Source organism: Lepidochelys kempii, chromosome 20, assembly GCF_965140265.1.
Source record: "Lepidochelys kempii isolate rLepKem1 chromosome 20, rLepKem1.hap2, whole genome shotgun sequence".
Lineage (NCBI taxonomy): Eukaryota > Metazoa > Chordata > Testudines > Cheloniidae > Lepidochelys > Lepidochelys kempii.
Genome location: NC_133275.1, coordinates 21,275,832 through 21,506,689, shown reverse-complemented (window position 1 = coordinate 21,506,689; position 230,858 = coordinate 21,275,832). Strand labels below are relative to the sequence as shown.

General features: G+C 61.0%; 7 protein-coding genes across 18 annotated transcripts in view; 2 read left to right on the top strand and 5 right to left on the bottom strand.

Moving 5' to 3' along the window:
* Positions 1-26,044: 26,044 nt before the first annotated feature.
* On the top strand, positions 26,045-35,258 carry PTGER1 (prostaglandin E receptor 1). Its single transcript, XM_073318878.1, is given in 4 exon segments — positions 26,045-26,298; positions 26,301-26,424; positions 31,864-32,758; positions 33,743-35,258. Coding segments are annotated over 4 exon segments (1,296 nt in total). The 5' UTR covers positions 26,045-26,273; the 3' UTR covers positions 33,995-35,258.
* A 395-nt stretch (positions 35,259-35,653) lies between these two features.
* LOC140900685 (transitional endoplasmic reticulum ATPase-like) lies at positions 35,654-59,040 on the bottom strand. Its single transcript, XM_073318327.1, has 18 exons — positions 58,913-59,040; positions 57,720-57,831; positions 55,699-55,871; positions 52,849-52,991; positions 52,471-52,601; positions 51,555-51,686; positions 50,848-50,950; positions 50,170-50,303; positions 45,308-45,443; positions 44,852-44,964; positions 43,379-43,543; positions 43,174-43,296; positions 41,025-41,237; positions 40,302-40,480; positions 39,458-39,587; positions 37,733-37,891; positions 37,267-37,418; positions 35,654-36,707 (listed from the first exon to the last, which is right to left on the bottom strand). Exons 1-18 carry the CDS (start codon positions 58,930-58,932, stop codon positions 36,587-36,589), a joined length of 2,439 nt encoding a protein of 812 aa, XP_073174428.1. The 5' UTR covers positions 58,933-59,040; the 3' UTR covers positions 35,654-36,586.
* Positions 59,041-67,683: 8,643 nt separating this feature from the next.
* C20H19orf67 (chromosome 20 C19orf67 homolog) lies at positions 67,684-73,335 on the bottom strand. Of its 2 annotated transcripts, none has more exons than XM_073318329.1 (6): positions 72,972-73,335; positions 71,751-71,895; positions 70,645-70,745; positions 69,542-69,736; positions 69,042-69,164; positions 67,684-68,505 (listed from the first exon to the last, which is right to left on the bottom strand). In XM_073318329.1, exons 1-6 carry the CDS (start codon positions 73,253-73,255, stop codon positions 68,316-68,318), a joined length of 1,038 nt encoding a protein of 345 aa, XP_073174430.1. In that variant the 5' UTR covers positions 73,256-73,335; the 3' UTR covers positions 67,684-68,315. The 2 variants fall into 2 exon arrangements, with proteins under 2 accessions (XP_073174430.1, XP_073174431.1); XM_073318330.1 differs by having other exon boundaries at positions 71,751-71,892.
* Positions 73,336-78,781: 5,446 nt separating this feature from the next.
* Positions 78,782-129,590, bottom strand: PKN1 (protein kinase N1). 2 transcript variants are annotated; one of them, XM_073319358.1, is made up of 22 exons: positions 128,717-129,590; positions 101,879-102,176; positions 96,251-96,396; positions 95,530-95,659; positions 94,257-94,402; positions 91,314-91,527; positions 90,833-91,033; positions 89,829-89,938; positions 88,838-88,981; positions 88,205-88,280; positions 87,501-87,660; positions 86,877-86,979; positions 86,227-86,300; positions 85,413-85,479; positions 84,996-85,087; positions 84,654-84,830; positions 84,317-84,379; positions 83,960-84,036; positions 83,014-83,156; positions 82,434-82,541; positions 81,958-82,038; positions 78,782-81,497 (listed from the first exon to the last, which is right to left on the bottom strand). In XM_073319358.1, the coding sequence occupies exons 1-22, from the start codon at positions 128,735-128,737 to the stop codon at positions 81,294-81,296; spliced, it is 2,835 nt and encodes a 944-aa protein (XP_073175459.1). In that variant the 5' UTR covers positions 128,738-129,590; the 3' UTR covers positions 78,782-81,293. The 2 variants fall into 2 exon arrangements, with proteins under 2 accessions (XP_073175459.1, XP_073175460.1); XM_073319359.1 differs by lacking the exon at positions 128,717-129,590 and adding an exon at positions 104,531-104,666.
* Positions 129,591-139,634: 10,044 nt separating this feature from the next.
* Positions 139,635-148,698, top strand: DDX39A (DExD-box helicase 39A). Of its 2 annotated transcripts, XM_073318210.1 has the most exons (11): positions 139,635-139,743; positions 140,904-141,112; positions 141,614-141,741; positions 143,321-143,413; positions 143,884-144,067; positions 144,747-144,865; positions 145,747-145,878; positions 146,426-146,535; positions 146,691-146,835; positions 147,983-148,130; positions 148,534-148,698. In XM_073318210.1, the coding sequence occupies exons 2-11, from the start codon at positions 140,905-140,907 to the stop codon at positions 148,548-148,550; spliced, it is 1,284 nt and encodes a 427-aa protein (XP_073174311.1). In that variant the 5' UTR covers positions 139,635-139,743; position 140,904; the 3' UTR covers positions 148,551-148,698. The 2 variants fall into 2 exon arrangements, with proteins under 2 accessions (XP_073174311.1, XP_073174312.1); XM_073318211.1 differs by lacking the exons at positions 139,635-139,743; positions 140,904-141,112 and adding an exon at positions 141,119-141,214.
* An 864-nt stretch (positions 148,699-149,562) lies between these two features.
* Positions 149,563-197,008, bottom strand: ADGRE5 (adhesion G protein-coupled receptor E5). 5 transcript variants are annotated; one of them, XM_073318205.1, is made up of 23 exons: positions 196,896-197,008; positions 179,357-179,413; positions 178,452-178,589; positions 177,592-177,747; positions 173,761-173,916; positions 172,501-172,656; positions 169,725-169,859; positions 166,054-166,185; positions 163,970-164,101; positions 161,772-161,903; positions 158,325-158,374; positions 157,790-157,900; positions 157,237-157,411; positions 156,671-156,787; positions 156,149-156,381; positions 155,754-155,918; positions 154,064-154,255; positions 152,655-152,875; positions 152,226-152,292; positions 151,825-151,916; positions 151,309-151,477; positions 150,665-150,754; positions 149,563-150,163 (listed from the first exon to the last, which is right to left on the bottom strand). In XM_073318205.1, the coding sequence occupies exons 1-23, from the start codon at positions 196,924-196,926 to the stop codon at positions 150,131-150,133; spliced, it is 2,940 nt and encodes a 979-aa protein (XP_073174306.1). In that variant the 5' UTR covers positions 196,927-197,008; the 3' UTR covers positions 149,563-150,130. The 5 variants fall into 5 exon arrangements, with proteins under 5 accessions (XP_073174306.1, XP_073174305.1, XP_073174307.1 ...); XM_073318204.1 differs by having other exon boundaries at positions 149,563-150,166; positions 196,896-197,007; XM_073318206.1 differs by lacking the exon at positions 169,725-169,859 and having other exon boundaries at positions 149,563-150,166; positions 196,896-197,007.
* A 21,169-nt stretch (positions 197,009-218,177) lies between these two features.
* The window catches only part of ADGRL1 (adhesion G protein-coupled receptor L1), a 105,603-nt gene continuing 92,922 nt past the window's right edge, over positions 218,178-230,858 (bottom strand). For 2 of the 5 annotated variants that reach the window (XM_073318297.1, XM_073318300.1), the window contains 13 exons: positions 229,972-230,094; positions 229,685-229,890; positions 229,252-229,422; positions 228,439-228,648; positions 227,811-228,031; positions 225,703-225,769; positions 224,927-225,018; positions 224,564-224,732; positions 224,182-224,310; positions 223,472-223,568; positions 222,465-222,593; positions 221,827-221,844; positions 218,178-220,591 (listed from right to left, as the gene is read on the bottom strand). In XM_073318297.1, coding sequence (XP_073174398.1) covers positions 219,813-220,591; positions 221,827-221,844; positions 222,465-222,593; positions 223,472-223,568; positions 224,182-224,310; positions 224,564-224,732; positions 224,927-225,018; positions 225,703-225,769; positions 227,811-228,031; positions 228,439-228,648; positions 229,252-229,422; positions 229,685-229,890; positions 229,972-230,094 — 2,411 coding nt within the window. In that variant the 3' untranslated portion in view covers positions 218,178-219,812. Of the gene's footprint in view, positions 220,592-221,795; positions 221,845-222,464; positions 222,594-223,471; positions 223,569-224,181; positions 224,311-224,563; positions 224,733-224,926; positions 225,019-225,702; positions 225,770-227,810; positions 228,032-228,438; positions 228,649-229,251; positions 229,423-229,684; positions 229,891-229,971; positions 230,095-230,858 lie in introns of those variants that run through there. The other 3 variants (XM_073318301.1, XM_073318299.1, XR_012155691.1) reach the window with 3 other exon arrangements.

Sequence of the window (230,858 nt, the reverse complement as noted above, 5' to 3'; positions counted from 1 at the left end):
AGGGACCTGTCCAGGGGTGAGTGGGGATGGATCTCGGGATGCCAGTTCCACAGGGAACCTCGACACTAAATTGCTGCCCCAGGTTAAGGAGGGGGGAGATACAGATGCCTGTCTCACAGCCTTTGGGAAGGCTTCAATTGGAACCAGGCTGGCCCTGCAGAAAGGCTCTGGCGTCTAGCCCCCTTCCTGGGTCCCAAGGCCATAGAGCTGTTTAGCCAGATGGGCGGGGTGGCAGACTGGCTCCCATTCTGGCCCCAGCATATATGTCTGTGTGGACTCTCCTGGGCTCAGGCCCCTCAGACCCCCAGTGGGAGTGGAAGGTGATGGTCAATAGGGAGACATTCCTGGGGTGGTGAGATCCTGGGACAGAGAGAACTGTTGTCAGACCCCAGGTGGTGCAGCCTCACCAGATGCTGAGGGGCTGTGTGACCTGGGTGAAGGCCCCACGGATGAAGCCCCTCACCCTGCCTATGGCCCAGATCCCTGTGCAGATACAGGAGGGATCGGGCTGGCTGGTAGTTGGGGTTCTCCAAGATATCGGCTGTGACCTCCTGTTGGGGGACGACTGGGTCTCTTTGGGACAGGATCCAGGCCCTGCTCCTGTAACAGACGAGGATTTGGAATTGAATCCAGGGAACCAATCAGCCGAGACTGAAGCGGTCAGTGAAAATGCAAATGACCTGGCTGCCAGGGGGAGGAGCTACTAAGATCAGGATACCTGCCTGCCTGTAACCAGAGCCCTGGAGCTGAGTGGGACAGAGAGATACCCCTGCACCCGGGTAAGTTGGCTTACACTGGCTGTGATGCTGTGAGCAGAGCAGTGGGACAGCAGGGGCAAAGCTGAGCCCAGGGGGATCGGAGACCCCAGCTGAGTGTGGGGAACCAGAGCCAGGGTGGGACAACTCCCAACCAGGGCTGCCTTGTCCAGAGGTGCAAAAGGCCCGGTACAAGGGTAAAACAGCCTTGGGACACCTGCTTGTCATAGAGGATCCTTTTCAGAAGGTGGCCCTGGACTTGATGAGAGATGGATGGGAGGGGAAGGCCTCCCCTGATGGAGAATCAGTGGTGGAGCATGTACTGACCTTCCTGGAAAACCTTGCTGAGCTCATGGGTCCGGCCAGGGAGAACCTAGCCAGGGCCCAAGGGAGGCAGAAGGTCTGGTACAACCGCTCAGCCTATGGCACCGGGAACCAGGTGAGGATTCTCGTCCCGGTGAGGAAGAATAAGCTGCAAGCTGCCTGGGACAGGCCTTTCAAGGTCATCAAGCAGCTGAATGGGGAGAACGATGTGGTGGAACTGCCCAACCGGGCTCACAGCCACCGCGGGGACCAGGTCAACTTGATGGAGCCATGCTGTGACAGGGAGAGGCTGGTACTGGCCATGTGTGGCCAGGGGGAGAAGGGGGAAGATCCCCTGGTGGGTCTTCCCTGGGACAGGAGCCAGCCCCTCGCTGGAATCAATTCTCCTCTCTGACCAGCTAACCCATGTCCAGCAGGCAGAGATCAGAGAGGTGCTGCATTTGTACCATCAGCTGTTCTGCAGCCTTCTGCATTTCACCATCAGCAAAATATGTTAGTGAGATTGGAGCCCTCATTGTGCTAGGCACTGCCCAGACCCCGACCAAGATCAGGGACCCATTGTGCCAGGCACTGCCCAGACCCCAACCGAGATCAGGGCCCCATTGTGCCAGGCGCTGCCCAGACCCCGACCGAGATCAGGGCCCCATTGTGCCAGGCGCTGCCCAGACCCCGACTGAGATCAGGGCCCCATTGTGCCAGGCACTGCACAGATCCCAGCTGAGATCAGGGCCCCCTTGTGCCAGGCGCTGCCCAGACCCCGACCAAGATCAGGGCCCCATTGTGCCAGGTGCTGCACAGATCCCAGCTGAGATCAGGGCCCCCCCCCATTATGCCAGGCGCTGCACAGATCCCAACCGAGAGAGAGGCAGGAAGGATCATCCCCATTTTATGGGCAGGGAGCTGAGGCCTAGAGAGATGCCCACGGTCATCCAGGGAATCAGTGGCAGACCTGGGCATCAACCCCACATTTGCTAAGTCCTAGCCCCAGCCTCTCGCTGACCTTCAATCCTGGGGAGGGTTAGGAGCTGGGTCCCAGATCTGCCCCTCATTCAGTTCCCCGGCTCTAAGGAGCAGCCAGAATGGTGCAGCCGCTTTCGGGGCTTTCCCCAGATCCTGAAACCGGATGGGACTGTCACTCACATCTTGTCTGGCCCCCTGCCCAGCAGCCCTGCATCCCTTCCTGCCGCGAGCCCAGCAGCCAGGCCTGAGCTAGAGCAGAGCTCTTCGACTACCAGTTAGCCTTGATTGATCCCTCAGTCCCCAGGCCATCTTGGCTGACCTCCGGGATAACCCAGGCCGGAATCCTGCCCCCAACGATTGCTAGGAAAACAGCTTGATGTAAAACCTGCCAGGGATGGCGAAGCCTTCACCATGCCCCTGGGTCAGGTGATTAATCACTGTAACCAATAAACATTTGCGCCTATTTCCAGTCTGAACTGGTCTAGTTTCAACTTCCAGCCATTGCCTGGTGTTCAACTTTCCTCTGCTGGACCACAGAGCCCATTAGCCTCGGTTTGTCCCGTCCCCCCGGTAAGTATTTACAGCCTGGCTGAAATCATCCCGTAAGCGTCACATCTAGGCTGAATCTTGTCTCGCTCCAGCCAATCGCCCCCATCAGCCTCACAGCACCCACTTGAGGATTGGACCCAGGCGTCCTGGGGCCCAGGCAAGCAGCCTAGCGGCTGCAGCCTGCAAGAGACTCTATGCCTGGGCCACAGATTTAGGATAAGCCCCAGTGTTCAGGCCCTGACTCACAAAAGGCCCAATCAAGGCCGGGCGTGTTAGTTTCCCAGGCCGGGGCTGATCCCGCTGTTTACATGCAGGGATATCGGCACCATAAACACCAGCGTTCGGGCCGCGGGTGGCGGCACATTCCAGCCCCGGTGCTTGGCCCAGCGGATCCCCAGGGGACAGAGCATCAGGGCGGGGCAGGTTGTCGCAGGAAGCCAGGCAGCCAGGGCTGTCGTTAGCCCACAGGGACCCCCTAAGAGCTGACACAGACCATGTGAGTTATAGGGGGCAGCACCCCAGCATCACAGCACCCTCTGGTGCCAGGCTGGGGTGTGTATGGGGCTGGGACACAGCCAGGGCATTGAGGGCAGCAGCCCAGCACCCCCTGGTGCCAGGCTGGGGTGTGTATGGGGCTGGGACACAGCCAGGGCATTGAGGGCAGCACCCCAGCACCCCCTGGTGCCAGGCTGAGGTGTGTATGGGGATGGGGCATTGCCAGGGTATTTGGAGGGCAACACCTCAGCAACGCAGCACCCCCCAATGGCTAGGGTGTGTATGGGGATGGGGCATAACCAGGGCATTGAGGGCACCATGCCCAGAACACACCAGGCATTGGCAGGCAGCCCTGCCCCCTGTGTATCTGCCCTGTGGCAGGGAGAGAGGGCGAGGGGACTTGGCACGGTCAGACCCTGGGCCCTGACAGAAGCTCAAGGGGACACTGGGGAGCAGGAGAGATGCCCACCAAAGGCCATTTTCACAGGGCCAGCCCAGCTCATGTTCGCCATCCCCCAGGAAGCAGTGGCAATGTGGTAGCCGGGGGGTTCAGGCCTGGCTCTAGGGACTAATGCCCAGATGTGGATGGCGGGGAGGGGGTTGGCACAGCTAGTGCTGCCTTTGTGCAAACCGGATCATCCTTTTCCCGCACCCTCATCTCCTGGGTGAGTTACTCAATGACTCCGTGCCTCAGTTTCCCCCAGCTGCCAAATGGGGGTCATAATTCTAGAGCCTGCATTCCTTGGGGCAGGGACCACCACCGTGCATCTGTGCAGCACCCGGCACCCACCATGGGGCTCTCAGCTTGGCACCTGTCACATGGAGACGTTTGCAGAGCTGAGCCAGGCTCAGAGACATGCTAATCCCTGGAGCTTTTCCCCAGTAGAGCTCAAAGCACTTCACAAAGCTCAGTGTCATTACACAGATGGGGAAACTGAGGCACAAAGCGGGATTAAGCTGCTTGCCCAAGGTCCCCCACACAGTCAGTGGCAGAGCCACGAGACCGAATCCAGCTCTCTGGTGCCATGCACTGTCCTTCGGGCCACGCTCACCCCAGAGTTCTGAAGGACTCAAACGTGAAACTGCAGAACAGTTACCTGCGCGATGTGACCTAGCAATCAGCCCCACGCCAGACGACTGGCGGATCGCGAATGCGACACTGCTTGTTAGAAAAGGCTAAAGAGGCGACCCTGGCAATTCCAGGCCGGTGAAGCCTAACTTCAGCACCAGGCAAATCGGCTGAAACGACAGCAAAGAACAGAATAAGCAGACACCAAGATAAACACGGTATGTTGGGGGAGAGTCAACAGTGCTTCTGGAAAGGGAAATCATGCCTCACCAATCTGTTAGAATTCTTTGAGGGGTCAACGAATATGTGGAATAGGCTGATCCAGGGGATATAATGTACTTGGATTTTCAGAAAGCCTTTGACAAAGTGCCTCACCAAAGGCGCTTAAGCAAAGTAAGCCGCCGTGGGGTAAGAGGGAAGGTGCTCTCAAGGATCAGTAACTGGTTAAAAGATAGGAAAGGAAGGCTAGGAATAAATGGGCAGTTTTCAAAGTGGAGAGAGGTAAATAGCGTGGCTCCCCCAGGATCTGTCCTGGGACCAGCACTGTCCAACATAGTTATAAATGATCTGGGAAAGCGGGGTAACCAGTGAGGTGGCAATTTGCAGATGATACAAAACTACTCAAGATAGTTCAGGCCAAAGGCCACTGCAAAGAGTTACAAAAGGATCCCATGACACTGGGAGACGGGTCAACAAAATGGCAGATGAAATTCCATGTTGATCAGTGCAAAACAATGCACATTGCAAAACATCATCCCAACTATACATATACAATGATGAGGTCTAAATTAGCTGTTCCCACTCAAGGATGAGCTCTTGGAGTCATTGTGGAGAGGTCTCTGAAAACACCCGTTCAATGAGCAGCAGCCGTCAAAAAAGCGAACACAGTGTTGGGAACCATTAGGAAAGGGCTAGATAAGATGACAGTAAATATCACAATGCCACTCTATAAATCCATGGTGCGCCCACACCTTGCATACTGGGTGCAGCTCTGGTCGCCCCGTCTCAAAGAAGATACAATAGAATTGGAAAAAGGACACAGAAGGGCAACAAAAATGATCAGGGGGATGGAACAGCTTCTGTATGAGGAGAGATTAACAGGCCTGGGACTGTTCAACTTGGAAAAGAGACGACTAAGGGGGGATCTGATAGAGGGCTGTGACATGACTGGTGCGGAGAAAGTGACTCGGGAAGTGTCATTGACCCCTTCACATAACACAAGAACCAGGGGTCACCCGATGAAATTAACAGGGAGCAGCTTTAAAACAAACCCAAGGAAGTTCTTCACCCAGCGCACCGTCAACCTGTGGAACAGACTGCCAGGAGCCGTTGTGAAGGCCACAAGCATAATTGGGGTCAAAAAAGAATGAGGACAGGTCCATCAATGGCTATTAGCCAAGATGGTCAGGGAGGCAGCCCCATGCTCTGGGTGTCCCTACACCTCTGACGGCCAGAAGCTGGGACTGGACGATGGTGGATCACACACTAATTGCCTTGTTCTGTTCGCTCCCTCTGAAGCATCTGCCACTGGCCACTGTCAGAGACCGGACTCTGAGCTAGCTGGACCATTGGGCTGACCCAGTGTGGCCATTCTTATGAAATCCAAATCAGTGGGTCCCTGTGAGAGTAGTTTCTACAGTGAGGTAGAGTGGGGTTCGTTCAGTGAAAGCCCATTCCGGATCTTCTAATATAATTCGGATATATATATATATTGCTTCTACCCATCACTGCAATGCAGCCATAGCTGGGGTGGAGCATGGCAGTTTTTAATAGCCACACAATATTGCGCAGCAGTTTAGGACAGGAAGGGGAGAGTTCAGCTGTAGGCAAAGATACCAGAGTTATTATCTCCACCAAAGGACATCCCAACCCAGAGCACTGCGCTCCCCTAGTGCCACACTGGGGTGCAGCACTGACTGCCAAGGGAGAGCGCCCCCTACTGAGCCCCTGCAAAGTTCCTTTCAGCACAGTGCCCCCTAGTGCCACACTAGGGTGCTGAATAGATACAGCCAGATTAGATCGCGAGACCGGTTTCACTCTGTGAATTCCCAGCACAGATAGGGAGGGTTTCCCTGTGCCAGGCTCCCTGGGAGCTGCTGGTAGTCCCAGCCTGCTCTGGCCAGACGCCACACGCGGCGTATTGGCCCAACTCATTGGCAACAGCAGACCAAGACCCTCCCTAGGCCTGGCTATCGCTGAGGTTTCTCTGCAGGACTCGCTGTCTCCACGCCCTACTTCACGCTCAGCTTCCACCAGATTCTGCCCTCTTCGCTGGCACTGGAATCCATACCATAATAACCCATGCGAAGGGGGTCGATGCACTAGGATACCGTGAGACTTTTCATCTCCATGCTTCAGGACGTGAGCTGAGCCCCAATCTGGAGGGGTCAAGAAGAAATCCATCCCCCCGCCCCCCAGCCCCAGCAGCCAAGACTCCAGGGTGCACGGACCGTCCAGCTGTGGGGTGCGGCCGTTGCATCATCCTTGGGCTTTCCAACGGTGCTCTGCTCCCCAACCCCAAAAGAGAGACCAAACCCAGCGACACCTTCCTCCCCTCCCCCCCAGCCCTTCTCCTCCCCGCCCAATGGCTGCAGCTCACATGCCAGCAACAGGGCCAGACCTGCCCCCCCAGCAGGTGTCAATCAAAGACGCCAGATTGCACCAGCCCAGTATCTGGCCTGAGGAGAGGAATGGGGGGTGAGGGAGACAGGGGCTGTGTCTGGCCAAGCAGCGCGGCCTTCTTGACAACATCCCAAATTAGGCTCGCGGGGCTGGTGCAGAAGCATATTTTCCGAGCAGAAGAATCCACTTTGTGTTATTTGCTGGCAGGGCTGCAAACATCTGCCTTGCAACAGCCCCCCCATACACACACACACACTCCCCATAGCCAGTGAGTCAGGCGTGAAATAATCTAGCCTGGCCCCGAAAGAATGGCGTTGTCGGAGGCGGGGAAGGAGTCCAGGCCTGCGCCTATTTGAGGCATTGGCTGTTTGTCCCTCCCCCAGCACCTCCGGTGGCCTCCCTCCATCCATCGCCCTGCGGTGGGGAGGACTGGGGGGGGGCCCTGTCAAAACAACCCAGTGCAGCTATGTAGCTGGGTCGTCGAGGAGCCGGCCCCGGTCGCCGAGCTGTTCCAGTCAATTTCGTTCCCGGGCGTGGGTGGGGAATACGTCCACTCCCCAGGAAGCTCCTGCTGCATCTGGGCAAAGACAGGACCAAGAGGGGAGGGGTCTCCACGCCCGTCCCCGGACACGGGGCCTAAAGGGACGTCCTGGGTCAATGAATCCAGCCGGCGCTGCCCCGGCCTGTCACCCCGTTCAGAAATTTACCAAGATCCGGCTTCGAGCCAGGCAGGTCCCACACAGCCTGCTGCAGACCCACCCTCTGATGGCTGAAAACCTGCTTGGAAACTCCAGGCCCAGCTTCTTCCTGGCCAGTTTATCCCCATCTGGGCTGGTGCCAACGTGGTCCTTCAGCTTCAATCGCTCTGCTCCCGCTCCGGTGTTTAGCCAGCCCCCCCCCCCCCGCCTTCCCCCCGCAATGTGTTCCCAGACAGCCCTCAGCTCAGCTTGCCTTTTTGGCTAACCGAGCCGTGTGCATCTCCTCCCGTCGGATCCGGAGCACCTGGCCCTGCTCTGCCTTCCTGCCCTGCTGGTCGGGGTTTGTCCAGCACCTGGCAGGACCGCTGGCTCTCCCAGGCACCAGTCTTATGCCTGATACATCACACAAATGGTCTGTGAGTCCATCAGTCTCCACACATGTGTACCTAGACACTCAGCCAGCCATCTCTGGCCTCTGTCCGCCTATCAGCACACGTGCCCCTCTGCTTCCCTGCCTGTCTCTATATGGAGCGCTCTCTCCCGCAGCCTGAGCCCCTTCTCCTGCTTGATATCCTTCAATCCACCCTATTGTAGCTCATAACCCTCCAGTCCCACTGAACCGGTTCTTTCTGGGACACCTGAGTGCCCCGCACCCCGCCCAGCCTAGTGCAGCGGATCCTGATTCACTCAGACTCTGCTGAGTCTAAAATGCCCACCGGGGCTCCAGCACCCAGGGCCAGGCCCCTCTGACCTCGAAGGGGCAGCCCCGGAAGGGCTGAGCCCCACACATGCAGTGAAGGTCGGGGAAGCTTGGAAAATGGGGGTGCAGCCCAGCTGCCCTGGATTGTGGCTTTGCAAAGAAAAAACTAAGCCCACGGCTTTGTTTGTGTCTAAAGTCCCGGTCACTGATCCAACACCTCCCCCTGACCCCGACACACACACTGAGCCTTGACCCAAACTGGTCTGACCTGTGTTTCCTGAGTGGGTCCAGCCCAGCTGAGCGTGAAAACCCCTCCCCCACCCCACCACTCCATCTACACCTCTGTGTTTGTGCAGCACCTGGCACAAGGTGCCTGATCCTGGCTGGCCCCTGGGCACTACTGAAATAAACGTGATTCGTAATCAGCCTGATGCAATGACCCGAGGCTGCTCCTGCTGGAATATCTGGCAAGGTTTGACCCCGGTTGCTTCCGAGCGCATCTAATGCCCACAGATCTGATGTGGCTCCACCTCAGAGCCAACCCCCAGATCACGGGATTGTTACTGTTTATGGGACTTTAGCACCAAGACAGTGAGTGACGGGGCCCCATTGGGCCCGGCTGCACAGATACCCAGTGAGAGACGGGCCCCTGCCCTGGCTGAGATCAGGGACCCCGGGGCCGACACACAGAGAGAAACAATCCAAATTTTCTGGTTCAAAGTCACTTTTCTTTTTGAAATTTAATCTAATTAGAGTAAGAAACAATTTCTTTAAATCAAACACCATGAAACGTTTGACCTGACCCAGTCTTTATCTCCAGATTTTCGTTTCCCAAAAATGTTCAAAAGTTCAACTTTCTGTCCTGATTCTGGGTGGGAAAATGTTGCAAGATCTTGAAAAATGTGGGACGGGAAACCCGTTTGTCTCCTCGCCCTGCTCCTTATGGGTGTCCGAAAGAAACCTGCCCTTCTCCGGTCTAACCGCCCCCCACTCCAACCCCGACCCGACGGGGCCCACAGCAACCCATTGCAATGACCATGACATAGCGCAGCTAAGATGGAAAATCAGTTCCAAGATTTGACCAGCCAAAGCCTCTGAAAGGGTGTTACATCAGCATGGGCTTGTGGGGAGGGGGCTGACCTGGGCTCTAGCCCCAGCTCTGCCATTGGGCGACCTCAGGCACATCACTGCCCTGCTTTGTGCCTCAGTTTCCCCTGTTGACCTCTGCCTGTTTAGGCTGTGAGTTCAGTGGCCCGGGGGTTGTGTCTATTCAGAGACCAGGCTGTGCTGCAATGTTAAGGAGTGGAGATCCAGCTAAAATCCCTGAGGCAGATCAGAGCCTGATTTGTCCCTCTCCCTGGCTGTTAGCCTGCCTATATAAACCCGTACGGCTTCAGCAACAGAGCTGGCGTGACTGGAGATGCGGCAAGTTCAGACTCACCCAGCCAAGACAGTGTCACCCACCAACAGGAGCTGGGAGCCCCAGAGAGTCGGCCAGGGACTTTTTGCCAAAAAACGCTGATTTGTCAAAACTGCGTCATCAGTATCGACAAGTGTCCAATATCGACGGTATTTCCCAAGTGTCCAGTTTCCCCCAACAGCCCGTGTCGGCCTTTTCCCAACGTGCTGGTTTTGAAAGGCCTTTTCGTTTCCAGCTTTAACTTTGGCCCCAGCAAACGCCGGGCTGAAAGTAGGACAAAGCGGCTGGAATTGGGGCGGAGCCCTTCCCCTTTGCGACACGGTCGCCCCTGGCGGAACCGCCTTTGGCGGATTTTTGGGGCATGGAAATTTTCATCCTCTCGATTTTTCATCCCGATTCCAGACAGAAACCTCTGAGTGTCCAGAATTATCGTGGGACAGCAGCCCCGGTCCCGGCTCCCGGGGACAGACCGGAGCTATCCCGGGCCAAGCTGTCACAGGAGGGCGCCCAAGCCAGGTCGCCCCATGTGTTTCGGGCGCTGGACTGGGAGCATGGCCTGGAGAACTGGGTCCGCTACTGCCTGGCCATGAGGAGTGTTCCTCCCCCTCCTGCCCCCGCCCCACCCTCTGGGCCTCAGTTTTCCTTGTCTGTGATGGGGCGCGACACTGACCCACCTTCAGCAGGGCTTGGGGATCCAGGAAGGTGAAGGGATGAATTATTAATCAGATGGCTTGGCTCAGGGGAGTGGAGTCCCAGCAGCTCCTTTCCCCGGGGACGCGGGGGCTGCTCAGAGGAGGTCTCAGCTGACACACTCATCCAGAGAACATGCACCATCCCAGGAGAAAACAAGCCATAAAATATCGTTATCTCAGGGCCCAGCATCAGCCAGGGATCCACGGAACAGCCGGAGCGCGAGGTCTCCCATCTGTGTGTGTCGGTGTATGCAGAGCGGTTCGTGCAGGGGGTCCGCTGGGGCGTGTGGATGTTGGCATGTGTGTGCCCGAGGGCTGGCGTGTGTCCGTGCACGCCTGTTTGCGTGCATTGCATGCATGCATGTAGAGGATTGTACCTGCCTGCAGGTGCGTGCGTTTGAGTGGGCGCACGTATGTTCGCAAGGGCCTGCGGGTGCAGGTCTGTGCTCACGCCCGTGTGGGCGCCTGAGAGCACCTGTGCACGTTTGCTTGTGTACAATTTTGCGCACGTTCATGGCTGTGTGTGCACAGGCATGGTTTTGGGTATGCCGCTGGGGGGGGGGGTCACGTTTCTGTGGGCTCGTGGGTATGCATCGTTGCGGGCGTGTCCGTGTGTGGATGCAGATGCATGTCCCGTGCGCAGTCACGTGCATGGCAGTCTCTGGGCAGGTGCACGTACTTCTGTGTCCCTTAAAGGTCCTGCGGTGACCACGATGCTGCAGCGTCACTGCCCAACCTGGCACGCTCAGGGCACTGGTCTTCCCCGCGTGGGCACGAGAGAGGCCCTGACAGGTGGCAAATTCAAAGCTGATCTAAGGAGATGCTGCTTTACCCAGCGCATGATTAGCCTGTGGAACTCCCTGCCACAGGAAACTGTTAAGGCCGAGAATTTGGCACGATGCAAAGTGGGACTGGACGTCTCTAGGGATGGGAAATAAAACTGCCTGCTTCAGGGCTTGAGACCCTGGAGCGGGGGCAGATTAGCCCCCATCAGCTACCACAGAGATCTGACAGGGTCCTGTGAGGTGTCTGGCGCTGGCCCCTCATGGAGCTGGGATCCTGTTCCTAAGAGAAAGACAGAAAATGAATTGGGGCTCTTCTGATAAATGTCGCCAGGTGGGTCCAACCGAGATCAGGCCCCCATTGTGCCGGATGCTGCACAGATCCCAACCGAGATCAGGCCCCCTTATGCCAGGTGGGTGCTGCACAGATCCCAACCGAGATCGGGCCCCCATTCTGCCGGGCGGTGCACAGACACAGAGTGAGAGCCAGTCCCTGCCCCAAGGAGCTCACAGTCTAACAAGACAAAGGCAGGGAGGGAAAACTGAGGTTGCCCCAGCAGGTCAGTGGCAGGAAGAGATCCCAGGCATCCAAGGCCACAGGCCGACACCCAGCCACTAGGCCACACAGCCTCTCTAAGGCTCTGACTGTACATATCCTGCCTGCTTTCTGGCTGTCTGAGGGGACACCAGGGTCGCTCTGCCCCATAACCTCCACTGGCCCCATGCTGGTCACCTGCTTCCCCCTGCCCTCCCCAAATACCCCCCAGCTCTGGAACCACTCCCCTGGGGTCTCCCAGTGCTGCCCAGCAGATCCTGGGCCACCCCCTGGTGATGCCCCTCCCCAAGCACGAGGCACGCCGGTGATGTAGCCTGTATTACCCAGAACAGTCTGGCCCGACAGGGCTAATCTCAGCCGGATACGGGGCCGGCAGCAGGAATTCCTGCCCATGGGGCGGGGAGATGAATCAGCCACAGAGCTCAGCTGACAGAAACCCCTCTGGTGTCCAGCCCCAGCCGGCTCGTCCGCGGCTGAGCCATCTCTGAGCAGCCATCCCTTCGAGGGATCAGCACCCCGGGCTTCCATTGCTGGCTTGGAAAGACAAGTGGGGACTGGAGGGTTAGAGCGGGTTGGGGGAGTTCTGGGAGGTCAGTCAGTAGCAGAGCTAGGAATACAGTCCAAGAGGCCTGGCTCCCAGCTGCCTCACCCCACTCTAACCACTCAACCCCACTCCCCTCCCAAAGCCGGGACAGAACCCAGGAGTCCTGGCTCCCAGCCCCCTCCGCTCTAACCTCTCAACCCCACTCCCCTTCCAGAGCCAGGACAGAACCCAGGTGTCCTGGCTCCCAGCCCCTCCACTCTAACCACTCAACCCCACTCCCCTCCCAGAGCCGGGACAGAACCCAGGAGTCCTGGCTCCCAGCCCCCTCCGCTCTAACCACTCAACCCCACTCCCCTCCCAAAGCCAGGACAGAACCCAGGTGTCCTGGCTCCCAGCCCCCTCCGCTCTAACCACTCAACCCCACTCCCCTCCCAAAGCCGGGACAGAACCCAGGAGTCCTGGCTCCCAGCCCCCTCCGCTCTAACCACTCAACCCCACTCCCCTCCCAGAGCCGGGACAGAACCCAGGTGTCCTGGCTCCCAGCCCCCTCCGCTCTAACCTCTCAACCCCACTCCCCTTCCAGAGCCAGGACAGAACCCAGGTGTCCTGGCTCCCAGCCCCTCCACTCTAACCACTCAACCCCACTCCCCTCCCAGAGCCGGGACAGAACCCAGGAGTCCTGGCTCCCAGCCCCCTCCGCTCTAACCACTCAACCCCACTCCCCTCCCAAAGCCAGGACAGAACCCAGGTGTCCTGGCTCCCAGCCCCTCCACTCTAACCACTCAACCCCACTCCCCTCCCAGAGCCGGGACAGAACCCAGGTGTCCTGGCTCCCAGCCCCTCCACTCTAACCTGTCAACCCCACTCCCCTCCCAAAGCCAGGACAGAACCCAGGTGTCCTGGCTCCCAGCCCCTCCACTCTAACCACTCAACCCCACTCCCCTCCCAGAGCCGGGACAGAACCCAGGAGTCCTGGCTCCCAGCCCCCTCCGCTCTAACCTCTCAACCCCACTCCCCTCCCAAAGCCAGGACAGAACCCAGGTGTCCTGGCTCCCAGCCCCTCCACTCTAACCACTCAACCCCACTCCCCTCCCAGAGCCGGGACAGAACCCAGGTGTCCTGGCTCCCAGCCCCTCCACTCTAACCACTCAACCCCACTCCCCTCCCAAAGCCAGGACAGAACCCAGGTGTCCTGGCTCCCAGCCTCTCCACTCTAACCACTCAACCCCACTCCCCTCCCAGAGCCGGGACAGAACCCAGGTGTCCTGGCTCCCAGCCCCTCCACTCTAACCTGTCGACCCCACTCCCCTCCCAGAGCTGGGACAGAACCCACGTGTCCTGGCTCCCAGCCCCTCCGCTCTAACCTCTCAACCCCACTCCCCTTCCAGAGCCGGGACAGAACCCAGGAGTCCTGGCTCCCAGCCTCTCCACTCTAACCTGTCGACCCCACTCCCCTCCCAGAGCCGGGACAGAACCCAGGAGTCCTGGCTCCCAGCCCCTCCACTCTAACCTGTCGAATGATGGTCCAGCCAGACCAGGCATCTCACCTCTGAGGCCAGATACCCCAGGAGGCACCCGCTGCCCCTCCCCGCCGTGGAAGGGCTTTCCCCCTCCCCACGCTCCAGGTGCTACCCGCGGGAGGGGGGTTCTCCGAGCCTGGGGCCTGGAGTGTGTCATCGTCCCGGCCTCCCCTTGATGAGAGCCAGAGGCCCTGGCGGATCCTGCTGGGGAATCTCACGCCAGGGGGCTGGTGCCTGGCCAGATGCCAACACATCCGCTGGGCTGGGATGAGCCCTGGCACCGTCACCAAGGGGTAGCCCCTGCTCCCACCCCCACAGGCTCAGGACGTGGGGTAAGGGACACGGCCCCTGTCAGCCCCACAGGCAGAGGGAGCCGGGGGGCTGGCAGAGGAGGGGGCTGGGACTCCCCTCTGGGGGGGGGGAGGCTTGTTGCCAGAGGGGATGTGGGGGGCACCCAGAGAAATCTGCCTCTCAGAGCTTCCAGCCCCCACTCCTTCCTGTCCACCTCTTCCCCTCCCCCCCCCCCCGCAGCTTCCCAGCAGGCCCTGCCCTGGCAGGAGTTACCCAAGAGCCTGGGGCAACTTCCCATCCTGCTCGGGTGGTGAAATGTATCCGGGACATGACCCCACCCAGCCCAGGGATGTCCCCCGCCCCTCTGGCCAGCCTAGCTACCCTCCCCCACACTCTTCACCCGTCAGCCCAGGGACCCCCCCACCCCCTGCTCCTCTCCGGCCATTCCAACCACCCCCACTCCCCACCCCTCCCCATCTGACCCAGCTACCTCCAGCCCCTGACCCTCTCTGCCCAGCCCAGGGACCCCCACCCTCCCTGGATCTCAGCCCCCTGCCCTGCCTCCTCCCCACCTGGCCCAAATCTTCTCCGTCCCTGGTGCTGGCACAAGAAACTCCTCCTGCACAGCCCCTGTCCCGCCCCACATTCTGCTCAGCTCCAGTCCCCCGACTCTCTCTACACCCTGTTTGTAACCAAGACCCCCTCCCCCATCTGCACCCCCCAGCGAAGATACCTGCAGCTGGGTCATCCAGCTCCGCCCCTTCCCCCCACTCCATTACAGAGTGTCAAAGCCTGAGTTACCCCGCTGCTCTTGGGGGGACCCTCTGGATTGACCCTACCATTGCTGAATGCAGGATTTGGCCCCCTGGCCGTCCTGCCAGACAGACCGCCTGGCAGCTTCCTTTGATCCATCTGGGTGGGGCCTGATGCAACGGAAGTTAGATGGGGGTTCCCCTGCCCTCACATCCATGTCACAGGAATTGCTGCCCCATGGGCCCATCTAGCCTGGTATCCCGTCTCCTCCCTGCCCCCGAATCACCACCTAGCCTGGTAACTCCCTAGTGATGGGACGATGGGATAACCCACCTCTAGAGAAAGTTGCTGCCTGACCCCAGGCTGTCAGTGGCATGCCCTGACGCATTGGAGCGCCTTTCCCCAGTACATGGTATCCCTTATCCCCAGATGACACTTCTGCCATCCATCCCCGTGTCTAAGCCCCTGGTGCCCTGGCCTCGCCGACACCCAGTGGCAGGGAGTCCCGCAGGCTAGTTATCTGGGGTGAGTCTTGGTTTGAAATCAGTTCCTGTCTGCCCCCCCCCCCCCACGCTGGGTTGCTGTTTGTTCCAGGCCTGTGGCTGGCCGCTGGGCTTTGAAGGACGAGTTAGTGGTCAGAGCCTCCGTGTAAATGCAGTTTGGCTCCAGTCAGGAGTGCAAGTAGGGTGGGACGCTCCAGTATGCAGTATGCAGCAAGAGATTTTTAGTGGGTCTGGGGTACGGGGAAGACCTGGGGAGGCTAGCCCCCACCCTGCGGGTGGTGTGGAGCTGCACTCTGCTCCTTAAAGGAGCAGAACGGGGCTAGGAAGGGCGTTCATTCTCTATATGGGATAATAGCACAATACATATGCTAACAAATGTAAACAAAGGCTTTGCTCAAGTTTGATAGCATACCTATTGTGCTGTTAAGTTGGTCAGGAATCCTCAAGAGGGGCGGGGTGGGCAGGACTGAAGGTGTTTAAACAGTGTTTTCGATTCCTGCTCCAGCCTCTGGACTATGAACATATACTGGCTGGGAGCTTTCGAACCAAGGGACTGAGGACTTTAAGGTAATTTGGAGCCTTCAAATTTCCTTGATCCTTTGCAGATGGACTTATGAGTTGGACATGGTGCAGAGACTGTTCTAGCCTTATTGATGGCTGATTTCTCCCTTGCACTAGACCACGATCAGATGTCGGCTGACCCTTTGCTAACCTGTGGTATAAGCAACAGAGCCCTGGCTTGAGTGGTTTTGTTCTTGCCTCTCCAAATGTCAAAGCCTGGTCCCATTGAACTCAATAGCAAAACTTCTTTTGATTTCAATGGGAGCCGCATTTGGCCCCAAGAGATCAGAGAGTGCGATTTTGATCAATTGCTGATCTGTCCAGAGACAGTTCTCATGCCAGGCGGCTTTTGCTTGCCCCTCCTGTGTGGCATGCTGAGGAAAATAATAAAACAATTTGGGCAGCAGTTCTAGCATGATGCACGTGGCACGCACAGTTCTGTGCCTCTTTTCCAGCAAACCCGGCTGGTGCAGCATCTTTGCTTCCCTCTTAGGCCTCATCTACACTGAAACTTTCTCGCTCAGGGGTGTGAAAAAACACCCCGCTGAGCAATGCAAGTTTCAGCGCTGTAAGGCGCCAGGGTAGACAGGGCCGCGGCGCTGGGAGCTAGTCCCCTCCTGGGGGTGGTTTTTTCACCCCTTGTGGGGGCGAGCTCTCTCCCAGCACTGGTGCTTTAACTGGCAGGGAAGACACACCCTTAGATAAAGGCAAACTGGCAGAAGCCTGGTTTGGCCATAAGGGAGGCACTGGTAGGGTGTTAAGGGAAAGTGGGGTGATTCCTTCCTATCCTTCTTTCCTTTGCGAAGCTTTCAATTTGGGGTGCTGCTGGGTCCTCAATGATCCCTGGAAGTACAGGTGGCACCAGGGGCCAAAAGCAGCATTTTACAACTGCAGGTGTTTAACAGATCCAGCTGTAAAATTTTAGAGCAGTAAAGGGGTGGGGGGGCGAGAGTGGGGGGGGGCCCAGGCTGGGGGCGGGGAGGAGTCACATGAAGGGTCATGTGGGGAGGTCACGTGGCCCCCTTGTGTCCCTCTCATGGCAAGAAATGATTTCTACTTGCACCCCTGTATGACGCCCATTTACACCAGCTGGGGATCTGGCTCCAATGGAGTGACGCCCGTTTACACTAGCTGGGGATCTGGCTCCAATGGAGTGACGCCCGTTTACACCAGCTGGGGATCTGGCTCCAATGGAGTGATGCCCGTTTACACCAGCTGGGGATCTGGCTCCAATGGAGTGATGCCCGTTTACACCAGCTGGGGATCTGGCTCCAATGGAGTGACGCCCGTTTACACTAGCTGGGGACCTGGGTGCGTTGCTGCCAGTTGCTTGCTGACACTGCATCTCCCTCTTCGCTGACAGCAGGGAGGTGACACTGTGGGGAGGTGGTTGAGGCCTACAGAGAGGAGAGGGCTGGCCCAAGGTGACACAGTGAGTCTATTACAGGAGTCCTGACCTGCAACAAACCCTGCTGTAACCACTAGACCCCGCTCCCCTCCCAGAGCTGGGGACAGTGCCCAAGAGTCCTGGCTCCCGGACCCCTGCTCTAACCACCAGCCCCCACTGCATTCCAAGCCTGTCCTGGGAATGCTGGGGAGGAGTGGGATCCTGGCTGGGGCAGAATAACTGGCTAGGCCCTTCCATTAGCCCAGCTATTCGAAGGCCGCTGCTGGAGAGGGAGCTGGGGAAGGGGGTCCTGGGGGGGAAGGGGGCTTGGAATTGGTTTCTTGGCATGGTAGCCGGCAAGGAGCACCCAAGTCCCGCCCCATCCACGCCTGTCCCTGCCAGTGGGGCATTAGCACTAAGTCCCTTATGTAAATAGAGCCGGGTGGTCAGTCCTGCCGCAGCTCCCCTCTCAGCCACCTCTTCCCCCCCACCCCCTATCTAATGAGCCCCTCCCGACCCCGTCAGGCCTGGGCTCTACACGCTGAATCACCCTGGGTGGCATTGTCTCCCCCACCCCAAAGGGGTCCCAGTGCCAGGGGCTTCTGCAGGGTCCTGTCCTGCTCCTCCCTGGAGGTGCCTGCATTTCCGTGGCTGGGGCAGGACGGACGAGCTTTGGGACCTGCTGGGTCTTTCGCTGTTCACAGTGAGCAGTGGGAAGGGGCCATATGGGCACAGCTGGGTCACAAAGCAAAGGACCAGGGTGAGGTGCCCACTCCCTGCAGCTTGGCACAGGCTGTCAGCGTCTCAAACACAGAACACAGGGAGCTCTGCTACAGGGCTCACAAGCCATTTAAAGGGGTACGCCTGTATTCGGATACACTACAGGAGCCCAGGGCTGGGATAGCAGGGGCTGCAGGTCGGGATTGAGGGGCACCGGCCAAGCTGGGGGGAGCCCAGGGCTGGGATAGCAGGGGGCTGCAGGTGGGGATTGAGGGGCACCGGCCGAGCTGGGGGGAGCCCAGGGCTGGGATAGCAGGGGGCTGCAGGTCGGGATTGAGGGGCACCGGCCAAGCTGGGGGGAGCCCAGGGCTGGGATAGCAGGGGGCTGCAGGTGGGGATTGAGGGGCACCGGCCGAGCTGGGGGGAGCCCAGGGCTGGGATAGCAGGGGGCTGCAGGTCGGGATTGAGGGGCACCGGCCAAGCTGGGGGGAGCCCAGGGCTGGGATAGCAGGAGCTGCAGGTCAGGTTTGAGGGGCACTGGCCGAGCTGGGGCTCAGAGGTCAGTCACTTCAGGGATGGACGGTGCCTGGAAATATCGGGGCTGGGTCACCATGGCCTGCTCTGTTCTCGGTCTCTCTGCCGGAGGCGGGGGAGGAAGTCTATGGTGGAGCCTAGACCTGGGCCAGTACCCCCTGAATGCGGGGGGATGGTCCCACCTGGCCATGTCCGGTGCCTGCCCCTGGCATGTTGGGGCTCTTAGGGACCCTCCACCTCCCTGCCATGATGCAGGGCAGCGCTGGCCCTTCAGAGCCATCAAGGGAGGTAAAACAACCCTGACTTTACTGTGCGGCTGGGAAATCTCCCAGGCTGGCACCTGCTTGGATGTGATTCAAATACCACAGAGAGCAACAGTGAGCACTGGAGAAATTCCCCCATCCACCTGGACCGGTGCCCCTTGATCCCGACTCGCAGCCCCCTGCTTGCCCAGCCCTGGATGTCCCCCAACCCCCAGCTCTCTCAGTGCCCATAAACACCCCTCCACCTTCCCGTGCATCTACCCCCATCCCTTAGACCCCTGTCTATCCCCCGTCCACCAGCTCACCTATCCCCACACAGCTGGCCACTGATCGATCCAACTCCATACCCCCCCCACCATCCCATAACTACCCCTCTACCCTGCCCCCTCACCCCATAAGAATGGCCACACTGGGGCAGCCCAATGGTCCAGCTAGCCCAGTGGCCTGTCTGTGACAGTGGCTGGTGCCAGATGCTGCAATGGGAATGAACAGAACAGAGCAATTAATGAGTGATCCATCATCATCCAGTCCCAGCTTCTGGCCGTCAGAGGTTTAGGGACACCCAGAGCATGGGGCTGCCTCCCTGACCATCTTGGCTAATCGCCACTGTTGGACGTGTCCTCCTGGAACTTATCTAGGTGGTTTTTTACTCCAATTATTCTTTTGGCCTTCACAGCATCCCCTGGCAACGTCCTTGTTTTGGTTTGTTTTGCTGCCCATTGATTTCATTGCGTGACCCCGGTTCTTCTGTTATAAGAAGGAGAAAATAACACTTCCTCGGTCACTTTCTCCACACTGAGCCTGATTGTATAGACCCTCTGGCACTTCCCCCCGTAGTCATCTCTTTTCCACAATCCCAGGCCGGTTAATCTCTCCTCATACGGAAGCTGTTCCATCCCCCTGATCATTTTTGTTGCCCACTTTCCCCAATTCTAACATATTGTCTTTGAGACGGGGCGACCAGAGCTGCACCCAGTATGCAAGGTGTGGGCGCACCATGGATTTATAGAGTGGCATTGTGATATTTACTGTCATTTTAGCTGTCCCGTTCCTAATGGTTCCCAACATTGTGTTTGCTTTTTCGACGGCCACTGCACATTGAGTGGATGTTTTCAGAGAACTCGCCACAATGACTCCAAGATCCCTTTCTTGAGTGGGAACAGCTAATTTAGACCCCATCATTGTATATGTATAGTTGGGATGATGTTTTCCAATGTGCCTTACTTTGGATTTATCAACACTGAATTTCATCTGCCATTTTGTTGCCCCGTCACCCAGTTTTGTGAGATCCTTTTGTAGCTCTTCGCAGTCTGCCTGGGACTTATCTATCTTGAGTAGTTTTGTATCATCTGCAAACTGCCACCTCACTGGTTACCCCTTTTCCCAGATCATTTATGACTATGTTGGACAGTGCTGGTCCCAGGACAGATCCTGGGGGGGGCCACGCTATTTACCTCTCTCCGCTTTGAAGACTGCCCATTTATTCCTAGCCTTCCTTTCCTATCTTTTAACCAGTAACTGATCCTTGAGAGCACCTTCCCTCTTATCCCATGGCAGCTTACTTTGCTTAAGAGCCTTTGGTGAGGGACCTTGTCAAAGGCTTTCTGAAAGTCCAAGTACATTATATCCCCTGGATCCCCCTTCTCCATGTTTATTGACCCCCACAAAGATTCTAATAGATTGGTGAGACATTTACAAGAGCCGTATGGACTCTTTACGTTTATCTCTGTGGGATAGTTCTGTTCTTTACTACAGTTTCAGCCAATTTGCCTGGTACTGAAGTTGGGCTTTACCAGCCTGTATTTGCCAGGATCATCTCTGGGGCCTTTTAAAAAAATTAGCATCACATTAGCAATCCACCGATCATCTGGCCCAGAGGCTGATTTACCTGGCAGGTTACATACCGCAGGTATTAGTTCTGCAATGTTTATTTGAGCTCCTTCAGAACTCCTGGGTGAATCCCATCTGGCCCTGGTGACTTATTACTGCTTAAGTTACCAATTTGTTCCAAACTCACCTCTACTGACACCTCAGTCTGGGACAGGTCCTCAGATATGTGTCCGCTAAGAAGAATGGCTCAGGCATGGGAATCTCCCTCACAGCCTCTGCAGTGAAGACGGAGCCACATAATCCATTTAACTTCTCTGCAATGGCCTTGTTTTCCTTGAGTGCTCCTTTAGCACCGCGATCATCCAGTGGTCCCACTGCTTGTTTGGCTTCCTGCTTCTCATGCACCTAAAACAAACTTTGCTGTTAGTTTTTGTGTCTTTTCCTAGTTGCTCTTCAAATACTTTTTCACCCTAATTATACTTTTACACTTGACATGCCGGAGTTTATGTTCCTTTCTGTTTCCCACAGTGGGATTTGACTTTGAGTTTTTAAAGGATGCCTTTGGCTTCTAACTGCCTCTTTCACTCTGTTGTTTAGCCACTGGGGCATTTTGTTTTTTGTTTTGGTTTATCCTCACACTGTTTGTTTTTTTCAACAGGGGCTACACATTTAGCTTAAGTCTCCGTGAGGGTATTTCTAAAAGGTGGCCATGCAGCTTGCAGGCGTTTCACCCTTGGGACTGTTCCGTTGAATGTCCCTTTAACTCGGGTTTGTGGCATTCCCCTTTTTGAGGTTAAATGCTGCAGTGGCGGGGGTGGGGTTGTCCTTTGGTATTTGTCCTCTGCCCCCACCTCACCAGGGTGTTAAATGTCATGCCATTCTGGTTGCTGTTACAGAGCAGTTCAGTTCTGATATCCAGCCCCTTAGGAGCTGTCTGGTCCTTTTCTGGCCCCAGGGGGCTGGGGAGATTAGTTGGGGGGGGTGTCCCCGTGTGGTTTCTCCTTTCTGCCCCCAGCTCATCCCAGTCCTTCCCCCATCTTGGAGCCGGTTGCAGGGCTCGGATTTCCTCAGCATCTCTCTCTGGGGCCCTGACCAGGGGGGAGGGGAGGGGTGGTCCTTACACCCCCCCCACCCACTTTCTCACCCCCTGCACCCTGTCACAATGCATCAAGCCGGGAGGCCCGAGGGGAAATTGCCATGCCACAGGGGCCATGTATCCAAGGGGGGCAGGAGAAAGGCTGCCCAGTCCCCTACCTTGGGGGAGGGGGTGAGTAACAGGTTCAACATGGAATCAACTGCCTGCTACCCCCAGGGGGCGCTCTCCACTGGGATTGGCATGGGGCAGGGTATGGGGAGGAGACAGTCAATAAAGCCTGCCCCTTCCACAGTGACCCCCAGTACCTCCCCCCAGCCAGGCGACCCCCTTATCAGGCCTCCTGCACCTCAGTCCGCTGCCCCCAGTCCTGGCCGGGGCACACATGCGGTTGTGTGTTGGCTCCTACAGGGCCCTCAGGTCACATGGGGTGCAGAGCCATTACCCCCATTACAGCCGATGGGAAACTGAGGCACCAAGCAGGGTCTGCCCCGCAGCATCACCCTGCAGGGCAAGGGCAGAGTTGGGAATAGAACTCAGGTGTCCTGATGCCCGGGCACTGGGCAGGGGATCCCTGTATAAACAACTCCCAGACCCACCCCAGAGGTGGCTGCATCCCCATGTTGGGTGAGCGATCCCTGTGTAACATCTGTTGAGTCATCTAGTGTCTCACAATTATGTGAAATTCTCATAATCTGCCCCCCCCAGCCCACCCGCATCCCCCAGAATTCCTCCCCCTGTAGAAAACCCTCCACCATCCCCCCACTTAAGCCCTGAGATGTTTGTGTTGCAGATATGCTCCATCTGGGCCCTTAGCCAAGACCCCCTCCTCCCATCTGATGCCAGGAACCAAGTCAATTCGGGGGCGGGGGGGGCTCGCCCCTTGCTGAGAGCGTTGGCGCTTGACCATAAACAGCCTGTCTGGATCTGCAGGGCAGGGGCTCACCAGGGGCACTCACCCCTCGCAGTCAGTGCTGGCCCCTAGCATGACCCTAGGGGGCGCTGTGCTGCAGGGAGCAGGGGGCTCAGTAGGGGGCGCCGTGCTGCAGGGAGCAGGGGGCTCAGTACGGGGCGCTGTGCTGCAGGGAGCAGGAAGCTCAGCAGGGGGCGCTGTGCTGCAGGGAGCGGGGGTCTCAGTGGGGGGGCCGTGCTGCAGGGAGCGGGGGGGGGCTCAGCAGGGGGTGCTGTGCTGCAGGGAGCGGGGGTCTCAGTGGGGGGGCCGTGCTGCAGGGAGCAGGGTGGGGGCTAAGCAGGGGGCGTTGTGCTGCAGGGGGCGGGGTGGGGGCTCAGCAGGGGGCGCTGTGCTGCAGGGAGCGGGGGGGGGGCTCAGCAGGGGGCGCTGTGCTGCAGGGAGCAGGAAGCTCAGCAGGGGGCGCTGTGCTGCAGGGGGCGGGGGGCTCAGCAGGGGGCGCTGTGCTGCAGGGAGCAGGAAGCTCAGCGGGGGCGCTGTGCTGCAGGGGGCGGGGGGCTCAGCAGGGGGCGCTGTGCTGCAGGGAGCAGGAAGCTCAGCAGGGGGCGCTGTGCTGCAGGGGGCGGGGGGCTCAGCAGGGGGCGCTGTGCTGCAGGGGGTGGGGGGCTCAGTAGGGGGCGCCGTGCTGCAGGGAGCAGGAAGCTCAGCAGGGGGCGCTGTGCTGCAGGGGGCGGGGGTGGATCATGTCACCTGCTTCCCAGGGCACAGACCCAGGCAGTCTGCGAGTGGCTGAGCTGGGGGGGTCGGTCCCTGCTGGCGACCTGCTCCCAGTTTCCATTGTTTGTACTGGAGACGCTGCATTGTTGCTATGTAAATAGCCCCTGGGGCCGCGAGCCACCAGCTGGGCGCGGAGACACCCCGGGGAAGCCGGGCTGCTGCAGGGAGCGGGGCAGTTCGTGGGACTCAGTCTGGGGGGGGCGTGCTGCAGGGAGTGGGGGAGGGTTTGAGGGGCTCGGTGCGGGGGGCATGCTGCAGGGAGTGGGGGGGGGGTTGAGGGGCTCGGTGCGGGGGGCGTGCTGCAGGGAGTGGGGGGGTTGAGAGGGTCGGTGGGGGGCATGCTGCAGGGAGTGGGGGGGGTTGGGGGACTCGGTGGGGGGGCGTGCTGCAGGGAGTGGGGGGGTTGAGAGGGTCAGTGGGGGGCATGCTGCAGGGAGTGGGGGGGGTTGGGGGACTCGGTGGGGGGGCATGCTGCAGGGAGTGGAGGGGGGTTTGAGGGGCTCGGTGCGGGGGGCGTGCTGCAAGGAGTGGGGGGGTTGAGAGGGTCGGTGGGGGGGCATGCTGCAGGGAGTGGGGGGTTGGGGGACTCGGTGGGGGGGCATGCTGCAGGGAGTGGGGGGGTTGAGAGGGTCGGTGTGGGGCATGCTGCAGGGAGTGGGGGGGGTTGGGGGACTCAGTGGGGGGGCATGCTGCAGGGAGTGGAGGGGGGTTTGAGGGGCTCGGTGCGGGGGGCGTGCTGCAAGGAGTGGGGGGGTTGAGAGGGTCGGTGGGGGGGCATGCTGCAGGGAGTGGGGGGTTGGGGGACTCGGTGGGGGGGCATGCTGCAGGGAGTGGGGGGGTTGAGAGGGTCGGTGTGGGGCATGCTGCAGGGAGTGGGGGGGGTTGGGGGACTCAGTGGGGGGGCGTGCTGCAGGGAGTGGGGGGAGCCGTGCTGCAGGGAGTGGGGGAGGGTTTGAGGGGCTCGGTGCGGGGGGCATGCTGCAGGGAGTGGGGGGGGGGTTGAGGGGCTCGGTGCGGGGGGCGTGCTGCAGGGAGTGGGGGGGTTGAGAGGGTCGGTGGGGGGCATGCTGCAGGGAGTGGGGGGGGTTGGGGGACTCGGTGGGGGGGCGTGCTGCAGGGAGTGGGGGGGTTGAGAGGGTCAGTGGGGGGCATGCTGCAGGGAGTGGGGGGGGTTGGGGGACTCGGTGGGGGGGCATGCTGCAGGGAGTGGAGGGGGGTTTGAGGGGCTCGGTGCGGGGGGCGTGCTGCAAGGAGTGGGGGGGTTGAGAGGGTCGGTGGGGGGGCATGCTGCAGGGAGTGGGGGGTTGGGGGACTCGGTGGGGGGGCATGCTGCAGGGAGTGGGGGGGTTGAGAGGGTCGGTGTGGGGCATGCTGCAGGGAGTGGGGGGGGGTTGGGGGGACTCAGTGGGGGGGCATGCTGCAGGGAGTGGAGGGGGGTTTGAGGGGCTCGGTGCGGGGGGCGTGCTGCAAGGAGTGGGGGGGTTGAGAGGGTCGGTGGGGGGGCATGCTGCAGGGAGTGGGGGGTTGGGGGACTCGGTGGGGGGGCATGCTGCAGGGAGTGGGGGGGTTGAGAGGGTCGGTGTGGGGCATGCTGCAGGGAGTGGGGGGGGTTGGGGGACTCAGTGGGGGGGCGTGCTGCAGGGAGTGGGGGGAGCCGTGCTGCAGGGAGTGTGTGTGTGGGGGGGAGCCATGCTGCGGGGAGTGTGTGTGGCACTCGGTGTGGGGGGGGAGCCATGCTACAGTGGGGGGTTTGAGGGGCTCTGTGGGGGGGATCATGCTGCAGGGAGTGGGGGGATTGAGGGGCTCGGTGGGGGGGCGTGCTACAGGGAGTGGGAGGGTTGAGGGGCTCAGTGGGGGGGCATGCGACAGGGAGTGGGGGGCCTGGCGGGCAGGCTCTCCTCATGGCAGACCCCCCTGAACTCACACCTGGGGCTGCGTGTATGTCAGGCCAGGAATCACCTCAGTTAATTCTCTTTGGCCTCCCAAACGCCTCCCCCGCACCCCGCTCCGCTGGAGACAGGATTTTCCTTCCCATCCTGTTCTACTGTGCTGCCGTGGGGCGGCCCCAGCCCAGAGCTGGCTGCATCACCGGCGGAGTGTCCCATGGCTGGGCCAGCTGCTTGGGGGTTACTCAGCAGAGCCACGAGGCTGCTGGGGCCTTCCCCTTGGAGACGTCTGAGACACAGAGCCAGCAGCTCAGGTTTGCCGCGGACTCTGAGCCTGGCCTCAGCCTATGGCAGGCGGCCAGGTTATGCCACCTGCCGCAGCCCCCCCTGCAACTCACCTCACCCCACCACGGCCCCCTACAACCTGCCCCCCCACCCTACAACCTGCCTCTTGCCACAGACACCCCTTTCCACATACCCCTCCAATCTGGGCACCAAATCAAAGGAAACGACAGGGTGACTCATTCACACATTCCAGCCCCCACCACAGCTCGGGAATGGGCCGGGCAGCCTGGCAGAGAGCACGCCCCCCCCCCAGCTCTGCCGGTGCCCCTCAAGCCTGACCCGCAGCCCCCCGCTAGCCCCGCCCCCCCCCAGCTCTGCCGGTGCCCCTCAAGCCCGACCTGCAGCCCCCCGCTAGTCCTGCCCCCCCCCAGCTCTGCCGGTGCCCCTCAAGCCTGACCCGCAGCCCCCCGCTAGCCCCGCCCTGCCCCCAGCTCTGCCGGTGCCCCTCAAGCCCGACCTGCAGCCCCCCGCTAGTCCTGCCCTGCCCCCAGCTCTGCCGGTGCCCCTCAATCATGACCTGCAGCCCCCTGCTGGCCCAGCCTTCCCCCCCCGGCTCTGCTGGTGCCCCTCAATCCTGGTCTGTCTCTTCTACTCTGTGACCTTCTGTCCCCTGATTCTGTTGGCCTGACTCAAGTTGGCTCAAATTGACACCGGTCCCTGGCTGGTACGTCGTCCCTTCCCTAAACATTGCTGAGAAGCAGGAGAACCCAGCTCCCATTTGGCCTGGAACTGCCATGTGTCTGGCAGCCGCCCCCCTGCCAGCGGTCCTGGCCTCAGGCCCCTCCCTGCACCCCCAGCTGCGCGGGATCCAGGCGCCCCGGCTTCAGCACCCGGCAGACAGCCACCGCCTGGAGTCGTGAGCTGCGCATCCCAGTCCCAGGCCAGGTAAGCCCCATGCCCCCTCCCTCGCTGCCTTGGCCTATCGTGCCCCCCACCCTTGCCCATGTGCCCCTGCCCCTCCCCATGCCATGCACCACCCCAGCCCTGGCCCATGCGCCAGCCCAGCCCATGCAACCCCTGCCCTGCTCTATGCACCCCCCACCCCCCGTTCATGCGCCACCGCCCCAGCCCGTGCGCCCCGCTCCCCAGCATGTCCCCCCCCAAAGGGGAGGAGGCTGCGTGATCTGTTCATGCCAATGGGCCGCGTGTGAAAGGACCTGGATGGGAGGCTGGGTCCCGGCGTGGGTGCAGCCCGGGACAGGTGCTGCAACCAGCCGCTCGCCCGGCCCCGCATGAGCTCATGGCTGCGGAGCTCCATTACCGCGGCCTGCAGCCATTAGCACTAATGGGCTCCGTGTGGGGCGGCTCTGCCGGGAAACGCCGCCCGCTGGAGCCTGGGCACGGCAGGGCCGGGCGCCACCTCGCCCCACGCGCGGCAACAGCTGGGCAGGTCCAAGAGGCTCCTGCCCCACACCCCACAGCGCCCCCTGCTGGCTGGGGTCGGGCTGGTGCGAGCACTCCCTGTAGCGTGGGAGGGGTCACGGTGCTGGGCTGCAGCTCTGGGCCTGGGCTGGGAACTGGGGACACCGGGGTCCCCCCAGGTCCTGATTCCACCCACCTCACTGCTAGCCACTCCCTCTCCCCTGCCCGCTTTGCCCCCAGCCTAGCCCGTCCCACCCAGTGTCCCTGGCTCACTCTGCATGCCAGGAACCCCCATGGGACTCGATTCCTGGGTACTCAGTGGTTTTCCACAGACATGTCGGGGGTTGGGGGGGACCTGTTACCTCCCCCCGCCTCCCCCATGACCCCCTCCCTTCCCCTGCCCTCCCCACCCCCACTCCCCCATAGTCCCCTGTTTCCCCTGTAACTCCTCCTTCCCCATCTCCCGCTCAGGTCCCCTCCCCCAGCTGTCCCTGGCACCCTCCCCCTTCCCATCACCCAACACCAAGGCCAAGACCCCCCAAGGCATCGAGGTTGGCCCAGGCCAGAGAGATGCGACTGTGCAGGGCTCACCCGCACCCACCAGGGGGCGCTGTGGGGTGAGGGCAGTAGTGCTGGCTGTGGGGATGGACATCCATGAGCCCCTCCCACCCCCCCAGGCACCTCCAAAGCCTTGGCTGGGGGCGGGCAGCAAGTCGATCCCCCATTGCACATGTTAAGGCCATTGCACCTGGCCCTGTCAGAGGCAGGATACCGGGTTAGATGGGCCCATTCCTGGGTCATTATGTACCCAGCACTCCAGCAGCTGGCGCTGGTCCCTGGCTTCACCGAGCCACGGCCCCTCAGCCCAGGAACCTGCCGGTCAGCTGCACCCATATGAAGCTGATAACCCACAAGGGGCCATGGTGTCCCGGCTACCAGGCATCCCCCTACCCCACCTGCCAGGTACTGGGCTCAGCCTGTGCCCCATGGCATTGCCCTCCAGGGGCTTAACCTGGGTCTGCAGACTGGCTAGTGTAGACGGAACCCACTCCTGAGTCACAACGGCTCTCCATCCCAGAATGCACTGCTCCCCCTTCCAGTGCTTCTCTGCCGCCTGCTGATGCATGATGGGAGAGCAGCCTGGATTTTCCCACAATGCACATGGCCAAATGTAAGTCAGGGCGGAGGCATAAGGACGGTGTGGGCACCACTCCTGCCCAGAGATGGTGCTCGCTCACCGAGGGGTGTGCCCTAAGCCCCACGCCTGCTCAGCACAGGGGTCTTGGGCCCGGACATGGGCGCCTGCCCTGCCCTGGATGGGGCCCCGCTGGGGCAGGACTCACATGGCTGCCAGCATGGCGCTGGCCCCCGCTGCCCCCTTCTCTGAGTCCCACCTGCCGCCATGCCAGACACCAGGCGATGTCCCCATCGCCGTCCCCAGCCAGCCCTGTCTGTCCCCGTCCCCAGCCAGCCCCATCTATCCCCATCACCAGATAACTGCATCTATTTCCGTCCCCAGCCAGCCCCATCTAACCCCATTCTCTGCCAGCCCCGTCTATCCCCGTCCCCAGATAACCTTGTCTATCCCCTTCCCCAGCCAGCACTGTCTGTCCCCATCCCCATCTAACCCTGTCTGTCCCCGTCCTCAGACAACCTGTGTATTGCCATCCCCAGCCAGCCCCGTCTGTCCCCGTCCCCAACCAGCCCCATCTAACCCCATCCCCAGCCTGCCCCAACTATCCCCGTCCCGAGCCAGCCCCGTCTATCCTCGTCCCCAGCCAGCCCCATCTAACCCTGTCCTCTGCCATCCCCATCTGTCCCTGTCCCCAGCCAGCCCCGTCTAGTCCCTTACCCCACCCCCCAGCTACTGCTTGATCTGTCACCTTAAACCTTTGTCTGTCTCTCTCCTCCCCTTTGCTAAGGTATTCTCAAGAGCTGGTAGACTTCTTGGTGTGTGCCGGGTGCTGGGCTGTGCTGGGGCAGTGGGGCTGGGCATAGGGCCGGAGAGATACCAGGACGGTGGGGCTGGGCTGGGCCTGTTGACAGTCACCATGTTGCTCTCGGAGCCGCTTTCCTCACCAGGCCAATGCAGTGACTCCACGGGCAGTGGGGGGCTCTCCGGGTCAGTGCCTGGATCCCTGGGCCAGCAGGATGGGGGAGCCACTGGGCTCTTCCCAGGCGGAGATGAGAGCTTGGGGCCGTGGCAGCCCCCAGTGGTTTCAATTCTCCAGCTCTGAGGCACCAGGGACCTGTGATCCATGGAGCTCGTCAGCGCCCAGGGACCTGTCCCGGCTGGAGCTGTTCAGATCTCACTGGGCTGGGGGTAAACAGCGACTGGCAGGAACTGATGCCACCCACAGGCCTCATGCAGAGTCTCCTTCCCTCCCTGGCCTAGAGGTCGTTCAGCTGAAAGGTCTCGGGACTCTTTAAAGGGGGTCTGGGACTCAGGACTCCTGGGTTCTATCCCCAGCTCTGGGAGAGGAGTGTGAACAGGCCGAGCCGTTGGGTGACTTTCCCCTGGAGCACATCATCCCTGCAGTGTTTTGTAACCCGCCTGGGGTGATGACACAGCAGGGGCTGCTGGCCCCAGGCACTGCCCTTGGCATCTAATGGCCACAGTGTCCCACGGGGAACAGGGCTGTGTGGCTCCAGGCACTGAGCTCCAGAGCACCCGAGCTCCGAGCAGCCCTGACACCCAGGGGATGGGCGAGGCAGGAGGCTCCAGCCAGAGCAGAGTAATGGTCCATCTCAGCCGGGATTGAAGGACAGCGTTCCTTAGGGAATAGAGCCCTGGGACTCAGGACACCTGGGTTCTGTTCCTGACTGCCCATGGGCAAGTCCTTTCCCCTTGCTGCATCTCAGTGTGCCCGCCCAGCCCCCCCGGGTAGGAATGTGTCGCCTCCCTGCATCTGTGGGCCTGTGAGCTCGGTTCCATCGGCCCAAGGGGCCCATCTACCCTGGTATCCCTCCACCCTGCAGAGCCCGCAGCCCCAGTGGGTAGCATGCTGCATACAATGTGCCTGCTAGGATCCTCCATGGACTGGGGCAGGATGGGCACCAGACAGGTTCCAGTGGCATGGGGCAGGGTGCCATAGGGGACACACCCCATAGGCAGGGTGGCATGGGGCAGGGTGGCACACGGGACCACCCTGTGGTCATAGGCAGAAGCAGTGTCATGGGGCAGGGTGGCACAGGACACACATCGTAGGCAGGCGCAGGGTGGCATGGGACAAGGTGCCATAGGAGATATGCCCTAGGCAGGGTGGCATGGGGCAGGGTGGCACATGGGATGTGGCATGGGCAGGGTGCCATGGGGCAGGGTGAAATGGCAGTTATGCCCTAGGCAGAGTGCCATGGGGCAGGATAGCACAGGAGATATGCCCTAGGCAGGATGGCATGAGGCTGAGTGCCATAGGGGACACACCCTGCAGGCAGGAGCAGGGCGCCATAGGGGACGTGGACGGGACAGGGTGGGACAGGGTGGGACAGGACAGCATGGGGGCATAGGGGACATATCCTGTAGGCTGGGCCAGGGTGGCATGGGGCAGGGTGGCACAGGACCCACCCCATAGGCAGGGGCAGGGTGACGCATCCCTTACACAGGGTGGCTCGTGCCCGGAACATGGAACAAGCCAGAGGGTGTCAGCTGGCTCCATTGCCGGGAGCTGGGCGCCCCGCGTCCAGCCCAGCACCACCGGGCCGCTTGGCAGCTGGGGTCACCCCCTCCCTGGGAGCTGTGGGGCGGGAGCCCGCGCGCCGAGCTGGGCACCGGGGGGGGGGTGGGCGCGCCCCCTGGCGGCGGCCCGGCGCTCCCCCCCCCACCGCGGACGGAGCGGGGCCGGGCGCAGGGGGGCGCTCGGGGGCGCAGCGCTCCGGTCTCTACGCACGGCCGGCCGGGGAGACAGAGCGCAGCACGGCGGGACCCCGGGGCTGGGACTCGCCCCACCGGGGAAGGCGGCTGCCGAGGCGCGGGGCGGGGGGTCTCCGAGCGGGTCCCGAGCCCTGCGCCCCCCGACGGGGCGTCGATCCCTCGGCCAGGGCGGCTCCGTCTCTGCCCCGTTCGCAGCCGGGACGGGGCGCGGGGGGCCCGGACGTGCGCTCCCTTGGGGGCGAGCCATCCGGCCGCTTGGGAGTGGGGCGCGGGGTGCCTCTGAGCACGGTAAGGGGGCGCGGGCCCCACGGCAGCACCGCGGGGCCGTCTCGGGGGTGGGGGGGTAGCTGGGGGGGGTCCGGACTGCTGGCCCCGGAATGGGGGGCCTGATGGGGGGGTAAATGAAACAGAATCGCCCCCCCCCCGTACTGACCGGGACTGGTGCTGAGCTCCGATCTGCTCTTTGCAGGGGGGAAAGGGGGCTGGGTGCCAGGGCCCCGGTTCATTCCCCTGCTCGGGGGGGGGGTCTAGAGCGAGGGAAGGGGGGTTTCTAGGAGTCTGGGTTCTCCTCTCTCTGCTCCCCCAAGAGTCACCCCTGGGCTCTCTGCAGCCCAGCGACCCAGTGCCAGGGGGCGTCATCCGTGGGGCCACACGGGGTTCCCCGGGGGGTTCATTCCCCGGGCTCAGGGGAGGCAGTGGCAAGAGGGGCCAGTCCTGCTCCTTGGTGCCAGTCCACAGGGGCACCCTGGGCTCCAGCAGCGCTGCCCTGCCTGACCGGGGGCCAGTCGCCCCGCCAGCCCTGGGTTCAAATGTCCTGAAAGTTGGGGGACCCCCACAGAGCCAGGAAACGTGCCCCGATTCCCCCATTTCCTCTCCCGCCCCAGCTCCAAACTGCTGTCCCCACCCCAGCAGGCCTGGGGGCGGGGGTAAATGAGAGCCCACAGCTCCCTCTGGAACCAGCAGAGGGCGCCTCCCCCAGTGCGGGGCGGGAGAGGGGACCGTGGGGTTCAGCCCCCAGCGTGTGGGGGCATTGCCGGGGCCTAGTGGCAGTGGCTCTCCCCTGATTCCCATCTCTCTCCACCCTCCCACAGATGCCCATGGCTGGTGCCAGCTGCAGACACTGCTGAGAGGATGTTCACCAGCCACCCGCCCAACACCTCCCTGCTGGGGGCGCCCTGCAGCCCCGGGGCACCCCTCCCCGTGCCTGTTGGCGGCTTGCGGCTGGGGAACTCCTCGGGGGGCCAGGGGGGCCAGGGGGGGCCCTCGCCAGCCATGCCCATCTTCTCCATGATGCTGGGCGCTGTCTCCAACGTGGTGGCCCTGGCCATCCTGGCACAGTCCTACGCCCGCTTCCGGCGCCGCTCCAAGGCCACCTTCCTGCTCTTTGCCAGCAGCCTGGTCATCACAGACTTCGCCGGGCACGTCATCCCGGGCGCCTTCGTGCTGCGGCTCTACGCCACCCGGCTGAAATGGGATGCCATGGACAGCACCGGCGCCATGTGCCAGTTCTTTGGCGCCTGCATGGTCTTCTTCGGCCTGTGCCCGCTCTTCCTGGGCTGCGTCATGGCAGTGGAGCGCTGCGTGGGGGTGAGGCGCCCGCTGCTCCATGCCTCGCTGGTCACCTCTGTCCGGACCAAACTCACCCTGCTGGGCCTCTGGGGCTCCGCCCTGGGCATCGCCCTGCTGCCCATCTTCAGCTTCGGGAGCTACACCATCCAGTACCCGGGCACCTGGTGCTTCATCAAGGTGCAGCCAGCGGAGAGCTGGCGTGAGGTGACCTTTGCCTTGCTCTTCTCCCTGCTGGGCCTGGCCTCCCTGCTGGTCGCCCTGGTCTGCAACACCCTGAGCGGGGTCACCCTGGTGCGGGCGCGGCTGCGGACCCAGCGCAAATGCGGGCAGCGGCGTGCCAAGGCCCATGACATCGAGATGGTGGTGCAGCTGGTGGGCATCATGGTCGTCTCCTGCATCTGCTGGAGCCCTATCCTGGTGAGTGAGGGGGTAGGGTGGGGGCCATGGAATACAATGGGGTCCCCCCCAGTGCCATGGGATGTAGTGGGAGGGTTGCCCCAGGAGTGCAAGGTTGGAGGGATTTCCCTGGGGGTCAGGGTGCAAGGGGATTCCCCATGGGTGTAGGGTGGGCTCCTTGGGGGTCAGGGTGAAGGGGGGATTCCCATGAGCGCAGGGTTGGGGGTTCTCTCTGCAGGGACAGGGTGCAGTTTGGGGGTGTTCTCCAAGGGTGTAGGACTTGGGGGGGGGTTCCCTGGGGTGTCAGGGTCGGGGGGGTTCCCTGCAGGGACAAGGTAGACTGGGGGTGTTCCCCATGGGTGCAGGGTTTGGGGGTTCCCCATAGGTGCCAGGTTTACCCCCATTTCAGCCCCTCCCCCCGTGGGGGCTGCCCTGGAAAAGGCTGGGGCTGGCCGGGCGGTGGTGGGGAGCCCAGGTGATGCCGGAGCCCCAGTCGGCACCATCCTGATTCCCCCCCCCCTCCCCGGGGGAGGATTGCCCCCTGGGCCCTGACCTCGGGGGAGGCAGGAGCACGGGTATCTGCGCTGCTGCTGATTCGGGGGGGGGGGGGGGGGTGCTAGGCTGATGCAGCAGCGCCCTCGTGTGGTTGGTGGCTGGTAACTGCACAGTCACGCTTGGCTCCAGGTGTACATGCTGCAGGGTCCCCCCCCCAAACTGTCTGGGGTAAGTAGATCAGGTTGGAGGTGGGTCAGGTTGGGAGGGGAGCGGGATGAGGCCGTGGGGCGGCGGGCTCAGGATGTGGGGAGGGGGATCAGGCTGTTGAGGGGGCTCAGGTTGGGGGAATCGGGCTGTTGGGGGCCTCAGGGTGGGAGGGGAGGGGGATGAGGCTGTTGGGGGGGGGAGCTCAGATTGAGGGTCAGTCCCAGAGATTTAGGGCCAGAGAAGGGGTGAGGGGCCAGAGTCAACCCTCCCCCTCTCACCGCCGTGCCCCTCCCTCCCCTGCAGATCTTCGTGGTGCTGGCGGTGGGTGACCGGTCCGGCTCGCTGGGCTACCAGAAGCTCCTGCTGCTGGGCGTGCGCCTGGCCTCCTGGAACCAGATCCTGGACCCCTGGGTATACATCCTGCTGCGCCGGGCCGTGCTTCGCAAGCTCTGCGGGGTGCTGTGCCGCCAGCCGCCGGGCAAGGGCAGCCGCTTCGAGCGCTGGGAGGTCAGCTCCTTCCACAGCTCCGAGCGCAGCATGGTCGGCCGCTCGTAGGCGCCCCTGTGCCCCTGCCAGCGCCTTGGCACCGGCTGGAGAGGCGCTCGGGAGGAGGGGGGCGGACGATGGTGCCGCACCCGCCTGGGGGGGGCCCCCCCCTGCTGCAGCCGTGGCAGGCGCTGAGCCAGATGGAAATCTGGGGCAGGGGCCGTTGCTGCCGGGGCCCACCCAGCTCCCGGCTCGAAGCAGGAGGCACCTTGGACATGGGGCGACAGGTTGCACAGGTGTTTGGGCATGCGCCGGGGCGGGGGGGCACAATGCCATGGTGAAATACGGGAGTGGTGGTGCAGGGTGGTTTGTACTCAGAGGACCTGGCCTGAGAGGTAGCAGGGCCTAGTGGTTACGCCGTCAGCCTGCGCATCAGGACACTGGGGTTCTGAGCAAACCGTGGCTTTGGGGGAGCTCAGGGCCTGGCTCTCTCCAGGGAAGCAGCATATTGAACCAGGCCTGTTTAACTTTTGGGGAAACTGAGGCACAGTGAAAGGAGGTGATGGCACCAGTCTAGCAGGGCCCACCTGCCGGGGCTTCCTGCTGCCCTGGCCGAATCCATTCTGCCTCCCTCAGTCCCCTGGAGGGGATTCGTCTTCACTTCCTGGCCTGGCATGGGCAGCGTTGGGATGTGGCTGTTAGAAAACTGTGGTGCCCCACCCCAGAGGTGACTGCATGCCAGTGCCGAGCAAGGGTTTCCTGTAGAAAGAGCCCCTGCACACACCCCAGAGGTGGCTGCATCTCCATGGGGCTGTGTATACTGCACAAAGTGCCCACAGCTTGCTCTCGACCCAGGGGACAGCTTCCCCCTTGCACCAGGCCACCCTCCCTGTTCACGGGCCCCAGCTGAGCCCCCTGGCCCCAGGCTAAGCTGGAGTGGCAAGTATTTGAGGGGGGCAGGTTGGGAATAAGCCCCCACTGGACGTGGGGGTTGAGGTAAAGGTACGTGGGAGGTGCTCTGCTCCCTTCCCCAAGGGGCTGGTGCCATTCCCAGGATGGCTGGGGAGATGTCCCCCACCCCATCCCCATTCTGCCACAGGCCCCCAGCCCCACTCCCCTAGGCCTTGCTTGGGGACAGTCACCATCTGCAGAGCTCCAGGACATGGGGGGAGCTGGACAGGGGCTGGAGGGGGGTCAGGAATGAGCCCCCAGCGGCCACAGGGAAAGCCGGGGGGTGGGGAACGCTGGCCCCAAGCGGGGTGTTCATTTCCCAGCATGCCAGGGGCCCAGCCCGCAGGGCGGCGCTGGGAGCTCTGTACAATAAAGAGCTTTTACCGATCGCTCTGGTGTCTGGGCTTTGGTTTGTGTGCGCGTCCCCATCTCCCCCATTCACAGCTGGCAGCCTGAATCCCCACCCCCATCCCTGCCGGGGAGGGGCCCCCACCCGAGGGGAGAGGGGAGCCCCACCTCCGCCACCGCCCCCCCGCAGAGCTAGAGGCCCAGCAAACTCAGCCCATGCTGCAGCCTCCAACCAGCTCAGTCGATGGCATCCCAGCTGCCCCTCCCAGCCGGCCAGTCCCCTGCCCCGGGGGCTGGATCAGAGCCGGCGCCCCCTAGAGGGGAAAGGCCCCGTGTCCCCTTCCCTGCCCGGCCCTTTCCCGTGACAGTCACACTCCCCCCGCCGTCACGGCGCCTGACTCAGGCAGAGCCCCCAGCTGACACAGCCCCCACAATCCAGATCTTTACTAGTGTCCAGCCTTTACAGACCCCGCTGGGCACACGCATGCGGCTAGCTCCGGCAGGGGGGGGATCTGGGACGTCCCACATCCTCTTGCCCCAACCCAGGGCCCTGCGGGCCTTGTGATTGGTGCCAGCCCTGGGGCGGCTGGGGGAGGGGGCGGAGGCGCTGGGTGGGGGTCTGGGTGCCATCAGCGGGAGGATGGTGCCCAGGTGCCAGAGCGATCCAGGGTCCAGATCCTCTTGCTTCCTGCCGGTGTCAGAGCCGTCGGCCAGGGGTGGGGCCCAGGGGGAGTCACGCTCTTCCCTCCCCGCACTCCCGGGCCACTGATCCGAAAGGCAAAACGACAAAGCTGGCGCTAAGAAGGCACCAACCTGGCTGGGGGCGGGGCAGGGCGGGCGCACTCAGTGTCACAGCCCGCAGGATACGTCCAGGCCTGGGGGCAGCTGCTGGCAGGAGGAGCCCCATGGCTGGCCAGAGCTGTAATCCTGAGCGGGAGGCTGCAGTGAGGGACACAGAGGTGGGGGGGGGGGTCTTTCTCCAAAGGCACGGGAGTCCGCAGGACGCTGGGGTCCCGTGATCTGAGGGCAGGCTGGGACACCTGGGTTTGTTACCACACAAAAGAACACAACCAAGAGCAACGGGGGCATGCGGGGAATCGCAGCTGGCAGGGGAGCGGGTCTGCCTGGTGCAAAGGGGGGGGTGGGGCTTTCCAGTTGGAAAGGCGGAGCTCTCTGGAGCGAGGGGCGGGGCTCTTTGACACAGGGGGCGGGCCTGTCTGGTTGGGAAGGCGGAGCTTTCTGGTGCAAGGGGCAAAGCCGAGGCTTTGGTATAAGATGCCCTGGTGCAAGGGGCGGGGCTGTCTGGCGCAAGGGGCGGAGCTGATGCTTTGGTGCAGGGGGCGGGGCCAGTGATCCCGCCCATCAGTTGTAGAGGTCGTCGTCCCCCTCCTCCTGGAAGAGGCTGCCCCGGCTGTTGTCGCCCTCCCGGGAGCCACCTGCGCCGTCGGCGCCCCCGTCCCTGCTCTGCTTCCCAGCTGGGAACCTGTGGGGAGAGAGTGGGGCTGGCTCAGTGGGATGGGGGAAGGGAGCCCTGCCCTTGGCAGAGGCATCGTCTGGCACAACCATCAGCCCTCGGGTCCCCTTGTGCTGGCCACGGGCAGGCCATTCTTCCCGGGGTTGAGCACGACACGGGGGGGGGGGGGGGGGGGGGCTAGTGGGGCAGGGGGAGAGCGGGCAGAGGATCCAGGGGCTGAGGGTGACAGCAAGGCCAATGGGCTGAGACTAAGGCTGGGGCAGTCCTGGGGAGGGCGCAGATCCCAGAGATGAGGGCAGGGCTGGAGGGATCCCAGGGGGGTGAGGGCAGGTAGGTGGATTGTAAGAGCTGAGGACAGACAAGGGGGAAAATCCTAGGGGGCCGAGGGCAGGGCTGGGGGGATGGCTGGGGATCCCAGGGGGCTGAAAGCAGGGCTGGGGGGAAATCCCAGGGAGCTGAGGGCAGGGCTGGGGGGAAATCCCAGAGACCTGAAGGGATCCCAGGGGGCTGAGGGCAGGGCTGGCAGGGTCCTGGGGCCGAGAACGACGTCGGGGGATCTGCTCCCTACCTGAAGTTGCCGAAGCCACGGCTCTGCTGCAGTGTCTGGGCGAACATCTCGTACTTGCGGATGTCGTTGTCGCTGACGGAGCGGCGGGCGAAGCGCATGGCCTCCTCAAAATGATCCCGACGGATCTCGGGCACCGGGTCGTAGTCGTCCTCCTGCCCAGGGGAAGGGGGGCCGGGGGGGGGGAGGGGGACGGATGACATGGTCACGCCCGGTCTGGCCCTGATCAGCCAACCCAGGGCTGCTCCATCGGCAAACAAGGGCCATGTGATTGGCCTGCTCCACTCTCACCGGCCTGGTGGGGGCGCCCCAGGGGGCAGAAGCCAAGGCTCAGGGGACCCCCCCCCCAGTGAGGGGGTAGCTCAGGCTGTGCAGCTACCCCACTGTCAGGGAGCTGGGGGTTCAAGCCCCCCAGTGCCTTGCAGCAGGGAGGGGTTTGCCCCCTTGCCCTGTGAGGTCCCCCCCATACCATGACGGCATCCGGGTGGCTCTGGCGTTCCCGCTCCATCTTGATCTCCATCTCGATGGCCTCGCGGATGGCGAGCTTGCAGGCGCGCTGGCAGATCTCAGTGAGGTCAGCACCCGAAAACCCGTGGGTGATCTTGGCCAGGTAGTTCAGGTCCACATCCTGCGGGGGGAGGGAAGAGAGAGATAGTCAGGGGATGGGAGGGAAACAAAGAGCGCATTGGGGGGGTCACATTCCAGGGGGGTGGGAGAGAGACAGCCAGTCAGGGGCTGGAGGGGGGCAAAGGCAGTCATTCCTGGGATGAGCATGAGGCTGATCAAAACCTTCCATCTAAACCCTTTTCAGACAATCAGGTTTTGGACAAAGCCATTTTTCCACATCTAGAGCGTCCATTTCCCGCAGAAAAGTTGGGTTCCTCATAAAAAAAACCCAAATATTTTGATTCTGAAATGTCACCCCCTTGTTTCATGAGAGTTGTAGTTGGGTTGCATCACATCCCCATTCTCCTCTATGGACCAGGCTTCCTGGGCAGACTACATCTCCCATGATGCACCAAGGACACAGCCTCCTATGATGCACCCCCACCTCTCACCAAGGGTGGATACCATGGTGCATCATGGGGAACGTAGTTCAGTAGTCTCACGTCCCCATTCTCTAGACCAGACTTCCTGGCCAGATGACATCTCCTATGAGGCACCACTTCCTCTTGCCAAGAAGGGAGTCCATGGTGCATCATGGGACATGTAGTCTGACCAGGGAGCCCAGCCTAGAGAGGCGAAAGGATTCATGAGGCACCACCACAGCCTTCAGAATGCAAATATTTTGGTTTTTGACTGCAATTCTTCAGTTTTCACATTTCTGCTGGAAAAAAAGTCCCATGGAACCATTTAGATGCAAATTAAAGTTTTTTTCATGTTCTTAGAAATTGTCCATGGGGGGGAGCCTTGCCCCCCAGCAAATGCCACCCCTGGCGAGGACTGGAAAAGCCAGACTCTGCTCCCAGTAACACAGCAATCTGGAGCTGCCTCACTGGCCCTCACATGTTTAAACCAGACTGACACCAGCCTAACTCTGAGAAGGATTTCTCCTGTAGCCTCTGGGGGATGTATTTGTGGGTGAGCAGCTCCACTTTTGTGTGCCCATGGACACACATGGGAGCTGCCTTAGGCCAGAGACACACACACAAGGGAGCTGCTTTGGGGTGGGGATAGGCACACACACAATCTATCTGGGGGTCAGGCGGGGGGACAGACAGATAGGATCTGCCTTGGGGTGGATACATACATACACCCCCCACATACACATTCTTCCCATGGGTACACACAGAGTGCGCCAACTTCCCCACAGGGTGGGTTTAGGAAGCCGCCCCAGTGTTGCTGACCCCAAGCGTGGAAACCTCACGCGTCAGGCCTGGTGGAAATATCATGAGACCAACCTAAAAATCCCGAGATTTAAATACTGAACAATGCAAGCTGGGTTCTCTTCCTTTGCCTCCTGGGCTCACGCTTTCCAGCTCCGCTCTGCAGCCACAAGAGCTAGAAAACAATTTCTTTGCGGGCGTGAAAGCCGAGGGGCTCCCCTGTACTCCCGTGAGCTGGGGATTTAGGGAAGAAACGAGCGCAAGTCTCAGGCTCCAGTGCTGAGAGTTGGCAAAGCTGCGGCTCTACGAGACCAGAGCGCCGTGCGGCTGGGGGAGGAGGTGCTGCGAGGCCTGGCGTGCTCACTCACCCCGGCCACAGGCGACTTGCGCAGGTTGGCACTCAGGATGGCCGCCCGGGAGGTGTCGTCAGGCAGCGGGATGTAGATGAGCTGGTCCAGCCGCCCCGGGCGCAGGATGGCTGGGTCGATGATGTCTGGCCTGGGGATGGGGGGGAGGCGACAAGGAGAGACAGCCTCAGCCCCTGCCCGGCACCCACCCCAGGGGGCGTCCTGGGGCACCTCCAGAGAGGGGGCAGCTCCCACATACACCCACCCCCACCCTGGCGTCCCTCGGCCCCGGAGCAGCCCTGGGGAGCATGGGTACTACGGCCGCGCAAAGCTTCTCCAGGGAAACTGGACTGCGAAGAAAAGGAGACAAACCCCAGGAAGCCCGTCCCCCATGAGAGACCCTCCCCTACCCCCATGCAGCTTGCCCTACCCCCCCGTCCCCAAGGAACCTCCCCCGCCTCCACAGAGCCTGCTCACCCTCTGTCCCCAGGGACCCTGTCCCCTGCAAGGGACCCTCCCCTGTCCCCAAGGAGCCTCCCCCGCCCCCCCTGCCCCCAGGAACCTCTCCCACCCCCACAGAACCTGCTCACCCTCTTGCCCGTCTCCTGCCCCCAGGGATCTTGTCCACCCAAGGAAACCTCCCCAACCCCACGGACCGTGCCCCCTTGCTCTCAGGGACCTTGCCCCCACCCCTGCTCCCAGGGTGCCTCTCCCAAGCTCATATAGATGGGGGGCGCGGTCCTCATGCCCCTCCCCATGGCCAGGTCTCCCACGGCGCAGGAGCACGCAGCAGGGCGGCACAGAGGGGCTTGTCCTGGTCCCAGCAGCCTGGGCCTGGAGGGCAGGGTGCCTGGGGGAGTCTCACCTGTTTGTGGCCCCGATGATGAAGACGGTCTTCTTGTTGGTCATGCCATCCATCTCGGTGAGGATCTGGTTGATGACACGGTCGGCCGCCCCCCCGCCGTCCCCCGCGCCACCCCCCCGTGCCTTGGCGATGGAGTCCAGCTCGTCGAAGAACAGGATGCAGGGGGCGGCCTGGCGAGCCTGGGGCGCAGGGGGAGAGAGTGGGGCGTGGGGGGGAGCTCCCGAGGGGGAAGAGAACAGGGTGTGCAGGGAGCCCCTGAGCAGGGAAGAGAGTGAGGGGCGGGCCTGGGGGGGGGACACCTGGAGAGGGACAGAATGCACTGGGCAGCGGGAAGCCCCAGGGCGGGGGTGGGGGGTACTCACTGCAACAGCAGTGCTGGGACAGGGGCTCCCCTGCTGCTGGGTCAGGCTGGGGCACCATGCAGCTCCCCTCCCCCGATTAGCAGGAATCCCCCCAAACCTGCGCCCCTTTGGCTGTGCAGGCATCACCCCCACAACTGGTGAGCACAGCAGGTTGAGGGGGCAACACAGACCCTGCAGCCAGGGCTCATGGGTAGGAGCAGTAGAGAGGCCCCCCCATGCCCCAGCACCCTGAGGCCCAGCCAGGCAGGTGGGGGGGAGCCCCAAGGCCCGGCTGAGTGCGAGGGGGAGCCCCCAAGGCCCGGCTGAGTGCGAGGGGGAGCCCCCAAGGCCCAGCCGGGCCAGCGCTCCATGCCCCACGCACCTTGTCGAAGACGTCGCGCACGTTGGCCTCGGACTCCCCGAACCACATGGTGAGCAGCTCGGGACCCTTGATGGAGACGAAGTTGGCCTGGCACTCGTTGGCGATGGCCTTGGCCAGCAGGGTCTTGCCGCAGCCGGGCGGCCCGTAGAACAGCACACCCCGTGATGGCGTCATGCCGAACTTCAGGAACTTGTCCGGGTACTCCACCGGGAACTGCAGGGGAGGGGTCAGGGATCAGGGATAGGGGGGCCCAGAAAGCCAGCATCGCCCCCTCCCTTCACTGCACCATGGAGATGCCCCCTACTGAGCCCCCACCCTGCCCCCTGCAGCACGGCACCCCAGTTGAGCCCCCACCCCGCCCCCTGCAGCACAGCTCCCCCTACTGAGTCCGCCCCCCGCCCCCTGCAGCACGGCGCTCCCTACTGAGCCCCCACCCCGCCCCTGCAGCACGGCGCCCCCTACTGAGCCCCCACCCCGCCCCCTGCAGCACGGCGCCCCCTACTGAGCCCCCACCCCACCCTCTGCAGCACGGCACCCCCTGCTGAGCCCCCCATCCTGCTCCTTGCAGCACAGCACCCCTTACTGAGCCCCCACCCCGCCCCCTGCAGCACGGCGCCCCCTACTGAGCCCCCACCCCACCCTCTGCAGCACGGCACCCCCTGCTGAGCCCCCCATCCTGCTCCTTGCAGCACAGCACCCCTTACTGAGTCCCCACCCTGCCCCCTGTCGCCCAGCGCGTCCTGGTGAACCCGCCCCCTGCAGCACGGCGCCCCCTGCTGAATCCCTACCCTGCCCCCTGCAGCACGGCACCTCTTCCTAAGCCCCCCATCCCGCTCCCTGCAGCAGAGGCTCCTGATGAGCCCCCACCCCACTGCCTGGAGCACAGTGCCCCCTCCTGAGCCCCTGTGATGTTGCACTCTATATGGTTTTATGAAAATATGCTAATGAGTGTGAATATAACGTAACTGAAATATGCTTCATGCAAAAGGTCTCTTGTAAGGTATCATTACAAAGCTTACAATCTACTGAGCATGGTCATCCTATTTGTAGGTATGTATCACTCTTGTATCTGAAACTAGAAATATGAACTATAACTCTGAGGTTCTATTGTAATTATGCAAACTGTGGGCCATTAACGGTGGCTGGGAATCTTGATGGCTCCCATCAGCCAGGACAATTGGTTGTAAATGGCTCTGTTTACCGGCAAATGGGTAAGGAAGTCTTACAGTGACATGTAAGAAGGAGGGGTGGGAACCCAGAGAGGGACAGAGGATTCCCACCTTGTGCAAAAGATATATAAGTGGGTGGAACAGAAAAAAAGGGGGTGGCCATCATGAGGAATTCCCTAGCTACCACCTGAGCTGGAACAAGGGCTGTACCAGGGGAAAGGATTGTGCCCAGACTTGGCAGGCATCCAGTCTGTGACAGAAGCTTATTGAAACATCCGAGGGTGAGATTTCATCTGTATTCACTTTCTTACTGTATTAGGTTTAGATTTGCACGTTTTATTTTATTTTGCTTGGTAACTCACTTTGTTCTGTCTGCTACTACTTGGAACCACTTCAATCCTAATTTTTATATTTAATAAAAATCACTTTTTACTTATTAATTAACCCAGAGTATGTATTAATACCTGGGGGGGGGGGGGGGGAAACAGCTGTGCATCTCTCTATCAGTATTATAGAGTGTGAACAATTTGTGAGTTTATCCTGTATAAGCGTTATACAGGGTAAAACAGATTTATTTGGGGTTTGGACCCCACTGGGAACTGGGCATCTGGGTGTTGGAGACAGGAGCACTTCTTAAGCTGTTTTCAATTAAGCCGGCAGCTTGTGGGGGACGTGGCTCAGACCCGGGTCTGTGTTTGCAGCAGGCTGGCGTGTCTGGCTCAAACAAGGCAGGGTACTGAAGTCCCAGGCTGCCAGGGAAAATGGGCTCAGCGGTCATCTCAACACACCCGGTGGCAGCTCCCAAGGGGGTTTCTGTGACCCAACCTGCCACAGCCCCGACCCCGCCCGCTGCAGCACAGCGCCCCCTAGCACTGCACTGGGGCACTGGGGCTGGCGTGGAGGAGGGAGAGTCCCATCCAAGCCCCAAACGGGCGGATCCTTGCTTAGCCTGGGCAAGGCGGGTGCAGCCCCCCACTCACCTGCACCAGCTCCTGCAGCTCTCGCTTCACCTCCTGCAGCCCCCCAATGTCCTCCCAGCAGACCTGGGGCACCTCCACCACCGTCTCCCGCAGCGCCGACGGGTTGCTCTGGCTGAGCGCCCACTGTGGGGGGGGAAGAGCATGAGGGGCGTGGCCTCGGGCTGGGGAGGAGGGGCGGGGCCCAGGGGCGGGGTCGCCAGGTTACCTGGAAGTCGTCCATGGTGACGGCCATGGCGTCGAGGATGTCGGCGTCGATGGTGTCGTCCTCCAGGTCGATGATGTTCATCTTCTTGCGGATGGCCTGGAGCGCCGCCTCGGAGCACAGGGCCGCCAGGTCCGCGCCCACGTGCCCGTGCGTGTCTCTGGCCACCTGCAGCCACAGGGCGCCTGACACGGGGCCACGGGGGGCGGGGCCACAGGCAGCCAGGGAACGGGGCCACGGCAGGGGAGGGGGGAGAGGAGCCAGGGAACGGGGCCACGGGCAGCCAGGAAACGGGGCCAGTCAGGGAACGGGGCCACGGCAGGGGAGGGGGGAGAGGAGCCAGGGAACGGGGCCACGGGCAGCCAGGAAACGGGGCCAGTCAGGGAACGGGGCCACGGGAGGGGAGGGGGGAGAGGCGCCAGGGAACGGGGCCACGGGCAGCCAGGAAACGGGGCCAGTCAGGAAACGGGGCCACGGGAGGGGAGGGGGGAGAGGCGCCAGGGAACGGGGCCACAGGCAGCCAGGAAACGGGGCCAGTCAGGGAACAGGGCCACGGGGACCAGTCAGGGAACGGGGCCACGGGAGGGGAGGGGGGAGAGGAGCCAGGGAACGGGGCCACAGGCAGCCAGGGAATGGGGCCAGTCAGGGAACAGGGCCACGGGGGCCAGCCAGGGAACGGGGCCATGGGAAGGGATGGGGGGGCAGCCAGGGAACGGGGCCAGCCAGGGAACGGGGCCACGGGGAGAGGGCAGCCAGGGAACGGGGCCACGGGAGGCGGGGGGGGCAGCCAGGGAATGGGGCCAGTCAGGGAACAGGGCCACAGGGGCCAGCCAGGGAACGGGGCCACGGGGAGAGGGTGGCCAGGGAACGGGGCCACAGGAGGCGGGGGGCCAGGGAACGGGGCCAGTCAGGGAACGGGGCCACGGGGAGAGGGTGGCCAGGGAACGGGGCCACGGGAGGCGGGGGGCCAGGGAACGGGGCCAGTCAGGGAACAGGGCCACGGGGGCCAGCCAGGGAACGGGGCCACGGGGAGAGGGCGGCCAGAGAACGGGGCCACGGGGAGAGGGCGGCCAGAGAACGGGGCCACGGGGAGAGGGCGGCCAGAGAACGGGGCCACGGGGAGAGGGCGGCCAGAGAACGGGGCCACGGGGAGAGGGCGGCCAGAGAACGGGGCCAGTCAGGGAACAGGGCCATGGGGGCCAGCCAACAGGGCCACAGAGCAGTGGGCTGTGGGGAGGGGCCAGCCAGGGGACCTTGGGGGTGGAGGCACTAGCTGGGGATGGAGCTATGGGGAGGGACCAGCCAGCCACAGGGGAGGGATCACAGGTCCCCTGCCCCACCCTCCCCCCAAGCACACATGACCCTCCCCTCATCTATACAGACTCCAGTCCCCACACACCTGCCCCCACCCCCACATCCATGTACACGACCCCCCAGCTCTCCCTCTCCCGGCCCCGTCCAACCCCACCCTCTCACCCGCTCCAGATCCACGTCCTCAGCCAGCTTCATGTTCTTGGTGTGGATCTGCAGGATCTCCAGCCGCCCGACCGAGTCTGGGATCCCGATGTCGATCTCGCGGTCAAAGCGCCCTGGGGAAGGAGAGGGGTTGGGGTCTCAGCCCAGCCCCTCGCAAACATACACAGAGTGTGGAACCATCATGCCCCAGGAGCGGGGGCTGGGGGCTAGCAAGCAGAGCAGGAGGGGCTGGGAGCCAGGACTCCTGGGTTCCATCCCCAGTGCTGGGAGGAGAATGGGGTCTAGTGGTTAGAGCAGGGGCTGAGAGCCAGGACTCCTGGGTTCTATCCCCAGTTAGTGCAGCAGCAGGGGGAAGATAGGAAGCCAGGACTTTCAGTCCAGGATTTACTTGCCTCCCACAGTGAGGGCCCTGGGTGGGGTCCCCATGTCCCTGCAGCCCCACACCCGGGCACCTACCAAACCTGCGCAGGGCGGGGTCCACGCTGTTGGGCCGGTTGGTGGCGGCCATGACGATGACATGGGACCGCTGCTTGAGGCCATCCATGAGCGTCAGCAGCTGGGACACGATCCTGCGCTCTACCTCGCCATGTGTCTGCAACAGGGGAGGGGGTTGGGCTGAGAACGGGGGAGACCAAGCACCAGTGACCAGGGCCCCCGGGACCTCCCTGCTGCTCAGACAGCTCTGGGCCAGGCTGAGCCATGGACACAGCACCGTCTAATGACAGGGCACTCCCCAGCAGCACAGCGCCCCCTGGTGCCAGACTGAGGATGCCCCTGAGGACTCCCTGCTCTTCCCTCTCTGATTGGGAACCGTTGGCCTCACATCCGAGATGAAGCAGGAGGATCTGGCGCTGTAAAATCCCATAAACCCTAACCCCTGCCAGCAGCGGGCTCGCTCCACCCCATACCAACCCCTGTTGCCCGGCCAAAGCAGGAAATCAGGGCAGCTGGCATCAGAGCAAGACAGCGAGAAACACCAGCCAGCCAGGGTCAGGCGGCTGCACACATGCATGTGCATGTGCCCTGGGGCCTCCAGCAGACACGACACGGCCCCTCTTTATGATCAATGATCACAGAATCCTAGGGATGGGGGCAGGAAGGGGCCTCCAGAGGTCACCAAGTCCAGCCCCCTGCCCTGAGGCAGGGCCAAGTAACCCCAGCCCGTCCCTGGGTTGGTGCAACCTGTTCTTACAAACCGCCAATAATGCGGACTCCACAACCACCCTTGGTCGCCTGTTCCAGAGCCAAACTCCCCTTGGAGTTAGAAAGTTTCGCTTAATATCCAACCGAAATCTCCCTTGCTGCAGATTAAGCCCATTGTCTCTTGTCCTACCCCCCGGGGACACGGAGAACCACTGATCTCTGTCCTCTTCGTAACAGCCCTTAGCATGTTCTCAGGTCCCCCTCAGACGTCTTTTCTCAGGCTAAACATGTCCAGGTTTGAACCTTTCCTCAGAGATCCGGTTTGCTAAACCTCTGATCATGTTTGTGGCTCTCCTCTGGCCTCTCTCCAACCTGTCCACATCTTCCCTAAAGCTCGGCGCCCAGAACTGGACACGGGACTCCAGCTGAGGCCTCCCCAGTGCCGAGCAGAGTGGGGCAGTCACCTCCTGTGTCTTACGTACGACACTCCTGTTAATCCTACACCCCAGAACAAGATCAGCCGTTTTCACAGCTGTCTCGCACTGTTGACTCATATTCGATCTGTGCTCCGCTAGAACCCCAGCTCCTTTCCAGCACTACGACTGCCTCGCCAGGTATTCCCCGTATTCTGGTTGTGCAGTTGATTTTTCCTTCCTGAGTGAAGTACTTTGCACTTGTCTTTACTGAATTTCATCTCGCTGATTTCCCGCCAGTTCTCCAGTGTGTCAAGGTCGTTCTGAATTCCAAACCTGGCCTCCAAAGAGCTAGCAGCCCTCCCAGCCTGGTGTCAGACGCTGATTTTATCAGCACACTCTGCACTCCGTTATCCAAATATTTAATGAAAATATCGACTAGAACCAGACCCAGGACTGACCCCTGCGGGACCCACTCAACACACCCTCCCAGTTTGACAGCGAACCATCGATAGGTACTCTTTGAGTATCTTTGAACCAGTTGTGCACCCACCTTATTGTATTTTTTTCTAGACCACATTTCCCTAGTTTGCGTATGAGAATCTCATCCGGGACTGTGTCAAAAGCCCGACTGAAATATTACTGTGACAGAATGAGAATTTTTCACAATATTTTGGATGAGTCTTGTGTGTGCCTCAGTTTCCCCCATGAGCTCTGTGGATAACTAGGTCAGGGAAAAAGAAAAGGAGGACTTGTGGCACCTTAGAGACTAACAAATTTATCTGAGCATCAGCTTTCATGAGCTACAGCTCACTTCATTGGATGCATTCAGTGAATTTCCACTGAATGCATCCGATGAAGTGAGCTGTAGCTCATGAAAGCTGATGCTCAAATAAATTTGTTTGTCTCTAAGGTGCCACAAGTCCTCCTTTTCTCTTTGCAGATACAGACTAACAGGCCTGCTACTCTGAAATAGGTCAGGGAAAAAGTTTGCAGAGACCCAGGTGTGACTGATGCCTGGCTGTCTGTCGACGGCCCCAGGCCCAGGGATGGTCCCAGAAAACAATGGTCCCTCCAATTGCCCAGACATTTGTTACCTAGCGACTAATAACCATGATGCCCGGGGAACAAGGACAAAGGATGGAGGAGGGGCCAGGTGAGGTGGTTAAGTGGGGGCTGCTGGAAGCAGAAGTTTCTGGATGTGGACTACAGAGGAGTCAAGAGGGCTCTGGGCTGGGGCCTGACGCAACTTTGCTGTAACTTTCCATTCTCATATTAACTAAAGACTTTCTAAGCTGTGTTCCTTAATAAATCCTGCTGTTATACACCGCTGGCTGAGAGTCACTCCAGAATTAGGTTTCAGAGTAACAGCCGTGTTAGTCTGTATTCGCAAAAAGAAAAGGAGGACTTGTGGCACCTTAGAGACTAACCAATTTATTAGAGCATAAGCTTTCGTGAGCTACAGCTCACTTCATCGGATGCATATAGTGGAAACTGCAGCAGGCTTTATATATACACAGAGAATATGAAACAATACCTATTCCCACCCCACTGTCCTGCTGGTAATAGCTTATCTAAAGTGATTTCCAGCACAAATCCAGGTTTTCTCACCCTCCACCCCCCCACACAAATTCACTCTCCTGCTGGTGATAGCCCATCCAAAGTGACAACTCTTTACACAATGTGCATGACAATCAAGCTGGGCTATTTCCTGCATAAATCCAGGTTCTCACATCCCCCCCACCCCCATACACACACAAACTCACTCTCCTGCTGGTAAAAGCTCATCCAAACTGACCACTCTTCAAGTTAAAATCCAAGTTAAACCAGAACATCTGGGGGGGGGGGGGGTAGGAAAAAACAAGAGGAAACAGGCTACCTTGCATAATGACTTAGCCACTCCAAGTCTCTATTTAAGCCTAAATTAATAGTATCCAATTTGCAAATGAATTCCAATTCAGCAGTTTCTCGCTGGAGTCTGGATTTGAAGTTTTTTTGTTTTAAGATAGCGACCTTCATGTCTGTGATCGCGTGACCAGAGAGATTGAAGTGTTCTCCGACTGGTTTATGAATGTTATAATTCTTGACATCTGATTTGTGTCCATTTATTCTTTTACGTAGAGACTGTCCAGTTTGACCAATGTACATGGCAGAGGGGCATTGCTGGCACATGATGGCATATATCACATTGGTGGATGTGCAGGTGAACGAGCCTCTGATAGTGTGGCTGATGTTATTAGGCCCTATGATGGTGTCCCCTGAATAGATATGTGGGCACAGTTGGCAACGGGCTTTGTTGCAAGGATAAGTTCCTGGGTTAGTGGTTCTGTTGTGTGGTATGTGGTTGTTGGTGAGTATTTGCTTCAGGTTGCGGGGCTGTCTGTAGGCAACCTGAAGCAAATACTCACCAACAACCACATACCACACAACAGAACCACTAACCCAGGAACTTATCCTTGCAACAAAGCCCGTTGCCAACTGTGCCCACATATCTATTCAGGGGACACCATCATAGGGCCTAATAACATCAGCCACACTATCAGAGGCTCGTTCACCTGCACATCCACCAATGTGATATATGCCATCATGTGCCAGCAATGCCCCTCTGCCATGTACATTGGTCAAACTGGACAGTCTCTACGTAAAAGAATAAATGGACACAAATCAGATGTCAAGAATTATAACATTCATAAACCAGTCGGAGAACACTTCAATCTCTCTGGTCACGCGATCACAGACATGAAGGTCGCTATCTTAAAACAAAAAAACTTCAAATCCAGACTCCAGCGAGAAACTGCTGAATTGGAATTCATTTGCAAATTGGATACTATTAATTTAGGCTTAAATAGAGACTTGGAGTGGCTAAGTCATTATGCAAGGTAGCCTGTTTCCTCTTGTTTTTTCCTACCCCCGCCCCCCAGATGTTCTGGTTTAACTTGGATTTTAACTTGAAGAGTGGTCAGTTTGGATGAGCTTTTACCAGCAGGAGAGTGAGTTTGTGTGTGTATGGGGGTGGGGGGGATGTGAGAACCTGGATTTATGCAGGAAATAGCCCAGCTTGATTGTCATGCACATTGTGTAAAGAGTTGTCACTTTGGATGGGCTATCACCAGCAGGAGAGTGAATTTGTGTGGGGGGGTGGAGGGTGAGAAAACCTGGATTTGTGCTGGAAATCACTTTAGATAAGCTATTACCAGCAGGACAGTGGGGTGGGAATAGGTATTGTTTCATATTCTCTGTGTATATATAAAGCCTGCTGCAGTTTCCACTATATGCATCCGATGAAGTGAGCTGTAGCTCACGAAAGCTTATGCTCTAATAAATTGGTTAGTCTCTAAGGTGCCACAAGTCCTCCTTTTCTTTTTACTCCAGAATTAGGAAACTGGGGTTGCACCGCTCCCTTTGGGGGTGCAAGTCTCCCCCAGGGGTCCAATCCAGGTGGACTCATTGCAGGGAGCTCGTGGCGTGACACAGGGGTGCTGACGGCTCAGAGGTTCGGTCCCACGAGGTAGGGAAGCCAAGGGGCTGACCCCAGTGACAGTGTGCCCCTAAGGGGGCTGATGCACTAAAGGAGTCCTCCCAGGGCTGTGCGAGAGCACTGGGCCTGTGGATCCGTGACAATAACATCGACTATTTCTCCCGCAACTTTAACCCTGACCGGTTAGATTGTTCACATATGATCCCTCCCTGATGCTGAGATGCAGCTGCCACTGGGGTGGGGCGCGGGGGCTGTTTATACTGGGATCCCCTACCCCATCTCACCTTCTCCCTCTTGGGGGCAATGGCGTCCAGCTCGTCGATGAAGATGATGGCCGGCGCATTCTTCTCGGCCTCCTCAAAGGCTTTGCGCAGGTTGCTCTCTGACTCGCCAGCCAGCTTGCTCATGATCTCCGGACCTGGGCGGGGGCAGGGGCTCTTTATAAAGGGATCCCTTGCCTGGCACTGAGAATCAGCTGGGGTGAGGCGCATGGCTATTCATACAGGGAGTGATGCCGGCCTGCAGGGCCATGGCAGGGGCCAGTCACCCGCATGCTTCAGAGCAGAAGGGAATCCCCAGCAAGGGGTCAGGAAGCCATGAAAACCCAAGGCACAATGGGGCCTCTACACCAGCTGCCCAGCTCTGCACCGGGCAGCATCACCATACCAGCATGGGAGAGTGCCAGGATGAAGGGAAAAACTGAGGGCACCCAGCCCACCCCTGGCAGAGTGGACCAGGAGGGAGGGTGGGTGCTGTGGGGCGGGCAGCACAGAGGGAGGGCAGCCGGAGACCACAGCGAGGGATGCATGAGAAATGCCAAAGATGAGAGAGAGGGGGGTGCGTGGGGACAGACTAGACAGGCATGCGTGGGGACGGACAGACGGACACGTGGAAGGATGGCCAGACATGTGGGGACGGACGGGCTCCCCACCCTTTGCCCCCTCCTGCTTGGCGTCTCTCACCGTTGATGAGGAAGAAGAAGGCTCCTGTTTCGTTGGCCACAGCTCGGGCCACCAGCGTTTTCCCGGTGCCGGGGGGGCCGTACAGCAGGATGCCTCGGGGCGGCTGAGGAGGGAACAGACTCAGTTGGCAAGAGGCACCCGATGGGAAAACTGCCCAAGGAGGCTGCATTGGGCACGTGTGCGACGTGCAGGGCGGATGCCCCCAAACCCAGTGTCCCATCAGGAGACGTGGTGGAGGGAGGTGACTGCGATGTTAATCGAGGCTGAGATGGTCCTGTCCTGGGGTGCAGAGGGAGGGGGACCGTCCAGATGGCTCTGGGGGCACCCCAGGCTGGACTGAGGCCCATGTCTGGGGACCCAGCAAATGGGGTCCTGGACGACATCAGGATAGCAGCTTCTGCTAAGAAGCGTGTTGCCAGCCCTCGTGGTTGGGAGGAAAAGGTAGAAAATATGACAGAGGGTGTCACGGACACAGTGCTGCTGCCTGTGTCTGCAGAGAGCCTGACCCCATTGCTCTGAGATGGGGGGGAAGCAGCTTAAAGGGCAGACTGCTGGGGCTGATTACACAGGGATCCCTTGCCCAGCACGGAGATGCAGCTGCCTCTGGGGAGGAGCGCAGGGCTGCTCGTGCAGGGATGTCCTAACAGTGAGATCTGCTTGGCTGTGGGATTGGATGAGGTGGCCCCGCCCTGCCGGGCTCACAGTACCTTGACGCCAATGGCTTTGAAGAGCCCTGGGTGGCGCAGGGGCAGCTCCACCATCTCCTTGATCTGAGCCATCTGCTTCCGGCAGCCCCCGATGTCGTCGTAGCCCACGTCGTTCAGGCTCTCCTCCTCGTCCTGCACGGGTGACGGGCAGAGTCACGGTGCGACCAAGCCGGCCTCCCAAAACCGTGGCAGCCACCCTGGGACCAGCACCCACTCCCTCCCCCTCTGGGACCAGACCCTGATCCCCACAGACAGCCACACTGCCTCCACCCCGTTGGGACCCAGCCCCGACCCAACCTGCTCCCCCAGGATCCATCACCATGGGCCCTGCTCCACCTCCCCATAGATCCAGCACCATGGGCCCTTCTCCCTGCCGCCCCCCGATCCAGCACCATGGACCCTTCTCCCCCCCGCCCCCCCCCCAGATCCAGCACCATGGGCCCTGCTCCACCTCCCAACAGATCCAGTACCATGGGCCCTTCTCCCTGCCGCCTCCCGATCCAGCACCATGGGCCCTTCTCCCCCCTGCCCCACCCCAGATCCAGCACCATGGGCCCTTCCCCCGCTCGGATCCAGCACCATGGGCCCTGCTCCCCCCCGCCCCCCCCAGACCCAGCACCATGGGCCCTCCCCAGGCTCGGATCCAGCACCATGGGCCCTGCTCCACCTCCCCATAGATCCAGCACCATGGGCCCTTCTCCCCCCCGCCCCCCCCAGATCCAGCACCATGGGCCCTCCCCCCGCTCGGATCCAACACCATGGGCCCTGCTCCACCTCCCCATAGATCCAGCACCATGGGCCCTTCTCTCCCTGCCCCCCCCCAGATCCAGCACCACGGGCCCTTTCCCGCGCCCCCCCCGGATCCAGCAGTCTCTGGGGCACCCGCAGAAGGGCGCAGGGCCATGGCTGCACCCACCTCTCTCTTGATGGGCTCACCCTCGCAGTGGATGACGGTGTCGGGGGCCACGATGCAGTGGGGGCTCGGATCCACTTCCACCACCTTGAACTCCACGGCCCGCATCCCGCCACGCACCAAGAAGATGTCACCTGGTGGGGGAGGGGACGTTGTTACCGAGCCAGCTGGGGGTAGGGGGGAGTCCAACCCACACCTGGCGGGGGCCCCCCTGTTGGGGGACGGCCCTACCCAACGCGCTCCAGGCTGGGCACCTCCCCACCCTCCCCTAACAGAGGTAAGACAGCCAGCCTCGCGCTGCCCCCCCAGGGAGCTGCCCCCCGAACCGTCATCCCAGGAAGGGGGGGGTCGGTCTCAGGGCTCCCCCCGACCCCGGCTCACCTTTGTGCACAGGCCGATAGGCCTCCAGAAAGTAGGGCTTCAGGTACACTTCGAAGAGGTTCCCGGTCAGGCCGACGATGGTGTCGTCAATGGGCAGCACGTGGATCCGCTTCCCGTACTTCACGTCCGGGCAGGCCTGGATGCTGCAGGACAGACCCTGGCTCAGCCCGGCACCTGCAGCACGGTGCCCCCCGCCAAGGCCCCGGCCGCACGGCGCCCCCTGCTGAGCCCCCGCTCCCCGCAGCACGGCCCCCCCATACTGAGCCCCCGCTCCCCGCAGCACAGCATCCCCTGCTGAGCCCCCCGCTCCCCGCAGCACAGTGCCCCCGGTGCGGACTGCTGTGGAGACTACCCCTAACTGAGCCCCCCATACAATGATTCATCCAAGCAGGGCATGTCAGGTCTCTATTGAGGGCGAATACCCCACTGGCCCTCAGAGACACTGCAAAACTTGGGCATGGATAATATCCCAGATTGATGCATCTGCACCGGACATTACAATCTTAAAGCCTTGACGTTAAAGGCAGGGCCTAAGGAGGCAACATGCCTCGGGCAGGCTCTGTTCAGGAAGAGGGAAGTGGACGCTTCTCTCTCGGGCTGGTCACTGTGTATTAAGAACACAAGAACGGCCAGGCTGGGTCAGACCAATGGTTCATCTTCCAACAGTGGCCAGTCAGGTGCTTCAGAGGGAATGAACAGAACAGGGCAATAGCCAAGGGATCCATCCCGTCATCCAGTCTCAGCTTCTCAGTCAGAGGCTTAGGGACACCCAGAGCGTGGGGCTGCATCCCTGACCATTTTGGCTAATAGCCATTGCTGGACCTGTCCTCCAGGAACTTACCGAGTTCTTTTTTTGAACCGAGTTATACTAGAGGCCCTCACAACAGCCCCCGGCAATGAGTTGCACAGGTCGGCTGTGCGTTGTGTGAAAAAGTACTTCCTTTTCTTCGTTTTAAACCTGTGGCTCTCCATCAGGGGTACCCGTACCCCTGGGGGTATGCAGCGGTCTTCCAGGGGGTCCATCAACTCATCTAGATACCTGCCTAGTTTTACTTCAGGCTACATAAAAAGCACCAGCAAAGTCAGGACAAACTAAGATGTCCGACAGACAACGACTTGTTTATACTGCTCTGTGGACTATCCACTGAAATGTAAGTACAATAGTTATATTCCGATTGATTTACTTTATAATGACCTGGTAAAAACGAGAGAGCCAGCCATTTGTCAGCAAGAGCGTGCTGGGACCCTTTTGTATTTTTATGCCCGATTTTGTCAGCAAGTCGTTGTTAAGTGAGGGGAAACTCGGGATACGCAAGACAAGTCAGACTCCTTGAAAGAGGTACAGTAGTCTGGAAAAGTTGAGAGCCACTGGTTGAAACCTGCTGCCCCTGGTTCTTGTGTTCTGTGAAGGGACCAGTAACACTTCCCTCGTCCCTTTGCTCCTGATATTACACACCTTTGTCACGTCCCCTCTTCGTCGTCTCTGGTCTAAGCTGACCAGCCCAAGTCTTTTCAATCTCCTTTCTTATGGAAACTGTTCCACTTCTTTACTCATTTTTGTCACCCTCATCTGTACCTTTTTCTTGTTGGAGACGGAGTGACCAGAGCTGCACACAGTATTCAAGGTGTGGGCGCACCATGGCGTGGCATTGGGATATTTCCTCTCTCACTACCTAGCCCTTTCCTAGGGGTTCCTAACAGTCCGTCCATTGTTCTGAACAATGAACGCTGCACGCTGAGTGGATGTTTTCAGAGACTTATCCCCGGTGACTCCAAGATCCCTTTCTTGAGTGGTAACAGCTCATTTAGATCCCATCACGTTGTGTGGACAGTTGGGGTTACTTACTGTGTGTTTCCCAGTGTAAGTCTATTTCAATAAGGGGCCACCAACTAATCAAGACCAATGTTCCCTCTAATTTTTGACAGGCTGTGTACACCAAAAAATTCTGCTGTGCAAATGTTTGTGCGCGATGGGTTTCACCGAGCGCGCGGGGTTTCGGATCTGTGGACACGCACGCAGCTTAAAGGGAACAATGATCAAAAGGACTGCGAAATTAACAAGAGACTGCAAAATCTGCAGGCAGGGACACACAGCAGGAGGCTCTCCACCATCAAAGGACCGTTTTCATATACATATTTGGGGGTCGCAAAGGGACATAGCATTCTGGACCAGGGGACCAGCTGGCAGCACGGTTTGCCTCACGAAAACAAGCTCCCAGCTAGGCCTGGCTGAAAAACGCCAGAAGGACTCTGGGGTGAACTTCACCTCAATCCTTTCGTGTCATAGAGAGCGAACAAGTCTAGGCTCTAGAATGTGAGTTACAATTACATTTGCCATGTAACCTTTTGTTCCCAAATATTTCTAGTTGCTCCCCTGGGAATCTCTTCCCTTTGTTAAATGAACTTTGGTTTGTTGTCACTGCAGACAAAGTGCAGCGTGAAGCAGGGCGTGACCTGAGGCCAAGCCGGGTATGCTGCTTCTTTGAGAGCAGCGGATCCGTGATTGTTCAGCGAGCCAGGGCAGAGCTCTCCCAGGGGACGCACGGAGGTTGCCGTGTGCCTCTCGCTCCACCGCAGAGGGCCAGCGGGGCCTGCATAGGCAGAGAAAGGAGTGACTGTGTTGCCCGGGACTGGGGGAGTTGGGGATCTGACCCCAGCAGGCACAGCCCTGGTTTCCTCCTGCTAAGGGCAGGTGGTAGTGAGGTGCCACCCAACCCTGAGTGGTGTCACAGAAGGGCGCTCCCTGCAGCACCCCAGGGATCCCCAATTTCAGTCTCCCATCCGCACCCTGAGCAGGCCAGCCCCTTCTTAGCTGCAGAGCTGGAGGGAAAGAGCCCACCCGGCACTCACCTCACCACGTCACCCAAGCGCACGCGGAGGTTGTTGCGGGTGACGCGGTTCATGCGGATCTTCTCGCTGTGGCAGGAGTCGTCAGTGAGGACAATGCACACCGTCTCCCGGCGCTTCTTGCCCTTCAGCAGCACCGTGTCACCCCGAAACAAGTGCAGCTCCTCCATCTTGGTCTGCAATGGAGACGGGCGGTGACGGAGCACACGGGGCATGGGGGAGGGGGGCATTTGCAGAATGTGTGGGGTGCATGGTGTGTCCATATGCAAAGGGTGTGTCGGGGGTACGTACATGGTACATGTGCTACTCCTGGGGGAATGCTGCGCCAAAAAATTAAAAATTCTGCGCATGATATTTTAAAACATCTGCAAAATTCTGCATATTTTATTTGTCAAAATAACGCATGCTGGTTTCAATTATGTAGGTAATTTATTTAAACTACAATACAATGGATGGAGAATGGGAGTGGGGAGCATTGGAGGAAATCCCCAAATCCCCTTGCTTAATAGTAACGTAGCTAGGTTTGACGCTTTATTTCTACTTATTAGTCAACAAATAGATGCGGCCATATGTTCAGTGTTACATCATAGGTAACTGAAGAGCAAGTGAGGGCTGGGGAATCAAACTCACAATTTATACTGGCTACTGACCATCTCCAGAAAGGTCAGTAGCAAACAGTTCATGGAGCACATTTTGATAAGAAATGTTTTCAGTCCAAAAATGTAGACCAGTTCTAATCACTAAAGCACCATAAGCATTTATAAGGCCAGACTGTCCTTTACACCACTCTGGCCATGTGAAGGAGCCTTAACACCTGTTTTATACTCCCAGGGGAATTCACAAAGACAATGGGAACAATTCACTAAGCAGGCAGGCTGCTACTTCTGCTCTGCCTGAGGGGACCGCCTGTGCCACGCCGGCTTCCTCAGACATTCCCTGAAGCCCTGACTCCCCATGCTGAGTGTGCTGCAATAGTGAGGGAGAGGTACAGAGCGTCTCTCTCTCACACACACACACACAACTGCCCACCCCTTCACACACCCCCAGTGGTGATTTACATCTGTATTGGCTGCTCCGGGCACCTGAACCGACCTGCCTGTGCTGCCGGGGAGGGGCGTGTGACCGCTCTTGTGGCTTCCCTTTGCTCTCCCATCAGAAGTCATTTTTCTGCAGGGAAGCAAAGAAATCTGCGGAGACCATGAATTCTGCACACGCACAGTGAGGCAGCATTCCCCCAGGAGTAACAATGTGCATGGCGCAGATGTGAGACTGCATGGGGGGGGGGGGGGGTGCTTGGAGCACGTATGTGCATGGCGTGTGCACAGTGTGTGTGCATGGTGTGTGCATATGCATAGGGTATGCTGGGGCTGTGTGTGTGTGGTGTATGTCTGCAGGGTGCCTATGTGAGATTGCATGGTGTGTGTGTGCTTGGAGCGTGGATGTGCACGATGGGTGCATGGGGGAGTACTCATGCGGGTGTGTGTATATGCCTGGGGTATGTGGAGGTGTGTATGCGTGCACGGTTTATGCATGTGCAGTGTTTGAATAATGAGTGTATGCACATGATGTATGTGTGTGCATTGGAGCGTACATGATGCACATGGGGGTGCATGTATGTAGATGGCATGTGGCTATGTATACACATGCGTAGGGGTGTGTACCCACGTGTTACCTTCACCCTCTCCTGGCGGGAATCCAGCCTGCCTAGCTATGGGTCCTAGCCCCTGTATTGCTAGCAACAGGGGATTCTCACAGAGCTCAGAGGGCAGGCGCTTTAGGAGCAGGGGAATCCAGGTTCAATCTCTGCTGGTCAGTGAGTGTCCCGGGATGCAGCAGGGAGCTCCCAGGAGCCTCGGCTCAGCTACAGAGCAAAGCCTGTGTCCCCCCAGTACCCCCCAGCTGACCCCTCTGCACAGTCTCGGCCCACTAGGCCACCTGCCTCCCTGGGGGGGAAGGGGCTCCGGTTCTTGGCAGGCCAGGCGGCTGGCTGGGGCAGGGGTCTCCATGCGGCACGGGGGCCGTACCTGTGACAGGCTAACAATGCTGTTGTCCTCATTCACCGCCTCATCCACAAGGAGCCGGTTGGGCCGACGCTTCTGGCGCAGGATGGCCGTGGAGTAATCCTCCCCTTTGGAGCTGCAGAGGGGAGAGGGGTCAGAGGGTCTCCCTCCCCAAAGGAAACAGAGCCAGCCCCCCCACGGGCCCTTCAGACAGGGGAGAGCGGGAGATGCAGGGCCTGGGTCCCGGGACTCCTTGGGGGTGGGGGGGAAGAATGTCAATTTAGAGGGGCCTTCAGACCCCAACCCTACCTAACATGCCTGGCCTGAGGAATCCCAGAGCTGAGGGGGGTCTGGGAGCCCAACTTTGGGGGACGGGGGGGCCAAGGGGATGCAAGGAAAACTAGAGCACTTTGCATTTTGAAGGGGGAGCAGAGAGGCAATCGTTGCTAGGCCTGCGGTTTGAGGTGGGGGAAGGGATCAGAGATAGGCACTAAAGCGTGGGGGAGAGTGTGGGGGGGGTTACAGACAGGCCACAGGGTGTCTTGGGGGAGGACTGGGGGAGGGACATGGAGCCAGGCCCCTGGGGCTTGGGAAGGGGGGGGGGGTCCCTCAGCCAGGCCCCCAGGATTTGGGAGTCACAGTAGCCGATGCGGGGGAGGATGGGAGGGGGGGAGTTGGACACACAGAGGGTAAAAGACCTGCTACCACTGCCAGCTACGGCCCGGCCTCTCGGCACAGGCGGGCCCCGGGTTCGGGCCTCGGGTTCGGGCCCCGGGTCCGGAACAGACCCAACCACTGTTTGTGTCCCGCACCACTGGGGGGGGGACAAGCCTAGGAATTTGTGTCCCCCCCACGCCGGGGCCCCCTGGGGCGGGGCTGCCCTCTGCCACGCTGATTCTGTGCCAGTCCCGGGCGCGTGTGGGGATCGTGTTTCACCCCAGCCGGTGCCAAGAGCCTCCCCTATAAATACCCCGCGGCGTGGGCTCATCGCCCGTTATAGACACCAGTTGCCCCCCCCCCGCCACAACAACAAACTCGGGATCCCCCCGCGCCAGAGCCCCCCGCCCAGCCCCCCCACTTGGGGGTAGGCCCCCCTGCAAGTTCGGATCCAAACTTTTCCGGCCCCTCCCCCCGGCTGAGCCTCTTCCCAGCTGCAGGACCCCCCCTGGCTGCCCCCCGCCCCGGGGGGGTGGAGCCCCTCGAGCGCCCCCACTTACTCCCCGCCCGGGCCCGGCATCTCGGCTGCGCTACCCCCGCCCGGGCCGCCCCGAACCGTCCCGCAGCGCCCGCGGCTGCCTGCGCCCGCCCGGCCCTGGACCGCCCCGCCCGGAGCTCGGCCCCGCCCCGCCCGGAGCTCGGCCCCGCCCCGCCCGGAGCTCGGCCAGCGCCCCCCGCGGACACAGGGGGAGCGGCAGAGACCGGGGGGTGGCCAGTGACCCTGGGGGGGCCTTGTGGGGGGGGTTGGGTTGGGGGAGGGGGGTTGGCTTGGAGGGGTTTTTGGTGGGGGAGGGGGTGGTGTTTGGCCTGGGGAATCCCAGAGCTGAAGGGGGGGGGTATGGGGGAGTGGTTGGGTTGGTGTGTGAGGGTTTTGGGGGGAGTGGTGAGGTGGGGCTGGGGGTGTTGTTTGGGGGGAGAGATGAGGTTGGGGGAGGGGGTGTCGTCGGGGGGGGTATTTGGGAGGTGAGGAGGGGAGTGGTGTTTGGGGGGAGGGGAAGAGGGATTGGTGGGGGGGTGGGGGAGGGGGAGTGGTGAGGTTGGTGGAAGGGGTGTGGTGTGTGGGGCTGTTTCTGGGAGGGGAAGGGGCAGTGGTGGGGCGGGGTTGGGGGTTATTTTGCTCACTGTTGGTGCCTGGTTCTGCTCCAGAGCAGCTGAGCTGAGGGGGCAGGGGGGGGGCAGGACCAAGTTCAAAGGGACTTGGGGGGGCAGTCAGTTGGGTGAACGTGTGGGTCAAGTCCCTCTGTGCAGGGCCCAGGGTGCAGCTGGGCAGGAGTGAATGTGGGATTGGTTAGGTGGGTGCATTTGTACCTGGCTGTTTGGGGCATTCAGGGTCTCCAAGTGCTTTGGAGGATACAATTAAAATTCAGAGTGATCGGTCAAACTGGAGAAATGGTCTGAAGTAAATCGGATGAAATTCAATAAGGACAAATGCAAAGTACTCCACTTAGGAAGGAACAATCAGTTGCACACGTACAAAATGGGGAACTGACTGTCTAGGCAGGGGTACTGCGGAAAGGGATCCTGGGGTCATAGGGGATTACAAGCTAAATATGAGTCAACAGTGTAACATTGTTGCAAAAAAAGCCAACATCCTTCTGGGATGTCTGGGATGTATGAGCAGGAGTGTTGAGAGCAAGACACAACAAGAAGTGCTTAATTTTTGCTAGGGCTGAGCCCCGGCACCTCTGGGCCTGGCAGTTCGTAGCCCCGGCACCTCTGGGCCTGGCAGTTCGTAGCCCCGGCACCTCTGGGCCTGGCAGTTCGTAGCCCCGGCACCTCTGGGCCTGGCAGTTCGTAGCCCCGGCACCTCTGGGCCTGGCAGTTCGTAGCCTGGCACCTCTGGGCCTGGCAGTTCGTAGCCCCGGCACCTCTGGGCCTGGCAGTTCGTAGCCTGGCACCTCTGGGCCTGGCAGTTCATAGCCCCAGCACCTCTGGGCCTGGCAGTTCGTAGCTCTGGCACCTCTGGGCCTGGCAGTTCATAGCCCTGGCACCTCTGGGCCTGCTGCTTCAGTTATGAAAGTAAAAGAAATTGCTTGAGTCCCCTCACCTCTTTCAGTACAAATTAAGCACCGACAAGAAGAATTTCTTCCGCTCTCCTCCGCGCTGATTAGGCCTCAGCTGGAGTCTTGTGTCCAGTTCTGGGCACCCCATTTCAGGAGAGATGTGGACAAACTGGTGAAAGTCCAGAGGAGAGCAAGACTAATGATTAAAAGTCTAGAAAACACGACCTATGAGGGAAGATTGAAAAAATTGGGTTTGTTTAGTCTGGAGAAGAGAAGACTGACCGAGGACATGACAGTTTTCAAGTAAATAAAAGGTTGTTAGAATGTAAGAATGATCAGACTGGGTCAGACCCAAGGTCCATCTAGCCCAGTGTCCTGTCTTCCAACAGGGGGGAATGAACAGAAGACGGAATCATCAAGTGATCCTTTCCCTGTCACTCATTCCCAGCTTCTGGCAAACAGAGGATAGGGACACCATCCCTGCCCATCCTGGCTAAGAGCCATTCATGGACCTGTCTTCCATGAATTTATCTCATTCTTTTTGAACACTGTTATTGTTTTGGCCTTCACATCTTCTGGCAAGGAGTTCCACAGGTTAACTGTGTGTTGTATGAAGAAATACTTCCTTTTGTTTGTTTTAAACCTGCTGCCTATTAATTCTTGTGTTAGGAGAAGGAGTAAATAACACTTCCTTATTTACTTTCTCCACACCAGTCATGATTTTATAGACCTCTATCATGTCCTCCCTTAGTCATCTCTTTTCCAAGCTAAAAAGTCCCAGTCTTACTAATCTCTCCCCATATGGAAGCCGTTCCATCTGCCTATTTATTTTTGTTGGCCTTTTCTGAACCTTTTCCAATTCCAATATATCTTTTTTGAGATGGGACGACCAGATCTTCACACAGGATTTGAGATATGGGCGTACCATGGATTTATATAGAGAAGGAGGGAGAAAAATTGTTCTCCTTAACCACTGAGGAGGGGACAAGAAGCAATGGGCTTAAATTGCAGCAAAGGAGGTTTAGGTTGGACATTAGGAAAAACTTCCTAACTGTCCGGGTGGTTAGCCACTGGAATAAATTGCCCAGGGAGTCACAGCAGGTGACTGTCACTGGAGATTTTTAAGAGCAGGTTAGGCAGACAGCTGTGAGGGATGGTCTAGATCAAGGGTGGAAAAACTTTTTGGCCTGAGGGCCACATGGCAGCTGCAAAACTATATGGAGGGCTGGGTAGGGAAGGTTGTGCCTCCCCAAACAGCCTGTCCCCTGTCCCCTCCCACTTCCCACCCCCGACTGCCCCACTCAGAACCCCCGACCCATCCAACCCTTCCCCCCCGCTCCTTGTCCCCTGACTGCCCCATCCTGGGACCCCACCACCTAGCCAACCCCTCTTGCTCCCTGTCTGCCCCAACCCCTATCCACACCCGCACCCCCGACAGGCCCCCCGGGACTCCCATGCCTATCCAACCCTGTCCCCCGATCGCCCCCCCCAGAACCTCCACCCCATGTCCCCTGACTGCCCCTTATCCAACCCCCCCACTCACCACCCCCTTACCATGCCTCTCAGGGGAGCAGGAGCTCGCAGCCCCGCCGAAGCCAGCCACGCTGCCCGACGCAGTGTGGCGTGCTGAGGCTGCGGGGGAGCGGGGACAGCAGGGATGGGGCTGGGGGCTAGCCTCCTCAGCTGGGAGCTCAAGGGCGGGGCAGGATGGTCCCACGGGCCGCAGTTTGCCCACCTCTGGTCTAGATACTGCTTAGTCCTGCCTTGAGTGCAGGGGACTGGACTCGACGACCTCTCGAGGTCCCTGCCAGTCCCATGATTCTGTGATTCCACCAGTGCCTGCTGCTGGATGGGACGTGGCAATCCTGGCTCTCCTGACACCGTGATATACCAGGTGACACGGCCGTACTTCTGTGGGTCCTCCCCTCTGCACTCAGGGCAGCCCCGATTCTGAGATGTTGTGAATCACACTCATGAAGGGAGTGGTTTGTCATGCTAGGAGCAAGGGGGCTGGGTTTTGGGACTCCTGGGCTCTGTTCCCAGCTCTGGGAGGGGAGCGGGGTCTAGTGGTTAGAGCAGGGGGCTGGGAGCCAGGTCCTGGGTTCTCTCATAGCATAGTCAGGGTGACCCTGCCCTGCAGCAGGGACTCCCCCTGTGCTGGGGTTTTGGGCTTTGCTGGGCAGAGGGAACTGCTCCTGCAGGCTGTGGCTGTGTGTGCAGGGCCAGTCGCGGGGGAGTCAAGCCCTCCCCGCTGCAGAGCGAATGGGCCCAGGCTCTGCGGATGGCCCTGTCTTCCGGCAGGTGATGCAAGGACTTTCTCAATGGAGAGAGGATGCACCCAGACGGCTGTGGGTGGTGCCACCTTCTCCCCCCAGCCTGGTCCAGCTGCTCCCATCCCCAGCTGCAAGCGCACCAGTGGATGCTGCTACCTGGTCCTGGGGCACTGCTGTTGCCCCCCCCCTTCAAAAATGCTTTATTAACTGTGTGCCACAAGGAGAATTGAACCACGCAAGCAGCCTAGGCTCCTTATACACCGATCCCTATACTGGCTGGCTGGTCCCTATACACCCCTCAGCCTAGATACAGTTCACTGCTCCTTTATACACCACACCCACCCTGCCAGGCACAGCTCACTGGCAGGGATTTCCCTACGCCCCCCATTGGGGGTGTAAACCCCCCTTGAATTTCCCCAACACCTCCCCAGCGGTCAACTAGTTCCATGCAGTGTTGCCATATTCGTCATTGGTTGGAAATTTGAATTGCAGTTGAAACATTAGTTCACCCTTTAGAAGCCTACACAGAGTGCGATAAAATAACTTGTACCTGAAAAAGTGTAATCGGTTTGAAAAGTGTGAACAAAGACTCAATTCTTCACCCAGCTGCTGTTCTTTCTGACAAGGTCGGCACATTCATTTCGGCAACGTTGGCCAACCTTATAATATCAAATTATGATTTGTAAGCAAGGTCTGAATGAGCTCTCCCCTGCCCGCTACTGATGGGGGTGGGGGGTAAGGCCTCAAGTGAGGGGAAGGCTTCAGGACCAGACTGTATTTACATGAACTCACCTACCCTGCCTAGGTATCCAGCAGACAGAGCGGTGTTGCCCAAGTGATCAATTTTCGCTGGTGTTGGGTTATAAATCACTTTAGTATTGAATGGGGTGGGGGGGTAACAGCGCTCTGACTCATCACATCAGCACCTCCTGCTGGTCAGTCGGGGAATGAGCTCATTCCAGCCTCAGAGCACCTCCTGCTGGCTGGTGTGTCGCCCATTGTCGGCTCTGCTGTGTCATCTCCATCACTGGGACACACGTCGCTCTCTGGACCGCAGTGTCCTCTTCAGGGCACTGCCCTCCGGCACTGCCCACTACTCCATTCTCCCCCCTTCCGGGGGTATATCAGCAGTCCTAGTTCACACCTGCCTTCATGGCCACCTGCCACCCCAAAGTCGAGTCCCTTACCTCAGGAACAAGCTGCTGACCATGGGCCACGCTCCCTTGTGGCAAGGTGCGAAAAGGCCCACCCCCTACTCTGGGCCTCAGCCCAGGGACCCTTGAGCAGCAGCCGCTTGCTGCCGTCCCCCACTCCCGGTCGCTGCCCGCCTTCCCTGGGCCACTTCCCTGGAGCCCTAGCACCCACTCAGCCCTTGTTTCAAGGCCCCCTCTGCCCGGCACAGCACTGCTCTGTGCAGGGTGCCGCTCCTTCTACCACAGGGGTTCTCAAACTTTTGTTCTGGTGACCCCTTTCACGTAGCAAGCCTCTGAGTGCGACCCCCCTTATGAATCAAAACCACTTTATTAACCGTGTTATATGGAAGCTGTTCCGTACTCCTCATCATTTTTGTTGCCCCTCTCTGTACCTTTTCCAACTCCAGTACATCAGTTTTGGGACGGGGCGACCAGGTCCGCACACAGTAGTCAGGATCTGGGCGTACCATGGATTTATATAGTAAAAGTGGAGGAGCTGGGTTTGCCAGACCGATCAGCCAAAGCCAGGGCTGACAACCTCTATGAAAAGGCTGCAAACCACAAGGCCTCTGGACTGCATCGACGTGCAGAAAGCCTTATAAGCCGGTCAGTGTCAAAGCTAATTTTAGAAGTACTTAATGAGGTTGTTAAAAGGGCTGGAGACACAACACAGTTTATTCCAGGGGTCCCCAATGCAGTGCCCGCTTCTTCCAGGACGTTTTCAATGGATAGCTCTCCCACTGATCCACGTGTAGCTTCCATTGCTGGAACGAGATCTACGACTGTCGTAGCAGATGCCTGGATGACATTGGTTAACAGCCCAAGTGGTTTCAACAGCAGATTTACGAGAGAGAATGGCGATTGTCTTCTCTGAACAACAGTAGTCCATCAGCCTCGCTATTTAGATCCGTCCCATCTCAGAAGCTTTCCAAAGCCAATAATAATGGCTGGAGTAATTTTAAGAGACCAGCCAAGGATCTCTCATAAGACAGTCAGCGGGTTTTCCCTGGTTGGACTAATTTGAACTTCTATCCCAATGTATCTTCTATATTTTCCAAGACGTTCAGACCTTTTGGACTCTTGCTGAAAAAAGAGGATAACGAAGACATTCAATGTATAGCTTTTAAAAGGCCTTCTGAAGATTCTGCAGTTCGTACGAGCACTAGTTGGAGTAGGTGACCTCTGCCGTGTGTATAGGAGAGATCAGAGTTACACTTTTCTCTGAGCAAAGCTTGTACTCCACCATGTCTTCCAGAGAAGTTTGCAGCTCCGTCAAATGCACAAGCAGCCATCTGTCTGGGGTCCAATTGACAAGCATTTAACTCTTCTATTAACAAATGACAATGCACTTAATATTGGCCTCCAGTTTGCAGCTTGTGGTAACTCTTGCTTAAAGAGAGTGTATGATGTGACAGTCATCTGCCCCCAAAAAAGTCATTTTGGGCTAGGCCGGAAGGCGTGTGTGTGTCCCCCTGTTTCAGAGCTATTCTTTCTGGGCCACAAACCTGAAGCGCTGTCTCCCACCGATGCATCGATGGAAGAGGTTTTAGAACAGATTGATCAGGCACTGGGACCTGCTGGCATTCACCCAAGAGAGCTGAAGAAACTCAAATATGAAATTGCAGAACTACTAACTGTGTTATGCAACCTAGCACTGAAATCAGCCTCTGGACCAGATGGCTGGTGGCTAGGCAGAAGACACTGATTTTTAAAAAGGACTCCAGAGACAATCCTGGCAATTACAGGCCAGTAAACCAGGCAAATTGGCTGAAATGATAGCAAAGAACAGAATTAGCAGACACATAGATACCCACAGTATGTTGGGGAAGAGTCAACATGGCTCTTGTAAAGGGAAATCATACCTCACCAATCTATTAGAATTCTTTGAGGGAATCAACAAGCAGGTGGACAAGGGGGATCCAGTGGATACAGTGTGCTTGGACTTTCAGAAAGCCGTTGACAAGGTCCCCCACCAAAGCCCTTAAGCTAAGTGAGCTGTCATGGGATAAGAGGGAAGGTCCTCCTATGGATTGCAAACTGGTTAAAAGATAGGAAACGAAGGGGAGGAATACATGCTCAGTTTTCACAATGGGGAGTGGTCAAAATGGCAGTGGTCAAAAAAGCAAACCATGTTAGGAACAGGGTAGAAAATAAGACCAAATATCACAGAGCCACTATGGTGTGCCCACACCTGGAATATGGTGTCCAGTTCTGATTGCCCCATCTCAGAAATGATATGGTGGAACTGGAAAAGGTTCAGGGCAACAAAGACGGCCAAGGGTATGGAACAGCTTCCTGAAGAGGGGAAAGTAAAAAGGCTGGGGCTTTTCAGCTTGGAAATGAGACAACTGGGGAGGGGTGGGGGGGATAGAAAATCATGAATAGTGTGGAGAAGTGTTATTTATCCCTTCACACCGTACAAAACCCAGTGGTCAGACAGGCAGCAAGCTTCATACAAACAAGAGGAAGCACTTTTTCACACAACGCACAGTTAACCTGGGGAACTCATTGCCAGGTGACATTGTGAAGGCCGAAAGTATAACTGGGCTCAAAACAGAAGTAGATACATTCCTGGAGATTAGATACAGCAATGGCTGTTAGCCAAGGTAGTCAGGGACGCAACCCCATGCTCATGGTGACCTAAGCCTCTGACTGCCAAAAGCTAGGAGGGGAAGACAGGGATGGATCACCCCACAACTGCCCTGTCCTGTACACGCCCCATGAAGCTCTGGTACTGGCCACTGCCAGAGACAGGACACTGGGCCAGACGGACCATTGGGCTGACCCAGGATGGCAACTCTAATGTACCAACGGTTTTGGCAAAAATAACGTCCGGTTTTGTGTCAAAGGCAACACTTCCATTTTGATCTGTTTTGGTTCAAAATTTCCCGCATTAAAAAACCCCAAGGAAACATTTTGATTTTTTCTGATTCCCCCCTGCCCCAATCTGGCCAACTCAGCATCACCAAATCTGCATTTTTGTGCTGGGAAAAAAAAAAAAAGGATGAAAACGGTCACAGCTCTAGTTCCCATCCTCCCCAGCACACCCTCACCACGCCGCAGTTGCAGGCTGAAGGCCAAGTGTACAGAGCAGCATCTTAGGTGCAGTTGCCTTGACGTGAATCTGGAGTAGCTGCACCGGATTCACTCTGGAGTAACCGGGATAAGGATCCAGCCAGGCCCTTTGGCTTAGGCCTTGTCTGCCCTGGCATGTGACAACCCCAGTGCCAGGGTGGGCTGGGCCCCTTAGCTCTGGGTGGGGGTTCTTTGTTGTCATTTGTGGGGCAGATGGGGCGAGCTCCCCCCCACAGCTAGGGAGCTGCTGGATGGGCCCACTGTAGACCTCCTGGCCCCACTGTGCACCCCCGCTCAGAGAGAGGCCATCAGGGTGTTCCCAATGGGAGGCGCTGGGCCCAATCTCCCACCTACCGTAGAATAATATCATCAATCTCTTGCCTAGTGCTTCCCAGCCGCAGATCTCAAAGCACTGCACACAGGGGCTCAGTCTCATTGTTTTCGTGCTGTAGATGGGGAAACTAAGGCACGGGGAGGGGACGAGACTTGCCCAAGATCACTCAGCGGTTCAGTGGCAGAGACGGGAATGGAGCCCAGGTCTCCTGAGTCCCCTTCTAGTGCTCTGTCCACGCTTCAAGCATTCTCCCCCCACGCCACCAGACCTAGCCAGTCCCCCCGTCCCCGTCCCCGTCCCCCCCACCCCACGCCAGGCAGCCCAGCAGCCTTCCCGGTGCCAAGAACCAAACTTTTATTGCAAAAACACAAGGTTATAAATAAGAATTGCACTTGGGTTAGGGGGAGGGGGAGCCCCTGCACAGGGCTCTGTGGAGATCAGGGGAGGGGGGCCTCCAGCTCAAATTCAGGTGGGGGAGGGGACCCCATGGTGCTCTGTGCACTCGGGGTGGGGTGGGGCATTCTCAGTGCCCAGCAAGTTTGAGGAACAGGAGGGGGAGGGAGACGAAACCCCAGCAGATGGGGCCTGAGGTGTGATTATGGAGCTGTCCACAGATCGGGGGAGCCTGGGGAGACCCCCGTTTCCCATTAACAGCAGGGATCTAGCTCCTGGCTGGGGCTTTTACAGGGGAAGGTTTATGGACCCAGCAGCCCCAACCCTCTTCTCTTTTACCCCTCCCAGGGCATCAGCCTTCCTAGAGGCAGTGGGGTGAACTCTGCAGAGACGGTCCCCGGCCTGCCCTCCAGCCCCAAGGGGCAGGTGGGGGAGTCAGGGCTGAGCCACCTCCCCTCACCAAGGCTAACAAGCCACCTGGGCCTAGAATCAGAGGCTTTTTAAAACAGCCAGTGGTCAGTTAAAATACAATGGGCCTGTTTGGGTGCCCTGACACCAGGGTGAGGGGCCCAACAGGAGGCAAGTAGCCAGCACCTGCCCCCTGCGCCCCAGGAAGCCACATGGGGGCTGTGCTACTGTCCCTGCCCCCCTGGGCTGCCCCAGTATAAGGGCTCCCTGCTGGTGCCAGGGCAGGGGAGGGGAGCGCAGGTCGGGGCGCTCAGGATCTGCACCAGCAAGTCGGTGGCCAGGGTATGCGAGGGCTCCTCGAAACCGATGGTCAGCAGTGGCTGGAAGTCACCCGTGGGCTGCGGGCACAGCACCCTGCAAGGAGAGCGAGGGGCACGTTACAGCCTCTGCCCAGGCCCGGGGCGCCCAGCCCAGCCGGGCACCCACGCCCTGCCAGGACCACACCCACCCACCGCCAGGGGTGCCCAGCCCAGTCAGAGCACCCAGCTTGTTCTCACTCCGATCCACCCAGTCACTGCTTTCCCCGCCCCTCCCTATCCCCTGAGCCCTCCCAGCTGCCCCTCACCCACCTGCCTGCCAGCCCCCCGCCCTGACCCCAGGCCCCCTGTGTCAGCCCTGGCAGGAGGGGGCACTGCTCTCTGTTCCCGGGTCCAGGGTCACTCAAGGCTCACCCCGCGGTGCCTGCAGCAGGATGGGTTTGGGTGCTGCCCCCGCAGGGAGGGTCTCGGGTGGAGACAGGGTCACGGGGACGTGGGGTCAGCTGGGCCGGACCACGTCACTGGGACTGATGCCAGGCCCCCGCCCCCCATGGCAGCTCCCCACCTCTGACTGCTGCAGCCGGGAACCCGCTCCCTGCCCCACAGCCCCTTGGCCCACACCCCAGTGCTCACCACTGCAGGACGTCAGAGGAGTGCTCTGTATCGGGGTCCAGGGGCACCCAGCGCCCGATGGACCAGAGCTTCTGCATCTTGACGGCGTTCTCCCTGCCCGTGTCCCGGAAGCACAGGAAGTAGCTGTAACAAAATTGGGGGGCGAGGGTCGTGGGGGGGTCAGACTGGGGCAAAGGTCCCCCTGGGAGACGATCTGGGGGAACGGGGCTGGGGAGGAGCCTGCAGGGATAAATTGGGGATTGGAGGAGGTGCCTGGCAGGGGAAAGGGGTGCCAGTCAGGGTGGGGGGCACAAAGTGCCCAATGGGGGGCCCTGTGAACCCCTCCATCGCCCCCATCTACACCTGAGTTCCCTGCTACCCTCCCACCACAAATGCCCCTAGGTCCCTGCCACCGAGGATGGGTGGGGTCGCCCCCTAACCTGGGGCTTGGCTGAATCGCTGCAGCTCAACGTCAAATCTCCCCCGGACCCAGGCCCCACCCCCAGTGCCCAGCAGCTCACTACTCAGTGCGGTGTGCCCGGCGCCGCCCCCCGGCCCCCGCCCCCTCCTCCAGAAAGTCCAGGTTCCAGCGCATCTTCTTGTAGAGGTTGCAGGGCAGGCGGGCGGCCGTGTAGGGGGCGGAGATGCAGAAGCGGAAGACAGAGAGCTGGTGCCACTCGCTGAGCCAGAAGCGGCCGCAGAAGAAACATGAGACACTGCGGGAGGGGTAGGAAACACAAACAGATGGGGTAAAAGCCCCATCTCCACCGGGGGGAGCCGGCTTCCTCTGCCACCCTGCAGCAAAGCGCCCCCTAGTGCTGCATAGGGGCATTGGGGCTGACTGTCACGGAAGAGCCCCCCGCCCTGCTCCCTGCAGCACAGCGCCCCCTAGTGCCACACAGGGACACCGGGGTCAGCACTGACTGCAGGGGAGAGCGCCCCCTGCTGGGAACCCAGCCCCGCTCCCTGCAGCACAGCGCCCCCTAGTGCCACACAGGGACACCGGGGTCAGCACTGACTGCAGGGGAGAGCGCCCCCTGCTGGGTCCCCCGCCCCGCTCCCTGCAGCACAGCGCCCCCTAGTGCCACACAGGGACACCGGGGTCAGCACTGACTGCAGGGGAGAGCGCCCCCTGCTGGGTCCCCCGCCCCGCTCCCTGCAGCACAGCGCCCCCTAGTGCCACACAGGGACACCGGGGTCAGCACTGACTGCAGGGGAGAGCGCCCCCTGCTGGGAACCCAGCCCCGCTCCCTGCAGCACAGCGCCCCCTAGTGCCACACAGGGACACCGGGGTCAGCACTGACTGCAGGGGAGAGCGCCCCCTGCTGGGTCCCCCGCCCCGCTCCCTGCAGCACAGCGCCCCCTAGTGCCACACAGGGACACCGGGGTCAGCACTGACTGCAGGGGAGAGCGCCCCCTGCTGGGTCCCCCGCCCCGCTCCCTGCAGCACAGCGCCCCCTAGTGCCACACAGGGACACCGGGGTCAGCACTGACTGCAGGGGAGAGCGCCCCCTGCTGGGTCCCCCGCCCTGCTCCCTGCAGCACAGCACCCCCTAATGACGTACAGGGTCTGTGCTGACTGCGAAGGGAGAGCGCCCCCTGCTGAGCCCCCACCCTCACATACTTGAAGGGGTCGGTGTCCTCCAGGGAGACGAAGCTGAAGGAGGCGTACATCAGCACCAGCTGCTCCAGCCGCAGCGCCAGCTGCTCCGAGATCTCCAGCAGCTGCAGGGGAGAGAGACCGGGAGCCTCTGGGGGTGGGCATGGCACTTAGCCAGGACCCCAGGGGGGAAGGTGTCTCCCAGCGCCGGGCAGGGAGGGACCCCAAGAGTCAGCATTCAGTCACAATCAACAGCTTGGGTGTCGGGGCTGCCCTGATGCTGGGGTGAGGGGCAGGAGGAGTCACAAGGAAGCCTTCCTGGGATGGGCAGCCCAGCCCCCTTCCTGGTCTTACCCCCAGGAGGGCTGCCTCCTTCCTCCAGCCATTGGCCTCCAGGCATTCTTGCCCAGCGTGTCTAGGGCAGGCTGGTATCATAGCATATCAGGGTTGGCAGGGACCTCAGGAGGTCATCTAGTCCCACCCCCTGCTCAAAGCAGGACCAGTCCCCAACTAAATCATCCCCAACTAGCCTGCCTCCTTCTACCCCCCATCAGAGCCTGGCTGGAAGACAGGTACTATTCACTGGTCTGCACTGGGGGCTGGAGCCCCTCCCTCATTTCGTTAGTGAGGACATTCAACGAGGCTGGACCCAACAGTGATCCAGAGGACACCCCAGCCGAGCCCTGCCCCACCCCTCCCCAGCCACGCCCCACACTACCTAGCCCTCCTCCCCCACGCCCCGCACAACTGCCCCTCCTTCCCTGCCCCACGCCCTCTGGCCCCGTTCATCACCCTCAGCCTTCGGTTCTGCTCCTGGAGCCTCTTCTCAAATGCACATGACAACGTCACATCCAAGGTACGTGTCAGTTAGCTCTGAGCGGGGGGTAAAACCCAGGAGTCCTGACTCCCAGCGCCCTTGCTCTAACCACTAGACTCCGCTCCCCTCCCAGAGCTGGGGGTAAAACCCAGGAGTCCTGACTCCCAGCCCCCTTCACTCCATCCGACACCTTTAACAGGAGAGTAGGGAAGGCAGGTGACCTTTTGCCCCTAATGCAGGGCAGATGCACCCCACTCCCCCCCCAACCCCTACACAAGCGTCTGTGATTCCCCACCCCACCCGGCCCACTCACCCTCTTGCGCACGGACGCCTGCAGGGCGCCCAGGCCGGAGTTGTAGCTGCGGGCGGTGGATTCCAGGTATTCGAAGTAGGGCTGGCACATCTGCAGGAAGGTGGGCACGGCCTTAGCAAACTGCTCCTTCTGCATCCTGTCCCTGCTGGAAAGGCAGCAGGCACCCAGTCACGAGGGGCCAGAGGAGGCTCCTTGGCACCGACGGGCAAGCAGAGAGTCCCCACCCTGACGCACAGGGCCCCAGCGCCAGGCCGGGGCACACGGGTCAGCAGTGACCGCAAGACGAGAGCGCCCCCTTCTGCTCCCTGCAGGGCCCTGGCTCCTCACCGTCCCCCTCCTGGCCCTGGGTAGCTGTGAGTTCTGCATCTCCAGGGGGTACCGCACCAACACCGCTCCCCATTCGGTCCTGGGGCTCAGTGTGCCCACGAGCCCCCGGGCAGGGAGCTGGGCACTCCTGATTGGTACAGACCGGCCTCTTCCAGCAGGCAAAGGTGGTACCTGGAACCTCCATTCCCGGCTGGGTCAGATCAGAGGCGACTGACGAATTCCCCTTTTCCCCTGGAGGGCAGACCCCTGGCAGGGCATGGCCCCATCACCGTGTGGGGTACCACCCAGATGAGCCCCTGGCCCCTCAGCAGGACAGCTGGGATCCCGGCATGGCACTGCCCAGAGCGGGAGCTGTGCCTGGTAGACGGGTGAGATGCTGTGAGGGGGGTGCCCCATTGGTCGGGCATTATTCCTGCCCAGCACTGTCTGACCCAGTGCGGGCTCTGACCCATCCTGGGTCCATTCCTCCCCTGCGTTCCCAGCCTCCTCGCCAGCACCTGGGCCCCTCCCTTCAGCACACAGAGCTGCCTGGGAGCAGGTTGAGGTGAACTGGCCCGCTGCCCCCACCCTGCTGCCAGGCTGCCCCCACATCTGCCCCCCCATGCCAGCCCCCTCTCTCCTCTCTGCCCCCTCTGTGCCAGGCTTCCCCTTAACCCCGCCCCCCCTACCCCTCTGCCAGCCCCTTCTCTCCCCTCTGCCCCCTCTGTGCCAGGCTTCCCCTTAACCCTGCCCCCCCTACCTCTCTGCCAGCCCCCTCTCTCCCCTCTGCCCCCTCTGTGCCAGGCTTCCCCCACCTCTACCCCCCGTTCACTGTTGGCCCACTTCTTTGCCATATGCCCTCCGCTCCCCATTGCCCCCTCCAGTGCCAGGCGCCTCCCTCCCACCCCTGCACACCTGTAGAGCAGGTATGTCTGGAAATCCTCTGCCTTCTTCAGGAGGTACTTGAGCTTCTCCGTGACGGGGGTGAGCAGCTCTTCCAGCGTGAGGCTCTCGTGGGTCGGGGACTCGGCCTGCGGTGGCGGGCAGCTCAGCCAGCGGGCTTCGGACACGGGCGAAGAGAAGAGGCCGCGCTCTGGGCTGCACGGAGCCAGGCTCGTGGCGCTGCCGGGGCTGAAGCACTGGGCCTTGGCAGCGCCCTCTGGGCAGAAGGTGCCACCGTGCCCCTGCTTGCCTGCCATCCCAGGGTCCCGTCTCAGCGTCTGCAAGAGAGGGAGCCGCTGAGGCCGGGGCAGGGGGCCATGGGTTTTGTCCCCATGGGTTTTACCTGATGGGGGTGCGAGAAAGGATCGGCCAGGAGAGCAAGTCACTTGGCCCCCCCAGCCTGATCCCGTCAGGCCCCCGTGCCTCTCCCAAAGCCAGTGGAGAGCGCACCAACTCTGGGGGGGTGGAGACGAGGGGAGAAGGCCTCGTCTACATGGGGAAGCTAATCTGAATTAGCTAACAGGGTGAATTCAAATCAGCTTAACCCCCCCCCCCCCCCCCGTCCAGGCACTCCCTTTCCAAACAGAGGTGCCCTCAATCCAGATTTGCCCTGGCTGTAGACAATCCCTGAGGGATCAGGCCCTGCCCTGGGTGGGGAACGGGGGACAGGCCCTCACCTGCCCCCTGCTTTGGCGATCTCAGGATCACCCAGAGGTGCCGCCAACCCTCCCCCAGCCCATCCCCGTGCCCCATTGCAACTGCAAGGGGCCTTGGTACCGGTGTGCCCAGGAGCCCCAAGGCCAGGGCCCTGCAGCGGGGGAACCCTGTGACGGCTCATCAAGGCCACCTCCTGCAGCGGGGGGGGGGGGCCGTGCCCGATGCGGGAGCAGCCCCAGCTCCAGGCTAGGCGCCCCAGTGACAAGGAGCCGGGGCAGGGGCATCTCCCACCGGGCCCCCCAGGTTAGTGGCTGCTTGAGAAATTGTGAACCTCAGTGCCTCAGTTTCCCCATCGGTATAACGGGTGGTGGGGGAGGGGGAAGCTGCCTGGGTTCAAGGGAGACAGACGGCAGGGAGCGTGGGCGGGGCGATGATCTTGGGGGCGGGGCTATGACCCTATGGGGGAGGGGCATGGGCGGGATTATGAGACGGTTTGTTTCCCTCCCCTTCACCTGCTCCTCCTACGGCGCCTCGCGCGCCGGCCCCGTCCAACCGCCGCCCCCGGGAGGGGCGGAGCCAAGGGAGGGGGCGGGACTTTGGCCGACAGAGGGCGGGGCAGAGAGGAGCACATCAGGGCTGGGGTCTGCAGCAAGGGGGCTGTTAAGGGGGGGCAGCCCCACGCCCCTGAGGGGCCCCAGTTCCCCCCCTCCCCATTGCTGGGGGCCCCAGCCCTTACAGCCTCCCCCCCACCTTAGGCCCCCATCATGCCCCCCGCACTCCTCCCCCCTCTGCAGAGGCTGCACTGAGGGGCCTGGATTGGGGGCAGGGAGCATGTCCAAGGGGCCATGTGTGGGGGCAGGGAGCAGCTCCCACAGCGGGGGGGGGCACAAAGTGGGACATCCCCAGGGCTCCCCACCCTGGCCCCCTTGTGGGTGCTCAGGGGCCGCGGGCAGGAGACAGAACTGCCACTGCATGGAAAAAACCCAGATTTGTTTTCGTTCCACCTGGGACCAAAGCGGGAGGAAAGGGGCACCACGAGAACCACACTCTCCCCTAAAGCAGAATTAGAATCGGTTCCACTCTCTATTGCTCTGGGTCCAGCAGCACCTGCCCTTGTGGTAAAAATCACAACTGGCCACACGGATTTTTTTGTTTGGTTTTTTTTTTTTAACCTTAAAATATGTCAGCCAGACTAATTTACAAACAAGGAATCTGAGCGGTTCCTTCTGCCCCTCCCCGGCCCTTCAGCATTTCGGCTGCCTCCACCCAGTCCTGACAAAGCGTCAATTTCATCCAAGGAGCATTTTTCTGCTGGAGGAGCCAGCTCTGCCCCTGAAAGCCCCAGGTGCTGGAGTCCTGGGATTTGTTTCTGCAGCAAAGACTTTTACCCCCCATACATGAAGGGGTGTTTCATAGAGTTGACACCACAAGGGACTATTTAATCATCTGGGCTGGCCTCCTGTATAGCACAGCCCATTAAATCCCCCCCAGATACCCCACACTGAGGCCAGAGACTTAGGTGACTCTAGGCTGTTATAGATCCAGGGCTGAGAGGGGCACCCTTGCCCTACAGCAGGCCGCTGGGACCAGGGCACACATAAACCCACTCCAGCGGTAGCAGGGTTTCAGCCCCATTCTTCAGCAAGGGGTTCATGCTTCAGAACAGGGCAGGATAAATCAGAGCAACCTGATCCTTTCCCTTGCCCCAGGATCCAGCTTCTGTAGGCCCCTACCTGCTTTCTGCAGGTCTGCTGTGTCTCTCTGACCACCTGGCTTGGTGGCCTCTTATCTCAGGCTCTGTGCTGCCCGGCTGTCAAACCCATGGGGTGGGCTAAACCCACCTTCCTTAAAGGCCTAGCCCACCCTGAGCCAGACACAGCTGGTCTCCTGCTCTAGCTCCATCTGTTTAGATCCTGCACTGCCGACGTGGGTGGGAGTTTTGCTGTTGATTTCCTGGGGAGTTGGATCAGACCTGTAGCCAGAGCCGGGCAAAGACCCCATGTGGACGCAGTCATTCCACTAGAGAACAGTTCTAGTAGCACCCCCCAGAGCTATGTTTTTGCCCAAGGTTTTCGTTTTCAGCTGCTTAGAACTTTGCCAAAGTTTAATTGGTTGGGATGAAACTTCCCCCGCCAGGTATCTGCTTCAGGTGAACTTGGGGAGTTTAAAACCACACTGCTGGGGGGAACCCCCCTTTAGCCCATGTGGAAATGTCCCCCCAACCATTTGATTCAACAGCTGTAGCGCCCCTGTGTGGTGACACAGGGACCTTTGATGGATGGGGACACAGAGGTCCTGGGGTCAGGGAAACGCCACTCCTTGGGCAGGGACTGTCTTCCTGGCCTGTGTTTGTACAGCACCTGGCACAATGTGCTCCTGGCCCATGACTAGGGTGCCAAGGCACTACTGTAATACACCTAATCAATAACATACAGCACCGAGCACCAGGTCTTGGTCTCTGACAGGGATGCCTACGCATTATCGTAATACACCTACTAACTAACTAATACAATGTGATCCCAACCCGCTCTGAACTCAGAGACCAGAATAAACTGAGCCCCGGGTTAAAGCAAGCCAGGAAAGAATTGTTTTCCTGGGGACAAATTTATAATATTTTAAAAAAGTTTTGGGCAGAATTTTGTTGTCGGGTTTTTCCAGGTTTTCATCAAAAAGTTGATTGGTGTCGAACAAAGCCATGTGAATGGAAAGTATATTTGACCCCCCCCCCATTTATTGTTTAAAATAATCATGATATTTTAGGCCAATCTTGCAATTTGGGGGTGGGGTGACAAAATCTTAAAATGCTTGGGGTTGGCAATGCTGGATGTCCCCTTACTCATTGGTGCGTGGCTCAGGGATAAGCCAGTAGGAGGCGCTATAGGATGCCAGCTCGTCTCTTCTCTAGATTCTCCATTGATTTCTACAGAATTCCAGATTCCAGTCGTTATGGATTCATCACAATGATGATCGAGCCGTGCTTCATCTTGGTGTGTGTTAACTCTGGTCCCTAACAATGACAACCAAAATGGTCAGTGTGTTAACCACTGATCATTTGAGCCCAGACATCTGGCTCATAGCAGGCCTGGAGACTGTGGGCAGGGCTTGTAGGTCACACCTATCCCCTAACCTTTGTTGCATCAATTTAGATTGCAAGCGCCTTGGGGCGAGGACCGTCTTGGCAGGTGTCTGTGCAGTTCCGAACGAAGCCATCCCCATGTTTGCTGTTCTGTGTTTGTGCAGCACCCCCAGCAGGGGTCTGATCTTGATTGTCCCTTCCCCTGGCACCATTGTAATAAACATGATTCTCTTCTCCTCCCTCTGAGCCTTGAGCTAGCTTAGACCGCGCTGCCCATCACCTCGGCATCAGGTCTTTTCTCACTTGCTGCCGAGGGAAGAGCTAAGGAGGTCAGGAGACCAGAATGTCACCAGCATGTGACAGAGACAAGTGGCCATGAGATGCCCCCTCCAGGGATCACAGCATTGGGAGTTAATAGCTGAGTACAAATGCATTGGGCCTATTACATGCATGAGAGGGCAAACCCCTGCCCAGCCCAAGGCCCCACACCAGCCTGAACCAGGTGTGCGGAGAGTTCTGGGCTGCAAGCCCACTCACCTGGGCCATGCAGTGCCAGACTAGCTGGTCACGATGATCCCGTTGCCTCGATGGCTATGAATGAGCCTTCAGGACCAGCCCATGGCTAACCAGCTCAGCTGCTACCCCCCAGCAGCAGGGGGGCTCAGGGCCTCTGTGGGCTTCCCCAGTTGCCGGTGGACCATCCTGGGCAGCTCTTCCAGGGCTCAACTCTCTGGAGGCAAGACCCTAGTGGAGGGTAAGGCCCCTCTGCCCAGCCCTCATGGGCTCTGGCCACTTGCTCCAGGGATGCGGCCACATGGCTGGTTGCTGGCAGCGCACTGGCCCAGGAGTGTGTCTGAGGGGAGAGCCCCAGCAGATGTAACTTAGCATTGCTCGAGTGGTGTCAATGATCCCCAGATGGTGTCAGTCTAGGGCACTCACAGAGAGCTGGTGACTAACCCCGTTGGAGACTTGGCCTGGGGCGTTTGTGCCGTGATGCCCCAGGTGCTGGGTGGAAGCTCCTGGCCGGGATTTGCTCGACAAAGACCAGGGGTGAGTGGGACTCACAGGAGGATGGAGCATGTCAGCAGAGAACTGGACAGATGACTGAGTACAGGGAGCTCCCTCCTCTAAGTCTGTATGAACCCACTACCCCATTGCAGCACTAGGGGGCGCTGTGCTGCAGGGAGCAGGGTGCTCAGCAGGGAGCTTTTCCCCCTCACACTCAGTGATGACCCCAATGCTCTAGTGGTGGGGCAATAGGGGGCGCTGTGCTGCTGGTAGGTCTGCTGCTCACAACAGACCCCGAACCTGCCCAGGCATGCTGCATAAAGATCCCCCACAGCTCAGGCTCCATCCCAGCTCCCTCCAGGAGAATCCCCCCCCGCCTCTCTCAGTCCCCATGTAGGAGCATTGGGACTTGGGCATTTCCCCCACTTCCTGTCCCAAACTGCTATGCACAGGGCCTTGGATGTGCTAAATAAACTCCAGGCCCACTGCGGCACTGCCCTGTTCCCCAGAAGGGGGCACTGCAGCTACCATCCCTGCCACGGGATTCTCCTCTCCGCTGAACTCACCTGGTCCATTTTAACCCCTGCTGCGCTGAGGCCAGGTGCCTCCCTTGGTTCCTGGGCCTTCTGCAGCAGGTTGAGGGCCCAGCCACAATGCCACCACTTGCTGCCCCATCCCTCTGGCTTGTCCCGTCTAGCAGCCTCTCAGCACCACTGTGGGGAGCTTCCTCCCCAGCCTTCAACGTGCTTCGTAACTGGGGAGGAGCATCAGTCTCACAAAGTTACCTGTGGGGAAACTCAGGCATGGGAGGCTTGCCCAAGGTCAGTGGCAACGAAGGGAACTGAGCCCAGGAGTCCCGGCTCCCAGCCCCCTCCCCCCTGCTCAAACCACTAGACCCCACTCTCCTCCCAGAGCTGGGCATGGAACCCAGGAGTCCTGAGTCCCAGCTGCTGCCCCCGAAGGATTTCCCAGGGCACCGCGCTGGTTGGAGGGCTCTTCTAGCTTCCCACAATGAGATGCCTTCGACGGCCAGGCTGCGACATTTGCTTAACTGGTCTATAATTTACAACTCACATCTCATACCACAAAGGCAGCTGATTAGCTCCCTCTCACCCCACAGAACACAGCCCGAGGGTCTCCCTGCGGGGACAGAGGTAGTTAAAAGGCAGGCGGGTGGCAGGGCGCTGGCAGGGGGACTGTAACTTTGAGCCTTTGCCTGGAGCCAGAGCGACCCCAGCTCAAAGGCTGACAGGCAGGGGCGGGAATGTTACAGAAGGGGAAACTGAGGCACACAGAAACGTGACTCCACCAGGTGCACACAGCAAGTCAGTGGCTGAGCCAAAGACAGAATCCAGAAATCCTGGCTCCCAGCCCCTCCTGCTCTAACCACAAGAGCTCACTCTCCTAGGTCCAGGACAGAACCCTGACTTCTGGCCACATGCCCCCTCTTTAACCACTAGACCTTTCTCTCTTCCCCATCAGTAACAGAACCCAGGAGTCCTCATTCTCAACCCCACCTCCATCACTAGACCCCCCCACCCATTCAGAAGCAGTGGGCTCGACTCCTGCCGACCAGGGGAACGGCCCCTCTTGTGGCAACACTTCCCTGCATCCCCAACACTGCGGTCGGGGCACAGCTCAGTGGAGGCTGCAGCAGCAAGCAGGTGCATGAAGCCCCCATGGGGAGGCACTGCAGGACAGGGCAGCACCCCGTGGGTGGGAACTTAGAGACAGTGGCCATCTCCCCCCTTCCCCTCCCCCACCAGGTGTGGGAGTACACAGGGAATCCCTACCCCCAGCCCCTGTGGATCTGCTGTGCCCTCAGCCCTTGTGCCTGCCTAGGCTCTGCCCCATCTCCATGGGGCCAGCAGCCCCCAGCTCTCACCCCAGTCATACCCAGGGAGGCTCCTGCTTCCCTTTATCAGGGGTGATGTGGCTCCAGACCCTCTAACCTTCATGCAATGCAGGACGGGGAGCTAGGACATCATGCTGAGTGCGGTCAGACACGGGAGAGACAAGGAAAATGCAGGGAGTGGGACAGGGGCTCAGTGCCCCCATACAGCACTAGGGGGCGCTGTGCTACAGGGAGCAGGGTGGGGGAGCACAGCAGGGGCACTCTCCCTTCACAGTCAGTGCTGACCCTAAAACACCAGCGGGGCACTAGGGGGCGCTGTGCTGCAGGGAGCAGGGGTGGGGGGCACTCTCCCTTTCAAGGCAATGCACAGGGGCCTCTGGTTTTGGCTTAGAAAGCTGGAGCCCTGATCAGTCATCGGGCTGGAAGGGACCCGAGAGGTCAAGTCCAGCACCCTGCACCGAGGCAGGGCCATGGGTACCTAGACTGTCCCCAACAGGTGTTTGGCCACTGTGTTCTTAAAAACATGGCCCAGCCCATGGCCAGTGACGGGTGGGAGCGCCAGCTCCCTGGCCAAAGTCTCCTTGGGGCAGCCCCCTGCAGCCTGCCTCCAGTCCCTTCCCCTCCAGTCCTAAAACTGTTGTGTGCTGTTGCTGGTGGCTGTTAAGCAGCTGAAACAGCCCACCCCAGAGGCAGCTGCATTTCAGTGCCAGGCCAGGGATCCCTGTATAAACAGCCCCCGTGCCCCGCCCCAGCAGCAGCTGCCCCCACCAGTTCCTGCGTCAGCCGGATCCAGATACTCCAAATGGTCCATGATACGAGGCAGAGCCCTCAGGCAAAGGGCTGGGCTGCCCTTTGCCAGGCCCTGGGGGAGCAGATGGGCCTACAGCCATGGGCAGAGGGCAGCTGAGCCCTGGGTAGAGCTGCAGTAGGATGAGAGGCTGCAGAGCATAAAGCTCCCCAGCTCAGTGGAGGTTTCCAGGGCCTCAGAGAGGAGCAGGGGCAGATGGCTGGGTCACTGTATGGGGCGGGGGGGGACCCTCCTGGGCACCCTTCTGGGACCTGGCCATGGAGCATCCCACCAGTCCTCCCCCAGGACCTAACATTGGGTGCCACTCCTCCGCCCTCAGGGTGGTCCCTACTTGCCCTGAGGGTCCAGCAGCTCCCTACCCCCACGAGCTGACTCCACCCTGGCCTGGCAAGGCCCCCACCTCCCCTCAGTGCCCATCCTCCCCCCGCCCAGGATGCAGGGCACAGACCCCTCCTCTCGCTGCACCCCTGCCTCTGGGAGCAGGGGGTGGGGCTCGGCCTTTCACCCATGGAAACGCGAAGGCCAGACCCAGGCTGGGGGTAGGAACCAGGGCGGGGCCAGCGCTGTGCTCACCCCCTCCACTTGTTGGCAAAACTACAGTAGTCCAAGACAAAGTTATGGGCAGAAGGGGCAGCGGAGGGCTCAGACAGGGGGCAGGTGGGGTTGGGGGCAGTGGTCCCTGGCAGGGATTCCAAGAAATCCACCTCCCCTGTCTTGCTTCTGCGGCCTTGGAGCCAAACTGCCCCCACAGCACGGATCCGGGCCGACTCCCCGCCCCAGTGAGTCCTTCACACAGGTGGGGGCAGGCTTCCTCCGCAGAGTCCTTCAGAGCCCGAGGGGGTGCTGGTGAGAAACCCTCCGTCCGTTCCCGCGGCCCAGCTCTCCCCTGGGCTAGCAGGTGTCCGCGAGGTAGTCGAAGTGGCGGAAGGCCTCCTGCTCGGCGGCGGTGAGCGGGCGCGGCTCGCGGGGCGGCGTCAGTGCGGGTGCCTCGGCCGTGAACTCCTCGTCGAAGTTGCTGATGTCCTCACGCCCCTTGATGACGGGGACGAAGGGGGGAGGGAGCCGCCGGGCCAGCAGGGCCTCCCAGTCAATGAACTGCGGGGGGAGGGGAGCAGTGAGCAAGTGGGGGCGGCTGCAGCCAGACTGGGAGTTAGCCCTGCCCTTGGGAACCCCCACCAGGCTAGGCCGGGCTGGCCCTGGCCAAGCCTTGGGCAGCAGAAGGCAGCTGCAGGGTGGGAGTCACAGCAGGGGGTGCTCTCCCCTGGCAGTCAGTGCTGGCCGCAATGCCCCCATGCAGCACCAGGGGGCGCTGTTGCCCAACATGACCTTAGACCAAGGGGGCTGCACTCCATCCTGGATATGGGGGAGGGGGCATCGCCTCCTGCAGGCTGAGCCAGGCATGGCAGTGCCAGCATCCAGCGGGGGCATCTCAGCAGGAGCCAGGCTGTACCCAGGGAAGGGGGCTGCAGTGGAGGGTTGTTCTGTCTGGAGTGGGGGTGGCCGCAGGGCGGGATGTCGGGGGAATGGGGGGGTTAACATGGGGGTGGGAACTGACCCTGAAGAACGGCTGCTTCTTGACGTCCTCGGCGTCCCGCTCGCTGGAGCCCAGGCGCCGGTCCGGGTTCCTGCGCAGGAGCTGGACAGAGACACCGTCACCCTCCAGGGCCCTGCCCCCACCTCCCTCTCCATCCCCAGGGACCCCTCCCTGTCCCCGCTCTCCATCCCCGGAGACCCCCCAATCTCCATCCCCAGGGGGGACAGCCGCTGCACTGAGCCACCCTTCCTGATCCCCACCCAGAGCAGAGCCCTGGAGCATGAGAGTAGCTTGACCGGATGAGCCATACACTGGAGGGGCAGGAGCTGCTCCAGGCTGGGGGCAGGGCCCCCACCTCCCCTTGATGCCCATCCCCCTGGCATCCGGTTCCTCCCCCTAGCACCCAACCCCTGCTCCCACAGGCTCTTTGGGAGCTGCCCTGCCCCCCAGCCCAGCCCCAGTGTGTGTGTGATGGGGGCAAGGCCTGGCGTACTCACCCGGCGCATGACGCCGATCGCTTCGGTGGACAGGAAGCGGGGGTACCGCACCTCGTCATTCACAATGCTGTCAAACACCTCCTCCTCGTCATCACCTGGGAATGGGGACTGCGGTGCAGAACCGGGGGGCAGGTCAACATCCCGCCAGCTCAGAGTGACCCCCAGCACAAACCTGCCCCCACCCTGCCCCAAGCGCCACCCCAAACCTCATGAGGCTGACCCCGTGCACCTCAGCCCTGACCCAGTCCCCCGTCCTGAACCAAGCACTCCCCCACCTCCACCCTACCCAATATCTCCCCACCTTTGACCCAGCCCCCCGCCCTCTCCCAAGCGCCCTCCCTGCCCGGGCACCTGTGACCCGGCCCCTCCCCCAACCACCCCTCCCATCTTTGAACAGCCCTCCCAGCCCAAGCCACACCCCCTCCCTCCATTCAGACCCACCCCCCATCCTGCTGGGAGCACCCCTCTGAACTAGTCCTCACTCTGAGCCCCTCCCTTACCCTACCTGCCCCTCCAACTGCCCTCCCCCACCCCAACCAGCCCTGGGACGGCTATGTGAAGACCCCGCCCCCCGACTCACCTCCCCCACCAGCATCTCATAAACCAAGACGCCCAGCCCCCACCAGTCCACGGCGCGGGTGTAGGACGTGTCTGTCAGCACCTCGGGCGCCAGGAACTCAGGGGTCCCGCAGAACGTGCTGGTGCGGTCGCCATAGCCCATCCCTGAGCGGGGAGGGGAAAGGGTTAAACCCCGGGGTCCCCCCCTGCACTGAGCAACACCCTCCCCATCGCAGGGTGGGGGCTACGCCCAGGGCTTCCTCCCAGCTCCCTGGAGGCCACAGACCCACCAAGGCTCCTGCCCCCACTGCCCCCCCTTCAACTGCTCCCAAGCTAAGCAGGGTCAGTGCATGGAGAGAGCTCCCAGAGAGCGGGTGGGGGCTCAGCAGGGGGCGCTATCCCCTCAGTCAGGCTGGCCCCAATACCCCAGTGCAGCACTTGGGGGCAGTGTGCTGCAGGGGATGGGGTGGGAGCTCAGTAGGGAGTGTTGCGATGCAGGGGGTGGGGGGAGTAGTAGGGGGCGCTGTGCTAAAGGGGGTGGGAAAATGGGGGCTGAATAGGGGGCACTGTGCTGCAGGAGTTGCCATACCCCAGGGTGGTTATGAACACCCTGAGCTCCCCCACAGAGCTGCATTTGTCCTGCTGTCCCTAGCAGGGCGCTTCTATCCCCCTGCAGCCAGGTACGTGCCTCTCCTTCACCTCCTGTCCCAAAGTGCTGCATTCCCCCTGGGTCCCACAGCTGCCACGTCCCCCCATGGAAGTGGCTGCACCCCGGCGCTGGGTGAGCCACACTCCTATAAGCAGCTTCTATGTTCCACCCCAGAGGTGGCTGCATTGCAGCAGCAGGTGGAATTGGGCACAGAGACCCCCAGCTGCCTGACGGGCCCCGGTGGCAAAGTATCTCGACACTCACACGTAACTGCCCCGGGTACCCCTGCCCCCTCCCTTGCCCTGTGCCCAGCACCCACCTTCCTTGCACAGGCCAAAGTCTGCGATCTTCACAAAACCCTCCTTGTCCAGTAATAAATTATCCAGCTTCAGGTCCCTGAAGGAGGATGGTGCGAGGGTCAGTGTGTGCGGGCAGGCTAGGAGTCCACACTGCTGGGATCTATCCCCAGTGATGGGAGGGGACTGAGGTCTAGTGGTTAGAGCAGGGACGGCTGGGAGTCTGGACTCCTGAGTCCCAGCCCCAGCTATGCACCTTATCCACAAAGTCCCGTCCCGGCTGTGTGCCTCAGTTTCCCTACCTGTACAGCAGGATGCAGAGCGGGGAGCCCCATGCTGGGCAAGGGAATGTCCCCCCTCCCCCGTTGAGAGTCTCTTACCTGTACACAATTTTGCGCTCGTGAAGAAACTGCAAGCCAAGGACGACGCACGCAGCGTAAAACCTGCAAGGGAGGCCGGGCGGGGGGGTGTCAATGCGGCAGCCCGTGCTGGGTCAGACCCTCCCTGCTGGCTCTGCCATACAGAGCAAACCCAGCCCAGGGGGGGAGCAACAGCAGGCCAGGAGTCAGGACTCCTGGGTTCCACACCTGGCTCTGGGAGGGGAGCGGTGTCTAGCGGTAAGAGCAGGGGGCTGGGAGCCAGGACTCTTAGGTTCCAGACCTGGCTGGGACTGCCAGCAAGGCCCTGTGGGCTGGCGCGCGGCTGCCCCGCACTCACGTGGCCCGTGGCTCGGTGAAGACGTCGGTGTGGATGTGCATCATGAGGTCGCCGCCGGCTGTGTACTCCATGACGAAGCAGACATGCTCGGGTGTCTGGAAGCAGGCGAAGAGGTTCACCAGGAACGGGTGCCGCGAGCTATTTACCGTCTCGAAGATCCGCTTCTCGCACATCAGGCTGCAGGGGAGGGGGGACATGGGGAGGAGTGGGGAAAGGCAGGTGTGGGGTGAGGGAGATGGTTCCCCAGGCCCCCAGCCCCTCTGCCCTCAGCAGGGGTCTCCAGAGGGGACTGGCTGGGTCTCCATGGCACCGGGGAGGGTGGGGGGGGTGCTGGCCACTCACCTCTCCACCTCGTCCCGTGCCATAATGTCGCCCTTCTTCAAGGCTTTGATGGCATAGAGCTCCCCTGTGCGGCTGTATTCAGAGAGTAGCACCTGCAGCCACACAGCCGGCGTTAGGGGCTGCACCGTGGCTGGGGGCCAGGGCTGCTGGGAGGGGAGTGGGGTCTAGTGGTGAGAGCAGGGGGCTGGGAGCCAGGACTCCTGGGTTTTCTCCCCAGCTCTGGCAAGGATTTGTGGCACGACTGGGTGCAAATCACTTGTCAGTGTCATTTCTCTGCCCCGCTGGGAAGGGCCCGGATGGGGTGGGAGGCACTTTAGACTTCCCACCACAGCAGGGGCCTGCAGATGAATGAGTGGGGGAAGCCCTTGGGGGGTTGCTGGGGGAATGGGCGCGAGTGGGGCTGGGTCCAAGACTCACTTTGCCGAAGTGCCCGCGTCCCAGCACGGCCAGGAACCTGAAGTCATCCAGCGTCAAGGGCGTCGTCCTGGGGGGCAGAGGCAGAGTGAGAACCAGGCACCGCTGCGGCTGGCAGCCGGCGTGGGGCGGGGAGGGACCTGCGCACCACAGGGCAGGGAGTCCCCTTACCCCTCCCCCAGCCCAACCCTGAGCAGGGGGGTCTGCGAATGGTGCCCCCCTAATCCCCACCCCCTCTGGGGAGACAAGAGCCCCAGGAGGGGGAGGGGCTGCTCGCTTCACCCCTGCCCCCCCCACAATCCGACCCCCTCCGTCAGCTGGCTCTGGGCAGCGAGAGCCCCTGGTGGGGGCTGAGGGGGGCAGGGTGGGATCCTGGGGATGAGGTGACAGTCCTACCGGGGGTCCCAAGAGACAGGCTCTGGGATAAGGGAAGGGGTCTGTGGGGAGGAATGGGACTAACAAGTGTTCGTGTGGGGGTGGGGAGCGGGGCAGGAAGTGGGGGAGGGGTCTGGCAGTATGGAGGGGTGGGGCCAGCAGGTGGGGGAGGGGCTTGGCATGTGGCAGCTGATAACCTGGGTGGGGCCCTGTTGCCAGTCTTGCCCCTGGAGTGGTTGGGAGGCAGAAGCAGGGCTGGGGGAAGGGGTTTTCCCTCCGCTTGCCCTGGGGGTAACTTCCAGCGAGGAGCGAGAGAAGGCAGTGGCCAGGGGTCTGGGTTAGAAGCAAATGGGGCTGGGAGGGACCCTGAGGTCTCTGGGGCTGGGCTGGGCAGGCACACGCGGGGAAGATGGGGGGCAACATGGGGGCAGGGGTCCCTCACCTGTGCAGGGTGCTATTCCCAGGCCTTTGGGTGTCTCCTCCAGGCACCGGCTCCTTGTCTCCTGCTTGCGGGCTCTGGGGGGCAGACGGGGGTCAGGCAGGCAGGAGCTCCCCCAGCTCCCTCACTGCCCGCTGTGCCAGGCATGGTGGGGCAGCTGAGAAGGCACCACAGTCCCATGGCAGTGCTGGGTGGTGCCAGGGGTCAGCAGGGCCTAATCTTCCCCCCTGGGGTACCGAGGAGCCCAGCCATGAGGCAGGGAATCTCCATCTACAACTCCCCACTGGCGCTGCATCTCCAGGGTGCCCATCCCCATGGACTCTGGGCGCAGCTGATGGAAGGCCCCGTCAGACAGGAGGGAGCGAGAGTCGGGTCCCCAGTCGCTGGTGGCAGGGGGCCTGTTCCCTCCCCTGGGCTCTGACTACAGGGAGGGTCTGGGTCTGGCACTGGCTCCCCGTGGGGCTGGGTGTGGGCTGCGGGGTCCCCACGTCTGGTGCTGGAGCCCAGGGTGGGTGGTTCCCCAGGTCTGGCACTGCTGCCTGGCGACGGGTGGTTCCCGGTCCCTGGCGCCGGGGACCCGGCCCATCCCTGCCATCCCCGGAAGTTGCTCTAGTGGACAGGACCAGCCCCCCATGTGACAGGGGGAGTCTTACCAGTGCGCCCCTCTCCGGTCGCTCCCCCCCTTCGGCCGGCTGGCCTGGCTGCTCCTGCTGCGGCTTATCAATGTCCAGGGTCAGTTTCTCGATGGAGAAGTCTCTGCGGGGCAAGGATGGGGGTGGGGGGATTAGAGGGGAAGACCCATGGGATCCCCCCCTTAGCCCCCTCCCCCCAGATCCCCAGAGCGGATGGAGCTGGGGGACCCTGCCTGGGAGGCTGGTGGGTCTGACGACAGGAGGTAGCTGACCCCTTGCGACACCCCCCCTTGCAAGCAGTTGTTTGGGGGGCCCTGGCAAACCTCCTGCCCCCTTCCACAGCTGGGCGGTGAGGCACCCCCATGCTTCTGGCCGTATTTGGGCTCTCGCCCCACAGACCTGGGCCCCCCCATCACCCCACGGGAGGCAGCTTGGCCGGCCTGCCGGGGCTGTGAGGCCTGCCACTCCCCCCCCCTCCACAGCGGGGGGCTGTCCCTGGGGGCCCGGCCCAACCCCCACAGCCCCAGGCCCCAGAGCGAGGGCAGAATGGTCCGTCCCCCCCACCCCGGGGGCCGTGCCGGGTGCGGTGAGCTCCAGCCCCCTCCTCCACTCCTCCTGCTGCCCCAGGGACCCCCAGGGGCTCACCTGGCCAGGCTGCGGTGGCCCTCGGAGCCGGGCCCGGCGGGCATGTGGGCCGAGGGGCTGTAGGCACCGGTGGAGCTGGTGGTGGGCAGGAGACGTCGTAGCAGCCGCACCCACGTGGCGATGTCAATGTTCATCTGGCGGGCGCGCAGGAAGGCCTTGCCTGGGGGGGGGTCAAAAGTCACGGTGGGACCGGTCCGCCCCCCCCCACCTCCAGTCACCCCCCCCAGAGCTGCTTTAGGGCTGGGAATGCAGCCGAACCCGGAGCCTCAGCAGCAAGACGCTGCAGCGCCCAGTGCCCGCCCCCCGGGGTGGGGGATATGGGGCAGAGCCAAGCGTTGGCCCCCAAGGAAGGGGGAGGAGTATAGGGAGCAGAGCCCGTCCCCACAAGGAGGAATGGGGATATGGGGCAGCATCAGCCCTCAAGGGGTGGAGGGGGCTATGGGGCAGCATCAGACCCCAAGAGGGGGAAGGAAGATATGGGGCAGAGCCCAGCATAAGCCCCCAAGGAAGGGGGAGGGGCATAGGGGGCAGAGCTGCCCCCACAGGGAGGAATGGGGATATGGGGCAGAGTCAGCTCCCAAGCAGGGAGGGGGGAGACAGGCTGGCACCTGGTGCCCACCCATATCTCTGGGCTGGGGGTTTACGCAGAAGCCTCCTTGGGGTGCTGGGCCCTGCATTTGGGTCGTGCCCCCCCCAGACGGCACCTTGCTGCTTGGAGAAAATCTTCTTCTGCCTCTGGAGCTTGGGGATGCGCTCAATGACAGGGTCGAAGAAGGTCACCTGGGGTGGCAAGAGACCGGGATGAGGGGCTGGGCCCGGGCAGAGATGGGGGGCCCAGGACAGGGTGAGGTCAGTGCAACCTCCCCTTGAGATACTACTCTGCTCACGGGGCAATGGGGAAGCTCCCACCCCACAATGCAGTGGGGCCAGCACTGGTCCCGCCCCAGCGAGCCCATGGGGTGACTAGCTGAGTATGGAGGAGTCCAGGGGCCCAGGGGCTCCCCCCGGCCAGTGAATTTACCTTGGTGAGTGTTGGGAAGGGGACATGGCCAGTTCCCCTCGCCCCGGGGTCTGTTCCCTGCTCCCCCCTCCTCCCTCGCAGCGGCCTGCTCCCTGCTTCACCCTCCTCCTCCCAGGGACCTGCAACCCCCTTTCCACTCCTCCCCGCCAGGGGCCTGCTCCCCTTCCACCATCCCGGGACTGCTCCCCACTCCTTCCCCTCAGGGGCCTGCTCCCTGCTCTCCCCCTCCTCCCCCACAGGGCCTGCTCCCCACTCTGTCCTCCCATGGCTTGCTCCCCATCCCTGTTATCCTGATCCCGCCTGCCGCGGGCACCACCTCAGCCAGCAGGGTGCCCTGGGGCTCCAGGTCCAGGTGGATCTCATGGCGTTGGTTATCCAGGAAATCTTCCAGCTTGAGATGCTTCAAGGCACAAAGGCTGCGGTAATCCCGCCAGTACACTGAGATCTCCAACTCCCGCGCCTTGGGGGGCAGAGTCAGGAGTGAGAGAGACCCCAGCCAGGGCTATGGGGCAGCTGGGGGTGGGGGGCAAGGCAGTGCGGAAGCCCCATCCACCACCTGGTAGCTCCAGCCACAATCCCCCAAAGGAGCTGGATATTTGGGCTAAAATGTTGGAGCCATTATTAGGTTCCAGTGTAAACAGTTTCCCACTGACATGGGGCCACTTTAACCCTTTCCAGTAGCTTTTTCAGCTGTGGCTCAGCTGAGTTTTGGGACCGGGGTGGGGAGTGATTACAACTCAGTTAGAGCTGGAGTGCAGATGGGAGCTGGCTGTGCACCGCTAAACACTTTGGGCTGGGTAAGGCCCAGTCCACACTACAAAGTGCGACAATGTTGGAAGCAGAATCAGGGCTGGGCCATGTTGGAACCAGGTGCCCTAACCCGGTTAGGAGCACAGAGTCCAGGGGGAACAGGGCAGCTGAGCACTGGAAGCTCAGTTCTGTTCACTTACCAGGACTGGATCGGCAGTGCGGGCAATGCAACAACCAGGCTGGAGGAATTGGGGGTCAGGACTCCTGGGTTCTATCCCCAGTGCTGGGAAGGGAGTGGGGTCTAATGAGTAGAGCGGGGGGTGAGGGGGGGCTGAGGGCCAGGACTCCTGGGTTCTATCCCTGGCTCTGGGAGGGAAGTAGCATCTAGTGGTCAGAGCAGGGGGGAGGGGTGCTGGGGGCCAGGACTCCTGGGTTCTATTCCTGGCTCCACCTCCCTCAGAGAGGCTCATCTGAGTCAGGTGCGTGGCTGCCCTTTGACCAGACCCAGCGTCCTGGAGCAGCAGGGCCCGATGTGTGCACGTCCCCCCTACACTCACCCTCTCCAGCTCCAGGGCGAAGGTCTGGTTCCAGGCCTGCTGGCCCACAGGCTTCCAGGCCGTCTGCCCCACCACAGTGTTATCCAGCTTCAGCACGGCGCTCACCTCATCTGCGGGGAGAGGCGCGCGTCACCGTGGGCCACCCCCTATCCGTCCTATCGCTGCCTCCTCGGAGCTGGGCCCTGCCAGCTGAGCATTTGGGAAGCTCCCAGCACATAGTGGGTACCACTGTAAATGCTATTATACCAGTAGCAACCAGGGGGTGCTGTTACACAGCCCGATGCTCTTTGCGTGCGAGTGAGTGTTCAGCCTCGGGAGACACGCTACGTGTTGCTGGTGGCACTGTCGTGCCCACGCTTCGCAGGGGAGCTGCTGCACGCGGCAGGGGAATTTGGACCCAGCTTGGGTCTCTCCAGCGAGAGTCAGTGCTTGGGACAGAGTCGCTTTCTGGGCATCAAGAGTCGGTGCAAGGCTGAGGTCCTGGGTTGCCCTGCATGCTACTGTGCCCACTTCTGCCCCAGGACTGGGGCAGCGACAATAAATTAGTTCTGTTGAGGGACTCCCCAGACTCTGTGTCATGATTTCTCCCCCAAGGGGAAACCACCCTGCTTTGCGCTGCGGGGAGTGTGCCCGGGTGATGCCAACGCCCCCCGAATGCCTGTCAGCTGACAACTCCTTACAACCACCATCCGCCCCCATCAACAACCATCCTCCGCCTCCAAGAGTCTAATCCATCTCCCCCTCCCTTGCCCCACACAGCACCCCCGATCCTCTCCCTCAACCCCTCTGCAGCACCCCCCCATCCCCTCCCACATACCTCTGATCCCCCTCCCCTGCAGCACAACTCCCTCCCTCGCTCCTCTCCCACTCTGCAGCAACCCGACGGGATCCCCGCCCCCATCCCCACCTGCATCCCTCCAATCCCCTCACCCAATCCCCCCCGGCAGCACGGCGCCCCACCCCCGGGTGTTCCCAGCCAGGGGCTGGGTGCCCAGCTCACTCACTGCTGAAGTCATCGGATTTGAGGACGGTCCGGCCACTCAGGCTGCCGCTGCGGCTGTAGAGCCCCCGCCCGCTGCGGTTCATGAAGTAGGGGCGCACCTCGCCGGGGTTGTTGCAGGGCAGCGAGACCGTAGCACCACGGGTCCGGCCAGGCACCGACTCCAGCAGCCCGCTGCAGCCCAGCAGCTGCACCTCCAGCATCCCTGGGGGGTTGGGGGGGGGGCGGGGTTAGAGCAGTGGGCTGGGCGCCAGGACTCCTGGGTTCTATTCCCAGCCCTGGGAGGGGAGTGGGGGCTAGTGGTTAGAGCGGAGAGCAGCTGGGCGCCAGGACTCCTGGGTTCTATTCCAGCTCTCTCACTGACTTGCTGTTCCCTGGGGGGTATCCAGGGACTGGTCTCTGTGGGCGCTAGGGGGTGCTTCCCCAGGGGGCCGGTACCTTGGTGTTTGCCCCAGTGGGACTGTTGCCAGCGGGCCCCGGGGTACCTGTGAGGGGCGAGGGCTTGCAGAGTGTGCTGTACTGGTTGTGCTGGTAGGGGGTGCTGTTGCGGGCGCTGAAGGCGGACGAGGAGGCCATGATCAGCTCCTCCTTGACGATGCAGCCCTTGGGGTGCTCCTCGGGCAGCTCCCCCACGCGCCGCTCCAGCGCCAGACGCAGCAGGTCCAGCTTCTGGCTCGACTCGGTCAGCTTCGCCTGGGCCTGCAAGGGGCACAGCGTGGGCATGGCCCCCGAGACCCCCCCCGTGCCCCCACATGCACTGACCCTGCCCCCCATGGCCCTCCATGTACCCTGGCCCTGCGCCCACAGATAAACCCCAGCCCTGTGCACCAAACCACCCCCGATACCCCCTGCTCTCCCCGACAGCCACCTCTGAATGCTGCCCTGGGACCCCTCTCCTCCTCGATGGCCTGTGGAGGGGGGGGTTGGGGGGGCAGTACCTCAGCGATGGTTTTGGGGGGGGGGAGTTAACGAGGGGCCGGGGGGAGGTCAAGGGGGGGTTGGGGGGCAGTACCTCAGCGATGGCCTTGCAGGGGGGTTAACGAGAGGCTAGGGGGGCAGTACTTTAGCCATGGCCTTGAGGGGGGTGGGGGGCTTAACGAGAGGCCGGGGGGGGCAGTACCTCAGTTATGGCCTTGCGGAGGGGGGGTTAACGAGAGGCCGGGGGGGGCAGTACCTCAGCCATGGCCTTGCGGGGGGTGGGGGGGTTAACGAGAGGCTGGGGGGGAGCAATACCTCAGCCACGGCCTTGCAGGGGGGGGTTAACGGGAGGCTGGGGGGGCAATACCTCAGCCATGGCCTTGCGGGGGGGTTAACGAGAGTCCGGGGGGGGCAGTACCTCAGCCATGGCCTTGCGGGAGGGTGGGGGGGGGTTAACGGGAGGCCGGGGGGGCAATACCTCAGCCATAGCCTTGCGGGGGGGCAGGGGGGGTTAACGAGAGTCCGGGGGGGGCAGTACCTCAGTCATGGCCTTGCGGGAGGGGGTTAACGAGAGGCCGGGGGGGGCAGTACCTCAGTCATGGCCTTGCGGGAGGGGGTTAACGAGAGGCCGGGGGGGGCAGTACCTCAGCCATGGCCTTGAGGGGGGGTTAACGAGAGGCCGGGGGGGGGCAGTACCTCAGCCATGGCCTTGCGGGGGGTGGGGGGGTTAACGAGAGGCTGGGGGGGAGCAATACCTCAGTCATGGCCTTGCGGGAGGGGGTTAACGAGAGGCCGGGGGGGGCAGTACCTCAGCCATGGCCTTGAGGGGGGGTTAACGAGAGGCCGGGGGGGGGGCAGTACCTCAGCCATGGCCTTGCGGGGGGTGGGGGGGTTAACGAGAGGCCGGGGGGGCAATACCTCAGCCATGGCCTTGCGGGGGGCGGGGGGGTTAACGAGAGGCCGGGGGGGGCAGTACCTCAGCCATGGCCTTGAGGCGGGTGGGGGGGGTTAACGAGAGGCCGGGGGGGGCAGTACCTCAGCCATGGCCTTGCGGGGGGCGGGGGGGGTTAACGAGAGGCCGGGGGGGGGCAGTACCTCAGCCATGGCCTTGAGGGGGGTGGGGGGGTTAACGAGAGGCCGGGGGGGCAGTACCTCAGCCTTGGCCTTGAGGGGGGGGTTAACGAGAGGCCGGGGGGGGCAGTACCTCAGCCATGGCCTTGAGGCGGGTGGGGGGGGTTAACGAGAGGCCGGGGGGGGCAGTACCTCAGCCATGGCCTTGCGGGGGGCGGGGGGGTTAACGAGAGGCCGGGGGGGGGCAGTACCTCAGCCATGGCCTTGCGGGGGGCGGGGGGGGTTAACGAGAGGCCGGGGGGGGGCAGTACCTCAGCCATGGCCTTGCGGGGGGCGGGGGGGGTTAACGAGAGGCCGGGGGGGGCAGTACCTCAGCCATGGCCTTGCGGGGGGTGGGGGGGTTAACGAGAGGCCGGGGGGGGCAGTACCTCAGCCATGGCCTTGAGGCGGGTGGGGGGGGGTTAACGAGAGGCCGGGGGGGGCAGTACCTCAGCCATGGCCTTGAGGCGGGTGGGGGGGGGGTTAACGAGAGGCCGGGGGGGGGCAGTACCTCAGCCATGGCCTTGAGGCGGGTGGGGGGGGGGTTAACGAGAGGCCGGGGGGGGCAGTACCTCAGCCATGGCCTTGCGGGGGGCGGGGGGGTTAACGAGAGGCCGGGGGGGGCAGTACCTCAGCCATGGCCTTGCGGGGGGCGGGGGGGGTTAACGAGAGGCCGGGGGGGGGCAGTACCTCAGCCATGGCCTTGCGGGGGGCGGGGGGGTTAACGAGAGGCCGGGGGGGGGCAGTACCTCAGCCATGGCCTTGCGGGGGGCGGGGGGGGTTAACGAGAGGCCGGGGGGGGCAGTACCTCAGCCATGGCCTTGAGGCGGGTGGGGGGGGGTTAACGAGAGGCCGGGGGGGGCAGTACCTCAGCCATGGCCTTGCGGGGGGCGGGGGGGTTAACGAGAGGCCGGGGGGGGGCAGTACCTCAGCCATGGCCTTGCGGGGGGCGGGGGGGTTAACGAGAGGCCGGGGGGGGCAGTACCTCAGCCATGGCCTTGCGGGGGGCGGGGGGGTTAACGAGAGGCCGGGGGGGGGCAGTACCTCAGCCATGGCCTTGCGGGGGGCGGGGGGGGTTAACGAGAGGCCGGGGGGGGGGCAGTACCTCAGCCATGGCCTTGCGGGGGGCGGGGGGGGTTAACGAGAGGCCGGGGGGGGCAGTACCTCAGCCATGGCCTTGAGGCGGGTGGGGGGGGGTTAACGAGAGGCCGGGGGGGGCAGTACCTCAGCCATGGCCTTGCGGGGGGCGGGGGGGTTAACGAGAGGCCGGGGGGGGGCAGTACCTCAGCCATGGCCTTGCGGGGGGCGGGGGGGGTTAACGAGAGGCCGGGGGGGGCAGTACCTCAGCCATGGCCTTGCGGGGGGCGGGGGGGTTAACGAGAGGCCGGGGGGGGCAGTACCTCAGCCATGGCCTTGCGGTCCGGCGTCCGGGCAGAGCCCAGCAGCCGCTGCACGTTCTTGGCCCCCTCGGACACAGCGTGCTCCACGCGGAAATGGTGGCGCAGCTCCTCGATGCGCAGCTCCGTGCAGGTCAGGTCCAGGTTCCCTGCGGGGCGACAGCGCGGGCTCAGACCCGGCTGGGGTGGGGCAGACCCAGAGGCCCTGCCTCTGCGGCCACCGAGCCGGGGGCAGGACTCCTGGGTTCTCTTCAGGCCGCGGAGAGGGAGCTGAGTTTCACGGCCCCACGCCCCACCCCAGAGGGGGCTGCATCTGAGCACTGGGAGAGGGGTCCCTGTATAACCTGCCTCTGGGCCCCACCCCAGAGGTGGCTGCACATCTAGGAGCTGGGGCGCATCCCAGTGTCCTGTCCCACGAACCCCGGCCAATTCCTCTCCATGTGCCTCAGCTCCGCGGGGCTGACCGGTGAGCACCAGGCTAGGAAAGGGGGGGGGGGAAGCTCTGGAGAGAAGGGAAGGCCTCCCCAGGTTGCCTCCTTCCCCCCCACCCTGCGTAGCACGAGAGCACCCCCTCCCACGCTGTGCCTGTCCCATGGGCCTGGCTGTAGCCAAAGCTGCCAGGATTCCCTCCCGCTGAGCAGCGTTGTCGGGAGTGGGGGGGGCCTGCAGGCCTGCGGTGCTGGTCCAGCTAGTGTGTGGAGGGACCTGGGCCCAGCCCAGCTCTGGGTACAAGCAGCAGCGGGGGGGCTGCCAGGATGACGGGTGCTTGGATCAGTAAAATGCCCGGGCGCAGAGCTGCCAGGAGAGGGGCGTTGGCAGAACCGGCTGGGATTTGGTGCAGGGAGAGGGATTGAGCCAGTGTTATGTGGGGTGTGGAGGGGAGCCCAGCTGGGCTACCTGGGTGCTGGGGGAACCCTGCCCAGGGGGACCCACTGTTGGGGGGATCCCTGCCCCCCACCCTGTGGCTGGGCCATGGGACACCAGGGGGGCGGCTTTGCTGGATAAACACGTCCCAAGTTGACATGGCTCCAGGATCTGCCCGCCAGGCCCCACCCCTGGACCCTTGGGAGAGCAGCCCCACAGCGGTGTTGTGAGCAGGGCCGTGGGGGGCAGAGGATTGTGGGTGTTCGGACAGGGTGAGTATCTACAGCAGGAGCTTACGGACACTGCCCCGGCTCCCCCACCCTGCCGTCCACTCCTTGCCCCTCCTTGTCTACCTCCCCGCACTGCCCCGTGGCTCCCCTCCTATTTCCCCTCCCCCCACTGCCCCTCTCACCTTGCCCATCCTCGCCGTCGGGCGGCACCGCGTCGGCCTGCGCGGCTCTGCGGATCTGCATGCGGATGATGTTGATCTTGGTCTTGCTGTCTTGCAACATCTGCTGGGCCGTCTGCAGCAGCTTCCGGTCCTGGGGGGCAGACAGGAGGGTTGAGGGGGGGCTGCTGAGCCCAGAGCTGTCTGGGGAGTGCCCTCCCACCCCCACACCCCCATGAGTCCAACCCCCATATCAAGGGCGGCTTCCTGTCCCAACTACGTCTCCCCCTTCCATGCCTGTTTTTCTGGGCTGGAGGCCTCTCTGGGCATTTGGTCCCAGAGCCTCCAGGGCAGGGGAAGGGGGATCTGGGGGGCGGGGAGTGAAGGGGGCAGGCAGAGGTGGAGGAGGGTGTGGGGGGCGGGGAGCAGTTGGAGAGGCAAAGGGAGTGGGGCAAGTGGGGGGTGGGAGTTGGGGGGGCGGGGGGGCTGGGATGGAGGAGGAGCTTTGGGGGTGGAGAGGCAGGGGGGAGGGAGGAAGCGGGGGGAGGAGGTGGATTGGGGGGGCCAGGTGCGGAAAGGCAGGGGGAGGGGAGAAGTTGGGAGACAGGGACAGCGGGGTGAGGGGGTTGTGGTGGAGAGATGGGGGCAATGGAGGTTGGGGGGCAGGGTGGGGGTTGGGGGTAGAGGCTGGGCAGGGTGGAATAGGAGACAGGTGGGGGAGGGGGCAGGGGGCGGGACCCCTCACCTTGGTGGAGCCATTGGCGTACATCTGGATCATGTTCTCTGCTCCCTGCTTCACCTTCAGCTCAATGTTCAGCTGCTTCTCCAGCCCGGCCAGGCGGTGCTTGTTGGCGGCCGAGCGGCTCAGGCTGTTGGGCGACTGGGGGGCATCTGCAAGCGGGGACGGGGAAGGGTCAGCAGTGCCCGGCAGGGGGTGGCCCTGCCCCTCCAGCACCCAGGAGCCCAGGGCGGGGCTAGCAGGGGTGCTACGGGTCAGGAGTGAGGGGCACTGGCAAAGCCAAGGTGCCTAATCCCTGCTTGGGGGGTGGGGGTCATGCCCCCTGGATGGGGGGGGGCTGGGTGAGGAGGGGGAAGGGCACTCTCACCGGCTTGCCCCCATCTCTGCCCTCCCACACCTGCCCCATTCCCAGGTTCACATGGGTTAACAAGAGCATCTATCCCGGCCCACCCCCAAACGGGGTCCGCACCCTGGGAGAAGGACAAAGTCATCGCGTGACGGCTTTCTCTGGACTCCACAGCTCTGCCGGTGCCCCGAAACCCTGACTGGCAGCTCCCGGTTACCCCAGCCCTGGGCTCCCCACACATAGGCTATCTGTGGGATCTGGTGTGGGGAGGGAAGCCCCAGTATCTGGCTCTTGTGGGAGAGTTGCTGGGAGCTGAGACAGGAGGTTTCTCTCCTTCACTTGGCTCAATGCACCTAAACATCTCATTGAGCAGAGAGGGTCAAATACCCCTTGTGCAAGGGCTGACCCCTGCCACACCCCACTCCACCCCAGAGGCGGCTGCATTGTTGCGCCAGGCAGGGAGTCATAGAATCACAGAAATGTCAGGCTTGAAGGGCCCTCGAGAGGTCACCTAGTCCAGCCCCCTGCACTGAGGCAGGGCCAAGTAACCCCAGCCCGTCCCTGGGTTGGTCCAACCTGTTCTTACAAACCGCCAATAATGGGGACACCACAACTGGCCTTGGTCGCCTGTTCCAGAGTTGAACTCCCCTTGGAGTTAGAAAGTTTTGCCTAATATCCAACCGAAATCTCCCTTGCTGCAGATTAAGCCCATTGCTGGAGACATGGAAAAACACTGATCCCCATCCTCTTTGTAACAGCCCTTAGCGTATTTGAAGACTGTTCTCAGGTCCCCCTCAGTCGTTTTTCTCACACAAACATGTCCAGGTTTGAACCTTTCCTCTCAGATCCGGTTTGCTAAACCTCTGATCATGTTTGTGGCTCTCCTCTGGCCTCTCTCCAACCTGTCCACATCTTCCCTAAAGCTCGGCGCCCAGAACTGGACACGGGACTCCAGCTGAGGCCTCCCCAGTGCCGAGCAGAGTGGGGCAGTCACCTCCCGTGTCTTACGTACGACACTCCTGTTAATCCTACACCCCAGAATGAGATCAGCCGTTTTCACAGCCGTCTCGCACTGTTGACTCATATTCGATCTGTGCTCCGCTAGAACCCCAGCTCCTTTCCAGCACTACGACTGCCTTGCCAGGTATTCCCCGTTTTCTGGTTGTGCAGTTGATTTTTCCTTCCTGAGTGAAGTACTTTGCACTTGTCTTTACCTCATTTCATCTTGTTGATTTCAGGCCAATTCTCCAGTGTGTCACGGTTGCTTTGAATTACAATCCTGGCCTCCACAATGCGAGCAGCCCTTCCCAGTCTGCTGTCAGCCGCAAGCTTTATCAGCACACTCTGCACTCCATTACTGAATTCATTAATGAGAATATTGACTAGAGCCGGGCCCAGGACCGACCCCTGCGGGACCTGCTCGACATGCCCTCCCAGGCTGACTGCGAACCATTGAGAGCTGCTCTTTGAGTAGGGTATTTCAATCAGCTAGGCACCCACCTCATAGTATTTTTATCTAGACCACATTTCCCTCGTTTGTGTATGAGAATGTCATGAATGTGACAAAAGCCTCACTAAAATCAAACCATATCATATCTGCTGCTTCCCCCTATCCACTTGGCCAGTAACCCTGACAGAGAAGGAAAATTATGCTGGTTTGATAAATCCATGCTGATTATTCCTCTTCCCCCTACTGAGCTCGAACTGCTTACAAACTGACTGGTTAATAATTTGTTCCAGTGTCTTTCCAGCTATCCAACTCAGGCTGTTCAGGTTCTCTGTTCCCCTTTTAAAAGACGGGTACACACTCTGTATGATTATATGAAAATATGCTAATGAGTAGGAATATAATGTAAATGGGATATGCTTCATGCAAAAGGTCTCTTGTGAGGTATCATTACAAAGCTTACAATCTACCAAGTGTGGGCATCCTATTTGTATAAATGTATCACTCTTGTATCTGAAACTAGAAATATGAACTATAACTCTAAGGGCCTATTGTAATTATGCAAAGTGTGGACCATTAACGGTGGTTGATGGCTCCCATCAGCCAGGACAATTGACTGTGGATGGCTCTGTTTGCAGGCAGGCCTTCCTGTGAGTCAGGCCGGGAGGAATGAAGGCGTGGCGTTTCACAGGAAATGTGACCATGTCACCTGGTACTGGAATCCATCTTAAACCAGGTGCTTTTCCAGTTGGGGGGGCACCCAGAGAGACAAAGGATTCCCGCCTTGTGCCAAAACCATGTAAGTGGGTGGAACGGAACAAAGGGGGTGGCCATCATGAGGAGCCACCTGAGCTGGAACAAGAGCTGTACCAGGGGAAAGGATTGTCCCCAGACTAGGAAGGTGTCCAGCCTGTGAAAGAAACTTATTGAAACATCTCTAAGGGTGAGATTTTACCAGTAGTCAGGTGTATTACTGTATTAGGTTTAGATTTGCATGTTTTATTTTATTTTACTTGGTAATTCACTTTGTTCTGTCTGTTACTACTTGGAACCACTTAAATCCTATATTCTGTATTTAATAAAATCACTTTTTACTTATTAATTAACCCAGAGTATGTATTAATACTTGCGGGGGGCAAACAGCTGGGCATATGTCTCTATCAGTGCTATAGAGGGCGAACAATTTATGAGTAAAATGGATTTATTTGGGGTTTGGACTCCATTGGGAGTTGGGCATCTGAGTGCTGAAGACAGGAACACTTCTGTAAGCTGCTTTCAGTTAAGCCCACAGCTGTTAGGGGACACGGTTCAGACCTGGGTCTGGGTTTGCAGCAGGCTAGCGGGTCTGGCTCAAACCAGGCAGGGCACTGAAATCCTAAGCTGCCAGGGCAGGAAAGCAGGGGCAGAAGTAGTCTTGACACATCAGGTGGCAGCTCCCAAGGGGGTTTCTGTGATCCAACCCGTCACACTATGTTTGCCCTTCTCCCTCCTCTGGGACCTCACCCGCCCTCCAGGAGTTCTCAGAGATAATTGCTAATGGCAGTGTGATTGCGTCTGCTAGTTCCTTAAATAGGACGAATTGCATTGGGCCCTGCCGACTTGAATACACCTAACTTATCGAAATATTCTTTAACCTGATCATTCCCTAGATTGGCTTGTGTTCCTTCCCCCGGTTGTTAATATTAATCGTGCTGAGTATCTGCTCTCCATTAACCATTAACCTGAAGACTGAAGCAAAACAGGCTTTAAACGCCTTTCTTGAGGCCATTGGTTGTTTGCTCTCCTTCCCCGCTAAACAGAGGACCTGCGCTTTCCTTCCTCCTTCTCTTGCTCTGAATGGATTTAAAGGATCTCTTCTTACTGCTGTTTACGTCCCTTGCTAGGTGTAACTCATTTTGCACCTTAGCCTCCCTGACGTGGTCCCTACAAGCTTGTGCTGTTCTTTTGTTCTCCTCCTGAGCAATCTGTCCCTGGTTCCATTTCTCCTTTTTGAGTCTCAAGTCATTAGAGAGTCCCTGACGGAGCCATCCTGGCCTCTCCCTATTCCGTCTCTCTTGCCGTCACCTCGGGATGGTTTGCAATTGTGCCTTTAGCACTGGCTGTTTGACAAACTGCTCGTCTCCTTCATCCTGGAGATTTTCTCCTGGTTGCCATTATCCTGCTGCTCTCTTTCCTCAGAGTCCTGAAATCGGTCATTTCCCAATCGCTTCCACCCAAATCGCCTTCAGATGCAAACCCAGTTTGGTCAGAATCCCGGGCTGCCCACCCTCCACTCCTCCGTCACTCCTCTGCTTCGTGGAACAAACAGCCGGTTACCAGCACATCCCAAGAGTTGACTGGAAATTCTGGGCTTTGCAAGGTGACGTCCCCATTCCGACCAGGGCGTGTGTTTGGATAGTTCTGTTATTCCTTCGAGAAATGCCTCTGCCCCCTGGTTGGGTGGTTTAAAGGAGACCCCCACAGGACAGCGCCCCCCCCACACACACACACTTTTACCTTTACCCAGAAACTCTCAACTGGTCTGACTGCCGCCTCCTGCTGGCCCTCACAGCTAGCCAATGTATTGTTGTATAATGCACCAGCTTCCTTTCCCCCCCGCCTGGCCTTCCCGAACAAGCTCTGCCCCTGTCCCCTTGTCCCAGTCACAAGACTTATCCCGCCCCGTCTCTCTGAGGCTGATTAAGTCATAATGAAGCAGATGGACTTTCTCGGGATGGGGGGGGGGGGCACTCGGGGCTGCTGGGCTGGGAGGGGCTGTGGCAGGCGCCAGATCATTTGTTTTTCTAGCTCAGTAGAGGAAGCAGCCATGTCGCTTCCTGCCTCGGACCCTCCAGCTCGCGCCGCGATTCGCTGCTGGGGCAGGTGGCATCTGGCAGCTTCCTGTTTTGAAATCCCAGTCGTTGGTACAGCCCTGGCACCGCACAGGGGCCTGGCGCTCAGGGAGCTCAGGTCAGACACCGAGGGGGGTCAATTCCCAGCTGGATGGGGAGGAGGGAGCTAGTGAAAATGCTCCGGGGGAGGGGGGGAGCTGTGGCTGTGACCCACAGGGTCTGCACTGCCCCCTAACCCTCCTTGGGGCCTTCTCAGCAATGCAGCCTGGATCCCCATGGCAGAGCAGTTCTATGGGCCCATCTACCCCGGTATCCCGTCTCTGACGGTGGAGGCTGCCAGCTACCCTAGAGGCAGGCAAATCCCCACGGGGATGGGGGAATCCACTCCCAGGGCCGAGCCCTCCTGCCCCCGACAGCTGGAGAGCTGTACAAAGACCTGTCCCACCCCAGAGGTGGCTGCATCTTGGCACAAGTGCTAATACAATGACACCACACCACCTGGTGGGGGTGGGGGCTCTCTGACAATCCTGCAGGTGTCCCGAGGCCTCCATTCCAGCCCCAGACACCCGACAAACCCCCCAGCCTGTTTGAATCCTGCCGAACTCTTGGCCTCACCGAGACCTAGCGGTGGGCAGTTCTGCCGGCCAGTGCTGCTTGGAGATGGAGACTCCCCTGGGTTCTGTTCAGCATTTGCTGCCTCGTGGTTCCCTTCCCTGCTTCTTGCGTCACATCTCAGGATGAAGAGTAGTGCCCAGCCCCCTGATGAACCCCGGCCACTACTGGGGGTCTGCCTGTCCCAGCCCCTTGCACCTGCCCCCTCTCCAGGACAGATAGCCCTGAGCTAGCAGCATCCCAAGCCCTCCTAGCACTCAGCCGCACGGCTGAGCCCCCGGCATTGACCCCTGCTCCTTGCCCCCCCCCCCCGTGTCCTCCAGCAATGACCCCTGCTCCCTGCCCCCCGGTGACCCCTGCATGACTCCCAGCGCCCTGCCATGCCCCTGCCCCCTGACCTCCGCTCTCCTCAGGCTCCTTGACCATGATGTGGGCGTCCAGGTGCTGCAGCCGGCAGTGCAGCTGGTGCAGTTTGCGGTCGGAGCCGCGCAGCAGGCTCTCCACGCTGGCCAGGTTACGGCGGTCGGTGGTGGCCCGGCGCAGGTTCTCCGCCCCCTCCTTGATCTTCAGCTCCTTGCGGATCTCGCGCCGGATCCGGTCCTTCTCCTCGTCCAGGCGCTGCTGGACGCTGCTGGCTGCCAGGTCGGGGCTGGGATCGAGCGCCAGCTGCTCCAGGACCGACCAGCTCTGCTCGCCCTGCGGGGGAGAGCGCGGGTGAGGGGCTTGCAGCGCCCGGCCCTGCCCCACCTCCATGGCTGCCCCCCGACAGCCCCCTTCCTGCTGCCCACCACCAGAACTGCCCCCCGACAGTCCCCCAACCCCTGACAGCCCCTTCCCTGGGCCTCCACCTCCACGGCTGCCCCCCGACAGCCCCCTTCCTGCTGCCCACCACCAGAACTGCCCCCGACAGTCCCCCAACCCCTGACAGCCCTATTCCCTGGGCCTCCACCTCCACGGCTGCCCCCCGACAGCCCCTCCCTGCCGCTCACCTCCACGGCTAACCCCCAACAGATCCCCCGCCCTGACAGCCCCCTTCCTGCTGCCCACCACCAGAACTGCCCCCCGACAGTCCCCCAACCCCTGACAGCCCCTTCCCTGGGCCTCCACCTCCACGGCTGCCCCCCGACAGCCCCCTTCCTGCTGCCCACCACCAGAACTGCCCCCGACAGTCCCCCACCCCCTGACAGCCCCTTCCCTGGGCCTCCACCTCCACGGCTGCCCCCCGACAGCCCCTCCCTGCCGCTCACCTCCACGGCTAACCCCCAACAGATCCCCCGCCCTGACAGCCCCCTCCCTGCCGCCCACCTCCACGGCTGCCCCCCGACAGCCCTCTCCCTGCCCCCCACCTCCACAACTGCCCCCCGACAGTCCCCCAACCCCTGACAGCCCCTTCCCTGGGCCTCCACCTCCACGGCTGCCCCCCGACAGCCCCTCCCTGCCGCTCATCTCCACGGCTACCCCCCAACAGATCCCCCGCCCTGACAACCCCCTCCCTGCCGCCCACCTCCACGGCTGCCCCCCGACAGCCCTCTCCCTGCCCCCCACCTCCACAACTGCCCCCCGACAGTCCCCCACCCCCTGACAGCCTCTTCCCTGGGCCCCCACCTCCACGGCTGCCCCCCGACAGCCCCCTCCCTGCCCCCCACCTCCACAACTACACCCTGACAGCCCCCTCCCTGCTGCCCACCTCCACAGCTACTCCCCGACAGACCCCCAGCCCCTGACAGCCCCCTCCCTGCCGCCCACCTCCACGACTGCACTCTGACAGACCCCAAGCCCCTGACCGCCCCCTCCCTGCCGCCCACCTCCACGACTGCCCCCCGACAGTCCCCCACCCCCTGGCAGCCCCTTCCCTGGGCCCCCACCTCCATGACTGCACCCCAATAGCCCTCTCCCTGCTGCCCACCTCCACGACTGCACCCCCAACAGCCCCCCACCTGGCCCCCCCACCTCCACAACTGCTCCAACTTCCTCCCACCCACCTCCACTGCTGCCCCCCAACAACCGCCTCCCTACTTCCCACTTCTACGGCTTCTCTGCAACAGCCTCTATGCCGACAGCCCCCTCCCTGCCACCTGCCTCCACGAATGCCCCCAACCCCTGACAGCCCCCTACCCGCCCCCCACCTGCCCCTCTAGACTCCTGCATGTGCTGGCCCAACAGCCCCTCAATTCCCCCTGTGCTCACGGCCTCCCCCGCCCCATCCCAGCCCTCTGTACCGAGCTCAGTCGGGGTCTGGGCAGCGCCTGGCACTACCGGGGACCTGATCTCCGTTGGGGTCTGGGTAGTGCCCGGCACAATGACCAGGGAGCAGGGGTGATCCTAGTTGGGGCCTGTAGGCCCTACTATAATATGGACAATACCAGCTCATCTCTGGGCACAGAGACAGCTGGGCGAGGGTCTCTGGGGAGGGGTCAGGCGGGGGGGTCCTCTGGAAATCTGTGTCCAGGATGCTCCCAGACAGCCCAGCCGGCTCCCGGCCCCACTGCCAGGGCGCTGGCGGCTGGTTTTCCCATTGCCAGTGGGATTTCCACCCCTCCGCGCCCCCTGGGCACTCAGTAATCAGCCCTGGCACTGCAGCCCCCCACCCCCTGGAACGTGGCAGAGCCGAGGGGAGAGGCTCCTTTGTTAACAACGCACCACCCCGGAGCCGCCATGGCCTCTCGGGGGAGCAGTGGGGGGGGGGGCGGCTGGCTAGAAGATGGCGGCGTGGGGGCCTAGATGGGGGCGGAACCCCGTCCCTTCCTCCCGCGGCCGATTGCAGGCAGCTGGCGCAGTAGCAGCAGCGATGGCCGGGAAGGAAATGCACCGTGCCCCCTGCATGGTGCCACCCAAGTACCAGCCCCACCCTGGTTCCCATCCCCCACCAGGCCCACACCGTGCCCTGCCTTGCAGAGCCATATTTTATTTTATGGGGTGGCGGTTGGCTGATTCCCCTCCCCTCAGGGGGCCCCCCACAGCCCCTTTGCCACCCTCCCCGTCTCCATTGTGCCAGGGCAGCGGGACAGGGGCAATTCATGCCCCCCTGGGGCTCCCATCCTGCTGGGTACCTCCAGATCGTGCTCAGAGCAGGAGTCTGACTCGGAGAACGACATCCTGGCCCTGGGGGGGATCCAGGCCAGGACCCCCGTCCGTCCTTGGGTCCGTGTGCTGGGCCACACCCGCCCTCCTGCCGCTCGGAATCTATCACTCCCCCCTCCCCCCGTCACAAAACCACTTCCCCTTCCCGCATCTCAGCACTGCCTCCAGCCACCCCGAGCACCGCGGGATCCGGCCCCCCCCAGGCCTGGGCCCAAAGGGGTAACGGGGGAGGGGGAGACTCCCACAGGTGCAGCCCCCCAAAGCCAGGCTCGGAGCTTGAGGCTGACCCCCAAATGCCCCCAGGGAGAACCCCACTGAGCTCTCGCCCCCAGGGACCAAACGGCCCAACCCCACGCCCCTCCAGAAGCTCCCCGGACTATGCCTTGAGTGGCTGCAAACTGCACCCCCCAGGCAATGCTCCCCCGAACATGCTGTCCCCAACTCTGCACATGGGGGCCCTTGACACTGGCCAAGCTCCCCCTAGAAACACCCCGAGGCAGAGCCCTCTGGGTCCCAAAACTGGGATGATCATCCAGGGATCCCAGCTAAACAGCCCCCGTGTCCCACCCCAGAGGTGGCTGCATCTCAACACCGAGTGAGGGATCCCTGTATAGACAGCCCCATGTCCCACCCCAGGGGCAGCTGGGGGGGTGCACTCTCCCTTCACCCTGATTAACTCTGTACTAGAGACCCACTAGCCCTGCACAGGCCCCGGGCAGCCAGCTTCCTCCTGTCCACCGACTCAGAGCGGGGATGGGACCCAGAGCATGGGGGCGGGGGGGGGGGCAGCTCCTTTCCCTTTTCTGGCCCTCTGCGAGCAGCTGTCGAGGTGGCTGCTCCCCACGTGCCCCCCGAGCCGTTGAACAGGCGTGGGGGGGGGTCAGATTGGGTAACTCGGCAGATCAGTGCAGCCAGGCTAGGCCTGGTGCCCACCCCAGCTGGCCGCACCTTGCTGCACAAGAGCCCGGCTGCCCTGTCCCCACCCCGGAGCTACAGATGGGCCCCAGTGCGACACAGGCTCAGCACTGGGCAGGAACACAGGACACCTGGGTTCCATCCCCGGCTCTGCTGGGTGACTTGAACCCCTCCCCCCTCATTCCCTGCAGCACAGCGCCCCCTAGTGCCACCCCCTATTGAGCTGCCCACCCCACCCCCTGCAGCGCATTGCCCCCTAGTGCCATGCTGGGGCACTCCCTATTGAGCACCCCACCCCACAGCACCCCCTAGTGCCACATGGGGACATTGGGGCCAGCACAGACTGGAAGGCGAGAAAGCATCCCCTGCTGAACCCCCCACCCTGCAGCGCCCCCTCGTGTCACAGGGGGGCCAACAGACTCGCCTGGAGAGAGCCTCTCCCTAACCATTGGTTTGAGGTCTCCCATCCAGCGCCGGACCCAGGCCAAAGCTGCTTAGCCAAGGCCAGGCCAGGTCCCGGCACACGGCCCAAACAGCTGCAGCAGGCCCTGTTACTGCGGAGACTCAGCACCAGTCAAGTGGGGGCGGGGGCCCTTCTGGCCCGGGGACTGGCCCCAGTTGCAACCCCCTGGTGCCGCCGCCCCCACACACTAGCTGACAAAGCCGGGGTCTGCCCCGAAGGCAAGGGGCCAGCTGCACGGGTGCAAACAGCAGCTCTTCCTCTCTGCACCCGGGGCCTGCATGGCGGGGGGTGGGGGGGTCACCATGTGAGACGAATCCCAGCACAGATCAGGCTGCAGTGAGTCACAGGAAGAGGCTGGAGTCTCTCTCAAATCCCGGCAGCTCCTGGAAAGGCCAGCAGGCCCGGGGCCAGCAGCCTGTACCGGGGCCAGCCCCTGGCTGTCAGGGGTGAGCGGGAGCAAGAGGCCACCCCCCTCTGCGCTGCTCCATCACTGGGCAAGGGGAAGGGGATGGAACTCCCTGGGAACGGCACCCGAGTGTCCCAGGGCGCTGGCTGGGCAGCTCCACCCAGCGCTGGCATGTGGCCAGATCACAGGGTCAGTGCCTCGTCAGGAGATCTCCGGCTGCAGGAAACGAGAGCGGCTGACTCACTCGAGCTCCCCGGCAGGCGGTGCTGGCTTGGTGCAGAGCTAGGGGGTGCTGTCCTGCAGGGAGCAGGGGGGCTCAGCAGGGGGCGCTCTCCCCTGCAGTCAATGCTAGCTCCAGAGCAGCGCTAGGGGGCGCTGTGCTGCAGGGAGCAGGGTGGGGGTCTCAGCAAGAGCGCTCTTCCCTCACAGTCAGTGCTGACCCCAATGCCATGCTAGGGGGGAAATACATCCCTCAGCTTGCAGCAGGGAATCCCCCAGCCCCGGGTCCTGCTTGGCTGCTGTAGTAACCTCCCTCCCCCTCGCTGGGCTTGGCCAGGGAATGGGGAGCCAAGCCCCCAAGATGAGAGCTCGCTCTGGGAGTTCAGGCTACGATCTCCGGGACGGACAGAGGCCGGCTCAGCCCGTGACCAGAGTGACGCAGCCCTTTAAAAGGAGTGAAAAAACGAGCTACTGGCTAGGAGGACCCGTCCCTGTCCTTGGCTAGCTGGATCCCCGGCCCCATGCCCGGAGCTGCTGGCAGGAAACCCGGCAGCCTGGTGATCTGGTTCCCTTCAGCAGACACCTCGTCCTTCGAGGAGCCCACCCAGCGCATCTTCTCCAGCCATCAGCTGCCCAATGCACCTTCCACCCTAACTCCCCCCATCGGCCCCTGGTCTGCCAGTCACAGCACTGGGGGGTTTCCCGAGGGAGCTGCGAGGCCGAGGGTCGGGAACATCCAGAGTGATTCTACAATAGCAGCCAACATGGAGCTGACAGCACCGCCTGGCTCGGATTCAAAAGGAGGGATAACTCAGTGGGGAGAGGGATAACTCAGTGGTTTGAGCACTGGCCTGCTAAACCCAGGGTTATGACTTCAATCCTTGAGGGGGCCATTTAGGGATCTGGGGCAAAAATTGGGGATTGGTCCTCCTTTGAGCAGGGGGTTGGACTAGATGATCTCCTGAGGTCCCTTCCAATCCTGATATTCCATGATTCTAATTGCTCCTGAGAAGCAGGGAACTCAGTAGGGATGGCCCCGGGTTCCAGTCCCGGCTCTGCCGCTGGGTGACCTGGGGCAAGTCACTGCCTCTCCGTGCCTCAGTTTCCCCATCAGCACAATGGTGAGAATGATACAGACCTTGCTTCCTGCCAGCAGATAACTGGCTCACATCTGGGCAGTGCTAACACACTGGGGAAGGGTTAAGTGTTGTCACCCCCTCCGCTGAGCTGCAGCAGGGGGCCGGGCCCTACAGGGAGGTTTCCTCTTGGGGGAGGAATCGATGGTGCAGTGCCTGGGGAGTCCCTCAGTTCAACTAGTTTATTGTCCCTGCCCCAGTCCTGGGGCAGAGGTGGGCACAACAGCATGCAGGGCAACCCTGGATCTCAGCCCTGCACCCACGTCTGGTGCCCAGGGAGTGACTCTGCCCCAAGCACTGGCTCTCACTAGGGAGACCCAGGCTGGGAGCAAACTCCCTTGCTGCTTGCAGCAGCTCCCCTACGAAGCGTGGGCAGGTCAATGCCACCAGCAGCAAGTCTACAGAGACTGAACACTCGCTCGCACACGAAGAGTATGTCAGGCTGTGTAACAGCGCCCCCTGGTGATGCCGGCATAACCATGCTCCAATTGCAAACCCTCACCCATATCCACAGACCCTGCTCACGCCCAGCAGCCATCAACGGGGTGACCCGTTTGCTATTTCAGATTTTAGAGCCTGCCCCACCAATGTGACATCTTGACCCCATGGCTCCTTTCCCCACCCCCGCTGGCGCCTTTAACGTTATTTAAAGAAACAGTACAGCTAATCTGGCTTCACACCCAGCATCCTGGCTTGCCCAGCTCACACCAGAACTGGCTTCTCCAAAGCCCACAAGCACCCAGTGCCCTGCTTACTCTGGAGCTCGACCCCCAGCCGGTGCCCACCCGCCCTGGCTGCGCTGCTGCCCACGTCACTGGGCCTCTCGCTGCTGAGGATCCAGCCTGGAAACTGCACTTGGAAGGCCCCAGCCGGACACGCCAAGTGTCACGAAGTGTGCGGGAGTCCGGGCCCTGCACCCCTCTTCCTGGGATTCACCGTGACTCTCAGCCAGCCAGTAAAACAGAAGGTTTATTGGACAATAGGAACACAGTCCAAAACAGAGCTTGTGGGTACAACCAGGACCCCTCAGTCAAGTCCTTCTGGGGGGCAGGGAGCTTAGACCCCAGCCCTGGGGTTCCCTGCGTTCCACCATCCAGTCCCAAACTGAAACCAAACCCTGCCACCCCCCCCAGCTGGCTCTCTCCTGCAGCCTTTGTCCAGTTTCCCGGGCAGAGGTGTTACCTCCCCCTTCCCTGTCCTGGCTCAGGGGACAGGCTCTCAGGTCTCCCATCCCCCAATGAAACTCCCCTGCCACAGTCCCAGGTCAACACTCCCCGTCCCTGCTGCGTCACACCAAGCACCAAGCCCAGACCCCTGCAGGGACACCCCACTGGTCAACCTTCCCTCGGCAGCTGCGGCTCCAGGGGGATTGTCAGGGCTGGGATCTGGGTTTGAACCCCCGTCCTCCCCCCAATCTCCCGGGGGTGGGGGGCAGCTGTCCCCTGCCCGCATGGTTCCTGCCCCCTCCTTTGCAGCAGCTGCTGCTGCCAGGAGACCCAGCTAGATGGGCCCCTGGCTCAGCAGGACCGGGGTCCCCCACACAGTTAGGGACGTGCCTGCCCCCAAGGCAGTAGCTGTTACTGTCTTACAGGCCACGAGGGCTGAGACGGGGGAATGGAGAAAATGTGCTGAAAGGCCAGGGCTGAGGTGCTGGAGTGAGGGCGCAGGACTCCTGGGTTCTATCCCCGGCTCAGGGAGGGGAGGGGGGGTCTAGTGGGTTGGCGGGGAGCGGTTAGGAACCAGGACTCCTGGGTTCTATCCCCGGCTCAGGGAAGGGAGGGGGGTCTAGTGGGTTGGTGGGGAGCGGTTAGGAACCAGGACTCCTGGGTTCTATCCCCGGCGAGGGGAGGGGAGGGGAGGGGAGGGGGGTCTAGTGGGTTGGCAGGAAGTGGTTAGGAATCAGGACTCCTGGGTTCTATCCACTGCTGGGTGACCACAGGCAAATGCCCTTGCAGCTCTGTGCCTCAGTTTCCTTTTCCACCTTTGGTCTATTCACTCTGAGTTCTCCAGGGCAGGGCCTGCCTCTCCTTGGGTCCGGGCAGCACCTGGCACAATGGGGCCCTGGTTTCAGCTGGGGCATCTAGGTGCTATCATAATACACCTAATAACACGGCCCTGGTTTACCAGGCTGAGCGGAGCAGAAAGCAGCCAACTGGCCATCTGTCAAGCACAGCATTTCCCACCCTGGGATCCCAAGCGGCTTTGGCTGCTGCCCCAGAGCCCCATGTCTCCCTCCAATGCTACCCCTGCAGCCCCGTGGCCTGTGCTGGAGGCTCCCACTCCAGCTACTTTCACCCCCCTGCCCTCGGCTCACACGCAGGGCGACGGCTCCCAAATCGCTCTGTCCTGGGCACGGGTTCCCACAGCCCTTTACAGCCCTCGACTGAGCTCCACAAGCACCCCTGGGGTTGGGCTTTATGATCTCCGCACTTACTGGGGGAGGAAGCTGAGGCACAGAGAAATTGGCCTGAAGTTGTACTGGGAACCAGGGACACAGCAGGGAACGGAACCCAAGAGTCCTGATTCCCCGCTCCCTCCTGCTCTAACCACTAGACCCCACTCCCCTCCCAGAGCTGGGGATGGATGGAACCCAGGTGTTCTGGCTCCCCCCACAGGGCCACCACGAAAAAAGTTAAAGCCCAGTAAGACCTGTAATGCGGGTTGGTGCCCTAAGCGAGCAGAGCAGGATCTAGGGTCATTACAGAGCTCCCTTCACCATGGCATCTGGGCTCCTCACTGTATTTATCCTCACACTCCCTGTGGGCCAGGATGGGGCTCTTATCCCCATTGTACAGAGGGGGAAACTGAAGCACAGACTGACTGAGGGACATGTCGGAGGTCACTCCAGGAGTCTGTAGCAGAGCCAGGACTTGAACCCAGGTCTCCTGGGTCTCTTGTGCTCTCACGACTGGGCCACCCTTCCTCTCATTCAGTCCCCCCATTTCCCCCAGCTCTGGCAGCACCCAGTGAGTGGTGGCATGCAGCAGCGGGGTGTGGGCTGCCCAGTGCTATCACTGACCCCAGTGCCCGTTGGTTGGGCCATGCCAGGCAGAGCGGGCCCGGAGTGCCTTGCGCCCATGAGACCTGCCCGGCACTGAAGTCAACAGGTGCCCGTTTCCAGCCAGAGTGCATGGGGCCGTGTCTGTAATTCACCCCCTCCCGGGCCCATAGTCCCGGTGCACTTGGTCTCGCTGACAGGGGGTTACTGGCCCCTGGCCGCTGCTGGGCCAATCCCCTGGACTCCCGCTCCCATCGCACCGCCCCCAGTTCCCCCGTCAGCGTCTCCAGACAGCTGAGCCTCGAGCAGCACAAAGCAGCCATTCACCCTCCTGGCCGCCGGCACCACGGGGCTCAGAGCCAGAGCCCCGATGGCGCGGGGGCGGGTGGGGGCGCTGCCCTGGCAGAGAGGAGAGGCGGGGGCGGGGGCGGGAAGGCGACTCCCCGAGCTGAGAGAGCCGGCACTTGGCAAGCTTGGAGGGGAAATTCATCTGAATTAGTGCTGCTGGGAAAATAGATCCTGGGCACTGCACAGGCCCCTCCCCTCCCCCCAGACTGAGATCAGGGCCCCTGTCGTGACAGGCACTGCACAGACCCCTCCCCCCCCATTCTGGGATTAGGGCCCCCCGTCGTGCCAGGCACTGCACAGACCCCTCCTCCCTACACTGAGATCAGGGCCCCCATTGTGCCGGGTGCTGCAGACTCCTCCCCTCCCCTGACCTGACCGACAAGGGGGCTCCTGTCACACTGGATGCTACAGGGGCCCCTCCCTCGTAGATCATAGAATATCCGGGTTGGAAGGGACCTCAGGAGGTCATCTAGTCCAACCCCCTGCTCAAAGGGGAACCAATCCCCAGTTTCTGCCCCAAATCCCCTAAATGGCCCCCTCAAGGATTGAACTCACAACCCTGGGTTTAGCGGGCCAATGCTCAAACCACTGAGCTATCCCTTCCCCCACACCCAGTAACAGATTCAGGCTCTGGGCTGCCACCCCCAGCTCCAGAGAGCTGCAGACTCAGCTGGGGGACGGCAAGATCTGAATGCCTCCCAGCTCCACGGCTGGCCTGGGCGACCTGCCCCAGCTCGGCAGGGTCCTGGCCTGATCTAGGGGGTCTACAGCATGCCTGCTCTGAGGGCCCCGCTGTGGCACAAGGCAGCCGGGGTATGGCTTGGGGCTCTGCAAGGGACCCGTGGCCCATCACGGCCCCACATGGGGGCACTCCAGCATCCGCCACCCCTCCTCCCCCAGAACCTCTGAGAGCCAGAAAACGAGTTCTAGAAATCGCAGCCCCGTTCAATGGGGTTGCGCCCCCCCGCCCCACCTGCCACCAAACTGAACCGGAGCAGGGGTTAGACTGGCCCGAACATGGCTCTGCAGAGCCCCACGAGGGCTGGGCTGGGGTCAGTCCAGGATCCCCCCAAGTGGGTCCGTGCAGGAGGCTGACGGAGCCGCAGCTGGGCCAGTGCGTCCAGCAGCCCCACGGATTCACTGCAGCAGGGCCAGCGCACTGGGATTTGACCCTTTAGGGCACCTAGCCCAGCCTCGGGAGACATCACTGTGATTTCTCCTTCCAGGTGCCTCCTGGGGCACCGAGCTCAGCCCTCCTCCCCCAGCCAGCCTGGCAGAAACCTCCCCGCCTCGCTCTGCTGCCCCCGTTGCTCAGGCCAGGCAGCTCCAGACCCTCCCTCCCTAGCAGGCAGGAACCTCCCAATTTCCAGCCCAAATCTGTCCCTGGCCTGTTTATCCCCGGTTGTTCCTGGGCCAACGTTGTCCTTCGGCTTCACTAGTTGCCTCACCAGGTGTCACCCCCCCACCTCTCTGCCCGGCGTATTTCTAGGGCACAAGCAGATCCCTGCTCAGCCAGCATGCCAGCCCACTCCGTCCTCTCCTCCACTCAGATCGGCTCCCCGCAGCCTTTCTCGGCAGCCCACCGGCCCCCAGCTGCAGGTCGCCTTTAACAGGAGTCCCCGGGGTGGGCAGCAGCTTCCTTCCCAGGGCCCAGCCCTGGCACTGGCTCGTGGGGGATTTGGGACGTGATTTAAAGAGCCAGCGTGCAGAGTCTCATGGTGTTGTGGCAGAGCGTGCGGAGGGCCCCTTGACAGAACAGGGGCAGTCTTCACCAGTGCAAAGGGAATTCACAAGTCCCAGTGTGGCCTAGTGGTCAGATCGCTGCCCCGGGACTCAGTTTCTGGCCTGGCCACTGGGTGACCTTGGACAAGTCGCCCCCCTGTGCCTCGATTTCAAATGATGCTTTGGAAAGTGCTCTGAGCTCTACAGACCAGCCGAGCTGGAGAGTATCATCCTTTGTATGATTATTGCCAGCGTGCACTGGTGCAAATGAACCACCCCCCCGGGGGCAGAGAGACTGATCTGCTAGTGCGACCCACAAGCCCGTTCCTGTGACGCCCCCGCCCCGATGCAAGCGGGCGAGGCTGAGAGGTCTTGGGAGGGGGTTTAGTACCAGACTCTCTCAGAGTCCAGGCCAGATGGGAGAGACGGGATCTCGGCTAGGGACCCCCCTGGCATGTGCCCGGGGCTGGTCGGGAGTTTGGGGGAATCGGGAGCGCTGGGAGCAAGTGGGGGGCAGCACTGGCATGGACGACAGCTGCAGCAACCCCGGCTCCCCTCTGCCAAAGGCTGGAGCTACCATGTGACAAGGCAACAGCTGTTCCGGGAGACCGGGAGCAGGCTGGCGGGAGCAGGCTGGCCACGCTCGAGAAAGGAGGGGCTGGCGGGTCAAGGCCGGGGAATCTGGGTTCGATTCCCGGCTCCGCGTGGCCACGTGACGCAGGAACCAGGGCAAAGGAGCCTGCCTTTGTCTACGAGGACTGGACCCTCTTTGAGGTAGAGACTGTCTCTGATGCAGGGTCCCTGCAGCTCCCGGCCTGGGGGGAGTGGGGATGGGGGTAGCGGTCTCAGTAACATCTCGGTGGCAGCATAATATAAATAAAAGCACTGACTGGCTGAAGCGTGAAGGGAGACTGACTTCTTTCTCCTCCTCCAAGGGAGTGAGGGGGGGTGCATGGAGTGGGGTGCTAAGAGGGGTCGTAGCCCCCCCCCCCACAGAGATCCACAAGGCACTGGAGCCTGCAGGGCTAAGAGACCCTCTCCCCAACCCAGGATCCATCACGTCCCCGCTCCGGGAACGCTCGCCCAGCCAGCCGGTCCCCAGCTCCAGCACCCTCTCCCCCACCCATCACCCCCTCGCATAAGCCAGTCCTGGGAGCCGCAGGCATCCTGCCCGCTGCCCTCCCTCAATCACCAGCGCCGGCCAAGGCTAACCTGATCATTTCTCAAGGCCCTTTTCATTAAGGGGCTGCTGCCAAGACAGAAATCGAGTCAGCGCAAGGGCCGAGAAGCTCTGGGAGAGGTAGGGGCCGTGTATGTATGTGTGTGGGGCGGGGCGGGTCCCCCCCTCCCTACAGGCTGGAATGGATCCATGGGAATCCAGACTCCAGCAGGGGGAGGCCTGGGGCTCCAAGGCTGAAATAACTGACTCCAGGGTCTTGGCTGGGTGTGTGTCGTCCCCCCGCCAAGTTCTGGGGACCTGTCTGGGTCTCCCTGCCTCAGGAAAGGGTCAACTAGGGCATGCAGGTCTGTCTGAGGCATCGCCCTGGCCCTCAGCCCCAGAGCATACGGGTGCCTCACAACCTGTGATGTTTATCCTCCGACGCCCCCCCGAGGCAGGGCTTTTATCCCCCTTGTACAGATGGGGGAAACTGAGGCACAGAGCAGCTGGCTCACCCAAGGAGTTTGTGGCAGAGGCACTTGAACCCAGATCTCCCATATCCCAGGGTAGTGCCTGAATCATTGGGCCAATGTCTCCATAGGAGGGGATTGCCCCTGATCCATTGTAAATCAAATTGGTCCCCCCACCGCATGGTGATGCGCTGACCCTGGTTTCCCCTCTCTCTTCCAGGCTCACCTGGGCCAGCGGGGTCTCATTGGGGGGGAGAGGAGGGGTCTTTGCAGTGCCCAGCGCGACGGGAGCCCCAATCTCAGACTGCGGGGGAGGAGAGGGGTCTGTGCAGCGCCTGGCACGAGGGGGCCCTTGATCTCACTCTGGGAGGGAGGGGAGGGGAGAGGTCTGTGCAGCATCCATCACCACGGGAGCCCCCATCTCACTCTGGGGGGGAGGGGCCTGTGCAGGGGAGGGGTCTGTGCAGCGCCTGGCACAAGGAGGCCCTTGATCTCAGTTTGGGGGGAGGGGAGGGGAGAGGTCTGTGCAGTGCCCAGTGCAACGGGGGCCCTGATCTCAGTCTGGGGGGGGAGGGGAGGAGTCTGTGCAGTGCCCAGAGTGACAGGCCCCAATCTCTGTGGGGGTCTCTATACACTACCGTAATACACCTCATAACACTAGAATGCTAGGAGCAACTTCTTTAAGCCAGAGCCCTGGTTCAGCGGTGCCTTCTTAACAAAACCTTGGAGCAAAGGATTCTGGGATGGCACTGAGGAAGTCTGGTGGAGAGCATTGGCCTGGGGCCAGGGCGACCTGGGTTTGAGTCCCTGCCTCCCTGTGCAGCTTTGGCCAAGTCACTTCCTTGCTCTGTGCCTCAGTTTCCCCATCTGTACAGGGGCTCTAGGCTGTGCAGCTCCGTCTGCTGCAGCGGGAGGCACCCAGATACTCCGGCAAGAGCTAAACCCTAGCGTCGGCCCCTCCTTTGGAGAGCCAGCACGTGGGGAGCAAAGGATTGTGGGATGGAACAGGACAGAGAGAGGAGTCTTGGTGCAGGGGCTCCCCCAAGGGAAGCGGGGGCAGACGGAGGCAGCTCCCCACCTGGGCACTGGCTCAGCAACGCCCGCCCCACCCCCGATGCTGACAGCCCCTGGCTCCTGGAGCGGCTGGCCCTGACCCTGGGGGAAGCACAGCCTAGTGGGGATTTTCATACCGGGGTTTGGCATCCTCAGGGGCCGCTGTAGGACCGAGGTGAGCACCGTCCCCCCACTCTGGCTTAGATCCCCCCTCTTTTCCAGCCCCCATCAGCCAGGTACCATCCCACCTGCCTGCGTGGCTTTGGGCGACGAGTCCCACCCCTGGGCTGGAGCACTGGGACAGGGACTCTGGTCGCTGGGCTGCACCCCAGTACCTCTGACGGGATGGGCGCAGTTAACTGTGCAATCCCCGTGGGAGGTGGCAGCTGCTAAATCTATCATATGGATGGGAAGGAAACTGAGGCACCAAGGTGAAGTGGCTTATTACTGGACATCACTGCCCGCCCCGAGCAGGGGTAGAACCCAGGAGTCCTGGCCCCCAGGTTCTCCCACTCTAACCACTAGTCCCCACTCCCCACCCAGAAGTGGGGATAGGACCCAGCCATCCTGGCTCCCAGCACCCCCCTGCCCTGCTCTAACCACTAGTCCCTACTGCATGCCCACTCTACAGCCTCCACTTTGCCTGTGCTCTAACCCGTACGACTCTCTATGGCCCAGGGACCCCCCCGGACGCTGCAGACCCCGAACTCCGGAGCGAGTGAAGCAGCTGGGAGGGAGGAGTGGGGCGTGTGACTCCCATGGCACTGGGTCAGCAGCGGGGCGGGGAGCAGGCAGGGAGTTCTGAATGACCAACGTGGGAACCGGCCTTGGGGCCTGGCCAGCATCTGCTGGGGCCTGGCACTTGGGCGGAGCCACTGTGCTGAGCCGGCACCCGGAGCCTCTTAACCCCTTCCCCTCCGCCTTGTCTGGTGTGGGTGGCGCCAGGCCTGGCTCGCTGGGCCGGGAGGTGGGGGCTGAGTTTCCTCCTGTGTTAGAGGGGGAAACTGAGGCACAGAGTGGTGGGGACGAGACCTGCCTTGGATGGGATAAGAACTGGGAGCCTTGTGCTCTTCTCTGGGCTGCTGCCCATGCGCTGTGGGGCACCACTAGGCTGGGAGATGAGGCTGCACCTCCAAACTCAGAATAGGAGTGTGTCCCCCCCACCCCAAGTCTGTGCCCTAGGCTGCCCCCTTAGTGCCCTGACCCCGGCTAACCGCTCTCCCCCATTGCGTTCCCCAGCCAGGAAAGGGCTCGCTCCTGGGGGGCCACAGGGGGACTGCCCGCCCCACCCAACTAGCCCAGGGGAGCAGAGCTCAGACACAGCCCCCCTAACCCAGGTGCTCAGGAAGGAGGAGGCTGATCCCAGGCGCTGGGGAGGTGCAGCTCCCCACCCCTGGGGATGCACCTGCCCCTGGAAGGCAGCCTCTTCTGGGGTGGGGCAGCTGGGGGCCGGGAGCAGGAAAAGGAATCGAGCCGGGCGGGAGGCAGCCAGCCGGAGTGGAAGAACCGGCCCTGCCTGCCAGCACTCCTGTCCCCACGCTCCAGGGCTGGCTGCCGGGCCGCACCCACACAGCTCCCAGGGACGGGCGGCACCCTGGCCCCGCTCGGGGCTGGGGCCTGCGCCCCTCATTTCGAGGCTGGGTGCACAAGGCCCCGGCCCCCTGCACCCCACTCCAGCCCAGCTGCCCCCCCACACCTAGCTGCCAGCCCCCCGCCCCCAGCTCCGGTTGAATGGGAAATCCCAGGCTCGGCTGACTTAACCCTTCGCGGCCTGGATGAAGTGCCAGCAACAGAAAGCTCCGAGCAGGAAACGAGGCAGCAGCTGCAGGAGCGGAGCAGGCAGCTTGGAAGGGGACAGCGCTTTGTATCTAGGCCAGGGCAGGCCGAGAGGGGTTAGAGCGGGGCGGGGGGGCTGGGAGCCCGGACTCCTGGGTTGTATAAGTAGGGGCATAGCGAGCAGATCGAGGGACGTGATCGTTCCCCTCTATTCGACATTGGTGAGGCCTCATCTGGAGTCCTGTGTCCAGTTTTGGGCCCCACACTTCAAGAAGGATGTGGATAAATTGGAGAGAGTCCAGCGAAGGGCAACAAAAATGATTAGGGGACTGGAACACATGAGTTATGAGGAGAGGCTGAGGGAGCTGGGATTGTTTAGTTTGCAGAAGAGAAGAATGAGTGGGGATTTGATAGCTGCTTTCAACTACCTGAAAGGGGGTTCCAAAGAGGATGGCTCTAGACTGTTCTCAGTGGTAGCAGATGACAGAACGAGGAGTAATGGTCTCAAGTTGCAGTGGGGGAGGTTTAGATTGGATATTCGGAAAAACTTTTTCACTAAGAGGGTGGTGAAACACTGGAATGCGTTACCTAGGGAGGTGGTAGAATCTCCTTCCTTAGAGGTTTTTAAGGTCAGGCTTGACAAAGCCCTGGCTGGGATGATTTAACTGGGAATTGGTCCTGCTTCGAGCAGGGGGTTGGACTAGATGACCTTCTGGGGTCCCTTCCAACCCTGATATTCTATGATTCTATGGTTCTCCCCGCAGCTCTGCGTGGGGAGACTTCCCAGCTCTGCCACTTCCCCTTTCCATGCCACAGCTCCTTGAGTGCCCAACCCATGGCAAGCGCCAAGTGGACCCTTGCCCCAGCGGAGGATGGGGCTCCGGTCTGCCCCATAGAGGCAGGGGTGGAAGTTGCCTGGCTGATCCTGGGTGTCACTCTCTGCCACGGGCCGGCGCTGCCCTGGGGGATGATGGGTCAAAGCCACAGGCAGGGGAGGGGGACTGGGGGGGGGCCGAGGGTTAAAGCCACAGGCAGGGGGTGGGGGAGGATGAGGGGATAAAGCTGGAGGCGGGAGGATTGGGGGGGATGAGGGCTAAAAGCCGCAGGTGGGGGGGATTTGGAGGAGCTGAGGGGTTAAAGCCGCAGGCGGGGGAAGGGGATGGGGGGGACGAGGGGGTTAAAGCTGCGGGCGGGGGAGGGGGATTTGGGAGGGACGAGGGGTTAAAGCTGCAGGCGGGGGAGGGGGATTTGGGGGACGAGGGGTTAAAGCTGCAGGCGGGGGAATTGCTGGGGGCGGGGATTTGCTCAGGGTAAATCCAGAGTGGAAAAAACAGTTGGAAAACAGACAGATCTGGAGCCAGGGAGCTAATCCTATAATCCCCCAGGGCTAGCTGTGGGGGGCATCCCAGTGGGGTTCCCCCCCCACAGCTAGTTGAGCACGACGGAAGGGGGGGACCCCAAGCTTGATCCCAGAGCAGGAAGACGGGGTGGGAGGAGGAGCAGCTCCCTGGCCCCCAGGACCCATTATGGGGTGGGGGGCAGCCAGACCCAAAGAGGCTACTGTAGAAGACATTGGGCAGCCTGGCAAAGGAGGAGACCTCCGGTCTCTTTGTGGGGAGGTGGTTCTCCACAGGACACTGAGCCCAGGGCTTAGTGCCCCATAGCATGGGGTGGGCCAGGTCCAGCTGTCCACAGGCTGGGTTACATGTGCAGCCCCATGCCCCTCGCCAGCCACTCATTGGGCTGCTGCCCTGTGGGTTGGGGGCCAGGTTGGGGAGACCCCCCTGGTTAGCATCCAGCTGGGCCTTTCAGGTATAGGCCAGACTGTGGGCGCTGAGGGGGGGGCCCCAGCGGATCCCCCAGCCCAAAGTGCGTGTGAGGGGGGGCTGTTTGAGTCCCTCCCCCCGCACTGTCCTCCCTGCATGTTGGTTTCTGGCCCCAGGGTCTGCTCTCCCTGAGTGAGGAAGGGTAGATTGCATCCTGCAGGGCAGGTTGTGTGTCCCCCACACCCACCCATGGCGGCTCTGCACCCGGAGTCATGGGAAGGGGGGCAGCAGGACCTGCTGGGAGTCACAGCTCTGATCAGGCAGCCAATTGCCCTGCCCATGGCATCTGTGGGTGCGCCCCAGCGTGCCCAGAGCAGCAGGATCACTGGGTAGAGCTGGCACCTTTCAGGGGCGCTGATGGGGCCCCCGAGGGCAAAAACACGCCCCCAGTCCATACAGGGCAGTGGGATTGGCTGGAGGCTGCTATCAAGGGGGATGGGCTGGATAGGGCCCACCCCCAGCAGAGCAAACTGCCCCTGACTGCACCTACGCTGGGCCTTTGGCCTCGGTGCCAGGCCCACGGTGCAGCCTGCAGTGGTGCAAACTGGCATGCCTGGCATGGAGGGGGCATGGAGGGCACTGGCCATGCCCCGCAGGTGAGGACTGAGGGGAGCCCAGGGCTGGGCTAGCAGGGGCTGCGGGTCGGGACTGAGGGGCACCGGAAGAGCTAGAGGGGCGTCCAGGGCTGGGCTAGTGCCAAGAGTAGGGGCTACAGCAAGGAGCGATGGCAACACCCAGGCCTCCTGCCAGCAGCCCACCCGGCTTCCCTGGCAGGTCTGAGAGCTGGGGGCCCGGGCTGGGGGAGGGGGCGCCTGGGCAGGTTTATTCAGAGGGGGCCGGAGCAAATCGTGTTAGTTAAAGGACAAAGCCTTGGGAGCGAGAGTGGTGGGAAAGTGATGGGGGGGGGGGGAACGGGGCTGTGGGGCGCCAACTGGGTCAGGGCGGGAGGAAGGATCCTGCCCCTCCCGCCCATGCTGGCTGCACTGCGGGTCGGGGGCTAAGCCTGGCCGTGACTCTGCAGATCACGGCCTGGAAGCAAGAGGCCAGACTCAAAATGCTAGAGCCGCACTTGGAACCAGAGGTGCTGGAACTAGGGGTGCTGGGGGCTGCAGCACCCCCTGGCTTGAAGTGATGATAACAACCCCAATCCATGGCTTCCGCCTCCGGCACCCCTGCTCGGCACGTCAGAACCCAGGAGTCCGGGATGGCGGGAGGGAGAATGCTCTGCAGAACCCAGGAGTCCTGGCCGGGGGGGGGAGGTTTGAACACTTCCTTCCAACACTCAGATTCCACAAGGATCTTACACAGCCAGGGTAGTTGGGCCCCCCAGGAGACACCCCCATTAGGATGCAGCCCCCCTCTGCCCTGCTATGCAAGAGGCTGGGGCGCCCTGGCCCAGGGGGGCACTGGGAGGAGGTCAACCGGCACCCCGCTTTGACAGCACATCGCCCCCAGCAGGTAGGAAGGGCCCACAGCTGCAGAAGCGGCTGAGCAATCGGGGGAGGCGGAGCTGGGCCAAGGCGGGAGAGGAACAGGGCTGCCCCAGGCTGGGGGTGCTTTCCCAGGACTGACCAGGGAGCCCCAAGCTAGGAAAGTAGGAAGTGCCAAGCACCTGCCCCTTTGGGACCGAGAAGGCCAAAAACTCTGGTGAGACTCAAATCAGTGCCGGGAAACGAGAGGCCAAACTAGGGGGGGGTGGATCTTACAGAGATCCCCCCCCCCACTCCTTGGCCACCCCAGAGCCAGGGTCTTGGCCTGGTCTCGCTTTGCACATGCCCTCAGATAGCTAGGGGTCTCCAGGTCAATTCTCCATATCCAGGTCCCCAGTGCTCCAGGCACCCTGCTGCCACAGCCTTGCCTCAATTTCCCCTGTGAGCAGACCAAGGAGAGCAAGTGTCCGGAGGGGAGAGAGGCAGAGGCTGTAAGGACCCGATCTTGGTGATGGGGAGCCCCTGGGCTCGATTCCCTGGTGGCTCACGGGGCCAGTTACACTTCTGGTGTGAAATGCAACCACGCCAGGTCCAACCTCTGCCCTGGCGGCACCGAGGGGCAGGGGAGAAGGCCCGGAAGCCCCTCCGCAAGGCAGGCAGAGCTGAGGGTCAGCAGGGGGCCAGCGGAGGGACTGGCAGAGGCATTGCCCCTCCTTTGGGGAAGCAGCCCCATCTTTAGCGCCCCCTGCATTGCATCCCGACTGCAAGAGCCACCCCGATCTAGCTGGGCCTCACCCTGTCCCTGGCAAGCTAGCATCCCCTTTAGCGTGATCCTTGACTGGCACGTTAAGCCCCCCCACACACACATACTCCTGAGCCAGAACAGGACAGATTGGATTTTCTCATGCTCCAACAGGCTGAGACACAGGATGCCTGGGTTCCATTCCTGGCTCTGCCACTGCCCTGCTGGGTGACTGTGGGCAAGTCGCTTCGCCCTGCATGCCTCAGTTTCCCCTCCCACCATGGGGCTATTGAGAACAGAAGCTCTCTGAGGCAGGACGTCTGTGCTTCTCTAGGTCTAAGTGCTGCCATAACCCCACCAATTAGCAACCTCTCTCCAGGTAATTACCCCCCCAAATCACTGAGGGATTCTGGGATGACCTCCAATGTATTAAAAATAGAAATTCCTCCCCACCCCCACGGCCCCATTTCGCAGCCTGTTAGAGAACGAGCTGGAGTTGTTAACGACAGTGTTTTGATTTTGCTGGTCTCCAGGAAGAAGGGAAGTTTGATCACAGAGCCGAGGGTTTATCTGCAGCCCCGATCACCGTGGGCTGAGCCCCAGCCTCCTAGCGGCGAGGGGTTCCGTCGTCTGGGACCACCTCCCCCAGTCTCCTCGTGGCAGGCAGTTCCATCGGCCTCTACGATAGCTCCACTGTGGGCTGGGGCCAGTCCCATGGGACCGGGGGGGATCTGAGCATCAGGTCTGCGGCCTTGAACGGGACCTGGCCTAGAGCCAGCCTGGAGCACGACAACAGCCAAAGCCTCCCCGGGTCACCGTGCCCAGCTCTGGGGCCAAGGGCCGGGGCATGGACTCATGGCCAGTGGGCACCCTTGCTGCCAGAGCCATCCGAGGCTCCAGGTGCCCCCAGGCGGCTGGGTGCCAACACCCTGGCCAGCATGGCTTTGCAGCTGCAGCAGTTCAGCCTGGCTGGGGCTAGAAGATGGGGGGGGGTGTTTAAAGGGACAGCAGCACCCACAAGGAAGTTAAAGGGCCGGGGAGGCCCCCTTGGCGGGAGAAAGACAGGCAGTGCCGTGTCCTCAGCCAGGCTGGGCTGATCATGTCCCAACTCCAGGCAGGAGTTTGGGTTTCACAGAATTCAGTTACAAAAAAAGGGGGTGGGGGGAGAAGGATTGTCGTATTTACATAGGACCTACCGACAAACAAAGCACCCGATTCTGCCCTCGTTCCCTGCAGCCAGCGGGGAAGCGCCATTTGACAGCAGCACAGACAAGAGCAAGAGTCAAGCCCCAGGTGTGCCACGCTCCCTGTGCCCCTCCCTGGCAGGAGCGGGGGACGAGGCAGTCCACGGAGAGGCTGAGTTGGTGGCATGTGGCAGAGAGGGAACAAACAGCCGCGCTCAGAAGCGCCACTGCGAGCAACGGTGCTGGGCAGTGCTGGGGCCAGGGCCAGGGGGAAACACGCCTGGCGGTGCCATGGCCGGCGGGGAATAGAACCCAGGAGTCCCAGCCTGGTGCTACTGGACTAAGCCATTTGCTGCTCCTTGACCCACTGCGGGTTCGAGCTGGTTTCCACCCTCTGCAGGTTCCGAGAGGAGCCCACCAGTGGTAGACCTGGTCTCTGGTACCTGTGGGGTCTGCTGCCCCCAGGCGCCGTACATAGACTCTCCTGCCCTATGCCCGACACATGCCAGGAGCTGCCACTGCTGCTGCCTGCCCAGGGCCTGCTCCGGGCGCTTCCCCGGTGGTGCTGAAAGCGCCGCGCCAGTCTCCGCCCTGTGCTGCCCTTCCCCAGAGCAAAGCCCCACCGCTCGGACGGGCACCAAGAGCCACCTGAGATGCAGCCACCAGTGGATTAGGGCTGGGGTTTCCACACAGCCCAAGGGAGTTAGGCACACCCCAATCCCATGGAGTCTCCTCTAGCCAGGCACCCCATAGCCATCAATGGATTATCTCCGCCCACCCAAGAGGGAGGGATCTGCTGTCACCCCCATGTATAGAGGGGGAAACTGAGGCAGGGAGGGGCAAATTAAGCAACACACCACACAGGGAGGCAGATCTGGGAAATCAAACCGCAGCATCCCAAGCCCCAGTTGGCTGCCCTGCCCCCTTGGATTCTCCCTCCGCCCCCCCCCCAGCCTGGCATCCCCCCGCCAGGCTAGCAGAGCTCAGTTCTGTTTCCTTGCTGACTCTGGACAGGTCCTGGGTTCCAGCAGGGGGTAGTGCCCCCCTCCCCGCACTTTGCCAGGCACAGAGCTCCTCGCTAGTTGGGGGAAGCTGGCAGCTGTTCTCAGGAGCTGGAAGAGAAGTGCCAGGTGGTGGTGGTGGGGGGGCAAACGGATCTGATCTAACGACCCCCCACTACACAGCTAGTGCTTCACAGCCCCCCCCACGGGCCATGCAGCCATAGAGGGAGGGCCAGAGAGCGAGGTTGGACTCGGGGGGTGGATACAGCCTCGGCACCCTGGGGTGGGGTTCAGGGACTCTGTGCCAAGTGAAGTCAGTGGGAACGTAACCGCCAGCCGCCCTCCCTGCTGTGGGGAGCGGAGAGCCGAGCCTCACGCCCCGGCAGACAGGAGCGTTGGATCGACTGCATTAACTCGGCCTGTCAATTATTCATGTGCAGACAAAGACACCGCGATTCCTTCCCGCCCCCCTGTATTAACCAGACATGGCCTCCCCTCTCACCGGCCATCCCCCAGCACCGCCCGCCTCGCAGCACCAGTACCCCGTGATCGCCGGCCCCCAGCTCCCGTGCGGCGCAGAGAAACCCATCTCCTCGCGGCTCCCCAAAGAGGGGGAGACTGCGCCAGCCAGCCAGGACCACTGCCCAGACACGCCCGCCACTGTAGTCGGGGCCTCACGCCATGCCCAGCGCAGCAGGGAACAGACACAGCAGGAGCCGGAGGGGAGGGGGGCAGCTTAAAAAAAAAAAAGAAAATCACCTGACCCTGACCAAGTGAGGATTTGTAGATTTCGAGGCCAGATGAGAATGACCATCGAGTCTGACCCCCCCAGCCCACAGCACGGAGATAGGGAGGGTGGACCCAGGAGATCTGCATTCAATTCCCAGCGCTGACATGGACTCCCCATGGCACCTCACTCAATTGCTGCGTGACTCAGTTTCCCTCATGCCATAAAATGGGGATGAGATGAATCCTCCCTTTATCAGTTTAGACTGGGAGCTCTCTGGGGCAGGGATTGCCTGTGCAAAGCCTGCACAATGTCCCCCGCACCCTGATCTGGGCCGGGGGCCCCTGCAGCACCGGGCATAGCCAGCGCCTCCCCAATGTGGGTTGGGGGCGCGTACAGCACCTGGCACAGCCAGCACCTCCTTGATCTCGGCCGGGGGCGCGTACAGCTCCTGGCACAGCCGGCACCTCCCCGATCAGGGCCGGGGGCGCGTACAGCACCTGGCACAGCCGGCACCTCCCCGATCAGGGCCGGGGGCGCGTACAGCACCTGGCACAGCCGGCACCTCCCCGATCAGGGCCGGGGGCCCATGCAGCTGTTTCCAGTATACAAAACAAACACAGGCCACAGAATTTCCCCCAGCCCTTTCTGCAGTGGGGGGCGCTATTCCCACCCTTCCTCATGGGGCCGCTAGAGCCACCTGGGTCTCTTAGGATGACGTCCTGCCTCATCTTATTGATGCCGAGTGACAGAGGATCCAACCCGGCCCAGCCTGGCTGCTCAGATCCCCCAGCTCAGTCTGGCTGGGCCCTTGGGCATGGTGGGAGGGTGGGGAGTCCCCTTCCCCTGCAGTATGGGGCTAGGGCAATGTGAGTCCTGAAACGCATTGGTTGGAAAGTGACTGGGCTCAGTCCTGGGGGAATGTAACGGCCTGGGCTCCCCCGCAGGTCGGCCTGGAGATCCCTGCTGGCCTTGGACACCAGGACATTCAGCGCCCGCCCTACGGAGACGTTGTATCCCAGTCTGAATTTGCCGGCACCTCAGCCCCCGGATGACGGCCCCTGGCCGATCTGCAGCTCTTAGAAGGCCCAGGATCTCGCCAGTGCTTCACTGGGGACTTGCAGAAGCCCTGGGCTTTGGCTGGCCGCTGCTCCCAGCCCGCGGCTCCTTGCTGCTGCAAACCCTCCTCCCCTTCAGCACAGCGGGCACCGGCTTTTTGAAGTTAACAAAATTAGCCACATTATACGGGGTATTACGGTACGACCTAGGCACCCCTGTCATGGCCCAGAACCCCACTGTGCTGGGCGCTGTGCATTATTTATTAAGTGTATTACGTTAGCACCCAGGAGCCCCAGTCATTGTACAGTGCCGAGCATAACGGGGCTCCGAGGTGCTACAGTAACACACTTAATAATAACGTACAGCGCCGAGCACAACGGGGTCCTTGCCAGACCCATAACACAGCTCTTTGGGGCAAGGCCCCGCTCTGACAATCTACACAGACAGGAGCCAGCAAATGTGGGCAGACAGGAGTGAGCACAAGGAAACAATGAGACAGCGATAGCCTTCTGGGTCAAGTTACTTACGCAGCACAGGGACTGGTGCCATTAACAAAACTCTGGCTCATTAGAAGCCCAGGAATATTTTACAAAGCTCTTTCACTCTCTCTGCTATCGAGGCTGACTGTTTGCCTCCTGCCTCTCTCTGCTCAGACTATTAAATATATTATATATATATATATATATATGAAGTCCCTTTTCAGTTTTGCTCATTGTCAATTTCATTTTTGGGTTCTCCTTGGGTGCAAGTGGCTAATCTGGTCTTTAAATGAGGGAGATCTCTCTACTGCCTCTGGGTTTTGTTACAACACCCGAGACCCTGCTGGTTGCAGAACAGTGATCCTGGAATGGGCCCCATGCGGACTGACCCCCTCAGGGCTCTGTGAAGGCCCAGGAGATTGTCCGTGGTTTGGGGCCAGGCTGGAACAGCCAGCTTCCCTTTAAAGGTTAGGTTCAACACTGCAAAGGACTTTGTTTGTCTTTACGTTTTACAGAAACTGCTCAGAGAAACGCTTGCTATTTGGATTACATTTTTGGCTCAAGGTCCCATTGTCGGGATCCAGGTTTTTGCTTCCCAAACACAACAGCATGAGAGCCAGGTATTATGGAATCAAAAGTGAAACTAACTAGCATGGGCCAGTGGAGGAGACCCGACTAGGAAGCAGGACTCCTGGGTTCTCTTCCCAGATCCGCTGTGTAACTTTGGGAAGCCCTCTCTGCCTCAGTTTCCCCATCTGTAAATTGGGGAATAATGAGATCCACAGAAGAGCCGGGTAACAGATTTATTATTCAGTCCTTTAGAAAATGCAAACGAGAGCAAAACCGGGCCAGAGCATCTCTTCCAGTCCCGTCAGCCAGGCAAGGGAAAGGGCTGCCAGTTCTGGATCAATATAACAGCTTGAATAATTGACAGGCTGCTAACAGGGCAGGGAAGGAAGGGTTTTTTAGCCTACTGATTTTTAGCCTGACAGCGATCTTTTAAACAGGCAGCCGAGGATGACCATGGCCAGGCAGGGGCCGGAGGCAGGCTCCGGAGCTATCTTGGCCAACACACCTGGGGTTGAACCAGGGACCTCCCAAGCTAACAGCAGCAGTTGCTGCAGCTTGAGCGAGAGCACCAGGGCTCCCCTGGAGCACACCCTTGCTGGTGGGGTTTACAAAGGTCCGTGCACACACAGCTGTGGCCTGGGCCCTTCTCCCCATGGCCGGTTCCTGAGCCAGAGCCACAAACGGCACATCCCCCAGCACGGCAGAGTTCTCACTCAGCTGGGCCCCGCGGGCACAAGCGGGAAGCGAGCAAAACCACAACAACCGGGGATGTTCCCAGGGGACGGGCCAGCGCTTGTCATGCCACGGAGCAACCGCTGGGGAAGTGATTGTAAGAGCGTCCGCCCCATCCCCCCACCAGTGCAGGATCAGGGCCCCTAGAGGGGAGGGTGCCCTATGGGGCGACGCCGCATCTGACCCATCCCCGACCCAGCTAGCACAGAACCAGGAGCTCCGAACAGGGAAGAGAGCAATGCCCCATCTGTCGCCTAGCATGGGATGGGGCACCCTATAGGGGAAGGTGACCCTATAGGGGATGGGGGGGACTAACCCACTCCCCCAGCTAGTGCATGAGCAGGCACCCCATAGGGAAGAGTGATCCTATAGGGGACGGAGCATCAAACCCAGCCTTCTCCCAGCTAGTGCAGGATCCAGTCCCCTATAGGGAATTGTGACCCTATAAGGGCTGGTGCGTCTGACCTCCGTACCCTCCCCAGCTAGTGCAGGATCAGGGCCGCCAGAGGGGATTTCACCTCGGTCTCTGTCACTCAGGTAAACACACATCCGAGCAGCGCAGAGGGCTGAATTCTGTTCTCACTTACAGCAGGGCTGGCCGGGGGTAACGGAGCAGGATCTGAACCAGGGCCGATGAGTCCAGATTTACACCTGCGGGGTCAGTGCCCTTAGAGGTTCAGCTGTTGCAAACAGGGGTTCAGTGATAGGGAAAGGGAGCAGCTGCACTGGGAATCTGGAAATACCGCGGGGGGTGGAAATAAAAGAAACCCGCATCTAATTCAGGGGATGGTCACGCACGCAGTGCTCTCTAGGGCCAGATCTCACAGCACCCACTCTTCAGCTGCATCAGGTTTTGCACCTGTCTCCTTTGTGGCCATGCCCAGGGTGGGGAGGCTGCGAGAGCCGGGGGGTTGTCATACAGTCAGGTTCTGGGTCTGGATTCTCCAAACTGACCCATACCAGAATGGGGGGAGGGATGGGAAGAGAGGCAGAAGTTCCAGTGTCTGGATGGGCAAGGCCTGGCAGGGGGGCACAGGGACTTCAGAGAGATGCAAGGCAGATGGCACTGAACTTGTAAGTTGAAATATGTGCGTGAGCGACACGGCCCAGCTGGCCAGGGAAGGCCTGTAGCTCCCTCCCCCACCCCCACCTTCCTCCCCCAGGCCAGACGCCAGCAGCGTTTCTCTGGCTTTACACAAATGGCGAGAGCAGAACCTGGCCCAGCCGGGGGCCTGCATGTCCCACCTGCATCATGGGGGTTGCCCCACACTCCCCTTCCACCATGGGGGGGGGGCAGCTGGGCATATCCCAGATGTGCAGGGGGGCCCCACAGGAATAGGCCCCACCCCCCTGCATGTCCCAGATGTGCAGTGGCGATAGGAGGTTCAACACCCTCTCGTGCAGGCTCCAGATGTGCAAGTGGCTCCAAACCCCCCCACAGTGACGCTGGAACAATTTGTATAGCGGGGGTGCTGAGAGCCCTTGAACAAAACCGTAAACCTTTTATACGATGAAAACCACTTCAGGCCACTGGGTGCTACCCCCCCCCCCAGCACCCCTGTCTCCTATGCATGTTCCACCTCCCCCCTTGCAGATCCCAGATGGGGAGGGTCCAACCGCCCTCCCGTTAGAGATCCCATATATGCAATGGCTCAAATCCCAGGTCCCAGGTCCCAGACATGTTGGAGGGGCTGCCCCCTGGCGGCTGGGGACGAACTGCCCGCCGGCCACCGCTCTTACCTGAACGGGGTCGTTGGCCATCTCTGCCCCTCGCCTCCGCACAAGCCACCGCGGCTGCTTCTTCCTCCTCCTCCTCTTGGGAAGGCTGCCGCTGCTGCTGTTCTCCAAGGGGGCCCCCCCCCTCACACCCGCCCCTCCATCCTCCTCCCCCACTCCGGGCTGCGGGGCGGGCACCGTGCGCGGAGCCCTCGCTGCAAGCCCCCAGCCCCTCCCGGCGGGGCAGGCGGGGACCAAGGAAGAGCGAGGAGCTCCCGGGGAACGTTCGATCTGGGGCGGCTCGCGCCGCGGCTGCTCCCGGGGAACGTTCGATCCGGGGCGGCTCGCGCCGCGGCTGCTCCCGGGGAACGTTCGACCCGGGGCGGCTCGCGCCAATGCAGCTACCGGGGAACGTTCTATCCGGGCGGCTCGCGCTGCAGCCGCCGACCCCCCCCCCCAGTCCCCAGCGCGCCCTGCTGTGTCCCTCCCTCTCTGGGTCCCTAACTTGCCGGGCTGGTCACATGACCAGGGTGGAGGGTGGGGGAACTGGGAGGAGGCCGCTGGCTGCAGCAGGCGGCTAATGGGGGCGGGATCCCGAGGCCCGAGACTGCGGGGATTGCAGCTGCCGCCCGGGGTCCCTTCCCTTCCTCTGCAGATTAAGGGATTAGCAGCTCAGGCCCGGGAGAGCCCGAGCCGTCCCCCGCCGTGGCGGCATCGCCCGGGCTGCCTGCAGAAGGAGTCTGTCCACCCCGCGCCAAGGGGTTGCACCGAGAGCCGTTGCATGTCCTTATGAATGCGGGGGTGGTTCCTGGGGCGAGGAGGGGACGGTGTATTGCATTGGCCCTCCCCTCCCCCACCGCAGCTGCTTCCATTGCACCGTGCCCCACAGCTGCTCTTTCCAGAGTGATGCTGCACTGACCCCAGATCGGCTTCCTTTGCGCTGCCCAGCCCCCTCCCCAGAGCCCTGCCTATGACACACAGTTGCGCAGCTCTGATTCCACCCCATAGAGGGCACCGGCGACCTATGTCCTAGTGGAGTTAAATCAGTGATTCTCCAGGTTTTTTTCCATACCCGAACTGTGTACCCCACCCAGCCCCCCAGGATCTAAACCAGGAGCCCCCCCCACTTCCCCTTTATGATGCTCTCGACTCCACTCCCCGCCCCCCCCCCCAACACACACAGCAATCCAAGCCCTTGAAAGTTGAGAACTCCCGGGCTGGCTAGTTTCACTTGAAATCAAGGACAAAAGTTTGCAATTCCCACAAGAGAAGCCAGGCTAACAACTCAGCAAGTGTTCGCGCACAACTACAGCGGCTGGGTCTGTTCCAGAGCAAGCGCGGCCGCTGCCAAGTTAATGTAAGTCCTTGAAATTTAGGTAAAAAAAAACCAAAAAAACAGGGAGGAGGATTAACCCAATGGAAAGAGCGAGGGGATTCAGTGCTGCGTTTGAATGAAAGGAGCTTTGTTTGCGCTCCCTATTGGGCTGGGCAGAAGCAAGGGAAACAAAAAAGGAAATTGACGAGAAAGAGAAAGTGAAACTGACCCACTGCACTTCACAGCCCACAGAGGAGGTTGGATTAACATGTAAAACAAGCGGGGGGTGGTTGTTTCATAAGAACAGCCACGCTGGGGCAGACCACGGGTCCAGCCAGCCAGTAGCTTGTCTCTGATGAGAGGATGTCTAAAAACCCGCAGCACCAAATCTTAGAGTCAACTGCTGGGGGTGGGGGGGGGTGTAAAAATTTCAGCGTGGATGGTCAGGCTGAGGCATGGAGACCCCTGGCTATGGGTCTTTTATTGCAGAGGACACTGCCAGATGCTTTAGAGAGGGAATGGACAGAACAGGGTAATCTCTAGTGATCCATCCCTGGTTCATAGAATATCAGGGTTGGAAGGGACCTCAGGAGGTCATCTAGTCCAACCCCCTGCTCAAAGTAGGACCAATCTCCAATTTTTCCTCCTAGAGCCCTAAATGGCCCCCTCAAGGATTGAACTCATAACCCTGAGTTTAGGAGGCTAATACTCAAACCACTGAGCTATCCCTCCCTCCAATTGTCCAGTCCAGCTGGTTGTCCAGTCCCAGCTTCTGGCAGCTGGAGGCTTAGGGCACCCAGGGGATGGAGTTGTGTCTCTGACCACCTTGGCTAGTAGCCATTGCTGGACCTATCCTCCAGGAACGTGTCTCCTTCTTTTTTGAACCTGCTTATACTTTTGGCGACATCCCCTGGCAACGTGTTCCACAGACCCACTGTGTGTTGTGTGAAGAAGAACTTCCTTGGGTTTGTTTTAACTCGGCTGTTTATTCATTTCGTTGGTGACCCTGGTTCATGTGTTACCTGAAGGGGTCAATAACACTTCCCTAGTCACTGTCTCCGCCCCAGCCATGATTTTGCAGCCCTCTACCACATCCCGCCGCAGTGGTCTCTTTTCCAAGCAGGCCAGCCCAAGTCTTTTCAATCTCTCCTCATCTGGCAGCCATTCCATCCCCCTGATCATTTTTGTTGCCCTTCTCTGTACCTTTGCCAATTCCAATAGATCTTTTTGGAGAGGGGTTCCTAGAACTGCAGGCAGTATTCAAGCTGTGGGGGCACCATGAATGTATATCGGGTCCTGCTCTTCTGGGCACTGGGGAGGCCTCAGTTGGGGCTGAGGAGAAAGGAGGGGAGGGACTGATAGTCTACAAATATGTCCCAAATTGTTGTAAAGAGGGCGGTGACCAGCTGCTCTCCACGTGCACTGAATTAGGACAAACCATAATGGGTTTAATCTGCAGCAAAGGAGATTTAGGTGAGATGTTAGGAAAAGCTTCCTGGCTGTAAGGACCATTCAGAACGGGACCAGGCAACTTCCGGAGGCCGTGGCATCCCCATCACTGGAGGTTTTGAAGAGCAGGTTGGACGAACCCGTCAGGGATGGGCTGGGGTTATGGGCTCCTGTCTCAGTAGGGGGATGAGCTAGTGACCTCTCCAGGTGCTTTCCAGCCTGATGTGTCAATGATTTGGTGAGTGAAATGGATGAGAGCAAACAGCATAAATAGGTTGTAGGCCTGATCCTGGCAGTGTGAGCATCCTTACCCTGCTCTCACAATCTGTACATCCCGAGGCGCTTTACCAGGCAGGTCAGTATCATCACCCCTGTTTTACACATGGGGAAACTGAGGCACAGAGGGGTGACAGGACTTGCCCATGTCACCCAGTGGGAGAGCCAGGAATAGCACCCAGGTCTCCAGAGTCCCAATCCAGTGCTCCATCTGTTAGGCCAATGGGATGCCCCAGGCAGGCACACCAGAACACATCTGAAAGTGAACAAGCCTGGCCCTGTCCACTTTTTGCCATGGGCCCGGCCCCCCACCCTGCCCCCCAAGGCCCCGCCCTCCAGCCAGGCGAGAAACTGGAGCCTTGACCGGGTAACATGGGCCCAGGAAGATGTGGGGAGCCATGGACCCTCCACCTACCCTGGGCAGGGGCCCCAGGATATGAGCACATGGGCTGGGGGCTGTTCTCAGGGCCCCCCCCACCCCAGGCAGGTAGAGGGGCTTGGTTCCCGGGCCAGCTCCAGCTTCCGGCTTGGCCGGGGGGCAGGGTCTCGGTGGGAAGAAGAGGGACAGGGCCAGGGCCATGGAGGGGGCGGGGCTTCGTGTGCCCCCCGCCTCTTTTAGGAAGAATTTGTCGCCCTTTGCCCCGGGTGCCTAATTATAAATATTTGCAGGAATGGGCCCGAAAAGACTTCAATGAGCTCTGAGGAAGCAACATGGTCTAGTGGGTAGAGTACTTGACTAGGAATTCGAGGACTAGGATTCTCTTCTCAGCTCTGCTACTAACCTGCTGGGGACCCTGGGGCTAGCCAGTTCGCTGCCCTCTGCCTCGGTTTTCCCTCCCATCCCTTGTTTTTTTCTACCGGAACTTCTCTGTGGCCAGCGCTGTCTCCCGCTATGTGTCTGTACAGCTCCTGGCACAATGGGGCTATTGCAGTCAATTATACAGCTCCCATGACTGTTGTGTGTGAGCACCTTACACTTTTAACATACTCCCTGGCAAAGAACTTTGTTAATGCAGAGTTCAGCCAAACTCCACCCTCTGAAAACCCAGGAATTGAGAGTTCATCCATTCCTAGATGCCAAGGCCAGGGGAAACCGTTGTGATACTAAACTGGGAGGAGTGGTAGATACGCTGGAGGGGAGGGATAGGATACAGAAGGACCTAGACAAATTGGAGGATTGGGCCAAAAGAAATCTGATGAGGTTCAATAAGGATAAGTGCAGGGTCCTGCACTTAGGACGGAAGAACCCAATGCACCGCTACAGACTAGGGACCAAATGGCTAGGCAGCAGTTCTGCGGAAAAGGACCTAGGGGTGACAGTGAACGAGAAGCTGGATATGAGTCAGCAGTGTGCCCTTGTTGCCAAGAAGGCCAATGGCATTTTGGGATGTATAAGTAGGGGCATAGCGAGCAGATCGAGGGACGTGATCGTTCCCCTCTATTCGACATTGGTGAGGCCTCATCTGGAGTACTGTGTCCAGTTTTGGGCCCCACACTACAAGAAGGATGTGGATAAATTGGAGAGAGTCCAGCGAAGGGCAACAAAAATGATTAGGGGTCTAGAACACATGACTTATGAGGAGAGGCTGAGGGAGCTGGGATTGTTTAGCCTGCAGAAGAGAAGAATGAGGGGGATTTGATAGCTGCTTTCAACTACCCGAAAGGGGGTTCCAGAGGATGGCTCTAGACTGTTCTCAATGGTAGCAGATGACAGAACGAGGAGTAATGGTCTCAAGTTGCAGTGGGGGAGGTTTAGATTGGATATTCGGAAAAACTTTTTCACTAAGAGGGTGGAGAAACACTGGAATGCGTTACCTAGGGAGGTGGTAGAATCTCCTTCCTTAGAGGTTTTTAAGGTCAGGCTTGACAAAGCCCTGGCTGGGATGATTTAACTGGGAATTGGTCCTGCTTCGAGCAGGGGGTTGGACTAGATGACCTTCAGGGGTCCCTTCCAACCCTGATATTCTATGATTCTATGATTCTATGATCAACTGACCCCCTGTACAACGCAGGCCAGAAAACTTCCCCAAAGCAATTCCTTTGGAACGAGAGATCTTTAAACAAAAGTCATCTTGATCATCTAATTGCCAGTGATGGAGGATCCCCCACACCCATACAACCTTAACTCTGCCCCTGGCATAGGCCAGAATTCCCTGGCTGCTCTCCGGCTGCATTCGCTGAGCTGGGTGCAGCTGCCCTGAAGGGTGGAGCGATTAGCTGGAGCTGCTTGTCAGAGCTGTGATTGTGATATGAGGAGAGCCGGGGGCTGTCTGAGCCCCACCCCCATGCGTGAGATCAAAGGAAAGGGGCGCACATGCCGTGTGAAGGAGCCAGAAAGCCCAGCTTTGGCCCAGAGTTCTGTGAGACGCAGAGAGGCTAAGTGACTTGCAGACAGACACGCAGGGAGCCTGTAGCAAAGCAGGGAACTAAACCCGTGGACCCCACGTCCAAGGTCAGCACCATAACCACTGGGCAGGTTCTGCGCAGTGGGGTCCGGACCTGGCCTGGGGCGACTGCAATTCCAATGACACGCTGTAAAGTGTCTGAAGCAGGGGGCTGGTTTTATGTCATGTCCGTACAGCCCCTGGCCCGACGGGCCCAGTGAGCGCCGCTGCAGGGCACAGCAGAGTCAGGATTCACACACAGAGCCCAGCATTTCCCACTCGTCCCCTGCTCCGTGGTGCAACCCACCTGCGCGGCTGTCTCTTCAAAGGGTCCCGCTAGCTCCCAGCACCGAGACGTCCGAGCTGGCCAAGCCATGGGGCGCTGGGCCAAGGGGAGGGGGGTAGTACCTCCACGCAAAGGTTCAGTGGCAGACAGCGCTCGTGGGCATGCAGCCGCCCTGCTGCAGCCTGTGTCTGCCCAGCTCTGAGCGGAGCGCCTCGCCCTGGCTCCCCCTCTCCTTGGTTCATCTTCAGGTTTGGTCCTTTTCTCAAATGTGATTTGTTTGTGTGAGTCTAGCCATTTATGGACTTACAGCATTCAGCGGTCATCCACCTATCCATCCCCAGGCACGCTCTCTTTCTCTCCCCATAGTATCTACCTGTCCATCCCCACGCACCCCTCTCATCTAATCTGTCTATCCCCATCCACCCCCTCTATCTATCTATCCCCATATACTCCTCTCATCTAATCTATCTATCCATCCCCATACACCCCTCTTTCTAGCTATTCCCATATAACCCCTCTATTTAATCTATCGATCCCCATATATCCCCTCTATCCATCCCCATACACCCCTCTCATCTAATCTATCTATCCATCCCCATACACCCCTCTATCTATCCATCCCCATACACCCCTCTCATCTAATCTATCTATCTATCCATTGCCATACACCCCTCTATCTATCTATCCCATACATCCCTCTATCTATCCCCATGCACCCCTGTATCTATCCCCATACATCTATCTATCTATCTGTCCATCCCCGAGCACCCTGCTCATCTATCTATCTATCTATCTATCTATCTATCTATCTATCTATCTATCTATCTAACCCCATACACTCCTCTATCTATCCCCATATACCCCCCATCTAATGTATCTATTGATCTATCGCCATACACCCCATCTATCTATCTATCTATCTATCTATCTATCTATCTATCTATCTATCTATCTATCTATCTATCTATCCCCATACAGCCCCTCTATCTATCTATCTATCTATCTATCTATCTATCTATCTATCTATCTATCTATCTATCTATCTATCTATCTATCTATCTATCTATCTGTCTCCTTGGTATCTAGGCACTAGCATCAGAGCACCAGGTCTCCTTGTGCAAAGCCTCCCCGTGGACACCAGAGTTGTAACTTTTCCTAGCGCCGCAGCGCCCCCTGCTGGCCAGTCCCCCCCACCCCCCCACTGCGGGGCCCACCATTTACGCCTTTTCTTTCTAACCCACCGGGTTTCCGGGTTTCTTTTGTTTAATTTCAGGGCAACGAGTGAGGTGCTGGGGGCTAAGGCCCTGCCCCCCCGCAGCGGCACTGGACGGGCCTGGAAATGGCTCCGGGCGAAGGTGCAAGGCCCAGCGGGGTGAGACCTGTGCTGTTGGGGTACGTGTAGCTTGTCGGGTGCAGGGTGGCTGTAGCCGCGTTGGGCCCAAGAGAGCCAAGGTGGGTGAGGTCACAGCACCCAGCCGGCCACTGCACCGCTGTGGGGCACTGGGGCCCGCACTGACAGCCAGGGGAGAGCACCCCCTCCTGAGCCCCCACCCCCCTGCCCGCAGCACAGCACCCCCAGATATCGCACAGGAGCCCGCACTGACAGCCAGGGGAGAGCACCCCCTCCTGAGCCCCCACCCCCCTGCCCGCAGCACAGCACCCCCAGATGTCGCACAGGAGCCCGCACTGACAGCCAGAGGAGAGCACCCCCTCCTGAGCCCCCACCCCCCTGCCCGCAGCACAGCACCCCCAGATATCGCACAGGAGCCCGCACTGACAAGCAGAGGAGAGCACCCCCTCCTGAGCCCCCACCCCCCTGCCCGCAGCACAGCGCCCCCAGATGTCGCACAGGAGCCCGCACTGACAGCCAGAGGAGAGCACCCCCTCCTGAGCCCCCACCCCCCTGCCCGCAGCACAGCGTCCCCAGGTGTCGCACAGGAGCCCGCACTGACAACCAGGAGAGAGCACCCCCTCTTGAGCCCCCACCCCCCTGCCCGCAGCACAGCACCCCCAGATATCGCACAGGAGCCCGCACTGACAGCCAGGGGAGAGCACCCCCTCCTGAGCCCCCACCCCCCTGCCCGCAGCACAGCGGCACCAGATGTTGCACAGGAGCCCGCACTGACAGCCAGAGGAGAGCACCCCCTCCTGAGCCCCCACCCCCCTGCCCGCAGCACAGCACCCCCAGATATCGCACAGGAGCCCGCACTGACAGCCAGGGGAGAGCACCCCCTCCTGAGCCCCCACCCCCCTGCCCGCAGCACAGCGCCCCCAGATGTCGCACAGGAGCCCGCACTGACAGCCAGGGGAGAGCACCCCCTCCTGAGCCCCCACCCCCCTGCCCGCAGCACAGCGCCCCCAGGTGTTGCAGTGGGGCCACGGGCCAGCACTGACAGCCAGGGGAGCACGGCGCCCTCCTGAGCCCCGCACCCCCCTGCCCGCAGCACAGCACCCCCTAATGACAACATCCCTTCTCTGCAGATGTATTTAAAGCCTGATGACAGAGCCTAGCTCCCGCTCATCCCACATCCAGAACGAGGCCAGCCTGGGGCTTGGTAGGGTGGAATCATTGTCTGCTTCGTTTGATAACGAATCCCCCCTGTTTACACATTGCCCATCGGTCTGCCATATGCCCAACATTCCTGCGTGGGGGGGGAGCGTATGGGCTTCTGGCACGGAGAGTCGCCAGCTGGGCTCCCACCCACGAGGCTGCAGCAAGGACACCATCAAACTAATGCAGGCCACTTGGGATCTACATTGCTCACAAAGCCCCAGGGTGTTACCGGGGGTGCTTCAGGGAGTGGGGAGATGGTGCTCTCCCTTGGCACTCAGCGCTGACCCCAATGTCCCGGGTGATTATCCTGTAAGCTGGCTGGGACCGGCTGGATGAGGCATGCACAGAGGTTCCTGGTCTTTGACTGGCTGGATGCAGACGTCGTAACAAGCCCCAGCAAATAGCAAGACCCAATTCTGCTGCAGTGAACCCACAGATCCTACAGCAACATGAATTGATCTCGGTGCCATGGGACACCTGTCACTCCCACACTCTGCCCCTGCACAGAGCCTCGCTGCCTTGCTCTGTCATTGGCTTCACTCCACCACTGCCCACTGCCTCCCGTTGGTGCGTCCAGGGAAGGGGGCACCTTGTAGCCAGCTTCACTGTCTCATGTCCGAGACTGTCCCGGCTCCCCCCTCTCCCTGGCTTCAAACGGGGCTCCTGGACAGTGCAGGGAGCGTGCCCTGTAAACCAGTTATCACTGGTGGGGAGCCATTGTGGGGAGTGCTGCCGAGCAAGCAGAGCAGCTGCAGATCAATCCCAGCAGGGCAGGGAGAAAAAAACCAACCAACCAACCAGACAAAAGATAGGTGATTAGCAGCAGGAAAATGATGAATTCCGTGGTGGAAACGCTCTGTCTTGCGGTATCTTGGAGAACGGCCCAATACCACAGCTGTGCCGCCCGGGGGGCGGAGGGGAGGGCTGTTTGAGATGAGCACGGCATCATGCCTCACACCACTCTGCTAGAATTCTTTGGGGGATCAATACACATGTGGACAAGGGTGATCCAGTCAGTGGATATAGCATGCTTGTGTAATGCTGAAAGACTGGTTGACGGCGGGCAGGATCGAACTTGGGATCGCTCGAGCTAAATGCATGAGCCTCTCCTGCGTGAGCTAAAAGCCGCGTGGCCCTTAGCTAAGGCTGTAGAGAAGACTCATTCATCTCTTTCTAAGCGGTCTCGGTGCCACTAGATGGGACAGAACGCCACACCCAGGACGCGTGTGGGTTACACTTGGACTTGCAGAAGGCCTTTGACAAGGTCCCTCAGCAAAGGTGCTCAAGCAAAGTAAGCAGTGATGGGATAAGTAAGAAGATCCTCTCATGGATTGGTAACTGGTTAAAAGACAGGAAACAAAGGGTAGGAATAAATGGTCTGTTTTGACAATGGAGATGAGTAAACAGCAGGGTCTGTGCCGGGACCAGTGTTGTTTAACATTTCCATTCATGACCCGGAAAAAGGGGTGAACAGTGAGGTGGCAGTTGGGAGATGATATAAAATTACTCAAAACGGTTAAGTCCAAAGCTGATTGCGAAGAGTTACAAAGGGATCTCACAAACCTGGGTGACGGGGCAACAAAATGGCAGATGAAATTCAGTGTTGAGCAGTGTAAAGTAACACACATTGGAGAACGAAAGCCCCACTGTACATACAAAGTGAGGGGGTCTAAATTAGCTGCTACCATGCAAGAAAGAGATCTCGGAGCCATCGCGGATACTTCTCTGAAAACATCCGTTCAGTGGGCAGCGGCCGTCGAAGAAGCGAACACAATGTTGGGAACCATTAGCAAAGGGATAGAAAATAAGTGAGGAAATATCGCAATGCCACGATATAAATCCATGGTCCAGCCACATCTTGAATACTGGGTGCAGCTCTGGTCACCCCGTCTCAAAGAAGATATGTTGAACTGGGACAGGTGCCGAGACGGGCAACAGATATGATCAGGGGGACGGAACCGCTTCCGTACGAGGCGAGATTAAAAAGGCCGGGACTGTTCAGTGTAGAAAAGAGCTGACCGAGGGGGGATATCGACACAGGGGACTATAAAATCAGGAATGGGGTGGAGAGATTGAATATTTGCCCCTTCACGTAACACAAGAACCCGGGGTCACCGGATGAAATTAACGAGCAAACGGAAGGACGGGCTTCTCCGCCAAGGGCTGGGACTGGGCTTGGAGCAGACCCTGGCCGGGTCCATCAATGGCTGCTAGCCAAGGCGGCCGGGTTGGTCCCCTGGCTGCCAGCAGCCCTGCCCATCCCCAGCTAAGGCGCCTGCCCACCATGGCCCAGCCTGGCCCTTCTGTGCCTCCGATTCTGGCTGGGAGCCCCTGCTCCTGCCAGCACTCAAGATGGCGTCCCGTTGCCTCCCAGCCCAATGGTGTCTTTCTTTGCCATTAATCAAGATGGCGTCTCACCTCGGGCTTCGCGTGCCCTTTGCACCGCCAGCACTCAAGATGGCAGATCTACCCTCCCGGGAAAACAGTGAAAGAGCGCGGTGACTGACAGGCGAGTCGACGCAATCAACAGGCCGCTTGGAAAGATCGACAGCTCCACCAGCCAATCTACTGGCAATGCGTCTAACTGCACCGCCTTTTTCCGGCGACAGGCGGGCTTCGGGCCTGGCGAAGACCAATGAGAATGGAGGGCGCGGCCGGAGTGACGGGGCGCCGCGCCAATGGGGGCGGAAACGGAAGGAACGCTCTGTAGTCGCCGGGAGGAGGACAAGCCGCGCGGGAGTCGGAGCCGGAGCGCGGCACCACGTGAGCGGCCTCCGGGAGCGCGAGGTGAGAGCGGCCGGGCGGGGCGGTCACGCGAGCCCGGGGCTTGGCCTGCGGCCTGGTCCGGGCCCGGGATCGGGCGGCCCCGTGGCGGGCCGGGGGCCTGTTGCGGGCGATGCTCTGGTGTCCCCAAGGCGGCGGCCCCCCCGCCCCCCTCCCCGCTCTGTGTTCCCGGGGTCGGGGTGGCTGGGCTCGATCCCCGACAGGAGCAGCTCTCGGGGGGGGGGCAAGTTCTGTGCAGGAGTCCGCCCCCCCCCAGCTCCGCCGGTGCCCCCCACTCCCGACCCGCAGCCCCAGCCCTGCCCCCCCCCAGCTCCGCCGGTGCCCCCCACTCCCGACCCGCAGCCCCAGCCCTGCCCCCCCCCCAGCTCCGCCGGTGCCCCCCACTCCCGACCCGCAGCCCCAGCCCTGCCCCCCCCCAGCTCCGCCGGTGCCCCCCACTCCCGACCCGCAGCCCCAGCCCTGCCCCCCCCAGCTCCGCCGGTGCCCCCCACTCCCGACCCGCAGCCCCAGCCCTGCTCCCCCCTCAGCTCTGCCGGTGCCCCCCACTCCCGACCCGCAGCCCCAGCCCTGCTCCCCCCTCAGCTCTGCCGGTGCCCCCCACTCCCGACCCGCAGCCCCCTGCTAGCCCAGCCCTGCCCCCCCCCCCCCGGGTCTCTACCAGCGCCCCTCAATCCTGACCCACAGCTCCTGATACCTCAGCCCTGGGCTCCCCCCAGCTCTGCCGGTGCCCCTCAATCCCCACCTGCAGCCCTCTGCCAGCCCAGCCCTGCCCCCTCCGCTCCCCCCCATGCTCTGCCAGTGCCCCTCAATCCCGACCCGCAGTCCTTGCTAGCCCAGCACTGGGCGCATGTCCCCCCACCCACCAGCTCTGTTGCTGCCCCTCACTGCTGACCCGCAGGCCCCCGCACCTCTACCAGCGCCCCTCAATCCTGACCCGCAGCTCCTGATACCTCAGCCCCGGGCTCCCCCCAGCTCTGCCGGTGCCCCTCAATCCCCACCTGCAGCCCCCTGCTAGCCCAGCTTCAGCTCCCCACCAACTCTGTGGGTTCTCCTCAGTCCTGACCCGCAGCCCCCTGCTACCCCAGCCCTGTTCCCCCTGCCCCTGCTCCGCTGGTGCCCCTCAGTGCGGACCCGCAGCCGCTGAGCGCGTCTGTTCCTCGCAGAATGGCTGAGCAGGACGTGGAGAACGAGCTGCTGGATTATGAGGAGGACGAGGAGCCCCAGGTGGTGGCGGATGCGGTGCCCCCTCCAGCAAAGAAGGACGTGAAAGGCTCCTATGTGTCCATCCACAGCTCGGGCTTCCGGGATTTCCTGCTCAAACCTGAGCTGCTGCGAGCCATCGTGGACTGTGGCTTTGAGCACCCGTCTGAAGGTAGGAGCGGAGCCGAGGCCCCCGGCCCCCAGGAGCGCAACCCCCTTGCCAGCCCGCCTGGGAGGAGCTGCGGGCGGGGGCCGTAGAGAGCGGCGCTGCCTGGTGAGAGCTGCGGGGGGACGGGGGCGTCGGCAAGGGAGTGAGATCCTCGAGATCTGCCCTGCCAAGTGGGGGAAGCAGGGGGGCTCAGCAGGGGGCTCCAGTGCAGCACTAGGGGGCGCGGGCTCCAGTGCAGCACTAGGGGGCGCTGTGCTGCAGGGAGTGGGGTGGGGCTCAGGAGGGGGCGCTCTCCCCAGTGTGGCACGAGGGGGCACTGTGCCCCTGGGAGAGGGGTGGGGCTCAGTAGGGGGGCTGACCCTAATGCTCCAGAGCAGGAGGGGGGTGGGGTTTAGTGGGTCAGAGCAGGGGGCTGGGAGTCAGGACTCCTGGGTTCTATCCCCAGCTCTACCTCGTTCTGCTGTGCCCCGTGTAACGGCCGTGTGTCCGCCTTTGCTCCCACAGTGCAGCACGAGTGCATCCCGCAGGCCATCCTGGGCATGGACGTGCTGTGCCAGGCCAAGTCGGGCATGGGCAAGACGGCCGTCTTCGTGCTGGCCACGCTGCAGCAGATCGAGCCAGTGGATGGACAGGTACAGGATGGGGGCGGGTGTTCGTGTCTGTGTCTGGGCTGTGGGATTTGCTGGGGAGAGGAGCAGGCTTGCCTCCCTGGCCCCCTCGCCTCTGTCTGCCCCACCCCATGTGGGAAGGCACCTGGGGTCACTCTCATGGCTGTGCTGTGGGGTAGACTTGGCAAGGAGAACATGGCACCAGATGCTTCAGAGGGAATGAGCAGAGCAGGGCAATTAGCGAGTGATCCATCCCTTGTCCGCCAGTCCCAGGTTTGGGGACACCCGCTGCGTCCTTGACCATGCTGGCTCATAGCTGTGACTGGACCTGTGTTGCAGGAACTCAGCTCATTCGTTTCTGAGCCCACGTGTACTTTTGGCCACCTCTTGCTTGCGCTGTTGCTCGTTTAAGCAAATGAGGGCCGCGCGTGGTTCACAGCGAAGGGGGTTAACCCTGGGAACGGACGCCAGGGCAGGGCTGGATTCTCCGTGTCTCTATGCCTTGCACGCAAGCCGCCGTGGGGAAGGTGCCTTAGCCTGATGCGCTGTGGGCTCAGTACAGGGGTGAGCGGAGGCCAGTCCCTGGCCATGCTGCAGGAGGTTGGGGTTAGACAGGCCCTTCTGGCCTGCAGCTCCTGGGAAGTGGATCCCTGGGAGGCTGGTTCTGGGCCTGCTCCTGGGGGGGACTTTGGGGTGCTGCTGACGCAGTGGGAGAATCCAGTGTGGCCAGAGCCATGTGTTTCTCTGGCCCAGGCTAGCCTCGGAGTCCAGGACAGTCTGTTGCTGAGAACCATCCCTTCTGCCTTCAAATCTGACTATGGGCTGGAGGGGGAGGCCAGGGGTCCCTGGCGGGTGCCACCCCGGGCTGTGGGGCGGGTGCCACCCCAGCGACGCTGGGAGCTGCTGCCGTGCTGATCCGAGAGCTGGCGAACTCGCTGCATGTGAGCGCCCTGAAGCGCGGCCCTGGCCCCTCGCTGACCCAGCTGGATATGCCTCAGGAGCCTGCTGCCCCCCCCGGCCACGCCCTGCTGCCCCCGGCACTTCATGGGGCTTTGCCCACTTCTGGCTGGGGATGGGCCTGCCTGGGCGCTGCTGCCATTTCTCTGGATCTCCAGTGACTCCGCTGCCTCGGGGGGCTGGCTCGGAGCCGCCAGCCTGGCACTGGGCTACTGCTGGGATACCCCCTGTGGGCTGGATCCTGCCCCGGGACAGCCTCCCAGCGGGCTGTAGCCGCATGGGGCTGGCAGCCACCGAACTCTGCTCCGCTGAGCCCAGGCCACTGGGGGCCATGGCCTGCCCCGGATCCATGGGCCAGAGCGATCCTGGCTAGCAGTGGGGCCTGTCCCTGCTGTTGCAGCATTAGCAGCGTGGGCCCTCGGCGCTCTGGATTAGTCCGGTCTTCATGGGGGTGGGGGGAGCTCTGAAAGCTCAGGGGAAGGGGCAAAGATGGGGGCACCTGTTCTCCAGGATTTGTGGGAGGTGGCAGCTATCCCTGAGGGGATGGGGGAGGGGTGTCCCTGGGTGGGGGCGTCAGGCTGTATCCCAGGGGGGCAGGGCAGGGTCTCTGCTGGGGTGACCCCTTCTCTTCTCCCCCCTGCCCCAGGTGTCGGTGCTGGTGATGTGCCACACGCGGGAGTTGGCATTCCAGATCAGCAAGGAGTACGAACGCTTCTCCAAGTACATGCCCAGCGTCAAGGTGAGCCTGGCCCCCCCCCGGTGTCAAGGGGAACCCCTCCCCCGCGCCCCTGGTGCCCCCGGTGGAGCTGCGAGTGTTGTTCAGCCTGGCTCCAGTGAGTGAGGAGTGTGGGGAGTATCCCCACTTCCAGAGGGCTAGACGTTGGAGACACAGCCCCACCCCCCACAGCGTGAGCCCCCCAGCAGCTGCCCGTATGACTGTGTTGAGGGCCTGAAGCTTGGAAGCTGCAAGGGTGGGTCTCCGTCTCCTCCGTGCTCATGTGGGAGACCCAGAGAGTGGCTGGGGGTGGGTCAGGACTCCCGGGTTCAAGTCTAGGCCCTGCCACTAAACTGCCCTTGGACAAGTCCTGTCCCCCCTGCCTCAGTTTCCCCCCAGTGGAAGTGGAGGGACGCTCCCCTAGCCCCAGGCCTGCCCGGTGCTGGGGGTTCGCTGCCTGGCCACTGACCCTGCTCTTCCCCGGCCGCCTGCAGGTGGGGGTGTTCTTCGGGGGCCTGTCCATCAAGAAGGACGAGGAGGTGCTGAAGAAGAACTGCCCCCACATCGTGGTGGGGACCCCGGGGCGCATTCTGGCCCTGGTGCGCAACAAGAGCCTCAACCTGCGGAGCGTCAAGCACTTCGTGCTGGACGAGTGCGACAAGATGCTGGAGCAGCTTGGTGAGATGGGGTGGGGGGCGCTCGGGGGTGTAGGGGGAGGGATCCCCAGAGCGTCCCAACCTGCCTGGGGTACCTGTGGCCTAGGGGCTGTCTGCATCATCTGTCAGGGCTCCTGGGTTCTAATTCAAGCCCTGGGAGGGGAGTGGGGCCTAGTGGTTAGACCAGGGGAGACTGGGGGGTGGAGGGTATGGCTCCTGGGTTCAAGCCCCGCTCCCCTCCCAGCGCTGGGAATACATGACAGGGTCTGAACCTTCTCCAGCTGCCTGGGTGGCGAGCGTCTCCTTTCTCTGGGGCAGGGATGACGCCAGCTGGTTCTGCCCTAGGGACCCTGCCAGCATCAGGGCTGGAGCTGCCTGATGCCAGGTGCTGCCCAGTCCTGGGGGCCCAGCTATGTGTCCCTGGGTCCTGCTGGTCTGAAGGCCAGGCTGCTGTGTCTGGGGTGTGACCCTGGGGCGGGGCGGGGGGGTGCAGAGGGGAGGCTGCCTGCAGGGGAGTGGGATCACACAGTCTGGGATTAAGTCACCGGTCGCAGGGAGCGACTTGGGGAATTGGGGGGGGCCTGGAGCTTTCACCCCAGCGGGCTGGTTCTGGGCCTCGTTCCCAGGGCTGGACCTCTGGGGGTTAAACGCGAGGCCCCCCCCCTAGCTGTCTCCGATGCAGTGACCCTCCCTCCCCACAGACATGCGGCGGGACGTGCAGGAGATCTTCCGGCTGACACCCCACGAGAAGCAGTGCATGATGTTCAGCGCCACCCTCAGCAGGGAGATCCGGCCGGTGTGCCGCAAGTTCATGCAGGATGTGAGTCCCCGGCCCGGCCCCCCCGCCGCCCGGCCCCCCCGCCACCCAGCCTGCCTCCGACCCCTCACACCCCAGCCCATCACCCCTCGTGGGCCTGCCCCTCAGCCCTGCCCCTCACCCCTCCTGCCCTGCCCCCCCGGCCCCTGCCCGGCCCCTCACCCCCTGCCGCCCAGCTCATCACCCCGCGTGGGCCTGGCCCTGCCCTCCCAGCCCATCACTCCTCCCCCCCCCCCCGCCACCCAGCCTGCCTCTGACCCCTCACCCCTCGTGGGCCTGGCCCCTCACCCCTCGTGGGCCTGGCCCCTCCCCCGCCTGGCCAGGAAAGGTGCCCTCGATCCCCGGCTGGGCTCAGCGCTGAGCAGCCCTAAGCCTCCGGGCCTGCCCACCAGCATCTCACCCAGTACCTGCTGATTTGATGGGGGCACCCAGCCAGGTCCCCTGCTCCGCACAGGAGGCAGCATGGTGGGGGGCCAGCTGGTCTGGGGTTCCTGGCCCCCTCACGCAGGGTCCCTGGGAGGGTGTGGGAGGGTCTGCTGTGCAAAAGCCTTCCCACCACTCTGGCTGCTGCCCCAGGCCCTGGCACAGCGAGGTTTGGCAGCCCTATGCCCCTGGCACGTCCATAGCCTGGGTGAGGCAGGCCCTGCTGTGGGGGTGTTGCTGACCCAGGCTGGAGGTGGAGCTTTGACTCCCTCTAGTGGCTGGGTGGTGTGGGGAGGGTAAGGGTCTACTACAGCTGCTGTCGAAGGGAGCTCCTCCCCCAGCTCACGTGGCGGAGCCCCTGCTCTCCGTGCTGGGTTCAAACCGGGGGTTGGCTCACGGAGGGCTGGGTTGAAGCCTCTTTGGCAGTGAGGGGGTGTCACTGAGCTGCTCCCTCCCTCCAGCCCATGGAGGTCTTCGTGGATGACGAGACCAAGCTGACGCTGCACGGCCTGCAGCAGTATTACGTCAAGCTGAAGGACAGCGAGAAGAACCGCAAGCTCTTCGACCTGCTCGACGTGCTGGAGTTCAACCAGGTGTGTGTGTGGGGGGGGGAACGCCTGGGTCCCGTCCCCAGCTCTGGGGGGGGAGTGTGGGGCTGGGAGCAGGACTCTTGGGTTCCGACTGGCTGTGACACCAGGGCCAGGCTGTGGATCCTTGCCAGAGCCACCCACAGCGCTAGGCCCCTGGGAGAGCCAGGAGGGGGAGGAGCCTTGCTTGGTTCGGGGGGGGGGGGGGGGTTAGTGTGTGCTCAGTCTCCTCTGGCTGCACTCTGTGTGTGGGGGGAGGGGCAGTGACACCCCCCAGATGGGAGACCAGGGCAAGATGGGCCCTTTGGACTCCACTGCAGAAGGGGTGAGGCCTGTGGATAGCTGGGCAGAGGGGGGCAGGAGCAGGATTGACCTGGGGGGGGGGGGGCTGATGCCAGGCAAGATCCAGGGGGTGGGCTGGGCTGGGGTTGAACAGCTGGTGTCCTGTCCCTCCCCCTCCCCCTCCCCCGCTGATGGGGTGGGGGCAGGGAGGAGGTGGAGCTGTCTGCCGAGGTGTGGGGTGCTGGGTGCTAACCCTCTGCCCCTCCCCCAGGTGGTGATCTTCGTCAAGTCGGTGCAGCGCTGCATGGCCCTGGCCCAGCTTCTGGTGGAACAGAACTTCCCGGCCATCGCCATCCACCGGGGCATGTCGCAGGAGGAGAGGTGGGTGCCGGGCACTGGAGGGGCCGGGCAGGGCCTGGCCTGGCCCGGGGAGTCTCGCTGACCTGATTTGCGCTGGCACCAGGCTCGGGGAGGGGAGCGGGGCCTAGTGGTTGGAGCAGGGCTGGGGTCTCAGGTGTGATCCCCCCCCCACACAGGCTGTCCCGGTACCAGCAGTTCAAGGATTTCCAGCGCCGCATCCTGGTGGCCACCAACTTGTTCGGGCGGGGGATGGACATCGAGCGTGTCAACATCGTCTTCAACTACGACATGCCCGAGGACTCGGACACCTACCTGCACCGGGTGAGCTCTGCCGCTGGGGAGAGCCGGGCCTGGCCCAGCACGCGGGGGGAGGGTTCTGACCCTGCACCCACCGGCCTAGGGAGAGCCGGGGCCTGACCCTGCGGCTGCTGGCCCAGGCACATCATGGGCATCGATGGGGAGCCTCACTGCCCACAGGCTCTGCCCAACGTTGGGGGCCCAGCACCCCTGGACCAGCTGCTACTCTGGTATCCGCCGTTACTGGAGCAAGGGGCGCCCCGGCTGACAGGCGGTATGGCCCCAGCTGACAGGCAGTATGGCCCTGGCTGTCCAGGGATGGGTTTGATCTGGGCCTGTTGTTAAGGAAGTTAGCATATGTGACTCCATTTTGGTTTGAGGCCCACCATTGTCTAAAAGCAAACACCTCATGCACCCGGAGTGGTGTTCCTTAGATACTGCATTCCCGTGAAAGCCCCCCCTTGTCTCCGGCCTGTCTCGACTCCCGGTTTCTGTTCTTTGTTTGTTTCTAACTCCCTGCCTCCTGGCCTTGATGTGAGCCTCCCATCCTGATAGGAGAGGCTACTGGTGCATTGCTTTGGGACCATGTTGTGTAGTTGAAGTAATGGTCTAGCACGGGGAATGTACCTAGCAGGGACAGGTAGTAGATAAGGGAAGGGTTTGTCTACTGGCTAAGGTTTCCGATGCACGAGGGCAACATGCTTTGCTAAAAGGTATATAATCTCTGTATAACCTGCATTCGGGGCCCCCTCCTGACTAGCAGGGGGGCCCCATGCTCGAGCGTAATAAACTTAGTGTCTCTGGAAACTCTGCAGTTGTGGACTTTGGTCGTGTGCCTCAGCTGAGGCTCAAACTGTGCGTGACCTATTGGGTGTAATTCGTAATGCTGTCGGGATGTGGGGGGCTCTTTGCCTGGCTCTTTATCAGGCAGGGCGAGTGCTTGGCAAGTGGCCCCTGCTGATGCCCCCATAGGGTTGGAGGGGCATACCTGGGGGGCCTCAGAGTTGCCCCCCCCCCGCTACATCGCCCAGGGTGGGTCACAGAACCCCAGCCTCTCCTGGCCCCATGCCCTCCCACACCTGCGCTGGGCTCCCAGGCGGTTACAGGTTCCTAGGGGGAGGAGCTCCCAGGAGGTCCCTCCCCACTGACAGCCCCACCCCGCTCATTGCAGGTGGCACGTGCCGGGCGCTTCGGCACCAAGGGCCTGGCCATCACCTTCGTGTCAGACGAGGGCGATGCCAAGATCCTCAACGAGGTGCAGGATCGCTTCGAGGTGAACGTGGCAGAGCTGCCTGAGGAGATCGACATTTCCACGTACAGTACGTACCGGCCGGGAGGCAGCCCTCAGCCCTTCGCCCTCCCCCCAGGGAGCAGCTGCGGGGTTTGGGCCCAAATCCTGTCTTTCTGGGGAACATCACAGCTGGGGAGCCCCATGCCCTCAGGGTGCCCAGGTGCCATGGTGATGGGCCTGTAGATTAGACTCAGCATGGGGTGGGGCCTCTCCTGATCTCTGATCCTTGTGGAAGGCAGCAGCCACTGACTTCTGCCCCCATGACTGCAGAGGGAGGATTCTGGTGGCTGCCATCCCAGCTGCTCTGGGGGGCCACAGTGGTGGAGCCCCCTAGTGGTGGTGGTGGGGAGTCTGGTCACAGTGAAGAACTGAATGGGGTGAGGGAGCCCTCTGGTGTAAGCAGTGGGATTAACAGCCTCTTTCTCTTACAGTTGAACAGAGCCGATAACGGGATCGGACTCCCCTGCTCAGAACCAGCCCGGCTGCTCTTTTTAACCCTTTCTAAGTCAGATCACGGGTATTTCATTTTTTTACGCAGTTTTTAAACCTGTAGATGTGTGTGTAACAGTGTCTCAAATAAACTTTTTATTACCAAGTGCCTGTGTTGGGGTTTTAGCTTCTTGAGGGGCTTAATGAGATTTTAATTTGTTTTGTGTGTAATGGGCCCCCTGCAAAGGAGGTTCTGATTAATTTGGTTTAAATGCCTTATCTGGATTGGGCTGGAAAGTGGCTGCAGCTTTTCACAACAGCTGTGTCCCACCCCAGAGATGGCCGCATCTATCTGTGCGATTAAAAACGGTTTCAGAGTATTACATGTTCTGTCTCCCTGAGACACTGGGAGTCAGGAGCTCCCACGGCAATGCTGTAGCTAAAGGATGTGTGAAGAGGGGATGCTCAGGTAGGAGTAGGGAGGTTATTTTACTATATATCTGGACCTGGGCTGAGTGCCACTTAACTAGTGCCCCCACTTCCAGATAGATGCTGATAAATTGGAGAGGTCAGAAGGCCTGCGAGGATGGTGGAAGGATTTGCAAACCTGCCCTGTAGTGACAGACTCCAGGAGCTCAATTTGATTAGCAAAGAGACAGGGAAGGGGTGACTTGGTCAGTCTACAGGGACTTTGATAATGGGCTCTTCAGTCTAGCAGCCAGAGGGCTGGAAGTGAGACCAAGTCACGCTGGAAATCAGCAGGGAGGGTAAATTAACCACTGGGACAGCTTCCCCTGGGCTGTCACTGGCCTTTTCCCAATGGAGCTGGGATGTTCTGCTCTCAATGGAGTAGGAATTAATCCAGGGAGGGCACGGGCCTGTTCTGCAGCTGGTTGGACTCAGAGGATCACAGGGGGCCCAGCTGCCCTTAGAACATGTAATAGAGGATTAGAGTAGCAGGGGCTGGGAGTCAGGACTCCTGGGTTCTCTCCAGCTGCCACACACGTGGCTCCTCGAAGCAGCTGTTTTTGTCACAAACTTACTTTAATAACTTTAAAAAGATCATTTTAAAAAAAAGTGTCACCCCTGAGACACAGACAGCTGAGCCCTGGGGGCCGCTGCTTGCCTCCTTCAGCTCAGGCCGTGTGGTACCGTCATTGAAGCCAAGGGCAGTGGCTGATGCTGCAGACCCTGGGTGGAGGGTTCATCACAGCCGGCTGGATTCATCTCCACTGCATGCACTCGGCCCAGCCCATCGTGGTGCCGCAGGCGGGGACAGGGAACCGTTCGTACCAAAGGAAAAGGTGCCCCCGGGTGGCCAGAGTACATCGCGTGGGAGCCAAGCGGCTGCCCCCCTGGCCGCTGCACGCAGGCCTGGGGCTGGTGCGAGTGACCAGCAGGTGGGGGCAGCTGGGCAGTGTAATGGTGCCCCCTGCTGCCTGGCAGGTTCCACTGGGCAACCGTTGAAGCATCTGCGTGCGGCAAGTCCAGGTGCGTGGTGGGGCTCCTGCTCACGGGCCCTGCCAGGCCGGCGGCAGGGGGCCGGGTTTTCTCACGTGCAAAGCTGCGTTGTCCAGAAATGGGCTGAGCGCAAGAGTGCTACAACCCTGACTCCTGCGAAGGCTGGAGCCCCTGCTGGAAAGGGGTCGGGGGGGGGGAGTTAGAGCAGGACTTAACCCCCAACTCTCCCCTCCCCTCCCCCCAAGCTGGTCACTGGTGGCCCTAAGGCCTCATGGTGAGTCAAAATGACAAATGGGGTCCTGGCTCTCAGCCCCACCCAGAGCTGGGGACAGACCCCAGGGGTCCTGGCTCCTAGATTTCCCCCTCCCTCCCCTCCCAGAGCTGGGCACAGACCCCAGGGGTCCTGGCTCCTAGAGCTCCCCCTCCCTCCCCTCCCAGAGCTGGGCACAGACCCCAGGGCTCCCAGCCCCTCTGTCTGGCTTTGACTTCCTTCTCAGCCCAGCTCTGCCTCCTTTCTCTTCTAACCCCCCCCCCCCAACACAAGGAGGAGGCAGTGAGCACTTGCGGGGTGGGGTTTGGCTGTGGGGGCCAGAGCAGGAGGGGAGGGTGGGGAAGGGCTGCAGGGCAGAAGGCTCCTGCGCTGTTGTGGGGCGCGGCCCGGCCCCCCCTTACCCGTGTGGTGGTCGAGCTGCTGAACTCCGAGTACTTGGCCAGTCCCTTGAGGCTGCCGCACCTCAGCCACCTGCGGTACTCGTCCCTCACCTGGCAGGAGAGAGGAGAGGGCTGGTCACCCCACGGCGCAGGGGAGCTCACAGGGGTGGGGCCTCAGCTGTAGGGAGACAAGGGCCCAGAACTGGCTGGGGGGGGGAGCTCTCAGCTACTGCAGCCCCTCGCAGCAGAGGGCACTAGGGGGAGCTCCCAGCGGGGGGGGGGGGGGGGCTGTGGGGTAGGGGTTGAGCACCAGCTGTGGAAGGAGCCCAGGGGTGGGGGTGCTGGGGGGGTGGCTGTGGGGCAGGGGTTGAGCACCAACTGTGGAAGGAGGCCAGGCGTGGGGTGACACTGTGGGGCAGGGAGTGAGGGCTGGCTGTGGGGTGGCCGTTAAGCACCGGCTGGGGGCAGTGGAGTGCTGGCTGTGGAAGGAGGCCAGGGGTGGGGTGACACTGTGGGGCAGGGGGTGAGCGCTGGCGGTGGGGTGGCCATTAAGCACCGGCTGTGGGGCGCTGCTGGGGGCAGTTGAGCGCTGGCTGTGGCAGTGCCCGGGGCGGGAGGGGGGCACTGTGGGGCTGAGGCTGAGCGCCGGCTAGGGGGAGACTGGCCTGTTGCTTGAGCAGACAGTGCAGCAGGAAGATGAAGAGCCCCTGCAGGCTGTTGAGGATGGTGAAGATGTAGGAGACGACCAGGCTGCGCTGGTTGAACTGGAACATGCCGAAGATCCAGGTGGTGCCCAGGATGCAGAGCTGGGCAATGGCCGTGATAGTGAGCACCCTGCGGGGGAGGGAGGGGGGGACACCAGTCACATGGCCCCGCCCCTCAGTCACAGCTCACCTCCCCTCCCCCCCTCGGGGCCCCACCTCCTAGGGCCCCACCTGTGTGGCATGTGACTGACATCTCCCACACACAGCCCCCATGTCCCCAGCTCCGCCCCCCCAGCCAGTAGGGGGTGGGGGAAAATGTTACTCATCTGTGGCCCCCTCCCCCAGGATACCCCCTACCCCCCCACACATGGGGGGGGGATAACATCCTGCTAATTATATCCCCCTCCCGCAAGTGGGGTCAGCAGGGCACTGCCAGGGTCTCTGCTGCCCTGGGGGCCGCGCCTGCCTGTCCGCTACCTGAGCTTCTTCAGCTGGCTCATGTCAGGGTTGATGTCCACGAATTTCAGGGACAGCTTCCAGACGGTGACCACGAAGATCACGGCGTTGACCTGTCGGGGGCAGGGGGGAGGCTGGTTGGGAGAGCGGCAAGTGTGTCCCAAGGGTTGGGACTATGGGATTTACCAGCTGTGCGGCCCATGGGGCAGCCCCTTGCCTGGGCCCGGGGCGCCCCAAGCCCTGTAGTGACCCAGCTCTGCCTCTGGGGTGGGCTGGGGGACAACCAGCGAGGGGCCCAGCTGCCCCGGAGCTGGGGCTGGGTGGCCGAGGAAAGAAGCGAGGGACAGCCGACAGCCAGGCCCTCCGGGGCCAGCTTGGGGACCAGCGCTGGCATGGGGCTGGGCTGGGGAAGGGGGGTTTACCATGATGATGATGCAGATGGGTGCCAGGAAGCTCCAAATGAAGTAGTTGTCCAGCGAGAGCCAGCAGCTGTGTGGGGGAGGGACAGATATGGGGGTTAGTCACTCACCTGCCAGCAGGGGGCACTGTGGGGTGGGGGTCTCCCCCAGCACTGGCAGAGTGGGGTATGGAGACATGCCAGCCCACCCCCCCTTGGTGCCTGGGCGCTTCCTTGCGTTGTACAAGTGTCCCGGGCTGGGGCCCTGGCCCAAGTGGCAGGCGGGTGCCCCCTCCCTCACCCTGGCCTCACCCACCCCAGGGGGGCCCACCCCTCCTCTCCCCTGGTGGGCCCAGATGGCCACGGCCCACCCGGCTGCGCCGCTCCTCTCCCCGTGGGCTGCCCTGTCCCCCGCGAGCAGGGGGCCTGCCCCCCCCCCAGCCCGGTGACTCACTGGCGTGCCGTGCCGTAGCCCTTGTGGTAGGTGGCGGCCGAGAGGCCCACGACGAGGGCCGGCACGCCGTAGCCCAGCAGGAACGTGTAATGGCGCCAGAGGCCGCGGGGGGTGAAGACCTGAACCACCAGCAAGTAGAGCTCGGCGCCCTCCAGGCACATCCAGCAGAAGGCGGCCAGGAGGAAGTAATGCAGGAGCCCGGCCACCACGCCGCACACCACCTGTAGCCAAGGGGGTGTGGGCAGGTCAGGGCTGGGCTCCCGGCTACTCCAGCCCCAGCCCAGCGGGGGGCGCTGTGGGGAGCGGGGCAGGAGCACTGGCTGTGGGGGGAGCTCCCGGCTACTTCAGCCCCAGATGCTGGCGGGGCACTGTGGGAAGCAAGGCAGGACTGCTGGCTGTGGGGGTAGCTCCTGGCTTCTCCCGCCCCAACCTGTGCCAGCAGGGGGCGCTGTGGGGGAGTGGGGTCCAAGGCTGGCTGGGGGACAGCAAGGGGCACTGTGGGGAGCGGAGCCCCAGGCTGGCTCGGGGGCAGCAGGGGGCAGAGCTGCCAGCAAGGGGGCGCTGTGGGGAGTGGGGCCCGAGGTTGGCTGTGGGAGGAGCTGCCAGCAGGGGGCGCTGTGGGGAGCAGGGCCCCAGGCTGGCTGGGGAAGGAGCTGCCAGCAAGGGGGCGCTGTGGGGAGTGGGGCCCGAGGTTGGCTCAGGGGCCGCAGGGGGCGCTGTGGGGAGCGGGGCCCCACGCTTGCTGTGGGAGGAGCTGCCAGCAGGGGGCGCTGTGGCAAGCGGGGCCCCAGGCTGGCTCGGGGGCCGCAGGGGGCGCAGTGGGGAGCGGGGCCCCAGGCTGGCTGTGGGAGGAGCTGCCAGCAGGGGGCGCTGTGGGGAGCAGGGCCTGAGGCTGGCTGAGGGGCAGCAGGGGGCGCTGTGGGGAGCGGGGCCTGAGGCTGGCTCGGGGGCCGCAGTGGGGAGCGGGGCCCCAGGCTGGCTGGGGGAGGAGCTGCCAGCAGGGGGCGCTGTGGGGAGCGGGGCCTGAGGCTGGCTCAGGGGGCGCAGTGGGGAGCGGGGCCTGAGGCTGGCTCGGGGGGCGCAGTGGGGAGCGGGGCCTGAGGCTGGCTCGGGGGGCGCAGTGGGGAGCGGGGCCTGAGGCTGGCTCGGGGGCCGCAGTGGGGAGCGGGGCCTGAGGCTGGCTCAGGGGGCGCAGTGGGGAGCGGGGCCTGAGGCTGGCTCAGGGGGCTGCAGGGGGCGCAGTGGGGAGCGGGGCCTGAGGCTGGCTCGGGGGCCGCAGTGGGGAGCGGGGCCCCAGGCTGGCTGGGGGAGGAGCTGCCAGCAGGGGGCGCTGTGGGGAGCGGGGCCTGAGGCTGGCTCAGGGGGCGCAGTGGGGAGCGGGGCCCCAGGCTGGCGGGGGGGCCGGGTACCCGGTTGCCGGTGCTGGAGGAGCCGGTGAGGAAGACGGCGTAGGCGATGAAGAGCGCCAGGCAGAGGTGCAGGTGGATGGTGGTGCGGGGGCCCTTGAGGGCGCGGCAGAAGAGGAAGGTGATGATGGAGAGCAGCAGGCATAGCAGCGAGATCACCAGCCCCACCTTGGTGATGATGTCCAGGGTCCAGTCCTGTGCCGGGGGGGGGGGGGGGGGGGGGGTTAGTCCGGGTTCCCGTGTCCCGTCCCCCCCCCCAAGGCCGGGCTTCAGGGTACACCTGGGCTAGCCGGTCGGCCTCGCTCTGGGCCAGGGCTGGGAGAGCCCCCTAGTGGCGACACCGGGCAGCCCGTGGGAACCACACTGGCTGGCTGGGTCCAGCAGCCCAGATGGAGTCGATACTGCCCAGCCTGCCCCTCCCCAGGCTGACCCACAGCCCCAGAGCCATGGGGGCTCTAAGGTCACCACCAACCAAGGGGGAATCCCTGGCACCGATCCCTGCACGACGGGGGTGCCAGAAAGTGCGAGGGGCTGGGGCTGTTCCCCTGTAGCAGAGAGCAGAGCGCCCCCACCTGGGGGGTGGAAGCCCCTGCCCAGGGGGGAGCTGCTTTTAGACCAGACGGATGCGCTTGTGGCAAGGGTGCTGCAGCTCAGGACTCCTGGGTTCTATTCCAGCACTGGGAGGCGAGCAGGGTCTAGGGGTTAGAGCAGGGGGGCTGGGGGGTGCTGCGAATTACACCTGATAGGACACGCACACCAGTGCTGCGAATTACACCTGATAGGACACGCACACCAATGCTACGAATTACACCTGATAGGACACGCACAGTTCGAATCTAGGCTGAGGCACAGAAACAAAGTCCACAACTGCAGAGTTCCCAAAAGACACTAAGTTTATTACGCTCGAGCGTGGTGCCCCCCTGCTAGCCAGGAGGGGACCCTGAATACAGATTATACAAAGGTTTATATACTTTTTAGCAAAGCATGTTGCCCTCGTGCATCGGAAACCTTAGCCAATAAACAAACCCTTGTCTTATCTATCACCTATCCCTGCTTGGTGCATTCCTCGGGCTATACCAATATGTTAATTACACAGCATGGTCCTAAAGCCATGCATCAGTAACTTTTATTATTAGGATGGGAGGCCTCACATCAAGGCCAAGAGACAGGGAGTTAGAGACTAACAAAAACCAGATACTGGGAGTCAAGGCAGGCTGGAGACAAGGAGGAGGATTTTCACAGGGATTCAGTATCTAAGGATCACTCCTCCTGGTGTATGATGTGCTGGCATTTAAACAATGGTGGGCCCCAAACCAAAATGGAGTCACATGTGCTAACTTTTCCTTAACGGGGGGGGGGTCCGTTCCCAGCTCTGATGTCACCTCCCTGTGCCTTCTTGAGTGAGGCATTTAACCCCTCCCTGCCTCTGTGCGATGGGGATGGGGACCGCTCTGTCCTGCAATGCAATGGGGTGAGCCGGCCAGGCTGGGGGGCACGTCAGTTGCCGCTATCTGGGCAGTCTCCCTGAGCCCGTGGCTGCTTGTGCCCCTGATCGGATCCAGGGCCTGGCCTGCCGGTGCGGAACGGGTTTACTCAGGCGGGGAATCTGGAGTGACTCCTGCTCCGCCGGGGAGGATTGAGGGGAAGAGCAGAACCAGCCCAGCCCTGAGACCCCAGCGAGGGCCACGCTTACCTCCAGCTCGTAGAAGGCCATGAGCACGGCGAAGCTGGTCAGGTGGCTGCATTCGCAGCAGGTGGTGGTGGCATTCAAATTCTGCAGCTTGCAGCCGCGGGTGTCCCAGCGCCTGGTGCTGGTCTCCCAGTAGGCACAGAAGAGGCGCAGGTCGGCCTTCTTCTCCTGGGGACAGAGAGACACTTGGTGCAAGGGGGGGGGGGGGGAGAACTCCCCAGGCCCCAAGAGGGCAGGTCGAGGGGGCACGAAGGGCTGGGGGCACAGAGCCTCAGTTTGTCCCTGGGTGGGAGGTGGATTCGCCTGCTGCCCAGGGTGGGGGTGTTACTAGATGGGCCCAGCTCTGCCCCCCCCGGCGCCCCAGGCTCCCTCCCCCCATGCGCAGCCCGGGGGCTCACCGGCACCGGGTGGCTGAAGCGGAGGCTGACGGAGAGGTTGCGGGCCTGGGTGTCCAGGTTACCGACGAAGACCGACACCACTGGAGACAGCACCCGGTAGCTGGGCCGCCCCCGTTCCTGCGCCCACTTCCCCGTCTGGCCGATCTTGTCCCACTCGGGCACCTCCACCCGCGTAGCACCGTCCAGGATGGGGCTCATCCCCTGGTAGGTCAGCAGCCCGGCCGGGGTGAAGCCTGCGAGAGCCAGAGATGGATGAAAAGGGCAGGAGGGGCCTGGGGGCAGCCTGGCACCAGGGGGCGCTGTGCTGCCGGGGGTGCTACCCCCCATGCCCTGGCTGTGCCCCGTCCCCTTACACACCCCAGCCTGGCACCAGGGGGCGCTGTGCTGCTGCTCCCAATGCCCTGGCCGTGCCCATCGCTGTACACACCCCAGCCTGGCACCAGGGGGCGCTGTGCTGCTGCTCCCAATGCCCTGGCCGTGCCCATCGCTGTACACACCCCAGCACAGGGGATGACCACATACCTTCATTTTCCTGCCCTGGGGCTCTGGCCCACTTTAATTCCATCTGCGTCTTGCTCTGCTGCAGCGTCACGGTCTCCTGGCTCTGGGCCCCAGCCTTCCTGACCGCCAGCCCCAGCTCTGCAACCACAGCGCCAGCCAGGGCTCACAACAGAGAACATGGACAGGAAGCCTGTAGCTAGGCAAGGTGCTTTCCTGGCTATGGGGGGAGCTCCCGGCTACTCCAGTCCCAGCCTCTCCCAGCAGGGAGTGCTGTGGGGAGCACTGGCTGGGGGCGGGGGAGCTCCCATCTCCCAGTAGGGGGCACTGTGGGGAGTGGGGCGGGAGCACTGGCTGTGTGGGGGAGCTCCCGACTCCCAGCAGGGGGCACTGTGGGGAGTGGGGCGGGAGCACTGGCTGTGTGGGGGAGCTCCCGACTCCCAGCAGGGGGCACTGTGGGGAGTGGGGCGGGAGCACTGGCTATGGGGGGGAGCTCCCGACTCCCAGCAGGGGGCATGGTGGGGCGTGGGGTGGGAGCACTGGCTGCGGGTGATGAAAGCCCAACGGGGGCCACGTGGCCAGGTGCTGACCTGTGCCATTGGTGGACGTGATGCTGATCATGCTCTCAGGCAGGGTCAGGGCCAGCAATCTCAGCAGCTTCTCCACTATGGCCATCAGCTCCGTTGCAGCCTGGTGTCTCCACTCCATGCTCTCGCTCTGCTGCCCAACCACATTTATCCCCTTCTCCAGAATGTCCAAGAAGCCCTGGCCAAGCAAACGTAGGGGGCGTTGGTGTCACAGTGCCTGAGCCCCCCATCCCCAGATTGCTAGTCCTCCACTGCCTTCCCACAATCCCCCTGAAAGGAAAGACAAGTTCTCCTGCAATTGACATTGCTGCCTGGGAGGTCAGACTAGATGATCACAATGGTCCCGTCTAGCCTAGGAACCGAGGAGAGCCAGTTTCTTGGGCACAGAGCCCCCTGGAGAGGCAGGCATGGGAATTTCTGGGCAGTGCTGCTGTTTATCTCCTGTTCCAGATGCTGCATTCCTATCTATCGCCCTTAGATTAGATCCGAGTAGGAGCAGCGATTCCTCCCCCTAATGGGAACAAACCCAGCAAGGCCCCGAAGTTTGGCTTGGCACCTTCAGCTGCCTCTTCACAGGCTCAGCGCTCTGAACCTTCATCTGCTTCAGCTCCTCCAGTGCCGCCCTGCAGAGGCTTCCTGCCTGGGCCTGGAAGCTCCCCAGGAGGTTCTGCAAAACAAGCCCCAGGCCTGGCTCAGGAAACGAGATCACAGAATCGCAGCCCACCCCGTCCTGAGAGGATCCCTCGGCTCAGAAGCCAGGCGCCAGAGGGAGCGTGGGCAATGCCCCATCTGGCCCCAAAGGGGTGCCCAGTGTTTGCAAAGGATGGCAGGGGAAGGCGGTTGCAAGCTAAAGCGTGTTGCAGCAGCCTGATGTTGCTGATCCTGGAGGGTGAGAATCACCCTGGGGGCAAGGCCTAGGCCTTGGCTGGACTGCAGGGGCTCCCAAGGACTGGCCACTGGCTCTTTGCCCAGGGGTGAGTTTGGCCCCAGACTCCTCGTTGGGCGAGATCAGTGAAAAGTAACGTGGCACGTAAAGGGGAATCGGGGTCTATTCCCCGCCCCCCCCCCCCCGGGGTCTGTGCCCCACTCACCTTGGCTTCTGCAGAGTTGTTATCATCCAGCAGCGTTGGGCAGGTGAGCTCTGGAAAGGGAGGAGGAGTGAGGGATGGGCCGGGGGAAATGTGAGGTCTGGCTGGGTAGGTGCATGCATCAGAGCCAGGCACAGAGAGCAGCACTCATTCCCTCCAGCAGGGGGCGGCAGGGACACAGCCCATGTCAGTGATATGGGTGTAATAGATCCCCTCCCAGCAGGGGGAGCAGTGACCCCCCCCCCCACACACACTCAGCCCCACACATGTGCGCAGCCCCTTCTCCCCATCCTCTGCCCCCAAGCCGACCTCTGTGAAAGGGACCCTCCCCCCCCGCCCCGCCCTAGGGGGACTGAACCGCAGTGGGGTGGGGTGAGGGCTATGGAATCAGCCCAGCCTTATCTCCCCGCAACCATCTCCCCGCAGCCGTGCGTGGTTTTGGTGTGTGTTGGGGGTGGCGGGGGAGAATCCAGCAGGGAGCCCTGGGCTGGCCCCACAGTGGCCTCTATCTATTCTATCTGCTACCCAAGATCCATAAACCTGGAAATCTTGGACGCCCCATCATCTCAGGCATTGGCACCCTGACAGCAGGATTGTCTGGCTATGTAGACTCCCTCCTCAGGCTACCAGCACTCCCAGCTATCTTCGAGACACCACTGACTTCCTGAGGAAACTACAATCCATTGGTGATCTTCCAGAAAACACCATCCTAGCCACTATGGACACAGAAGCCCTCTTCACCAACTTTCCACACAAAGATGGACTGCAAGCCGTCAGGAACAGTATCCCCGATAATGTCACGGCAAACCTGGTGGCTGAACTTTGTGACTTTGTCCTCACCCAAAACTATTTCACATTTGGGGACAACGTATACCTTCAAGTCACTGCTATGGGTACCCGCATGGCCCCACAGTATGCCAACATTTGTATGGCTGACTTAGAACAACAGTTCCTCAGCGCTTGTCCCCTAACGCCCCTACTCTACTTGCACTACATTGATGACATCTTCATCATCTGGACCCACGGAAAAGAAGCCCTTGAGGAATTCCACCATGATTTCAACAATTTCCATCTCACCATCAACCTCAGCCTGAACCAGTCCACACAAGAAATCCACTTCCTGGACACTATGGTGCTAATAAGAGATGGCCACATAAACACCACCCTATACTGGAAACCTACTGACAGCTATGCTTATCTACATGCCTCCAGACCACATCACACGATCCATTGTCTACAGCCAAGCTCTAAGATAGCATTTGCTCCAATCCCTCAGACAGAGACAAACACCTACAAGATCTCTATCAAGCATTCTTAAAACTACAATACCCACCTGCTGAAGTGAAGAAACAGAATGACAGAGCCAGAAGATTACCCAGAAGTCACCTACTCCAGGAGAGGCTCAACAAAGAAAGTAAGTCACCTACCGCCCCCCACTAAAACCTCTCCAACGCATCATCAGGGATCTACAACCTATCCTGAAGGACGATCCATCACTCTCACAGATCTTGGGAGACAGCCCTGTCCTTGCTTACAGACAGCCCCCCAACCTGAAGCAAATACTCACCAGCAACCACACACCACACAACAAAAACACTAACCCAGGAACCTATCCTGGCAACAAAGCCCGTTGCCAACTTTGTCCACATATCTATTCAAGGGACACCATCATAGGACCTAATCACATCAGCCACATCATAAGAGGGGTCATTCACCTGCACATCTATCAATGTGATATATGCCATCATGTGCCAGCAATGCCCCTCTGCCATGTACATTGGCCAAACCGGACAATCTCTATGCAAAAGAATAAATGGACACAAATCAGACATCAAGAATTATAACATTAAAAACCAGTCAGAGAACACTTCAACCTCCCTGGTCACTCAATTTCAGACCTAAAAGTCGCAATTCTCCAACAAAAAAACTTCAAAAACAGACTCCAATGAGAGACTGCAGAACTGGAATTAATTTGCAAACTATTTACCATTAACTTAGGCTTGAATAAAGATTGGGAGTGGATGCGTCATTACACAAAGTAAAAACTATTTCCCCATGAAGAAAAGGAGGACTTGTGGCACCTTAGAGACTAACCAATTTATTTGAGCATGAGCTTTCGTGAGCTACAGCTCACTTCATCGGATGCATACCGTGGAAACTGCAGCAGACTTTATATACACACAGAGAATATGAAACAATACCTCCTCCCACCCCACTGTCCTGCTGGTAATAGCTTATCTAAAGTGATCATCAGGTTGGGCCATTTCCAGCACAAATCCAGGTTTTCTCACCCTCCACCCCCCCACACAAATTCACTCTCCTGCTGGTGATAGCCCATCCAAAGTGACAACTCTTTACACAACGTGCATGATAATCAAGTTGGGCTATTTCCTGCACAAATCCAGGTTTTCTCACCCTCCACCCCCCCACCCCCATACACACACAAACTCACTCTCCTGCTGGTAATAGCTCATCCAAACTGACCACTCTCCAAGTTTAAATCCAAGCTGCAGTTTCCACGGTATGCATCCGATGAAGTGAGCTGTAGCTCACGAAAGCTCATGCTCAAATAAATTGGTTAGTCTCTAAGGTGCCACCAAGTACTCCTTTTCTTTTTGCGAATACAGACTAACACGGCTGTTACTCTGAAACCTATTTCCCCATGCTAATTCTTTCCCGCAACTGTTACTCACACCTTCTTGTCAACTGTTTGAAATGGGCCATCTGATTATCACTACAAAAGTTTTTTTCCTCCTGCTGATAATAGCTCATCTTAATTGATTGGTCTCGTTACAGTGTGTATGGTAACACCCATTGTTTCATGTTCTCTCTGTATATATATCTTCCTACTGTATTTTCTATGGCATGCATCTGATGAAGTGGGTTTTAGCCCACGAAAGCTTATGCCCAAATAAATTTGTTAGTCTCTAAGGTGTCACAAGTCCTCTTTGTTTTTTTTGCTGATACAGACTAACACGGCTGCCACTCTGAAACCAGTGGCCTCTAGTGGCCACTAGGCACAGACTATGCCCCCTACTGCCATCTTCCCAGGGCAGAGAATCCAGCCAGGCAGCAGGAATGCAGGCACCGCTGGGGGGGAGAGACGCCCGGCCCCTGGCAGCCCTGCTCACCCCCTCCCCGGCCTGGCCCCTGCTCTGCTCCCAGAGCCAGACATGGGCACGCTGGTGGCTGTGGCTCTAAGGCAACCAGAAAGACCCCAGTGGACAAACAGGCTGGGCTGGGGGGAGGTGAGGGCCTGGAGGCTGAGCCCTCCCCTGCTAGGGCTGAGACCCAGAGGGACCCCGTCCGTGGGGAGCAGCGGGGCTGGTGCACCATCCCAGACCAGTTCCCAGCTCGCTGCCCCCTTGGACAAGACCTCTGCCTGTGTAACCCCAGGCCCTGCCCAGCCCCCCCAGTTGCCCCCTCCATGTCCCCAGCAGCAGGACCCACCTTGGCACAGGGTCGTGTTCCTGTTGGAGGGGACGTAGCCGGCCCGGCACTCACACCGGTAGCTCCCATTAGTGTTGATACACGTGGCGTTGGGGCCGCAGATATCTGGGGTCTTGCGGCACTCGTCGATGTCTGAGAGGGGAAAGCGGGGGGGGGTGTCACACACAGCACGGCTGGGGGCGCACTGGGGGCGAATGACCACGGAGTCACCCCCCCACCGATTGCAGGGGGCGAGGTCTGTCGGTCAGTCTGTCTGCTCCATCTAACCCCCCCCCTTCTATTCTCCTTTCTTCCCTGCTATTTGCAGGGCCCCAATCCCTGCGGCGCAACCCCTCCCTCACCCCCAGACCGGGGGGCCCAACCTTTGCCAGACCAGGACCCTGTGATCTCCCTGCACCAGCCCTGAGAGAGCGGGGTTAAGGCGGGGGGCCGATCAGCCAGTTAAGCTGCAAAGGGGAAGCGACTTACAGGGCGCTAGCTAGAAGGAAGCTCGCCTGGGAGGGGGGGCTTCTATAGAGCCCGAGGGCTGGGCCCAGTGGTGGGGGCCTGAGGCAAGGGGGGCTAGGAAGCCCCGAGGAGGGCTAGGAGCCCCGGTGAAAGGGTTTCGCTGGCAGGCATAGGAGAGAGGGGTCTGATTTTGAAAGGCTCCCCCAGCACGGGGATCACAGCGTGACCTGGCCGGACGGCCGAGACACGGGGCAGCCGCGACTCCAAGAGAAGAAAGGGGGAGCTGAACTGCAGCTAGTTGCCAGAAGCGGGAGCCACGCTCAGCGTTACAGACCCCAGCCCAATGGCTCCCCTCCCGGTTTGGGATATACCCAGCACCGCCCCTCCCATGGAGCACTAGGAGAAGGGTGCGTGGGCTGCGCTCAGGGGCATGCAGGAGAATTGGGTGGTGTCCCTTTTATCTAGTTTCTTTGCTCTCTGGTGGTGCTCACAGGGGTCTATGGCAGAAGCCCACAGACCCCCGACATTTGGCCAGGCCCTGCACGGCTGGTAAAGTGGTTGTTTAGAAGCCAGCTGGATCCAGGGGATCCCCCTATTCCTAACTCTGTGCAGTGAGAAGCAACCTGACAATGTCCATTCCCGGACCCTGCTGTGACCCGCAGGCCCAGGGCCCCACGGGCCAAATCCACCGAGCCCTCGGACGGATGATGCCAGCTTGACACTCGCTGCCGATCCGGCCTGTGGAAACTGAAGCCGGAGGAGACCTGCCCAGCCTGACCCCCAGCATAGCCGCAGCCGGAGTCGCCACCCAGCGGTTCACCGATCCGGCCCCAAAGGGAGAGGACTTTACAGCCCTCGCTGGCTCCTGGGGCCTTTCACCACTGTGGAGAGTCTGATCCGACAGACGGGCCCCGCCCTGCCCGGGCGCAGAGAGCTCTGCTGTGATCTACCCAAACGCTGGAGGGCCGAGCGCCCGCCAGGCTGCCAACGTGGGTAGCACCAGCTGCCGGGCAAAGGGGGATATACGGGGGACGTCAGAGCTCCGTGGTGCAGCGGGGTCACTCGCCCCGTGCAGGGAGTGGGGGTTTCTACCTGGAGACCTGGCTTGTACGTGCAGAGACTCACTCATTCCGGCCAGCCAGCCCCTGAGGAGCCTGCAGTCCTGTCTGGGGCAATGAGAGGTGGAGAAGCAGAACTGGGACGAAAACCCCTTAAAGTCAGTGGTGCTGCACCAATTGACACCACTGGGCTCTGGCCCCCGCTTTGTGGCCATTTCACAGACAGAAACACTGAGTTCTGGCAATGCATGGGGGACGGGCGCATCGTCAGTCATTCTCATGACCGATTCTCCCGGAAATCCCAGCCAGGAATGAGTGCTGGAATTCGACACTGCTGGAGGGGAGAGACGCCTGGCTCCTGGCAGCCCTGCTCACCCCCTCCCCGGCCTGCCCCTGCTCCACTCCCAGAGCCAGACATGGCCATGCTGGTGGCTGTGGCTCTGAGACAACCGGAAAGACCCCAGTGGACGGACAGGCTGGGCTGGGGGGAGGTGAGGGCCTGGAGGCTGAGGTCCCCTGGACCAGGGCGGAGACCCAGAGGGACCCTGTCGGTGGGGAGCAGGGGGGCTGGTGCCCCATCCCAGACCAGTTCCCAGCTCGCTGCCCCGTTGGGCAAGACCTCTGCCTGTGTAACCCCAGGCCCTCCCCAGCCCCCCAAGATGCCCCCTCCATGTCGCCAGCGGCAGGACCCACCTTGGCACAGGGTCGTGTTCCTGTTGGAGGGGACGTAGCCGGCCCGGCACTCACACCGGTAGCTCCCATTAGTGTTGATACACGTGGCGTTGGGGCCGCAGATATCTGGGGTCTTGCGGCACTCGTCGATGTCTGAGAGGGGAAAGCGGGGGGTGTCATACACAGCACGGCTGGGGGCGCGCTGGGGGCGAATGACCACGGAGGCACCCCCCCACCGATTGCAGGGGGCAAGGTCTGTCGGTCAGTCTGTCCGCTCCATCTAACCCCCCCCCTTCTATTCTCCTTTCTTCCCTGCTATTTGCAGGGCCCCAATCCCTGCAGCTCAACCCCTCCCACAACCCCAGACTGGGGGGCCCAACCTTTGCCAGACCAGGACCCTGCGATCTCCTCCCTGCACCAGCCCTGAGAGAGCGGGGTTAAGGCGGGGGCTCCTGAGGCAAGGGGGGCTAGGAAGCCCCGAGGAGGGCTAGGAGCCCCGGTGAAAGGGTTTCGCTGGCAGGCATAGGAGAGAGGGGTCTGACTTTGAAAGGCTCCCCCAGCACGGGGATCACAGCGTGACCTGGCCGGACGGCCGAGACACGGGGCAGCCGCGACTCCAAGAGAAGAAAGGGGGTGCTGAACTGGAGCTAGTCACCATAAGGGGGCGCCACGCTCAGCTTTACAGACTCCACCCCAATGGCTCCCCTCCTGGTTTGGGATACACCCAGCACTGCCCCTCCCATGGAGCACTAGGAGAAGGGTGGGTGGGCTGCGCTCAGGGGCATGCAGGGGAATTGGGTGGTGTCCCTTTTATCTAGTTTCTTTGCTCTCTTGTGGTGCTCACGGGGGTCTATGGCAGAAGCCCGCAGACCCCCAACATTTGGCCAGGCCCTGCACGGCTGGTAAAGTGGTTGTTTAGAAGCCAGCTGGATCCAGGGGATCCCCCTATTCCTAACATTGTGCAGTGAGCAGCAACCTGACAATGTCCATTCCCGGACCCTGCTGTGACCCCCAGGCCCAGGGCCCCACGGGTCAAATCCACCGAGCCCTCGGGCGGATGACGCCAGCTCGACACTCGCTGCCGATCCGGCCTGTGGAAACTGAAGCCGGAGGAGACCTGCCCAGCCTGACCCCCAGCATAGCCGCAGCCGGAGTCGCCACCCAGCGGTTCACCAATCCGGCCCCAAAGGGAGAGGACTTTACAGCCCTCGCTGGCTCCTGGGGCCTTTCACCACTGTGGAGAGTCTGATCCGACAGACGGGCCCCGCCCTGCCCGGGCGCAGAGAGCCCTTGCTGTGATCTACCCAAACGCTGGAGGGCCGAGCGCCTGCCAGGCTGCCAACAGGGTAGCGCCAGCTGCCGGGCAAAGGGGGATATACGGGGGACGTCAGGGCTCCGTGGTGCAGCGGGGTCACTCGCCCCGTGTAGGGAGCAGGGGGTTTCTACCTGGGGACCCGGCTTGTACGTGCAGAGACTCACTCATTCCAGCCAGCCAGCCCCTGAGGAGCCTGCAGTCCTGTCTGGGGCAATGAGAGGTGGAGAAGCAGAACTGGGACGAAAACCCCTTAAAGTCAGTGGTGCTGCACCAATTGACACCACTGGGCTCTGGCCCCCGCTTTATGGCCATTTCACAGACAGAAACACTGAGTTCTGGCAATGCATGGGGGACGGGCGCATCGTCAGTCATTCTCATGACCGATTCTCCCGGAAATCCCAGCCAGGAATGAGTGCTGGAATTCGACACTGCTGGAGGGGAGAGACGCCTGGCTCCTGGCAGCCCTGCTCACCCCATCCCCGGCCTGCCCCTGCTCCACTCCCAGAGCCAGACATGGCCATGCTGGTGGCTGTGGCTCTGAGACAACCGGAAAGACCCCAGTGGATGGACAGGCTGGGCTGGGGGGAGGTGAGGGCCTGGAGGCTGAGGTCCCCTGGACCAGGGCGGAGACCCAGAGGGACCCTGTCGGTGGGGAGCAGGGGGGCTGGTGCCCCATCCCAGACCAGTTCCCAGCTCGCTGCCCCGTTGGGCAAGACCTCTGCCTGTGTAACCCCAGGCCCTGCCCAGCCCCCCGAGGTGCCCCCTCCATGTCCCCAGCGGCAGGACCCACCTTGGCACAGGGTCGTGTTCCTGTTGGAGGGGACGTAGCCGGCCCGGCACTCACACCGGTAGCTCCCTATAGCGTTGATACACGTGGCGTTGGGGCCGCAGATATCTGGGATCGTGCGGCACTCGTCGATGTCTGAGAGGGGAAAGCGGGGGGTGTCATACACAGCACGGCTGGGGGTGCACTGGGGGCGAATGACCACGGAGGCACCCCCCCACCGATTGCAGGGGGCAAGGTCTGTTGGTCAGTCTGTCCGCTCCATCTAACCCCCCACCTTCTATTCTCCTTTCTTCCCTGCTATTTGCAGGGCCCCAATCCCTGCAGCTCAACCCCTCCCACACCCCCAGACTGGGGGGCCCAACCTTTGCCAGACCAGGACCCTGTGATCTCCCTGCACCAGCCCTGAGAGAGCGGGGTTAAGGCGGGGGACCGATCAGCCAGTTAAACTACAAAGGGGAAGCGACTTAGGCTGCATGCAGGGCGCTAGCTAGAAGGAAGCTCGCCTGGGAGGGGGGCTTCTATAGAGCCCGAGGGCTGGGCCCAGTGGTGGGGGCCTGAGGCAAGGGGGGCTAGGAGCCCCGGTGAAAGGGTTTCGCTGGCAGGCATAGGAGAGAGGGGTCTGACTTTGAAAGGCTCCCCCAGCACGGGGATCACAGCGTGACCTGGCCGGACGGCTGAGACACGGGGCAGCCGCGACTCCAAGAGAAGAAAGGGGGTGCTGAACTGGAGCTAGTCACCATAAGGGGGCGCCACGCTCAGCATGGCTCCCCTCCTGGTTTGGGATACACCCAGCACTGCCCCTCCCATGGAGCACTAGGAGAAGGGTGGGTGGGCTGCGCTCAGGGGCGTGCAGGGGAATTGGGTGGTGTCCCTTTTATCTAGTTTCTTTGCTCTCTTGTGGTGCTCACGGGGGTCTATGGCAGAAGCCCGCAGACCCCCAACATTTGGCCAGGCCCTGCACGGCTGGTAAAGTGGTTGTTTAGAAGCCAGCTGGATCCAGGGGATCCCCCTATTCCTAACATTGTGCAGTGAGCAGCAACCTGACAATGTCCATTCCCGGACCCTGCTGTGACCCCCAGGCCCAGGGCCCCATGGGGCAAATCCACCGAGCCCTCAGACGGATGACGCCAGCTCGACACTCGCTGCCGATCCGGCCTGTGGAAACTGAAGCCGGAGGAGACCTGCCCAGCCTGACCCCCAGCATAGCCCCAGCCGGAGTCGCCACCCAGCGGTTCACCAATCCGGCCCCAAAGGGAGAGGACTTTACTGCCCTCGCTGATCCTGGGGCCTTTCACCACTGTGGAGAGTCTGATCCGACAGACGGGCCCCGCCCTGCCCGGGCGCAGAGAGCCCTGCTGTGATCTAGCCAAACGCTGGAGGGCCGAGTGCCCGCCAGGCTGCCAACAGGGTAGCGCCAGCTGCCGGGCAAAGGGGGATATACGGGGGACGTCAGGGCTCCGTGGTGCAGCGGGGTCACTCGCCCCGTGCAGGGAGTGGGGTTTTCTACCTGGGGACCCGGCTTGTATGTGCAGAGACGCACTCATTCCGGCCAGCCAGCCCCTGAGGAGCCTGCAGTCCTGTCTGGGGCAATGAGAGGTGGAGAAGCAGAACTGGGACGAAAACCCCTTGAAGTCAGTGGTGCTGCACAATTGACACCACTGGGCTCTGGCCCCCGCTTTGTGGCCATTTCTCAGACAGAAGCACTGAGTTTGTGGCGACACATGGGGGACGGGCGCATCGTCAGTCATTCCAGCGGGCTGGGGGAAGCGGTCGAGCCACTGCGGAAATGGCCATGACCGATTTCCCGGAAATCCCAGTCAGGAACAAGTGCTGGAATTAGACATTCTCCTGCTTATTAATCCAACATTTCAGCCATCCAATGAGGAAGCAGAGAAAGACCATGGGGTTAGAGAACCAACTGTACAACATCAGTGACAAGTTTTCGGAGGAAACCGTTTGCTAATAAAATCACAGACATTTATCCACCCAAACAGTTGAAGGGTCGGCTGATGAACGAGCAGGCTTGGATCAGCAGGCAGAGCTGTTCTGCTGACTCCCCTTGCGTTCAGATCAGCAGTGGCCTATCAGTCACCATGCTTAGGAACAGATGGGTGGCGGCCATTCCTGAGGAAGTAGGGGCAGGGCCACAGAAGAAAGCTAAGCTCTCCCTGATATTTATCCATAACGCTTTTGCTTCTCACAGAAATCCTTGTGGCTAAAATCCCTTTCGCCTGGACACCAGCAAACAAGTCAATCAGCGGCGAGAGTCAAGATCACTCATGGATCCTTCCGTTGGGCCGTGCTCCAGCAGCTCCTTCTCAGACTCCCGTTCTCTCTCTTTCCTGTGACAGCGTTTTGCTATTTCCCACCACACCTTTTCCCTTTGGTCGTTATTTGCATAAAGGCAGCACCCAGAGCGCTGCACATTCACTGCCATAAAGAGCTTCTAGTCTAAATAGACAAGAAGTGGGAGAGAAAACTGAGGCACAGAATTGCCCAAGGACACCTAGCAGTAACAGAGCTGGGACTAGAACCCAAGTCTCCCGAGTCCCAGTCTCATACCCTACCCACTAGATCTGTCTCTTTCAGCTTGTTTCCTCCATAGAAGGCCAAGAATGTGTCTCCCCTGCCTCGCCATGCAGATTTTACCCTCTGCTCCCCGTCACTGAGAGGAGCTTTGTGTCGGGAGTGCATCAGGGCTGGAAAAAATCCCTTGTTCCTTTGGCAGGAAACTCAACTTTTGCTCCATTGTTAAACTTCTTGGAAGGCAACGGGCCTACGCCATGTCTGTGAGGGGGCTTGTATGTGCCAGCCTCTAGCGAAGGCCATTGAGCAATGGAACAAGGAGAGAGCAAGTCTGTCCGGAGTTACTCCCTTAGCTCCAGCAGCTGCGCTGTGTGCTTTCAGCAGACAAGTCCTGGGTTTGATTCCTGCTAATGACCCAAGCTGGTTCCTTGGTGATGCCAGCTCCTTCCCCAGCCTTAGCAGCTGCTGAGGGTTAGGTTAATGGGGTTCCAGAAATTAATGGGCTTTCTGAGTCCAAGCTCTATTAAAGGTTGTCCAACATAGAGTCCTCGGCTCTGTCTCAGCTCAGTTTGCTTTGCAAAGACCTGACCTTCCCCTCCTCAAAGCTCTGCTATGAAAGAGCATCTTGGGCTCTGATTGCAGCTGCAGGTTTGGGGGGATGTTGCAGCTTCTAATGGCGTCCCCAATGCCCTACGCTCGAGCCTCGGTGGAATTAAGCAACATGGCGACCTTCAGTCCCTGGGCTCAGTTTCCAATTCGTAAGACAGGCTGGGAGTCAGAACAGACACTTTGCCCGGGTGTGGCGCAGAGAAAGAGTGAGACCTCAGGGCAATCTGGTTAGTTTCACCCTCCCTGCATGCGGGTTAGTTTCAGAGGTCCTGGGTAAGCTCAGTGGCCGTGCATTAACAGCATCGCCAATGCCAAGCAATCAAGAAAAGCCCCAAACCCTGAGCCAGGCTGCAGAAAAGTCACGAGATTTTTTTTTTAAAAAAATCTCCCGATTTTTAAACCAATCCATTTGATTTTAGCCAAAAGTGGAATCACGTGACTCCAGGTGGGGCTTTAAGGCAACATCACACTTTAGCAACACTGCAGAGAAGCCAGAAACATCATGCCTTTGCCACGACTGTTCCCAGCTCCTGTTGTACCTGTGCAGATCTTAGAGGTATCCCTTTGACTCTTCCCAAATCCCCAACTGCATTTACACCTGTAACTCCCTGGCATGTTGATGCAGTTCCCATGGGGCTGACAGACTGTGGCGTTTCGCTGGCACTCGTCAATGTCTGCAAGGAGAGAGAAAGCGCTAGGTCAGGCTGATCTAGGAGCTGTACCTTGGGCACTGGGGTGACGCTGCTGGGGGATAATCCAGCCGTCCGAAATGCACCATGCTCTGGGGAGACGGGGCTGGTTAGAGCCAGGAGTTCAGTTACTGGGTCAGCGAACGGGAGCAAGTTGGCTATTGTCCGGAATGAGCCGCTCCAGCTGGGAAGGGAAAAGCAGCCCCGCCAGGACACGTGCCTGCTGCTCGCTAAAGCTATCAAGCGGATCTGGCGATGCCCAGTGCCGCAATATCAGTGCAGATGGCAATGCCTGAATGAGCTGTCCGCCCCTGGAAGGGACAAATGGGGAGCTGCTTTGGGGAAGGGGATAGAGAACAACATGAGGGCTAGTCTAATGCCTTGATATCAGTCAATGGGGTGACCCCCTCTGCAACCCATGAGCTGCCCTGGGCACCCCCTTGCACAAAGGACAGTGCAGAACCAGAGGGGGTTCAGGGAGAGGCAATGAGAATGATCGGGGCCTGGAAATGCCCTCTACAGAGAGAGATTGAAAAGACGGACTGTCAGTTTAGAGTGAACGTAAGAGGGGATGTGCTAAGAGTCTATACGTGACTGACGGGGATAGAGAAGGGAGATGGGGAGCTTCTTTTCTCCCCATCTCATAACACGAGAGCAGGGGCCAGTCAGGGAAGTTAGAAGAGGGGAAATTTGAAACTGAGCCAAGGAAAGGCTGTTCCACGCCATGTGCGATTAGCCTGTGGAACTCCTCACCACAGGAGTCACTGCGGCCAAGACTTGAGAACGATTCAAGGAGCGACTGGACATTCATACGGATGATGAGAACAGCCGAGTGATCAGAGTTAAAGGGCACAAATGTTTGGGAAGAGAGAGAACCTCCTGCTGTGGGCTTCAGCCCACCTGAGTATTGGAGACCAGGAAGTGAGGGCAGACTATCCCCCGGCTGCCACTGCAGGGCTCTTCCACCGTCCTCGGCAGCATCTGGCTTTGGCCCCTGGGAGCCGGGATACCAGGCTAGACGGGCCTCAGCTCTGATCCCGTCTGTACTGTGCAAGTACCAGCATTACTTATGTCTCAGCCTGGCCGGCGCCTCCGTTTCGCCTCTTCAGAGGCTGAGCTGCTCCCGGGGCAGACTGAACCCTGGGAGAACCGACCGGCTGCGTCCTGCCCAGTTCTGCCTCCTCTGCCCCTCGACCCTGCGACCGCTCGCGGGTTCTCCTGAACGCACCAAGGCGGCGCCGCGTTTCCAGAGCCCTGCTTTACTCCGGGAACAACGTAGGATCGGGTTCCGCCCCCGAAGGCTTCCAAGAGTCCACGCGGGATGGGAACGGAGCTTCCGGCATCCTTATCCCGCCCGTCCGGGTTCGATCGGGATGTTTATAGCGGGTAGCGCCGCAGCCGGGGCACCGTGGTGCCAGGTGCTGTACACACATCCAGCCACAGCCGCTGCTCCAACGCGCTTTCCCCCTGCTCCAACGCTCTGTCTGCTGAAGACGGCGCCATGCGCTGGGTTCTTGGTGGGGTGGCCAGAGCTCTCCCCTCCCTCAGGCACACGGGTGTCCCGAGGCTTCCAAACTCGCTCCGAGTTGCAGGGAGCTGAGACTGGGTGTCTCCAGGGGCTTCAGTACAGGGGAAATTGACGGTAACAGCTCCTGTGGAATAGCTCCCCATCCGGACACTCTGGTCTGGAATAATCAGTGCACTTCCAAAGAGAACAGCGATCGCGATCGATTCCCCCCGGGGGCAAGCCCTAGGGATTCTCCCCACGGCTCCCGATACCAGCTATCCCCAGACAATCCCCGGGACGCTGGCTGAGATAACTGCGGCGCTGACTTCTTCTTGTGCCTCGACCCGCCCCAGGACACTGGCTGGGGTTATCCCCTGCGGGCTGGGGCTGGGCGCAGGAACGGCTGGGCGAGGTCTCTGCCAGGGGAAGCGTTTGAACGAATGGGCTCCTGAGTTCTCCCAGTTCTACGGGCCCGGGGCTCTGTGCCCCCCAAACGGGGGTGTAAAGGGCAGTTCCCATGGGAATGGCCGGCTGGGACTTGGTACAAGCTCTAACTACCGGCTGAATGTCGCAAACGAGGGCTTGGAACCCCCTGCCCCCTTCTCCCGTCAGGATGCCCTGGCTGCCTAAGGGGGCATAATGGGCCCCTAGGAAACACCCTCCCATCCAGGGGGCTCCCTGTCAGTGTGGAGCTGGAAAAGGCTCTGCTCCCAGCCGTGAGGGAGGGGGCAGATTGGGGGTGTGGCTCCCCAGGGCCCATAGGGGCAGAGAGCACTGGGCTGTGTGTGTACCATACACGAGGGCCCTTCCCAGGCTCAGGGGGCTCCAGGAGCCTGGATTCTCTGTGCTGGGGACAGCGAGGGTCCCCACCGGTCTCCCCGGCGCCTCCCTGCAAACCTAGGGGTTTATTCCCAATCCAAAGACCGAGGCAGGGGAGATCCTGGCCCCCAGGAGTTGAGGGTCACGGCTGATCACAGCCCCGGTGAGTGGATCGGGTGCCTTTGCAGCAGCCAGCAGCAGCGTCTGGTGCAGCACCAGGCCTGGAATGAGCGCAGGGGTGTGTGTGGGAGGGTGCAGGGGGACTGAGCAGGGTGCTGTGGGGGCCAGGGGAGAGCTCACCCTGGCAGGTGTTCTCCCTCGCGTGTGTGAAGTTGGCTTTCCCAGAGCTGGGCTCGTAGCCATCGGTGCAGCTGCAGGAGTAATTCCCAGGCACGTTGGTGCAGTTTGCGTGGGGTCCGCAGTCTGCCGGGCTCGGGCCCTGACACTCGTCAATATCTGCAGCACAAGAGGGGACGCTCTGTAGGGTCCTGGCAGGGAGACGTTCCCCGTATCACCCCCCCCCAACCCTCCGCACCGAGCTGGGTGACAGGCCCCAGGCGACCGGGCCCCTGGGAGCTTAACAATCACAGGCCTGATTCCCAGCTATGCTCCGGCGGCACTGGGCTGCTCTGGCAGCGGAATGGCCACTCGAGAAGCCCCCACCCTGCAAAAGGGGCCACCCCAGCTGGTGTGGAGCTGCTGTCGGGGTCCTGCACCCACCTTGCTCCTAGCCCCTGATGTAGGGGCCGAGGCCGGGGTGCCCAGCACTGCAGCTATTGCCTGTCCCCCAGGACCCATGGGGGAGGACCGGGGGCGTGGCTAGGGCACATTGTGCTGTGGCGATTCCCTGCCCCCCCAGAACCCATGGGGGTGGATCGGGGGCATGGCTGGGGCACACTGGGCTGTGGCTATTCCCTGCCCCCCCAGGACCCATGGGGGAGGATCGGGGGCATGGCTGGGGCACACTGGGCTGTGGCTATTCCCTGCCCCCCAGGACCCATGGGGGAGGATCGGGGGCATGGCTGGGGCACACTGGGCTGTGGCTATTCCCTGCCCCCAGGACCCATGGGGGAGGATCGGGCGCGTGGCTGGGGCACACTGGGCTGTGGCTATTCCCTGCCCCCCAGGACCCATGGGGGAGGATTGGGGGCGTGGCTGGGGCACACTGGGCTGTGGCTATTCTCTCCTCACCAGGGCCCATAGGAGGCAGAGCACACTTCACGAGGCCCCTTCCCTGCTCAGGGGGACACGAGCAGCCCAGATGCTGCATGCTGGGGCCAGCGAGGGTCCCCTCCCCTCTCCCCAGCACATCACCGCAGCACAAGGAGTTTGCTCTGTGGCTCTGTTTATTCCCCATCCAAGCACAGGGCACAGGGGTGAGCCCGGCCCCATGCTCTGCAGGAGCAGGCGAGGGTCACGTGTCATCACAGCCTCGCGGACGGCCTCGGGCCACTGCCAAAGCCGGCATCAGCCCCGATGCGGCACCAGGCCTGGAATGAGCATTTGTGTGTGCGGGGGGGGGGGGGTGTCTCAGCAGCTGGGGGCCAGGGGAGAGCTCACCTTGGCAGGTGTTCTCACTCGCGTGCGTGAAGTTGGCTTTCCCAGAGCTGGGCTCGTAGCCATCGGTGCAGCTGCAGGAGTAATTCCCAAGCACGTTGGTGCAGTTTGTGTGGGGTCCGCAGTCTGCCGGGCTCGGGCCCCGACACTCGTCAATATCTGCAGCACAAGAGGGGACGCTCTGTACGGTCCTGGCAGGGAGACGTTCCCCGTATCACCCCCCCCAACCCTCCGCACTGAGCTGGGTGACGGGACCCAGGCGACCGGGCCCCTGGGAGCTTAACAATCACAGGCCTGATTCCCAGCTACGCTCTGGCCGCACTGGGCTGCTCCGGCAGCGGAACGGCCCCTCGAGAATCTGGTGTATTGAAAACTGTGTTAGCATCACAAGCTCTCACTTTACATCTGCAAGGGGCTTTCCCGAGCTTCTTGCATGCTCGGGGGCTCGGGTGACAAGCAGGTGATCTGGGGTTTCCAGCAGTGTGTCTGCCAAAGAGCCAGCCTAGAGCACAGTGGGGTTAGTTGTGCCTGTTTGCCTTCAGGAGCAGCCTGCTTTGTCTCTCTCTGTTTGGGGTCCGCGTGTGCTAGGGTTCTGGATTCTAAGAATAACCCTGTGTTAAGCTGCAGGCTGCCAGGGAGAGGATGTGATGCTGTGTTTCAAACTGTGTGTGTATGCCGTGAACATAACAGAGGGAAGGGGACCTTCAGACTCCAGAACAGCCACTGTTGGTCTCTATGGGCCAAGCCCCAGTGGGGCCAAGATTTGGGGAGATTTAGGAGTCCATGTTTGAAGCTGAGTTGCTCAAGGGGTGGGAACCACTGGGACTTGGCAGAAATCCCCCTCAGGTTCCAACCACAGAGGAACAGACAGGCATTGCCAGCCTCGGTCAACCCCAAGGCCCATCTACCCCAGTATCCCGTCTGCGACAGGTGCTATAAAGGAAGGTGCAAGAGTCCTGCAGCAGCAGCTGGGGGATAATCTGCCCCCGTGAAGGTCTCCTCCTGGTCTCTAATAGTCGGAGGTGTCTTAAGCCCTGAAGTGGGAGCTTTTCCCTCCCTCCCAGAATTATTGTCCATTAACTAGCACAGCTCCAGGCATTGTCATTCCCCATAGAAATAGCCAGTCCCTCTTTAAAACTGTAGCTCACGAAAGCTGATGCCTCAAATAAATTGGTTAATCTCTAAGGTGCCACAAGTCCTCCTTTTCTTTTTGCAAAGACAGACTAACACGGCTGTTACTCTGAAATCTTTAAAACCCGACATTCACAGCCTCCATGCCCCGGTAGCAGTGAGTTCCAGAGGCTAATGCTGCCCCGGGTGGAGGAGGAGTATTTCCTTGTATCTGCTTTGAATTTCCCCCTTTTTCATTCAATTTAATCCACAGGCCGCCCCCTTGCTCACTGGCCTTTCTAAAGCTCGTGATTTTCTAAGCTAATCTGATTTTCTTTTAATGCCTGGGATTGTCGTCACGAGCTCAGCCGTGCACTTAAGACCCACTGGAGCCGAATTAAGTGCGTAGCTGTGCAGGGATGGAGATAAACACGTGCTTTGCTGACTTGGGGGCTCAGGGAGCACAGACAGGGACCAGCACAAAGCGATTTAGCAGCTGGAATTTCCAGCGTCCCCCGGTTGGGACACCAGCATGTGGGTATCCCCTGCCCCGGGACTTGCATTGGTGCACGCACCAGCTTCACCAGTGCAAAGGGGTCTCCGAATCCACTGGACTGTGAGCCCAGAAAGACCTCTCGGTCTGTGTGTGACGATGTGACTCAGCAGGGAGGGGGGAGTGTTGACCTGGGAATGTGCCCTGGGGATGGGAGACCTGAGAGCCTGTCACCTGAGCCAGGAGGGGGAGGGGGAGGTGACACCTCTGCCCAGGAATGTGGAGGGAGGCTGCAGCAGGGAACCTGCTAGGTGGGTTTAGTTTTCAGTTTGGGGCTGGGGAGAGGAACACAGGGAACCCCAGGGCTGGGGTCTAAGCTCCCTGCTCCCCCAGAAGGACGTGATTGAGGGGTCCTGGTTGTACCCCACAAGCTCTGTTGTGGACTGTGTTCCTATTGTCCAATAAACCTTCTGTTTTACTGGCTGGCTGAGAGTCTCAGTGGATCCCAGGAAGAGGGGTGCAGGGCCTGGACTCCCCCACACTCCATGACACTGTGCCCTGGGCAAACTCCCTGCCCTAGGGGAGCGACACGGAGCTGGCCAGCCCGTGTGTCCCTGAGTGCGGAGCTGGCCAGCCCGTGTGTCCCCGAGCCATGCCGCTGGAAGCCAGGGTGTCTCAGGGAAGCCTGGGGCTGGCTGGCAATGCCAGTCACAGCACATGCCCCCTCACAGCGCTGCCCTGGGGGAGCGACATGGAGCTGGAGTAGAGAGAGCCTGGAGCAGGGGCCTGGTACAAGGCCCGAACCAAAGTCAGCAAAAGTGGATGCTCGGAGCAAAAGTCCAGCCCTGTGGGACACTGAGCCAGAAAGGGTTAAGCAACTGACAGGCTAAATGACCCAAATTCTGCCTTTAAAGCCACACTAGAAAAGTAGCTGGGAGCTGTGTTTCTGGCTTCGGGGAAGCAGCCCAGTATCGGAGCACCTGTTTTGTTGCTGGCTTAGTGAATCAAAGTATTTGAAATAATCAGCAGTTTGGAGGATTGTCGGCTCCCCTCTGATTGAGCAATCTCAGTGTGCTCCCCCAAAGCACCAACAGTCACACCCTGTCACAAAGCCGAGGCCTGCCCGCAAGTTCACCATCCGGCGCACGAACTTGGCAGCAGTATTCCTGGCATTGCCAGAACACAGTGACTATGTAACCACTTTCCAGCACGAGATTCCCCTGCCTAGCGCATGGTAAGATGGCTTGATGGACGGGGAGCGTTTTGTCTGAAGCATCAGGAGTTAAGTACAAAGCCAGGTGGTGAATAAGGGATGTTTTGTCTGAAGCAGCAGGAGAAAGGCACAAGGGCGGGTAGCAAGCAGATTGTGAAACATGCAGGCTGGTAGGTCACTTGTTTATCCCAGATGGTTTGTCTGAGTCTAACTGTCGGGGCCCATTGTCAGAGGCAGACACGTGGCAGGTCCCTGGGGCATCTAGGGGTGCTAGCACCGGCCTTCTTTGGCGATAAACCCGGCCGAGCGCCTTCGCCACTGATCCGACTCTGTGGGCCGTCTGGGCACTTCAGTGGAGGTCTGCCGGGCCGGGGACCCGCCCAGAGCCGGGACAGCACACGGAGCCGACGACTGCCAGCCCCCTGTCCCCGCGCCAGACTGCAGGAACTCGGGGTGCCTCAGGGAAGCCCGGGGCTGGGCTGGCAATGCCAGTCACAGCACATGCCCCCTCACAGCACTGCCCACGCAGGGAACTTGGGGTCCCTCGAACTAGCAGCTGCACCCCCTAGAGGCCAGAGGAGAGCATGGCTGCCTGCCCCCAGCGGAAGCTCAAGCAATAGGGGGCTGGGGGTGAATTCGAGAACGCTTTAGCCCAATTCCCAGCGCTGTTCCCGGGGCCACTTCCCAGGCTCAGCGGGGCACTAGCCGCTCAGATGCTGCGTGCCGGGGCCAGGGGTCCCTTCCCCTCTCCCCAGCGCATCTCTGCAGCATGAGGAGTTTGCTCCGTGGGTCTGTTTCTAACCCCGAGGGTTTATTCCCTGTCCAAGTGCTGGGCACAGGGGAGAGCCCGGCCCCATGCTCTGCGGGAGCAGGTGAGGGCCACGTCTCTTCACAGCCTCGCTGACACCTCGGGCCACTGCCAAAGCCAGCAGCAGCCCCGGTGCAGCACCAGGCCTGGAACGAGCATTTGTGTGTGTGCGGGGGGGTCTCAGCAGGTGGGGGCCAGGGGAGAGCTCACCCTGGCAGGTGTTCTCACTCGCGCGTGTGAAGTTGGCTTTCCCAGAGCTGGGCTCGTAGCCATTGGCGCAGGTGCAGAAGTAAGATCCAGCCATGTTGTTGCAGACTGTGTTGCCTCCACAGTCTGGTGGGCTCGGCTCCAGACACTCGTTAATATCTGTAATGCAAGAGGGGGACGCTCTGTACAGTCCTGGCAGGGAGACGTTCCCCGTATCCCCCCTCCAGCCCCCCGCATTGAGCAGGGTGACGGGACCCAGGCTCCCGGGGCCCTGAGCGGTTAGTGATTAAGGCCCTGATTCTCAGTTACCCATTTCTGCAGCTGGAATGTCGGAAATAACCCCCCCGAGCCTCCAGTCCCAGGTACGGGGGGGTTCGGCCCCACAAACACCCAGATCCCCCATGTGAGGGGAGGGTGAGGAGACGTCCCCCTGGGGCTCCAGGCTCCCTGTGTGTTGTGGGGGGGATGAGAAGCGGCCTCTCCTCTGCCCCTTCCCTCCTTGGATCCCTGCGTGGCAGGGGTCAAGGGCAGGGGGGAAGTATAGCTAGGGCTGCCCTGTCCTGCTCCTCTGGACAGGGATCCATGGAGCCCTTGTGCCCCTGGACACCCAGGGGCTGATTAGGGCCGAGGCTGGGATTCAGACGGGTCAGTGTGATGGGCCCCCCACCCTGAGCCCAATTCACAGAACGCAAGATTGCTGCTGACTCTGGAGGCCCCCGGTTCGATCCCCAGGAGGGCGGCCCTCACCCGTGCTGCCACCCCCACACTTTCCCCGGCTGAGCACCCCCACAGGCCGTGGAGTTAGTTGCTCTTAATGCCCTGCTCTGCCCCAGCCCCGCAGGACAACGTGGGAGCCCAGTTACCATCACAGATCTCCGTTACGTCGGTGAAGAAGCGATTCTTTCCTGGCCCGTACCCATCCAGGCAGGTGCAGTGGGTGTTGTTCACACACTTGGCGTTTGATGGGCAGAGCACATGGTTGTTGCAGTCCTCAGTGGTATCTGCAGGGGCGGGAACAGCTGGGCAGGGTCAGCCAGTGCAGAGCAGCCCCCCTGCCCCCCCCCCACAGTGGGATCGACTCCTTTCACACGCCCCATTTGCTGATTTTCTTCCCTGGGCGCCTGGCAAACAGCTCCGACGCCATCCACCGCCTGGCAACAAGCTGCCCTCGGCTGCACAGGAGGCCTTGGCTCCCCGGGGGTGCCCCCGGCACAGACAGGCAGAGCCGCCGGAGCCGGGCGTCGGTTCAAGTGAAACGTTTTCAATCTCACCCGATTTGTCTCCTTTTTGTTGCTGTCGTCGTTACTCTGATTAGCGTCAATTTCAAACCCAAACCTCGCTTCGAACCGGAAAACGGGAATTTTTCATTTTGAAAATTATTTCATCTCCTCCCCCCCCACCCCACGCAATTTTTTCCCCCCGAGTAAAACCAAACATTCCTCCGAACCGAATCGGCCTTGGCTGCAGTGGGGATCTGCCCCTCACTCCAGCCCCCAGTGTAGAGCCCTGGGCCCCAGTGTCTATTCTCTGCTGGCCACGGGGCAGGGAAGGTGAGGGCTACACAGGGCCCCTTCTCCTCTCCCCTGCACGTACCCACCGTGCTCTATAATCCCACCCGAAGACGCCCACGCCAAGGGGCTGCTCCTGGCTCACCAGACCCCTGACTCTGCTCTCCTCCCACAAGGGAAGGGACCGGAGGGGCTGGAGGCCAGAGACCCCGGGCAGCCGGGAGCGCTCGGGAAGGTTAGCCAGGAGGAGTCGGCCTTACCTTGTACGCCATTATTCTGGGCCACGGTGCCCCACAGGCACAGGGCGATGCAGAGCCCTGGAAGGCAAAGAGACAGGGTAAGGCACCATGGGCAGATGATAACCACCGCTCAGCTGCACCCGCCCCCCCAGCCGCCCCAGTCCTGCCAATCCTGGGCCAAGGGCCAGTCAGTGCCCTGACGATGGTGGAGTTAAAAATGCAGACACCTGGTGCTCTGGGAAATCAGCCCCAGCTGGGATCCCTGTTAATATTTTTAACTGGTTCCAGTTGGGAACTGGACTTTGGGCCAGGGCAACTGGGTCTTTTATTGTGTGTATTAGCAACAAAGACCAGGAGCCCCCATTGTCAGGGCCGGATTTATACTTAGGGCACCCCTAGGTGTAGGGTCTCAGCGGTGTTCCCCGCCCCCCGGCTTGGAGCTCCAGGGGCCCCGCTGCCTGGAGGCGGCCAGGAGCGGCAGGGTACCCCTGCTGCCGGGAAGCTCTTAACTGCCACGGGTGGCGGGGGAACCCCACCACTTTAAACTTTTAGGTGCCCTGCCTCCTAGCACCCCCTTGCCCACTGCCCAGCGCCCCCCACCCCCTCTACCCAGAGCTGCCCCCTGAACTCCCCCAGAGACCCACTCTCCCAAGCCCTGCCCCCCGGCCCACACTCACTGCCCCCCCCGGGAGGTGACGCTGTCTGCCGGGCAGAGCGAGGAGCGCTCCAGCAGCAGGGCTGCGTGGGGCTGTCTCCCCCTCAGCCAGCCCTGCCCCCTGCTGGGACCTGGGAGTGGCAAAATTGGAATTTTTAGGCACCCCATAGAATGCCGGCGCCCCTAGGCCCGTGCCTCCTGTGCCTAATCTGAAATCTGGCCCTGCCCATTGTGCCAGGCGCTGTACAGAGCCGACCGAGATCAGGGCCACATCACACTCGGTGCTGCACAGACATACAGTGAGCCAGTCTGTGACCCAAAAGGCTCATGGCAATAGGCAAAGGAAGGAGCATTCTCTCCACTTTACAGATGGGGAAACTGAGGCACAGCGAGGGGTAATAACTTACCCAAGGTCACCCAGTGCGTCCATGCAATGGACAAACCCACTTGGAAAGGGGAAGCACTGAGGGGGATGGGGCGAAAAGACAACACAGGCTGCTTTTGATCGGCTTTTCACTCAGGTATCGCCCCAGATCCACCCCCTCCTGCCAGTGTTTATTTACAGCCTGTTGCCCTGAGTCATTACACACACGTGGGTGCGAAGAACCAGATGATAAAGGACCCGTGGGCCGAGTGCCCGAGGTGATGTGAAAAGGGGAAGCCCAGTGCGCGGTGGAACCCCATTGTGCTTTCCTAAGAAGGGAGCTAGGAAGGGGGCGCAGCTTTGAAATTCAGCTCCGGTCGATCTCCCCCGGGGAGACTCCATGGAGGACGAGGGAGCTGGGGAGCTGATGGCATCACATTCCCCTGGGAGCGAAGGCCGAGCCATTAATTCAGAGATTCTAAGGCCAGGAAGGGAGCAGGCTGATCCGGCCTCTCGCACTGCACGGGCCCGAGAACGACGCAGGGATTCCTGCATCCAGCCCGCAGCTGGGGATCGAGCTGGCGGAGAGCTTGAGCAAGGAGAGCCCATCTGTTCGACTCCACGTGAGGGAGAAGCTGCTGCGCCCCAGGGCAGTCGCTCCCGAGGGTGACTCCCCTCCCTGTTAAAACACGAGCCTTAGTCCTGCCCTGAGAGGGGATGTGTTGGCTATTTGGGCTCTTTATAACAGGGGCAGCAGCAGGGCCTGTTCCCAGGCAGCCCCAGCCCCACTGGGACACACCCCACCCCACCCAGGGTGAAGGGCTTTGGCCCCTTGGAGGCCTTTCTTTTGAGATGGTCCATTGGTGCGGGGACAGAGCTAGGAATAGAACCCAGGAGTCCTGATGCCTACCCCTGCTCTAATCCCTAGACCCTACTCCCCTCCCCTCCAAGTTGGAGAGAGAACCCAGGAGTCCTGGCTCCCAGCACCCATTCTAACCACTAGACCCCACTCCCCTCATCCCAGAGCTGGGCCGGAACCCAGGAGTCCTGGCTCCCAGTCCCCACTCTAACCTCTAAACCCCACTCCCCTCATCCCAGAGCTGGGCCGGAACCCAGGAGTCCTGATGCCCAGCTTGGAAGCAGGGCCAAACTCATTTCATACAACGCCTGTCAGCAATTTTTAGTCTCCACCATCGTGGGCTAGACTGGAGCACAGGGGACCTGATCCCCAAGGCCAGGCCAGCCCCCCCAACACCACCTTCCCCCGCCCCCATCGAACCTTTGTGTCCACAGAGTGGCACTGCACAGCCTCAGCCACTAGGGGGCCCCACAGCCCCACGCCAAGGCCACAGCCCCAGCCTCCATGCCTGGGCTGGGTCCGGTCCCTCAACTGTCCCCCAAGTCCCCACAGTGCCTTAGCAGGAGAGTCACCCACACGCCAGGCACACACACCGCACACGCTCGTGTTCCCATGCACGCACACTCCGGCATGCACGCAAACGTGGAGACGTGTGCTCACCTTTGTGGACAAGTACAGATGTACATACTGGTGAGCCCACACCCACGCACGGGCACAGAGGTACAGACACGTGCGTTCACACGTACTGGCAGCCTGCTGTAGCCCCCAGGACCCTCCCTGCTGCTCAAACACCAGCCAGGCCGGAACGGAGGGAGAATACTTCAAACCCTCCTGCCGGGGAAGAGCTGCCGTGACTCGGCCCAGAGAGGAGATTGTGGGGCCCTGCCCCCACTACCCCCCCCAGGGACGTGGCCAGAATCCCCTATGCAGCCCCCCACCAGCCCCAGTTCAATCCTCTTAGCAGGGAATCAGTCCTCCCTCCCCGAGTATCCCACAGCCAGCGCTCCCGTCCCGCTCCCCACAGCGCCCCCTGCTGGGCGAGGCTGGATCTGGAGAGGCTGGGAGCTCCCGCCCCGCTCCCCACAGCGCCCCCTGCTGGGCGAGGCTGGATCTGGAGAGGCTGGGAGCTCCCGCCCCGCTCCCCACAGCGCCCCCTGCTGGGTCAGCCCAGGACTGCAATAATAATAATACTCCAGCACTTTAACCAGGGCTTGCTGCTGCTGCCCCTGGACTCCCCTGTAGCCGGCAGGAGCCAGGGTATCGCGCCACCCCCAGGCTGTCCCCTCAGGTGGCAACGGCCGGGTGGTGACCACTCCCAGTGAGTGCCGTCCTCTCCCACCGTGCTGGGAAGCCGTGAATCATGGAACAACCTCGGCCAAGAGCTGACTCAGGCACTCAAGTGACCCGAACTCCCCCGCCCCCTGGATTCCCACCTGGCCCCCCTCGACCCCTGAATCCAACCTGTCCCCCCGTGACTCCGGATTCCCACCTGAACCCCCAAACTGGCCTCCCTCTTCTCTGGGTCCCACATGGCCCCCCAGACCTCCAGACTCCCACCTACCCCCTGGGTCCAACCTGTCTCCCCTGCTCTCTAGGTCCGAACTGCCCCCCCGCCATCAGCTCTCTGGATCCAACACATCTACCCTGGATCTAGCACCCCCCGCCGGACACGATGGGGACTCATCCCATCTGTGCTCCCAGGGTACGATCCAGCGCCCCCCTTCCAGATCTGCCACCACCACAGACACACCCTGGCTCCCCTGACATTTTAGGGCCCCACTGGGGGGGAAGGGGGGCGATGAGCCATGTTGCCCACCCCCGGGAATGTCTCAGGCTCATGTCTTAGCCGGAGGCGGGCGCACAGAATAACTGTCCCTTTGTCCCATCTGGCCCCTCCATGCTTTGGCCAGCAGCTGCCTCCCAATGGCCAAGAACATTTTCCCAGGGGGCAGAAGGGATGAAAAGGAACATTAAGGGGGGGCGGGGTGTCAGGAGGTCTTAAAGAGATAGTGTGCAGATGGCCAGGGCTCCTCGCTCTCCCCCCCACCCAAACAGCCCCGATCCTGCCCCTTGGCACCCACAGCAAAGACACCCCTGGCTGTTTGGGGGGGGGCGGGGGAATCTGAGCGTGGAAAGTTTGGGAGAGGGCTGGGGGGCAGGATTGGGCCCTCACTGAGCAGAGGGGGGCAGGAAGGTGAACGAGAGAGGAGCGGGGTGAGGGGCAGAGACCCAGAGGCCAGGAGAGGTGCCCAGATCCGGCTGTGTCACCCCAGGGAGGGATCTGACCCACAGCCTGAGGTGCCTGGAGGGGATGGGGGGGCGGGGAGCAGCACCCAGACTAGACCTTTCACCCCCAAGGGACCCATGGCGCTTGGCACCATCAGCCTGGGGGGGGGTGCAGGGTGGGGGGCAGAGTCTCCTCTCACTGCCCCCAGGAGTCACCCCATTGTAAACCAGGCCCAGTTACCACCACCTGTACAGAAGCTCTTCGTTCTCCTTTCCCATGTGGGGGTGTAAATCTGGAGTAACCCTGCTGGGAAACGGTGTAAGTGTGGGATGGATCAGGCCCTGTGCCCTCCCCCCAACCTGCACAGACTGTCAGCACTCGGGGACCCCCCCAATACAGCTCCATCGGAACCATCCCAGCCCCGAGGATGCCCCACCCCCGAGGTCAGTCTGGGGGGTGGAATCAGAGCCGCCCCCCACCTCCGGGGCGCTGGAGGAACAGAGGCTGGTGCTGAGAAATGATCCCGGGACAAACGGGTGATTCTCCCCCTGACGCAATGGAAAGGGCTGCCCGACTCCCACAGCCGCGGCCCCAGACAAAGTGCAGACAGTCCCCCTCTCTGCCCTCCTCCATGCCGAACAGACATGTGATCGCCCTGGGGCGCTGGATCAGAGCCACCGCAGAGCCCGGGCTCCTGGCGGGAGGCAGGGATCCGGGCTGGCGTCAGTCTGGGCACAAACTCTGGGACAGAAGCGCATCCCAAGGGGGGAGGGGCTGAGCTGATGGGGGTGGGGGGCTGCTCTGGGAATGGACTTTGGAAAAGTGACTCCCCCTGCCCCCACACGCACACACACGAGTGTCAGGCAGATTCACCGACTGGAGGGACGGGCCCACAACGCTCTCAGCGCTGGCATGAACGCACCCCAAGCCGGCAGAGCCAGCCCGGCTACCGGTGGACGAGACGAACTCTCATCCGGATCCAGCATCCTCAGACTGACTCGTTAGCCCCAGCTCAGTCGTCTGCACCTGTGCAGACCTGGGAAGGTCAATGGGGCTATTAGGGGCAGGGAGAGCTCCTTGGGGTCAGGGTGCAGGAGCAGGGCCATGCAGGGGGGCACGTAGACCCTTGTCACAATGCACCAGGCTTGCCCCGGGGTGACTGACCTCCCCCCCGATCTGTTCACTGAGTGCCTGTCACATCACTCCCAGTAGCCACCCCACTGCAGGACAACAGCCTACTCCTCTGCATGCCGGAGGCGCTCCCCCCTTAGCCCACCCCGCTGGGCTGCTCTGCTCTGTGCACGAGCTGGACTCTAAGAAACAACCAGAGGTTCTGGCCTCAGGAGAATGGTGCCTCCTGGGGCCACAAGGGGTTAAGATGACAGAGCCTTGCAGGGGTGGGATGGGGGCTAAGGCCCCCCCGCATTTCCTGGCCTGCAGCCCCCCAGAGGCAGCCTGCACAGCTGGTTTGATTTAGCCGCTCCACACAGTCTGGGCTTCGTTTCTCAGGCAGGCTCAGCTGTGGTTTGCTCTGGAATCTGCTGCCCCCAGGGTGTCCCCCTTCCCCTGACGCACACGGGCTCCTGGCAGTGGGTGCCGCTTCCCAGATGGGGCTGGAAATGCCAGCCAAGTCCCCCCCAGCGCTGGGGGCTGGTGGCCGGCAGCCACGGCTGATCAATCTCTCTCTAGGCTTTCTGCGGTTGCATGAAACCCAATCCCTGGTATGCGGGCAGGAGCCGGGACCGGCTGTTGCTGAAATTCCAACCCAGGAGCTGCTTGCTGGGACCAGCTCGGGGCCGTCTGCAACGGGGCCCATGGCTTTCTGACCCCCGGCCGAGCAGCCCCAGCCCCAGGGGCCGGCAGGCCCCTAGCAGCATCCCTGCGCTCGTGCAATCAGACAGGCAGGGCTGGGCTGGCCCCCTGTGCTGAGGCAGGACCAGTTCATCCTAGCCCATCCTTGTAGGGGTTTGTCCAACCTGTTCTTAACCCCCCTCAGGGCTGGGGTCTCCACAGCCGCCTCTCTTCCACCAACAGAAGTTTGTCCAATAAAAGAAATCACCCCCTGCCCCGTCTCTGAAATCCTGGGGCCGACAGGGCTACACCATCACGGCAATCGTACAGGCAAGAAGGCCCTTCCGTGAACGTCTCCGTCCTCTTTGTAACGGCCCTCAACGGATTTGAGGGCTGTTCTCAGCTCCCCCCTCAGTCGTCGTTTCTCAAGATTAAACATGCCCCGTGTTTTAACCTTTCCGCACATGTCTGGTTTTCTAAACCTCAGATCATGTTTGTGGCTCTCCTCTGGCCTCTCTCCAGCGTGTCCACATCTTCCCGGACGCGCGGTGCCCAGAACTGGACCCAGGACTCCAGCTGAGGCCTCCCCAGTGCAAAGCAGGGCAGGACCATCATCTCCCGCGTCTTACAGAGCAGTGGCTCTCAACCAGGGGTACCCATGCCCCCAGGGGTACGCACAGGTCTTCCCAAGGTACATGAACGGATCTAGATATTTGCCTAGTTTTACAACGGGCGACAGAAAAAGCACTAGTGAAGTCAGGACAAACTAAAATTTCATGCAGACAATGACTTGTTTATACTGCTCTATACACCATCCACTGACATGTAAGTACCATATTTATATTCCAATTGATTTAATTTTATGATATGGTGAAAATGAAGTCAGCCATTTGGCAGGAGGAGCGTGGCTGTGATGCTTTTCTGTCTGATTTTGCAAGCAATCAGTTTTTAAGTGACGTGAAACTTGGGGTACGCAAGACAAATCAGACTGCTGGAAGGGGCACAGAGGTCTGGAAAGGTTGAGAGCCTGGGCACAAACTCTGCTATCTGTTTTGCAAAAGGGGAAAGACACAGAGCAGCAGGGTGGTTTGGGGATTAAGGCGCCGGGTTGGGACTTTGGAGATCAGCACTGAGCTCTCTGGTTCTTCCGCAGTCAGGTGACTGCCACGCGCTGTGCCTCAGTTTCCCCATTTGTAAAACAGGGGCAAGGCTCTGATTTGTAAAGGTAGTGAGGTGTCTAACTCCCATTGATTTAACAACAAAAAAAATCTGTCGCAAGGGCCTTCCTTTGTCTCGCTCTTCGGGGCAAGGGCTGTCTGTGTCGCACCTGGCAAAGCAGGGCCCTGAGCACAGACAGGGTTGTGCAGCACCTGGCGCATGGGCCGCCCCATCTCAGTCGGGGATCTATAGCCACTACGATAATGCACCTAATGCAAGAGAGGATGTGACCTGACCCAGTCTCAGTAGAAAGGCCAAAGACGGACTGCACCTAGAGACCCAACACCCAGGCCTGAAGCAGAGTGGCGGGGTGGGGGCAGGGGGAGAAAGGAGGGGGGGCAGTAGTTTGCTATGTCAATGAAGCAAGGCTGTCACCCCAGCTGGGGGGCTGGCCCCACGGGCTCCCACGGAGTGAGACGGTGGGATCTGGGGGAAGTGCCCAGGCCGACTCTGTTGTGAAAACATCCGGGTGGTAACTAGGGATTTTATCCGTTCCCTTTTCACGAGGCCACTTATCTCCTGGTTACTTCCCCCCACTTCTCTGAAGGGCATGACTCAAGCGGTGTCGAAAGCCTTGAGCCGTTAGGGGCTGCAGTGGGGCAGGTTGCTAACAAGGCTAGCTGAGGCCATCCCAGATACAAGTGCTGAGCACAGAGCCTGTCCCACTAGGGAGCCTGGCGCTGTGGCAGCTGTTGTGAGGGACCCTGGCGCTAGTGCCCAGGTGTGCGAGGACACCCAGGGGCTGGGGATTGGTGCGAGGGACCCTGGCGCTAGTGCCCAGACGTGCGAGGACACCCAGGGGCTGGGGATTGGTGCAAGGGACCCTGGCGCTAGTGCCCAGATGTGCGAGGACACCCAGGGGCTGGGGATTGGTGCAAGGGACCCTGGCGCTAGTGCCCAGACGTGCGAGGACACCCAGGGGCTGGGGATTGGTGCGAGGGACCCTGGCGCTAGTGCCCAGACGTGCGAGGACACCCAGAGGCCAGGCAAGGGATCAGACTGGTTCAGACTTTGCCCAGGGCTTCAGCCAGTGACTGGATGTGGGTCCAGCCACGACATGGTGCCGCTTTGCCCGTGGTTCAGCCAGATTCCCCCTCGCTCACAGCCCACCCCCCCCCCCGGACAGCCAGGGCCTTTCCAGAGCCGGCTGCAGGCCTGTAACCGTAATTACTTCCTCTCTTCACCCTGCACTTTGGCCCCGTGTCACACAGAGCTGGGGGAGGAGGGGGCCTGGGCTCTCTGGAGCCATCACCATTGTCTTTGTTAGCAATCACTTTACGAGCTGGGCTAGGTCAGGAAATTCATATACAGCTATACACTGCGGGGGGGGCCCGGAGGGGAGGGGGCCCTCAGCCCAACAGGGAACTGGGAAGAATGGCGCTAACATGGCAGAGTTGGCTAGAGTCCAGAACGGGAAGTCAGGACGCCAGGGTTCCATTCCCCGACTCTTGTCACTGGCCTGCTGGGTGACCTTGGGTAAGTCACGGCCCCGCTCTGTGCCTCAGTTTCCCTTTCTGCCCCATGTCCAATTAGACTGCGAGCTCTTTAGCACAAGCCTATTTCTAAAGTGACTCAGAGCCCACTGCATGTCTGCGCAGTGCCCGGCGCAACAGGGGATCCCGATTTCAGGCCAGGTCTGTGCAGGGCCCAGCCGAACGGAGTTGGGGGGCCCTATACTGGGCAGGGCCTCTATCCCAGGGGTTCTCACCTCAGAGTGTGGCCACCAACTCCTGCTGATGGCCCTTCTGACAAGCCCGTCTTTGTCCCCACCCCGGGGACAGTGGGTCGGGAACTCACCTGCGGAGTCCCGGCTGGGAGGGGGGAGCTGCCCAGGGGAGCGTCCCGGCGACCGGATGCAGCCGCTGCCCCCACTGAGGAGGGCCGCCTCCGGCGCCATGCACGCCAGCCCCACGTGTCTCCAAGGGCGCTGCCCCCGGGAACAGCTGTTCTGCTGGGCACTGCAGGGAGGGGCCGCTGCTTCCCCCCCCCCCTCCCTCCCCCCCGTCTCTGGTTTGGAGGTTGCTGTGGCCACAAAAAAATCCAGCCGCATTTGAGAAATGCTGGTTTAGCCTTTACACAGCAGAGGTTAGACAGACGGATGGATCAGAGCTGCGAGACAGACAGGGGAGCCAAGCAGGCAGCCTGGTTTCCCAGTGGGCAGAGCTGGGGATTTCCCCACCACCATGTCCTGGGTGCCCCTGCCAGACATTTCCATGTCTCCAGCCATTCTCCAGGGAGCCTTGCCAGGAGCATTCGACTCTCTCTTAGTCCCTTTTCAAGGGCACTCCACTCAAGGAGCAACAAAATCATGATCCCCATTTCACACGTGGGGAAACTGAGGCCAACATGAGCAGGCAGGTCACTCAGCGGGCGTGTCAGAGCTGGGGTTACAACCCAGGAGTCCAGACTCCCGGCCCCACCTTGTGCTAACCTGCTAGCCCCCGCTCCCCTCCAGAGCTGGGGACAGAACCTAGGAGTCCTGACTCCCTGCCCCCTCTGCTCTAACCACTAGGTGTTAGGGTGTGGACAGGGGTTGAGATAGTGGGAGCTGTGTCTCCTCTTAACTCACTAGGGAAGACAAGCCCTTAGAGCTGGATTGTCCCATGAGATCCAAAGATGGGGGGGAGGAGGTGTCTGGGCTGCTGGGGAATTTGGCCCCGAAACCTTTTACAAATCTGCCTCTTGGTACCTTTGCCAGAACTTTGCATCCTGTCAGTTCCACGGCCCTCTCCCCGCCCTCCGGCCCCAGCCTGTTCCTTATTCTGAGGTCTTGTCAAAAACCCTGTCAGTCTCCTCGGTGTTTGTGTGGATCTGTCACTCAGCAACAGCGGAGAGGACAAAACACACGAACAGGGTGACACATTGCGGTTCTAAAACCACTGCATTTGGCTGGGGGAGGGCGGAGGAGGGCGAGCTGAAAGGCAGCCTTTGAATTCGACTAGACTGCAGGTGTCCCCTGGAAAGGTTAAGATCTGCATGCGTGCAGCACCAGTCCAGAGCCCAGCCGGGGTCCGTCAGCCGTAGCGCAGCTGGGGTCAGTGGGCCAGGCTCCCAGCTGGCATCAATCAGCATCGCTCCATTGGAGCGGTGGGGTCACTTTACATCTGCTGGGGGCCTGACCCCATTGTCTCATTTTTAACCCTGGGAACATAGGGAGGAGCCATTCCAATTTAGGGGGCCAGACTCTGATCTCGGCTACACCAGAGGGAATCTAGAGTAACTAGTAACATCAGGGCATAATGGCTGGAGGCAGCATGGCCTTGCAGCTCGGCCACAAGACTAGGAGTCAGGACACCTAGGGTCTAGTCCCACCTCTGCCACTGGCTTGTTGGGTGACCTTGGGCAAGTCACTTTCCCCCTCTGTGCCTCAGTTTCTCTTCCAACACATTATCAATGTAGATTGCGAGCTCTTCAAGGCAGGGGCTCTCTCTCTTAGGTGTCTGTGCAGCGCCCACCACAATAGGGACCCCTATATCTTGGGCACAGTCTGTGCAGCACCGATGACAACAGGGGCCTCCAATCTTGGGTGAGGTCTCTGAGTTTCTGTAATCTAAGTAATAAGAGTGTGATATCCAAACCAGACACTGGTTAGTAGAACAGTGTGAAACCACTGACATAACTGGAGTGACTCTGGATTTATGTAGGCGGGCAATAAGAAGAGGATCGGGCTGGATTTCTGAGAGAACTGGGCTCCCACTGATAACAATGGGGACCTTCCCCCTCCCACGCTTTCCTTCCCACCGAGCAGAATGCCAGGCGCTGGACACGTGGGCAGAGCTAGATGCCGGCTGACCAAATCCACCCCGGTCTCCTATTAATACTCAGGCCCCTGAAATAAAGAAGGCAGCTGGAGGCAGAAAATAGCCCCGGCTGGGGGCAGAGGAGACAGAGCAGGGAGCGAGGGCTCCATTGTGGAATGGGGCCAAGCGGAGACACTGGGGGCGGATTGGAGTCGGAGCGGCAGCATTCTGGGAGCGCCGGCCTGAGCGATTCGCTTCCTGACCGGGCCCCGTGAGACACCAGGAGAAACGTTCACAGCAGGGTCAGTGCCTTGTGCCCAGCGGTTATTGAGACTGGGGCCTTGTGCCCCAGTGACCTCAGCCCTGGGACGGCCAGGAGGGCAGAGCCCCGGCCTCTGAGAGCAGGGCTAGAGCACACGGGACAGACCGGGCTCTGGGGTAGATCCTCAGCTGCTGGAATTGGGGTAAGTGCATTGAAGTTGATGGGAGCTACGGGATCCGGCCCCGCTGCCTCCCAAGGAGCGACGGCCAGTTTACACCAGCTGGGATCTGGCCTCATTGGAGTAACAGCTGTGTAAGGGAGAAACGTCTTTCATCTACTCACTCAGCCAGATCCTGGCCCTGGTGTAACCTCCTCCCGCAGAGCAGCCATTTACCCCAGACTGATTGGGTAGCACTTTCACCCCCAGTCCCCTCCCCACGCTGGGGATAGAACCCAGGCGTCAGCTCCCAGCCCCCACTCCTCCAACCGCCTGCCCACCTGTGCAGCGAGGTGCTGTTTGCCCGGGACGCGGGAGCTCTGGAGCAGCCCCACCACTCTCCGGAGGGTCAGGGTGGGAAGCCCTGAGCTGGGCGGGTGACGCAGAGTGAAAGCCTCGTGTCATCCTACCCAGGGAACACCCCGTCCCCGCAGGCAATCCCCTGCCCCTCCCTCCTGGGATTGCTGGCCCCTGGGAGGCAACAGCTTCCCCACGGGTCCCACATTCCCAGCCGGACACCAAGCAGTGTCTCCCCCGGCCCGGCGTTCCCAGCCGAGCAGATGCTGAGTGCCCCCTCCATGCACCCGGCCTAGGTGGGGGCGGAAGCAGCTGATGCAGCGCCCCCTCCCTCCCCGCCCCCACGGCTTCCCCTGGAAAGTCCCCGCTCCTCTAAAGAGGCAGGAAATGCACTGCTCTTTCCCCCTATCTCTGCACCCCTCAGGAGCCCAGAACAGCTGCTGCTTCAAACCCCGGCCCGGCCTTGGGAGTCCCGCGCTAACCACTACACCACACTGCCCTCCCACAGCTGGGGCTAGATCCAGGAGTCCTGGCTCCCAGCCCCCCTGCTGTAACCACCAGACCACACTGCCCTCCCAGAGCTGGGGCTAGAACCCAGGAGTCCCTAGCTGGTGTAAACCGGCCTAGCCCTATTGAGCTCAGTGGAAGGAGGCTGGTTCACACCAGCCAGGCTTCTGGCCCCCCTGTGCTTTCCTCTGCCCTGGGTAGTTTCCGGGAATCGCTATCACGTCAGCATCTCGCTGCTACTGAGTAACCGTGCGGAGATCCGGAGAAGTGCCCTGATACTGTGTCTGCATTTCTGTCCAGCCCTTGCATCTCACACCCGGGGCCTGGTTTCCACAGGTGGGCCCGATCCATCACTGATCTGCCCCTTGTGCCAGCAGTTCTGCCAGCCCCCAGCCAGGGAGGTGCCTACCCTGCTGCCAAGCTGACCTGGGAGAATTTAAAACACCCCCCTGCCCCTGCCTACGCTGGCTCATGCTCACTCCGCCCAGGTGCAAGCCCTGACACAAGACGAGGGGGTTTTTGGGGGGAGGAGGAGCGGTTACGAGACCTGTCATTTTCCCAGACCTGTCACCATTTCCCCACAACTCATCACCCGCCTTTCCGTTATGCTCTTGATTTCGAAATCAGCCGGCAAAACAGTGCCCGCCTCCCCCCGGCCAGGTTAACTCATCCGCCAACTCCCCCCACCCCCAAGATATGAGGCACCCCTCCCCCAACCCACAGCCTCCCCCCCAATCCCTGGAGATGCAACCAATCCCCACCCCGACCCCCAGCCAGCCACTTCTCCCAAAGCTCCGGGTCCTGATACAGGAGAGAAAGGGCATCACCGCGCTGCCGACACTTGCAATTTTACCACCGGCCTTGTGACAGTCGTTGCTTTCCTGAAAGCCCCAACTCCTGGACTCCCGGGATTGTGAGGATCTGGGCTCTCTTTGAAAGCAAGTTTCTAACCCTTCGGATGACAGAGTGGAGCTCAGAAATGGGAGACCCTCCAGAGGGCTACGAGACCGCAAGGAACCCAAAGTTGCAATCTCACTATCTTTTTCAAGTCACTCCTGATTTTCGAGGGCTTGTCTCAATTTTCAAGGGCACCCACATGCCAGCAAGGCTGGAGTTAGTAGTAAGGGTATTATGATAGCGCTTAGCCTGGGACTGGGTCCCCATTGTACCAGAAAGCTGGCCCCTGCCAAAGAGGAGACAGGCCAGCCCTAAAGCACTACATGGGCATTCTCAGCCCGCATGGCTCCACCGGCTGAGACAGGGGCTGCCACCAGCCCCATTTTACAGGTGGGGAAACTGAGGCACTGAGCGACAACTCACCCACTGTCTCAGAGCAAATGGCAGCTGGGAATATGTCACGGAGTGTGGGGGAGTGCGGGGCCTGCACCCCTCTTCCTGGGATTCACCGTGACTCTCAGCCAGCCAGTAAAACAGAAGGTTTATTGGACAATCGGAACACAGTCCAAAGCAGAGCTTGTGGGTACAACCGGGACCCCTCAGTCAAGTCCTTCTGGGGGGCAGGGAGCTTAGACCCCAGCCCTGGGGTTCCCTGCGTTCCACCACCCAGCACCAAACTGAAACCAAACCCGCCCGCAGCTGGCTCTCTCCTGCAGCCTTTGTCCAGTTTCCCGGGCAGAGCTGTTACCTCCCCCCTCCCCGTCCTGGCTCAGCTTACAGGCTCTCAGGTCTCCCATCCCCAGTGAAACTCCCCTGCCACATTCCCAGGTCAACAGTCTCCCCACCCTGCTGCATCACAGAATAGAACCCAGGAGTCCTGGCTCCCAGCTCCCTTCTCTAACCACTAGACCCCACTCCCTTTCCAGAACCAGGAAGAGAACCCAGGAGTCCTGGCTCACAGCCCCACTGGCTCTTTGCTCCACATTATCTCCCCACACACTTTATGAAACCAGGAAATCAAATGCAAAAACAAAGTCATTGATCAAACAAATGGCTGGTACCAATCCTACCATCGCAGACACAAGCCACAGCTTGTATTTATTAGCCATTCTGCTGCGGCACCAAGGCCCCATTGTTGCCCCTCAGCATCGATTCGAGAGCCAATATGACTCAAACAGACAAGGCAACTGAAGAACCAGTCACCCCATTTTACTGCTGTGGAAACTGAGTCCTGGAGCGATTCAGTGCCAGAGCTGAGAATTGAACCTGGATTTTCCCCATGCCAGCGCAGCCCCTGAACCACTCAGGCACCTGTGCCACACAGCAGCTGCTAGCAAGGCTGTGCCACACAGATCTAAGGAGGCATCAAAGATAACAGCGGATACAGGAGCTCAAACTACTCCTGGATCCAACCCTGAGCCCAGCCCACCAGCAGGACAGTGCCTGCCACCAACGGGAGCTTAGTGGGAACATGCAGCGCAGGATCCAGCCCCCAGCTGGGGACCCACGTGCCAAACCTGGGCACCTAAAATCTGGCACCTAAATCCACATCAAGGCTCCTAAAATAGCTGGCTGGTTATGCCCAGATTCTGCAGGATCTGGGAATGCTCGTTATTAAGTGAATTACGGCAGCGACTACCAGCCCTGAAAAAAACGGAGGCCCTATTGTGCCAAGGGCTGCACAGACCCACAGCGAGAGACAGCCCCTGCTCCAAAGGGCACCCAGTCTCAACTGACAAAAGGCAAGTGGGGAAACTGACAGAGCAGGGAAGCGACTTGCCAAATCAGTGGAAAGAACCCAGGTGTTCTGACTCCCATGCCGACACTCTTTCGACTAGACGGCGCTGCCTGCCTACAGATTGCAGCCCCTTTGTAAGTCAGGCTTCTCGTTTCAGGAGCCTAAAATCTGGATTGAAAACCGGATCCCCCCAAAGCTCTGGAAAGGTGGGTGGGCACAGACCCCGGGCAGCACTGATGTCTTCCTCTCCCTTCCTCCTTCCCCAGAGGGCGGCTGGACTGGCAGGGCCAAGTAGGGCAAGGAATGCTTCATTTTATTTATCACTTGGCACAACATGGACAGAAATATTTCTGAAAACGATGCTGCTCTGCTCTCGTCACAGGCGGGGCACTCCCCCCTCCCCAGGACATAGGATGCACGGAGGGGCGGGGCACTGAACACCCAACAGGATCCCGCCCTTTGTATGGCCAGCCACTTAGACAAGAACTCTTGACCAACACCCCGCCCCACAGCTACGGGGATAGAACCCAGGAATCCGGGCCCCCAGCCTCCCCTGCTCTAGCCATTAGACTGCGCTCCCCTCCCACTGCGGGGATAGAAGCCAGGAATCCTAGGCTTGCTTTTTGCCTTGATGGCGTCTAAAGCCAGGCAAATGCTCCGATAAGTGAAAGGCATAAGAGCGGCCCAACTGGGTCAGAGCAAAGGTCCATCTAGCCCAGTGTCCTGTCTGCCGACAGTGGCCAGTGCCCGGTGCCCCAGAGGGAATGAACAGAACAGGGCATCATCACGTGCTCCATCCCCTGTCACTCATTACCAGCTTCTGGCAAACAACCGTGAGGGACACCATCCCTGCCCATCCTGGCTAATAGCCATTGATGGACCTGTCCTCCATGAATTTATCTAGTTCTTTTTTAAACCCTGTTATGGTCTTGGCCTTCACAACATCCTCTGGCATGGAGTTCCACAGGTTAACTGTGTGTTGTGTGAAGAAATACTTCCTTTTGTTTGTTTTCAACCTGCTGCCTATTAATTTCATTGGGTGACCCCTAGTTCTTGCGTTATGAGAAGTGGTAAACAACACAGCCTTATCTACTTTCTCTACACCAGTCATGATTTTATAGACCTCAGTCATATCTTCCCTTAGCCGTCTCTTTTCCAAGCTGAAAAGTCCCAGTCTTATTAATCTCTCCTCATACGGAAGCCGAAGACTTCGAAGACCCCAAAGCAAAGGACCCCGACCCGTATTCCAACCCGCCCCCTCCCCATCCAGCCTCCTCTGAACCCCGGGACACCAGGCACCCAGCTCCTGATGCTGCAGCTCCCAGCTCCGAGGTGGATCCCACCCTCCAGCACCACCCACAGCCCAAAGGGGATGCGACTGCGGGTGCATCAGTGGCCAGCGGGGGTGGGGAAGGTGACCCTGGAACTTCCCCTGCCCCCAACGATCAGATCAAGTCTGGATGAAGCTTGGAGAGGGACCCAGGATGACCCGTGACCAGAAGAGCTGGGAAGGGAGGGGAGGCACTTGGGGCACCTTCACCTGGGATGCGCTGACAGTACACGCAAGGGGTAGACCTGGCTTTGTCTCCAGTGGGGGCAGGATCAGGCTCAGAGAGGGGCAGAGCCAGGACACATGCAGGCAACTGCATCCAGCCTTCTGCACGGTCATTAACTACACGGGACTCGGCCAAGGGTTCGGAGGGGCACCCCTACCCCCGCTCTGATACCTCATACCCGACGACTCCAGCCCTGGGGGAAGTGCAAAGCCTGATCACCCCAAAAGGGACCCGAAAGGGGTCCTCAAAGGGCTTTCAAACCTGGTCCCTGTGCCTCTCCACTCCTGGTGTAAAGCCAGCTGACACACCCCGGAAAATCAGTTTACAAACCCTGCTTCTGTAGCCTGAGGGAACAGGGTCTAGTAGTTAGAGCTGGGGGGGGGGGGGCGCTGATTGTCAGGACACCTGGGTTCTATTCCCAGCAGTGACAGGGGAGTGGCGCTGGTGGGTTAGAGCAGGGCGGTTAGAAGCCAGGACTCCTGGGTTCACTTCCCAGCACCATCTTGCCAGGAGCCTGGATAAACCAGCTGGCCTCTCTGTCAAAGAAGGATCATCTCTCTCCGGAACACAAGCCAGAATGGGAGAGCCTGTGACAGCGCCCCCCAGTAACACGCTGCTCCCTAGGCTGTCAGAGACGAGCCCAGCCCAGCCGGACATACAGCACAATCCTCTATTGCCCTGGGCAGCCCAGCAGATCCCTGCCCCGCCTCCCGCCAGAGACAAGTCTCCTGCTCCCATTTACACCAGCACGGAATCCAGGAGTCACTCCACTTGAGTCACACAAGGGGAAAACTTGTGGGAGCAGAATCGGGCCCAGCTGCTCCAGCTTTCCAGCAGCGGGAGGGGAGAATCAGCCCCAGCCGGCACTGGCTAGGCCGGATCCTGCCCTCACTCGCTCACACTCACAACACTGTAAAGGCAGCGGCTGTAAATTAGCGTCACTCCCCGGGAGACCACGCAGCAAAATACACCAACTGGGGATCCGCCCCCGTGGATTTACACCACAGTAAGTGGCGTCAGAATCGGGCCCATCCCCCTCTGGCCCCTGGACTCGGAGCCCAGCCCGTGGAGATCCCAGCTCCACCGAGGGCCGGAGCCCGCTGGCAGCCACGGCGGAGCGACACCGGAGTCACTCCCCGGGGATTTACACCCGGGGAGCTCAGAAACGCGCCCGGGAAGCAGCAGACCGGCCCGAGCACCTGGTGGAGCCGGGGCCGGGATCGGGGGCTCACCGAGGGTCAGCAGGCGGCGAGCCGGGGCCATGCTGTGGGGCGAGGGAGTCCAGCGAGCGGCGCGCACCGAGTTGCAGCCAGAGGGCAGCGCCCCCAAGCGCAGGGCCGGCTATATGGGGGAGGGGGGCCCCGCCCAGGAAGGCTGGGGCGGGGGGGAGTTATTCTCTGCTGGGGTTGGCGATCCGGCGGGGTAGGGGGGAGCCTGGGTGGGAGGAGAGCGGGATCGGGGGAGGGCTGTGTGTGGGGAGGCCGGGGGGGGGGTATCGGAAAAGGGGGCCAGCTGACAGGCAGGTGCCGGCAATATTTTAACCAGGGGCTCCCACTAAATGACAGACCCCGGTCTGGGCTGAGCCCCCATCCCAGGGGGTCTCGAGGGGGAGGGGCATGGATTCGGTTCCCGTTTACACAGCTGCCCCCGACCAGGCAGCCACATGGGCCAATGGGTGTCTGCCCAAGTCCCGAGGTGCAGACTGGGTGGCAGAGCAGCCCCCCCTTCCTGGGGTTAGCAATAGGGGAGACCAGAGGGAGAGGTGCCTGGGGAAGCCTGAAGAGGGGATGGCAGCAGAGGCTGGATGGGTGTGCCTGGGCCTGGGGCTGGGTAGATTGAGGGAGGGGGCAGGGGGTGTGGCTGGAGGGAGGTGGGGAAGGCAGGGTGGGCTGGGTGAGTGGATGGAGGGGTGTGTAGGCCATTGAGGGAGGCTGGCTGGGAGGGAGGGGTCCGGTGTATACAGGGATATCTGCGTTGCAGACCAATGAGCTGGACTCCGATCCAATCTGACACACACAGACACTGCTCTGAACTCCCCAGGCCCAGGGGACCCGTCTTTCGACCAGAGACAGCCCGACCCCCGGACGCATCCCCCTGAGATGGCCCCAGGAATGACCCAGTGTGACGAAGCGGGATTGTTCTCAATGTTTCCTCTGAATATTGTGGGGGTGCCTCAGTTTCCCCTATGCAGTTCTTAAGTATCTAGGGGGTGGGGTAAGGGTGTATGATCGTTGCAGAGCCCTAGAGGGCAGGGGTGTGCAGGGGTCTGGACACAGAGAATGGCCGACACCCTGTTTCCTGGCCACTGGTGGCCTGGGCCCTTCCCCCCTGCAAGGTGAGAGCTAAAGGGTTGGAGACAAAAAGATTAGGTGACCTCCTGGCCCGGGAAAGGGACAAAGCCCAGAGGGGGGTGGGGGCGCTGGAGAGAGTTAGTCAGTTTGGGGCTGGCTGGGGACATGGAGTGAAGTGCAGACGTGGTTGTCTGGCTCACTGCCCCCCAGAATGGACCCAGCTGAGGGGTCTGGTTCTCTGCACCTACAAGCTCTGTTTAGACCATGTTCCTGGCATCTAATAAACCTCTGTTTTACTGGCTGGCTGAGAGTCACGTCTGACTGCGGAGTTGGGGGGCAGGACCCTCTGGCCTCCCCAGGATCCCGCCTGGGTGGACTCGCTGTGGGAAGCGCACGGAGGGGAGAGAGGATGCTGAATGCTCCGAGGTCAGAGCCAGGAAGGTGGAAGCTGTGTGGGCTGTGTGTCCTGCAGACAGGCTGCTCACAGGAAGGAGACTTCCCCAGAGTCCTGACCGGCTTCGTAGGGAGCAGTTCCAGAGCAGCGCCCAGGGACTCCGTGACACTCAGCAGGGCCCATACCAGCCCGGCCCCCAGCCCCAAGCTTATCTCCACCCCATGCCGCCACTGCCCCTGTCTGTGCTGCCTCCCCATACACCGCTGTTGTCACCCCTCGTGCCTCCTGGAACACAGCCCCAGCATGGTGCGGAGCCCAGATTAGCAGGGTCGGGGCAGCCGAGGGCTGCTTTTCCCCTTGGGGTGCAACAGCTGAAGAACTGCCAACATTCCAGCCCAGCTGGGGCTAGATCCGAAGCCCATCCAAGTCCTGGGAACAGCCCCCCCCCAGTGCAGAAAGGCCCTGGGGCAGATCTGTGCTTGACTGAGAGCTCACGACCTGCACTCACCCCCACCATTACCTGTAAATCCCTTCAGCCTTGTGTTGTTAACCTGGGGAACTCCCTGCCACAGGAGAGTGGGGGAAGACAAGAGCTTCACAGGGTTCAGAAAGGGCTGTGATATTGATATGGGGCAATGCGGCCATCCAGTGTGATGCTCTTCATGAGGAGAGAGAGATGGTAAAGAAGGGAATAGAACCCACGAGTCCTGATGCCAAGACCCCCCTGCTCTAACCACTAGAGCCCACTTCCCTCCTCAAGGTGAGACTAGAACTCAGGAGTCCTGACCCCCAGCCTGCTCTCACCCCACAGGCTGCCTCCTGCTTGGCAGGGTCATGCCCTTTGGCATGTGGGGGGCGGTTCAGGTCAGGCTGCTGAGGCCCTGTGGCTGGAGCCCTGGGGATTGTGTCACTGCGGGGATATCCTGGCCACCCCTTGGGCAGGCACCAGAGACCTCATGGAAACATTGCCCCAGCAGAAACAGGAACCGGTGTGTGAGATCAGCTGCGGGGATGGGGGTGGGGAGAACGTCCAGCTGTGGGGCTCCGGGCTGGGATGACAGGGGCCTGTGAGTCAGGACTGAGGGGCATCAGCAAAGTGTGGGGACAGGGCTGGAATAGCGGGGGGCTGCAGGTCACAGTCCCCTGCCCTAAAATACTCTGTAGTGCTGGGCAGCTCTGGGACAACCCAACCCCCCTTTGGGCCCCCCATCAATACACCCCCCAACCCCTTGTACCCCCACAAGTGTACTCTGACCCCCCCCCACCAACAGCTCAAATACACCCCATCTCCTGTGCCCCCACAACCCTCTCCCCGTGGTATTGGGGGTCATGCCTTTCCCCGGGGTGAGGTTAGAGGCTGGGAGCCCTGGTCCCCGTGTCCAGCCGAGGGCAGGTTCCCTGATTGCGATTGTCATTCTGTGGGGTTCCTCAACCCCCCTCCTGCCTCAATTGGCCCCGGGGTTTTTCCATGGACAGTTTCATGCCAAGGGGATCAGTTTCCATGGCTGGCCTGGATTCCGGGGGGGGGCTGGGTGGGAATTGGCGGCTGACCCTGCTGCTCCGGAACCAGGCAATCAAACCACAAACCGGCCCCGGCCCCGGCCCCAGGGGTTCATGCTTCGCTGGAGCGAGAGAGGCCGAGTAATGAGAGACGAGCTCCGAATGCTGCAGCTCGGCCCATGGGCCCGATGCTGAGATGGGCCCGCAGTGACTACAGAGGAGAGGGGATGTGATCAGGGCAGTGGGGGCAGGACCCCCAGCAGCACAGCGCCCCCTGGCGCCAGGCTGGGGCGTGTAGGGGGACGGGGCACACGCAGGGCATTGGGGGCAGCACCCCCAGCAGCACAGCGCCCCCTGGCGCCAGGCTGGGGCGTGTAGGGGGACGGGGCACACGCAGGGCATTGGGGGCAGGACCCCCAGCAGCACAGCGCCCCCTGGCGCCAGGCTGGGGCGTGTAAGGGGACGGGGCACACGCAGGGCATTGGGGGCAGGACCCCCAGCAGCACAGCGCCCCCTGGCGCCAGGCTGGGGCGTGTAAGGGGACGGGGCACACGCAGGGCATTGGGGGCAGGACCCCCAGCAGCACAGCGCCCCCTGGCGCCAGGCTGGGGCGTGTAGGGGGACGGGGCACACGCAGGGCATTGGGGGCAGGACCCCCAGCAGCACAGCGCCCCCTGGCGCCAGGCTGGGGCGTGTAGGGGGACGGGGCACACGCAGGGCATTGGGGGCAGGACCCCCAGCAGCACAGCGCCCCCTGGCGCCAGGCTGGGGCGTGTAGGGGGACGGGGCACACGCAGGGCATTGGGGGCAGGACCCCCAGCAGCACAGCGCCCCCTGGCGCCAGGCTGGGGCGTGTAAGGGGACGGGGCACACGCAGGGCATTGGGGGCAGGACCCCCAGCAGCACAGCGCCCCCTGGCGCCAGGCTGGGGCGTGTAGGGGGACGGGGCACACGCAGGGCATTGGGGGCAGGACCCCCAGCAGCACAGCGCCCCCTGGCGCCAGGCTGGGGCATGTAGGGGGACGGGGCACACGCAGGGCATTGGGGGCAGGACCCCCAGCAGCACAGCGCCCCCTGGCGCCAGGCTGGGACGTGTAGGGGGACGGGGCACACGCAGGGCATTGGGGGCAGGACCCCCAGCAGCACAGCGCCCCCTGGCGCCAGGCTGGGGCGTGTAGGGGGACGGGGCACACGCAGGGCATTGGGGGCAGGACCCCCAGCAGCACAGCGCCCCCTGGCGCCAGGCTGGGGCGTGTAGGGGGACGGGGCACACGCAGGGCATTGGGGGCAGGACCCCCAGCAGCACAGCGCCCCCTGGCGCCAGGCTGGGGCGTGTAAGGGGACGGGGCACACGCAGGGCATTGGGGGCAGGACCCCCAGCAGCACAGCGCCCCCTGGCGCCAGGCTGGGGCGTGTAGGGGGACGGGGCACACGCAGGGCATTGGGGGCAGGACCCCCAGCAGCACAGCGCCCCCTGGGGCCAGGCTGGGGATGCAGCTGCACATGTGCCCCGGCTCTCGTGGGATATCAGCTGCGGTGCCATAAGGAAGCGTCTGCAACGACTCCCAAGCTGAACAATGGGCAGGAAAGCTCAGGAGCAGGAGAAGTGAAAGCGCCGACAAACCGGGGCCACTCCCCGCTCGTGGGCTCCTGCTGTTGTTCTGAGGGAAGTGGTTGCCCTGGGCCGGCCGCAGTGCAGGGACTCGGACGCCCTGGCGCTGGCTCTGGGCGACGGCACTATTGTGCTGGAGCGTGGGCCGGCTCCTTCCTCTGGCACCCGTGCTCCGCCCGTGTCTGAGCCGCATGGGCAGCTCCTGCCCCGGAGCTGGGGGGGCGGGGGAAACAGGGCATCCCACAAACGGGGCGGGGGGATCCAGACTTTGGAAATCAGAGCCACAAATTGGATCTATTTACCCGCCCGGACTGGGTCCAATTTTGTCCAGGATCTTCTACGTTACTGGTGCAAATGACATCGGGGGTCTGCTGGGTTAGAAGGGTGGTGGGATGGTGTGCTGGGGGTCAGGACTCCTGGGTTCTATTTCCAGCTCTGGAAGGAGAATGGAGTCATAATCGAACCCAGGAGTCCTGACTCCTAGCCCCTCTGCTCTAACCTCTAGACCCCACTCCAAATCATCCCTTTGATCCGCTCATTGTCCTGTCCCCTTATTCCCCGGCGAGATGCAGGGATGGCTCCAGCCCTGTCTGCTCCTTTGTGCGGCTGGAAGGGAAGAGTTTGTTTTATTAAATAAACTGGTCGCCTAGCCCCCACCCCGCACTTCCATCGTGTTTGAACAACCAACACAGCATGGGACAGTCCAGGCTGAGAGGCCAAAAATAGCCAGTGCCGTATATTTAATATTTGCTTTATCCGGGGGAAGATCTATTTATGATTTCTCTGTTTTCTGAGTCCTTATCACTACAGGCAGCTGTGATGGTTTCAACATTCAGGGGACCAGAGTGCATCCCTGACATACTCAAATGGGGCCATTTCAGATCCAGGTAACTGCATGGATTATTTATCTTGAATACTGTACATGTAGAAATGCCAGCCATGGACCAGCTCTGGGAGAGGAGTGGGGTCTAGTAGTTGTGCCTCACAGCCCCCCTCATGCCCTAACCACGAGACCCCACTCCCCTCCCAGAGCTGGGAACGGAACCCAGGTTTCCTGATTCCCAGAGCCCTCCTGCTCTAACCACTAGACCCCGCTCCTTTCCCAGAGCTGGGCAAAGAACCCAGAGCCCCACAAAGAGAAGGTTAAGGCACAACTTGATCACAGTCTATAAGTACCGTCATGGGGAACAAAATATTGATCATGTGCTCGTCAATCGAGCAAAGCTGGAAGTTGAAACTAGACACCTTCAGACTGGAAATAAAACACAGATTTTTAACAGTGTGGGGAACAAAACATTGGAACAATTTACCAAGGGCCATGGTGGATTCTCCATCACTGGCTATTTTTAAATCAAGGCTGGATGTTTTCCTAGCAGATCTGCTCCAGTTCCCACAGGAATTAAGCGGGGGAAGTCCTAGGGCCTGTGTTATGCAGGCGGTCAGATGGGATGGTCACACTTGTCCCATCTGGCTTTACAGCGTACGACCTGTGGTACAAACCCTGTGACGAAGTGGGCATGTTCTTAATGTTTTCTCTGAATACTGTGTGAGTGCCTCAGTTTCCCCTAGGCATTTCTTAAGTATCTAGGTGGTGGGATAAGGGTGTGTGATTGTTGCAGAGCCCTAGACGGCCAGTGTGATGCTGTCTGCACAGAGAATGGCCGACACCCTGTCTCCTGGCAACTGATGGCCTGGGCCCCTCCTCTGCAAAGGTGTCCACTGAAGGTGTTGGAGAACAAAGAGATCAGGTGGCCACCTGGCCCAGGAAAGAGACAAAGGCCAGAGGAGGGGCTGGAGAGTTTCAGTTTGGAGCTGGCTGGGGAAACAGAGGGAGGCCCAGATGGGCCTCTGGGCTCCCTGCCCCCCAAGACAGACCTGACTGAGGGGTCCTGTTCTCTGTACCTACAAGCTCTGTTTTAGACCATGTTCCTGTCGTTTTAATAAACCTTCTGTTTTACTGGCTGGCTGAGAGTCACGTCTGACTGCGGAGTTGGGGTGCAGGACCCTCTGGCTTCCCCAGGAGCCCCGCCAGTGCGGATTCCCTGGGGGAAGTGCATGGTGTGAAAAGGGGATGCTGAATGCTCCGAGGTCAGACTCAGGAAGGTCGAAGCTGTGTAAGCTTCTTGTCCTGGAGACAGTCTGCTCAGAGAGAGGAGGCTCCCCCAGACTGACTGGCTTCGTAGGGAGTCGTTCCAGAGCATCGCCGGGGACTCCGGCCGCCCATGGGCTGTAGATGAAAGGAAGGTGGAGGTTTGTGTCTCCTCGGTGCCGCATGTGGTCGTCACACCTCAGACCCTTAGAGAATCACCAGTGCAGCTTGCAAACCAGGCGATCTTCCAAAATAAGAACCACTGGGCTCTGTTCGTTTGCCATCTGCCTCCCAGTCAGTTTCCAGCCCAAACTGAGTCCTGCACAAAGGATCATGGGGGGTGCCTTGCTTATCCCAGTGGCAGAGCCTCTTCCAGGATGTGGGAGGCCCAGGTTCTAATCTCCGCTCTGCCGGATGCAGCACAGGGATCCCAAACACGCACCTTATGGGATATGCAGAGCTGGGGTGTTCTTACCCTCTCCTCTTGAAGCCGCTCTGCTTTGTCCAAATATTTAAATCTGCATTGGAGCAGGGGGACTGGACCTGAGCTAGCAAGTAATTCTCAATCACAGCCCGGAGTTTCCCAGAATGCACTGGGACAAACTCAGGCACCAGCCTGCTTGTTGTGAGTAGGTCCCCGGAGAGAGTCATCGCCAGGGCACAGGGACTGGACCCGAGCAAGGCTACTGCAGAGCAATGGGCTTACGCCGTCGTAGTGTGTATTGGGCTCGCACATCTAGAGTGGCACAGTGCCCTTGGAGCCTCGTGGGGTTGCACTGGTCGCACTTCCGTCGTGGGGCGCTTGCATGGCTGTGGGCATACTGGCGAGCTCGCTAGTGTGTTGTACCATTGCACTTTCAGCCGAAAGCTGCTTGGCCTGGTCGCACTCGTCGTACGACACGCTTGCACCCTTGTGCAACTGTACTTCCGGGGCCGCTCTGCACCGTCCGGCTGGGAGCGTCGTCGCACGCTCGTCCAGGTTTCGCGGCACCACGGAACCGCTGCCCTTGCAGCGTGGTGGCTCTGTACACTCGTGGGGGCCCTGTTGCGCCTGTCGCATAGCGTCTGAGCAGCGGCACCATTGGACCTGCTGCACTGTGTGCGTGCACGGCCGCCGGGACCCAGTGGGAGCCGCGGTGTGGCGGACTGCCCTGGTTCGGGCCGCACTCGCAGCCGACCGGGCCTGCGAAAGGCTGTAGTTACGTGGGGGCTGCAGGAGACCTTGGCAGCTGCCCGGCTGCACGTTCAAGCCGATTGCGTTTGCACGGCTGTGGCTCCAGCGTGCTTGCACGGGGGCAGTCGCACAATTGCATTTGTGGCCTCGTGTGTTTCTACAGTTGTACTTAACCTCGAAGTACAACCTGTTCCCTCAGACCCACGTACACCACAGCGGCCGGGGCCAGTTCCTCTTTCTCGCTGTGCCAATGAGGGCCGCGGCGCGGGGAGGCGGGGCACGAGCGGGGCAGGCTGGAAATAGCAGCGTTTATAAGGCCGGCACCGGGTGAGGAAGTCGCACCCGGAGCGCGAGAACGAGCCAGAGGGAGCAAGTGAGAGAGAGCGTGAGGCCGTCAGCCTGAACCTCATGTGGGGGCCTCCGTGGGGCCTGCAAGAGCAGGGTGAATGGGAACTAATCGCCAGGGCTTCGTAATAATCAGATATTAAATGTCACTGAGCAAACAGCTCCCCCTAGAGGCCAGGTGGGTCAGGCTCTCTCTGCTCTCGGTGGGAGCTGGTCATTGACAGCGCCAGGAGATCGAGACGAACCCCCCAGATTAGGAGATTTTAGTAAAAAAAAAAGATGAGCTTGTGGTCAGGGGGGTTGTCTTTTGTTATTCTGAACTCCCCCTGTCCCCCCTCAAGTGTGTGTAGGGCCAGTTACAGGGTGTGACCTCCCCCTGCCCCCCCAGGCGTGTGTGGGGGCAGTTACAGGGTGTGAACTCCCCCTGCCCTCCCCAGGCGTGTGTGGGGGCAGTTACAGGGTGTGACCTCCCCCTGCCCCCCCAGGCGTGTGTGGGGGCAGTTACAGGGTGTGACCTCCCCCTGCCCCCCCAGGCGTGTGTGAGGGCAGTTACAGGGTGTGAACTCCCCCTGCCCCCCCCAGGTGTGTGTGGGGGCAGTTACAGGGTGTGAACTTCCCCTGCCCCGCCAGGCGTGTGTGGGGGCAGTTACAGGGTGTGAACTCCCCCTGCCCTCCCCAGGCGTGTGTGGGGGCAGTTACAGGGTGTGACCTCCCTCTACCCCCTCAGGCGTGTGTGGGGGGCAGTTACAGGGTGTGAGCTCCCCCTATCCCACCGCAAGTGTGTGTGCGTGCCTGGGACTCTGCTCTCAGCTCTGTGTCCGGGACCGGCTGCTGGCCCCATGCCTGGGGATCTGCTCCAGGCCCCGCACCCGGGATCCGCTCCTGGCCCCGTGCCCAGGGATTGGCTGCCGGCCCCACGCCCGAGGTCCTGCCTGCTGGCCCTGCGCCCGGGGATCTGCCCAGGATCCGCTCCCGCCCCTGCCCCAGGTGTGGTCCCAGCCTCGGCCCCCTTACCTCTCTCCGTGGCTCCCCTCCTGGAGTTGCGGCCCTGCTCCTTGCTCGGGGGGGGGGGGGGGTGGACAAGGATAAGGGGGGCCACAAGGTAAAAAGTTTGGGGGCCACTGGGATAGTTTATAAGTCGCACTGGGATTGCATCAACCGGTGCTGAGGTGCAGCTACCTCTGGGGTGGGGCGTAGCGGCTGTTTATGCAGGGGGCCCGTGCCTGGTACAGAGAAGCTGCTGTTTCCGGAATGGGGGCTCTGCTGCTCTTTATACCAGTTTACCTTAGAAAGGAGACGGATAAGAGGGGGCGCGATAAGTCTGTGAACTCCTGACTGGTCAAGAGAAGGGGGATCAGGACCTTCTGTTGCCTCTGTCTCATAGCTCGAGAAGAAGAAGACGGCAGTTCCCTGGGGAGATGGCGAATTCCACAGAGCAGTGCCAAGCCCAGTGCCCTCTATGGAGTCACCCACACCCCTAGCGCTGCACTGGGGCATTGGGCCAGCACTGACTGTGAGGGGAGCGAGCTCCCTGGAGACCCCTACCCTGATCCCTGCTGTACGCCGAGGTCTCCCATCCAGGCGCTGACCTGGGCTTTGCTGGCTTCCTCGGGCAGATTGCCCGGGAGGCTGGTGCCAGGTGCCAGCTGGTCCCCCTGCTGCACAGAAGCCCGGAGGCCCTGCTGCTCTTGTCTCTTTCCTCCCGGTACTGCTGCCGTGCGCGTGGGCATCTGGTGTGGTCACACCGAGGGGGAACTGTGGCCCAAGTGGTTCAGATGTGGAGAGCCCTGCTCGCTCGCTGCCCACGCACACCCTCCCCCACCCCCCGACTCGCTGCAGGACTCTCCTGCACCCCCAGCTGCCGGGGAGACCTTCACACCTCCCTGCTCTGCTTCACTTGCTTGGCAGTGGCGAAGACTGGAGCAGCAGGGGGCAGGCAGCCCGCGGTGCCGGGAGCGACCTGTGTGGCAGGACCTGGGCGCATGGCGGCTTGGACCCAGAACCCTAAAGTCAGCTCTGGGGGGGAAGGGAGGGAGGGATCTGGGGCCCGGAGCCTGAATTCAGCTCTGGGGGGAGGGAGGGAGGAATCTGGGGCCCAGAGCCTGAATTCAGCTCGGGGGGGATCTGGGGCCCGGAGCCCTAAATTCAGTTCTGGTGGTGTGTGTTGGTGGGATCTGGGGCCAGAGTCCTGAATTCAGCTCGGGGGGGGAGGGAAGGAGCGATCTGGGGCCAGAGTCCTGAATTCAGCTCGGGGGGGGAGGGAAGGAGCGATCTGGGGCCAGAGTCCTGAATTCAGCTCGGGGGGCAGAGACCTGAATTTGGCTCCAGTGTGGGGGGGATCTGGGGCCCGGAGCCCGACACTGAGCTCCGGGGCTCCAGCGGCTGTTTGCTGAACTGGCAGTTCTTACGTGCTCCCCGAGGCAGCGCACAGACCCGAGAAGCCACATCCTGCTGCTTTCCCCTACCTGGTCAGTACAGGATATCCCAGCTCTCGTACCTAGCTACCACCTGCTCGCCCTGCACCCTCCACCTCCCAAACCCAGAGCCAGAGCGAACCAGGGAGCTCTGAGACCGCTTAGCATTGGGAGCCAAGCTGCAGCTGCTGGCTGGGGCACCGGTGGGAGGCTGGGGGTGGAGGGTGGGGGGCGTTCTGGGGACAGATGTGCCGGGGGCTGGGTGGTGAACTTGCTGACCTGCAGCCTGTGCAAGTCACTGCCAGAAGCGGGGTGGTCAGGAAGAATCACAAAGTACATTAAACCCTATAAACACAGGGATCGCCCACCCGGTGCTGAGCTGCAGCTGTCTCTGGGGTGGGTGCAGGGGCTGTTTATTCAGAAATCCCGCACCTGGAGCTCAGATCCAACCAGCTCTGGGCTGGGGTGTGGGGCTCCCTCACCCAGAGCTGAGAAGCAGCTGCCTCTGGGGTGGGGTGCAAGGACTGTTTTTACAGGGCTCCTTTGCTCAGTGCAGAGATGCAGCTGCCTCTGGGCTGGGGCGCAGGGGCTGTTTAACAGCTACACGGTACAACATACTAGGTCAGGGAGTGAAGCAGAATCCCTTGTCGACTTTCAGTCCAGGTTTAATGGAACTGGCTGGCAGTGCAAAGCCAGGCAGGTGCCCCTGAAAATAGCCCTCAAGACAAACAACAGGATTGACATAGCACATGTGGATTTGTCCAGGAGATGAAGGGTTAATGAGGAGACCTTCACCCTGCCCCGCTCCCCGCAGCACGGCGCCCCCTAGTGCCATGCTGGGACACCCCCTTCTGAGTCCCTCTCCTGCTCCCCGCCGCACAGCGCCCCCTAGTGCCATGCTGGGACACCCCCTTCTGAGTCCCTGCCCTGCTCCCCGCAGCACAGCGCCCCCAGCACCGCTGAGGCATCTGGTTTAACAAGACGAGTCCCCCCGCAATCTCCTCCCCAACAGCCTTTCCAGCAACACCTGCGGCATCCCTTGAAGTGCCCCCCAGTCCACCCTGCAGCGCAGCGACGCCCATTGCCCCCAGCCGGGGATCTGGCCCATTGCCACCAGCCGGGGCTCTGGCCTGGCCCATTGGTTCCATTGACACCAGGCGGGGATCTGGCCCATTGCCCCCAGCTGGGGATCTGGCCCATTGCCCCCAGCCAGGGCTCTGGCCCCAGAACCCTTTTGCAGTGAAGGGGGAAGGTGCAGGTGCGTGTGGAAGGAGAGACAAACGTCTCCAGCGGGCAGCCTGGCGCTTCCACCTTTCCTCGGCCCCCTCCCCAGCCCTCCCCAGCTGCCAACCCGTCTGCGTCACGCCAGCTTCACCCACAAGAGCTTTTTCCGCTCCGAGTTTATTTTTTTCTTTTGCTGAGTTGGCGATTTCGCCTGCCTGGGCGGCAACGTGAGAAAGACGCTGGTGGGGGATGGGGAGATCAGAAAGCAGCAGAAGGGACCCAGGAGTCCTGACTCCTACCCTGCCCTCCGGGCTGGCTGGCATGTGTGAGTGCGGTTCTTAATTTGGGGGGGGGCGCTGGAAGGTGTCGGGGCTGTTTAGCTCAGTGGGGAATTTTCTGGTCTGGCTCTCAGCGAGCGGCTGTGACACCTTGCGGGTGTGAGAGAGAGCTCAAGTCTGCCCCCTTCTGGACAGAGTCAGAAAGGCACCTATGTGCCATATGCCCTATATGGCCCACAGCGAGTTCCCTGTAGCTCAGCGGGTCAGGGCTGTTGGTACAGAGGGGTCTCACCGTGCAACGCTGCTTCTTTTGTGGCTGACAATGGGGCCTCCGGGCAGCAGCGACAAAATGGCTGGAGACCAACGGGGGTCACAGCACTGAGGTAACACGGGGGTGCATAGTGCCTGCACCCTACGGCGGATAACAGCCAACTCAAGCTGCTGGCTGAGGGAGCGACTCCTTTAGCTTAGGGGGTGGAGTGCAGCAGGCATAGAGCCGTCAGGGATGCTCTGGCTAGCTGGCCCTGCTCCCCTGCCCCCCAGTAAATACTGTGCAATTCAATGTAGAGATGGGGGACCATGGGCTGGCGTGGTGCGAGGGGAAGGGGTTGAGGGCAGGAATCGTTTTTCCATCCAAGGAGCCAGCTGGTTTTATTGTGGCCAATCTTGGAGCGAAGTTCAGCGCTCGGGCTGTGAGGATGGGGGCAGACAGCGAGTCAGGGCCCCAGCTGGGGGAAACTGGTGTCAATGGGGCCAGGTCCCCAGCTGGTGGAAATCAGCTGTCTCTCCATCAGGGTCCATGCGGCAGGGCCCAGGAGGGGTTCTGGACAGAGAGCTGTGAGCTGCAGGGGTGTGACACAGAGTTACCCCGACCGTGGGCCTGGCCCATGGACCGGAAGCGCTGGCCTGGCAATGGGCCACAGCTGCTGCTCCCAGCCTGGGCTGTCCTGGGGTCAGCTCTTCGCCGCGGCACCTAGGGATCACTTCTGGCTGTTTACAGAGGGATGAGTTCTCAGCTCACTGAGATGCAGCCGCCTCTGGGGTGGGGCGTGGGGGCTGTTTATACAGGGATCCCTCGCCCAGCACTGAGATGCAGCCACCTCTGGGGCGGGGTGCAGGGGCTCCTGAACAGCCATGCAGCAACAACACAGAGCAGTGTGGAAATAAAACAAATAACAGCTCCAGCTGGAGACCACACGGGGGGGACTGAGACAGGTCCCAACCCAGCTGAGCTACGGGAGAGCTCCCTCAGCAGCTTGCAGCATTAGGTCTCTTAACCGCACAGTGGTCCTGGTCACTAGTGGGCAACATAATGGATCACACACAGCCAGAGCCCTGCTGTGTCTCTCCAGACAGGGGGCAGATGAGAATTGAGATCAGGGCCCCATTGTGCTGGGCGCTACTCGGACCCCGACTGAGATCAGGGCCCCCGTTGTGCCATGCAGACCCACAGCGAGAGTCAATCCCTGCCCAAAGAGCTCCCCATCGAACCAGGGAAGATAACGGTTTGAAGGAGTCACCCCCGCAGTTTGGTGCCAAGTTAGCACGGTGATAATCTCTGTCCCAAAGGCAGCCGTGCAGCAGCCAAGTCGAGCAGGGGGCTGAGCCCCACAGCCCCATGCTGGGCCGTGCTCTGCTCTGCTCTGGGGAGGTTGCTCAGGTCCCGCTACCCGCTGGTTGGGGTGGGGGGCAAGGACACACTGGATGGAGGGGAAGCTGGGGGGTGGGAGGTCTAGTGGTTAGAGTGGGGATAGACCCCCCGAAGGACAGAATGATGCAGCACATACGGACCTGCCACCCTCTCCTCATTCATCCTGCCAGGCCAGTTCCCCACCCCGGACCCCGGTTCCTGCCAGCTGCTCCCGCGGGTGCCTCAGGGGCGGGGGAGACGGGAGCAGCATGGAGGGCTGCTAGCCTGGCCGGGCCCAGGGCTGGGGTTGAATCTGATCCCTCCCTCCCTTCCTGGCTCACCCTGGCAGGGCTGGCCCTGCTCGCCAGGGTTTGCTGCCATCTCCCGGCTGGCAGAGGAAAGGCGGGATGGAGATCCCCAAGGCCTTTCACACACAGCCCTCCCCCCGAGCAGTCTCTACACCCCCCCATCCTCCAATTCCTCCAATTCCCTGGGAGTCTCCCAGTTCCAAGCCAGGCCTGATTCTGGTGCAAGGAAGCTGCTGTCTGCAGGGGGCTGGCACAGTCTCATCTCCCCCTCCCCGGAGCTGGGGATAGAACCCAGGAGTCCTGACTCCCACCCTCCCCCCGCCCCCGGCCCCAGTCGAATCACTGTTATCAAATGCAGCCTGGTTCAGGGGCAGGAATAGGACACCGGGCCCTGCCACTCTCGGGGGCGCTGGCTCTGATACAGCCCCAGGGCAGGGAATGGGGCCTGGGCCTGGTATGAAAGGAGTTTGGGGGCATCTCAGCTTCAGCGTGTGTGGAGGTGGCAACTGCCTTTCAACAGTCCCCATGGTCTGCGTAGTGGGGGCACCGGAGCTGCCAGGGCCACAGAGATGGGGCTCCCGGAACGCGGGGGTGGTGCCAGGCTGCCAGCTCCCAATGGGCCTCTGGAAACAAGAACCAGGCTGAGGCCATGCCCCCTTGGGGCCACGTTCCTTCACATCCCCAGTGATGGGGCCTCCCTGTGGCCAGAGCCACCCTCCCCCACCCCCCCGCAGCTGTCTGTCTGTCTGTCTGGGTGAGATTGAGAGGCGGGCGTGCACAGCACCCCCTGGTGGTGGAAATACGCAGGCCTCCCCGGTGGTGACCATAAAGGCGGATTCTGTCTCGGAGCTGATGGACCCTGACCCAGCCCAGCTGTTCTCTGGCTCAGCAGCTTCCCGGGGCCACCACTAGGGGGCTCCCTAGCTGCTGGGCTGACACAGAAGGGGCTAATGAACAGAGAATGGGGTGGGGGAGGAATAGCCCTTAACAGCTGACCACGCACCCCTGTGCCCCCTGGCATCATCCCACCCGCTCAAACATCCCCTCCCCAGCCCCTGGCAGAACCCCCCACTGCCTGGCACCTTCCCCTGGCACCATCCCTGCCCCCAGGCATCCATTGTCCCGCCCGCAGCGCCATTCCACCCGCCCCGGCCGCCGCGCCCGCCGGAACAAAACCACCCAGCTCTCGGCCCCTTGGTTCCAAGAACTCTTGTTTCCTTTATTGTTTGAATTTCTCGTTTGTAACTCAACGATAGTTGCCATGTTTTTTGTATTTTTTTTTTTGTTCTTTTTTTTTTTTAAATGATCTGCATCGTCGTTATTGTTATAATTCTTTTTGTCTTTTGCTCTGTTTAATGCACTCGACCCAAAATTGGTTTGGCATATTGAATAGAAGAAGGAAGGAGCAACGGAATTCCAAGTGAGAGACAGAGAGAGCAGGAGAGAAACAGAGAAAAGAAGGAACGAGAAAGCGCAGACAGGGGAGGGGACGGATCGGAACCACCGACGCGCAGCGAGGTTAGTACAGGCCCCAGCGCATGAAGGAAACTGCATTCCCCAGAGGAAATGGTTGCCCCTAGTGTGCGGCCCTGAGGCTCTCACTGGCCCATGGTTTGGGGTGACGCGGGGGGCGGGGGGCGAGGTCACGTCTAAAGGCACAGGGACTCTTCTGGCTTTTTCAGCCAGCCAGGATGCACTGCGGCTCCAGGCGGGTTGGCGATGGGAACCAGGGCTGATGAGGGACTAGGCCGGGTTCTGTTGCCAGCTTTGCCCTACTGGGTGACCTTGGGCAAGTCGCCACCCCGCTCTGTGCCTCAGTTTCCCTTCCCCAACTCTTGGCTATCTAGAGAGTCAGGTCTTTGAGGTGTGTGTGTGTGGGGGGGGTGGTCTTGTAGGTCTGTGCAGCGCCCGGCACAACAGGGGCCCCGATCTCAGTTGGATTGCCGCAGATCTGATGCTCTTGGTATTTGGTATTTGAGTTTCTTTAGTCACCACCAGGTGGTGCTGAGAGGACCAAAAAATCTGGACAGGTTCCTCCCCGTCTGTGGCCGCCATGGAAGGCCAGTCCCAAGACCCAGCAGGCAAGAGGGTAGCGCTATTCTTCAGGCACCCACTGGGCAGCCCTGGTAACACGTGGCGGCATTGGGCCAACGAGGGGTGCGATGGGAAACAGGGGAGCTCAACCCACAGGGCCTGGTAGAGGAAGCACTGGCTAATGAGGACAACAACCTTCTACTAGCTCCCACCTGGGAGAGCTGCACCCTCAGCTCAAGGAGGGGGGGAGGGTTGGGTGCCTGAAGGGCCCCAGGTGGGTCCCCATGGGTGGCTGGCCATGTGGTGTGACTAAGGGGTCCCCCCACCCTTTTGCCATCTTCTGGCGAGGGAAGGGCTCAGAGACACCTTGTCCATGGGCAATGGGCAGCAGAGGGGCAGCAGCATCTCCCCCATCCCTGCTGCAATGCGGCGGTGCCTGCATCACCGCCCCCTACTGGCTGGGTGCAGAATTTGCACAGCTAGCTTTGGGCTCGGCAGGTCATGGGTTCTAATCCCCCTTATGGCTCATGGGGCTGTGACTTTTGTGAGGCTGCCGCTGCTCCATCCCAACTTGGCCCATGACCCCAAGGGAAATGGAGTCACCAAATAAGCACATCTTCCTAGCCATTAGCTAGCAGCTAGCCAATGACAAGGGAGATCTCTCATGGGACGGGGGAGGGCACAGGCTTCTCCTTGGTGGGTGAAGCTGGAGTTGGAAGCTGATTGGAGAGCTTGATGTGGACTGACCGGGGTGGGGATCATGGAGGGCCGGGGGTGGGGAAGGGCTCATTCAGTGGTGCGAATGGCCTCAGGATTCTGTGGCTCTCTGGCTTCAGTTGAAGCTGAGGGCTGGGAAGGGGTTTGGGGCATGGGTCAGAGGCGGGTAGCCAGGATGGGTTGGGGATCGAGGGAAGGGCCCCTTCTCCAACTTTAAAGACGCTGGGGCTGGGAGTTTGCCCAGGTCCTGGGCGTTACACTAGTCCCAAAGAGATGGCGGGGTGGGGGGAAGGCTGAGCCGGGAGAGCAGGGCTCCCCATGTCTGGGGGCCAGTTTACCAGCAAGGGAGGGGGAGCAAAAGGCCATGGGAGCCCCCCGAACTGGGGCGAGAGATTGCCCCGACAGCGAGTGTCTACCAGCAGCTTCCACCCATGAAATAAGAGGCTGGCGGGCGTGGGGGCCAATGGGGGAGATGGGAGGAGGGGCTTAAAGAGAGGTCACCCCCACAAATCAACCCCCCCCGATACATTGTATCCCCACCCCCGATCCCACTCTCAGAAGGGCTAATCCCCCACACAGATAAATGAAAAGAGCCATATACAAAGAGAGGGCGCAACATTCAATACATCGGAGCACAGGCAGGGCCGCCCTGAAACCCCAGGGACAGGCACCCCCTTTCCATCCTTCAGATCAGAGCTGGCTCGTCAGTCAGTGGGGTGGGGGTGGGGCTGATGAGTCCAAGCCCAGATCACGCTGCCTCACCACTGGGATTAGACCCAGAGACCTTCACCCCGGAGCCCACCCCCCCAAACTCCAGGAGCAGGTACATGCTACTGAGGATCAGCAAGAGGCTGTTAGAGCTGCTGCCAGCCAGCAGGGGGCGACGCGGTCAAACGCACTGAGCCAGGGAATGGCATTGAAAGGAGGGTCCCTAAGGCCCCCGCCCAGAGATGGGGAGCTGGGGCCAACCCCCAAGAGCCGCCAAGTAACAAGGGTCCCCCCGAGGCGTCAGCAAAACGTAAAGAAAATGGGGGGGGGGGTGTGGCACTGGTGCCAGATGAGCTCAAGAGCCTGGATAGGAAACCACGTTAGAGCCACCCGGGTAGAAAACACGACTGCACCCCCCTCTTGTACCCCAGGAACCGCCCCCCCAACTGAAACATGACTGCATCCCCCTGTTGTACCCCAGGAACCTCCCCCCCCAGACATGACTGCACCCCCCTGCGATACCCCAGGAACTGCCCCCCCCGAGACACGACTGCACCCCACCTGTTGAACCCCAGGAAATGCCCCCCCGAGACATGACTGCACCCCCCTGTGATACCCCAGGAACCGCCCCGCCGACGAGACACAACTGCATTCCCCTGAGATACCCTAGCCCCTGGGAACTTCCCCCCTCCCCGTGCACCAAGAGACAACTGCATCCCCTTGCTATGTCCCATCCACCGGGAACCCTCCACACCCAGACACAACTGCACCCCCCTGCGATACCCCATCCCCAGGAACCCCCCTGCACAGAGACATGACTGCATCCCCCTGCAATACCCCAGCCCTGGGAACACTCCCCACGCAGTGACTTTGGCCCTGGGGTCTCCTTGGCCAGCGTACGTTAGGAGTCCATCACTGCACTATCTGGGCTCCTGCCTCACGGAGGAAAACCACCAACAGCTTTCTGCTTACTCTGCTGGGGCTGGAAGGAGGGCTGCTGCCACGCGTGGCACAAGGCGTGGCTACGAGTGCCAGTGGGCACATGGCACTCCCACACGGTAGCAGTGGGCACTGGGGGTAAAGGCAATGAAGAAACGGGATTACGTGCTAATCCAGCTGCAGCTAATGGGGCTCAGGCCAATGGGACCCAGCCCAGCTGGGCTGCTGAGGGTCTCCAGGTTGGGCCATGCCATGCTTTACCCATCCTAGCTATAACCTGCCAACCCAGGAGGCCTGCCCTCCCCAAGCACTGTTGGCTACCGCCAGGGCTAGCCGGAGGCAGCCAGCCCCTCGCTCTGCTGGGTATGTCTTTGGTTTTGGGGTGAGGGTGGGGCTAGGTCTGCTGAAGGGATGCACCTCGGATGAAGAAATGTCCAGGCTGCACCAGCTACGTGCAAGACGGGAGGGAATAAGGCTAGTTGGTTTGCCGGGTTGTGAGCAGGGGAATTTCCAAATCCCCAGAAGAGGAGGTACAGAATTGACCTCTCCCTCCAAACGGATCTGGGCTTCAAGCCACAGGAGAGCAACAGCCCACGCAACCAAATCCGGCCCTGGTTGGACGGCTGCTCCCTGGGCGGTGTCGCGAGGAAGCTGTCCCAACCCCCAGTTGCCCTGCGAAGATTTCATAGGCGCAAAAGTAACGCGGCTCCAATCGCCCCCACCCTCAGCTTTCAAATAGCCTCCAAATGCCACACCCAGCAAGAAAACAAACCTGCTGCTTAAACGTCCCCCAGCAGCTTGAAAAACCCACTGTCCATCAGGGCTGAGCCCAGCTCAGCCAATGAACTCATTGCACTTGTGATGGGTGTGTGTGTGTGTGTGTGTGTGAAATGCAAGCTCCTGGAGAAGCCCGGGAGGCAGGAATGTCCTACAAGGGCGTGGCTGCCCTGACCGTACAGGCGAGGGTTGGAGACCAGACCCCAGATCAGGTCCCATCAAGGGATTGATGGGGCAGTTCCCATTGGGGGGTGGCTGGGAATGGCTCCCATCAGTGCAATGGGAGCTGCAGCTGGCCCCATCCCAAGGCCAGGGTGGGCAGGAGAAGCTGTGCTGTGTTATCCCAGAGATGCAGAAGGGATTGTGTTGCAGACACAACCATTCCACCCTCTCGGCTCAGGCTCTGTTGAGGCCAGGGCCCTGGCTGGGCATTGGACAAAAGGAGGAGGCTGGGGGGGAATGAGCTGTGTAAGTCATCGGTTGTTGAATAAAACACTCAAATATCCTAGAGTAACAGGCTTGGACCCTGCATTGACTCTGGTGCAAGCAGTGGTGTTTAGGGGAGAACTTGGGGTTGGGGGGTTCGCGGCGTGGCATACAGCCCCAACCGAGCCACTGAAGCAGCCCTCAGTATCCCAGGAGGCTTTGCAGGCCAGTTTCCCTGCATGCCTCAGCTGTCCTATTGGCCACTTGGCTTGGGTGGGGAGCTGCCAGCCATCCTGCCTGTGGGTTTTGCTCCAGTGAGGTGGGACGGTGGCTGTGCTGAAACCCCGGAGTTTCACAAGGACTCAGATCTCAGCTATGGCCCTGGTGGTTGAGGGCCGGTTGCTCTGCCTGGGGGCAGGGGAATGACACTAGTGGGTGGTCCATCTACCCTCACCAAGGCCTCGAGCTGGAAAGAGCCTTTCAAGGCCTGTCCAGCCCTTTGCTGGCCTTGTGTCTGGCCAGAGACCACTGGCAAAGGCAACACTGTAAATATCACCCACTTGTCCTCTGTACCCTACTGTTCACCCAAGGCGTTTGCTGGCCACTGGGAGTGGGAGCTTGAGTTTCCTCATTGCCCCAAGCAATGTGGGACACATCCCCAGTGGGGGAACCATAAGCATAGCTACATGGACATCAGTGGAGCAGCATCCATTCATACCAGCTAGGGATCCTGCCCCTCACGTCTCCACCCTTCTAGCCAACGTCTAAGTCACTAAATCCAAGCTGATGAAGCCCAGGACCCTCCTAACCCCCCACCCCGTGATGATCTCTCCCACACTCTCCAGTAGTTCCACAGTCTGGGAGAAAAGGAACCAGAAAGCGAAACCTTCCCACACTCCATGAATCTGAATCACATGGCCCACCTGCCCCTTCAACTCGACCCCGTCAAATGCCTTCCAGCCTAGAGGGATGCAAGTAAATAACCATAGACTTAAAAACTCCTTACACCCAACAGCCCCGGCCAGAAAAAAGCAAAATAAACCCCAAACAATTTTCCTAACCTACAGTTACAGCATCTTTGGGTCTTACAGTAATTTTTTTTTTTACCCACAATTCCACAGTGGCAGTGAGTGAGAAAATGACCGATTCATGTCGAGATGTATGAAAAAGGTACCTTATCCAGCAGGGAAAGGGAATGTTGAGGAAGTCACAGAAATGACGCATTATATGTATATATTACATAAAAATTGTGCCAAAAACAGTTCTTTTTTTCTTTTTGTTTTGATTGTAAAAATCTGCTCTTCGTTTTTGCGATCCCTTCCCCTGTCTTCGTCAAAAGGGGAGGGGGGGTCTCCTTGTTCCCGTCGCCTGCCCCACCCAACAGTCAATGGGGCTGGAGCAGAGCTCAGTATATATCTATATATCTATAGATCTATAGATATATATTTTAATTCCAGGACACAAACTGGTCCCAGGGACTGTGGTTGCTTGGTTGTATTTTTTTTTTTTTTTTAAATCCCTGTTTCATTTTTCAAGGGATTCCTCACTTCCCCTTTTTGTTGTTTGTTTGAAATTTCATATTTACAGCATTTCAATCTGTATCCCTGCCCGCCTCCCCTGAATTAACCCTCCACCCCACCCTAAGCCCCCCCCCCCCGGCGAAATGACGTCTTCATGTGATATTGGCTCCCATGGTCTCTCTCGGGAAGAGGGTGAGAGAATTCAGAGTTGTGCTTGAAAAGGGAGAATTTTTTGTTGTTTTGTCCTTTGAAAGAAAGAAAGAAAAAAGTGCCATTTGGGTTTCTGTTGTTCTTTTGCTCAAAGATGATCCAACTGATTTGGGGAGAGGGAAATGGTTCAATTGTCAAATTGCCCCCCCAAAAAATTCTCCCCACCCTCATCTTGACCCAACCGGGTTCAGACAGCAGCTCCCACGAGGCACCTGACTCCTGCATGTCTTCAAAGGAGGAAATAAAAGCAGAGGTGGAAAACATAGAAGGGGCGAGAGCTGCATGATTTTCCGAGCTTCCCGTTGAGCCATAGGAAAATGGCGGGCACATCTTGACAGAAGCGGGGCAGCGGTGGGCGAGAGTGGGGAATGTGGATTGACCAATTACACCGACGGCCCAGGAAGAACCCCTCGGCTCATGGTTTCCTCTGCCAGCTCCCAGAGCAGGGTGGTGATGTCTGTTTGATTTGTAAAGGGATGGCGGGGGCGAGGCGTGCGCCACACAGCAAAGGAAAACAAAACTCCAACTCAAAGATGGCCACCTCAGTGCCATCTCCTCCTCCACAGGAAATAACCTTGTGCATCAGCCCTTCCTGGTGCCCAGGATGCTTTTGAAAGAAAAAAAATGCACCCCTCCGGCAGACTTTGCTGATGGTTTGGCATAAAAAAGAACTGAACTAAAAATCCTGTCAATGAGTGACTTTAAGAGTCCCTGCCCCACCATGCCTCAGTTTCCCCCAGCTGACAAATACTGGAAGGTCAGCACCGGATTCAACATAATTTCTATCAGGACCCCAAAACAACCCCCACCTCTCTCTCTTGATATAGCTCTCTCTTTATAGTTCTCTATATATCTATACAATTTATGGGTTTTGGCAAAGTTCGTATAGAAGAAAGTGGAGGCCACAGGAGGATGCTCCATCTGCTCTCTCCTGACCAATCGGATCCCTGTTTGACATTGCCAAGGTGCATACATGGAGGAGCAGGGATGGCCTATATGTGGGTGCCGGTGTGTGTGTGGGGGGTTGTTCTGGGGCTCTGATACAGGCCGAGCCGGCCCTTCCCCCATGGTTCTGATCTGTTTCTTAACGCCTTAAAAAGGAAATTGGTTTCCCTGCTCCACTTCTTTTTGATCTTCCGTCCCCACAAAACGAACGTAAAGAAACGGAAGAGGGACGACCTTAAAAAATGAAAAAGTGAGATCCTGTCGTCTGGCCCGGGGCCTTTTTCATTCCTTCCTTCCCGCCCCTCCTCCTTCCTTTCCTTCAAAAACAAAAGCAGCAACCCCCCAATTTCCATCCTCCCATCTCCACCAGGTGGGCAGGAGGAAGCTGGACAATACGGCCCCCCCTTCCCAGAGGAGATCAACGCATACCTCTCCTCCTTCCCCTGGCCTGTGTCCTTCTGCAGTGCCCCTCCCACCCCCCTCTCAGCATCCCAGGACAAAAATTAAAAACTCCAGGCCACGGCCCGGGGGGAGGGGCTCCTTTTGGCAAAGGTGGGATGAGGTGGGGGGGAGAGTCGGCGGCTCGGGACGGCTCCTCAGTCCGCTCCTGGCTTTCAGAGACTGGTGACCAGCTGCATTTGACCGTCTCCCTCCGGCACTGGGCCCTCTAAGCCGGCTTGAACCAAGTAGCCGTCAGTGCTCGGTCTCCGGACCTGGTAGTAGGCTTGGAGCTGGCTGCGGGGCACCAAGGCGGGCCGGTTGGTGTAGTAGATTTCGTTGATGGCTTGGGTGTGGGGGAGGATTTCCCCCACCGCCTCGGGGCTGCTGTCCGGGTAAGGGGAGTCTCTCAGGTTGGTCATACTGGTGTACAAGGAGTCCCTGTTGGGGGAGGGGACCTGGCCGTCTCCGCCCTCGGTCAGGTCGGCCGTGCAGCTCTCCGACTCCTCCAGGTCGCTCTGGTAGAGGATCGACTGAGCCCGCTGCAGCAGCAGCGGCTCCTCCAGGGCCTTGTACATGAGTTCGATCTCCAGGTTCTCCTCGTGGCTCAGGGCCGGGCCCTCAGGCGCCGCCGCCTCCTCCTCTCCGGGCCCGCCGCCGCTGGGGAGGGTGGGCGGGCCGGAGGGGTTGCTGGGCTCGGCCGGGCCGGCCCCCCCCGGAGGGGGCGCCCCCTTGGCCGGGCCGCCAGCGCCCCCACGCAGGTTGTTGTGCACCAGCTCCGAGATGATCATCTTCTCGAAGGCAGCGGCGTCGCTGAGGTTGCGCCGGCAGTCGGCCATCTTGGCGCCCTCGGCCGGGAAGTCAGCACTGCGGAGGGAGTAGCTGTTGTTGAAGTTGCCGTTGAGGGGCAGGGTGTCCATGCCGCAGGCGTCCCGGCTGTTGTTCAGGGGGTGCTCTGCCGGGGGTGGGGCAGGGAAGAGAGAGAGGGGGAGTTAGTGGGGGGGCGGGAGGGAGTGCTCCCGGGAATTTCTGGAAAAGGGCAGGGGGTAGGTGTGAGCAGGGAGCTCGGCAGGGGCTTGGTGGCAGGGTCAGAGGTCGCACCCCCACCCCCCATCACCGCCATGGGGGTGTGATTGGCCCAGAGCTCCCATGTGGTGTCTGATCCAAGACTCCTCAGCCCCCGCTGCCAGGTCAGACCCAGCCTCGGGGGTGGAAATGGGCCACGGCTGGTTCCCCCCACACCCCCCCATCTTCAGCCAGAGCCAGGTGCTGCTTTGGGCTGGGCTTTCTGATGGGAGCTGAGAACCCAGCCCCCCAGATCTGGGGGTGGGACACAAGCTGGCCAGACATAGCAGAAGCCCCACTCCCCTGCTGGGTGGGGGGCTGAGTCCCCAACCCGGTCCCATGCACCTCCCCCAACACACATACCTGCCACCCCCCCCGAGCTGCATCCAAGCCTGTGAGGGTCTGAGATAGTGGGCCCCTTTCCCCCTGCCTCCAGCTCCAAAATATTGGGACCCCTAGTGTTGAGATCTGGGGGACCCATCTCCAAAGCTGGGGAACCCGCCCCCCTGCTCACAGAGAGCATTCGGCTGCTCAGGTGCATCATGGGGGCTGCCTCGCGCTGAAACACCAAATATTGCCTGCTGGTCACATACGGGACTGTACAGACCAACATGCCCCAGCAGGAGGGTGATATGAGACTATAGGGACCATGAGTCTGATCTGGTTCAACAGGTGGGCAGTACAGGCCTATAGGGACCAGGGGTCCAATATGGCTCAGCAGGAGGGCGATACGGGACTATAGGGACCACAGGTACAATCAAGCCCAACAGGAAGGCGAGATGGATGCATTCCCATAGGCCACTGAGACACGGTCCCAGGGACAGTTCAGCGTCTATCTCCCTCTCTTGTCCAAGGCAGTGAATGCAAGAGCTGAACCCCATTATAGAACAGCCCACAGCGCCCCCTACTGGGAGAGGCTGGGACTGGAGTAGCTGGGAGCTCCTCCCACAGCCAGCGTTCCCGCCCTGCTCCCCACAGCGCCCCCTGCTGGAGAGGCCAGGCTCCATGCTAGCTCCGGGCTGCCTGCACTGTCGTGTCCTGGCTGTGCCCCACCCCCAGCCTGCCAGTCAAACTAGCAATGAAGGAAACATTACTGGGAAATGGAACTGGAAAGGAGGGACGTACTGGACTCTCGGAAGCTCCCTGCAGGTGGGGCCAGCGAGTGGAGAGGGGGAGACAAGAGAGAGAAGGTTATAGGGCAGGCAGGGGGCAGCACCCCCAAAGCAAACACTGACCTTCCCGTGGACCCCTCTGTGCTTCCCTACGGCGCCTCCTGCTGGGAGACGCTGGGGCTGGAGTAGGCAGGACCCCCCACACACAGCCGGTGCTCCTGTCTCGCTCCCCACAGTGCTCCCTTTTGGGAGACGCCGGGGCTGGAGTAGCCAGGACCCCCCCGCCCCCCGCAAGCTGGTGCTCCTGTCTCGCTCCCCACAGCGCCCCCTGCTGGGAGATGCCGGGGCTGGAGTAGCCAGGACCCCCTCCCCCCGCCCCCCACAAGCTGGTGCTCCTGTCTCGCTCCCCACAGCGCCCCCTGCTGAGAAAGGCGCAAGATTCAAGAACTCCCTTCTTGGGAGAAGATTTAAGGGGACCACACCACATCCCCTGCAGGGCTCCCCCAAAATACTGGGCACCCCTCAGGAAGGAAAGTGGGATCCCAGGGAGTGGGTCCCCTCCAGGGGTATCCCCAGAGAGGGGGATTTTGGGGGGCAGCGGGGTGTGTCCTCACACCTGGGGGTGGATGCAGGGGGCCGGGGGGGTCTTACCTGGGGAGTTGAAGACGGGGGGTGAGGAGGGGTTGAAGCCCACGGACTCGGCAATGAGGGTGTTGTAGGGGCTGGTGCCGCCCCGGGTCTGCAGCACCGGGTTGGTCAGCAAGTGGTTCCCCATGGTCCCTGCAGCGGCAGGAGAGGCAGGCGTGTCAGCTCCCCTGCGGGGCACCCTGCGTCCCCCCCAAGCCCAAGGGGTAACGGGGAATGTATCCCCCCGCAGGCACACAGCCAACTCCCGCACACCGGGCTGAGCAGGGCTGGCTGGGGCGGTGCAGGGATCTGACGCCACCAAGGGGGAGAGTCCAGGGGTTGCAGAGAGCAGGGTGGGGGTCCTTGGGGGGGTTTACCTGGGGTGCTGGGTGGGGGGGGTCTCACCTCGGTTCCGGATGGGGATACTGGCTGGGGGTGCTGGGCAGGGGGTGCTGGGTGGGTGGGAGTCTCACCTTGGTTCAGGGTGGGGGTGCTGCGTGGGGGGGGTCTCACCTTGGTTCAGGGTGGGGGTGCTGCGTGGGGGGGTCTCACCTCGGTTCAGGGTGGGGGTGCTGGGTGGGAGGGGTCTCACCTCAGTTCAGGGTGGAGATACTCGATGGGGGTGTTGGGCAGGGGGTGCTGGGTGGGTGGGAGTCTCACCTCGGTTCAGGGTGGGGGTGCTGCATGGGGGTGCTGGGCAGGGGTGCTGGGTGGGGGCGTCTCACCTCGGTTCAGGGTGGGGGTGCTGGGTGGGAGGGGTCTCACCTCGGTTCAGGGTGGAGATACTCGATGGGGGTGTTGGGCAGGGGGTGCCGGGTGGGTGGGAGTCTCACCTCGGTTCAGGGTGGGGGTGCTGCATGGGGGTGCTGGGCAGGGGGTGCTGGGTGGGGGCGTCTCACCTCGGTTCAGGGTGGGGGTGCTGCATGGGGGTGCTGGGCAGGGGGTGCTGGGTGGGGGCGTCTCACCTCGGTTCAGGGTGGGGGTGCTGCATGGGGGTGCTGGGCAGGGGGTGCTGGGTGGGGGCGTCTCACCTCGGTTCAGGGTGGGGGTGCTGTTGATGTCCCCCGCCATGAAGCTCGACTCCGTCTGTTTCCGGACGGTGTCATTCCACATTCTCCGGATCCGACTCTGTGAGAGAAATGGGGGGGGAAGGTTGGGGGGGTAGGTGTTTGTCATGGGGGGGAGCTCAGACACTGACACCCCTGGCTGCCTGTCCCAACCCCAGAGACCCCAGCCCTGCCTGAGACAGCGTGTAGCACCTCCCCCGGCCCTGCTCCCACTCCTAGAGGGGACTCTGTCCCCCGCCCCCCATCCCATCCCAGCTCTAGGCAGGGTTCTGTCCGTCTGTCCCCAGCCCTAGGAGAGGGCTCTGTATGTCTGTCCCCATTCCCCCCCCCCGCCCCCGACTCCGATCCCATCCCCAGCCCAGGGAGGGCTCCGTCCCCGTGGCCCCCGCGCAGGGAAGGCTCTATCCCCTCCTCAGCCCAGGGAGGGCTCCGTCCCCCGTCCCCCCAGCCCAGGCAGGGCTCTGTGCCCCCCCAGCCCAGGCAGGGCTCTGTGCCCCCCCAGCCCAGGGAGGGCTCCGTCCCCCGTCCCCCCAGCCCAGGCAGGGCTCTGTGCCCCCCCAGCCCAGGCAGGGCTCTGTGCCCCCCCAGCCCAGGGAGGGCTCTGTCCCCCGTCCCCCCAGCCCAGGCAGGGCTCTGTGCCCCCCCAGCCCAGGCAGGGCTCCGCCCCCCGGTACCTGCGTGCCCGTGTAGTAGCGGTTGTTGCTCCGAATGGCTGAAGTCTTGAGGGAGCCAAGTGTGGCCCCTGGGGGGCTGCGCAGGCAGCAGGACGCGTGACGCAGGCATTTACTGAACTCCCTGTGCACCTGTGGGGGGGGTGGGGGGGCAACCAGGGTTAGTGCACAGGGCTGGGAGACCCCCTGCTAGCTCAGCCTCGGGCTCCCCCCTGCTCTGCTGGTCCCCCTCACTCCCGACCCGCAGCCCCTGCTATCCCAGCCCTGGGCTCCCCCCGAGCTCTGCCGGTGCCCCTCACTCCCGACCCGCAGCCCCTGCTACCCCAGCCCTGGGCTCCCCCCTGCTCTGCCGGTGCCCCTCTCCTGGGCGAGGGCACTGCCTGACCTTCTTCTGCAGGGCACAGTGGAAGACGAAGATGAACATGCCCTGGAAGGCGTTGAAGGTGGTGAAGAGATAGGCCATAACAATGGACTCCTTGTTGATGAAGAGGAGGCCAAAGGCCCAGGTGAGTCCCAAGAGGAAGAGGAGAGCGATGGCGCCCAGCGCCCAGGACCTGCAGGGGAGAGGCAGAGGGTTGCCCATGGCATCCTCCACACACTTCGCCCAGTGCTGAGATGCAGCCCCCTCGGGGGTCACCCGTGCCCTGTCCAGCTGGGGCTGTGGCCAGTGCAGTGTGTCCCCAGCTCCCCTGGGGGCGGGGGTGTCAGTGGGGGGACCCCAGCACCTGCTGACCCGGGCCTCACTCACTTGATGTTGTCCAGGCGGCTGGTGTCGGGCTTGAGCACGGCCGTGCTGCGGCTCATCTTGTGCAGCGTGATCATGAGGAAGAGCAGGTTGACCTGGGGGCGGGGGAGCCGTGAGACCCCAGCTCTGCAGCAGACCCGCCCCCTGCCCCCCGGCCCTCTACCCCTGCTGGCTGCGAGGCCTCATCTCCCCCTACCACTCATGCAATCCCTCCCCCACTGCCCCACATTGGGAGGGTCTGTGTCTCTGCCCCTCCCCCCATGACCCCTCTGCCCCCTCTGGGAGGGGTTGTGTCTCTGCCCCACTCTGAGAAGGGCTATAGGAGGGTTTCTTTTGCTGTTTGTCTGAGCCCCATTTCTGTGAGCCAGGATACGGCTCAAATGGCCACTTATTCCCCTCTGGGGGTTAGTGGGTTCCAGGGGGGCTTTACCCAGGGACAGATCAGAGCCAGGGCAAATTGACTAAGAGCTCTGGGCTGGGCTGTTGGGGTTAGACTTAGGAGAGAGCGCCCCCTGCTGTGTGAGGGGCCAGTGTCCAGAGCAAGTGGGAGTGGCTGGGACTTCAGCGTTCTAGTCCTGGCTGTGGGAGGGGAGTGGGGTCTAGTGGTTACAGCAGGTGGGGCTGGGAGCCAGGACTCCCGGGTTCTATCCCTGCCTTGGCAGTGGGGATAATGATGCTGATCCCTTCCTGGGGGGGTTGCCTGAGGCTGGGGGGACAGCCTGTCACACTGTGGGTGCTGGGCCACCTCTGCACTCCCCCCACAGCATCTCCGGACTCACCATGATGATGAAGGAGACGGGGCCGATGAAGCTCCAGATGAAATAATTGTCCACTCGGAGCCAGCAGCTGTGGGACGTGAGGGAGGGAGTGTTAGCTACAGACAAGCTGACTTGATGGCCCCCATGGGGGAGAACACCCAAATCTCCCTCACCCCTTCTGGGGCCGCCCGAGGAGGCTGGGCACTGCAGAGAAGCCCCCCCAACAGCTGTGGGGCACAAGGACCACTCTGGATTTCCCCCATATGCTTCAGCACTCATGCCACATCAATGCCAGTGCCCTGACCCTGGCCAGAGCATACGGGTTTGTACTTTTTTGGTATTTTCCTGAAGGACGGTGAAGACTCATTGGATGGAAACACTTAACACATGTTGATTTGCATCTAAATGTATCTGTTACACTCCATTGGGCTTGCTAAGCAGGGCGATTCACTTGATCTAGCAGAATTTATTTAAGCAAGTCTATAGCTTCATAGACTTCTTCATAGCTTCTTTAGACTCTTGCTCTTTACATTTTTGTATGATGTTAGAAAATGGTGAATGATGCATTTCTTATTCACCAGAGTCATTTTTTACTTGGGATTTGTGTCAAGCTGCCTTGGGCTGGAAACTGGAATTCAATTAAAAAGGAACAATTTTAAAAATGCTTAAAACTCCCTTAAACATGCTGGGGAAAAAGCAAATTTCTCAAACCCTGGTTTGCATTTAAACCAAACCAATTTATTAAATGAAGGGAGTATTATCCGGAGTTAATGAATCAAAGTGATTGTTGCTGGTCACCCTGAACGTCGAGATTTTAGAACTAGTAGATCTCATCCTCTCACACTTGGTTTTATTCACAGATTGGAAAAGCAAAACAAGTTGTCCTGCGTTTTCAGCTCCCAGTTGGGTTTTCAACTTTGAACGAACTGAGCTGAACTCATTGGATAAAATGCAAGGAAGGACACAAACGAGGCTACTGCTGTCACGAGTTGGTTTAGTTCTTCAGCAAACTCCAGCTCCAGGTGCTGAGCCAGTGGCTTCCACCCATTCAGGGGGTTTGACTGTCTTTAAAGTTTGGCAGCAAATGTTTACTGCTGCCTATTATTGTGAGGCCTTAACATCAGTTTGTCGATTTCAAATTCAGTTTTGAATAGCTTTGTTTTTATAGAGAAAGAGGGAATTAATTTCAAAAATGAGATTTTAAATTTTTTTAATATCAATTTTTATCCAACCTGCTGCTGGAACTCACACCGATTGGCGTCATAGCCCTGCCCATCTGGGCATTCATGCCCCACCCACCAGCACTCATGCCTTCTTTGTGCCATAGCCCCACCCTCCACCACTCACGCCCCATTCCTGCCTTAGTCCGACCCCCACCCCATCACTCATGTCTCATCAGTGCCTTAGCCCCGCCCCCAGCAGTCATGCCCCATCAGGGCCTTAGCCCCACCCCTGGCACTCACACCCCATCAGTGCCTCAGCCCCACCCCCAGCGCTCCGGCCCCATCAGGGCCTTAGCCCCACCCCCAGCACTCATGCCCCATCAGTGCCTTAGCCCCGCCCCTGACATTCACACCCCATCAGGGCCTTAGCCCCACTCCTGGCACTCACGCCCCATCAGTGCCTTAGCCCCGCCCCCGGCACTCACACCCCATCAGGGCCTTAGCCCCACCCCCGGCACTCACACCCCATCAGGGCCTTAGCCCCGCCCCCAGCGCTCCGGCCCCATCAGGGCCTTAGCCCCGCCCCCGGCACTCACGCCCCATCAGGGCCTTAGCCCCGCCCCCGGCACTCACGCCCCATCAGGGCCTTAGCCCCGCCCCCGGCGCTCTGGCCCCATCAGGGCCTTAGCCCCGCCCCCGGCACTCACACCCCATCAGGGCCTTAGCCCCACCCCCGGCACTCACGCCCCATCAGGGCCTTAGCCCCGCCCCCGGCGCTCCGGCCCCATCAGGGCCTTAGCCCCGCCCCCGGCACTCACGCCCCATCAGGGCCTTAGCCCCGCCCCCGGCACTCACGCCCCATCAGGGCCTTAGCCCCGCCCCCGGCACTCACGCCCCATCAGGGCCTTAGCCCCGCCCTCGGCACTCACGCCCCATCAGGGCCTTAGCCCCGCCCTCGGCACTCACGCCTTGTCGGTGCCGTAGCTGCGGTAGTCGATGGCGGCGGCGATGCCCACCACGAGGGCCGGGAAGCAGTAGCCGCCCAAGTAATAGTACTTCTTGCGGGAGTACTCGCTCTCGAAGACCTCCACCAGCATGAGGTAGAGGTGCACGCCCTCCAGGCACATCCAGGAGAAGGCTGCCAGGAAAAAGTAATGCAGCAGCCCCGCGAAGATGGGGCAGGCGATCTGGGGAGGGGGAAGAGGGACAAGGGGGTTAGCGATACACCCTCGCCCAGTGCAGAGATGCAGCCACTTCTGGGGTGCGGGCAGGTGGGGGCTGTTTATACAGGGATCCCCCTCTCTGTGCTGAGATGCAGCCACCTCTGGGGTGGGACGCGGGGGCTGTGTATACAGAGATCCCTCACCCGGCGCTGAGATGCAGCTGCCTCTGGGGTGGAACGCGGGGCCTGTTTAAGAGCCTTACAGCAACACAATAATGAAAGATGGGACCCCAGAATGAAACTGCAGGGAGCTTTTAGGAGAGGTGGAATAAATGCCCGGCCGGCCATTCCTGCAGCACAGTGCCTCCCAGCGCCACGCTGGGGCCCTGGGGTCAGCTGTGACGGCCAGGGCAGGATGAGTCTGGGCCCCACCTCATACTGCGTCTTGTCGATGCCGATGAGGAAGAGGAGCTCGGCGAGGAAGAGGCTGATGCAGAGGTTCTTGTGGATGGTGTTGCGGTCGGTCTGCAGCCCGCGCAGGAAGCAGAAGGTGGAGATGCAGATGGCCAGGCACACCAGCGAGATGACGATGCCCACCCAGGTGATCACCGACAGCAGCAGCTCGTTGATGCGGCCCTGGTACTGGGGCGGGAGGAGAAGGGGGATTAGGATGGGTGCCCCCGGGGCTGCTGTGCTGCGGGGAAGCCCCTGCCCAGAGCCGGAGCTCACCCCTGCACCCTGGGGTGCTCCCCTCCAGGCACCCCTCCTCCTTCTCACCAGGGATCCTCCCCATTCCTGGCTCCCCCGCATCCCCCCTGGGGATTCTCCCCCCTCCTCCTAACCTGGACAATTCAAAGATGCATCCTCCCCACCTCTGCCATTGCCTCCTGCACCCTCCTTCCTCTTTGCCCCTTTGGCGACTCCCTCCCCCCCACGCCCCAGCAGGTGCCATCAGCGGGGATTGGAGCTGGGACGTTCGGCAACTTGCAAAGGAGCAGTAGGCCGTTATCCTCCGACCAGCCACTAGAAGGGGACAGCGCACGCAGACCAGTCACTGGGAGGGACAGTGCACACCGACCAGCCGCTGGTGGGGAGGGACACAACACGCACAGACCAGCCACTGGGGGGGCAGGGGGGACACAGCACGCACAGAACAGCAACGGGGGGGGGGGACACACAGCGAGCCGAGGGCTGCGCGAGGAGGTGCCCCCGATGCCTGCCCTGCCCCTGAGCCGAGGCCCTTACGATCTCGCGGTGCGCCATGAGCACGGCGAAGTTGGTGAGGTGGCTGCAGGCGCAGGTCGTGTGCGTCTTGTTGGTCTCCACCAGGCGGCAGCCCTGCGTCGACCAGTAGCCCATCATGGAGCGCTCCGAGTAGTTCCAGAAGGAGCAGTTGGCGTTGAAGTGGTTCTTCGCCTGTGAGGAGAAGCCGGGGGGACGCGTCAGTGACAGTGGGGGTGACGGGAGCTCGAGCATCACAGGGGACCCAGGGACAGGGGTGGGTGGGCATAGAAGGATGGAGGGATACACTGGAATTCGTGCGTCCAGATTCTCATTGAGAGCACCCCAGCAGCGCAGCGCCCCCTGGTGCCAGGCTGGGGTGTGTATGGGGACAAGGCACAGCCAGGATACTGGGGGCAGCAGCCCAGCACCCCCTGGTGGCCGGGGCATGTCTCACCTCCAGGTGGGAGAGGGTGAAGATGACGGGGTCCATGAGGAAGACGCGGCTGGACTCCTTGTTGATGGAGGCGGCGATGACCTGCGAGTTGACGACCAGGGCAGGGCTGGGGGCGCCCGCCTCCCCGCTCAGCTTGACCGTGGCGTTCTCGGTGGAGAGGAAGAAGCCCAGGTTGTTGTAGAGGATGAAGACCACCTTGACCACCCCTGGGGAGGAGAGGGCGGCGGTTAGGGCGCTCCCTGGGGTTCCCCCCCGGGCCCAGGGCGGGGGCTGGCCCCCCTACTCACCATTGCGGCTGTTCTGCTTGATGGTTTTGGCCGAGAGCTGGATGGAGTTCTCGCTGGCGTACTCCTGCGGGAAGACCAGCTCCTGCACCTGCCCCTCCGTGTTCAGCACCGTCACCTCCAGCACTGCGGGGGGAGAGCCGTGAGGGGGGGCGCGTGCTGCCTCAGCCACGCAGCCCAGCCGTCCCGCACACGCATCGCACGCACACGCATCCCTCCTGCATCCGCATCCGTCCTGCATCCGCATCCGTCCTGCACACGCAGCTGTCCCGCACACGCATCCGTCCTGCACACGCAGCTGTCCCGCACACGCATCGCACGCACACGCATCCCTCCTGCATCCGCATCCGTCCTGCACACGCAGCTGTCCCGCACACACATCCGTCCTGCACACGCATCCGTCCCGCACACGCATCACACGCACACGCATCCCTCCTGCATCTGCATCCGTCCTGCACACGCATCTGTCCTGCACACGCATTGCACGCACATGCATCCGACCTGCATCTGCATCCGTCCTGCACACGCAGCTGTCCCGCACACGCATCCGTCCTGCACACGCAGCTGTCCCGCACACGCATCGCACGCACACGCATCCCTCCTGCATCCGCATCCGTCCTGCTCACGCAGCTGTCCTGCACACGCATCCGTCCTGCACACGCATCCGTCCCGCACACGCATCACACGCACACGCATCCCTCCTGCATCTGCATCCGTCCTGCACACGCATCTGTCCTGCACACGCATTGCACGCACATGCATCTGTCCTGCATCCGCATCCGTCCTGCACACGCATTTGTCCCGCACACGCATCGCACGCACATGCATCCGTCCTGCATCCGCATCCATCCTGCACACGTATCGCACGCACACGCATCTGTCCTGCACAC

What these genes read in the sequence shown, in the direction of transcription:
- DDX39A (XM_073318210.1), top strand. Translation starts at nt 140,905, where the DNA reads ATGGCTGAGCAGGACGTGGAGAACGAGCTGCTGGATTATGAGGAGGAC. An exon ending in TCGAGCCAGTGGATGGACAG is followed by an intron (nt 141,742 to 143,320) that starts GTACAGGATGGG and finishes CCCCTGCCCCAG; the next exon opens with GTGTCGGTGCTGGTGATGTG. An exon ending in ACGTGCTGGAGTTCAACCAG is followed by an intron (nt 145,879 to 146,425) that starts GTGTGTGTGTGG and finishes CCCCTCCCCCAG; the next exon opens with GTGGTGATCTTCGTCAAGTC.
- C20H19orf67 (XM_073318329.1), bottom strand. Translation starts at nt 73,255, where the DNA reads ATGGCAGGCAAGCAGGGGCACGGTGGCACCTTCTGCCCAGAGGGCGCT. An exon ending in AGGCGTCCGTGCGCAAGAGG is followed by an intron (nt 70,746 to 71,750) that starts GTGAGTGGGCCG and finishes TCTCCCCTGCAG; the next exon opens with CTGCTGGAGATCTCGGAGCA. An exon ending in TCCTCTGACGTCCTGCAGTG is followed by an intron (nt 68,506 to 69,041) that starts GTGAGCACTGGG and finishes CTCTCCTTGCAG; the next exon opens with GGTGCTGTGCCCGCAGCCCA.
- LOC140900685 (XM_073318327.1), bottom strand. Translation starts at nt 58,932, where the DNA reads ATGCCGGGCCCGGGCGGGGA. An exon ending in GTGAGCCCATCAAGAGAGAG is followed by an intron (nt 51,687 to 52,470) that starts GTGGGTGCAGCC and finishes TCACCCGTGCAG; the next exon opens with GACGAGGAGGAGAGCCTGAA. An exon ending in TCAAAGCCATTGGCGTCAAG is followed by an intron (nt 50,951 to 51,554) that starts GTACTGTGAGCC and finishes TTCCCTCCTCAG; the next exon opens with CCGCCCCGAGGCATCCTGCT.
- PKN1 (XM_073319359.1), bottom strand. Translation starts at nt 104,575, where the DNA reads ATGTCGTTCTCCGAGTCAGACTCCTGCTCTGAGCACGATCTGGAG. An exon ending in ACGCCAATGGCTCCACCAAG is followed by an intron (nt 95,660 to 96,250) that starts GTGAGGGGTCCC and finishes TCTGCCCCCCAG; the next exon opens with GACCGGAAGCTGCTGCAGAC. An exon ending in CGATCGGCGTCATGCGCCGG is followed by an intron (nt 82,039 to 82,433) that starts GTGAGTACGCCA and finishes GTCTCTGTCCAG; the next exon opens with CTCCTGCGCAGGAACCCGGA.
- ADGRE5 (XM_073318204.1), bottom strand. Translation starts at nt 196,926, where the DNA reads ATGGCCCCGGCTCGCCGCCTGCTGACCCTCG. An exon ending in GAGTGAGAACACCTGCCAAG is followed by an intron (nt 172,657 to 173,760) that starts GTGAGCTCTCCC and finishes CTTGTGCTGCAG; the next exon opens with ATATTGACGAGTGTCAGGGC. An exon ending in TACCTCTAAGATCTGCACAG is followed by an intron (nt 166,186 to 169,724) that starts GTACAACAGGAG and finishes TTCCCCTCTCAG; the next exon opens with ACATCGACGAGTGCCGCACG.